The sequence below is a fragment of the Pagrus major genome, chromosome 2 (assembly GCF_040436345.1).
Source record: "Pagrus major chromosome 2, Pma_NU_1.0".
NCBI classification, from domain to species: Eukaryota; Metazoa; Chordata; class Actinopteri; order Spariformes; family Sparidae; genus Pagrus; species Pagrus major.
In genome coordinates, this window is record NC_133216.1 from 29,167,679 (window position 1) to 29,434,762 (window position 267,084).

Sequence of the window (267,084 nt, forward strand, 5' to 3'; positions counted from 1 at the left end):
CCACGTTAGCTCTCTCGTCAGCTACGGCTAACACTGATCTAAGGTTACCTATGTTAGTGGAGCATTGCTCCGTTATCGCTTGCTAAGGCTAGCTAGCTCACAGAAAAAATCCCTGCGGCGAACATGTCCCACTCCGAGCGAGCCCTCAAAGTGTGACTTACCGTCATATCGCTCTGCCTGCTCGGCGAGTTTTGCCTGATAAACTAAGTCCTCTCGCTCTCCCATTGTGTATCGAGATGCAGGTACAGTAGCGAACTATTCGAAGTGATATTTCTTCAGCGTAAGACACGGTGGTGTGTCAGGTCTATCGGCGGTTCCTAGAAATCAACGGGGTCGATGAGTGGTGTTCCGCCCCACCGGCAGCACTGTGCTTGGATGGAGTAAAGATGGCGACCAGTCTCATCCGCGTACTGCACATACGCACATGAATCACCAGCTCTGATACGTCCCCAGTCATTTATGTTCTCCTAAATGAGAACAGCGAGGATGATCTGTGTAAGCGCGTTTAGAGTAAATACCACTAAATCCACTTTTGACTTTGTGACAGTCGTTGTGTAAAAATAAAGTCGATTCTGATCCTGGTGTTTTTCAGAAATATCTTAGTTGTGTGTAAAAACACAATATAAATCTGTCACGTTTCCTTGTTCCCCACGCCCCAAAACTACAAGGCTATGCGATTGTTCGTCAACATCGATGTATTTTCTCCACGGTTTGCTACGGCAGAAATTAAATCCTGTTCACCTCCATTATTACATTATTACAGTGCCGGTTGATGTTTCAGGGATGGATACCTGAATTCCTGGCACATCTGCATGGCTTGTGGGGATTTGGGATTTGGGAGACTAGACTTTTTGCATAGGGTATCTTAACATTTCACTGGGAAATTATTATGCTAGAACAGCACATAGTGGGGACAATAAATCACAGCTCCACAAACAGTACATTCAGGAAAATACTAATCTGGACATCATTTGGAGCATTCCTACAATTACCTTCTCAATATATGTTATTAAATTACCCTTACAATGACTTTTTGAGTGCCCTTAAATTGAGATACAATTTCAATTTCAATTTCTCAACAAAAACATCTCTACTAGTCATAAGTAATACCAAGGAGGTCGACAAAAATAGATATGTTAAAACCAGCCTTCATTGCCAATTAATAGCCTAAAACCATTAAGTTAAAATTAAGAGTACACAAAAAGCCAAGTTATTTGCATAGTCAGGACCTGTGTCATTTTATAATCATTTTAATTCCTATACTAATGTATATTTACTGTATAATTAAGTCATGTTCGTGCTTCTCTATGTGTGAAATGATGCTGTTAGAAAAAATCTGAAATATCTTTTGATGGCCAGTGGCAATAGAGCAGGAAGAGCACTTGACCACTTGATGTTTCACGGCAGGTTTTTTTGCTAACTGCACTAAATGTGTTATGTATAAGGGGGTCCACATTAGCTTTTTTGGGCTGATGCACATACTGTTCTAACTTGTTTGGACACATGTCAATTGTACAGACACAAGTTACCCAATTTCAGTATTACTAACAATTCCTCATTGTAGTATGGATGTATATCATTTCTGTAGCTAGGCAACCTTGTGCAGCATGAATGAAAATGGGTTTTTATTCAAGAATTGTGCCGTTAAAGCAGCGAGCATTAAAATATTTGTCGGACTTCACAATACTTTTTTTCTGACAGAGCCGCACATAAGATGCTCATTGTTCTTAAAAAACAAGATAAAGAATAATTTTGTCATGAGTTTGAGTTTATTTGCTAGTATATTAACACATTACATGCTACAGAAAATAAAAAGATAATTCAATTGTCTTGAAAGAATATAGTGTTATAATAAAATGGCACATTTTGATATTAACACAATTTCCACTGGCATTTCGCCACCGCTTCCTTTTTATGAAAGGAATGAATGACTTCATGCAGGGCGACTAAAAAAATACTTCTTGGTGGTTTCATTGGCAACACAATTTATAAAATAATGATTTATGTAGCTAAGCACCTGTCATGCGCAGTGTGAATGACAAAGAAGCTTGATTTGATCATAAGTACACACATAAAAATGGACTGTCAAAAGCTGGCAGTTAACAAAAATGTCACTTTCCTTACTTTCCTAGACCAGGTTTTTCTCAGAAGTCAACCCAATATTTTTTAATAGTTATTATCTTATCTTGGGTTTGGAAAATGGCCAACTTGAAAATGATATATGAAAGCAGGGCAGAGCTTGACAGGCAAAGCTATTAAGTCATGGAAACTAATATCAAGGATAATTAAAAAACCTAAAAAGGAGCACATTTATCAATGCAGACTCAGTGTAAAAGCAGTAAGTGCATTCTGTGAAAAATCAAATTTCATCTCCTTTAAATTCACAAGCACTGGCAGAATGTGCTTTCCAGAAGGAGACCATCTCTCGGAATGCTGTTTTAGTGCCACCTAAAGGTGACATAGTGTGCTAGCCAGAAATATTGAACCAGGACATCTGAGAGGAAGAGACAGCGAGTTCTCACAGCTCAGGTTTACTCTGGTAAAGATCTAAACTACACACCAAGCCTGCTTCAATTCAAACCAGTTTGCATTATGATACACAATGGTGATGATTGTCAGGTGTCAACAATTAGATTGATTCAATCTCAACAGAAAACAACCTCTTGGGGGGAGGGCAATCAAGACTACAACATAATTTGCTGTTATTATTTCCTGATCTTTTGGCAGAAGGTAGAGAAAAAACAGTAACATAAAAAGTCCATGTTGGCTTGTGCATCATAAATGGTCAAGGCTTTAAATAAAAGAATGGCAGAGGATTAAGAGAGGAAGCACAAAGGAAAGGCAGGCTGATTAACCGGAGGATTAAAAGAACGAAAGGGTGCAAGGTGGCAATGAGATTATTAAAATGTTAAAAACAAAGGGCAGGTACCAATAATACCACTTTCTCTTTTCTTGGACACATTTGACGAGATGTAAACACAGAGCAGTCTGTTTTGCTAACGTATATTCAGTGAACTGAATGCAGAGCACTAACATGAGAAGACATTACTAACTAACATGGTGGACAGCCTACATTCACTCTGTTAAGCTTCATACATGTACATCAGACACAGAATGAGATGTGGCCTTGTGAGGGCTCGAGGCAAACAGATGTGGCCCTCTGGAGTCAGTTTATCTGTTTTGCACCAGTGACCCATCGCCTCCTCCCATGCAGCAGTAAAAAGTGTACATTGAAAATGTTTCCTCCCAGACAAAATTAGCTATGACGAAAACTACAGAGATAACAAAAAACAATATTTTAGCATGTAATGATAATCAATCACATAGTACATCATTTCATAACAATATGTTCTTTTGTTTCTTACAAAAGACTACTTGGTGGTACTTGGTCGTAGTAGATGGGTGGATGGGGCTGAGGTGAGGAGAGTTTGAATGTAGTGTTGCCTTTATCTCCCCCCTCAACATTAGTCTTGAAGTGTTTCAGATTCACTGTTGGGGCCCGCTCTACGGCTATAACTACATGAAGTCGCTCCTAGCTGCTGGTCTTGACTCAGTTTTGTTTTCTCCACTTGATATTTGGTATGGGGGTGGGTGCTAGACTGGTCTTTGGTCTGCTCCTTGAGGGGGAACAGTACACCTCCAGTTGACATGGTGCTTTCATTTAATTCAGTGATAAAATGCTGCAGCTGTATTTGTGCCTCGCTCCTCTCGCCTCTCAGTCTTGGGTGACCCTAAAATGATGCTGCATTCATGTCCAATAGGAACAATAGTAGATGCATACTTTTAGCCTTCAAAAGACAACCACTTCAGTAGGCAGTAAACACTGCTAGAGAATTTTGTTCAGTCAAGGTTTGGAGATGTAAATGTTAGGTGTAAACTCCTACAGTTCCCTTCAACAATATTTTAAAATCAAATATTAGTCATGACTTGTATGTCTTTAATTTCCTGAATGAAAACATAAACACCAAGAAGATACAAGTCTGGAAAAATGGGGGCAAATGCAGAAAAGAAATAATGCTGCCATGGCAGGTTTGAGAGAACAACTATCGTCTGTGAGGCTGATAATGCAACTTTGATTTCCAAACTCATTACTTTGCACACGCCTGCACTGGAAGTGTGAAACAAATAGATCAGACTACAAAGAATGGTTGGTAAATATGCTTATTTGGTTTCTTGCCGAGGTAATGACAAAATCCATACGATTCTCATGTTTGTTTGCCAAATATGAAGTTACTGCCAGCAGGTAATAGCTTAACTTTGCATAAAGCCTGGAAGTAGGGGGAAACAGGTAGCTTAGCCTTGTCCAAATGTAAATTTATCTGTCTACCAGCAGAGAGGTACAGCTAGCAGAGACATAACAATTCAACTATTTATGAGGGATTGTGTGCTGGACTAGTTCTTGGCAAGGATTTAACCAACAAGATATAATGTTTTAGTTAGTTCACTTTAAGATACTGGTAGATGGATTTTGTTACCTTAGCACAGAGCCAGGCTAACAGTTCCCCCCCTGCTTCCAGTCTTTATGCTACGCAGGGCTACAAAACGGCTGCTGGTGGTAGCTTCATATAGACATGAGAGGAGGCATCAATCTCATTTTACACTTGGAAAAAGATGAAGGCAAACTATTCCTTAGGGTGCTATATGTAAGAATTAACCCCCTGCTGAATGTATACCCCGAACCAATAGGGGGCAGCATACCAATAGAGTAATCCCTAACTGCTAATTTGCTGTTAGCTGGTCAGTTACCAGCTAGTGTTCTGTGCTGGGAGTTTGGGCGAGCCACTGGGGCGTGTTGGTGTTGTTTACACAGCTAGTACACAACATAACATAGAAGCTGTGTTTTCTTCACACCCTGTTGATAATTCTAGTTACATTTTTGATTGTTTTAACCTTAAATTCTTTTATTGCACCTTTAAACAAAGATCGTAAAAAATGGCACCTTAACAGCTTTAAAAAAGAGAAAACACATGAAAACTGTGTTGTTACTCCTCCTTGTTACTGTATTCCCATTGGACATGAATGCAGCATAAGGGATCCTACAGCACTGTAACCATGGTGACAGATGAGGGCGAGGATGAAAAATGACACAGCGCTGAGCAGTATCTACTGGCTCCAACACAGGAAGAGGAAGTGGTTGAACTCTGTGGCGAGGAGTCTCCTGAGGAGTGAGTGTTGATAACTTGCCCATGGCAGGGACGTGACAAGGGGAGGATCTGCAGGGTGTTGCCACTTCCGTGGAACAAGAGATTCAGTTTACAGCTCCACTGTATATGAGTATGTGACCCTTTTATGTCAGTCAGAGTGGAAGGTGGAATAGGGCGGGCATGATTATTCAGAGGTGTGGACACAGAGGGTGTGTGTCTTACAAGAGAGGTTCTCAGTGATTCTCTGAAACTGTACTTGGTGCAGGTAAAAGCTGGAGCAGACGTGAGGGAGGGGCAGCGGCTGACTGTTGAACAGGAAGAAAGGGAAGGGTCTAATACTAGTGTCCAGGTTGTGGGCCGGCTGTCCGCTCTCAGCTGAGTTCGTCCTCGGCGTTGTGCTGGTCCAGCAGTTTGACATGTGTGAAGGGAAAGTGACCACGCTTGCCTTTACATTCGCCCTCCCACTGGCCATTCACGTTTATTTTGGTCACCTTCACCATGTCGCCCACCTGGGGAAGGGAGGGGAGACAAAAGAGAATCATTATGTAACAGAAGAAATAACAAAATTTAATATTATCATCATTTCAAACAAAATTTTGTTTAAGGACTGTTCAGTGGAACAATCTGAAGATGGGACTTTGGGTTCTGGAAATAAGAACCAGGCAATTTTTAACTATTTTCTGACATCTTGTAGACTAAACGATTCATGGATTAATCAATTAAAGTCATTTGCCGTCCTACTTTTACAGTTGACCTGGCTAGGGAGAGGAGTGGCTGTTCCTGTCCCTGAACCTGAGCAAACACTGCTAACACTGACTAACAGACAGTTCCAAAGTTCAAGTTTACATGGGTAACAACTGAACAGTCAGGGGTTAAAGCTGTGTGGGCTGATAGTATCAGTCTGATAACCTGTTAGCAGTTACAACCATCCTCCTCACGTTAATGTGTACCCGGCAGCATTTGCATGATGACAGTTGTCTCAATCAAGTTTTATCCGTCCCTGATGCAAGACCTTTAATAATGAAGATTCTTTCTCCAACCTAATGCAGCTGCACACTTAAAAGAAATTGAGCAAAGCAATTCTGTATGTTCCACAGATTAATGGCTCTGCCTTTTCCTTTACAGGTTTCTATAGTATTTATTATAAGCTGAGTAACTAATAGTAGTTGTTTTGTATCATGTCTTTGGCTGCAACTAATATTGATTTTTATTGTCATTATCTGCAGTCTTTCCGATATAATCATTTCTTCTATAAAATGCAAAAGGTGACGTCTTAAATTTCCTTACATTAGATTACTCTCGTTATCAAAGAACACATTTTTTTTTTTTTTTTGAGAAAAATTGGTAATGTTCTTACAGGATGATCCTGTTTGGGTCAAAGGTATGAGTTTGGATATTTTATATTTTATATACTATGTTTATAAAAATAGTTTGATAAATGACATTGAAAGAGTAGAATTTGGTAGTTTGCATTGTGAAATTTTAAATCGAACCTTTTTAAGCCATTAAGGGGTTAAGATGAAAATTTGTATGTGCACGAGAATAATTGTAAAAGTTTGTTGCAATATTGTATGTTTTGCATGTACATTTCTCTGTACAAATATCTGCATCCACAAGGACTAATACGGTTTTCTAAAATGATGATAGTGGATTTGTATATTTATTATATTATTTATGGTGATCCATGAGCCACAGGGATGATCAATTGGCTGTGTTTAAGGAAACCAGAAGATGGCCTGAAACGTTTGGTGAGATGAATATGTGAAGCATTGTGTGAGGTTTTTTTGGGCAAAATTTGTATTACTCTTGATGTCCAGCCAAGTCCAAAAACCCATATATTTATTTAGTCTGCTATTGCATAACTAGGGCTGCAACTAACAATAATTTTCATTATCGATCATTTAGCCTAGTATAAAATGTTACAAAATTGTGAAAAATGCTCATCATAATTTCCCGAAGCCCAAAGTGATGTCCACAAATTGCTTCTTTTTTCCAACCAACAGTCCAATTATTTCATTTATATTTAATTATAAATTTCCATTAATCTTCTTTCAATCTACTAACCAATTAATTAACTAATCATTGCAGCTCTACACAAAAGACAATAAGCAACAAATCTTCACATTTAAGAAATCTGAAATCAGGGAATGTTTGGCATCTTTGCCTGAAAAATGACTTGGAAAAGTATCAACTCAAAGTGACTCTGCTTGCATGCCTTGCTGTGGCTTGTCTACATCATTACTTGGAACTGCTGGCAGCTATTTGTTTGTGTGTTTTGTAGCTCACAGTGTTTTAACAGAACAAAATGAGGTGTGATACACTGAGGGTATACCTAAACAATATATATACAATGATTAAAAAATAGTAATAGATAAGGCTTTACACTGCAGGTACCAATGCATTAAAAATAACAACAAAAAAGCATCGATTGGCAAGCGTCAGTCCTTATGATCGGCTCAAGACATTCAAAGGTAATGTTTAGGATTTTTTTTAAATAGAGGTGGTGAACTGTCTGAAAAGTGAAAAGCATGCACACTGTATCACTATGTAACCAGCCACAGCCACTTGACACACACTGGTCACAGTCGTTAATTGATGCAGTGGATTGCAAAAGACTATAAGGTGCTCTTTTTATGGCTCACAATATTCCAGTGTGGGGAGACAAAATACCACAAACACCAATATGAGGCAATATAATGCACCATTGTAAGCAATAGCCTAAAGGTCACCACACAGTTGAAGTACATTCTCTTTGACAATGTTTCTATTAAACTGAACAGTAGAAAACTCACTGAGGTGGTCTTAATGCTACAGCAGAAAGGATTAATCAATAACATCATTGATAATAGATTCATCTGCAAGTACTTTGTAATTAATATTTCAGCCATTATCAAGCAAATATACCAAACACAAACTCTTTCCAGCTTCTAAAATGTGACGATTTGCTGCTTTGTTCCTGGACTATATTGAAGTTGATTGATTATGGTAACACAGGTATTCATGTTAGTATGTCTAATGCTTTTGCCTTTACCAACTATATGCATGGACTCATATATTCACAATGTCTGAAATTAGAGTTTATGCCCAAGTTTAGAACTGCCCGTAACCACTGCCACAATTTTTTGGATGCTGAAATGGTTCTTCATCTAATAATTTAGAGAACAACTAACAGCAATAATACATATAAACACGTACAAACAGGGATCCAGTGTTATGGACCTGACAGTGTTAGTCAATTACTTAATTGGTGGAATTAGTGAAAATTAGTCTCTATCAACTACTTTGACAATCAATTAATCGTTTCAGACATTTGTCAAGAAAAATGTCAAACATTTGCTGGTTCCAGCTGCTTTAATGTGAGGATTTGCTGCTTTTCTTTGACATTTATGATAACGAATGAAGAGTCTTTGGGTTTTGGACTGTTGGTTGGACAAAAGCAGCCACATGAAGACTCCACTTTTGGCTTTGATGAGCAGTTCACACAATTGTTTTTTGTCATTATATAGACTAAACAATTAGCAGATTAATCAATAATGAAAGTAATTGTTAGTTGCAGCCTTACACGTGATTTTAAGTTTCATTTACTTAAGATAAAGAGTGATCTTCACAATCTGAGTTTTTTGAAGACAACTAGACGAGGAAATGTGAGCCAATTATTAACTTTGCAGTGCTGCCTTGCTGAGTCACTTCTAGCCAACTAGAGTGGAGAAACCATGTAGCCTTGCAGAGGTCAAAGCCAGAAAAAAAGTTTACAGCAGGTGGGAGTGGCAGAAACCAAGTCACACAAAGGATATACCTGTCATACGTAACTGAGCAAACCAAAGTGTTTCTAGCCAACCAGCAGCAGCAGAAAAAAAAGCAAATGAAGGGTACACATTTGAAGAATCAAGGGATGGCTCTGTATCAGTGTCCTTAGTGTTAGCATGGCAGGACAGACAAGAGAGTACTTCGTCTAGCCTGCCTCCACTCCTCACTCCTGGCTCAGCTTGACTCCTGACTTCACAGAGACCAGAGGAAATGGTCCTGTTCCCAAACACAAACTATTTCCTTCCCCCAACGACCTGCTCCGTGGGAGCCCCGCTCTTGCTTCCGGACAGTTTAACAGCCCAGCCACCATGAGCAGGGAGCAGAGCCTAATGGCAGTAGTCATACTGGGATACCCTGTTAGGTTAAAATCGAAATGCCCCTCACTCAAATGCAAGTTTAGCCCAGACAGATGAAGCCAGTGAGTTAATAAACTTTACAGTCAGACTTAATGTAGAGAAATGGGTAATGTCACTGCACTGATCTCTGCAGAAGAGATACAAAATGACTAGATTATCTGGAAATCTACACAGTGAACGGGCTGAGCACGTTCTGACTTTGATTCCTCTTCACCCTGCTAAACAAACATGGACGAATTGATTGTAAACACAGTGGGGAAGAAAGCAAAAGAGTGTGAGCTCAGTCCTGATAAGCTCAAAGGGCTGGTCCTACATCCTCCTTTCCTGTCTCCTCTCCCCCAGTGTATGTCAAGAAAAACTACTACACACATGTCCATATTTACCTCTAAGGCCAGGGCAGTCTTGTCGTAGGCATTGGGCACCCTCTTCTGTATGGCCCTGGCATAGACAGGTCCATTTTGGAGATTTGGAAGGGGGGTGGGTTGGGCGTACTGGCTAGGGTCTCCCAGCAGTGGAGTGCCAGACTGGGCTGCAGAGCTGTCAGAGTTCCCTAGCATCCCCACTCCTCCCAGTGGCCCCCCAGGCACTCCAGCCCCGGCCACCGAATTGGGAGATGCTGGTCGGTACTTCTCTACGTACGGCACAGGGATCATCCCTGCCCGGCCTTCAGAGTTCTGGGCATTCCACCACTGCTCCTCTGGTTTCTCTAGAACTCGGAGAATGTCGCCCTTCCTAAACGGGAGATCCTCCTCATCATTGCCGGGAAAGTCGAAAAGTGCTCGGACGTACTCGTCTTCGAGGCGCGGTGGTGGGCCTCCGCCTGGGCCAATGCTGATGAAGGACGTGTGTTTGGACTTGTTGATGGGTTCTATTAAGGTGGTGGTGTCCAAGTAGTGGATTTTGTAGAACTCTAGCAAAGCAGGGAGAGCATCGAACTCCTGGTCACCAATGCGGAACCTTGGATGGGCCAAACCTGGTGAAAATGAGGGAGGATGGAAGAGGAAGTCAGAAAACCTGCTCTGGCACTGTCAAATCTAAAGCCGGTCTATTTGTGTAAGCAAGCATGGCGGAGGTGATTTCCAGAATGAACAGGAAGGATTTTATTTCCTTATTTTACATTTGTTTACCCTTTTATACATGTTTTGTGTTTAATCTGTGAAGATCTGTGTAGTTTTGCAAAGGCATGAGGAAATACAACAAATATTCACCTGCAGTTCATACACAGGACAGACCCAGCAGAGGCATGGGGCAAGGTCTGATAAGTGTATACTGAAATCTGGTTATATGATGGACTTTTGATCATTTACAACTCTGCCAGGGTCAGCTGATACATTAGGCCGGCTTGAATGGAGCAGCTGGCCAGAACTTGCATTAATACAGTCTGCAATTTGGAAACTCACACCGCCCACCACGGTGTATTTTAGTGACAGAAACGTGCTTCATTCTCTATGATTTACTGAAACAATGTGTTGTCTCATAGCTAGTGAGCTGTCTGTCTGAGCTCTCGGTTAGGGTCTGCACCCACGGCCAGAGGTATGTTTGCTTTTTAACAAGTCAACATTCACCTGACACATGTTTTAATGTGTCTGGCCTGTCGTATTCACCATATTAGAGAGTGCTACAGGCACTATTGCGCATCTCCTTGGTGCAAGTCATGCAAGAATGGTCACATCAGCATCTCCATATGCCGAGCCCCCCCCCTCCCCAAACCCCTCTGTTATCTTACCTGGACCGGATTGTCGGTTGTTGCTGATGCTGTTAATTATGTAATGCGAGACTTTGGAGTTCTCTGATACCGAGAGCACGTAGTCGCCGGGGCTGGTGATGGAGTCCCGGACCAGAAACACGCCGTGCCTCTGCCCCTGCAACAGAGACACAGCCTCCTGCCTGCTCAACCGACCCCAGTACCAGCTGCCACGGTCCTCTGCGTCAAAATTTCCGGCCATGATAACCACTCCAAAGCCGAGGCTTCACCGGGCCTTCCCTTCTCTCCCTCCCGTTATCCACAAGAGAAGCCTTCAACTCATACAAAAACTTTAGCGCCTAGAGCACGTTTAGTAAACAGGCGACATCCGCAGCCGGCCGTTTGGACATCAATTCGCCGATATACAACCACAACTACGAATTAAAAAGGATTCTTGTTTGGTTTATGGCTGGAATTAAGCCTCAATTATCATATAGTGCGCTTTAGAGACAGAATTCCAGCTACAATCCAGCGACTGATGACAACTAACTTCAAAAACTGAAATGGCGGATACGGGAAAACAAAAAAAGACCCCACTCACCGGATGTGACGTAATAATTATGTGCACCAGACGCACCACTGTCAAGTTAGTCACAATCTAAAATAGTAACGTTAAACTTCCGGCAAATTTTGTACTGCTAACGATCTTAGCGCATTATTGTCCGAAAAACTAAGCCAAATATAGCGATGACATTTCGGAAGCCACCTATAAACTTGTCGTCGTTTACCATATAAAACTTGGTGTATATTTTCTTTTTCAAAAATGACAACGCGGTAAGCTTTTATTTTGGAGATTAATTGAGTACACTCCTCTTCCGGTTCAACTCTGTTTAACTTGACGGCCCCGTCCCTCATGTTGGTGGGTTGTTGTGAAACTCAGAGCTTGCCTAAGTATTATTCTGCAGTGCAATGCTGCAAGAACACTGTACAAACACTCACTTCATGTTTAGATCCCACAAGCATTTAGAAACTCTCATAAACATATTTAACACATTTAACCCTATATTATCCCGGTGTTGCAATTCGTAGCATTGGCCACTAGATGTCAGCCAAATACTAGTAAAAATCCTTAATTATTTCAATATTAATAGTCATAACTGTTGAGGTTTGATATCCACTATCAGAAAATGTGTCCAGATTAAATTAACCTTAGGACTTTTTAATGAAAATGTATTATCATAATTATAATTATTCTACATACAGACAGAAACCAAGGCATTATTTCACTGAACTAAAACCAACAGACAGTTCAAATATAGCTCATGCCACAATTAGCCTACATATGCCTCTCTCCTCTATCACTTTACAATAAGGCACCATTCATAAAAGATTTATAAATCGTGACTTATGGATTTTTAATGGTTCATCAATGATTTAATTTGATTTAAAGAGACATATCTTAATAAGAACAATCCTTGGGTTGCTATGTTGTGGCTGGTGTTTATCCTCCTCTGCATTCACACTTGCTTTGTCTGTTATGGTTTCTTTAATAATCATGAGCTCATCCAAAGGACTGTTTGATCTCTGATCTTCTAAAAAAAGAGAAATGTAATGACTTACTAACAACATGCAGCCTTGAATGATTGCAGATAACTTTTACTGATGACTCAACAAACAAAGCGTCTGTTCTTGGCATATTAGAAAGTGAGAAACTCTTATAGTTTATTACCATTTGTTTATGGTTTACCAACTAGACTGGATGTTTTATTTGATCAATTATTCAACAGCTAGTAAGATTTATCACTACCTTATTGCACCACAGATGTTTTCTTATCAATGGGTTGTAAAACCACTGATTAAACCATTAGTTATATATACATTATAACCCTCAATAATGGGTGCCTATGTAAACAGTGGTACCCCTCTTTTTCATATGTTGTAACACTCCTGCATGGTGGTTTTTGCCAGTCTCACACATTAGGTTGCTGAGAACCCCCTCAGTGCTATCTGAAAAAAAATGCATGGCAGTTTGGATAAGCATGCAGTATTCCTAAATATTGATCCTGGAAGTCTAGAATTGGCATACAAAATCCCCACAGCCATTCCCCTCAATGCGGGGAAAAGGAGCTAGCTTGCCCATCACGAGCATGTTGGCCAACTTGTAGGATGATTTATGCAGATTTTTGATTATGTTGTTGCCACTGGAAAAGTTTTGCTGATGTACCTTGATTGTAAAGCTATGCTGGGTTGTGCTTGTTTGTCTGTTTGATGCTCTTGCTGATTCTAATAAGCCAGTGTCGCTGGACAATTTTGTTGCTGTATTTTAATTTTGGAGTGTTATGCTGGTCATCAAGGGCTTCACTTTGTGCTCAAAAGTGGTGGGTACACAAGGGCTCATTTTTTAGAGTGATCTTCAACATTTGTGATTTAAAGCAATCTGATGGGGAGAATGAGGCCAGAATGGATAATTGTACCATTATATGTTTAGTAAAACTGCTCTTAGTTTTCGATGCGGCATACTTTAATGTTTAGTGTTATATTGTAGACTGTTGTAGTTTGATTATTGAAAGGACTTTCTATATTAAAAGGAGAATTTAAAATGGTAAAAGTAGCTCAGTGCAGCAATATAGAAAACTGAGGATGACATAGATGGAGATGCATCAAGAATCATGCATTTGAATGACTGACAAGTGAATCATGATCAAATTGTGAGGCCAGTGAAGATTCACTCCTCTATTGACAGGCATGTCCTTATATTAGAGTGTCACAATCGAGTGATGAAGACAACTAGGTGGCCATGATGATGGCTATTTGAAGATGATTAAATTGTCACATAAATGCAATAGGGTACCATTACTGGTACTTCAAATGGAGAAATTTGACAAAATGACCATAGGCTCTTATTTATTATATAATTATATTATATTATCATATTGTAGGCTAAAACGTGTCTTTATGGCAAAATGACCATAGGCTCTTATTTATTATATAATTATATTATATTATCATATTGTAGGCTAAAACGTGTCTTTATGGCAAAATCTGCAGTAAGAAATTGTGCTGCGGGGCCCAGAAATCAAACAGACAACCTCCCGACATACGGATAGTTGCTCTACTTGTTCTACACACACACTTTGGAAATGTGAAGCAATCTACTTATTCTACACCTGTGCACTTACTCTGCAAGTCCCGGTTCGGAGTAGTCAAAGCTGTACTTGCGGATGTGAAGTAAAATTAAACAGTATTTGCACTTGCGCTTTAAGGCATTAAGTGCAATGTCTTGTTTTACATTAAAGTGTAAACTGCTTCAATTATGATGTTGTGGAAGCTTCTTGTTGGCAAATTGAGTCTTGACTAGCAGGTGGCAACAGCCAAGCAACATATTGTATTATTATTATTATTGTTGTTGTTGTTGTTGTTGTTGTTGTCATTGTTGTTATTGTTATTATTGTGCCTGATACCCTTGAGATTGAGTTTGTTGGGATCCACAGATGAAGTTGTTCCTTGTGTGTTTCAAAATGGACTCTAAACTGAACTCAGTTCCCCAGAATTCTCCAGTCTTCACACAGGTGCAAAGACTGCCAGTTTTGAGCTTCTATTGGTCAGGGTGACAGACCCCCCACTGACTGGTAGTCAAAACTCTAGCTTCTTCCTCTTCTCCCGCCGGGTTGCCTGCCCTCTGAGCCCTCTTTTCCCACTGGGCGGCCTTGCCCTCAGCTCCCAGCTCTTCTCCTGGATCACCCTGGGATTAACAGCTGCTGCGATCTGCCAGCTGCAGGTCCATCAGACCTAACATTGGGATTACTCCTGCTTGGCTCATAAGCTAAGGAACCGCCAGCAACTTTTTCTACAAAGACTGGTCATGTTGAACTGGGCCTAGATAGCAGACAGCATGACATAGCATGGCTAAGCACAGGACTATTAAACATTGGTTGATGTAAGCACATGTGTTGGATGTATTTGATCCATCCACTGTTAATAGAGTGTTAATGTGATTTCTGTGTAGTCAGGTTATTGGTAGTTGGCTCCCCAAGCCAGTTAAGCTGTTAGTTAAGTAATGCTTCACACAAGCCTTTTTCACACAGAGACTCTGCAATATCGCCGCAAAGAAGGCTCTTTACGCCACCCTTGTTCGTTTACACTGAACCAAGCAGCAAGGCATAAAGCCACTGTGTCATTTCATACAGCTACAACCTACTGGCAAGACATGATTGGTGGGTTGAATTAATCAATGAAAAATTTGGTTGGTTTAACTGAAAGAGTAAGAGCTTGTGTCTGTACTTTGTAACTTCAGTGAGAGGGTAGGATCACAACGTTACATACATGTTTACTTCAAGATACAAGTTTTCAAGACAGCATTGTTATAATGTCATGAGTTTTGTTTGCAGTCAGCACCTACGTGACATCTGAAAAATTGTTACAGACCGGAGATCTGTAACTATGACAGCAGTGTTGCACTCAGAAATTGTGGGGGGCGCAAAATTGCATATAATTCCAATTCCTACCTAATGTTGCTTTAAACATGGTTTACTTAAAACGTGGTGGGAACAGACATGTCCACGGCCTCCCTGCTGGTCACATAATTACTGAGGGGTATGGCCCCTATATGGTAATAGTCATGAGCATATGTTATTTCTTTGTTTTTAATGTTGCACTTCATGCTGCTCAACCAAATCACCTTTGAGGCAAAAATATTTTTGAACTTGAACTTGAAATCAGATAAAAATCAAATAACACATTTTCCAAAAAGGATGCACACACAAGTCAATTTTAAATTACTTTCACTATCATGTCACTTTTCAAGTACGTTCAACTCGTCACAGCTACCACCTAGCTGAGCGGGTAAATACTGACGGGTGCACCTCCACAGCGAGCCCTATAGTCTCTGCTGCTCTCGGGCCCCCACACTGGATGTAGCTGACGCCTACAATCCAAACTTTAGCTGTGAAAACAGGCCCCACGCAGTCAATATATTCAAACACAAAGTAAGAAAAGCCAGGATTTGTGTTGTTATCATAGAATTTATTGGGATCCATGGTGTAACAGAAAATTATACATTTAACAAACATTATCTGTAAATGAATGCACAGAGCATTCTTTTCAATGGATCACCTCGATTAAGTGGCATAAAAAATAAAAGCTCCATGGTAGATTTGAGGAAAGGTGCAAGAAGAAGATATGGTATAGAGAGGTATATTGTAGATTGAGAAATACATACAGAAGAAAGACAGAAAAAGATCCAAGGCAACAAACACTCCTTTCTTCAGATTCACATTACCATGTTTCTTTTTACATTTGACAATACATCAGCAGAGTCCTTGAGCAAGACAAACACAGCATCTTCACATTGTCTGGTCAACTAAAGCATTCATAGCCCCTCCCGCTCTCTGAATCCTGGGTAAACACAACAATCATCTCATGTTGTACTCTGACATATGAAAGGATGAGTCATTGTGCCTGTAATGACAGGCAGAGACAGTCCTCAGTCATTGAGCCTCACCACTGTACAAAGAGCCAAAGGTGAAACAGACGCACAAAGACCTCAAATCACTAAACAATGGATATGTGGCTACAATAAGAATTATTAACTTATATTAATACTATTAACATGGATAAGTAGTGAATGAAGTAAGGCTGAGCCATATGGGAGTTTTTGATCAATATTTGCAGCTGATACCAATACAAAAACAGAGGGACTGAAGCTAATTTGCAAAATCTTAATGAATCTTTATATTAAAGGAGTAAAGAAGTTTCATATTTCCCAAAACATTTTTTGAGCTTCACAGCAAAACAGTACTGCAACATTCAAACAACTGAAGTAGATGGGGTATTTTTAAAACGTAAAAAAAAAGAAAAATCACAGAAAAAATAGAAATAAAATGGCTCCATACATCTCTAATATTTATATCATAGCGACAACAGTAAAGATTTTGTCTTAAAATAGGGTGTAAATAAATAATTCAGTGGGGGCGCTCCTGTGTGTTTGAGGCTTTTCTTGTCTTTTGTCGAATAGACACTACTCTTAATGTAGCTTTGCACACTGCTTTTAACTGTTGTGTGATTTAATGTGAGTCTCATGGGTGTGAATGTTTTTTAGTGTTGTTCAAGCCCTAAGTAAAGGTAATTTTCTGTCACTATGTGATAAACAATAAAGTTTCTTGAATCTTGAATCTTCTTTTTCAAATCAATTCAGGCTTTCTGAGTTTTTTTTGTAGTTTTTTTTAAACTTCAGGAGAACACTGTCTTGCTGTGAAGCTCCAGAAATGTTTTGTGGACTATGAGAGTAGATAGTGAGTATATAAATTTTATTTATTTTTAAATTTTTTTTAAAGCATTTTACGTGCAGTAAATTAAATACAAGTTATTCATTGTTGCAAACACTTTATTCTTCTTAAGGTAGACAATAGGGCTGAACAAGTAAACAAAATATAAGTAAAATCGCAATGCAGCAGAGTGCAAGTTCACAAGTTCAAGTTCACATTGCAGGAACTGCAATTTTTTGATATAAGGTAGAATGTGCCACAACACACCATCATAAATTAAGCATTGCGGTGCTACAGAGAAACCTCAGTCAACAAATCACATTCACCAGACTTAAGGGAACATGCTTGTTTGGTACAGAACCCAGCAAAAATCACATCATTATTTATACATTTCTTTTCCAGAGAAAATTAAATGCAAGAATTACCATTCCCACTAAAATCGGGACTCATATCGCAATTGCAGTATCTGTCAAAATAACTGCAATATGATTGTTTTTCATATCATTCAGTCCTAGTAGGCAACCTTTGAAACAATTTTAGAAATCATTTTCTTGCATTCTTGTGTGGAATCAGATGAAAAATGAGGTTAATGACCTCCAAAAGGCAATCAGTTTTAGATCAAACTGCACAGAATCTCTCCTATCAAAGGTGGCTGTTGATGGATCAAAGGTTTCAAATTAAAAGGCCACATCTACGTATGCTGGAGCATGCGTCTAATTCCAGTTGTGAACTCTGCTTTGATTCACAGTGACCTTAACATAAAAGCCGACAAGTGCACGGCTTCGGCATTTGACAAACATCTAACACATAACTCTGATCTCCACTGTCCGACTCTCTCCCTCTGAGTCCTTTTACAATAACAGAAATCCACAGAAAACCTGAGAATAGAGTATAAGCTTCCACACACATGCAGTGCGTCAGGTCCAGCCACTGACTGCATAAAGCCAGTGATCCACACTGGTAATGATTGATAGTATCCAAATATTCACGTGACAATTTGAACTCACTATATGACCATCAATCCTTCATCCACACAATGGCTTCAATAGCTGAAAACGACTGTGGCTTTCAAGGACAATCTTCCTCTGTCTCGTTTACTGTATATGTGACGATGCTGACAGTTATGATGCACTCAGCTGAGCTGCCCACTAACTGTTCAGCATCACAACCTCTCATGTCACCTCTCTGTCTGTCTTTCATTAAAGGGTTCATTTTACTGAGCTGTTTGTACAATTGATTTTGCAGGGACAATGGAGTAAGGCTGGATTCAGATCAAATCAGGCGGTGCGGCGAAAATGCAGGTTTTCCCATTCATTTTCATGAGGCTAGTCTGTTTTGGCTGTGCCGGTGCTGGCCGCAGGGGGGGCTGAAAAAAAAAACGAAGCTGGCTGCGGCGAAAAAGTTGAAACTGATTCAACTTTGGAGAAACGCAGCCCGACGTCATGTTGCGGTGGCCAATCACATAAGCTGGAGATCTGACTTGCAGCCTGAATGACTGAAACCACAGTGGATTGTAATGTAGTGTGGGCGTTTTGCCTCACCACCAATTTGAATGAACCCTGAATGTACCCTAATAGTTCATAGTAAAGGTAGCTTAAAGGGAGGTTTCTCTTTGTTAGTAGTTTCAAGTGTAATACCACTGAATGTCTGCAGGCTAGTTTGTATTAATGAAGTGAAAGGGAAGTGTTTGCTGTGTAGAGAGCTTTAAGGGAAGCATATATATGATCAACTCTGTCTTTTAGTGGACTTGCAGGGTTTTTCAGGGCAGCAAGGAAAATTATTTTCATTGTCATTACATGATTATGCAAAAACATATTACAAAACAGGGTACAATATATAAGAATAGGCTACCTGTCAAGTTCATACTCCAAACAAATAGGGGGAAGCTGCTGCTAACTGCTAACTGTAGCTGCCCTTAGCTAGTTACCTCAGTTAGCTGTGCAGGTAGCAGTTCAGATTGGAAGCTACCCCAGTTTGAGTGGCTTAGTGTCCCACCGATTGTGGGCCAGGGCTAGTTGGTTAGCATGCTAACCTCAGTAGATAGAGTGTCTATAAAAAGTATACAACCCCTTGGACGTTTTCCCCTTTGATTGCTTTTATGAATGGAATCATGGTCAATTTAATTTGGCTTTTTTGACAAGAATTAACAAAAAAAAACCCCTCTTTAATGTCAAAGTAAAAACATATTTCTTTAAAGTAATGTCAATTAATTAAAATATATAATGTAAAATAAGTGATTGCATAACTATTCACCCCTTTCAAGTCAGTTTTTAGTAGATGCACCTTTGGCTGCAATCACAGCACTGAGTCTGTGTGGTCTCAGTCAGGGTTGCACATCTGGACACTGCAATTTGCATGTGCCATATTCCTTCCATTTCTTAATGATGGATTTAACTGAACTCCGGGGGTGTTCAGTGACCTTTTCAATAACCTTTTCACAGTGTTGTTTGGAGTGTGCTTTTGTCTTCATGGTATATTTGTAGCCAGGAATACTGATTAACCAGTGACTGGACCTTCAGACACAGTCGTCTTTATACTACAATCACGTCAGACACATTCACTGCACTCAGGTGGTCTCCATTTCACTAATTGTGAGACTACTAGCACCAGTCTCTGCTGAATTAGGTCAGCCACTTTAAAGGGGGTGAATACTTATGCAATCACTTATTTTACATTATATATACAATAGACATTACTTTATTACATTACTGTAGAAATCTGTTTTCACTTTGACTTTAAAGAGGTTTTTTTTGTATAAATTCTTGTCAAAAAAGCCAAATTATATTGACCATGGTTCCATTTAAAAAAGCAGTAAAAGGGAAAAACATCCAAGCGGTTGAATACTTTTTATAGGCACTTGTATCTCTGCAACACAATACACAGACATCATAATGCACCACAACTGCTTATTATTCATATTCTGTTGATAATCTTACTTAGTTTTTGAAGGTTTTATAACTAAAATTCTTATATATCGCCCTTTTAATTTATGCAAAATTGCATATGCTATGGTTGCTTGCCTCTGGTTAAGTGGCTCAGCAGCTGAATGTAAATGGCATCCATTTATTTCAACAACAACAACATACCTTACCTGTGAATCAGAGAACCAAGGTATTTATGATGTTCAGATCTTTGTCTTAAAATTCTCCTTTTCAGGTATTTCATTTGATTTTCTATGGATTATTCATTGATTATCAGAAAGTGGCTTTATTAAGATCTTTGTCCTATGAGAGGAAATAGCCCAGCCCTGATACTTTGAGGAACTGGCTGTCATTCAGTACATTGCGTACCTCTGCCAATGCTATACAACTGTCAAGGTATTTAACTTCTACATGTTGGATTCTCACCACGTTCACTCACGGACCTTTCCACAAAGTCTCATGCAAATCCTTTAAGAGGGCTGTATTCTGCCAGCAGAAAGACATGAGTAAAATAAACCTTGGCTCCCACGCAAGGTCCATTGGTAAAATCAGGGTTTGAGTTATAATCTGAGCTTGGTGGGGTCTCTAAAAACACACTGACCAATGTTAGGGCGGAGAAAGATAAATAGGCTACATAAAAAAAAAAAAAAAATCATATAATAGCCTAACAGGTGCGTACTGACAGAGCGAGAGGTTGTTCACACTTGGTTTTACCATCTGTCCTGTGAGATCTAATTATAAGTGGACTGCTTCGAGCTCGTCAATTCACACCTGGCATTGAATGCGTCTCGACGTACGTCTTGTGATATCCGCTTTATATGCAAATAGACACCTACTGTACATCACTGAAACAAAGGGATATGTTTTTTTACACAAAGAAAGAAATATCTTCACATCTAACATTTGCCGAATGAACAAGTAAGTAAGTGTGTGGAAAGGAGAATTTTAAGAAAAGAGCTGATCAGTATTAATAACCTGGACCTGTCTTCATATAGACTAGTCTATATAAACTTTTCCCGATGAGGTGTTGCAGCTGTGAGCTTTAGCATCATTTTTGATGCCACACAAGTGAACCGCTCCAGAGGTGAATTTATTGGCGCCTTTGGCAGCTGTCAGGGGATAATAATAAATATATGCATTTATTAATTTTCACCTGCTTTAGTATGAGTCTTTTCTCTATACAAATTAATACTGGATAACAAAGTTCTCCTTTCTATATCAATTAAAGCTTTCATCTCTGAGCCTTTTACAATATATCACAAATTAAGATTCTGCTTCATCTTTTTATCGCCAGCCTTTAAGCACTATTCATGTACTATATTGCTTCAACTACCCAGACCACATAAATAACATACATGAATCCTTTAATTGAGTGGTTTTCCTCTTTAAATAGCTATTCTACAATCTTAACAATCGCCCCTGCACATTAACAATATATACTGTATATACTGTACATCCAAAAATACAGCTTGTGACTATGAGTGACATATGAATGGAAAGCACAGGCCGGGGTGAGAGCTACATACTGCATAAGGATATAATTTGTCGTAACCCGACGGATGTGAGTGTGATAACAGCTGCAGCCTATGTATAAATGTTGTTAGCTTGTGACGCACACTATAGTGTAAAGAACCGTGAAGTGGAACATGACCTGCATTAGGAGAAAACGGCTACTAAATATTTCAACTTGACACCACGAAATCTATCCACTTTACATGGACACCAAATGTCTCAAAACTGGACACTTTTGACTGTTTTCACTCCTCTGATCCACTGATTTCCTCGTGATCATCAGGCTTATCTTCATCAGTTGTTTATTTCTTTTGGTTTCAGCTGACTAATTTCATCTTCGGTGCACTAAAGCATGCTGCATCTGTTCATTTCGTAAGAGGCAACTGATTTCCACGAAGTAGGCTTGACTCCTGATTCCTGTCTATCTGCCAATCCATCTGGCTAACCACTGATGTACATGGGAGGGAAACATTTTATACATTTTCACTTCAAATTTTAGGCCAAAACTTTTTCACAAAGGTTTAAGAGCCCCGTCAAGTTTGTGTATCTCTTGTTTTCATGTTTCCTGGTCTCTTTTCATCTCTCGACGCACACTTCTAACCAGTAACTGGACATATCACAGGCACATGGAGGTATTAGCAGGGTTACCAGGAGGAAAGGACCTGAATAAAGATTAACATTCCTATACATAAAAGCCTCAGGTGACATAATTAATCAGTCTTTTCTACGCGCTAGCATCCTTAATCTATTCATACTTTAAACAACAGACAGTTATGATAACACACACACGTCCTGTTGGGGTGTTGTCTTCTCATGTTACAGTCATCAAGAGTCACCTGGGTTGAGCTGGGACTCTGAGCACTGTGGTGGTGGCTCACACATCAGATCAGTGGAGGGAGTATGGGATGGCATGTTCATATGGATTACATCCCTCCAACACTGCAGCCTGTCTGACCTTGAGCGCGCTCAGTCAGCTCTGCAGGACACAAAGTCTTCTCTCGCCTCCTTCTGCACAGGACTTGACACAGGAGGGGAAACATAAGCAGAGCAGGGAGCGGCATCAGGTCAAGTGATCTGATTGGTCAGTCACGTCGTCTAAGTCATCTTCCTCCGCTTTCATTGGCTCAACGGAGGAGTGTTGCGACTGGCTGGAGCAGGACAGGTGGGAGGAGTGGCTCTGTGTGTCGTCCTCGTCCTCCACCACCATTGCCCTCCTCCCCTGCTGCTGCTCTTTCCTATGCACCTCCTTGTCCCTCCCTTCCTCCCCCTTCCTCCCCCTCCTCCCCCCAGCCTTCCTCTGCTGCTCTAGTGTCCACATGCTCTCGTCCTCGTCCTCCATCCCTTGCACCTCCCGATCAAAGTCCAGCAGCTCCTCCATCATCTCCTCTATCTCTATCTCTCCGTCCAGCTCCTCCTCCACCTCTGACCGGAGCTCGCCCATGCTCTCAGTCCGGTTGGTGTCGTCTGTCTCCTCCTCTTCCCCAAGCATTCTCAGCCTCTCGGGGGGGTCGCTGGCCTGACTCTCTCCGAACTCCAGGATGGTGGGCAGGTTTCCCTGCTTGGGACAGCGCTTCCTCAGGCTGACCAGGAAGGGCTGCGGCAGGGAGAAGATGTCCACGTTGTTGCCCAGGTCAATCCATGTCACACTAGGGAAGCTGCCTGGATCCTAGGGTAAAAAATATCAACATACAGCTATTAAAACATTAATACTTAATAAGTTTAAGTAAATTACTGCAAACAAATGAGATCACTGTAAACTGTCCACATCTACCAGCCTTTACACACACTTGTAATGCCAAAGGAGGTTTTTCTCATTCCCAACAAATGGAGCTAAAGTCCTCTGGGCTTCTGCCTGCTAGTACCAAACACAGGTGAATGTTTCAGCCACTTGTTCTGATGGCTGCTAGATGCTGGTTTCAATACAGCTCAGACTGCAGTTAAATAACTAGAAAATACAAAACTCCTCCAAGCAAATTGAAAGTCACTGTGGTCTAGGGGTCTTTGCATTTCTCTCCCATCTCTCCATAGCTTTCCTCCTGCTTTCTCTCTACTGTCAAGTCTAAAATGAATAAAGGCAAAAAATACTTGACAAAGGGCAGGAAATCATGAGGAAATGATAGTCTCAGTAGTTTTATGTTATAATATGTAGATTTTTTAAATTTTATTTTGTTAAATTGTGGCTAGCATTGTTGTCTGCTACAGTGCCTTTCTTGGTAATAGCACCAGGTGGTGCCAAAGACAATGCTTTTTAATATCTTATATTTTTAGGGGTGTTTCCACTGGAGGAACTTTCCCAGGGAACCAAGAAAATTTTGTGAAACTCACAAAAGCACATTTAGTCCCACATGCCAAAAAAGCAGCCCATTGTCATCAGAAAAAATGACCATGACTGTGGAAGCAGTGGAGGTCAGGACCAGATGGTCAGGTCAAACAAGCACAGGACTTTCACCCAGGACACCGCTGTTTGTGTCTAGTGTGAGACCAGAAGTCAACAGTTAATTATTTTAACTTACTGACGCAGTTAAGTTATGTCATGTACAAAAAATAACTGCAGTTAGGTTCATAGGTACATTTGTAACTGAAGTTACATAAGTAATGTAGTTATTTAAAGCTAAATGATGATATTTTCCTAAACCTAACCAAGTAGTTATAATACCTAAACCTAACTAAGTAGTTATAACGCCTAAACCTAACCAAGTAGTTATAATACCTAAACCTAACCAAGTAGTTATAATACCTAAACCTAACCAAGAAGTTATAATACCTAAACCTAACCAAGTAGTTATAATACCTAAACCTAACCAAGTAGTTATAATGCCTAAACCTAACCAAGAAGTTATAATACCTAAACCTAACCAAGTAGTTATAATGCCTAAACCTAACCAAGTAGTTATAATACCTAAACCTAACCAAGTAGTCATAACGCCTAAACCTAACCAAGTAGTTATAATACCTAAACCTAACCAAGTAGTTATAATAACTAAACCTAACCAAGTAGTTATAATGCCTAAACCACAGCAAAACATCTTAACATTACCTCTGCCAACTTTTATGCTAATAAAGTGAATCAGAATCTGTGCCATTTAAAATTTCTCAGGTACCAAACTATATATTTCACTTATATGTTATATAGGTGACCATAGGTGCTCAAAAAATAGCGCAATTGGGCTCCATTTAGGCTCAACAGGTTAAGTGCCTAAACCTCACCAAGTAGCTTTAGTTCCTAAACCTAACAACATAGTTGTATTGCCTAAACCTAACCAAACAGCAAGTATACAACGAAGGTCTGGTATACCTGTCGCTGGTATGCTGCAAAGGTCATGTTGCTTTGGGAATGTGATATATGTGGTTTTGGGAGTGACTAGCAATTGACATATTCAGTTGTTTAGGTTTGAGGATGTGTTGCAAAATGTTTTTTGACAGAACTGGAACTACTGGGGTGAATCTTGCAATGCTGGATGTTTGCAATTGGTGAAACAAAGACTGTGCAGCAATCATCTGTGCTGTGTCGCAGACATCACTGAAATTTTTAATCCATAATCAGACTGATGAGCCATATTTCCATGGTTCCTCAGATGTGGTGCACAAAGAGTGATGTGTAGTTCCTATTTCAGTTCCTGAGTTTAGTTCCTGTTTGCCCTTTGTATCAGGAACCATTTAAACACCACCAACGTCAGCACCACCCTGGGGTCTTCTCTTTTTTTTTCTCTCTCTCTCTTCTCTTCCCTTTACATTATATGTTGATAAAAACTCTGTGGTTTATACCAAAGACAGGTGGTGGCAAGAGTCAAAGCCATAGTTGTCCTTCAGTAAGGACAAACATAGACAGATGACAACATTCTTTGCAACAGAAAGCAATTTACTCTTTGACAGGAATTATACTAACACTAAGACTATACTATATTGTAATTATACAAAAAAACAAACTTAAATAGATAGGTGACTTCCTTACTTTCAGGGCGTCAGTCAGTTCCTTCAGAATAGTTCTGGTCAGCCTGTTTCCATTTAGCGCCAGGGTCTCCAGGTGTGGCAGGCAGGCCAGTGTGGGCAGCAGCAGGAGAAACGCCTCGTCTGTCAGCTCAGTGAAGCCCAGCTCCAAGCTGACCACAATGGATGCATGACGCTGTAGGTGTGCACACAGGCGCTCCATGTCCCGAGCCGTCAGAGGGATACCGGACAGATCCAATGCCCCGCTGGACAGAGGGGCCGACAGCACCGCCTTTAAACTGGAGATGGACACATGAGCAAATATTAGAACCAATCAGATTTTTAGGGCCAGCAGCAAGACTGTTAGTTTGTAGCTAATATTTTGTGTATGTATTTATTCCTAATTATTTTTTCCAATGTTTGCATCATATGATGTACTGTTCATCTATTGATGTAAAATGCCAAGACCATACTGTCCTAATTTCTTTTTTTTCAGTTTTGCTTTATTGCTCTGGACTTGTTTAGTGGTTGCTTTCATTCCCTACCAGTAGATGCATGTAATAATAATTATATACAATAACATCACACATTTTGCAACATTAGCCACCTCCACTAATCACAGAAAACTTGCAACTTTACACTCTTCAAAGGCAACAAGACAACATGGTAATGTTTTCATTCCCGTGTTTGCGTTCTGTTGGTTGTAATTCATGCACTGCGAAGAAACCAGCATGCAGTGCATTAAACAATAGGTAGCTGACTGTAATATAATATAATATTCCCTCCACATAACGTTTGTGAAATCGGCTTCACACCCGACACAGCCAGACTTCAACACCAAACTCTGTTGGTCAACCAATCACAACAATGCCATTACCAGTGTGTGTTTGCATACTGGGTAAACTGAACACATAATCATCATCATCATGTCTCAAGTCAAGTCAAGTCATGAGTCTGAAACTTCCACGACCAAGTTGAGTATTTCATTTATTTTCTGTCATACAGGCCGGAAGTTATCAAAACAGTGACCTTAGGTCACATGTCTGGTAAACCCAGTTATAAATGAGTTCATGTAGAGAAGAGTCACAGCACATTATGGCCTGTGTTTGGAGCACTTTTATTACAGAGTAACATCTCAACTTGTATACACATTGTACCTGTTTGATTTAACTGACAGCTGATGCATATATATTTGTATTTATTACAGTGAACCCTACTGCTGCAATATGTTTTTTTTTTATTTTATTTATTTCTGGAATTTATTTGCTGAATATTTAATCAGTCCATTCTTGCTCTTAACAAAACAACCACAACTCCAGGACCACTTACTTACTACACTTTTTATGCTCTTATGCTTAACGTTAAACCAACATGAATAGGAAGTCATAAAAGTGCCATAGATGAACTTATAACAGCTACTGATGTCAACAGAACCATCTCCAGAATAGCTGAGCATCTGCTGATGAAGACAATGTGGTATGGTTGAAAGCTTCAGAAGGGACAAATCAGTGGATTTTTAGTTTTTATTAAATTCATAGGAACCTTTCCAGCCCTTCCAATTCATTATGACATGGTCCAATTTAATTTATATTTCTATCAAATATGAAGGCAGTAATTTTTGTGTATTTTTTTCATCTAACTCTCGGCAAGAAAGCAAACAAGCTCAAAATGTCAAACTATTTTTCTTCCATTTTAGGTGAAAACTTCAGGTATGTCAAGCCATTCAAGCCAAAATCCAAACGCAACGGCAGACACATCTGTGGTGAACTCTACTGTGGAGCTAGACAAAAAGTCCACCCTGCATGAGGTAATGTGCACGGAAAGCATTGTACCTTGGCAGCTAATGGAAACTACATAAACAGCACACTTGACTACAAAAACACTGCAGCTGAACACACACACACACACACACAGACACTGGAGGGATTTAGGGCTAAAGAAAACAAAGTTAAATGGGATGAAAAATGACTGTTGAGTAACGAAACACTTTAAGCTATACCCTCCAAGCACATGGTCCAAGCTAAAAATAAACCCAGTGGGGCGCCTGGATTTGGCAGAGAATTAAGTGAACCGACAAAAAGGGCTGACCGGGGTGCGGTCCACAAAGAAAGAAAAACTGAGATCAGATGTTCAATTCTTTGAACTTACAAATGAAAACATAGAAGTACACACTGGACATGAGGTCAAACGTCAATTATCACTCACAGATACCACACATGAGGATGAGGTTTGGAGAAGCACACAAAGGAGGATATTTCATTTAAGATTAACCAGCTGTTGGAGGTTCACTAGGAACAAGTGACAGTGGTATAGACTGTGGGATCAAACTATTGTCCTCAGTTAACAGCTGAATATATTTATCTATTCACATACCAGAGAGACTTCAGAGGAATCTAGGCCAGAGTAGCCAAAAGCAAATCAGTGAACGTGGGTCAAATTTAGCCTTCCAAAAATATTTTACTCACTCTCCCAACGGGTTACAAAGAGTGAGCTGTCACTGCAATACATTTTTAGTTTGATTTTTGGGGGCAAAACTGGCAACTGGCTGTCAATCTACCAACCTACCAACATCATTTGGGACTGGGAAACAGATATTAATTATGTTGATTTTAAGTCACGTAGTGGCCTTGGCCCACCACTTTGTTCCTGAAATATGTCAACAACGACTGGATGGACTGACATTACATTTTGTACAAAAACTGCAAAACTAAAGACATTCCCAGCAACCTCAGCTTTTCTGGTGCTAATTAACTAATGTTAGCACATTTACACTATAAACTACGATGGTCGGTGGTAAACATTATCCCTGCTAATTATCAACATAACTTGAACTAAGAGAAACAAATATTTTCTTCATTATTTATAATACTCATATTGCCATGGTCCTCCATGAAATGGAAAGATATCTGACAATCTGTTACTTCTAGTGTTACTTTTTGTTCTTTCTCTTTAACTAGCTTGTCACTTTTTTTTCCTACCAAGAGCGCAGCAATATAAAAAGTGGATGGACAGTAGCCTATTTTTCTACTTTGACAGACCACATACCTAATATCTGCCTCTGCCGTATGTAACCCATCTTCACTGACTGACTCCAGTGGCTATGCATGCATTTATGCGTGTGCTTTCCAGTGCATGCACGCACTGGTCAGTGCCCACACAGCTGTTGCAGGAGGAAACCAGGAAAGAGGGAAGGAGGGAGGAAGGGAAGAGCGCATCAGGAGCGCCAATCTCCTAACCTGATCTTGATTTAATCAACAATAAATATCTGTTCGACAGCGCACGCTTTATATTTATAAAAAAAACTACAAACAAACAAAAAAAACACCCCAGACACACACATTGCACACAAGCCCCTTTGAGGCCTTTTGCTAACATTAAACAACAGTTAGCATCAAACCACTTCCTAGCTAACATTACTGTTTGATAGTGCTTCACGATACAATTGGAAAGGTGTACATTAATTATAAAATATCAATGTGTATGCTTGTGTGTGTGTGTGTTAAAGTCTGTTGATAAAATTGAAGAAAGTTTGATAAAGTAGTGAATTTGACAGACTAGTATATCTGTGATCCTGTTAAGTGGATATTGTTAATTGTAAATATTAACCTGTAACTACAAGTAGGAGCAGTCAGCAGGAGTGAGAAGCTCTTTTTGTTTGCCTTGCTTATTTATTGGTTAGGAGATTAGGTTAGTTATTGGTCATTTATTTACAGTTTTGTTATTCTTCGCAAGGGAAGTTTATGGCTGCTTAGAACATGTTTGTTGTTTTGGGCACTGCTCACATCTGAAGTCAATAACAGCTACACTGAACCTTGATTCTAACTGTGCTGCTGGCCTCACTTGGGAGTGGGAAGAGTGGGGAGTCACAGCTTGCTCTGTCCTGGTTCCCCAGGACCAGAGATGTAACGATAAGCAGCATATTTGTACTTTTACGACAGATGTTTGTCATTTCCCTTTTTTATTTGTAGTTAATGTTCCAACAAGCGGTGACATTACAGACTTTTGGACCACCACACTGCCTCTAACTTCATACAAGACCTGCAACATCAAAACTAAAAAACTGTTTCATCCACAGGTTCATCCACGAAACACTGAGACACAGCTTGAGTTTACAAAGGGACATACTACTCCAAGTGACTGTGACACATGTGGCATGTCGGAATGGTTTTATTGAATCTGCCCACTTTGCAGCCACATCTGCTTCATTTAGACTCTACAATACAAAAGATGCTGGCAGTATTTTCTTCAACACTGTGCAGCTCCATTTTTCAGCCCACACATGACCGATGATATGTTAAATGTCTGGACAGCTGTCATCTGGTTTTTGTCCTTTTCACATCGCTTTCATGACCCTTGTTCTCTGACGGGCTTTAAAGAGGTCACTGATAAACAACAGTCTGATCTCAGGGGACATCAACATGCACTTTCTTTCCAAAACAAAATTGGTCCTACAGCACTTTATGATCAGGTCAGTAAACAAAGATCCATATTTATGGAAATTTAAGTGAAGTAAACACCTCAAATTATATATCTGAGGCTGCTGCAAAGCGTATTGTTTATGCTGCAGTGGTAAGCTTGCTCTGTGTACATTTCTATTTTTGTTGCATATTACATAAACAAAGCTGTAGCAAGGTTTCAGGTTGGCTTGCTCCACTGCAGTCCCTCCCCCCAGCATCACTGTCACCAACACTACCTTAAACACTTCACCTGTGGGAAATCTGGATATGTAAGCTGCTGCAACTGCTCTTGTTGATAACATCAGGATGTGCTGAACGTTGAAAATTAGCATTACATGGACCGAAACACACAGCAAATAACCACATACAATGTTAATCCTGCACTCAGCAGTCTTTTGACTACTTGAGAGAAACAGAACAAACTGAAAACACACCCTTGATGTATTGTCACCGTCATAAATTTGATATGGAGAATGTGGTTGAAATCAGTTGCTGGTGTGAACATCCATTAGACATGGTGCAACCTTAACATGCATTTAGAGTCATGCCTCAGTTTACCTAATTAGTGCAAGTCCAATGTTCACTCTTCTTTCAGCTCTGGTCTTTTTCTTAAAACTCTTTCTAGTCAGGTAGCATGCAGTGGCTTTATGAGGGCGTGTTTGATGAGAACGACTGAATGTTGCAGCTGCGGCTGTAAAACCAGATTAAATGCATTTAATGCAGATTAAAATGATATTTAGGGATGAGCCTGATGGTATTCTACATATTTCTTAATGTAATTAATATATATATATATATATATATATATATATGTATATATATATATATATATATATATATATATATATATATATATACATATATATATATATATATATATATATATATATATATACATACATACATATATATATGCGGAAAAACCTTTACTGTCATGTCAATTGTAAAAGCCTCTGTTATGTTACTGTACGAGAACAGCTATCTGTAATCCTATGGAAAGTCTAAGTGAAAGTCAGACATCTTATGTATATATATCTTTATATATGGGGCAAAGAAAATGCTATGTCGATTGTCGGTTTTGCTGTTTTTAATGAGATTTGTTAACAGTAAGAAAAATTTAGAACAAACTAACCAGTTCCACTTTAGCTAACATGTTAATATTGTACATAGTCCAGTACAAATACAATAAACAGATAGCTGTTCTCGTACAGTAACATAACAGAGGCTTTTACTTTTGACATGACAGTAAAGGTTTTGACACCTTCAGGCTAATGAGGCTCCCCGTCACTGTCTGGGTAAGTAGTCTAAAACCACTTCCCACAGAGGCCCTGGAGGTTTGTGCACCAACCCAGCTCAATGCAGCAGCCCATTTCCTCCTCACTGACTGTAAGCGTGCTAATTAGTTAACACAGCTGGCACAGCCATGCCCTCATCTCTCCATTACACATCGTTTGAGACCACTGATCTTATTGTTACAGCTCATATTCTCCACCCATGGTCCTATCCTCCACCTGCAGGCTGTCTTCAAACTTTGTGTTATGTGTTATACAGTATACGGGGAAATGTTTCTGGACCTCTTTCCCATGCTTCACCCCTTCCCCCTCTCTTTACTCAGACAATCTACCAGTTTTGTCCAACAACACTCTGTCCGCCTCAGTCTGAAGCATTAGACAAAAAAGGGAAGACTAGTAGTGTGCCAATGAAAAGCAGATGAGACCCTGAGAGAGCTCATGATGTATTTGGCTTCGGACCAGACTCCCACGCTACAGAGAGAGAAACACACCCCTGCTCCAAACTGAGGTCATCCATCCCCGTCTGGACGAGAACCAGCGGGATGATGGGGTGGAGGGCTGGTCGAGAGCTGTCATTGGAGTGATGACACTGATATAAACTGTGACTTTTTACACTCATATTTTTACTGCGCAAATAAAGTTCAACAGTTTGTTACTGTGGCTCTGCCTGTCACACTTTCCAATTTAGAGCAGCCCACTTGCAATTGAAAGTGACAACAGTAGCAGATTTAAGGGAGACATATTATGCTCGTTTTCAGGTTCATAATTATATTGTGGTTTACTACTACAATAGATTTACATGCTCTAATGCTAAAAAAACGTTTTCTCATACAGCAGCACTGTATTCCCCCTCTGTCTGAGATCCTCTGTTTTAGCTCCTGTCTCTTTAAGGCCCCCCTCCCAAATACCCCGTCTGCTCTGATTGGTCAGCTCACACACCTGAGTAAGCACCGCTCACCGTGTCTCCAGTCACCTCTGTCAAGTTTTCAGCTTCAATCAATCAATCAGTCAATCTTTATTAGTATAGCGCTAATTCACAACAAAAGTCATCTCATGACACTTTCTGAATTGAGCAGGTCTTGACCATACTCCTTGACTCATCTATTTACAGAGACCTAACATTTTCCCTTTAAGATATGCCGGTCCCTGGCCATTTAGGGCTTTGTATGTGAGGAGAAAGATTTTCAATACTATTCTGGATTTTACAGAAAGCCAGTGCCGAGAGACTAATGGGGGAAATATATTCTCTAAAATAGTTGTCAGAGCCAACCCTGACCAATTTGGTGCCCTACGCAAGATTTGAGCTAGTGCCCCTTGTATCTTACACATTTGCCACCACATACCTGTTTATACACTCTTATATACTCTTCTACCAAATAATTATATTAATTTGGTTGCAAGAAAGTGAAAACTAGTGGAGATATGAATTTTTGAAAATGATTGATTTGGCGTTCTGGTAAGAAATTACTTCCTGTTACTAATTTGATGACTGTAATCATTCAGCAACAACTATTTAAATGAATACATGTTGCCAAGTTTCCTCAGAGTCTCTTGGCTGTTAAGGATACATTTCAACCAAATCCAGTGAAAAATAAACGATTGCTGATGCTTAGAATACACATACACAGAGAATCACAAAAAAACTTTAAAAATTAACAACTAATAATAATTAAAACAAAACAACAACAAAACATCACATGACCTGGGAAAGTTCTGGATTTTGGGTGAGTTGGCATGGAATAATCCAATAATTACACAGCCGCCATTTTCCTTTAACATCACGCTCAGGGTGGGAAGCACAAATTTCATTCTGCTGTGTTGCAAGTCCTATAAATTATCATTTCATTCCAGATAATGGAAAGGGAAAATCTGTTGGGACATTGGGCAACATTTCAAGGTAGGAAAAAATATTTGATAACCTGTTAGCTTCCGTTAGACATCAGCTAACTTAGCATTCAAGCACTTCCTTGCTAACATTACTGTGTGATACAGAATACGACAGTAGAGGCGTAAATCAATTCTAAAATATCAACGTGCATCTTGGACACATTAAGTGAAGCCTGGAAGTGACATGCACTGGATGTAATCAAATGGTAATGTTAGTTAGGAAGTGACTGAATGCTAACGTTAGCTAATGGGTTATCAAATATGTTGGTTACTTAGAAATATGGCCCAATTTCACACAGCCTGCAGCTTTATTTAGCTCCGCCAAGGAGGTTATGTTTTCACCACTTGTTGGTTGGTTGGATGGTTTGACAACAGGATTACACAAAAACTACTGAACGGAATTCCACAAAATTTGGGAACGGATCTCTGCCCAGAATAGACCCAATTAACTTTTGATGTGGATCCAGCTAAAGAGATGGACCCAGGAATTTTTCTCTCACTTTCTTTAACATATTTAGACATTCTTGATGTGGCTGGTATCTATGAGTGAGTACAATTTGATGTGGATCCCAGATCTGGTGATCTTAAATTATGGTGAAGCAGTAATGGGTGATTTACCATTTTGAGTGATACAGGGCTACTGAGTTTGATATGGGATTGGGCTTGCGCCCCTCTGAATGCCATTCTAGTTGAACTTGTTGTCAGTTTTCTCCTTTCCTTTCTTGGGCATGAATAGATTATGACTTAACTGAATATGAAACTATTATAAATGAGATTGAATTTTCAGAAATCTATTACAAACCAAAAACAATCATTTGGGCCCAGTGTTCCCATGCTTGTAGTCTGCTGACCCACAAACCTCTAATTATCACATTGATGAAATAATATCGTATGAGTCATAAGCTACTCCTCCACTTACTGCTCTAAATGCAGTCTGTAGTAAGATATAGGGATTTCTTCAGAGCCTGGATTTCATATTACATCACTGAAAAAGCCACTTTTGTCACAGATCGTTTTCAGCACGTCACCATGAGGATTAACTGTATTTCACCTCCATCCCTGGATCATTCTCTCTGTATCTCTCAACATTATCCCTTCATATACAACCTCAAATCCACATCGTGCACACCCTCTCTCTCTGCCTGATCTCTTCCTGTGAAAGAACTGAAACCACCCACTCGTTTCCTGAAACAGACTCACGAGGTGAATCCAGGTGAAAGTGACTCTTATTATACAGGGCTTTTAAGATAACATCTCATCTAATTAAAGAATATGGTGTTATTACAGTGGGCATCCCATGTATGGCTTCAAATTCAGTCCTTATTTCTCCTCTACCTGCCAGTCTGTCTTTCTGTTTCCCCTAGAGATCATTTATCACCCAGTCAGCTGGTATGTGTGCACACTGAAGACAGCAGGTCTCCTTCTGCCTCCTCTCTCCTCTCCGGTTCTGAAGGTGAAGATGAGAAAACACTTCCTACAGCTCTCCTCCTGTGCAACAAGGTTTACAAAGGCAGCACAAGAACACTTAATGAGCTTTATGTCTGCCTGTTACTGTTAAACTACAATAGATATGCAGGAGGAACATCTTATGCAGGATTATCCTCTGTCTCTGTGACATATTTTGAAGAGACACCAAATTTTACAAATCATTTTAAACCACCACTGACTCTGCTGCAGTCATCTTGTTCAGTAGTTTTATCTAATCGTATGCCATCAAGAGATGTATTTATGCAAAGTCACATTCAAAGCAATCACTAGAACATCTGATTACACTGATTAGTCCAACTCCAACTAGATGAGGAGCTTGGGAAATCAGCTGCTCAAGTGTTAAGGTGGAAGAAAATCCAGACATCTTGTTTTCCATGACACTGCTTTGACAGCACTTGTCCTGCTGTTGCATCATCTCCTGATGAAACAGCATCATGTCTTATTGTCCCTCTCTACCAGGTGACCCACATGAGTATTTCTTGCTGGTGTACTTTTCCAAGGAGCTGAACCCCAAACCCGCAGAGATCCAGGTGACTCATTTAAAGCATTTATTGGTTGAGCTTCTTTGGATGACAAAAGACACTGGGAGCCAGTGTAAGATTTGTATATGTTTGTTTACTCATTCTTGTGAATTAGAATAAAAATGTTGATAATTAAAATCATGATACAAAATACATCAATCTTTTGTTTTAATTAGTTTGAGGGCTGATCTGCAAAATAATCAGCAGCTCTTCTGCTTCTGGTTTAGACTTTGTTCTCTTTATCATATGTTGATCCTGACATAATCCGTATTTTCAATACTAACTCTGACTCAAATGACGAATAAGAATCAGATGCTCATATTGCAACCTGCACTATTAGCTAACTTGACCCAGATGTAAAATCGTACCAGACAAATTCATCTCACATACTGTTGGAATGATGGCACTTAGCCATTGGCTCGAGGGCTTGGAGGTAGGGTTGGGCCAATGAATGATGCCATCGTCCATTGCCAATGGCTGACAGCCATGGACTTCTAATTCCTGACCATCGTAACATTGATTTAAAGGGCTCCCCACCAGAGAGCACAATTAAGAGGCGTGTCCCCTCAGAGTTGCCGTAGGGCAAGAGTTGTTGTTGTCTGTGATATGTGGGGAGAGGAAATGAAAAGAAGTATGTTGCTGCTCGGTGCACTAACATTACGTCTCCATGTCCCGTTTATTATTTTCTTATTAAACCAGCTCAGTTAGGCGAAACCCAAGACCGTCGGGGAACGTTTGCTGAGGGGGTCCAGGGAAAGTTCCCCTACCCTTCAGGCAACTTTAAAGGAACATTCCCCGAACGTTGAATTATTTGCTGGGTTACCATCTCTGGCTGTCACCTTCGGCTTGCACACTTCTTGCTGTGACTTGCTGGCTCCCCATTGCCATTTGGTCAGAACCCAAAATGCTGCCAAACTCGGCAGTCGCATTTTTGGGGGCATCAACTCACTTGTGTTCGCCATACGCAAGTGTCCTACGCCGTAGTGAGCATTTATAGGCTATATGTGCGCTGGTGTATCTGTGAGGTGAGTGGATTGCCAGCTGTACTTTCCCATGTAGAACACACCAACCTCCTTGGCTCACAGCTTTGTCACTGGGCTATGCAGAGTGCCTGCAGAGAGGGCTGCCTCTCCATACACACCGAGCTAGAAAGACACGGTTTTGGCATTTGCCACCGGGCTACTCGCGGAGGGGCAGCCTGCCCTTCAGACATTCAGCCTGTTCGCTCTCTCTAGTCAAGAGACACTGCAGTGAAAAACGGATCCAGAGGAGAAGTAACCTACAACCCCAGAGCAGCATCCAGTTGGTCAGCAGGGATCTGCGACAGCCAACGAGGGCGGTGTGTTCACTGTCCCCAGTATTGGCACCACCACTAAGCACTGGGGGACAAGCTGGAAAATTCTCCCTTCTGTGGAGAGGCTGTCACATAACATGCGTGCGTGTGAGGAGGCTTCTAAATGTTCTTTTTTGACAGGTTCCTTATTTGACAAATTACATTATTTACAAAATTGTCGGTTATTGTTACTGTCATCACTTTAAAAGCATCTTCAAACACACAAACAGTGGTGGTACTGCTGGACATACTCTCTGAAGGCAGTTACTAAAGCCTATACATGAGCACACTGCACAGCAGAATTTTTTCATGAAGGTAATTTAAGGGACACCGTTGCTATTTTTAAATGCCCTGATAATACCGCCCAACCCTAGCCTGTAGAGCCAGAATATTTTTACATTTTATATTGAACTTAGATTAATGTGTAGCCAGAAACACAACACCAAATGAACACTAAAGTTGTTCCACGTCGGGGTTTGCTAGGTGTGGCGCTGCTCTCTGCTAACGTGTTAACAAAAAGCTACTTTATTACATCTTAACTGTATGAGGGTCTATACTGGAAATATGACAAAAATACCTATCCTCTACTCGGCTCTTCATCTACAAAAAACACTAAGAACAATGAAGAGTTAGCCTGTACAAAGTGTCTTTATCTTATCGAGCAGCAGCAGAGCTCAGTGGGTAATACAATTATTCACACAGCTACAAGAGGTCACTGGTTCACTGGGAATAAACATGAGTCACATTGAGGTCAAAACAAATGATGCTGTTGTATTGTGGAGGAGGTTGGAGATGGAAATTCAGACCATCAGTCCATTTTGTATCTGTTCATGCCAATGCATTCAAAGCGGATGACCTGTGCAGCACCATGCCACGGCACAACAGTGAGCTTTACATTATAGACACACACTGCAAAAGGTCACATTTGAATTTCTTGACATTACAACAATACTTTCTATGACTGTGTGCTTCATAATGCCGGAAGAATTAACATCTATAAATGTTTTGTAGATGGACATTCCACAGCTTTCAGGTATCTTTTATCTTTTTGAGACGTGTTGAGAGAGAAAGAAATGGTGGGATTAAGACGTGTGCCTCACTGCACCACCGGACCTCACAAATTAAAAACATGATAATGTTTAATAATAACATGTGTTTTTTTCTCTCAGCCCCATCAGAGCAGATCGTTAATATGTATCATAAGCACAATCCACCTGAATCACCTTTTTAAATTCATCTTTCATTGTCTCCCATTCACACAGCATCGTCATAATCTCATACATTTTTAGAAATGGGTGTTTCATTGTTTCCCTGTTCTCCTCAGTGTGCTATGAGTTATTGTAAAACCAGCAACAGCCTCAGGGTAACGATGCTGTTCAGTGAGAGAAGACAGAAGCGTACAATTTGGGAGCTAGAATGACGGTCAGAGAGAATGATGCAGAGGGTGAGTCATGGAAAAGTGAGAAAAGATTTGGATTGAAATGAGAAAAAGGGAGAGGAAGAAAAGGAATCAAAGAGCTCAGATACGTTTTTGAAACTTCATTATCTTACTCATTGCATTATTTTCTGCATTAATATTTCAGGACTGACGTTAACGATCTAATTTTGACAAAACGAGCTTTGGGGCTACTCAAAGTCAAAACAGACGTCATATGTTTTTGCAGTGAATTCAAGTGAGGAGAAATAAGAGAAACTGAAAACATTGCAGAGACAAAAACTGTGAATGAATATTATTGATAAAATAAAAAGCTGTCTCTTTCATGCACAACAGGTCTACTTGCTCTGTGGATACCAAGTAAGAGAGATATACGGACTCACACTGAGCAGCATGTCAACACCACACGACACAGTCAACTGGGAAATTATAGACATAAGGAGGAGCTTACTCTGATAGCACTAGCAGAGGAAAAATGAAGGCGCGAGATGAAGATGAAAGGGACGATTGAGAAAATAAAAAGGAAACCAGAGCTGTGGTCCTGCCTGTTGTGCTGCACATATCAAACAGAAAAGTTGACATCTAGATATTTGCAATGCAACACTGGATAGTGACATTAGAAAATGTTGCAGTGGTCTAAACCTTACCAGGAAACAGAAATAGTAAGGGCTTTAAAAGAAGATGTGAATTAAATTAATTGAATTGAAACAAATGAAACAAAGATACAAAGGGAAATACAATTTACATTTATTGTATGTAATTTCTTAGAAAACAAATGTTAAAGGACAGTAATTAAGCTCTTTAAGTGATTGAATGATCCATGATGATACATCCATCCATCCATCCACATTAAAAAACAAAATTCTGTGTGTTTTATAATTTCTAATGCTGCATGGTTGGATGGTCCCTTGTCCCCAATCCTGTCTGTGAGATTCATGGACAGGATCTCAAGGTACAGCCGTTGCGAGGTGAATGTTGGCTCGGGAACCTCAGAATTTTGTCTCTGCTTTTTTGTGGATGAAGTGGTTCTGCTGGCTTCTTCAGTCTCTGACCTCCAGCAGGCACTGGAGGGTTTACAGCCGAGTGTGGAGCGGTTGGGATGAGGGTCAGCGCCTCAGCACAGATTGTATGAGCTAGTTGGCCGTCAGCTGAAGTCTTTGCAGTGTGTTCAAGTGCAGCTTTAACACCACGTGGGGCGATGAACATGTGGCTGTAGCAGGTTTAAGTGTGTTCTTTTATTGGAAGGGTTGGATAAGAGATTCTTTGTAAAGCTTCTACTGCCTCATCAACCAAAACTAAAGACACCAAACTTCCTCTACAGTCAGAGCTCTCTCCAGGAGCTGATTGATGTAAATAAATACTTGTGAAAGATTTGCAACAAAAGCAGCACTGATCGAGTGTGAAAGGGTACAAGATGGAAAATTGATGTCTTCCTAAAGGCAGGAGAATGATTAGAAACCAGCAGCTCTACATTTCCAATAATTGCCGAATATCAGAACAGTGGTCAATAGTTGTTCTGGCTGTTTAGTTCTTCATGTCCTTCCCTCCCACGTAGACACTAAAATTTAAATGTATATTAGGGCTGATATCCTCCCTGCCTTATGTGCCTGCTGGTGAGACGAAGAGAGAGGCACGGACATCTAGAGTCAACGCTCATCTTCTCTCTCTCTGCTGGCTGTCAGAGCACAGGCAGCCAATAAATCTGTCAGTGCAGCGGCCACAGACACCCAGTCAGCAGGTGGCACATGCACCGACAGGCTGGCATGTGCAGAGACAGAAAGCACAAAACACAGGTAGGTAGAGAATGATCATTTGTGCGTATGTGTGTGTGAGCAGGCAGTTTCCATGGCAAACAATGCCGTGGTCAAGCCAATCCTCAACGAGACCTCATTATTTCTCTTCCAACATCATAAAAATGGGGCCATTTGGTAAATACATGTGGGGGGTGGGGGGCATACACACACACACACACACACACACACACACACACACACACACACACACACACACACACACACACAGACAGTCAGACAGATTCACTACCTTCAGTAGTGGAGGGCAATTATTTCATATTGGGGTCAACATGTTGTGAAGCAGAATGGGATTGTACATGTCTTATCTGTGTTTCACTTCACTTTGCATAATTTAAAGAAAACATAGGGTGGCAAACTGTACCCAATACAGACTAATACAATGATTCTGACCTTTACCTTCTGCTCAAAAACACATCAGTTTTCTCATACTCTCCACTGTATTCCCCCTCTGTCTGAAACACTCTGTTTTAGCTCCTGTCTCTTTAAGGCCCCGCCCCTGAATACTCAGCCTGCTCTGATTGGTCAGCTCACAAACACACACCTGAGCCAGCACTGCTCACCTTATCTTCAGTCTGTTCTGTTGTGTTTTCAGCTTCCAGCTTAGCGTCTACCGTGAATATAGGCATAAATTATGCGAATGTGTGACATGGTGATGTAGTTGTCAAGAAGTTACGGAATCAAAGGTGGGACAGTTTTGGGCGGATCATAAATCAAATCAATCCGAGTGTCGTGTCCCATTCCCTTTAAGAGCCAGGTGCTCCAGGACCTGATAAATATTAAACAGTGGCACTCGTCTTTGCTGTGGGAAAGGGATGTGGCTGCTGGACCCTGTGCCCGGCCATTTCACAGCTTTTTGTTGGTCTATGGCGCTGTCGCTTCCTGCTGCATCAAGATAGCAATCCACCATCAGTGCGCCTGATCACACCTCACTTTAAGACCAACGCACACAGGTGGGCGCAAGTACTGGGCATGAAAATGACAACTGCGTCAGTCTGAAACTAGCAATGACACTTGCACTGCACTGCTTTGCACCGAGCAAAAGATAGAGCCCATAGAAACTTTCAGTGTAACGTATCTGTGGTTTTGCAGACATATACTTAGCTAACATTTATTCTGGTGACTGGGTTGGCAGAAACTACTAAGATCCAAGTTATACATATAACATATAACATGGTAAAGTATCTGGTTGTAACTTGGCCATGACTAACTTAGATGACTCTGATCATCTAATGGTGATATTTGAGGATAATTCTGGTTTTTCCTCAAGTCCTCTTGAGTGTTTCTTGTCTTCAGAGTTTTCTCTGCAGGGGGCCCACACTTAGGTTGTAAAGCAAAGAGGGCCCAGGTCTGCTGGCTGCTACACACATTCAGCTGTGCAGCTGCGTCATTTCTGACCACTCAGTGGACTTGTTGAGCACACTGAAAGGAGCTGTTGTTTAGCAGCAGAACAATGAACAGTAAGCCTTGTTAATCTTGCTTTGTTTCAATGATTCACCATCTCAATTGGTCTTCTTGAATAGACAATGACAAATTGCCTCCCAGTTGATTTACATTATTTAAATGCTGCTCTTCCCTTAACAGAAACAATTTTTCACTTTTAAAGTGTATTTTTTCTAATTTTGATCAGAGTGATCTCAGCTGTAAAGTCAGGTCCAGAGGCATAGCTGCCAGGCTCAGCTGGGTCTGATCAGCCCCCACGTCTCTGTCCAATACACTGTCAGTGATGTAAGGCCTGAATCTGGAAGTGTGAGAGCAAACAGAGGGCTTCTTTAATGCTTCCACCCCAAAATACTGTTTTCTTTTTATAGAAGACAGCACTTTGTCTTCTGGAAGATCACCAACTTGTTTGACTTCTGCTGCTTGAGCTCATATTTCACTGCTGATGAACAAATTGTAGGCCTAAGACAGGAAAATGAGTTGTTTTCATTATAGTAGGTAGGCAAAGTATTTAGTCATCTCTCCATTGCTGTTTGTCCATCTTAATCTTTATTTTTCGACAAACAGATATGAGTCCAATATCTGAGTCATGATGTTGGCAGCTCAGTAAAGCTGTGTTTAACATTTAGTGGAGATTAAGTCATTGTGGGAGAATATATTAAATACTGAATAATGTTACAATGTTGGCCTGATGAAGATACTGTCAAGCCAAAGAGGATGTCACGCATGGGAGATGATCCCAAACACACATGAAAGCAGGAACTGTGAGATGTACTGTCAGTTCTCATGGTGCACAATTGTAGGATTATTAACCACATGCACATTTGGATTGGACTGGTAAACCTCTCAGTCAGCCCGATGTCTTCAGGACAGCCCCCTGAGAGTCATAAAATGTCTCCAAACACACCAGGACATCATCTTGAGTACATCAAAGAATCAAAGACCAAATGACAAGACAGTTTATCGCAGGATGGAGCACCAACCTGTCTGATACTGATACTGAGCTGTCACCAATTTCACATGGTCAGACATGGCCCAGAGTTCACAAAGACATGTGAACTACTCGGACCTCCAGGGTGCCGTGGCCTGCGTAGATGTTAATCTACATGCCTGTCTGCTAACTCACACTACAGTCCTCCTCATCCAAGAGAGGAAGGAACAATCACTGGACAGTGTGTTGATTTGAATTCTGTTTCATTTCATTGTGCCCGTCAAATATCTCAGTGTATCAATACATGGATGTATGTAATGCTTATTAGTTGTCACTCATGACATTTTAAACCTGAATTAAAATGTTTATCACACATTTCTTAATATGTGATAACGTGTTTATTCAATCTCTGTGATACTTGGTATGCTGGTAACTCAAGCATGCTTGGAGAAAAGAACTTTCAGGCCAGAGGCCTGCTAGACCTTTGTGTCCTGACTCAACAAAGTCTGAACAAGACTGAGAAAGATATGCAGGACCCCACACTAACAAAGGCCGACTGGAAGATCGACGCAACACCTCCTCCCTCTTCATCATAATCAGACCCAACTTCTCCTCCTTCCCTGCAGCCTTCACTTCACCTTCTTCACTGGATATCACTCAAAATAAAAGACGCTCAATATAAAAGAGAAATTTCACACTTCAACCCACAAAGCAACATTACAAGACCAAACAACAGTAATGTGGTAGCATCTTTGGCAAATCAAATAAAAAATGCAGAATGTCGCTGTCACCCTGTCTGTCGACTGTTTGTCACACGTCCACCTGAAAAATAGTGTCTGTCCCCGGCACTAGCAGTGATTATGTCACTTGATTTTGAGCAACAAGCTTTTGTCTGTTTAAAGTGACTGACATTTAACCAGAGGTGTCAGAAGTACACATTCTTTACTCAAGTAGAAGTACATGTGTTTAAAAAAAAGCCTCTGGTAAAAGTAGAAGTACTGATTCAACTTCTTTAATCAAGTGAAAGTAGTTGAAGGTACAGATATTTGTGTGAAAATGTAGCTCGTAAAAGTCTTCTCAAGTACAGTGACAAAGTATTTGTACTTCACTACTGCCCACCTCTACATTCAAACTGGTCACCACATCCACCTAAACTGACACCAACATTAAAAGAGTACTTCAGTGATGTATCGCTGCAATCCTATGACAATGTTAGACTCAAGATGGACAGTTTTTGAAATCAGAGATCAGAAATATCTGGTTTTTAACTCTGGGTATTCCTCCTCCTTATCAAAACCTGACGCCTACATTACCCACGATATCGCTCACCCGCCAACAGCCGGCTGGAGAAATGACATCACTTGAAGCAATTTACCACATCACTCATTAAAATGATATCAAATCTCAAATTAGTTAAGATTTCAAGTCTTTGACACCAAAAATATTTGTTCTTACCCATCCATTTTACATGTCTGTTGAATACCATATGTTATATTCAGTTATGCTACTGTCCATGCATTTTTTTCTAAAATTTGCACCCCCTGTTGGCCATGCTTAAAGTGTTTTGTACATACTTGTTAAGAACATGTATATCATGGCAGATTTCAGTTTCAATTATTTCGGCAGCTCTCATGTTTCTGTGATGAGTAGAAATCAGACTACTTTGTCACAAAAAACATTCATGAAGTTTGGTTCAATAATTAATTTATTATAGGTCTTCTGAAAATGTGACAGAATCTGCTGGATCAAACATACATACAACAAATTGAATGACCAATTTTGGTAATTATAGAAAGCTGTGTCAATCAAATCCACTTTGTAGCATGACTCTTTTGGTCAATTTGCCAAAATACAAGGATGCTGCTTCATTGATGATTTAAAAAACAAAAACAGTTCACAAATATATTACGTTAGGTCATTATGGCTGTAATTATTACTTGGATGGGGGTGAAAAATTACCTACATATGCAATTAAAATCTCTGACCAGGGCAGGTAAGCCTGAAAAGAGCCCACCTCTCCTCAAGAACAGGGCTTTAGAAAAATCTGATTTAAAAGAATCCATCAGAAAATAATGTTGAGGTAATTCGTGTTCAGAAGTTATTGACCAAAACATAACCACACTTGGGACTGCAGGGGCCACAAGAACCCACAAAATTGTCAGTGAATGATGTCTTTAGAGTTTCTCAACAGTTTTTCAGCCATACAGAAACATTTTCATCCTTCTTGTTGTTTCCAATGGGACTGAAGTAATCAGCATGGAGATGACTGTTTGTGTTTGTGTGTGTGTGTTTGTGTGTGTGTGGAGGGCATTAATGGTGTTTGTTCCATGCAAAAAGATGATTCAATCTATTGTCTTGCCCTGATGTGGCCTGTCTCTACTCTGGCAAATCACTGGAGTTCACAGCAGTCTGAAGTACCGACTGCAGCGCAGCGTTGATTAAATCCAACCCAACAGTCCAGAATTACTTAAGATAATTACCAAACTTATTTTCACCCACAGCGATCATTTCATTTCAATATAGGTGACACACTGCTTTAACAGCAACTGTTTGAGCTCACTGTGTGATCAAACAAAAGCAGCCCATCATTTCTATTGACTGTGAAAGCACTGAAAAACGCCCAAACAGACTGCAGGGATCCAATCTTATTTTTCTCTCTCAACACTCACACAGACTGCCTCATGGAGGAGGTGACACCTGGAGTTCATGCTAACACCTGAGGAGGAGAGATTTTCATTTCCTACTGATTCTCCAAATGTATCCTGCTACAATTTCTTTTTCTACCATCTGCTCCCACCAGGATGCATTTTATAGCATGTCTGCACTTGACTTAGGTTCTGTAGCATCTAGGGCTGTACGATATATTGTTTCAGCATTGACATGGACATGTTGGTAAATGAACTCAAACACATTCTGCTAACGCCCGTCTCATTGTAGTCAGGTCATTGTAAAAAAAATAAAGCCTCATCTCCATGTCTGTGCCAGGAGGAGGAATGATGATAATAATAATCTGGTGTATGTGCAGTGCTTGAAGTGGAAAAACAAAATGCTGTTACTCCCTTTATTCACATCTTGGCTTGCGGGGCAGGGGGTTGCTCCGTTGGCACAAGACTGACCATGTCTGATGGCCAGTTCAACTGTGCTGGCGTGTGTGCGTTCTTTGGCACTATCTCTACCTTTAGTGTGTCACACAAACGAACCGACAGACAGACGGACAGACGGACGGACGGACGGACGGACGGATGGATGAACGGACAGACAGACAGACAGAGAAGAGCAGGCGGCTCAGAGACACACTCGCTGTGCAAGCCAAATGATTGCACAGACAATACATGTCATCATCACAAATACTTTCTTCACTTTCCCTCTGTGTGCAAATACATGTTAATAAACCAGACTAATGAAGCAAAAAACTTTATGAAAGTTAAATATTGGGACACCTATAAAGCCATAATGTGACAATGCCTCTTGTTAATGTCAAACAACCAATGCTGATGCAAGTGACATCACTTGAGGCAATTAGTCCACTGTCCACAGCTCCCTCTGGAGCCACAAAAGGCTCTATAACACTTTCTTCACCTGAAAACACACTTTGGAGTAAAATCAGTGTAGTTCCCCTTTTATTTCTCTAAACAAATAGATTCTCCAGTTCCACCTGTTCTGTGACATAATCACCATGCTAATGTTCCATGTGATAATACAGTACATATTAACTCAATTATACAATGCCATTAAATACCATGCACCATCAGAGCATAAAAATCAAATTCCACTGTTTTCCCACAGTGATTCCTGATTCCAGGAAATACAATACATTTCATTAAGTCTAGTGATTCTAGTCATTTGGTGGTGAGATTTCAGATTGCAAACAAGCAAACACCCCTCACCTCACCCTTCACTACTTCCAAAAACATGGATTACAAATACAGTCAGTGTTTGGTTTGTCCTTTCTGGGCTACTGCAGCAATATGGCAGTGCTGAATGGCAAACTCTGTCAAAGAGGACCTGTTCCCTCTGTAGATATAAAAGGTACATTCTAAGATAACAAAAATACTATCAATCTTTTCAGGTGATGATAGACTAATAAAAACATAAAAATAAATATTATATTACATTACATTCCCCTTAAATCCTACACACTGAACCTTTAAGCCGGGAGACACTTTCAAAACACTGTTTCATCTTGACTTCAAGTTGTATGCAGTGTTTTGTATATGTTAAATATTTAACTTGAGCTGGAGAAACACAGGGATTATTTAAGGTTTCTTTTCATGATTGATTTGCATATTGTAACACACTGCTGTATATTTATCAAATCCAATCTAAGTCTCCATTTACATTTGGCTGCAGGCCTTCAAATGAGGTTTCTACAATGTAGATGCAAAGAGGAAGAGTGGAGAGAAAGCTAACTACAGCAATGCAAAGTGAATAAAAATTAAACAACTGCGCACTCACAGACTCATCAAGCAACATTTATCTGTGCGACTGTTCTTGAAAGTCACACTGAAATCCCAAAATAATACAAATAAAAATGCAATTCAGGCAATAATGACACGCACACATATTTTGATAATCACGACTGAACAAAAAGGCAAAGGGAGACACAGAAGGTGGGACAGAAAAAACTGAGTCGGGAGTCGACTCCAACTGTGTCCGTGAGAGGGTGAGAAAATAAAGAGACAGAGACATCAGTGGATTTTTCCATGGCGTCCAAAGGAGCAGCAGATGATGACACACTGGTGACACACTGAGAGGCACATACTGTACCATAGTCAGACACACACACACACACACACACACACAAACACAAACACAAACACACACACACACACACACACACACACTCACCAGGCCTGAGGTTTCCTCTTGAGCAGGCCCTGTCTCCTCCACCGAGAGTGCGGGCTGAGATGGTAGGTCAGCTGACGACAAACCTTCTCCATCGCTCCGAGAGAGTCCCCCTCCTGTATGATGACAAGAGATAGAGACAGACAGACTATTAGCTCAGTTACAAAGAGAAACCATATGGTGGTTTTTCACTGGGGGGGATTCATGATTATGTAAAGTTAAGAAGTCATTTCTGCCTGTTTAAAAGTACATTCATTTACAAAAGCACAATATTTTCTCTCACTGTGGAGCCCCGCCTGATGTCCATCAACATTGAACAGATCAATAAATAGTTATGAAATAAGTAATCACGTGAATAAATTGTATAAAAAATATAAATGGAAAAATATTTGTAAAATAAATTCAGGAATTACAAAATCTTAACTCATTATGAAATAATAACCATTCTTATTTTCAGTCTCATAAGCAGTTTTATGGGACTTTATTTTTTATTCCATAACATTTTAATTTCAAAATATTTCTGTCACAGCCACTCTGCAGTTCACATTTGGTTTGACCATCCAACCACAAGTGAACAGCTTTAAGCCTTTCAATTCACACCTGACAATAAATGCGTCACAGCATGCCTCTTGAGTGACCTCTTGGTCATGATTGGAGCTCACTTCCCCGCTCTATCATATGTATATCTAAATCAGATGACTCACTTGTTGGTTTTACATTATCTCACACCATAACACCATTCCTTCATGCGCCGATACTACACCTCGCCGTCTGTGTGAAAGTTACAGATGCAGAGCGGGGGGACAGTTTTGCAGCAGCTCTGATGCTCGGATCAGGAGTGTGTCGACTGACGGTGTTCACAGTCTGATAACTAAACAGATCACTCATCAAATAAAAGAGAAATGTCCCACATTTCAACCCACAAAGCAACATTACAGGACCAAACAACAGTAAAGTGGTAACTGGTAGTGTCTTTGGCAACTTATATGAGGAAAGAAAGACCACATCCATACGTGGAAAAGTGTCTGTCATCCTGTCTGTCCTACCAACTCTTCGTCACATTTCTGACCATCTGTCGCTGGCAGCAGAGCCAGGTGGCTCCCACAGTTGAATGGTGGTGATTATGTGATAGGATTCAGAGCAAAAACACTTTAACACCATGGCTGTGTCTCCTTCAACTATTATATACTATTGTTGTCTCTGGCAACTTTTATTGAAAAAAATCACCGCGACAGTCAGCCCTCCTCACAGAGACTTCAGTGACCTTTCCCCCAGAAAACAGCACCCCTCCACGCGAGTGAGAGTCAGACAGAGTCCTCTCTTTACTGATGGCGATAATGTAATGATGTAATTTAGAGCAAAAAATGTAACTTTGTCACTTTCCACGATGCATGGTGGGTCAGGTTCTCAGTCACAACACATTATAACAGCATCCATATGATTATAAACAGTCGGCGGATACATGTTTAGATTAACAGGTGGACACCAGGGGAAACATGTTAAATAAAAACGCACGGCTCTCAACATCATGATGTGTACCGTCATGCCTCTTTTAGTTTCGCAATGCCTGCGCTGCTTGGTTCTGTGTGAACAAACAAAGAAAGCGTAAAGGCAAGCCTTCTTTGCGGAGATAATGCAGAATCTCTGTTTGAAAAGGGCTTTTGTGGCATGATTTTGACGCTGTCAGTCAAAGGCTTTACAGTCAACAGATACATAGAGGAGAGGAAAAAAGGAGAAATGTCATTTTGGACACAACATTATCTCAAAATGAGAGGGAGCAGTGAAGTGTTACAGCAGCAACAGACAGCAGAAAGACACAAGGATATAATTAATGTATTTGAGCACCACTGGAGCAAAGAACTGACAAACACACCTTCTGTCAACGTCAAGTTTCTGACAGGACAGAACACATACACACACATACATACATTGTAAGGATTGAGTATTGAAGCCTACATGGTGTATTGATTGGCTGTGTCCATAATTGCTCTCTATTTGCCGACCAGTGTGCTACATTACATTCACTTACACATTCATACACTGAAATGACAAATGTCAGGTTACAAAGCACGTATACAACTATCCCACAGTGACATTATTCACCTCGGCAACTCATTTAGAGGCAATTTAAGACAACAGCTAATGAGTTACTAATGCACCGCTCCATCTCTAGCCATCTGCCTCAAATTCAAGCAGAGTAACCACAGGGGGGCCCAGGTCCCACCCTCTGCAGGGGCCGTACAGCAGTAAACATCTTCCCTGCTCTCTTAGGGAAATAGACCTAAAGAGCTAGCTTTCAGGCATAGCTATAAAAAATGATGCTTAATTTCCAGTTTGGTTGGGTTAGGGTTAACAGTTCTCCTCAAGTAATGTAACAGCCACTGCACTCACTGAAGTGTAGCTGAGAATGTAGCTCTGCCCCTAGCTTCAATGTCACCGCAACCCTCCACTGTACCATAACTGTATTTGTGTGTGTGTGTGTGAGGCTTCCACCCATATTGAAATGTATTTATTCAGGTGGTGAGTCAGGTTTGCAGGTCCCCAGTATCCAGTCTAAAACAGATGGTGAGGGGAAGAAGTGATATCAACAGAGAGGTTCAGTGTTCCCTAAACTGTGAGATATCGCACTGCGTTGTTTTGGTCTCTCTTGGTAAAATACTGAAGGGCAGAAGTTGGAAAGTACAGCCGAATAACAATTTTCTAGAAGACAGCCATTGTGATAGTGAATGAAATGATGCCCAGGAGGTAGCAGACAAAGAGTTCTTCCACTTGATTGACTGCCAAATGAATTTCTAATTTTTCTAATTAAATTATGCAATAATGATTTCCATGGAGAAACTATGAGGATGTTCTTGTTCATGTATCTGTTAAATCTGTCAAATCTTGCACAAACACAGTTGAGGACATTTTGTATTTGTGTAAAATGACACTTCATAATTTTTCATACTTCGACTTTTCTTGTTTCAGTACTCTGCTGTGCTAATTGTAACTCTTTTGTTCCTTCTATATGTGTATACAGTACAGTCCAAAAGTCTAAGGCCACTAGTCAATACCATCTTAATATTTTTATCGAAAGGTTGAATCTTTGAAAAATGTTCATGAGTTTCAGAATATCTTAGTATTTGGTGTGCCCCCCTTTTGCTTTGATGGCAGTGTTGTGGTCATTTCTGGAAAACAGAGGACTGACCACAGGAGACAGTAGTACTTTTCTTTATTAAAACACTTGCAAGTGGATGCATCAACCAATCAATAAGAAATGTTCTGGCTGAAGGCATGAAACACCTGCTTGTGGTCTGTTTTTATAAATGAACACAACCTGAGACACCTGTAGTTCATACAAGACCACTCTTGACATGATTACCTTCTGTGGCTCCAACGGGGGTGTTAACATACAAAGAACTAAACAACCTGAAACAGCTTGTTCAAAGATAAGTCATTAAACCATGACCTAATAGGAAACTAGTGTGACTCAAATAGCATTCAGGACCCTGACAGGTGATGTGAAGAATGTCAGTCACTTGATTTGACAGTTTTCCACAAAGCTTCTTGTGATCTGTGTCACATACTGCCTGGCTTTCTCACTCTTCAAGTGTCCCCATAAATGTTCAATGGGGTTGAGGTCAGGTGACTGTGAAGGAAAGTCCATGACAGTAAGGACCCCTTGGTCTTCTTTGGTCTTCAAGTAGTTCTTGCAAAGCTTTGAGGTCTATTTGGGCTCATTATCCTGCTGCAGTATGAACCCTTCTCCACAAAGATACAAACCAGAGGATGTAGCATGTCTCTGAAGAATGGAGTGGTACCTCTCCTTCATCAGGGTGAAGTCAATTATGTGCAGGTGTCCAACTCCAGAGGAGGTTAAAATAGCCCACACTTGAATACTGCCCACCACCATTTTCACTGTGGGTTTGAAACACTGATATCATTCTCTCTCCTGTTCGTCTCCTTACACACAATCTTCTGTCACTGCCACACATTTCAAACTTGGATTCAAAGTAAACATGACTTTTTCCAGTTATCCACTGTGAAATTCTGGTATGTCTTAGCCCACCTCAAGTGTTTGGCCTTGTTTAACCTCCTGAGAAGCGGTGTAGAAACTTCTACACGTCCTCTGAGACCGCTACAATACAGCCTTATTTTGAAAGGTATTTTGCTGATTGGAGTCTTGCATTATTTATTTCTTCATTATTATAGGTATTTTTTAATTCTTTGTTTTTGATAAAGTTGCTTTTGATGTATTTATCTTCTGATGGTGTGGTGACTTTGGGTCCCAAAGAACCATGTTTTCCTAAACCTAACCAAGTAGTTTTAGACTGGATTGCACCAAGAAAGACTAAATCATGGTTCAAGTTAAACCCCTGTTTACACCTCAGTTTAGTTTTTACTCTAAACCTAGATTAAATTAAATTCTGCTGCACCAAAACTTTAAACTCCGGTTTAAACTGTGATCCAGTCTGGACTGATTGTCAAACAGAGCAGTGATAGAGATGCAGCTGGTTAACTAATAGGGCATTTCCACATGTGCTAGCTTTGCTTGACTCGGTTTGACTTGGCACATTGGCCCAGGAATTTTGCATTTGTATCTCCATTACAGCAGGGCTACCTGCTTCAAGGTGTGTCTGCAGAGCACGTGTCTTAGGGAGAAGACATTTAAAGCAGCGGGCTGATCCATGGCTGTGACTAGTAGTCAGAGAAATGGCTATAAACACTGTATTATTGAAGAATAGCTCATAACAAAGCTCCACTAGTTCGGTAAAATGCACATTTAATTTCCTATAAATTCTTCACAACAAAAGTTCTATGTAATTTTGATATTTAAAGCTTTTATTATTTGTATATGACCACCAGCAGTGACTTAACATGACTTGTAAAATAGCAGAAAACCAGATGTAACAAACATTTCATCATCCATTATCTGTGACCGCTTCTCCTTTACGGGGAAGTTGGAGTCGATCCCAGCTGACATTGGGCAAGTAGTAGGGATGCCAGTTCATCACAGGGGCTGACATATAGAGATATTCACATTTACACAACTTAGAGAGACAGATTAACCTTACTTTCATGTTTTGGACTGTGGGAGGAAGCTGGAGAACCAGTTTCCACAGGCTCAGGGGAGAACATACAAACTCTGCTCAGCAGGGTAACAAACCCTTCTCTACAGACCTGCCAGAATAATGGCAGGTCTCGAACCGTGGGCCTTTTTGCTGTGAGGCAACAGCTAACCACTGTGCCACCGTGCTGCCTAAAAGGTTTTTGTTTTTTATTTGCACTGACTGACTAATTCCTTGTATTTCATTTCTTATCCTAATGCAGTGTCTAGTGATCCCAAAATCTCTTCCTGTTGTTTCACAGGTCCAGTTTCTCTTTTAGGGTGGAGAAAGTCCTCTAACTCCTAAGAAGATATTGGATAAACTCAAATATGCATGGATGTCTAGCTAAAAATACAATGTCCTAGTTGCAGAAATATTGACATTTTAGAGATGCAAGGTTTTCAAGTTAATATTAGGATCAATCTCTAAGTGATATTTTAACAACATTTAAATTTTTAGACAATGTTTCAGACTTAAATTGCTATTTAAATTGTTTATCTGTTGTCTTGGTTGAGACATATTGATGTTGTGTTTTGTACCAACAGTCGAGACGTCTCATCATGTCAGTAAAGCTGCATGAATTGAATTGTGCTGAAGTGAAAGGGGGAGCTCAGGTCGATGAGAACAGCAGCTGGCTGGAGCCTTATGGCTTCACTGTAGCCTTTTTCTACATTTCACTGCATCCTGCTCTCACTCTCGCATCCCCTTCTTTTCATTTTGTCTCTCGTGACCACTCTCTCACCTTGCTTCTACTTTTTCATTTATTCCTCCTCTCCTCTCTCTCTCTCTCATTACATTATTGATACAGAACACATCTATGAATCTTTCCTGTCTCCATGGAACCGATGACCTTTCCTCTCTCTCCATCTCTCTCTCTTTTATTTATCTGTCTGCTTCATCTGTATTCCTTCCCCTCAGGCTAGCCTGCTGATAAAGTTAGTTTGCACAGAACAAATGGATCCATTACTTTAGTCCTATTTTTCACTGCATGCTCTGGTAAATTACTGCTAAATGGTTCCTCAATTCTGCAGCATAATTGTCTGGATAATTCAATCTTATATTGCTCGTTTCAGTAGTCAAGAGGTGCAAAGGAAGACCTGGCTGAACCATGTGCTCTAGGGAGGCAAAAGATATGATGGACACTGATGTCCGCTGTATTTTTGTGGGAATTCTAGGTCTAGCATCATATTCTACTATTAAAGATTAGACATGTTGGGATTTTTTATTTTAAGTTATTTCAGTGGAGTTTTCTTTTGTTTGCAAGCAATACCTTTAGACCAACCAAATTAAAGATGTAACAAGTGTCTAAAAATGATGAGACCTTTTATATATAAAGATGTTAGGTCAAGTTGTGTATGTACATTGTTCCAAATGTTCCAAACAATGTTCAAACCCAGAAAAAAAATTATTTAATTTTATTTAATGTGTACGTGTGTGTGTGTGCTTGATGTCTGTGTAGGTGTCTGTGTCTGGCACCAAAGCTGTAGTGATTTTTGAGTAAACAATAACTTTGCAGTATTCCTTATTACACTTACACACACACACACACACACACACACACACACCTTGCTTGTGGTTGAGGAGTGATTTGAGTCGCAGATGGGAAATTAATGGGGAAAATTTTACTTTTCTGAAGTTCATTTTTTAGCCAAATTGTTCTAATACCGATGTTACATGTGGCATACAAGAGACGGGATTGGAGATGTACAACAGGAGATTGTCAGCATAAAGCAAGACTTTATGATGTAGATGGCCATGTGTGCCCTGAAATCGCTGCTCAGTATGTAGAAAATAGTAACTTCTTCATAATTTACTACTGACAACTGTACCAACTACTACGTTAGGTATTAAATTCAGCTGTTGAACAGGGGAACATATTCATATTTCATATATTCATATTCATGTGACATAATGAGAAGTAAAAAAAAAAAAGATACTGTTACGTGAACAGCTTGGGATTCACTGTATGTTGTAGGTAGACATTTGGATGAGTGGGCAGATATTTGTTGGTGGCACCTGTTGCTGCACAGTGTTACACAGGAAATGGGTGTGATCTGAGAGAATCTCACTGTTGTCTGAAAACCAATGCAAATGACCGGTGTTGCCAGTTTTGGATTAGTGTGTTCAATAGATTCTACTGTCTATAGAAATTCTTGATAGTTAAAAAGCCCAAAATCCGTGCCAACAGGAGCCCCTCTCTCCCACAGAAAACACTGCTCCTGGAGTGCCTGAAACGCCTCATCAGTGGTCCCATCCTTAAAGGTGCATTATGTAAGAATGGGCCTCCTGTTAAATTTATAGGCTACTCAAAAGAAATAGGAGGCCGCATGTCACTAGGGTAACCATTAATTGCTGCTAACTGTATAGCTCCCCTTAGCTAGTTAACTCAGTCAGCCGTGCAGCTAGCAGTTGGGACTGACCCACAGATTCCACCGGATACGTTACGGCTGCGTTACGGCTGCGTTACAGCTCTGCCACGGCAGCGGAGCTGATCGGTTGCAATCTAGTCTATGTGTTAACTTCCACCAGGTCCGCTGCGCTGCGTGTCTGCTGCGTCCCAGCTCCGACAGTCCGCAGCCCTGCGGAGCAGATACACAGGACTTCTATTCTGGCGGATGCCGCAGCACAACGCAGCAATTCAGCCGAATTTAGCACAGAGCAGACAGGAAGTCAGACACGAAACAACAACACGACATTAATTAATTAATTAATTTTCAAAATAAAACACTTCCTGTTGATACAAGCACAAAAACCTCAAAAAAGAGACGAATACGAGCTCTTCTTCTAATCCTTCGGTCGGGAACACTTTGTGTTGTTGTGTTTATAACACATACGTATAACTGCGGTCATGCGTGATTATGTAATTATCGTGGGAATTCCTCAGTTTCGTAACTACAGCTGTTCGGCGGAGCTGCGCCGTGGCTGACTCAAAACGCAGCTGGTGGGGGTTGTTAGTGTTTACACCAATAGCAAAATAGCTTTGGACCTGGAAGGGGTTACCTGGTTAGCATGCTAACTTCTGTAGATATCTCTGCAACACAATACATAGCCATCATAATGTCAAAAATGCTATTTATTTACCTTCTGTTGATAATTTTTGAATGTTTTCAACTTAAATTCTTACATATTGCCCCTTTAGTTCCGTGACATCTCAACATCACATTACGTCACAATGTCAAAAATTTGCATAAGTCATGCCTATAGTAAGTACAAATGAAGCTAACTGGAAGCTGAAAACATGACAGAACCGGGATCAAACACACACACAGACACAAACAGTGTTTTGAGCCAAGTAAACTTGAGCTGTGAACTGTTGGATTCACACGGACAGACATGGAGAATAAGTGAGAGACAGAGATGACATCAGGCTGCAGATAGGAGACAGAGGAGGTGAGAAAAGGGAAGAATAAAGAGGCAACAGAAAGAAAGAAAAAGAGAACATAACAGAGAGGAGACAGAGAGAGAATCACTGCAGCTGCATTGACAAAGCAGCAACGCTTTCAGCTGCTGTTTCAAGTATGGATTCACAAACCACCCTGCATAGCTGGAGTCACACAGCAATGAATGGACCATCCACACTCCTGAGGGAGGCTGAGGAAACGTTTGAGTGTGAGAGAGAAAGTGACAAGCATGAGCACGTCTGTGTGTTTTTATGTAGAAGTGTTTTTTTATTCAAAAAGGAGTATGTGCATGAGCAACAGTGTGTGTGAGTGTGTGTCTGCCATGAGTGATCTTCCACAAAGGAAGATTAGTGGATTTTCCTGGATTTTCTTTTCCAAAGGCGTACCATGTTAGCTCTGAGGTGGCTTTTTACTTCTCCTGGGCCTGATACAGCATGTTTTACCTGAGTTTAATCATATGAATTTACACTTCAGCCTCTCATCAGTTGATGTCACTGACCCATGATGTCATGGATCATACCTGGATGGTCTCCACCCCCAACTGAGCAGTGTTGTTGGATTAAACTGATGGTTGTACATGTGTGGTCATGCAAGCAAGTGGACAGAGACAGTCAGTGTAAGGCTATTTGGCAGTGTAAGGCTATTCCTCCTATTGTGTCATTTTCCCTCCTGTTTTCTTCCAGCCCATCACCCCCTTCCCTGTTTCTAGTGTTTCTAGTGCACCTCATCCCCTCGTTAGTGCTGTGTGTATACAGTCTTTGTGCTCCCTCTTCATTCATCCTGTGTAGCCACCCTGTGTTCTCCTTGTGTAATCCTCCTGTGTGGTTCCTTGTGCGTTTCACCTGAGCCTGTTCACTCCAGTACCTTCAAGTGTTCTCCAGCATCTCTCCGTCTGACCCCGTGGTATGTTTCTGTTTTTTATGTTCCTCTTGTTTTTACTTTGTTCTTCTTAATTGGTACTTTGTCTTAGCTTTTGTTCGCTACTTTGTATTTTTTGTATTACATGGTTTTTGGATTTTTGGCTTTTCATTGAAAGCTTATTTTCAGTTCTTAATCCTGCCTGCCTCCCATGTATTTCTGCGTTTGGGTCCACACCTTTTAATGAAGTGTAACAGAACGAACTGACCACTAATAGACCTGGCAGACGAATTACTCGTGTTGATTCAGCATTTGACAGGTTTCAGGACATGTGGGTGAGTCCCACTTAAGTGGGTCTTAAAGTGTCTGCTAGCCACCCGTCTACTAGCCTCTCGCCAGCTCCAGTGTCAGCTAGTCCCCAGCCTAAGACTGACACCTTAGACAAGCCCCAAGTGTCTCCTTTTCTGGGGAACCCACCTCGCCTACAAGGTGCCTCCCCCAAGAAAGTGAGGTCCCCGACCACATCCTGACTCCCTGTCTGCTCTTCCTCACCACTGCTCAGGTGTTCGTATTTGCGGTTGCCCAGCGCCCAAGAGTCAAGTGTGCCAAGTGCCCAGTGCCACAGCTCCTCGACACCTGCCAGTGGTTCTCCGTTGGTTTGGTGTAAAATTGGTAGTAGTATCTTGTAATTTTGACTCCCATGACTATATTTAGATTTTCCAACCTATCAATCTTTTTTGTTTCAATTCCTGTCAAAAATGTATTTTCATTGCTATTGACTGCTAATGTTAACGTCAAAAATACCTCTGCTCAACCAGATATGGACAGTTTTGCTTTCTTCTCTGCTCTCGGTGGATCAGTTTTAACTGGCCTGTCACAGGGAGGAACGGTAAAAGAAGTGGCAAGACCTGCAGGCGAGAGGTGCTTTTTACACTTTAAGCAAATCAACAAGCCTAAAAACACATCGGGGTAAACAACACCTTTTCCAACACTGTCCTGTTGTACAGAAAGGCACTAATGACATGTCTACATCATGACCTCTGATCCCAGCTCTTCACAGCATGCCTCAGTTCAAGTATCTAGCTGTTTATATTGTTGACTAATTTTTCACATAGGTCCAGCTTCTTTGATTGATATCATGTTAACTGGAGAATTGATCAAGACCACCCCGGCTGGGCAGAACGTATACTTGATTGACACACCAGTGTGTATGAGTGTTTTTATCATTGATGGTAGCAGCATTGCAGGGCTTCACTGGAGTATGTTTTATGTATGTGCAAAAAGAATCACTGCATACTTTGGATAAAACAACTTCAACCCAAAGATATGTATTTATCTTTCTCTTTCTACCTCCCTGAATGATCCATACATTTAGAACAGAGATGATTAACACTGATGTAATAAATTATATTTCTATTTATGCAAAACCACAACTACCTCAATATGCTGATCCTGTCTTTTAACTAAACTAAGTTTTCACTTCCTTTCTTTACTAGTGGTTTGGTGTTGTCAATTCTGCAGTTTTATTATTATCAGATTCATGAGACTGTGGTGGGTAAAGTTAATTTAATCATTTTTCTGCTCTATGGAGTTTTGACTGAAACATAAGAGTGCAAGAGAATGTACATATGAAGTCACAGTATGCATTCTGTCAGTATAGTAGCACCTTTCATGTTTTCTGATGTCTTAACGTTGCACAGACTGTAACAGCATGACTGACAACTTGAACACACTATATGTAATTTCTGCTGCTACGGGACTCTGCCAAGTGCTCTCTGGGTATGGTTGGGTGGAGTGGGGGGGGCGCAGCTGCTGCTCAGCTGCTCAGAATAAGTCACCTCTGAAGAAGAGATTCAGGTGCAGAGCCAGTCCTTCTGGAGGAGAAAGCACCCAGAGTCACATCTAATTCTGCTCTGATCCAGACTAGAATTAGATGTGACTAACAGGAGGAGAAGTTTTACTTTTTAACTTTTAGGATTAAAAAGTGGAATCTTTTCACTGCACGGAGGTGACATCCATTGTCGAGGTTTATGTACTGCAGTGTTGTCTGCTGACTGGAGCTGGAGGGGAGATGTACTTTATATCATGGACGTGACTTAACAGAGAGAGGGGAAAAGAAAAGAAAAGAAGGAATCAGAGTCTTTGGTGAGTGATGAGTTCAGTGATTGAACACATACAGTAGATACTGTCTACTATCCCTGGATGAAAATAACTGTCATTCAGCCTTCATTCAAATTCATCAACATATAGGTCTAAAAACATTCAATGACAGTTTCCACAGCAAGTCTACCATTCTTTTGTCCATATTCAGTTGGCTTGTTGGGATTAATGAAATGTATTTTTACGTTTACTGAAAATTAATATTGAAATGAATACTAATTTAAAATGTAGCCTCAGTTGCATAAACATAGGTCCACTGAAACATTTCAATGCATTGCAATAAATATAATCTGTGAAATATATATTTCATATATGATCATTTGCTTGCTTGCTGAGATGGTTTAAATATTTTTTTTTCATTGAGCAAAAAAATATACTCAAACGTATAATATCTTAAAATGTAACCTATATTATTACTTTTTTAAATTTCTACACAGATATAGCCAGTCTAACTTCAGTTCATAATAATGAATGAATAATTAAACAGCCATTACTTGCCTGCTTGGTGGACCTTAGATATAGGGGGAATCATTTTGACAATGAAATGAGACAAAATAGGCACTGACTGAAAAGATTTTTGAAATGAAAGGCGGAGAGAGCAGTGCCTCTGCTGTTGTGGAGAAACAGTCCTTGGCAAAGCGGCAGTGCCACCAGCAGCAAAAAAGAAAACTCTTGGAGACCTGCAGAAGTCACGGAAAACCACCTCTGCAACCATACCCAAGCAAGCTCGAGTTGATCAGAGAAAGCATCAGAGGGAACATTGTCACCCCTCTTTGATCCTCTCTGAAACAACATAAGGTCATCATGTTCGTTTTCCTAGCGTGCAACAAGGACAGAACAACCCAGGTATTAATCTTATAGATGTTATGCTTTAGGCTAAAGCAAAATAATATCTTGTTTTAATGTTTTATCATATGTGCCTTGCATTTCATTAGTTTTGCAGTTTCTTTAAAAAAAGAAACTATTGAGTTTGAGCCACCCTGAATCACCACAAGGGGAATTCCTCGGAGAAGGCCTATGACCACGTCCTCCAGGGGGTACTGCTGGAGTGTGGGGTACCGGCCCTGTTGCTATGGGCTATACAGTCCCTATATAACCGAAGTGAGAGCTGTGTTCATATACTCGGCACTAAGTCAAGCACATTTCAGGTGGGTGTTGTACTCCGCCAAGGTTGTCCCTTGTCCCTAGTCCTGTTTGTGATATTCTTCGACAGGTTCTTAGATTCTCAAATCGCAGCTGTGGTGAGGAGTGTCCGGTTCGGGAACCTCCAATTTGTGTGAATCTTCGCAGATTACGTGACCTCCAGTAGGCACTGGGCGGTTTGCAGCTGAGTGTGAATCTCTAAGTCTGAGGCCATGGTTCTCTGCCAAAAAGTGGTGGATTGCCAACTCCGGTTGGTGGGTGAGCTCCTCCCCCGAACAAAGGAGTATCTCGGTCTTGTCTTGTTCACAAGTGATGGGAAAATGGAGCGGGACAGGCGGTTTGGTGCGGCATCAGCAGTGCTGCAAGCGCTGCGCCGGACTGTTGTGGTAAAAAGGGAGCTGAGCCGGGAGATGAAGCCCTTGATAAACCAGTTCATCTACGTTTCAACCCTCACCTATGGTCATGAGCTGTGGGTAGTGACTGAAAGAACGAGATTGCAGATACAAGTTGCCAAAATGAGTTTCCTCCGTAGGGTTGCTGGGCTCAGACTTAAGGATGGGGTGAAGAGCTAAGAAATCTGCGGAGAGCTTGGAGTAGAACTGCTGCTTCTTCACATCGAAAGAAGCCAGCTGAGGTGGTTGAGGCATCTGATCAGGCATCCCTTTGGAGCTTTTTTCAGTTATGACCAACTGGAAGGAGACCCAGGGCACACTGGAGGGATTATATATATAATCTGGCCTGGGAACAGCTCCGGATTCCCCAGCAGGAGCTGGAAAGTGTTGCTGGGGAGAAGGACATCTGGAAAACCCTACTAAGCCTGCTGCTACCGCAACCCGACCCCGGGTAAGTGAAAGGCAATAGATGGATGGATGAACAGTCTTTTGAAAAAATGTATATCAGTTAGCTTTAGTCAAGTTTTAGTAGTTACAGTTGTGGCAACTGAATAGACAGCATTTTTCTGTTGCATGTGTTTTTGGGGTTTGCATGTTTTTGACCTTGCTTCGTTTCTGTTTTTGTATGTTTTTCTAATGTGTTTTGGGCTGTTGCCATGCATTCTTGTATTTAGTTGTGTAGTGTAAATTTGCAGTGCATTTCTGCTGTGCATGTCTTAAAATTGATGAAGATCTTTCCCTTTTTTCGCTTGTGTTCTGTCTATTTGCATGTGTTTTCTTAAGTCGCAGTGTGTTTGCCTTTGTCGGCCAACATAGATAACATTACTGGATGCAGAATGGTGCTTGGAAGTGCAACAAGTGAAGCAGCTAAATCAGTTTCTGAAGAAGAAATGATTTTTGGAGGTAAGATACTTGAAGAGTTTTGCATCAAAAGACTAATTGCGGTTTCGATGTTTTACAAAATGACAATAAAGAAGAATTGTTTTATTTGTCCATTTGTCGTATTTCACTTTTGATTCTGTTTTAATTCACTGACAAATAAAAAATACATATTGTGAGTTATTGTTTTCCAAAGTTACAAGGCACAATGTTTTTGTCGTTTTTATCAGCAAATTGACTCGTAAATATATCATCTCATTCTTCATATGGGTGTTGAGTTTGTGCAGATGCAAAACGCACTACACACTCAGGGGAACGTGTAAAGGACACACATCAATTGCACATAGATTAAAACAGTTTTATAATCTCAGAAATGCTTTTGCATCATTGAAGACAGGAGGAAAGAAGAAACAAGCCTAGAAACAATATGATATGATCTGTTTCTCAGATCGAGAAGATTTCTTCCAGTAAATAGATTAAAATGGGCTCAGCACTGGTTGAAAATACAGTAGGCCCTTTAACTCAGCCAGTATTAGGGCAACAGTGTTTCACTATGCACCATGCTGCATTTATACAACAGGCCTTTTAATTCCTATCTTCTCCTCTATCACTCCTACTTCCTCCCTCTATTATTCATCCAGCATGGCTGCTGTCACCCTTTCTTCCCCCCTCTCTCCCTCAATGACAAACTGGACTACATGAATGAACAAACACAAGGAGCTGTGCTTCCCTCAAGGACACACACAGCCACACAACCACTTGGAGCACTTCTGTAACCTAATAGTGTCAGACAAAATGAATCAGGGCATCATCTGATAGCAGCAACGAAATGAATCACATTGGCATGTGTGTGTATGGGGGCATGCACGAGCATGTTTACTGTAATCGTCAATATTTAAGATTAGGATTTTTGTGTGTGTGTGTGTGTGTATGTGTGCGTGTGTGTGTGTGTGTGTGTGTGTGTGTGTGTGTGTGTGTGTGTGTGTGTGTGTGTGCGTGTGTGTGTGTGTGTCCTACCGTCTTGGGGCAGTGGACGTATCGTGCTAGGCTGATAATCAGGTCGTGCGTGATGGGGTCGACCAGGTTTCTGAAGCTGGCATAACGGTACAACACATCATCCAGAGATGTTGACTCCATGCCCAGGTCCTACACACACACACACACAAACACACATTAAATAAAACCATGATAGCCTCACTTACGCAATTGTACATACAGTACTTAAATAGGAAACAGTCATAGAAGCAAGGCATCTATTTATATACCACATTTCATACACATGGGGAAACTCAATGGGCTTTTCATTAGGACATAAAAAAGAACAAAAACACAGGAAAGCACACACACTATTCAGTGGATAACATACAGTACACTAGGCTTATATACATTTGACATTGTAAGCAAACATAAAAAGGTTAATTCATGCACATACTGTATGAAACACACAACACATAAATCTCTTGTCTGTAAGTGCAAGCCAATACTTAAAAGGCTTTTAAATTTTCCATGCTTCTTTGTAAAACTCGCCGACCGGCTAAAGCATTAAATTAAAGCCTGTTGCATTGCTTCCCGCTGTCTGCTGCCCGCTGATGAGGGAAAATCAAAATTTGTCACATCTCAAGCTCCATCAGAGCCGACGGCAAATAAATCTGTTGGCAGAGCGTTACTTCAGCTTGAAAGCCTGAAATCAGCTGCTCTTACTGTATCATAGGCATGCAGTATTTGATGTGTATGACAGAGTGTGATTCCCACACAGAGCATATTTAATGATTATTAGGCTACCATATCATGAGGTCATCAATATTATACTTCAGCTTTTTGTTTTTCAACAGTACTGCATGAAAGTGAAAGCAATATGGCCGGGGAATTAATGATTTAACAGGAAGAAAAAACTGTGTGAGCAGCACGAGTTTCTTCTTGTTTGTTATTGTAGTTATATAAATGTAATTTCTCATGCTGTTGGATTACTGCTAGACCAATGTGGAAGGCACATTAGAGCAATTTTTGGTGAAGATGATATCTAGCTCCTGCTGAGTCCACCTTGAATGGAGATCATGGGATTTCCCTAACTGAATAAATACTGCACATATAACCACAGAAATGCTTAGCTAGCTCGAAGGGTGTTATTACTAACATACCTACTAAAGAAAAATATTTTCAATGGACAGATTTAGTTAGGCTACTACATATAGTACATGTAGTAACTTCAGAGCGTTGAAAAGGCCAAAAATTGAAGTGTATGGAAGAAAGATTGATGTAATAATTTCCAAAATCCACAACATGTTTTTACCTAACAAAATATTCTGCTTCAATCCATATTTGTTGGCGTTTAGCCTTTCAAAAACAAAATTTTCACTGTGGCAAAGAAAAGTTTGCGCTCGGATTTGCACACGCACCTGATGGCGTGGTCTAACAGAAATTATAATAATAAAGTAATTATATCTGTCCCGCACAGACACAAAGAGCACAGACAGATCTCAAGAGGGAGAGCTAAAATGTCAAACATTTGCTGCTTTCAGCTTCTTGAAGGTGCTATTTGTACGACAAGTTGATTTTTGAGTCTCACTCCCAACCCGTCAAATAATGAAGCTTTGAGATTGTAGGATGGGTCGGCCGCCATCCCAAAGCGTCAGTATTTGACAGGTGAGGAGTGAGACTCAAAAATACATTTTTCTTACAAAGAGCACCTTTAAATGTTGGGATTTGCTGTTTTTGTTCATCATTTATGATGATGACATCACTTTGGGTGATGAGCATTTTGCACATTTTTTTCACATTTTGTAGACTAAACGATTCATCGGGAAATCAACAGGTGGATTAATGGATAATGACATCGTTAATTGCAGCTTTAATGACAGCTATATCTTCCCCTTAGTGAAAAGAACAAGGAAGTTTCCACAAACCTATAGCACTATAACTCATTTTCACATATTTAATAAGCTATATTCTGACTCATGCTTTTCTGATATACATATTTGGTAAAACAAAATGATGGCACACTTTTGTTTCAGTACTGTTAGTTGTACTAATTTAAATAGTCAACTTTATAGCGCAGTGTTTGTCCATACCCTTTATTTGTCTCATTCACCATCATGAGGACAACGGCCATTGATTTTCTGACATGCTCTTGGGTTAATGGCCAAGCATACATACAAACACACCCACAAACACACACACACACACAGTCACAGCCAGGCGTATACATTCAGACGATACGTACTGGCACAACACTAAGTATACACATCAGTAATGGGTCTGCTTTTCTATAAACACCACTGCTTTTTCTGCCAATTCCAGTGGGCTTGAAACACTTTCTGGCAGAATGCATTTTAGTCTGAAGGTACAGGCTCATACTGTCTATATATATTTGTGTTTGGGTTTGTTTGTGCAGACAGTTCCGAGCCATTTAAGTGGCAACAGGGCCGACTATGTTTGGAGAGGGAGAGAGAGAAAGAGAGAGGGCAAGAGAGATGCTCAGTCTCCTACAGAAAGGTATGACTCACCCAGGTTTCCATGCTGCCTATTGTTTTGCGTAGGAGGGGCAGTGAATTATGACAGGCGCTTTGACTGGCTGACACACACACATGAATCAGCTGCTGTGTTTTCAGATGAGGGTGACATTAATAGCGACATAGCAGATGAGAGAAACCTATGATTAGTGCATCAACAGGTGTATGTTGTGATATGTGCCGTTGGCGACCAGGATATACACACTCACACACAGTTTCCAGTTGAGATCACACATGGTGCATCACATCTGAAATTATTTCTGTTTGTATGTGTGTGTGCGAGAGAGCGAGAGAGAGAGAGAGAGAGAGAGAGAGAGAGAGAGAGAGACAGAGAGAGAGAGAACTCAGTGGAATTATACAACGCTTTCTAGAGGCCATTTGGCCAATCAGACGTGCTGAAAGTAGCATGGAAATAATTGGCTAGTTTGTTTTTTGGTCTTTCCATGAGGCTTGGATCATGGATTATGAACAAAGACTATTGAATCATTATTTCAGTATGTTTAAATGCAGTCAGTCGATCAATGTCACAAGAGTTCTTTCAGGTTATCTGGTTGTGACACTGAATAGTCAAATTAATTCAAATTTTAGAAACCTGACATTGGCAATTGTGCATTGAAACTGTTGAAACTAGGTGATGGATTAAAATTATTGTGATCAGAAAGGAACACATCTCATATCTTGGGTGAACATCACACCGTATTACCCTATATCTCATCTCAATGAGTTGTGGAATGTGCATCTACTTAAAGGTCATATTTTCATGTAGACAATTTTTTTCATTTTTTTAAATAATACACCTTCAGGGGGTGGGGACTTCCAGTTCCAGGTCACCACAGTGGGAGCATAAGGAAAGACCTCTGGACGAAGGCAAATTAAAAGTGCCCCAAAAGAAAAAAAGAAAAAAAATATTGGCTAACGTTTAGTTCACCTACAAAGGGGGCGAGGATGCTTCTAAAACTTAATGACACCAAGGATTGTAGAGAATGGGGAGGCTGCAATTAATGGAAAAGGGCGTTAGCAGGGATGCTAACAATACAAGAGCAGCAACAGTGGAAACAAACAGACCAAGAAGGGCGCTCGCGGAGAGAAATCAGAAGGATTTACGGACTACCAGAGGGAGCTGAAGGTGGTCTGAGCATGGTAATCACACGGCCGAAACAACTGACGGAGAGGATTCAGGAGTTGTCATGGCAACTAGATATGGCAAAAGGTTAACCACCTTTTGCCATATCTTAGTTGTGTGGAATCCATAAAATGCTAAAACTCTTCAGATGAGGACAGAGGAGGTTAAAGATTTGAATCCTGGATAGAGAAAGGACTTATCTTATCTTTCATTTACACACAAAAATATATTACAAAGTTTTCAATCCTTGAAAGATAAGCACGACTTAGAGCACAGTGATTTTTTCAGGTACCTCCAAGTACGATGTTTACTTCTATGAGAAGTGTAGACAAACCGCAGAACCTGACTTTTATAATATCCTGAATCTGGCAACTAATTCAACACCAACTAAATCAATCTCCTTACTGTGTAATGCTCTGATGAATGCTAGAAACACTTGGTATATCAAAGAAAAGTGGGGAAAAGAGGCAGGATTACAACTCTTAGGGAGGCTTGGGGAGCAACAACTAACTCTTTAGATTGGAGAGAACCCAGTTGGAAGAATATTATGAGACTCCACACCCAGAAAAATTCGAGAACACAAACACAAAGTGTTGGAGAAAGTGTGACTCAAAGAAAGCAAATCACTTTCATATATTCTGGGACCGTCCCAAACTGAGCCCATTCTGGAATGACATCCACAAAGCACGAAGTGCAGTTTTCAGGATCCAAGTAGCTCAGAATTTTGAGACCCTTTATCTGGGCCATGTTTTGTTTTTGGAGCAATCTGCTGCAGATTCTTCTAGCGGCAAGTAAAACATCAATCACTAGAAAGTGGTTAAACCAATCATCACTAACACTTGACGATTGGTATGGAATCATTTTAGAAATATTTAAAATGGAAAAATTGACGTACTGTTTAAGGATCCAAAAAGACAAATTCTACAGAATCTGGAATAAATGGATCAAATGTATTACCCCACAGGAACAGACTTTGTACTCCTCTGGTAGGAAAAATAGAAGTATGAGATCCCTTAGTTCAAAGGTTAGTGGTAGCTTAGTTATTTTCTGTTTCCTTTCAATGTTGGACATAAGCTTGTTCTTAAATAACTTGGGTTAAAGAGTTAAATAATGATTTAATAATGTTAAATCATTTGACATGTTGGGAAATATGCCTATTGGCTGTCTCATCGAAAGTGAGATGAGAAGACTGACACCACTCTGAGACGTGTTAGTCTCTCTTCATCTCTGTCTTTTCCCCAAATGTCAAACTGTTCCCTTAAGTGACCAATAAAAATAAACCACATCCATCACATTTCCTGGCAATACATCCAGTATAAAAGAAAACACAGAGTCCTCCAGAAAGAAACATGCATTATTAACAGTGACCCCTCATGAAATAAGCATGACGAGGACAAAATAAAAGAAAGCATAGTCTACTTCCTTGCACTCTCTCTACTCTATACACACATAAACCCTTTATGCTACAAGAAAAAAAAGTGTGGGCTTTTCTTTCATTAGAGAGCACCACCCATACTAATTAATGCCGATCAACCTCAAAGCAGCGGTCTGAATCCAGCTGAATAGGAACAAAGATGGAGCTGGAGACAGACAGGGCAAACACAATGGCTCAAGTGCAGTTGGGCAAATAATGGCAAGGACCCATATATGGAGCTGATATCGACCTTATCAAAGACCACACACACAAAAAAAGAAAAAAGCATGGCCTAATGATAGGTGAGGTCAGGCTTTCAGTCAGTATACAATTTACTTTGTTTGTTGTCTGGCATTTTAGGATCACTTATGCTGTGGAAACTTGAGCCACTTTAGTATTTTCACATTATCATAGTTACCTCGATTAGACTCTTTTAGTCACACCTGATAAAAAGCTAAAACAAGTTTTTAGAAATGAGTGCTACTTTCTACCAGTTAGCTAACGTTGCACACACAAAGAAACAGCTCACTTTTCTCTGCTCATGTGAGTTGGATTATTTTGGTGACTTCGCCCATCAGTCCACAGTTGCTATATTTATCTAGGACTGCTATTTCGGCTGTTCATGAATCACAGACTTCCCCTAGGTGCTCTACTGCTTCGTTGTAAAAAAATGTTTTTGCATGTAAATTCCTATGAAACCACAAATTGTCCTTACATTTTTGGTTTCTGTACTAATTAAACAAAGTAAGATTGTGCTAGTGTGAGCTTTATAGGTGCTTTTGGGCAGATTCTATTTAACTTAAGTCAGGGTTAAGGTAGCTGTTTCCCCTGGCTTCCATTCTTAATGCTAAGCTAAGCTAGTCGCCTCCCAGCTCTAGCTTCATAGTGTACAGACACTGGAGCAGTATCAGTCTTCTCAATATCAGCAAGAAAGCAAAAATGTGTATTTAAAGGAACTTGGGGCAGGATTTGTGAAAAAATAAACATGCATTTTAAGTTTTTTAATGCTAATGGGTGATGAAGCGTTCAAAACCAAAAAGAATGAGCCCACCCACGTATCTCTCCATTGCCTTGAACAGGCTGTGTGCTGCATAATGTACTGCAATTCGGTGTCCGAATTTCCCGCACAGTCCTGCGGACGTGACGTCCGATGACACTGAATGTGCGTCCTTGGATACGGGAAGAAGACAAGCGCGGTGGACCCAAGCTAATGTTTGGGTAGTAATGGATTCTGCTACGGCCAGCAAACGACCCACCACCACACAAAGTCCACTAAAAAGTCATACTAAGAAGAAGACAAAGGTTTTATCAGCGGCATGTTGTGAGTCGAAACGAAATTACAACCAAAGCCGGGCTGACACCCGAATACACATCAGATACGCGTTCGGCTCATGGAGGCAGCTTCAACTTGTATTGGGACAGAAAACAGATGCTGACATGGCTCATTTCCTAGTAACCAGGTAAGAAAACATTACAGGTCATGTTTAGAGCTTGATTTGAAAATCATATGAGATCACCGAGGACTCGGAGTGACCTAACGTGCAAAGTAGCGTTAGCTGCAAACATGTAACTTAGTCCACCGCTGTGTAACACTGAGTAGTTACAGACTGCACATTTTCCACGGTCCTTTAGTCTGAAACCGAAGAGTTAGAAAAATGTCCCTTTATATATGGGACCTAAAGCCCAACCTGTTATCCGGGAGGTGACGTTAGCAGCTGGATGTAGCCACAGGCTAACGGTTTGTTTGTGTCTGTGTAGCAACATTAGCTGCTTACACACAGCAATCCCGTATCAGAGACGATATTTCTGTCCCCCAATATGCCGTCTTTGCCTGTGCCTTCCAGACTGTAACGGTAAATCGCCGCGCTTGTGTGTCGCTACACACAGCGAGCCGGCTTCCCGGCTGCTTCATGTGTGTAGGGGATAAGGCATCAGCTGCACTGCTGTGAAGAGTTCATGCGCGCTCCCACACCGGCTTGTCTGATGGCTGCAGTTACCCTAACGGCCGCAACGGCCGTCATATCACTACTGAGTCTTATTTCTTGATCCTGCCCCAAGTCCCTTTAAGAAAATGTCAGACTATTCTTTTCATTAGCTAAACCAACTGTAGAAATGTTAATATGGGATTTTATGTATCTGTTACGGCTAACGATTGTGCCATTCAGTCACTTCTCCACAGATTTATTGGTACTTATGTTGTTCTTCACGCCAAGCGGGGAATATCATAGCTGTGTGAAATTTTTTTTTTAACTTATTTTGGGTTACTATTAATCTGTTTACTTGCCTTAATGCTCAAAAAACAGTTTTCTCAAACTGTCCAGTATTCCCTCTCTGTCTGAGACGCTTTCTTTTAGCTCCTGTCTCTTTAAGGCCCTCCCTCCTGAATACCCAGTCTGTTCTGACTGGTCAGCTCACACATGCCTGAGCCAGCACTGCTCACATGTCTCTGGTTGGCTTCTGCTTTTTAACTTTCAAGACCTTTTACATATATGCACAATAACCTATGTAACACACTAACGGGGAACAGTGAAAACAAACGATAGAAAGCATAATATTCTCCTTTAAGACTAGAATATTTTTCAAACCTGATGGCTGCAAATCTATTTTCACATGGAAAAAGAGGTTGTGCCAGCCATGTGACTCAATAAAATGGCTCCGACATTTTTGCTGTAGTTTGAACATCATGTCAATGTCTCACCATTGTAGTAGATGACAGCATACAAAAGCTGGAGCAAAGTTTTATGTACCTCTGTCTGAAAGTTGCACTTGAATGACCTTTAATTAAGTGGTGATGAAACAGACTGTACAGTCTGCAGGCAGCACACACACCACTGGGATTCAAAGTGCAGCCAAAACACAGCTGAACCAATCAATCGATCAATCAAACAGCACGTCAGCATGTTGAGACGCTGCCCTTCAAGTGCTGATAAGACCAAAGAAAAGAAAGAAAAAGGAGGACGTTCAAATAACAGTACAGTGTATGATAAAGGTTGTAGTCATATTTCCAACAAAATATATTTCATGAACTCAGCGTGGAGGGAACACCTACAGTACTGTGTTTGTGACAGTGTGCAGGGAACACCTACAGTACTGTGTTTGTGACAGTGTGCAGGGAACACCTACAGTACTTTGTTTGAGACAGTGCGGAGGGAACCACTCATCCGACAGGTTCTTTGTTCTTAGGTCTCAAGTTCAAGTAAATTAAGAGAATTTGTGGCATCCAAACTTGATGTTTTTTTCAGTTTTATAATTTTACTGGCAAAGAAAGGTCTACATTTCAGATGGAAAATTGATGCAGGTCACTGTCATTAGACAAGTTTGTTGAGTTAAGAGACTTTGGTGAATCCAACTTGGAACACTCATACAAGCTAACTGCCAAGAAAGGTAGGAGAGGGTGAAGGTGCAATTTGTAAGATATGGATAGAATTTTATTTGAAACATTCAAAAAATGAAACATTATCAACTGCATGTGAAGAAATAACAGTGTTGACGTTATGGCGTAACACCCACTAACATCTGGCTTTTGTCTTCAATGTGAATGTGTATAATCAGCATTTAGTCTTGTTCCAATTGACTCTACAGTAGTCAGGGTGCTTATCGGCTCTTGCTAACGGCTATGATGAAAATACAACACCCAGGTGAACATGCTGATTTTCACCCCTCTGCAGGCACGATGCTATGAAGAGGGTTGAAGTCAAGGACACTGGCTTGCTAATCTGTCCTGTCTCATTATACCACTTTGTACCTCAAGAGCCTTCGTAGTTTCATCTGAAAAATGTAAAAGCGGCTACTTAGTGTAAAACAAAATAAACCCACAAAAAGTCAAGAAAGCAGATATTTTTCTCCTGATTTCGTTACTAAACAGAGAAATACACTCATACACCATCCAGCTATCGTCAAATCCTGGTCATTTCTTACAAATTACAGTTCAAGGTTAAGAATATAAAAATGTTCTTGCATGAGCTTCAATGCATTGAAAAGGTAAACTGATGGCGACTACATCATAACAGCCTCTCATTATCTGTCACAACACTGGTCACACAACATAAGGAAAGTTAAAAATCCCAGCTGAGGGAACCACTGAGGGTAAATTTAGAGGTTTCCACAGAGGCCGCTGGTTTTAGCTTAGCGATGAGCTTTTTGGCAGCCCAGCAGGAAGTGGTGAAGGGAAGCTAGCTTTGGTTTCAAGTTAACTGAACGGTGGTGATTAAGAAGATGACCTCCCCATTAGCTCTTAACAGAGCTCCTGCTTGATTAATCAATGTCTGTTTAGTCCGAGCCCTGCGGCCGTCGCCATGGTTTTCCGAGCAATATGGAGAAGAACCTGGTGACCAGCGAGTAGTGACTTTGTGTCTTTCACAAACAAGCTGTCTTTCATTTCTGGTCTTTTTTCCTTTTCTGCCATTACCTCTATTTTCCTTTTATCGTTTTGACATCGAATGTCTCTGTCATCCCTCACCACCTCTTCCTCTCTCTTTCTTCATGTTGCAGTTTCACACTCGTGTTTTTCTTCCTCTCTGCTCTCTTTATCCTCAGTAATTGTCTTAATCCAATTCATCGCGCGATCTGTTCGTCATGTTCTGTTCTGCCAGAGCACAAACAATATGAAATGTGACCGATGGTTATTAAACTGGAGCCCTTCCAATTTAGTTTTCATGACCCAATAAGAAAACCTTTTCTTCTTCTCCTCAGGTCATCCTCCTTTGCCCTCTAACCCCCTGCTGATACAAAACAAATAACACACATTCATCCTTCAATCTGAAACATCACAGTGTCTCTCTATATCGTTAACTTCAGTCCAGTTGGAGTGCATCATGCTTGTGGACGTTTCTTTTCCCCTAATCCCCACCTCCACCACCAGCAGCCAGAAAAAAATCCTGCAGGGATCAGAAGGTCAGAAGAGCTTGACTTAACCCATCACCCACTGGATCAAAGCTAAGCCATGTGGATGGACTGCTGTTCACACTGTATCTTCTCTTTTCTATTGATACTGCTTGGTGTTTCAATAACACTGAAGTTTTATTATATGAACAATGAGCTAAGGAAACATCTTAAGTTTGTAAACCATATCAAATAACTTATTGGCAGGAGAAGTAGTTCACTCAGTGCTGATAAAAGGCTTTTTAGTTGACCACAAATCTCTGAGCAGCGGTTTCTGATGCCACAATGGAGGTCCAATGGAGAATGTCTGCTTGGAAATAAGGCCCAAATGCGTATGTTACGATGAGGCTGGATAAAGAGAGATACTTGAAACGCTCAGTGGTCTGACAATTTAAGCTGTTCTCTTCAGATGAGCTTCCAGTAGAATAAAAGTGCTTTTAAGTGCAGTAGTTTATTCTGTCACGTAGGAATATCTATCAAAATTGCATATTTCATGAACTTAAAAACAATGTAGCTCTTTCAGTCAAGTGGAAAACACAAAAATTAGAAATGATATTTTTTTAACCACATGTATACTATGCTATCTGTATCGATTCTAGATGAATAACACATATCTGTAGCATTGAGCTGCCATCAAAGCTCACCTCCCCTACAGTAGGGATTAAAACATTAAGGCTGGGCTCACACTTTTACAGACACACAGTTTTAAAATCCTAATCGACTGTAAAATCAGCTTTCATCACAGACATAAGGAAAATCTTCTTCCCTCTAATCGCAAACCTGCACACAACCCAGTTGCCAGAATAAATGCTGGAAATGTACGCTTTAATTTAAACTTTACATTGCTTTACGTTCATTATTCTATCTTATGTTATGTCTTTTTAAATATGATTGTCTCCTGCCTGTAGTTCAATCATGCTGCTGTTTTTTGCACGTACCCTCCACCTCCCCATCACCGCCCAGTCTTCGCATATTCACCAGCTTCATCCGCTTCATCAATTCATCAACCTATCTCTCTCAGAAGAGCCCTCAACCACCACCACCACCAGCGTCTGGACTCCATGGGGGGGATTCTTCTTGCTGCTGCTCAGGGCAGACGCCCTTTCATCACGAAATCTCTCTGTATAGTCTAAGAGTGAAAGACACTCTGACTAAACTCATTATCAATATCATCTGCTGTAACACATCACATATCATCTGCTGTAACACATCACATATCATCTGCTGTAACACATCACATATCATCTGCTGTAACACATCACATATCATCTGCTGTAACACATCACATATCATCTGCTGTAACACATCACATGTCATCTGCTGTAACACATCACATATCATCTGCTGTAATCAAATGTTTCTTTACTTCATCCATTAGTCTCTCCTGATTGAAAGGAGATTCTGCCAATTTCCAGTAAGGTCAAGTTGGTGTTTGCTTGTGCTTAGACAGCATTTAATGGGATTTTTTTATTTGTATCAGAAACATGTGTATTACTCTAAACTACAGTATCTAAAAATGTAGGATTTGTTATTAGTGCCAGAACTCATGTAGAGTATCAGTCACAGTTTTGGGAAATGTCACATGATACCCAGCCACAGTGCCATAGGCATGTCTGTTCCTTTAGGGTTAAACTTAAATAAATGCAATAAAAATAAATAAAGAATTCTGAATTATTTCCAAGAGGGAGATTATAACATTGGTACCACTCTTATATCTGTGTATCACGTAGGAAGCTGGAGCCAAGAGGCAATTGGCATAGCTTTGCATAAAGACTAAACAGCTAGCTATTCAAAAATATACCAACCAGCACTTCTGTGCAGCCTCATTGGCTTTAGTGAAGGTTGGCAGTGGATTGGTTAGTGCAGATTTTGATATACAGCTGGTCTCTGCACAGGCACAGTCGTACCAAAGCTGTCAACCTCCCTGTGAGGACTCTCCAGGAAGCTGCAAACATGCCCTGCACTCGTTACTGTTTGCTAGAAAGAGCACTTAACTTCTACTGAAATATATGTTTGTATGGATCATGCAAACAAGATACAATGTGCTTTTAGGGTTGGGGACCGAGCTCGGTACTTTTAAGGTTGCAAATTGAATCTTTATGTCATGAATTAGCTAGTTGTCTTGGTTGACGTTACCTTAGCATTCTTACTAGAATTAGCCAAAACTCAACCACTGGCTGTGTCCTAAATGCCTTACCAACATGCTGTTAAGCATGCTAAAGCAGTATCTGAGAGGTTTTAATATGTGGTTTGAAACCAATAGTATGTGAATTCCTAATATTAACAGGGACATTTTACATTTTGAAGCACTGCTGTAAAGACAACAACATAACAGAAACGCCTGCGTGTCTTCTTCGGATTAGGCTGACTTGAAGCTGCAGTGGCATATCGCTGCCCTCTGATGCTTGATTTTATTGTTGCCTTTGACAGTTATTTATATTTGTATATGCAGTCAAATACTGTGCTGATTATCCATCAGTTTATACATTTTAGTGCACAGAGTAAAATCTGTTTCTTCAGCTGCCTCCATGTCTTTGAACAGCTTCCTCCATTAGGCTATGCTGGTTGCATTTAATGACTTATTTTTACAACTGAAATGAAATTTTTGTTATTTCAGTGAGAGTAAAGTCCCGATAAAAAAGGTTTACTTGGGTACCAGCACCAAATTCCAGGCACCAGTATTGGTATGGGTTCAAATATGAACGGTACCCAGCCCTGTGTGATTGTGTATTTTTGAACTTTAGAGAGAGTCAGGCTAGCTGAGGTCCAGCTTTGACTGAACACACAGACACAAGAGTGGTATTGATTTTCTTAACTCACTCTGGGACAGGAAGAGACCCAAAATGTTATGAATGTGATGAACTATTCTGGGGAATAGTGTAGTTGATATTTTACACAGGGATGGAATAAACATATTCACCTAACTGAAACCAGTTTGGCTTTTTCCACCTAGAGACTGCAGTTTTAAAATCATTGTCATTTTCCACTGACTGACTAAGTGACTAGTTGGCTGTTTTTTTTCAACACTATAAAAAAACTTTGTACAAACCCAGATGTATTTTGCCCTGGAAATAACCAAACCAGTTCTTACTGGGAAGGACTCCAGCTACTCTGCTGTTTTGCTGTGTCTTCACTTTCAGACTGAGAGCAGTGACTCTGCTCCTCCGGGGCATCACAGCTCAATCAAGCAGTGACAGAGATTCTTAACGATGATAGATGAAGAGGTGTCCTTCATCTTTAAGCCTGTTTGCTTTGCTCCATTGTTTGCCATTGATGCAAGGATTAACAATCTAAATGGGTTTGATCAGAAAACTGTAAATAGAAACAGAGAGGAGCTGATGGAAATCTCCAAAGATTTAACAATAAAGTGTGTGTGTGTGTGTGTGTGTGTGTGTGTGTGTGTGTGTGTGTGTGTGTGTGTGTGTGTGTGTACAAGCTGGAAGCTTTGTTCCCTGAGGTTGAGTCATCGGGGATAAACAGCGAACACTGTCAGCATATGGATTCTGTTCAGTGGTGTCTATAGGGATAAGATCTTATAAATCTGTTTTCTCCCTTCAATATCTTCTCTCCGTTTCCTTCTCACCCGGCTGACAAACACCTATTCAGATCGACTTTTCATAATTTCACTCCTGTTATGCTCTGATCCCCCCTTTCTTTACAAATCCTCCAGTTCAACTGGTGGTATTTTCACTTTCCTGCTTCCCCTTTGTTTCTCACTACACCAGATACTTTCAGTCTGCAGCTGGGATTTTCCTGCTCCCTGTAGCAACAGCGGCAACAGCCAGCCAAGCGCTGCAAATGTCTTGAAAGGGGGAGAGAGGCTATAAATCGCAGCAGCCGCAACACTGTACCAGTGCAGCAGAGGAAGGCTGAGCCCAACAGGTCCAGCCAGCCAGGGGGGCTCCTGGTCAGTCATACAGACAACTCATCAGTGACGTAGGCCGTCAATCACTGAATCAGAGTCTAAGTTCTGATGTTTCAGCATCAGTGCCGTCATGTGTACAGACAGAGATGAAATCAGGAGGGAAGAAGAAAAGAGAGCAAACCAATCAGGCATCGTACTGGAGCTGTGACCCCGTTACCCCCTGAGAGCTTCACTCACTCTTTAACACTCACACAAACACACACACACACACACACACACACACACACACACACACACACACACACACACAGAGCAGCTACCTGTCGGAGTGTCCTTAGCATCTCCGTGGCCTCGTCCTGCTTGCCCTGTTTGGCCATCAGCATCATCTCTTGGATCATGCCAATGCGGCGCTGGTAGGGCGGCGGTGTCCCCCCACGGCTCAGCCGGTCCCCTGACTTCAGCATGAGGGAGGCAAAGATGTCGCCCCGCTCCTTAGTGGGCGTCCGCCTCCAGCTGTGCTGAGGACTGGCTCCTCCAGGCTCCTGGCCTTTGGTCTGCTTGGCACCCATGGTGCTGCGTTAAAGTGAACTGTGATAATAACAAGACTGGTCCCACCGAGAAGTCATGCAGAGGCAGGTTTGATTAATGTCTCAACAAAATGCAGATGATCACATCTTTCTAAAAACCTGTAGTTAGAGGCTGAAATGTGAAGTAAACAATTCCAAACTGTTGTAGCCTCCTGCTCCTGAAAATGTTCATTATCACTCAGCTACACACAGGAGTGGATGTTTCAACGGTCCAAAATAAAAACCCCAAAAGAAGAAATTGAACCACTAGGTTTCTGCTCCTGGGAACTTGTTTATCCCAGTGAGTGTAGCTCAAGTGGGGAAGAGGTCTGAGGATGCTGCTTGCAGCATGGCCGCAAAACACCGACACAGCAAAGTCAGGATGCAGGATGCAGGATGCAGGATGCCTACAGCGCAGATCGTGGCTCGCCGCAGCTTCCTATCCCGAACACAACTTCACCACCGACCCAAAATATTTACCTGCGACAACAGCGCCGTCTTCTTATCCTGCGACCCTCCAAAACAGAGCCCTCCGTCCCGGCCCGGGGAGGGAAGCGGGTCGCAGGAGGTTATGGATGAAGCAGGGCATGGCAATGTTTACGTCTCCTGAAGATCACCACTGTCTGTCTGTTCCTGGCCCTGTCCTTCCTCAGCCGCTGGAAGTCAAACACAACCTGCAAGAAACAACAGCGTCCGTCCTTCTCCAAGGTTGATCCTGCAGCGGCTCCGGAGCAGGAAACAGCCTCACTGGCGTTTCGATCCACGGGATATGTCTCAGCTGCAGCGCGGCTTGACAGGATGGGCGAGACTGGGGTGTTCCCGTGCTGGGACTGAATTATGTATTGCACCCTCTGTTCAACTACATGGGGGCGCGCGGCGCGTGCACGCGACGAGAGAGGGAGGGCTGGAGGAGCACGAGCACCACGCAGCGCTAAGTTTGCAGTGTTGTTGCCGTCACGCACGAGGCTCCATCCTCCCTGCACCAGGGTCCGTGATATTAACGAGTCTGTCCACGCTCATGTATAACTGGTGGAGATGACTCATACCTTCTGAAGTCGTGCATGGTCTGCTGGTAAAATCGGTGTATTGCTAATTGTCAAATTATCAATATAAAAGACACCTCCGATTTAAACTACGTTTGGTTGATGAAGGCAACTTCACTAGTATCCTACAATTCGACCTTAGAGGTTCGTATTTTTAAAAAATACTTGCAGTATTGTGAAAGTGATTCTTCCATAGAAACAATATATATATACACCGATCAGGCATAACATTATGACCACCTGCCTAATGTTGTGAAGGTTCCCCTTGTGCAGCCAAAACAGTTCTGACCTGTCAAGACATGGACTTCAGACCTCTGAGGGCATCCTGTGGTGTCTGGCACCAGGGCGTTTTATAGTGGATCCTCTGGGTCCTGTATGTTGGGGGGTGGGGCCTCCATGGATCAGACCTGCCCCAGCATGTCTTACAGATGCTCGATCAGATTGGGATCTGGGGAATTTGGAGGCCCGGTCAACACCTTGGGCCCTTTATTGTGTTCCTCGAGCTGCTCCTGAGCAGTGTTTGCGGTGTGTCAGGTCACTTTGTCCTGCTGGGGGGCCACTACCATCGGGTAGTGTTGTTGTGATGAGGGGGTGTACTTAGTCCACAACAGTGTTTGGATGGGTCTCATTCTGTCTTCACCAATAGGCAAAAAGTTGATTTTAAAATGGCAATTTTTGTATTTTTATTTTTTAAGTTTGGTCTGATGCGTACAATTTTATCCATTTCTGCCAAAGGCTAATTTAAAATCGGGTGAAGTATGGATATATTTAAACAGTGTAATGCAGTTCACCCCCAACACCCCGGTAGGGCAGGGTACTTGGTCAGCAATGGTGTTTGAGTGGGTGGTGCATGTCAAGTGGCATCCACATGAATGTCAAGACCCAAGAACACCTGATTGTAACAAGAAGAGTACTGAACTTCACTTCAGTAGCTTTAATGTTACGGCTGACTGGTGCACACTACTGATGTACATGTAGCCAAAGTGACCATGTAGATGACTGCACTGACCTCTGGTGGCGGCTGCTTGGAGCTCATAATCCAATAATTATAGAGGTTTAACACACTGGATCCTGTTAAAGTCAAAATACAGTAGGGTCAAAAATGTATATTTTGCATTTATTTTGACTGTAATACATCTGTATTACAGATGATAACATCAGTGTTACAGTTTTAGTGAAAAATTGAATATTTGAAAAATGTCCATGAATGTCAGAACATATTAGTATTTGGTATGTTGACCTTTTGCTTAATGACACTGGAGCTGGCATGGACTCTTAAAGTTTGTGTAAAACCTGATGACTTGTTTTATCCCAGCACGATTTCACAGACAAAACCTCTTGTGATGTCCCAGAATGCTCGGCTTCTCAGCCTTCAAGGGTCCCCATATATGTTCAATCGGATTGAGTTCAGGTGACTGTGGAGGAAACTCCATGACAGTCAGGACTCCTCGGTCTTCTTTGCTCTTCAAGTAGTTGTTGCAAAGCTTTGAGGTGTGTTGGGGTCAACTTGTGGAGTCCATGCCAGAGATGTTTACTTTGCAGGGGCATGTCTAAAACCGACAGCTACATGTACATGTAGAAAATAGAAACTTGCACAAGAAATGTCACATTGTACTTTTCAAAAGGTAGATTTATTTGTTTAGCCTTTAATTACATCTCTATTTACAGTGTAGCATTTCAACCATCATAGTTGCTTCAAAGGAAGATGTTAGTTTCTCATTTCCTTACTTTACTGAATAAATTTTAGGCTCATAACTTTTCTTGTCACAGAGCTTTCAAACAGTCAGCCTAAATGAAACACATCCAGCACGTGTGTGTAGGATGAAGACTCCGTTCTTGTTTTTACACAGAGCAGACTACATTTCACAGGCACGCACGCACACACACGCGCACACACACCCCCCTACACTGGCTGCCGACAGCTTGGTTTAATTACTTAATGGTGTGCCGCTTTTCTTATTCAAAGACAAGTAAGACCCGACCCTCACCTCCTCTCCAGCAAAGGAGTTCTTTTTGGGCAGTCAAGTCACAGTTCACTGCTTTTTAAAAATATTCATTCCCCCTGACTTATTTAGTTTGATCTTTTACAACATTAAATCACAGTGGATGAAGTTACAAGTTTTTCACACAGAGAGGAACAAGATCTCATCAAAACTTTTATTAAGTATACATTTTATAAATTATACAAAAAAATCTTGTAAGTGTTCACTCCCTTCAAAATGTCACACCTAAAATAATTGAGGGAGTTTTAACTGTTTTTTTAAGCAGCATTATCATTTGAATAGAGATCGGTATGTAGTCAAGGAGTAACAAGTTTTTTAAGGGTTGAATACATCTGTAACTAGAGGGTTCGACAGCTGCTTTCCGTCTTTCCTGGTGTTGATGGCATCATGAAGACAAAACAAACACCCACCATACATCCCTACATCAACATCCCATATTATGTGAACTTGGCATGAAGCCTGGTGGTGGCAGCATCATGCTATGGGGACACCTGTCTGCAGCAGGAAGTGGATAGGTTTGATCCTAAAGGGTAGCAGGAAAAATGCAACCTGACAGACAGCGGTTTTACACTAAAATGTGGAAGAATTGCAGGGTCCAGATGTACAAAGCTGGTGGAGACTTCTTCAGATAGACTGTAGAAGGTTATAATTGCTGCCGAGGTGCATCTAATAAATAATGACATGAAGGAGCTGAATATAAAAATCTTTGTTATATTTCCTCATTTTTAGGGATTTTGTTTAATTCTGACACTAAAGAGTCTTTTTTTTCAGTTAGGTTTCAAAAGACCCCAATGCCATCCACTGTTCTTCAATGTTGTAAAACAGTAAAACATAAATACTGCACTGTTACTGCACTTCAACCTGCCTAGAAGTCAATCTGATTTCCTTCTCCCCCACAGGTGTGACATAGGTAGCATTAGAATAAAAAAAAAAACATGACAGTAAAATAAGTTCCAGGATAAAAGTCATGTGTCATGTTTTCATAAATTCAAACAAGACTATCATTAAGGAAGGATGAGTTTGTAACATGTAGTAGAAGTGATGGCTTACTAGTGATTGGAAGTCTTCAACTGAGGCCCCAGTATGAAGTTCTGCAGGAAACTCTCACACTATAAAAACAACTTAAACAATATTTCAGCTTACTGGATGCACAAGTCCAGCTCAGCTAGGCAACATTAACTCGCCTCCCTATTTCCTTCCAGTGCTCTTCCACTAGAAGGTGCATGTCTCTTTAAGCACACCATGGAGTGAAGATGCACAGGACAGCCGATCAGTTTCTACCCAAATGATTTAATCAGTGACATGTTGGTGTTGAGTGCACTCTGGCAGGAAAAGGGCAAAGTGGGCCTGTATTGGATGATCTTGACAATGTTATATTTTCCCTTTGCATAACCTCATAAATCTTATGCTGAAGGCTAAGTCAATGTTACAGGGGGAGGACAATTCTAGACACCCAGACGGAACCAGGACTGACGGTGTGTTCGGGACAGCACAGGTGGAAAGTGACTACTCGCAGTTAGAATGTGTAGCCAGCGGGGGGTGCCTTGTCGTCTTTGTTGCTCTCCAGGGAGAAAGGAGGAATGCGGACATCGAAGTGGGAGCCGTCAGTCCTTTCAATACGGAAAGTCCCCCTGAGCACAAATAATAGAACAAGTTCATTATTGCAAGCCGTGAATATTGTACACAAGTCCAATCCTTTAGATGTACTATATTGTAGAATATGTAGCAGAGATGGCATGTGACTGATGAAAGACTGAGCAAACTCACCACATATGACCACTGGGGGCTTGTAGAGACACATGGCTGCTGTACTGAAAGGCTGGCTGTTCTTTGGACAACACTGGCTCCTGTGACAGAGTACCATGTGACAAGGTTACACAATATCAAAGTGCAAGGCATTAATTGGTCAGAGTTTGCTTTACTAATTATTGATATGATCTTTGTATTCTTATCACATCTGTGCTGAAACACATCATCTGTATAGCTACATCAGTTGTGTTTACAACACAGCTGCTCTGGGACCACATGAAAACGACCATTGTGTCCCAAGTCTAGACTACATACTGATCTTAACCAGGTTTTGAGTAAGTGGCGTGTTCACACTTGAAAAGTGACTAAAAGCATACGTTAACACTTCTGAGGGTGATGTTGATGCAGACTATTCTCTCAGAATGCAATGGACAAAGGAAATTGTCTAGTAGCTCACAGAAAGAAATACAGTATCTTACTACCATAATTGGAGTGCAGTTTGTGTGTCTCTCTGTTCATGTTTGTGTGTTCAGCTATTCCTGAAAGCCACATTCATCCACTCCCCTCTAAACTTGCCCCAAAAAGGTTCAGGCTTCAGGCTGTATATGCTGTTTGTTATTTGTGTTTTTAGGTTTTTATCATTTCATATTTAATTTCACTTTTAACATTACATTATTCTCAACAGGTACACTTTCCAATTCATTATTTTGAAATGTGGAACTACTGTCACCCGGAAGTTCTCCCACCTTACCACACAAAGCGATACTGTCTACTGGAAATATAACTGGAGAAGGACAAGACGGAGGAAAACAACAATTAAGAACGAAGTGCCGATCACAGTCATCATGTCGTGATGCTGCCAAACGCACAAGAATTGGGCACCTTGGCAAATCTCCACAAAATTAGGGTTAAAACATTTGCAGTAACCTTATGGACCGAATCACTGTGAAGTCAATTATCAACAACAGTTACTTCCGTGTAGAAAACTGGCCGATGATTTGCATTGTGTTTTTTTGTGCTGGCATTTTCAGCCATAACTGTAACATTTAAAGATACATAGTAAAACACAGTGGTCCAACCTTCCTGACATTGCTACTGTACTTATTTTATGTACTGTGTTGCTTTGCCAGCATCTTTGGTATCTACACAACAGTGCATCTCGGACTTACTGCTACTTTGGGTTAACCTAAGCTATCATTTTCTGTAGTCTGTGGCCCACAGTTAAATTAGGTCTGCATTTCAGATATTCTGACACCACGATTTGCATTTTTACTGCAAATGTACATCAGTTCCAAATATCGGTTACAAAAAAAAAAAAAAAAAAAAAACCTAGTATAAGTATACGTATTCAATCTGAAGAAAAAAACATTTGGGTGTCTCTTTATGATGTTTGGAGTGACATCTGACAACGCATGCATTCTATTGTTTCCTGTTGATATAAAACAGAGTATATTGAAATTTTTGTATACTAACTGCTACGACTGTATACTATATTTAGTATGACGCATAGATTTGGGACCCATTAACAACTTTTCAACTGTATTTTTGTGTTTTCTGTTAAGTTTGGGATATTTAAAGATGTTAAAAATGTAAAAAGAATTCATCTTACACTGGGGAAAAAGGGGAAGTGTCACTGTCTCCAAAAGGTTGCGGTCTTGGATACAGAATTTGTGTGTGCTTGTTGTACTAACCCTGCCTACGACTCCTCGTCCTCGGACTGTCTCAAGGGTTCCTGACAGGCTGAAGATCCTCCAGTGCCTCTCTCTCAGTTGAACCACCTCGTTGCCCATGTTCTCCAGGCGGATACAGTACCGCCACTGCAGGAAAACAACACACACTGAGTTTGCAGCCACAGGCAAGCTTAATACTCAGCATGAAATATACCAGCACCTGACTTATAGCTGGTGGACTATTCCACATGATGTACCCCACAGAAAACAAGAGAATATGCTACTCACCCAGTAAACATGGGAGTTCTGGGCCTCCTGAGAACAAGAACAATTCCCATTAGTATTTCAAAAGTCTACAGAGAAAACTGAAAAAGGCTCCAAGAAGCTTACATGCCTCGTTTTTGACTGGCAGGCCCAAAATAACGGAAATGACATGTAGTCAACCTTCTCACTGGTATTACAACAGGCTGCGCAGGTTTCAGAGGCATCATGTTGATTCATGCTGGTCACTTACCCTCATGCCCATGTAGAACGGGATGACGGTGACTCGGATGTTCTCGGTGGTCTCTCTGTGGACGTCTGACAGCTCCAGCCAGGGGTGGTTCTTCTCCTGCCACGCCTTCAGAGTATCTCTGGCTGTGAATGGAGGAGCTACAGGCGAGGACAAAACACAAATATTTACTGAAACAAATTCTTCTGTTACTTCTACAGTGTCACTGGTTAATGTCAATGTCTATATGAGGGAAATACATGATGATACTATAAATCACTATGAAGATGAAAAAAAATTAATAACACCTAAACTTGCATTAACTGCATGCAAGAACTAGGTGATGTCATCTTTACAGAGACGCATTATTTATGTTATGACCACTTGATATAATGTTAGTACTGGAAAAGGTCTGTGTTAAGAACAATGATGAAAGTTGAACTTGGGACAGTAGAAGTGTGTTTACATTTGGCAGGGTTGTACATGAGGAAGCGCTCAAACAGCTCGTGCTGGATGGGTGCCTGCTCTGTCGAATTATAGGGCAGGATGTCTTCATGGCTCACATAATCCAGACCTGAAGGGAAGAAACAGACAAGCTGTCACATGTGGATGAGACAGAGATCCCTAAAATCGGAAGTTGTATGTTGTATGGCAGTGGTTCTGAAAGTTCTTTATGTAAAGGACACCTAAACTGACAAAATTAGACCATGATCCCCATTTTATTATAATTTGTCCCAAGGTCCCCCATCTGAAAATTTTTGCTTTTAGGAGGTATCATTTCAGAAAGTGTATGAAACACGTGACCAAAATAGTCGTAAATATAGTCACTGTGTTACCTGTGGATTGAATTATAGTAAAGTAATGTTGGGGATCCCGTTGGAACCACCTCAGGGGCCCCTGGGCGTCTCCAGAACCCACGTTGGGAGCCACTGTTCTATGGAAGCTTAACTACTGCTGACAACGATCAAACTCAGCTAAGATGTACTGGGATCAGAGTCAAATGTAATATTCACACTTGACCTTTTTAAGAAATCAGAATCAGAGTGCTTTGTCTGAAAGGAAAGCCCCATTAAAAACCATGAGAAATGAAATATATAGGTCCCATCAATGATATCATGTGATCAGTATGTCAGTGACCAATCTAAAGCCAGTGTATCCTGACCAGTCTGCATATGGATACCTGGGATGGCATACAGCGCTCTGCTGTCATCATGGTTGGCCAGAAACGTCACTGCCTCCGTTTGGGACCTCTGAGACTGTGAAACACAATACAAACCATCACACATCTGGTGACTCACACACTAATGAAATACCACAGCCAGATTCTACCACAGTGGTGCTTTTGTCACCCTATAGTATTTCCCAAAAACAACAAACACCCAACAACATCTGGCTTTTGTCTTCAACGGGAAAGGGTGCAATCGACATCCATTCCCGTGTCAAATGACTCTGCAGTAGTCACAGGTATGTATTGGCTTCAGCTCTGATAACCAGTAATGGAAACGCACATTTTTGGCCCTTTAATGGAGTGATGCATTGCTGGGTGTAGAAGTTAAGGATGTTTACACGTAAACACTTTTCGATCCATCTACGTTCAAGCAATGCTCAACACTCAAACATTGTTCACTCACATTGAGTTTGAAAGAGAGACTGAAGTAAAACATGCAAAAATGTACCCACTGTAACATTGGCACTGGCCTCCATGTCACTGATTGGTACTGCATGAACACCACTCGACAGAAATAAGAAGGATGTTTCACTCCTCAGCAACTTCCATCATCAGCTCTAGAAAATACTGGGTCTCATTCATGAAACGTTAGTAAATTTGTGCGTAGATTTGCACATAAAAGCCTACGCTACTAAAAACCTACTCCGGATTCATGAACACCGCGGGAAACTCAGATCTGATCGTAAACACGTGTGTATGATCGTGAATGCCAATCCATCGTAAAGTGACAGCGCGCTCCCGGTAATCAGCTATTAGCATAAATCCCCGCCCATGAATTGCCAATGACCACCATATAAGGAGGTGTAGATGCATCCAGTCGACCTGTCAGTCATGGCGCAAACGAAGAAAGGGAGAGAAAGAAAAAAGAACTTTGCGGAAGCGGAGATAGAAATACTTTTGGGTGAAGTGGAATTAAGAAAAAAAATGTATTTTCATCTGTTAGCAGTGGTGTGACAGGGACAGGCAAAGCGAAGGCCTGGAGGGAGGTGACAGATGCCGTCAATATTGTCTCTGTAGTCCAAAGAACCATGTCCGAGGTGAAGCGTAAATGGTTTGACATGAAACTGGAGGCAAAGAAACGCATAACCTCACACAAAAGAAATATATCAGCCACAGGAGGAGGAGGCTCACAGTCGCAGCTATCACCTGCAGACGAGCGCATCGCGGGGATAATTGGGGAGACCTCTCTGTCAGGAATTATACCTGGCGGAGACAGCGACATGCCTCCACTGGAGCCTATATGTTTATTATCATCATTCAACATGTAGAAAGAACGTGTAATCTATTGAATCGATTTACATAGATCATTCACAATCATGAACCTAATCTGGATCTTAAACCTGCCAATTGCCAACTACTTTAACTAAATGTTTTATATTTTTATCATATGTTTAGGCTATATCACGTGTTTCAAAGGCATCTGCGTATTGTGTACATAACAGAGCGCAATATGAATTTAAATTGTAATTTCCAATAGTGACAAGCATTATTTATGTGCATTCTTAAATTTACACAAGCACTACGCGTGGTCAGCAGCATGTGTAGATTTTGTTAGTAGCTACGAAAAGATCGGAGCTACTAAAATATTGATGAATGCGAGATGCACGTAAATTTCCGTCTGCGAACAGTTTACACACAAATTCGTTCTGCTCACGTTTCATGAATGAGACCCACTGTGTGTTGTTAATACTAAATTTGGCATCACCTGGATGTAGTCTGATGAGGTATATGATCTGACGCTTTCTACTCTTCTCTGCTTTTCCATCATGTTTCGTGAGTTTGAACGTGACACACCAGGAAAAATTAGAAAAGCAAACTCAATCGCCTATTTTTAGCAGGTTTACCTGCATTTAAAATTAATGCATATTCATACTACAACTACAAAACAATTGTTTGGCGTTGGATTGTTTTGGTGGTCCTAAAGGCAAAAAACATATAATGACTTACTATGTGAGGGCAGTCCCTGGTGTCAATCAGGACTTGGTAGTAGGTGTGGGTCTTCCCCTTCACCTCCTTGGAACCGTGGCCTCCTGGGGGCTCAGGTTTGCTGAAAGAAAGAAAAGGATCTCAGTTATATAAATCTCACCCACAAACCATGCCAATGAGAGCCTGTTTGGTGCAGTCTGCAGCTAGAGATGGAGGTTTACCTGTCAGACATGGGAGGGGTGATATCTCTGTCATACAGTCGAGCGTGCCAGGGAAACAAGACGATGCCTCTGTAGCCAAATACACTGTGGAGAAACAGCTGAGGAGAGCAACAACAGCGAGAAATGGGATGAGATGCTGTGAGATTATTTCTGGAGGATGTTTAATAAGGCAAATATTAGATGGGATTACAGTTACTTGACAGTATAAAGCTAATGTGCTGTCATAACAATAGAAGCAACTGATTTAACAACGCTTAAAAACAAACCAGATAGTCAAACACAGAACAGTAGGTAAATATTCAAAAATAACATCAAAAATGGACTTGAATTACTTTTTTGAAGTGTGTGTGTGTGTGTGTGTGTGTGTGTGTGTGTGTGTGTGTGTGTGTGTGTGTGTGTGTGTGTGTGTGTGTGTGTGTGTCTTACCTGTCCTGTTTCATATTTGCCATGCTGCTTCACAGCCTCAAACACTCCAACTGTCTCCAAAATCTTCCCCTCAGGCCTGTTCCTGCCAAAAACAGGCAACACCATTACACACTAGATCCTCCTGTGTGTGTGTGTGTGTGTGTGTGTGATTATAAGAAAACATATCATACACTAACATACAGGTTTTTATTCAAAACATGGGGATACAGATGAAAACAACATCATTAATGGACAAACACAAACAGCCCATAAATCTCTGAGGAGCCTCAACAGGAAATCTCACAGCTGTGAAGAGAAGACGCAGGATGTTTCCTCCTACAGAGATGATTTACAGTCATCCACACAGGAGGGAAAATCCTGCTGCCTCTCTTCAGCCTCTCTCCTTCCCTTAAGTCGTAATCTCAATGACATATTTGCCAAAATTGAATAAAACACCTCCACTTGTCAGATGTCAACAAACAGTAATATTATTTGACCTAATTTCCATGTCCTTGCAATAACACACACACACACACACACACACACACACACACAGACTTACAGTACATATTACCACTGACAACAACAGCTGGTCACTTCAAATAAAGAGCACGCATACTTGGTGCTCCCTGCAAAGCTAATCTTCACAACAGAGATGAAGAGTGGGGATTAATGAGGTGGATATATGCACAGAGGGATTTAATATTACACAGGAGGTTGGTTTCAGGTTACTTTCTGATCATGTGTGTATTGCACAAGAATAATCTTAAGGTAACCTGTTTTCACAACGAGAATTATGGTGAAAGTCCAGCTGATGTCAAACTGTATTTTTGGTCTGCTACAGCTGCTCTGTGAATCACTTGTCCTCACTTTGGGGGATAAAAAAAAAAAAAAAACAGACACCAAAATATATTTCTCCCTTTTGGCTTCATATTTCTTTTGTTTCATAATGGTGCTCCCTAGTTTTGCATCACAACACAAGAGCCATAGACTCTGAACATCAAGGACATTAGCTTTTCTGCTAATATCTCCTTATTTAACTTACAATCATGAACACACATCTTGTCCTAAACCTTAACCTTTTGAACAAGCAGACAAACAGACAAACACAGCGAAAAGTTGACACATTTTGTTAAGCAAAGCAAATATTTTCAAAGGTGCATTCTTTACATCCAAATTTGCTTGCTAGCAGTCTTCTTCTTTTACTGCCATTCATTTTAATGAGGGTAGTCCATTTTGGCTGCGGCAGTGAATGACCACAGACTGTTCAGAAAAAAAATTCAGCCAACTGCAGTGAAAAAGTTGAAGCAGACTAAATTTTTGGAGAAACACAACCTGACATCACGTTGCAGTGGCCAATCACATAAATTGGACTAGCAGCTTGAAAGACTGAAACCACAGTGGAGTGTAATATAATGTGTCATGTGTATTCACTCAGTTTGGCATTGTGCACCATAAACACATACAACACAAACACAACCTACTGAGGGAGAGGCATGACCCAGAGATCAGAGGCAGAGTACAACAGGTACACAGATACTACAGAGGGTACACAATGGACATTTCTCTGTGTAGTGCTATGATTCACTTGTGATCACTCGGGTTGGTCTTGCACCCCAGTTTAAAAAAAACACACCTTAAAGATATGCCATCCTGGTTGTTGACCATCATTTGTAATCCGTCAATGTGGACAAACGATCACAACTAGAACCAGCATGCTAGTAGCATGACAACAAAGCAGCTTTGACTTTCAGCAAAGAAAAATATCCCAGTGCTCAAAAGTACAATGTAGATCTCGGTAAATTATGCAAAAATCTTAGGAATCTGATGATGTTTTCACTGCACTGTACATACCATAGATTGCCTTCACAGTGCCTCAACACATTTTTAACATGAGCTCTTCTGTTCCTTTTCTATCACTGCAACAACCTGAGGAAAGTCAATACGCTGTGTGGTCAGCTAAATATAGCCAACCAAGTGTAAACTCTGATACTCCGCCAATAGCTAGCCCTGGTCAACAACTTGCCCTGCCAATGAGCGCAGGAACTATCCAACTATCCATGTTTTCCACCTGTGCTGGAGGAGTGAAGGCCGGTCATCATGCCACTGAGCTGGCATCATGGCAGGTAAAAGGTTGGCAATGACACTAATAAAACAGGAGATATGACAAAGAGAATTCATCAGAATGTGTCGGCGTGGTATGTGCACATCTTAACTGTCACCTTTTAACCGTTAAGTCTTCCGTTTCAACATTCGTGCTGTTTAGAAGTTACACGGGACTGGAAAGAAGCTATTATGGCATTGTGTGTGTACTGCAATCTTGCCTACTCATGGTAACAATATAATATTCAACGCTTGAAGGCAGAGCTCCGGAGGAGAGATGAGCTGATCGTGGGGGTACCACCTATACGACCGGAGGGGCGACCCGAGGTCGCTGGGGAAGCAAGAGCCACTACTACTACATTGGACCTGGCCGCCACAACCCCACCCAAGGTCACCGTAATGCCTCTACCTGGTCCACATTGGTTACCAGTGACAGTTACACTGGTACCAAACCCAAGGGCCCAGTCGCAGCTCCACTCCATACTGGGCCAACCCTCTGACCCAGCCGCCCTGATCGGAGGTGGTACACAGTGGCCCCAAACAGACGATCGGCTGAGTCAGTGGATCTGGTGCTCTAAAGAAAGTAAATGGAATAATGAAGAAGGAGGATTATCTCCAAAATTCTTCAGGAAAACCTAAAATCATCAGCCAGAAGATTGGGTCTTGGGCAGAGTTGGATGTTCCAACAGGACAATGATCCCCGACACACATCAAAAATGTTAAAAGGAATGGCTAGATCAGGCTAGAATTGAGGTTTTGGAATAGCCTTCCCTACGTCCTGACTGGAACCCCATCGTGGACTTCGCTGAAGAAACAAGTCTGTGCCAGGAAGCTAATAAATTTAGTTGAACTTCACCGATTCAGCCAGATGACTACCAGAAGCTTGTGGGTGGCCATCAGAAGTGCCCAACTGAGGTGAAAATGCCCAAGAGACATTTAACCAAATAATACAATTACTGTATGTATATTCTTGACCCAGCAGATTTGGTCATATTTTCAGAAGACCTATAATAAATTCATTATTGAACCAAACTTCAGTGTTTTTTGTGAGACAGTAGTATTACATCACAGAAAAATGAGAGTTGTAGAAATCAATGACCAGGACTGTACCTGTGCATAAGTACACACCCGCGCCACCTCCCCCTTCCTCTACTGTGCAACCCTAGCACACAGTTTCCTGTGAGAGCTCCCCCTACAGCCCACTCCCCTCAGTCTCCAACCACTCGCCTTGTCCCCCAGTAACCACCCACCTAATGAGCTCCCCTTACTGTCATGAAGCTCCTCAGCTGTTATCACCTTAATCTTGTTTGATTGACTGTGCGACAAAAACAAATTTTAATAACATGTTGCTGAGTGCATTTCCGCTCCCAGTCAGTCAACATTTTCAAACTGCACATCATTCATTTCACATTGCTGTCTGCTTGAGTTATTGGCCAACTAATTATTTTAATTTTCACACTGTAGGGGTAAACCAGCCCCAAGGACAAGCTCCAGGCTTTGAAGCTAGTTTTCCTAGTGGCCAAACCATGTACTTACATCATCATGTGACGCACTGGGGCCCAAAAAATACTTTTTCCCATAAGTTAACATTGTGAATGAAGCGTCTGTAAAACGGTTGATACATTATTTGTAGCTTCACAATCCCCATGAAATGACTCGTTTGACCGTCATAATTTGAGCCATCAGGTCCAATAAAATTTGGAAAGTCTAGAAGAGCTGTACGATTAAATTATTTGATCCCCATTCAAGTTAGCTAGGTGCTAAACCGAGAGTTAGCTGGCTCGGTCAGCGGAAGGCTCTAGTGCACACGCTCCACAATGCGGAAGATCAGGGTGTTTATATCGAGCCATTTTGGCTTCATGCGCAACTGAGCAGCTTTCATTGGAATGAATGGGGCTCCGTGTCCATGGCTGCGTCCAGATATAATTAAACATCCTTGGGGTAAACCCACAAAATGTAATTACTGTCAACTGTAATACACCTAAGCCAGCTAATTACAGTGATACAGTTGATATGAGATTTTCTCTGCAAAATATGAGATCAGTAAATAACAAATCATCTTTTATTTTAATTATGTAATTTCTGAGCACAATACTGGCTTCTTATGTCTAACTGAAACTTGGCAGCTACCAAATGCCAAATGACTATTTATCTTTGAAGCATTATTATCCATGTGGATTCTGAACATTCATCATTTGCTGTCAAGTCCATAAACCTACTCCATTCATTACATTTTGTCAGCATGTTAATTTCCCCACTCACACTAAAGGTCATATACCGGACCTTGTCTGCTCCACTTGCATTTCTCCCTCCAATCCGCATGGCATCGATTTAGCAATCACTGATCATAAGGCCATCTTTTTCAATCCCACAATCCCTGCCGCCTCATGTCAACTCTGTGTCTCTCGGACTATCACGTGCAGGAACCTCAAAACTCTGGACTACACTAATGCATCAACAGACAACCTGGTCTCTATGTACAATGTCCTCCTCTCAGACACACTTAACTATTTTGCCTCAATCAAAGCACGCAGCGATGAACTTCACCCACTCTGCCCCGTGGTTCACACCAGAGCTCTGAAAAATGAAGGCTGCTTGAAACTTGAACGTCTCAGCAGGAAAACTGGCTTAACTGTCCATGCTTTAGCCTATAAAGATCATCTTAAAATGTATAAGGAAGCCTGGGGACTGGGAGCTCTCAGTGACCACAGCCGACAAAGTGATGAGAAGGCTGGCCAAACACGGCCCAAGCGGGCCCTAATGCAGCATGCAAGACAAATGGCTGCCAATAGAGTATGCACACTCGAGACTTCCGCAGACCGAGCTGGCTTACTTCCAGTTAAATGTCAAGCTAACTTGAACGGGGATAAAATAATTTAATTGTGCAGCTCTTCTAGACTTTCCAAATTTTATTGGACAGAATGGCTAAAATTCTGACAGTAAAATGAGTCATTTCGTGGGGGTTGTGAGGCGTCTTTCACAATGTCAGCTTATGGGAAAAAGTCTTTTTGGGCCCCAGTTCATCATGTGACGATGTAATAACGACAAAAAACTGGTTTCAAGGCCTGGCACTCTTCCTGGGGCTTGATCTTGACGATGAGGCAAACCGTCTTCTTTGCAGAGGAAGTTCCTGTCAAGCCAAAAGCGTTAAATACTCCTCCTCCTCTTCTTCATTGGTTTTACCGGTGGACTAAAAAACCACACTGCCATCCACTGTATCGGAGTATATAAAATCATGCTATTCACTGACAGGTGTGCTGTCTTGAGTGAGTGAGAACGGGATGCGCATATACTGGTGCAACATTACATCTTCTTTAGAGCAATTGTCTTGGTTAAATTATTAAATTATCATCGGTAGTGCAAGTCAATATGATTGTTACCATATTACTAATGATAACACTAAAACTGTAAGCTCTGATGACATATCCAGGCAGAGTGAAGCAAAAACACCCTGCCTGGTCATGGTGGTCTTCGTTTATACAGGAAAATACATGGGTAAACATGAGTTGTGCTAATTGTACACAATAACCTGACACAACAGGTTAAGCAGTGTTTCCCACAGGTTTTTGTGAGACTTTGGGGGGTGGACCTCGGCCCCTCTAGCAAGCTCCCGGGGCATTTCCAAGGAAAAAGTTAAAGGCAATCTGGTGCACTTTGAGAGAAAATTTAGGAGGCTCTCATAAATAACATGACCATGACTGAGAAATTAAGGAAAATATAAAATGTAGAAAATAATCAAATATAACACTAAGCTTTGGCTCTGCTAGCTGGTGATTAGTCCAGTCCTCACAATTTACTCTACTACACAGTTCTGGCTATACAATGTTAACACAAGCCTATGAGCTATAGTCAATAGTCAATATCAACCTATTGCTTTTAATTTTGTAGCCTATTAGTCCTGACTTGTAACTGAACGTTGACTGAGAGACCAGATAATCATTGTCTTGTTTTAAAATTATTATCACCCAGTCCCATCTTAACTATATACTGTCTGGTCTGTGTGGTTGAGTCTATATATTGTGTGGTCTGCGTGGTTGAGTCCCATCTTAACTATATATTGTGTGGTCTGTGTGGTTGAGGCCCATCTTAACTATATACTGTCTGGTCTGTGTGGTTGAGTCTATATATTGTGTGGTCTGTGTGGTTGAGTCCCATCTTAACTATATACTGTCTGGTCTGTGTGGTTGAGGCCCATCTTAACTATATATTGTGTGGTTGAGGCTGCTGCTGGAAAACATGGCAGTCATTTTGTGTGTGCGCATGTGAACACATGTACACGCACAACAGGGTTATCTCAGACTTTTGCAATCCTAAGCAGCACCATAGACAGAAAGTCTATTGCACTTTTAGTGACACAGGATATTACTAGAGCCCCTTTTACACATGTACTGTAACTCTGGATTTATCCAGAGTTTACCTGGAGGAGCTGTATGTGTGAACACAAATGTCCACATTATTTGCCTCAGACTAAACCCTGCCAGCTCCATAGTCCTAAATCTGGGTGACCTTGCAGAAAGATATCACATGTGGAAGAAACCTTGGCCTACAACAGTACAGACAAAAAGCTGATGTAAAAAGCCTTAACTATTACCTCAGTTGGACCATTTACCTTGGTTTTTGTCCTGTTCATCAACACATTATAAACCATTTTCAAATTGCTTTTGCGAATAAGAACTTCATTTTGAAATGCACTGATCTGAATATGCAGAGGAAGTGTCTCTGTTGACAGAAGAGCCAATACTTTCAACTGAATGATGCATTAAGCAGACATCACTGAGAGATGTAGGCTTTGCTGAATTTGATGCCAATTATTGACAGATTTAGTAATAATTGATTTAATTGAATTAATTTAAGAGTAAGCAGAGTTACTAAATTGTTACTAAGCTTTTATCAAGGACCAAAAGTGTAATAGGTGCTAGGTAAACAATAAGTGATCCAGCATTAAATCTTCGATCCTACAACATAAACTTCTTATCAAAAAGTACATCTGATCAACCAACAACGGATTCATTTAGAACATATCAGATCAGATGCAGATTTACAGCACACAAGTATGTCAGCTAAGATACAGATTGTTGCATCACTTTTTATAATCATGCTGCTAATGTTAATCTTTCTTTAACACGCCAAACCATTTAATGAGGAGTCTTCCACGGTGGTTATTAACTTTTATTTAACTGTGTGATTCAACGTGTATTGACTCAGCTGGTTACAGGCAGTCAAATCAGACTGAATCAGGTGTTGCTCAACCCATGCTGGCTAGTTACCTAGCTAGCTGATAATCAGCAGAGGGCAACTGTACTTTTTTCACTTTCTGCTGCTAAGTGTTGACTAAAGTTGATGACACACATTATGCCCATAACGCAGGCACCGTCTCGAGTTATCTGTCCACTCAACAATAACGGGGCCAGTGGCTTTACGGTGCCATCTTGAGGAGCTCGTACTTAAGTTAGCTAAAGTCTTTAGCATTTTAGCATTGATAGGGGAGGACACTGGCTGGGTCTCTTACCGTGACGACATGAACCTCCGCTGCTGAACACCGCCGGCTAGTCCACAAGCTCGGCATTGTAACCGTGGTCTGTTCACCTCGAACACGCTGCTGCTGTCAACGACACTCAGTATTCTCTGTGTGTGTTTCTTGTTGTATTTACTGACAGTGCTCAATAGACCTCGGCGTAATGCGCACGCCGCCATCTTTCCAGGCCTGGTAGGCTTAACACACACGCATTTACAACGGGCTGCAGATGCTGCGTTCAGGGAACGACTGGAGAGTCGTACATACGAGAACTAAATGTCAATAAAACAACAAAGCAATTTGTTTGCTGTCATTATTGTTATTATTATCTTGTAGTGCCATTTTTTTAATCGCACCAACCTTAATGGTGTGGAAAAGTCAGATGTAATTAGTTATAATTAAGAAAGTAGGATAACATCTTGAACCTAATAGTTAAAATTCTTCTATTGTATAGAAGAAAATTAAATACTGGTGCGACACGCGGAGTTGTTAGAATACCAGACTCGGTTTAAAGCACTTATGAGGAGCCATTGAAGGCACCAAAGCAGCTCACGTGTACTGCAGCAAGCAACATTTGATTTGAATAATAAATAAATAAATAAATAAATAAATAACAAATATTCTCCACTTATCATTAACATTAATAATTTATCAAATAATTCACGAGTTTGAACCTTTGTCAAAAATGCGCTGTTTTAAACTAAATTTTCACAGAGTTGGTCATGTATAGAGAACCATGACTTCAGTCCAACCGTTCAGTTGAACCGTACCTGTCATACCACCTTGGATACATCCGGACGCCACAGTGGACTCAACGTTACTGGAAAAGAAGAATTTATAGAATAATTTTTTTAGAAGAGTTAATTCTCAGTTCACAGACTGTACAGTCCTATATTGCCAATAGTCATAGTTATGTCCAGATCTACACCGATGCATCAAAGAGTTTAGACAATAAAATAGGAGTTGCTATTTTTGTACTAGAATTTCATTTAAATTAGGGAAAATAGGGAGAATTGCTCGCTATATTACTGGCAGCACAGTGGATAGAGGACACAATACTGTTAAGAACCATAATTTGCTCAGACTCAAGCTCATCACTGACCAGTTTGGAATACAGTCATTCAGATAGCAGACTGGACATTTTAATAGAGATACAGCAAACAATATACAAAATTCAAATGATTCGCCTGATATTTCTATTGAGACCATCTCACATTAATGTCTTAATTAATGGAAATGAGATAGCAGATAAGATTGCAAAGAATGGAAAGGAAAGGTGGAAAAACTAGTGGGAAGAACAGAGAAAAGGGTGCTGGTTTAACAGAGTGCAAAAGAAAGTAGCAGAAATGGGGTGTGCAGGAAGGAACAGGAAGGATGACACGGTCATACCAAGACTAAGATTTGGGCACACTGGACTGAGCAATTCTCTAAAAAGTAGGTAAACATGGCACAGGCAGATGTGATTACTGTGGCCAAGAAGAAACAATAGAGCATGTGGTGACACTGTCAGAGATATGAGGAAGAGAGAGAGGGCAAATGACTCAAAATCTCAGGGAAATAAAGGTACACTTTAACCTAACAGACATTTTACAACAGAAGTTAAGAAATTAGTGTTATCAGATCCTATTTCAGTACCTCAGAGCAACCAACATAATTGAGAGAATATAGTTTTTTGTTGTTGTACATTCCATACCAGTTGGTGGCGGTAATGCACCAATTCGTTGTGTGCCAACTGATGAAAATAAGAAATAAAGAAGAAGAAGAAGAAGAAGAAGAAGAAGAAGAAGAAGAAGTCGGTCATGTGAGCGAATACGTCATCGTGTCACAAGGCAAACAACATGGCTGCCTACTTGGTTTTGTGTTTACCCGTAGCTGTTGTCAGCCGTCAGACGCGGAACCTCAATGTATTTTACTAACTAAATCATAGTTTGGGCTCTTTTACTTGATAGTACATGTGCACTGGCACCTCTTGCTTCGCTTAGAGCCAGCTTGACAAAAGGTATATTTATCTACATAGCTGCATCTCCTGAGCTCAGACCTTCAGTCACAGTCAGTTAGATAAAATAATGGCCACGGCATTTGTCATCGGGGAGAAATTCAGAAACAATGCGTCGAAATTATTAGAAAAGACTGACTCATCTCTGCCCCAACAATTGAGAGAAGAATTGGAGGAGACTCTCGAAAAAACGGGGCCAACAACCCTGTCCTTCAGTACGGCAAGAAAACTCCAGAAATACCTTCAGAGCAACGGTAAAGTCTTGTATACTGCATATGTAATGTGTGTACTTGATACTGTTTTCTAAATGAGTCAGATGGAGTGAGTCCCTCTGAGGGACAGCTTAGTTTTACCATCAGTTTAAGGCTGACATTACAGTACATTCATTTTTTGACTTAATAACTCCAATGTATTTCCTTATATATATTTTAATGTAATTGGTTGTATGTATTATGTTTCTGTTTTTAAAAAAATGATAGAACAGCTTTGCTAATGTAGATAGGAAGCATTAAGAGGCATTTGTAGTGCATTTTATTCAGTAAGAACAGTTGAGTAACACAGATGTGCCTCTTAAGAGTTTTTTTTTTGTCCTAAAAGGGTAACTCCACCAATTGTACACATTAAAGAGTTTTATAGGTCTTGGAGGGTACTAATGCATGTGGGCAAACCTTTTGAGGCTCCAGAGGAAGCTGCATGTAATCTGATAAAGTGTTTCCAATGATGTCACTCAGAGGCTAAGTTGCACTATGGGTAATGTAGTTAATACGTAGGTTTTGCTATATCAATTTCTCTCTTCACATTTCTTCTCAAACTGTCTATAATAAGTCCTGGCACCTGCATTACCCACAATGCAACTTAGCAGCTCAGTCACATCACTGAGGCAATTTATCACATTACAAGCAGCTTCCTCTGGAGCCACAAAAAGCTTTATTCTACTTTATTCCACATATGTAGTAGTACTCCCCAAGGTCTGTATACGGTTTAATGTGTACAATTGTTGGAATTACTCTTTAAGGACAAAAAACATATAATAGATATATCTGTGTTACTCAACTTTTCTTGCTGAACATTTAATCCACGATGTTTCGTATTGTTTCATTAATCAACATCCCATGATATAGTCTAGTGTAATGATACTCATATTAAAGATGGCTTCACTGATGGCCACTAGCTTCAGCAAAGCCAAGGTGAATGGTGGCCCCAAAAGAGTTGTTCTTCAATTAAATAATTCTTACTAGGAGCCATGCCAGTATAAGTATGTAATGTTTATATAATAATAATAATGTTTTTTCTCCAGGGCAACCTTTCTATCTGCATGAGTTATTGGAGGACAGCTCACTGAACCTGCCTGAGGTTGTGAAACCTCCCAGAGTAGGTGAAACTATGGACATGCCATAGTTTGTTGTATTATATTTTTCTGACAAGAGACAAGCTGCTGACCTTCTTCAAATAGAATTTGATAACGTAGCCCATTTCCTGCAACTTATCCCTGTGTCCCTCTATAATTTGAGCGCAGTATTATCCTCCCTTAAGAAGGAACAAAGAGCTTGATATAAAACTAATATAAAGAAACCTCTGCTGCAAACAACTGAAATTATACTTTGAACTTTGTCTCATACTTTAGAACCCCGAGCTAGTGGCACGTCTTGAGAAGATCAAAGCAAAACTAGCCAATGAGGAATACAACAGAATCACACGTAATGTGAACGCTCAGGTAAATGTTTATATACAATATGTTTCATAATTTAGTATTAAAGATATATCTATCTTATCTTTGGTGCATTAAGGTCAGAATGTGATTTCATGCTGAGATTGTATTATAGATATCAATTATTTCAATGTAGAGATCTTATCATGCACTAAAGAGTACTGCTACAGCTAACATTCTCACATTTTTAACCATGGTGTGACTTACTTATGGGATATTTTTAACTACCAGGCACATTAAGATTTACACATATTTTACCATGTGATAAATATCTATTTTTGTCTTCAGGAAATCAACCGCAATGGAACATTAGCAGATTTTGGGAAACAAGGTTGGTCACATGTACTGTTTAATATCTTATCTCAATTTAAGTGCTTTTTGTATCATGACAAATTCCAGTAAACAGAGGCTACATTTTTGTGTATATATTACATGAATATGAACTTCCTCTGAACTTGTTTTCCTCTCACTTAATTTCTTCAGTGCGATCAGTCAAAGCCGTGGTGGTGACCGTATTCAACTTCCTGGTCACAGTGGTTGCTGCTTTTGCCTGTTCGTATATGGGAAGTCAGTACCTGTTCACTGACACTGCAGCGGTAGGAAAACATTTGATTTTACATGTTTGCTATACACCTAGCTGGCACTTAGGTATACCTAGCTACGTGCAGTTCAGTTCAACAACCCTTAACCTAACTCCTGCTGTTATAGAACATACTATACTCAGTTCTGGTGGACTGTGTGTCAGAGAGGTGTTCATATCTGCTGCATGTTTTTGACGTTTTTTTGTATTGGATGTCATTACACTAAAATATGTCTCTGATGTTCTTCTTTAAGTTGTGTTTTGGCCTCCCGAAAGGTAACTTGTTTTTGTTTCTGACACTTGTTTTCCAGCGAGTAATATCAGCTGTGATCGCTGCATCTGTAGTTGGGCTTGCTGAGCTGTATGTGCTGGTCCGGACCATGGAGGGAGAACTAGGGGAACCATAGACGCAAAATCTGTAAACTGGAGCAGCCCTCAAAGCAGAGCCCCACCAAGCCTTCGAATTTAGAACAGACATTTTTTGTTTTTGCCAGGAAACTTTGTGAGCTTTTTGCTTTTTATTTGACAGGAAAATGTATGTAATTTTTGAGGAAGGTTTAGATTCATAAAAATGTACAAATCAGTCATAGTAGTCAACTGGTTCAAAATGAAATCTGTTCTTTGACTAATATTACTGCTTTATCAAACATTCCACCTACCCAGGAATAAGAAACAACATTTCATTAGCTAACTTTACCATAATCAGATGTTAGTTGGACTACATTTACCTTAAATAATTGCAGTTATTGGCGTTAAAGAGGCCCCAGATCTCCTTTTCATTCTACTGTTGTGATGCAAGTATGCAATGGCCATTTTCAATCCTTGAATGCGTTTCTTGGCCTGCTTTCAGAAATATGTCTCACTGTGGGATGTTGAAGGAGTTTCTTCAAAGACTTCCATTCATGGAAATGATATGATGATATATCATAAAATGTTTATTTTTTTAATGCAGTTGCTATGCTTGTTTATTTTCCATTATTGACCAAACTTCTCCCTTGGTTTAGATGGAGCAGTGGTGGAACAGGTACTCAGATCTTTTCATAAAGCAAAAGTAACAATAACACAATGTAGAAATGCTGTTTTGAGTAGAAGTCGAAGTAGAAGTGGAAGCATTAGCATCAAAATATACTTGCAATGCAAAAAGTAAAAATGCCATGGCTCATTTCAGAATAATGTATGTTTTTGACTTGTAAATATTGATGTATTAGTATGTACATTAATGTTGCAGCTGGTAAAGGTAAAGCTATTTACTTTATACTGATGGATATCGTGTGAATCATCTATCAATCGTGATCATCATGGCCATAATATTAAACATATTAAATTATTTATTTGGTTAAATTGTGTATAATTAAATTGAATATTCAAAGTAAGTCAACAAAAAACTTGTGGTAAAAAGTACAGTTTGTGCCTCTGAAGTGTTGGTGAGTGGCAGTAGATGGGAGCAGAAAATGGAAATGCGCAAGTTAACTGCAAGTATGTCAAAAGTATGCAATTACAGTACACTGCTGTACTGTATTCTACATTATGGGAACACTCCAGGCCTGACGCCAGATGTAAAGTCTCTTGTTGACAACAAGTAAAATGTAGAAAATGACTCTTTAGGCTATGTTATGTTTTGCATCAACACTCTCTCCATCAGTGACTTGACAAAAAGTAGTTTCTTCTGTCATTCTCACCTGAGCAAATACATAAGATTGAACCCCTGGAAAAAGTCAATAAGTGGAGCTTGAGTTTTCTTGTCCATTTGTTTTATTTTGCTCGCCAGTTGCCGTTTTGTATGCGGGGTGGAAGTGAAAAAATTAAATGATAAAAATGAGTGTGAGTTGAAAAATAGAGGGGTAAAAATGCTTGTCACATGAAGAATTAACTGATAAATTGTCAAGTGATTTGATTAATTTCAAGCTGATTTGATGTTTAATCATTTATCCCATGTTACATTCATCATTCACAACACAAAAAATGTCATTTTTCATTTTAGGAAGGTGTCCTCAAGGGTGAAAGTAACTAAATATATTTGATAACAATGTATGCGAATTGAAAAGTACTGACTGGTAAACTCTAAATTGATTTGAGAACCTGATTAACATTTTATTTTAAACAGTATTTCTCTGATAATCAGCTGGGCTACCAATAATCATTCACAACACCCAACTGACATTTATCGTTTAACCGGACCATTATTATGGATCCAACTGCTTTTCTGGCAAGACCTGTATCTTTAAATAGCCTACATCCAGCACATACATTTGTATGGATTATTATTATTAAATCTATGATCCAGCATAGCATGCCATTGTGTAGACAAATAGCACTACAGCCCCGCTCCAAACAGGCTACTTCTACCCTTGAGGATACCTTCCTCAAATGATAAATTACATTTTTGTGTTGTGAATGATGCATGTAAGACTGGATAAATGATAAAACATGACTCGTCATATCGCAGCTTTTTTAATCAAATCAGCTTGAAATTAATCAAATCCTTTGACTTAATTAATCAGTCCATTTTTTTCCCTTGCATTTTATCACCACCATTTTTATCATTTATGTTTTGTTACCTCTGCCCCTCACAGTTTTGCCTCTTCTAAATAACCCAACAGCTGTGGCATCAGTTACTAACACTGTTTACCAGTCTGATTTGATATCCTTCTCCACCTGACAGATGTGCTAATAATTGTCTGTCCTCTGATCTGTGCTTACTGTATCTGGTTAGAAGTGACTTATAGAGTCAACCAACACAAAAAAACAACAAGTGATTATTGTTCCCCATGGTACAGTAGCTGTGATAGAAGACTTATCATCCAGAGGACAATAACACCATGTATCCTATTTCAAAACATTTCAATATGACACGGAAGATCTGTTTTCTCTGATCCCTTCTCTGAGATATGAATTTATATTTTTGTAAACCATCCCCTCCACTTCTTATTCAGTCCTGTCATATCAGTGGAAAGATTAAAAGATGTAACTACATCTGGAATACAAAAAACAGTATCTTCCTAAGATCTGAGATTTGACACCCGGATTAAAGGTTTATTGAAAGATTATTCGGTATTAAAGATGATTGTGATATGCAGAGATCTCTGTCCAGTGCTCATATTTGCCTGTGTATTATACCTCTCATGTAATATTTCAAAACTTAAATCCAGGCAGAATTACAGAGCCTGTAAGCTGATAGACCCTGAGCTCTGGCTTTAATTTAGTTCTTATTTTTTTTCCTTCCCTCTGTCCATCTAACCCTCCTGATACTTAAAGTACAGGGAGATATGAAAAAATATATTTTGACTTGGAAAATAATTATTTCTGTCATGGTATCTTACCACAAGGAATCATTTTAATCAGGATGTTTTGAAAGATAATACTTGGGGGGTCACAGCATTAAACATGGCACAGTTCAGCTTAGAGTAGGAAAACAGGCATCTGTTAGAGGAGAACATGTCAAGTACGTCAGTGTTTATGAGCTGCTCTATGGAGCCTTCCATTAGTCCTTTATTTGTGCAGAAAACATCAAAATAAGACTAAACATGAATCTTGACCCTTCCACATTACATACAGTAGCTTACAGTTGCTTCCTGCTCAGTTTTCAATTCGCTAAACATTTATCGTGGCATTTACAACACTGAACACAGGTTTATTACTGAGTCTGAATCAATGTAGCATTTGAAAGTAAAAGAATGATAGATGAGTAAAAGGCAATTTTTATACACCGCTTGCTTTGTCTCTTTTGAGGAGCAGACAGTCGAATCCCTCAAAGATCCAATTCCAAAGAAAAGTAAATTACACACACACTTATCTCAAGACCATGTGTTGAGGAAGTTCCTTGTGACCAAAACCTTAAACTTTTTTAATAAATCAATGCAGAGGTGGTGAGTGTATACACACTGAAATTCCCTTTTCTTTTTCTTTCTTTTAAGTAAGTAAAATAATGCTGTGAATCAGTAGCCAATTCTCATCCAAACACCACCCGCAGAGGTTGTTTCCTCAAGATTGTATGAGGAAAAAATATGTATCAATGTAATTTTATCAGAAGTTTGAAAAAATATAGAGTGAGAAATAAGCTTTCATTTCATTTATTGGATGTGTTTTATTGCTGTAAATATACAGTAGATAAAGAAGTCTAAAGTGTCATATTAAACTCCAGTAAATGTGACATTCATACAAGACAAAATGATGATTTTACTTCACAGCATCACTTTCTGTTCTGTATCGACCAAAAAGTTTGTTTTGATTCCAGACACCAGTCCTTGGATATTTACATCACTCATGTCTCATCATCTGAAACACAGCTGGAAATCATTAAACCACCATTTACACTACCAACAGACAACAACATTTGACAGTAATCAAATTGCATTTAATGGTCATTTGCCCCAATGCCTTTGAGTCAAAGGGAAGCTAGCAATGCAGCTGGCGCTCCTTAGCGGGCACAGTGGCCGAGTGTTCGTGAGCATTGTTACAGCACTACTTTTGTTGTCCCACTCAGGAATTGCTCTCGAGAAAACTTCATGAATTGTTCCCTCCAAATTTGATATCAGATTTTTGCCCCTGCTGCCATGCATATGACATGAGATCTAGGTGCTCAGTTGTAACCTGTGCTAAGATGAGATGTTTGTATTCTGAGGGCTGAGTATGTCATTTAGTGTTGACTGAGCCAAAGCAAATGTAAAATATTGTAAATTGAAATGGAATGAAATGGATGAAATGAATCCCTAATGTTTTACACATGACTGGAACATACTGAACAAAACAAGACAGAGGGCAAATGTACAACCACTTGAAGCCAACTCAACTCTATGTAGACAAATACGAGAGGAACAACTCTGGTGTCACAGGACACCTTAAAGGGAAATACTGACAGAAGAAGAAGCCCCGATGTTAATATTTCCCACCTCTCAGGCTCCACATCTAGACCGATCAGAATTCTAGAAAGTTGGTGACAATAGCAGCATTGTAGATCAGGTCTGAGATATAGCCCATAGAGGTCTGTGGTCCCATTTGAGGGTGGTGATGGTGGTGGTGTGGGAGGTGGTGTCCTTGGCCCTGAGTTACCTCCCAGTACACCGGCTGAGGGTGAGAAGGGACTACCTGGTCTACAGAGGTGTGGCTCCCACCTGCAATGCCACCCCCGTACACAGCCTGATGAGCCCCAGATGAAGCAATCGTCTGGGGTTTGAAGTTCCTGAAGGATTGGTAGGAGCGGGTGGAGGCCGAGTGGTGAGGCTGCCTAGTGATGGGCTGAGGGAAAGAACCCGGAAGGAAACCAGGGAGTGCTGGTCCCAGGTGCTGCCGCTGGTGCTGCTGCTCCTCCTCCCAGAGATGAGACTCTGAAGGTTTGGAGGAGCCCAGTGTGGGCTGCTGGTGGAGAGATGAGGAAGATGGAGGCGATGACACAGTGTTGCTGTAGATCTGGATCCAGTCGGAATACATCTGTGGGACATCCTCACAGGAGTGGTTCTGCTCCGGCCTGAAGATGTCTGCCAAGGTGGTTGAGGTGAGGAAAGCAGAGGTCACAGGACCAGTGGAGGGATCAACGACCCCTCGACCTCCCAGGACAGGCTTGTTGGACTTGGGGAGTCTCCCAGTCTTGATACTCCTGGCTCTTCTGTTTTGGAACCACACCTGTGGAAAATGGCAAGACTTGAAATGTCTCTGCAATTTTCATTACACTTTTGCTGGAAAAAATATTGTCATGCAAATTCGCAGTTATACAACAGCATAAAGGTGCTGAAAAGTAATCTGTCCCCGTTGGCGAGTACATGAGTCTATGCACTGATCTGAAACAACATAATGTATTTATAAGATTTATCCCAGCAGCGTCCAGCACAGCCCTCATCTGTATGCAACCAACAGATTTTTTACTGCACGTAGCCTATATCCAGTGAAACTATGTAACTTCAAGGACAAACATCACATATCATCCATACAGGGTTAAAAGTCTACAACTGTTAAAAATCACAATAACATTTTTTTTTTTTTCTTAACGCTCTGTTATCGGGCCGGTACTTGGGATCAGCCAATACACAAAGTCCAGGTATCAGAATGGTAATATATCAGTAGGCCTACATCTCTACCTGCCTCCTCTGTGCAGGACCAACCCTGTCCTGTTGCAGTGTTATTTCAGGTCATTCTTTCTGAAGCAAAGTGATATGTTGTTGTGTTCCTCACCAAAATAGCTAGAAATATATTTTCAAACAGGCAATAATTCTATTTGCAGGAAGTGAATGCAAAAAAACAAAACAAAACGGGAAACAACAATGGGAGCAGTAATGATTCTTCCAAGTTTGGTGACCTACAGTTCATCTAATGAATTACTACACTGACCTGTAAAAGGCAGCTGAACTGTCATTAGACATTTTCTACATGTAATTTTTATGGGGTATTTGAGCTGTAAGCAGAACCCAGAGCAGCAGACTCACCTGTATCTTGCTCTCGGGCAGGTGTGTGTGCGCTGCCAGCCTCTCCCTCAGGGTGATGTCCGGGTAGGGAGTCACAGCAAAGGCCTGCTCCAGCTCAGACAGCTGGGCTCGGCTGAAGATGGTCCTCTTCCGTTTCCTCTGACCCTCCATCAGGCCGGCGGCTCTGCCCGGCTCCGGGGAGGACGCTGCGCTCTCAGCTCGGACATCCTCTAATGACAGAAAGTGAAACGCTCAACGTAAAATAAAACAGTTATAAAAAACAGAAGTAAGGGGAAAAAAAGAAGCACTAACATTTAGATTTTAGATGATTATTTAAAGCAGACACGCACTGAACTGTGCGCATGTTTCTGTCGGCTAGTCTGTTAAAATAAAAGCCAGGTTTGTTACTACAAAACTACAGGCCTACTCTGAAATTATTTCATCGTTTTAATATTTTTTAAATATATTTTAAATGTAATGCAGTTTGCTTACTGTAGCCTAATATATATATATATATATATATATATATATATATATATATATATATATATATATATATATATATATATATATATATATATATATATACGATATATATATACGATATTTTGTTCGATGTTTATTTTGGCTTATTTGACAATTTTAGCTTTTTTTAATTTAGACAACAATTCTGTACATTTCTGCTGTGATTCTGTAAATATCCTCTTTTTAATAATTTTTTGAACAAATAAGTGATGTAATTTACCATCGAATTATAATCATGCAAAAAAGTTTCATGGAAGTTGGCTCGCTTAAAAATCCAATGAATAATTTACATGTGCGTTTTTTTTTGTTTTTTGTTTTTTTTACACCATTACATTTTTTAAAGACATAATAAGATAGAAGAAGATACAATATAATAATCGATACTGAACTCACCTTTACAGTGATCCTGTTCTCCAAATAACGCCTTAAAATCCATCGCATCCCTCTGCTGGTTCTGCTTGAGTAAAGAGAAGTCTGAGTCCATGAACAGAGCCATAGCTACACACTCACACACACACACTGCTCGGCCTCTGAGGAGGAGTGAGCGCTTCTTATATCACATGGGACACCCCGCACCCACCATCCACCATCCACCATCCACCACCCACCATCCACCCAGCAAAGCCAGGTGTTATTCACCTCTGCCTCTAATCCTCAAACTTGTTTTCATGCTGCAATACATTATGTGATTATCAACTGCTTCTCAACTGCTCTGCCTGTGTTCGATATATATATATATATATATATATATATATATATGTATATATATATATATCGAACACACATTATCGAAATTACATTTTGCATGTAAACATAAAAAATATAATTCAGATACATATATTTATCCATATAAAAAATAAAATAAATTAAAGTAAAAAATACTTTAAAAAAGAAGAAATGTAACACTTGGTGGGGGTTGGAAAAAAAAGAAGTGTACACTTGTTTTTATCCTATTTGCATTTATGTATATGATATTTACCCAGTGAGAAAATTAAGTTGACCATGTTTGACACCTTTTCTTGGAAGATCATCCATATAAGTCAAAATCTGAAAAAGCTTAAAGGACGGGTTATCAGTTCCAATGTTTAACCGGCTATAAAGATCCTACCAAAACTGGAATGTAACTGAGCAAGAAAAGAATAGGTGATCAATGGACACATGGATCTACTTCAAAATCAAACCTTTTATGCAAAATTACAGCAGCTGGGTGAACAATGTTTTACTTGCTTTTACACTGCAGTTCTTTTATTTCAGGAGCTACTGGCCATTTGAGACACTTACAGTATTAAATTAAATTAATTAATTAAAATTAATTATCATTGTTTCACTGTCAATTCTTAACTTAGCAGGTGAGTTAAAATCAGAAAACAGTTTGCATTTCAAAGCCTTTCCACTAACCTTATTGTTACATTTTCTTTCACCAGCTTTCAGCTCTGGAAGTTTAATTTAAATATTTGAATATATTTTGTATCGTGTGTTTTAAAGGAGGTGGAATAGCTTCACAAATGCGACAGAGTTCTCTGTACAAGCAATTAACATGAAACCTTTCAATAAATGAATTGAACTGTATGAATTGGCCATGTTCATCCATCAAATCAGCAACATATAAAATCTTTCTTTCGTCCAATTCTTGTTTGAACAGTCTTCCTATTGATTGCAATGGTCCTATTATTCCACAAGGTGGCGCTATGTGGTGTGAAGGTTTGGGTAAATATCATTTTCCAGGTCACAGCTCATCAAAAATTCCAACCCTCCAATTTTCTGGAATAAGCACCTTGTTATATGGAGCCATATAGAGCCAGGTTGTGCCAAATAGATTTTTATCCAGTTCAGTCTGAATACTCCTTTCAGACCACCATGATCATAGTCTTTAATAATGTGAGATTTTTTTTAGATAGTGGGATTTGTTTTTCCATATGAAGTTAAAGATAACTGAGTTCACTTTTTATATCAATTTGTTTATATCTTTAGATATCGTTATACCTAGGTATTCGATTTCAGTTTTTACATTGATGGTTTCAGTATCAGCTCCAGTGAACGAATAGTTGTAAATATAGAGTTGTAAATATAAATTCATGTGGTATCAAACACTTTGAAAAAGTCTACAAACAAAATGAGACTGTCTGATTCAATGAGTGATTCACAGTCAATCATGTCTATAATAAGTCTTATATGATTGTTAATATATCTTGCCTTTATAAAGGCTGGTTGATATTCCTCTATAAGTTTCCCAAGGACATGTTTAAGACGATTAGCATAGGGTGAATAGTTTATAGTCATTACAAAGCAGTTATTTGTCTCCATGTGTGGAGCAACAACAGGTCTTTTTTGGGTTTAGGTAGCAAGGTTATTAAACCTGTCTTCATGGTTGGGGATAAATACCCTTTTTGAATAAATTTCAAAAAGGCTCGGTATAGTAACTCCCTAATATCATCCCAAAAATGTTTTAGGAATTCAGAAGTAAGCCCATCAATTCCTGGCGATTTACCATTTTTCATTTATTTCAATGCCATATCAATTTCTGTTGTAGTTAACTCCTCATCCAGCAGGGTTTTATCTTCCTCATTCTTCCTATTCTGATTTCTCATATTTTGATTAATAAAGGTTGTAGTAAAAAAGCCATATTTCATCCTGAATCAACTTTTGATCTTTTATTATGTTTTCCTTCACCATAAGCTTATTTATTTTTTCCTTAGTTTGTCTTTGTTTTTCTCCTTGTTCGATCCACTTAGCTCTTGATCTTACATAAGCTCCATTTGCTTTCACGTGGTACATCTCATCCAATTTTGACTGTAAGAATTGTAATCTTGTGTTGTTTTCTATCGACAATTGTGTGTTATTTACCAATGAATTAATTTCATCAGTCAATTCCTTTTGTTTTTGCTTCCTTTGTAATGAAATGGCTTTACTTGTGTCAACACTATCTGCTTCACCTTAAAGTGTTAGATATATCTAGAATTTTGACCTCAATGATGAGAGCTTTGACCTGTTTATCAAAACCAGCATCAGTCATTATTAAACTTCCAAATGTAAGCAGAGGTCTGAGGTTTCTTATACATTAATAAGAACAGTCTAATCATACAGTGATCTGTGAGCAGAGGAGCTGAGATTTCACAGGCTGAAATATTATTGCATAGTCCATAGGAGATAAACCAATAGTCCAGTCTTGAACATTGTCCATTTCCTGAAGCATGTATCCATGTATGTTCAATACAATTTGGGTTAGATATTCTCCAATAGTCAATCAGATTTGTAGTTGTGCACAGTACATTAAGTACAATGTCATCTTTTGCAGGTTGTGGGCCCCTATGAGGTAGTCTGTCTAACCATGGATTAGGGTCTATATTAAAGTCTCCTCTGATGATCACTCTGTCTGAGGTATAGGTTATTTTTACAGAATGAGTCTCTTGTAAAAAAGAAAAATACTATTTGTTTTTTATTCCTTACAAAACAGAGATATAGCTTTATACTATTTTCCAACCCCCTAATGTTCAAAGATAGATAAGAAATAGACATAGGTTACTTAGAAAACAATTGCTTCAATATGCACTTAACCTCATTCTAATGTGCAGGATTGAACATGTTGTCCTTAATAACAAAGCCACACCTTTATCTGAACTTAGTTTCTAGCCTATTTCCCTGGAAGAGTTAAACAGATTTAACATCCCAAACAGGCTCCTGTGCCATACCTGTGACTGGCCAGAAATAACCATTAAGGCTAGATTTTACTACCATCAATGAGCATAGCCTTCTTTGAGAAAGGCCTTTTTTCCATTTCTTCGGGCCACTTGTACAAGGGGCCAAAGTTTGGTTCGGGCTTTGTGATCCTCCTTTGAAAGGTTTTCTCCAGAGACGCCTGGACAACTCTACATGCGACAGACTTTCAACAGTCATAGCTAAATGGGTGGTTACAGCTTGCAGGCCGATTAACATTGTTTATTTAACCTTCACAAGTGCAAAGTTGGACACTACATTGTGTTAGTATTAATAAGGAATGTTACATTCAGGTCAGTGTGTCCATCTGTTGTTGCTTGTTGGACTTGAGTTTGCCATGTTATGCTTTCAGCATATTTTTTGAGCATGCAGTACCTTTGAGGTTATTCAGGAGAATATTCTGGACAGTATTTGTCATTGTTTTGGATTGTTGCAATAATAATTAACACACATTTGCATAATGCAAGTATATTTGTTCTCTCCCATGTTGATAAGAATATAAAACAATTGAAAAATATCCCTGTTCATTTAGAACAGATAAAAAATGTGTGATTAATTTGCAATTAATTGCGAGTAAATTTTTGAATCAATTGACCCCATGATATATATATATATATATTGTTACATTTTTATCATCTTTCCTTTTTCATCACAATACAGAAATGAGTCTCTTTGATACCCAGTAAAGCAGTACAGACACAATATCCATATTTAGGTGTCAAACAATACAATTTATTTTTCCGTATCTCAACATCATCTCAATAACACAGTATCACAGCATATGTGGAGGTACATATCAGTCAGCATTCAGCTGCATTTAACAAACACATCTTGTATTTTCCATAATATCTAGTCAGATATTCTGCCCCACAGTGTGCTCTGTTTCATCACAAACTAAATGACTTATTCAGTGACATTTGTGAAACATACATCCTCACATCCTCCATTGTTGCAAGATTACAGGTTAATTGGGACACACACAAGATTTATACAACAAAGCAATAGTTGCGCTCTTTGTTCAAAATATCTCAACTACACATACACACACACACACACACACACACACACACACACACACACACACACACACACACACACACACACACACAGACATAAAAAACTACCAAAACCAACCCTGACATTTGTGTGTAAATTCATCTTCTTCATTACAGTTAACATGACACACTGTTCTCCCAACGAGTCACTGTCCACCACTAGGGAGCAGTGTAGTCTTTTCAAAGTGCTCCCATGCCAGCTCTGGATTTCAATCAGCTCATGTTGGGTGCAAAGAATGAAGAAGAGGATGAGTCTAGAGGGAGAACCATGCAACAGAAGAGATCCTCTGCTTTTGAGCTTCACTCAAACTTGCGCAGGTGGTTGTAGAGGGACTGGACGTAGGTGAAGACACACATAGGGTCTGGTTTACGACCCATGATCATCATGTCGTCCACCTCAATGAGTCGGTCGCAGCCTGCCTTCAGTCTGGAGACACAGACAGAGAAATACAAGTCAGAGCGGAAGAAGCATCTGCTGCCATAACACCAGACTACAGAGCTGTGAGGCTCCTGAACTCATCCTCAACAAAAGTTTTTCCTCTGTAGCATAAAGGGAACTTGCATCACGCTGTACAACCCTGTGTTGTAAAATGAAAATTATATGAACCTTGAACCTTAAACATTGCAAGATATTTTCAACTACAGTGATCGAATGTAACTAAGTACATTTACTCAAGTACTACAATTGAGCTACTCGTACTTTAATTGAGTATTTCCATGTTCTGCTATTTTATACTTCTACTCCACTACAGTTTGAATATTGACCTTTTTACTCCACGATATTAATCTGATAACTTTAGTTACTTTGCAGACTGCATGCTGCATCCAAGCCAAAATAATGCAATTCTCAACTGCTCGGCCGATAATCTGTTGATCCATAGAATACATTATGATACGTGTAAATATATGTATGATTTACTTTTAAGAAAATTACTTTTGATACTTTAGTACATTTAATATCAGATTTTTATTAAAGACTTTCATGTTTACCAAAGTGATATTTGAACATGATGTCTTTACTTTTACTTACAATTACAACACTATTACCACTGCTACTATAACCAAACCAAATAATGTAATCCCATTTCCTCAGAATTGCTTGGTTTTCTCACACCAGCTGTCCAAAATGCACAAATATTCAGTTTACAATGATACAGAAAGGACAAAAATGGCAAACCATCACATTAGAGAAGCTGGAACCAGAGATTGTTTCATCATTTTTGATTATCAAAACAATTCATTTTCTGTTGATTCTTGTTGACTAACCATTTCATCTCAATGTGATATGGGAGGTAAACACAATGGCAGAAATGTATTAAGAAAACAATGACAAACAGCTAATACCAGCCTGGTGTATCAATCTAACCTTTCTAAAGCCATAATCTGCATCTCATATAGTGCAAGGATAGTTCTGATGAAAACACTGACTTTACATTCCAATAAACATGCTTTGAAGGGCTAAAGAACAACACCCCGCATGTAATAATTCATATACATTGATGTGTGACCTCTTTAAGAGGTCAAGTCTAAAGCTGACACTATATATGAAGGATTGATTCTGTGACCAAGTGAAGATTGTTTTTCATTCAAACCAGCTTAATTCTGCAGCAGCGTTATCAGTCAAAGAAAAACACATTCTTAAATCAAGTGCTAGTCTTTAAGCCCTGATAAAGAGTATGTTCAGAGCCATGCTGTGGGCCTGTATCAGTATGCTCTATTGTGTGCAGCCTGTATGGACACTATCAGTCTGTGGAAACAATAAGCCATGCTCTGTAAAGCCATGGGCCTATTTAAACGATCTATGGTGCATAGTCTAAAGCACATGGTGCAAATGTATTTAAGGTGTGTTCAAGTCAATTTAGCTAGTTAAATGGCAGGTCATCTGGCTGCAAAGTAAGGTACTCAGCACAAATGGGTTGTATTTAGACTCTTAATTAGTCATGGGTGTGTTTTGGGCGTACCATAAATTAAACCAATCAGAGCATTATCTCCCATTTCCTTTAAGAGCCGGGTGCACCAGGAACTGGCTCATTGCTATTAAGCAGTGACACTTGATGGTCCTGGTCCTCGGCTGCTAGACCCTCTGCCCCCGCCGTTTCACAATCATCTGTACCATCAGATAATGACTGCATATGAGAAAATACAGTGATATTAACTGAGGAGGAAGAGGTACCCTGCTGCGCGTCCCTCTGTGTGTAATAGTGATGCGTAGATCAGGCAGGACGGGTCATAAAAATGATCATTAGCACGAGCAACACAGGATACACTTAATTGATTTTTCAATCACCGGTCTCACCAATAGGATCTGTTAGTATTTCATGTTAAAAAATATTCTGTGTTTTTCTACACATAAAAAAATATCGCACACAGTCCAAATTCATACAGTAAAATAGTTTGACATGAAGCAGCCATCCTCCTGATAAATCCTGAGATTCTGTCCAAAATATTTATTACAGAAGCTACAAGTTTTCTCCGGAGAGTTTCCTCTTCAGCTTTTAGTTTTGCCGATTAAATGCGGCATGATATTTGTTACAGTGACATTACTGCACGCATGGAAATGTTTAAAATAACAGAAAACGTCCTCTTCAATCATAAAATCCAAGTGCCTGACCACACCTCACTTTAAGATCAAAGGAGCACAGGTGGGCGCAAGTGCATTTGCTATTTACACAGTGTGGGTGCTGGGCATGAAAATGACAACTGTGTCGGTCTGAAACTAACAGTAACACTTGCACTGTGCTGTGTGCCGCTTTGCACCGAGCATAAGATAGAGCCCATGGAGTCAGTCTTTCACCAGACATAGAGGAAAAGAGTCTGGTGAAACAGACATGATAGGCAGGAATATCATCAGAGGGCTAAACAACAAAAGCAACAATAAAAAACAAATTAAGAGACATTCAGCCACATTAAAGTCAATAATTGCATTGTTGAATCCACTAAGGCCATTAAATACTTTCAGGCCAATTCAGCAAAACTCAGAAACCACGACTGACTCTGTGCTAAGTCTTTCTGCTGTTGCATGATGGGAGCAATGGCTTAAATCAGCGCTGAGCAATTCCTGTTGTGGCTTTAAAAGAATAGTTCAACTTTTAGGGAAATATGCTTATTGGCTTTCTTTCCAAGAGTAAGTTGAGTAGATTAATCCGATTGTCCGTGCATTAAGTTTTGAGCTGGAGACTGGATGTGACTAGCTTAGCTTAGCTTAAAGAATGGATGCAGGGGGACACAGCTGCTTTGTCCAAAATTAAAAAAATTGCCTGTCAGTGTAAACCATCTGTCTAATCCATACACAAACAGATATGTTTAAATACAATGTTTGGTTTTGTTTCGTTTTACTTGGCATAAGTATTTCTTAGAAAACAACAGTTTATTCATCTGTTTGGAACTTCTGTACTAGATCTCTGGCTACGATGTGGGTGGCCAGAGAGGTTTCACTGTAGGATTCTGTACAGACATCAATAGTACCAAACTGTGCAGCCTCACTGTGACAACAAGACTGTGGGAGTACATTTCTACCTACAGAACTATAAACTGTTATTTTTCCATCCCTCAGTATGTTATTAAACAAACAATTTACTATGTGTCAATTTCTGAACATGGGAGATGTTGGTGCAAGTATATTTTTACTTTGGGAAAAGTGAAACACAGGTTTATCATTACGCTTATGAGTGTAGCATGGGATCATGGGAGTTGTTGTCCTAATTGTTAAACAACCACCTTAGTTTATTTCACATCATGTTTAGTCATGTTTGCTGACTTCCTTCCTCATTGTCTGACTCTCTCCTATGAGTTGAAAAGACAGGCAACGAAATGAAACACACCATTACCTTGATCAAAATTAAGGATTTCTCGGCGTTTGAACATTGTTGGAAACATTTAAGATAAGTGCACAACTCAATAACATATATAAAAAAGGACTAGGAAAGACTAGTTGTTTATAGACATTTTTATGCAGAACTTTTATGCAGAACATATTGTTACTTTAGCTCTTTGTTGCTTTTTTCAGTCTTTGTGCTAAAGTCTGCTCTGAACACAATCTCAATCTCCTTCTCTTGCTTGACCACTCACACACTGTGCACTGCCCTGTTACTCAAAGGAGCCACGCTGCTTTTATAACCCCTATTGGAGGATAAAGACTATAGTCATACATCATTATTCCAATGACGTTTGAATATATGTTTAAAAGTAGTGACTTTGAGCACAAAATTAAGTTATTTCTTAGAAAACATTTGGCTCATCTACTTTGTCAGGAAAGGACTATTTCTGGAGACTTTGAAAGTCACATTGATATTATGTCATATTGACATTTTTATGTAGACAAATCATTTTAAAAAAATAAGACATATACAGAGCTTGTAGAAATGTGCAGAATAAAAGTATCACTTTTCCTTAAAAACATTATTATGATTGCAAATCAATAATTTTAAAATGTTTGTCAGGTCCAAATTGATGATGTGTAAAATTTCTGACGGTTGGTTGCAGCTTCTGTCAGCCAATAGTATAACGCCATTGGTATCGCGTGGTATTTGTGTTTTGTCAGTGTCGTCAGTCTTGGTAGTTGCCAGTTTGTGGAAGCGTAAAAATGACTGAGTTCTACAGTGTGCAGCCAGCATGTTCTGCCCTAACATAAGCTAGCCAGTGTTAGCTTGTGAGCATTATTGATGTTAATGTCAACTAGCATTAACAACATTATCGTTAGCCAGCTAGCATTGGCAACATTCGATGCCGGAACCACTCGAGGGGGCAGATGATTCGAACAACAGTGCTGTTGTGGCGTAAATGCAATGTTAGGGGGAGATGGAAAGCCACATCTAGTGCTGGAATGTTAATAATATGATAATGTTAATCTTTAACGCACAAACATGAGATTGGTATCAGTCTTCTCATATCAGTCACAGAAAGAAAGACAAAATAAGTGTTTTTCCAATAAATCTAAAATCAATAAATTGTAACTGTGAGCAGCAGGTAGATGTAGACTGAATTCATCTGTTTTACTACATCAGTATGAACCCAAAACAAGCCATTTTGCTGTTATCTGACAATGAAATGGATCAAACCACCTTAATAAGCATGATCAATTCTCCAGCGAATATGAATTATATTCATCACATCGGGGACACGGAGACACAAGAATTCCAAAAAGCTGCCTTGTCTTTGTATTCTGGTATCACTCACTCTGCAGTCCTAAAGGCCAGCTCAAAGTTGTGTTTGCGATTTGCGGGCAACAGAGAGTTGTAGTCGAACTCGGTGGGGAAGAAGGAGTGCACCAGAGCACAGAAAGCCATTCCATCACTCCAGGTGGATGAGAAGTTCTGGATGTCAATGTTCTATAGAGAAACAGAGAAGAAGAACATTTGGTGATGATGTGGCAAATGTGTATGTGTGTATTAGTGAGGAGTTCCTGTGTCACTCCAGTCCCTGTTGTTTGCATGGAAGACAGCAGTAAAAGCTGAAAGATTGAAGGAGGTAAAAGAATATGACTTGTAAAACTGACTGGCAGTTTGTTGTAGCTTCATAAAGCCATCCCCTCATTCACTGTGTAGCTCATAATGATGATGGATAAAACAGATCCTCCTGCTTTTGGTCTGTTACATGCTTTTGAACTCATGTCACTTCAAGGCTGTCCTTTATTAGTCTGGAGTTTGCGCTGAATGAAATGCAACATGTCAAGTCATAGGATGAAAATCTGTCTTGTGTGTGTGTGTGTGTGTGTGTGAATGTTTGCCCCCTTTTAATAAGAGTCTTGGCTTTGCCTGGCTTGACTATAACCAAAGCCACATGGAGCAGCTGGCACAGGCTGTTGCGAAGAAAAGGTTACCAGTGTGCAGCAATGTTCTCAACCATGACTCAATTTAACTTGATCCTGCACCCTCAACAAATCACATATACATTTTCATTCGCACTCACCTCTATATGCCTATATGGCTGAGAGGTGGATATTAAACACATTACCGCTGCACTGTGTGCTGACAGGTTAAAGCTATATGAAAGATAGACAGGGGTTGGGCTCATTGAAAACTTATTTGTATCACTCACATCAATACTATGTGCTGGAGATTTATTGAGCACATTTCTAATCGGCACTAATCGGTTACCTAAACTTTAAGCATGTGTTAAGGACATAAAAACCTGGATGACCTGCAATTTTCTGCTTCTCATCTCAGACAAAACAGAAGTTATTGTGCTGGGCCCTAAACATCTCAGAGACATATGATCTAATGATATAGCTACTCTGGATGACATTACTCTGGCCTCCAGCACCACAGTAAGGAAAGGAAGGAAGGTAAGGAATCTGGGAGTTATCTCAATTTCAAGGACTGCCTTCTTCCACCTACGGAACATTGCAATCAGTCTCAAGAAGATGCAGAGAAATTAGTCCACACTTTTGTTACCTCAAGGCTGGATTATTGTAATTCACTTTTATCAGGCTACCCCAAAAATTCTCTAAAGACTCTCCAGCTGATCCAGAATGCTGCTGCATGTGTACTGACAAGAACTCATATTAGAGAACATATTTCTTCCATATTAGCGTCTCTGCACTGGCTTCCTGCAAAATCCAGAATTTGATTTAAAATCCTGCAATAGACAACTTTTCCGCATTAACCTATCACTCTGAATTAAATACTGATTGCAATGGCTGTAGAAAAATGACACAATCCAGTTATAGATTGGTTTCTTACAAACCTCACTTTCATGATATTATTTGGCTGGATTTTACCAGGATAAATAAAGGTTGAAATACGGCACAAACAAAGCACGTCTGCCATGTGCAACCAAAACAGGACGAGGCATTGTTTTTCCTGGTTTCCCCAGGTAACAGTGGAACTGTGGAAAAACTGTGGAAACTCTCACTGCAAAAGAAAAAGAACCCTGCAGATGGAGGAGGCAAAGAAGGAGGAGAGGGGGAGTGATAGCAATCGAGGTAAAACAAGAGTGAACGGACGGACATTCACTCGATGTAGAGCGCTGGTGTTGTGTCAAAGTCTGCTCCCCATCTGATAGGTATTTGCGCTTACCACGCGAACTAGAGACAGCTCAAGACCTGAATTCTTTCTACTCGATCACAAGTAACAAAACCTTCCTACTTAATAATACAACTGGGTGTTTTACTCTGCCTTTTGTTAACACTGAGGTTGGGATTTCTAGGTGAAATTGGGATTGGTACGGCTGATTTTTGCTTGGGACAGTAGCCAAGCTGTAAGAGGTGGCTATGTGGCTGTCTTTGCAACAGCAGCACCAACAGTAGTACCACAGGGAAACACTGGGAGGGGGGAAAGTTGAAAAGTTGTCTTCCTCCACTTTAAATAAATTCATCAATTCATACAAAAGACAAAAGTTATATTATTTTGGCATGATACTGCCGTTGTAAGACTGGAAGTCAGCTGATGTGGTGTGTTCATGTGCTGGTAGAATGTCCGGTTATCTAAGACTTGAGCTTTAGGAACAACAATACATTCCCAGGCAGTCAACCCCAACAGACTACCAGCTGGAAAACATCATGAAAAGGATAACATGAATTTATGAGCTTCTTGCATCAACTTTGCTGCTGCTGATCTGCTGCCAACTTTAAAGCTCAGATGTTAAAGCTCTCCCAAGAGAACATGAACACAGCACCAGCTTCCATTACATTTTGCGCAATAATTAAATAATTTTGACAAGAACATACCCAGATACACAGGGTTACCTATCTTAAGGAAGTATTTGCCAATTGATTGTCATGCTGTAATCAATTAATTGTCATTGACTGTCATGATGGAAGAAAATATCTTCAAAAATGTAATCAACTGTGATCTGCTTTGGAAAATATGCTGAATATAAATGGGAATTCGTATGGGATGCAATAAATGAGAAGGTTGTGTCTGCACATTTATAATTGGTGTTTTACCTGGTAGCCTATGGTCTTAGAGCGGCACCACTCAAGCAGGATCTGTTTGATGCTGCTGGCACTGGACACCCCAAAACTCTGAGACCGTTTCAGTTTGGGTTTAGAGTCCACTGGTTTGGGGCGGCTGTACATGAGCAGGGCAAGGACACACAAAAGTGTTTCAATGTTTTGGAAACAACTTTAATTTTCATGTCACCCAAATGCAACGGTAAACAGCATTTACCTGTTAGCAGTTTCTGAGTCCAGTTTTTCAAAGATAGATCGACGAGCCTGAGCACCAATGTTACGTGGCAGAGTCTGTGACCTCACTAGCTCTCGCCTCCTCTCTCCAACGTGCCCGAAGGATCTGTCACCATCTCTGCAGGATGTGAGCACAGAAGAGCATAGAATGGTGACAATGCAAAACATCTTTTACCTATCCTAAAAGATGCCACCTTTCACTCACCCGTCATGCTGCAGCAACCCTGAGTAGGTCACTGACTTAGCGGGAGCTGAATTTGCTTTCTCTGCAAAAGACAGTCATTGTAAATCATATCCGTAATGTGCAGTGTCTTAACAGGATAGCATGTGTGTCTGAAAGCATGGCTCACCTTGAAGGTGGGGAGATCCCAGAGCTCTGATAGGTGTAGGAGTCCATGTAGAAGATACTATAAGCAACAAGAACAAGGAAATTGAATGTTGTAAATAAATTATTCTACATTCATGTCATGAAAATAACGATGAATGCATCATTACAACAACAACAGCAACAGAGACGTCTATTGAGATATAGCTGAGACCATCAGTCACCTGGTTGAGCTTGAGGCTCCTCAAATGGTTGTGTCTGTTTGGTGCTCGCAGCTGATTGGCCAGTAGGTGAGGCACCAGAGATTGGAGAGGAGCAAGAACCAACAGGGCTGCTGGGAGAGTCGGGGCCCTCTGCCATCTTGGTTGTCGCAGTGATGGGGAGGTGAGGCATTCGCATGGCAACAGGGGCTGTGTGCTCGTGTGGGAAGTCATTGAGCGGAGAGATCTTTCCGTGTAGCAATGCTGAATGTTCTGGTTGGATGAAAAGATATGATCATGTTGATGAGAATCCTTATAGGAGATATAAAACGCTCATTTTTAGGTTCACAATTTTATTTTGGGTTACTACTCGAATAGGTTTACATGCTTTAATGATCCAAAAACACATTAGTTTTCTCATACTTTTCCCTCTCTGTCTGAAACGCTCAGGTTTTAGCTCCTGTCTCTTTAGGGCCCTCTTCCCGAATACCCAGTCAGCTCTAATTGGTCAGCTCACACGCGCCCGAGCCAACACTGCTTCATTTACTGCAACATCAGAGCAGCTATGCTTAATAAATTCTTATTCGCCGAACTAGCTGCTCTGCTTAAATTATGCAAATGTGTGACATTGTGACAAAGTGTGATGTCACAAAGCCACGGAATTGGACGTGGTTACCACATCGTGCAGGATTATCTCAAATTTAAAAACAATCATGAAGGGTGCCCGTTAGCTCAGTTGGTAGAGCGGGTGTCCTATGTACAGAGGCCCTGTCCTCGCTGCAGCGGCCCGGGGTTTGAGTCCGACCTGTGGCCCTTTGCTGCATGTCTTCTCTCATGGGATGTATTTATAACTAAATAAGGGGGGTGTAAGGCAACTTCATTAGTTAGTTAGGATATAACACTGTTTTTTATTTTTCTTATAGGCAAGGCAAGGCAAGGCAAGTTTATTTGTATAGCACAATTCAGACACAAGGCAACTCAAAGTGCTTTACAGGTGCATACAGTTACAGTAAAAGCATTTAAAAAACATTAAAACAAAACATTAAAACAAGTTAAGAAATAGGAAAATAGGCTAAAATAAAATAAAAGTTACAATGCAGTTCAAAACCTAAAAAGCAATTAAAAAACATTAAAACAAAACATTAAAACAAGTTAAGAAATAGGAAAGTATGCTAAAATAGAATAGGTTTCCTACGCCAGCTTCCTGGTTTTATAAAGAACATAGTTCTAGGTGTTGCCTAATTGAATACAAATTATGGATTTGTATGTGTTATTAGTGTACTAGCTTATAACTGTCTTGTTTACTATCTAATAAAGACCATAGTATTTCTAGTTTTTGCATAATTTCATACAAATTATGGCTTATTACGTCTTTATTAGGTTACTTAGCGTATAACGGTGTATGTTTACCGTTATTTACTGTATGTCTTTGGTGTGTTTAAAAGAGACACTACACTACAAGTCAGTATAATAACACAGTGAAACCTCTTGCTGATCAGGCAAGAGTTAGTCTATTAACACACATATAATTCAGGGGAAATAATTAATTGTAATTTAAGTAAAGCTTTAGCAAAATCGGAATACATTCAGCGACCAAACTGTAAAATGTACAGAAACCAAAAACAATGACTTTGTAGTCAAACATTTATTTGCTTATCTAAAGACAAAGACATGACAACAACAAAACCCAAACTAGATTATGGTGACAAGACATTACACAAAGACAAAGAGGTTCGTGGGTTGGACCAGGTGTAAATGGAGCCGTGTTCAGCCACACAATAGAACTACATTATTAAATCTGGAAACCATCAACCTTAATCAACCCTTGGAAAGTTTGTTAAACCTGACGAGGCTGCAGGGAAAGGAGGAGATGTTACGTCTGATGAGGATGAAGAGAGAGGAGGCGTCGGGCGACCCTTCAGTCGGCCTTTGTCGGTGGGGTCCTGCATCTCTCTCTCTCTTTCCGTTTCACGCACTCATTGTTTCTTAGAGCGAATGGTACAACGTACGATTCACTCATCTATTTTATCAACTTAATTGAGCGCATACTACTACTACTATTACTAACACTATTATTAAACTTTCCTGGGGAGGTCAGTGGGGGAGGGATTTAGGAAAGTCCATTCCTTAAGTTTGTAACACAGGCTCTCTATCAAAGACTTGTAGTCTTTGCCTAACCATTATCTGATTGCATCATCTGGGTTATTTTTCCAAACTTTGTAAAACTCCTCCAGAGTTATGTAAGACATTATTCAACTATTTTCATAGCAGTACTCCCCATGACTTGTAAACTGATCTCCATGTGTAAAAACAGTGGAGTCAACCTTAAAAACCCTATTTTTCAGGGCTACTATGACTGCAAACAACCTTGAAGCAGGTTGTAGAACAGTGGTGGCGTAGTTACCTGTGGGAGCAGCGTGTCCATTCTCCTGGCCAGCATGTGTTGGGGCGGGGTCCACCTCTATTGGCTCCTCTCTCTCAATACTCTGAAACACATTGAACCATATAGTTACCAACAACACACTAGCACCCTTCATTGCTTTTAAAGGAGCATGAGGTCATATTTGACCTTCACTGGCGACCAGCAGGAGGGCTGTTGGTGGAGTATTTGTACTTTCAAGACAGAGTTCAAGCTGGAAAATTAGTTAATAACAGAAATATAAGCACCTGGTGAATTAATCATTCTGGTTTTGATGAGTTGTATTGATTGACTGACCGCAGTATTTGTTGTACTTGTTGCCCATGTGAACTTGTGCAAGTTCTGTTTGGAGTCATTCATAAACCAACATGTGTTTGGATGGCAGGAAGTCAGGGCATCATGTTCTCCTTGTTCTAACAGGAAAAGAAATCCAGATGTCCAAAGCTCATTGAGTCATTGTTGGACCATTTTAAGTTTTGGACTTTCCTCCAACATATGGGCTTTTTTGACACGACTTCAGACAAAACAAAACAAATCGGCAAAGCATGACACGACTCGACACACTTCAAAGTTGGCCGGTGTGTGTGGATAAATGAGCTGATTGATGTAGCCGTCAGAGGCACCGGGGTGTTCTGTTCTGTGTGTCTGCCTTCTCTCCTGTGATAAGACTCGAGTGGTCTTTGTTTTAGATCAGGCACTACTGTCCCTGACACACTCAGTGATGGGAGGGCTGCCCAGATCAGGCAGAGTGACTCCTAAAATGATTGAGATCAAGTTTTAATGTCAAACATCTTGAGTATCTTTAGGTCATATTTCAAAGGCAATGTGGCTGTGTATTTTTTCTGTCACTGTGATCAGTGCAGACAACTCTCCGAACACAATCAGCCACATGGAAACAGCTAGTCACCCTCCTGAGCAGACACTTCTATCTCAAGCTCTTACCCGTGTGGTGCTGCTGACCCACATAGGTTGTGGGTCAAGCTGTCACTTTCCATGTGGCCCTGTCAAACAGATTTGGCACAGAGCAACACGAGTCCGGTCAATAGTGATAGCTGATAGCTGTGCACGTTTTTCAAGGTCAGTATCAAACCACATGTCTCAGTGTATCTGTGTTGGTCTGACAGACCCTGAAACAGGCTTTGAGGAGACGTAACCTACCCTCAGGCCGTCATTTCGGAGATCCTCAGCTCTTTGGCAACAAATAACTTGAACAGCTGGTTGTGTTTAACACTTGGCTCTCACACAGGAACGAAATAGACAAGGCTGATTTCTGCGCTCTGTTTGACCGAGAACCTTATTTCACCACTGACGCATCTGATGCATCAATTCCTTGTTTAGATAACGTCACCATGTTTGGAAGCAGAACCGCAACATCTGGTCAGCTTGTCTCTGCTGTCAGAAACCAGTAAATGAATGGACAGAGACGGGACCACATGGACAAACAAATGGTACCAATCACATTCATTTGCAATCACTTGAAAGTGAGCACATTTAGTTCCTAAACCTTTTAACACTGTTGATTCTGAGGGAAATATCTGTCTCTTTTGCTGCTAAATGCTCAAGACCAGGTGATCACTAACTGCAGACTGCAGACTGGTGCTGTGGTAGCATACAGTGGGTTTATCAGAGCTTATTCCCTGACTGAACCAAGACAGTGACGTCTTGCAGCTTGTGTGTTACAGGCACCATCTGTGGTGTTTAGATGGTGATGCGATGAAAGACTACACTCAGACAGAGGGGAAAAGATCAACATCTTCAAACATTAACTATTTATTTTCAATGTACTGCATTTATTAAACATACACAACATAAACTACACTTTTCCCTTATTCCCTCCCAACCTGGAAGGGAATAAATAATTTTCTTGTGGAGAAAATATGATCTTGTATGAAAGGTGAGGAAGGCACAGAGGGGAGCGTTTGCATATTGCATGATGGGAAATGAGGCAGAAGCCATCCGTGGTAGTGAGGTAGAAACAGCTGGCTATCCAGCAGGAGGTGGGAGAAATGCAGAATGTCTGGCTTTGGGAAGGGGGCTTTGCAGGCTTAATTGCTCAGATCATCAGACGTCCACAGCGGGTCAGAGGGGGAAACCAGCTGCTGAGGTTCCTATAAACTCTCTGGTATCTTGACGTCTGTTTTGCTGGCAGAACACACTGGTACTTACACCTAACATGGCACAGTACTGATGCATACACACATGCATACACAAACACTTTGGCACTAGAACTTCACGAGTATGCACACACAAACATCAACTGATATCTGATAGACTTACTCTGAACATGAGGTGCTGATTTGTTGAGGATCATCAGCTTTTTATTTTAAATATAGATGTCAGTAAGACGATGTCGCCAATCGTTCAGAAACAACCCTGACTTGAAATATGTTTCACTCTGCTTTAAAGGTGCAATGTATGTCCAAATGTAAGATTTTTTGTTAACTCAATTTATCAATAGAATGTAAAGAAATACCTTTTTTATGTTATGTCTATGTATTGTATTATTCTCAGTATGAATTAGACAGGTGGCTTATTTTACGTACTGCATCTTTAAAGCTATGTTGAGCTTTAGTAGAACCATGAGCTGCTTCCTGGTCTAAACCAAAGTTCAAATATTGCATTTTCATCCCTGCTTTATCATTGTAACCTCTTTCTTGCGGCTTGTTTATGTGCTAAACGTGTGATAAAAAAACAAAACAACTTCATTCACCTCTTTTTCTTACTCAATGAACACAGGACCATTTGAAATCTTTGGTGTTATAGGCAGGATGCTATCGAGTACAATGTTCTGCTAGAGGTCAATATTGCTGCCAGCAGCTGCTCCAAAGCAAATATTTATACATTGAGGAGGTGTGGATATATAAGTCTGCAACAGCAATGAAACCTTTTGTATATACACAGCTGCTCCAAAGGGACTCAGTGTCTATAGTAACTGCTATCTGCCTCAGTTTTGGGAAACATTAATATCTTTATGTGTGTTGTGCACTCTCACACAAGTGGAAAATCTTCTTTATGTTGACAATGGCAATGAGGTCTGACAGAGGTTTGAGTTAATTTTACCAAGATAAAAACTTATTAAGAGGTTATTACAAAAAACTAATTTATATATTTCCGAGAGATTTTCTCGGATCTCTTAAGCTGAAATTTTAGTGTGCTAACAATGAAAACAATGAGGCCCAGGAATAGTAATGCCAGTTGGTCAGTACCCCACTTTGGTCCAGAGTGAGATATCTTGACAAATATTGGATGGATGACAGTGACGTTTAATTCAGACAATCATGTTCCCCACAAAATAGTCTCTTCTTGCGAGGCAGCTGGTTTAGCGCGATCACATGTTCATGCCAGGTCTCGAGCTATGCGCAGTTACAGACATTGTTTCGATAACGATTCTAACGATATATGTATGTGATCGTTCTGTGTTACTGACCATTTGGCACATCAGGATACTTCTCCCCACCATCTGGCCAAAATTTTAATTTAAAAACTAATGTCATTCCTGCTAGCTTCTGCTGGACGTCATGATTAGTGCTAATTAGCAAATGTTACCTTGCTAACACACTAGATTTAGACAGTGCATTGCTTGTTAAATGTTAGAATATTATCATTGTCTTATCATGGCTGTAGATTTTACCTTGTGAGCTTAACTGTCAATAAAATTTGAGCTAAATAGGCTACCTTAAGAATGTGATCAGTAGTATTTTTGTCCCATGACAGTCCCAAAACTACTCCAGTGCCAAGAGTCAAAGTGTTGATGAATCCCTGTATCCTTGGAAATTAGCAATCAAATTTAAAGATCATCACCTCAGCCTATCAGCTGGTGGCAGCTTCTCAAACCCATATCAGTCAGTACGAGTCATGTTTCTCTTTAATGGCAGACACGTGTGTGTTAGAGTGTTTGCTGCCTAATGATAAGGCTAAAATTAGCATCATGTCAAGATGACACTAAAATAGACTATGCTGAGCTGTGTATGGATCCCTTGATAGACACACAGGAGGTGTATTTACATTTCTCTTCATCCTCATTTGTCCCTGACTTCCATAAAGTAAATCAGACAAAGTTGAAGCTTAAAGGGGATTGACCAGTTGTTTAGTCTGGGCTGCTGTTAGCAGCTGTCATTCTCTTTTAGCTCTACATGGAAGAGGAAAAACTAGGTAGATGCACCATCTCTGTCATAACAGTCTCATAATGGAGTGACAGAAGTGTAAGGAGACAAAAGCTCCCTTTTCTTTCTTCAGGGAACAAATCCCTTACTCCCTGACAGTGTGTCACTGCATCATGAGCGGTGTTGGGTAACGTTACTTAAAAAGTAACTCATTACGTTACAAGATTACTGCTGTTAAAAAGTAACTTGTTACATTACTGCATTTCTTGCTGAAAAAAGTAACGCGTACTTTAGAGTTACCAGAAATTACAGTAAAACCCCTTAGCGACTTGTTGCACATACAGTATTGTCCAGACAGCGTGTAGACAACTGTACATGAACTGTGAACTGTGAACTGGGCAGAGGCATACAGTATTAGGCACAGCTGTTTCAATGAAAACAATACAACAGGGGCTCTCATAGGGCTCTCTGACATGCACTTAGCCTCCAGGCACAACTTGCATTTCAACGTGATGTTGTTTTTGTCCTTTCTGCCCAAAACTGAAAAACTTACTTAATAACGTTTCATTTGAATCACAGAACTAATGCGTTATGTTACTCATTACAACAAAAAAGTAATCCAATCACTCTAACAGATTACTTACTTAACAAGTTAACTCCCAACACTGATCATGAGTGGGGAACTATAAAATGTGGGATGAAATGAGCGAAACAGAGCAGAAAATGTGGAAAAGCCCTCGGTGTGCTTGAGCGCAGAGACAGACGAGGAGGAGGAAAGATAAAGATGAAGAGGAAGGAAAAGAAGGAGTTTCACAGCACTAAGTTGATGCCATCTTTACTCGCAGGCTCAGCTTAATTGCACACACAAAACTCAAAAGGACCACTGACTTGAAATACCATTCAGCAACAGAAAAAGATAAATCAAAACATGTCGTAAACAGCTTTTAAGTAACGGGTAGACTGGAGCTACAAGCGATGGCAGAACCTCTGCATCACAACTCATTGTAATTTACAGAAATGCTGCCATTTGGTGTTGTTGATGTGCTAGTGTCGTTTTGTTATAGAGTTAGCTTCAAGCTAACAGTGGAACACACCAAATGAAGAGCTTTACAATTAATCTAAAAAAAAAAGTTGTCCTGGTAATTACAACAACTTATTAATGTTCCTCTTCCAATGTTAACTCAGTGGAAGTTTGGACTTCTAATGCTAACAAAATGTACACCAGAACATTTGCAAATACAATATTGGCTGTTACTATTGAACAAGGGGAAAACCTGGGAAACCTGTCTGTTTAATCAGGAGGAGGTGTGAGGGTGCTGGGTGAGCACCATGTCCTGTGTTTAGTCAGAAGACATTGTTTAGCTGTCAGAGGCATCTCCATCACTGACACTTTAATAAAGACTTTGTAGGGGTGGGGGTGAGGTGGGGGTGGGACATATTTGATGAGGGTACACTGTAGTCTGCTGGGAAACATACAGTGATGGCAGAAAGAATCAGTGCTGTGTTGGCTCTGTGCTTCAACATTGCATTTGATGTCTTTTTATACACAGATATCTGATTGAGGTGACAGAAAATAGGTAAACTGGACGAGTTAAAAGACTTGTTTCACATTTTGGGATTTTCACTTTCTGACCCATCTCACCCATTCACACACACATTTATACACTGATGGCGGAGGCTGCCATGCAAGGTGCCAACTGCTCTTTAGGAGCAATTTGGGGTTCAGTATCCTGTGCAAGGACACTTCGACATGCAGCTAGGGGGAGCCGGGATTCGAACCAGCGCCCTTCCGATTACTAGACGACCTGCTCTACCTCCTGATATGAATCAATATGAATCTGAAAATCCAGAAAAGTGGACCTGTTCATTGGTGGTTTTTTTTGAGCTTCACGGGGCCTTTAGATGGTCGAGGAATGGAACATTTGATATGATAGAGGCAGGCTGGTAGCCTTCCAGTGAGTGCCAGTGTGTGTCTGTGTGTGTTTCACACAAGGACACACTTACCAGTATGCTTACAGCAAAGACTATGGTGACTGGACAGGTTTATGCTACTATACTCATTATGAATTACTACACAGCATATAACATATGAAGCCAGTAGCATGCTCTGTCTTACACAGCTGTGTTACTGTGAAGATATCAGAGTTTTTCCTCAGCTATCAGAGGAAACAGTTAGTGACAGAGGACTCCTGCTCTGTAATTTCCTCCCAGGAGTCTATAGAGGAATCCTCTCAGAGGAAGAGACGAATTCAAACCACCTGTTCTGCAAATACATCCACGCAGCCTGCAATTTCTCTGCTAGAAAAATCGCAGGGAACACCACATTAGGTAAAGAGTGGAAAATATGACAAGCCTTTGAACTAAGAGGATAAAACCTATTTGCAGGTGAGCCACTGTACAAGTTTTTTTTCATAAACACAGCACCACTGAATGCAAGTTACAGTCTTGGCTGGTGGCATGACATGATTTGACATATGCTTCTCTGCAAACTGCATCTTATGCTTTTGTGGTCTTTTGAGGTCTGTAACAATCTCTTGCTATAATAATAAAAAGGCATTCCACTCTCTGTTCATGGTGAGAGATACCGACCAGTTCAATGGATAGTGATGTCAGCTTGTCATTCCTTTTTTCTTTTTTTTTTTTGCTTAAAGCAACAATACCTACTGAATATTTTCATCCCTTTAGATTTTCTGTTTTGGGCAATCAACATATGAAATCCTAATGTTGTGTTTGGGGTCCTAAATACATAAAGGCTATCTTTAACAGCTAAAAAACACACGTATCACTGGTTTATCACTTTAATATCTAAAGGTGCAATATGTAAGGAATTGACCACCTGTCAAATACATACTCAAAACAATCAGGGGGCAGCATATCACCAGGGTAACTGCTAACTGCTGCTAACTGGAGCTGCCATTAGCTAGTTAGCTCAGTTAGCCATTCATCTAGTGGGAGCTGGGGAGCACCAGGGGAGTGTTGGTGTTTACACTGCTAGCACAGAAGCTTTGGACTGGGACAGGACAGGGCTAACTGGTTGCCATGGTTAACAATACATAGACATCATAACCTAAAACATGTTATTTCTTCACAGTCTGTTGATAATTGTTAAATATGATTTTGTACTGATGATATAAATAGATTCAGCAGGACTCCAGGACTCAGTCATAGTTTAATTTTTTAAACCCTTGTTTAAAAAATGACTATTACAAAAAAGGCAAATGCTGCATCTGAGCACATATAATATATAAGACCAGCTCACAGTGAAAGATTTGTAAACATCATGGTGGAAGACCAGTATCTCCCCCAGGCCAAGTATCTATGAGAAAAAGGTCCTTTGTCTTTTGGGAAAAGATTGTTATTCACTCCCTCCTCTGTAACATCCAGTTCCAACATATGACTACAATAGAGAGTTGTCTTCCCTGTCCACCTCCCTTCCTGTTCTCCTCTCCTCCTCTGTCAGTGAGGTAGAGGAGGGTAGGATGAGGCGGGGGAGTCTGATATGCTGACCTCAGCTTTACCTTCACTCCCATTTCTAGTGGGAGTTTGCCTTTACTGGACAGGTGGTGTGAGTGTATGAGTATGTGTGTGTTTTTGTTTGTGTGTGCTCCAGTAGTAGCTGTTATGTGTTAGTTCACCACTTCGGTCCAGAGTAAAATATCTCAGCATTTATCAGATGGACTGCCATAGAACTTTGTACATTCATGATCCCCATATGATGTCTCATTTATAGTGAAATGTCTCAACAACTATTCAATGGATTGACATGAAATTTGCTCCAGACATTTATATATCACTAAAGATTCATTTTGAAATTCCCCTAATTTTTCATATAGTGCCCGATATCTGCAGAACTAAGAACTGCTGTGGGATGCTTCTCGGCAGCAGGCCCTGGAAGGCTTGTAAAAGTAGAGGGTGAAATGAAGCAGCCAAAGGTGCATCTACTAAACACTGACTTGAAGGGAGTGAATAATTATGGAATCACTTATTTTACATTACATATTTTTAATTCACTGACTTAACTTCGTTTGTCTTCACATCTTCACTGAACCTTTCCACATATCATGTTGTAGTGTTGAACTAGCCAACTGTGTTTTATCTAAACATTGACCATTTGCTGCGCCTTGTTATTTGGCATTTTTACTGTTACTGTATCTGCTGCAGTGACCCCATTTCCCTGCAGGGCTCCTAATAGTTTCATCTTGTTGTGAAAACAAATACGCTCTCTATGCAATAGGCTGCCTTGTCCCCCTCCAACACTCCACTATCTGACTTCTGCAGATTTTATATTTTGAATTTCATCCTCCTAGTGTTGACAGACAGATTGATTAAGTCTGGGTCATGTTCCTACTTCGTCTGAGCCCACAGGAGCAGTTATATGTGGGTCGCCCTCCTGTGGTCCTGAGACTTCATGTCTGATAAAACCTTAAAACTCTGCTCTCTCACCAATGCCCCACACCTCTCAAACTAATTGTCCTTAAAGTGCCTTCTGGGCATTCCTCCAGGACGCTGCATCTGAGTGCAACTAAATGAAATTGTGAAGTATTCCCACAGTGGATGGAGCTGACATAGCCGAAGGGGCAACATTGAAATCTACTTCTGATATTGAGTTCCAGTAAGGCTTGCTGGTTCCAGAGGGCAACGAGGGTGAGCTGTCCCACCAGCCAGTCAGTTATTAACCTGTTTCCAAAGAGATGATGACGGGAACACGGCCTATTGTCTGGAAGTCATTAAGAGAGCCAGGGGTAGCCAGGGGTAGCCAGGGAGTGGCCGCATACCTCTGTTAAACCCCCAGCATGTGTACGCACACACACACACACTCTCTCTTCAGCTGTGCCCTGTTTCTTTCTTCTGTATCAGTCTAAATCTATTTTAACTTCTTACTAAAAGCATGTCTTTATCAGAGTAAATATTGCCAAACCAACATTTAAAATGGCCTTGATAAGTAGTTTGCATTGCCAAAACACTCACGCAAAATAACAACAGAGAGACGGACAGACCAACAACAGTGTAGAGATGATTTCGTAATGACATTTAGTGAAATGAAAGCTCTATCTATGGCAGGTTAACACATTTAAGTCCAATGTCTACATTTTTTGTAGACATTGCATAAGCTTGTGAGATTGTGTGTTGAAAAGTCTGTTTTCTGTCTCCCTCATGGCTGTATTAATAGCCACAAATGGGGGATTGGTGCCAGGAATCCAGCCTTAAAATGCTGCCGAGCTCAGAGGGGGAGATTGGGGGAAGGGTGAGAGAATGAGTAAGGGGCCACAGAGGCAGGGGGGAGTACACTGACTGATGGGTAGATGGATGGATGGGTGCTACTAGAATGTTTGGACACACAGTGATCAGAAGTTGTATCAGAGACAGTCCAAGCTGGCACAGTGTGGGGAGTCTCTTCAGTCAGCGTGTTAATGTCTTAGTCACTGAGATAAACACAACAGTAAGCTCTCTACCCTGTGGTGTCACCCTCCATTCAGCTGAGCTCACACACAGAATCAACACTCTCATATATTAATTTGTCTGTAAAGTTGATGTGATCTGCTGGATCTAGACATACACATAACACACACGTGCGCACGCCTTTTTTTCCTTAATTTTTTCTTCATCTTTACAAACGAAAGGTGAAAGGAGACATACTATGCTCATTTTCAGGATCATAATTTTATTTTAGGTTATTACTAGAATAGGTTTACTCAAAAAACACAACACATTTTTCTCAGGTCTCAGTTTTCTCAAGGCGGGACTACTGACGAGGCGTTCAGGCACTTCAGGAGTGTTTTCTGTGGGAGAAAGGTGCTACCGTTGGCATGGACTTTGGGCTTTTTGACTCCTTTAAGACCTTTTACTTGCACAAGAACCTACAGTATATAACTTACTGAAAGAAAGGAATAAAACAGAAAAACATAATAAGTCTCCTTTTAAAATTAAGCAATGAAACAAAGGAAAATCACGTTAATGTATCTGGAATCAGTATGAAGCAGCTGAATTATCTCTTTCATTCACTGAATGATGAAAACAAGCTGTAATAAAGCATTAAAACATCAAAAGCCTTTTCATTATGTGCTATATGTTTTGCACTATATGTTTTTACTTAGGTAAGTAAGTTGGTTAACCTTTGCCTAATACAAGCAAAGCGTCTAATTGCCAGACATTGGAAGAGTACCTGTGGATTAATGAGCTTTCTTCTTGCATAGCGACTGAAAGGCTCACATACACAGTCAAACAACAAAGTCATATCTTTCATAAGATATGGGATTAATTTCTTACATTCTTGGAATCAAGACCAGTTAACCTAACTGCTTAAATCTGACATTTACCAATTCAGACTGTACTCCTTTGCGTATGTGTTTTTGTTTTTTGTTTTTTTTTTGTTTTACCCCTCAATGGATAGGCATGTATATGTGCATTAATACATGTGGGTACAGGTGTATATGAGTGATTTATTTTCATTATTATTAGTAGTATTTTGTAATCTTTCATTATCGTTTTTGATCTGCACTGATGGCACGGAGTTCATGGGTGGGCAGGTGGGAGGGAGGGAAGTTGTTTCGAGGGAGACTTGAACGATGCAGCCTCGCCATTTTGAAAAAGTGATGTACAATGTTAAAAATCAATAAAGATATGTTATACAAAAAAAAAATATCAGCGTTTGAATGTGGTGTGTGAATGGTGAATGCGACAAGTGCTTTGAGCTGTCAGTAGACTGTAAAGGTCCATTCCCATTGACAAAAACTAAGCAAAGACAGGAAAAAAGTGTATTTAATGAAAAAAGTACCAACTCAGGAGAGTTATGGCATGATTGCTGAAAACTTGTGCTATCAACATATACAGTATTTCTAGATTTCTTAATACTGCCATTTTTTTCTTTTTAAAACTATTTAAAACGGTTTTATCCAAATTCTCAAAAATCAGTCACTGACAGCAAATACATTTAGCTTACAACACCATGATATAATACATTAAAAAAGTTGAGAAAATCTGTTTTATTTCTACTTAGACAGGAGAAAAGCAGATAGATCAAAACAACACCAGGTAGCTGCTGTACCACACTAAACAATACAGGAAAATTACCACAGCCAAACTGTCTGTGTGTGTGTGTCCACATGTACAGAACAAGTGTCTGTGTATGCATACACTTCTGCAACCACACAACTGCCAATCACTTTTCCCATAAATAATGCTAAAGGAAAGTCTGTGCATTTAAACGTGTGCACCAGCAGTCAGTAATCACAGTGTGATTCACTTTGTACTGGGATCACTACATTTTAGTACAATCTCTCCACCAGCCTATTCTCAGACTGTGACTAAACTAAAACACTGCAGAGGTCTGCTGCTCGTAAGGGAGAATGTGCAGATAAGAAATGTTAGTGGGAGATGGAGCTAATGGGTGCACAAGGAGGAATGGAGGAGGGGTGCAACCTGATGAGATCTGTACCAACTCACACGCACATATCACCATTCACATCACTTGCTGGTCCCTCTGAAGGATCAGACCATCAAATAGCTGCCTAAATGTTTCATACTTTGAAAATGAGACAAGGGTGGAGACAATGGGTAGCTTGTGTCTTGCAGCAGTGGTGTTGTGAGTACAGATGTTTCTCAAAATTAAGATAACATCCTGTTGGTTCCTGCAAAGATTTATTGATCCGATTCAGCCAAATCTTCTGCTCAGTTTGTATTACACTGTTGACAGCTGGAAAACCTCACACTGAAAACTTCATGTGACATCTATACAGCCTGTCCTTTAAGCCACACATGAAACACATGGCGGACTGCCCCAAATTCAACTTTTCAATCTCAAGAAATCACCTTTTACACAGCATGTGATGCAAGTGCTGTACTGAGCCATAAATCAAGTGCACCCAGTGTCTGTGCAACAGTAGATAACCCTCTAACCTGACTGCTAATGAACACCCATCCCCAACACACAGCGCTGGAGGAATGTAGTGTGTCTAATGCTCTGCAGTACTGGAGTCTGGAGGGGTACAGGTGTGGTTTGGGAAGAAAGAAACTACAGACAGAAAGGACATGGTAAAGGTGAAGAAATATTACCGTAATGTGCATTTAGGATAAATTAAAATGTGTTGTTTTATGTTAATATGAATGATTTCTAATATTTGGTAGTATTTAGTGTCCTGTGATTCCCTGTCTAAAATCTTCCACGGACAAAAGAATAACTTAAAGGGCTCCAGCAATTTAGTATTACATTTGTCTCTTGTGAGATTAAGGGACTCACAAGAGACAGACTTTAAAAAGTATGGTAAAAATCGAAGCAGCAGAGACCCAGATACTGTATCATTACGCAGATATCATGGGGCTTTTCCATACACATGTGCTGGCTTAATTCAACTTGGTTTGACTAGTGTCGTAAGCTCAGTGTGGCAGGGATTTGCATTTCCATCACAACAGGCCTACCTGCTTGAAGTCTAGGTGCCTTGCTATTTGGGTAATAAACATGTTTCATTTCCTATAATTTTTTCACAATAAAAGTCCCCAGTTAAATTGTTATATAAAAGCTTTTATTATGAAGCTGCAAAACCAGGAAATGCTGGGTTTACACCAGCAGTAACTAATCTCAAGTCCTGACACAGCTGAAAGAGAACCCAGTGAAACAGAAAAATACAGCAGATGTACAAACAGGGACGCAAAACAGAAACTGAATGCCAAACCACAGAGATTTAGTTAGAAACTACAAAATAACTGGGAGCTGAACAAACAATGACTTCCTGCTGAGACATCTCACAACACACGCGTGTTTGAGCGGGAACGGGTTGCTCGTCTTGGGTTGGCCGCGAGATGTCACAGCAGCCTGCTCAGAGGCAGGGCGGGCGCACTTTGGCCCTAATCTGGAGAGGTCCATCACAGGTGAGGCTCAGCTCTACTCAGTGTGCAGTGTGGTAAAGCTAGTAATGGAAACGCAAATAGTAATGGCACGGTTTGACTCAGTGCGGCCAGATGTGCCAATTGAAAAGCCCCACTAGTCACTGGTATGGGTCAAACTTCAGATACACTCAATTCTACTTTTCCCATCATGCAACTCTGACGCATCTTTTATTAGAGCTTCCCAAACAAGTAACTGTCTACATCTTTGAGACTGCACACCTTAGTTGTCATGCAGGCTCTCTGTCTCTGTAATTTGTACTCTCCCCGTCCTCGATGAAAAAACCCCGATGACATCACTATGACATCATCAGGGCTATTTTGGCAGACTTGACAAAGCTCCTCCAGCCTTTAACCACAGAATTGCTCCAGTCTGCCCCTCCATATACAGGACAACCACCTGTTATCTAACCAAAGTGCCATACATAAAGGAACAGTTCACCCAAAAACAACAAACAAAAATAATGTCTTTACAAATCAGTTTGGGATCTGTGACTTGGATTATGCCATTTAATGTTTTTCTTCGGTTGTATTTTTTCATTTTAGAAACAGCATAGTGCTGCATAGATGATCTCTGAATTGTCATTTTTAAATTGACATGATAAGCCATCTCCTTCACAACGGAGCAAATTCTATCCACTGAAAAAGACAGTGAGGGACAGTGGTTGAAAATCATGGAAAATCTAGTAAATGCACCTCGAGTTACGATTATCTTTTTTTTGTCAAACCATTCCAAAGCCAAGAAGGAATTTTCAAGCTCAGTGGCAAATAGCAATAACAGTCTGATGAGGTGAGATCAGGGTGCAGGTGAGAGATGGAGAAGAGAAGAGGAATGAGTGAAAGTCAGAGAGAAGGAACGGCTGATTCTGTAATCTTTCCACACTCAATGTATTCCCAATGAAGCAAAAGAACCCGCGCAATGGCCCATTAAGACGGCTGCTTTGGCACTGTAATTGGCAACAGCAGTGTTGTCTGCTGATATGTGTGTCTATCTGTGTGTGTATCTGTGTGCGTGCGTGCGTGCGTGCGTGCGTGCGTGCGTGCGTGTGTGTGTGTGTAGGGGAGTGAAGGGGAGAAAACAGAGGAGGAGGAGGTGACATTATTGAGGAGGCTCAGGTCTTTGTTCTAATCCTAATCTTGACTAACTCCTGTTGCCAAGAACCATCAGAGGATAGAAAAGAGCCACACAGCTGCCTCTATACAAACTTCCAGATGGAAATGCACTCACACCAACACACACACAGCTTGGTCTCTGATCAAGTATTTGTATGCAAATTCCTATGTACTGAATCAGTAAAGTAGAATAGAGGTGGCAAATTCTGACAAAACTTCTCACATATTGGAAACATTACCCTTCATTTTGACAATGTTTTGTCATTAAAAGCAGAATGAAAGAAACATACCTGGAGTATACAGTAAACTTGTATTTATATTTCAATTCAGCTGATGAAAGAGCACCACATCTTTCATTTGAAGAGAAAAGAACAGTGAAAGAAGACACAAACTGATCAGAAAAAAAGAAAGTATTCATAATTTATACGTGTGTGCTGCAGGTGTGTTTTTAATATGAACAAGATCATGCTGACGTGCTGCAGGTGTCTTTTGCAGATCTGTGTGTGTGTGTGGACGTGCAGGTGTGTGTGTCGTGGAGTGACTGCTTGCCAGGTCACGGTGAAGGTGCACAACAACAGCTGGAGAGCAGGCTGGAAGACAAGACACGCATATACACATCTCTCTGGCACAGTCTGCTTTCAGCTGGGATACAAGGCACTAAGAATGCCCTCAGCGCATTGATGTGTGCGTGTGTCTGTGTGTGTCTGTGACTCGTGCTGTATCATGTCAATCAGGCCTGTTTGAACAGCCAGCTGAACTTAACGTACTGTATCTTCCTATCCTGACAGACAGGTGAGGGTGTGGCAGGAGCAAGAGCAAGCTGCAATTATGATTCAAACAGCAGTGTGTCAGGATCTGACTACGTGGATGAAAAAATGGCATGGCGTCGATTACCAAGACGTGAGAAGAGGAGCAGCATAAACACAGTGAACCTTTGTGCATGGATAGAGTACATTAGTATTTTCTGTATGTTTGATGTGAGCTGTGTGCAGGGGATCTCCCATGGCAGAAACACAGAAACAAAGGTGCCCTTGTGTTGTTTCACTGTGACCACATGATTTCACAGAAGATAACATTCTTCCACAAAATAGTTTGGTAACTACAGATACAGGAGGAACAGCAATTTGCATAATTTGTGCATGTGCGCGCAGGTGCCATATCTGTATCTGCATTTCAGTGTGTGCACATACTTTGCATGAAGTTTGATATTGAGCTAGATGCTGGTATGTAAGACTGAAAACCTGAACCAAACACTTGACAAGCAAACACTCAAGGCACCGGACAAAAAGCCTTCAAGTTACAACCACTGTAACATCACTCAGAGGTTATAACATTCTAACCTTTTTTGTGTGTCTTGCTGATGTTTGTTTAGTGTACAAAGTTGTCAATGGTCTGGCCCCTCCCCCATTAAAAGAGTTCGTGATATTACACTCAGATAATGGGAGGACAATTAGGACGACCAATAGAAGTGACTGTGCAATACAGTGTAGATCTTCTGAGTTTGAGAAATCAGCCCTCTCTGTTAGTGCGACCAATTTTTGGAACTCAGTACCAAGTTACATCAGAGAATGCTGCAGAATGGCTGATTTTAAATTTAAGATGAAATCATGGCTAAAATCAACTCAATCATGTTCTCATCACACATAAATGCAAACACTTAATCCCATGAATTCTGTTTTTTATTGCTGCCATGTTTTAATGTTTTGAAATCCTGTTGTTGTTGTTGTTGTTGAGGTGCTGATGTTTTTGTACAGTGATTATATGTTGTCCTGTAACTGTTCTTATACTGTAATATTTTATTTTCTCAACAGGGACGTTTTCTCTTGCCCAGGGACTGCAGATGTAAATCAGCTTTTAGCTAACTCTGGTACAGCTACGAGGCTGTGCACTGTCTCTGTAAAATAAACAAATAAAATACATAAGGAGCTGATGTTGTCAGTAGTAACCTGTATCACTTTGGAAAATCAATTCCAAAACTGTGTCATATCATTGCCATTTCAACCTCCTGCCTGTTGCGCTCCATTATATGCACACTCAGTGTGCATAAAGGATGTGTGCGGGGATAGCAGTATGTGTAGGTGAAATGTATCCCAGCTTTGTGTCAGCTGTGGCTTTACAGGCAAGACAAAATAGTGAGCCTCACTGAGGACCACCACTGCTCCAAATAAAAAAGAGAGTCTCAGTACTGGCCTCATAAATGTCATACTTTCCAGAGCAGGACAGAGCGCCCTGGAAGTGATTAACATCCTCTGTGCACCTCCTCCTGCCATTCACCTCACCCACTGTGGTAACGTTAAAAAGTACAGTTTGACATCTGATCTCAGTCACTCCGCCCCACTATCACATGTTCCTGCAATATGTAACTTAAGGAGTCAATGTCCACAAGGTGTTATATCCAAAGTGTCTCCCAATGAAGCTCGTGTATTTTTACTTTTGTGCAAATAGTGAAACATATCCCAGCCAATGGAAGCATGGATTGTGTTGCAAGAATGCTCTAAGAAATTTCTGGGGGAAAAAAATGCTAAAAGACCTTGCAATTAATAAAGAGATTGGTTGGATTTGCCTTCATTCTTGCCATTGCTCTGAAAAAACCCCCCATAAATCTCTGACCCGGAGAAGGCCAGGCAAAATACATACTCATCATCTATTGGCAAAGTGATGCAGCAACCACAGGATGGACAGAAGCCAGGAGATTTCTGTTTTTGGTTTCATCAGTGTCATAGTTTGAGTTGTCCTTGTTTCCTGTTTTATTTTGAAGTTCTGCCCTCATGTGCCATGTTGTGCTTTTCATTTCCTCCCTTTGTGTGATTTCCCACCCTATTTCTGTGTTCACCTGTGTCCTATTAGTTCTGTTCCACTGTTCCCATGCCTTGGTGTCCCTTCTCCCATGGTTTGGTTCTGGCTTTTATTCCTCGTGTTGTTCCTGCTTTGTACTTTGCCTTTTGATTTGTACTTTGCTTTTCTTGGTTTGAAGTTTGTTTAGCTTTTGTGTTCTGGCTTTGTATTTTTGTATTTTGCATTTTTTCAGATCTTGGTTTACAGCTTTTGTTATTAAAAGCTTGCTTTTTGTTCTTTACCCTGCGTGCCTCCTGAGTGTCTTGCGATTGGGTCCTCACCATTTTGCTACACTTAACACAGAGGCAAGAAGAGGCCGAGGAGGAAACAAATTCAACTATGCAACAATCCGGGATCAAACAGGAATAATTACTGTGAGGGACTCCGAGATGAATTAAGCCAACTCTGGAGGACACACTTCCATGTGCAGCATCCCAAGGAGACACTAAAAATATACAACTGATAATAACTCAGAAAACACTGAGCACTAAAACACTGACACCTGGTCACCATCAATGAAGTGATTAACTATGATGTAAATGAGACACAGACACAAGACACCACAAAACCAGTTTTGATACACTGAGAAAACAGGCTTGATTTTGGCTTGACTCATCAGTTCTAAATGTATTCAGTGGAGTTTAGAGTTTCACAAGACCAGTGGTTGGACGTCTCTTTTTCAAAACCATGTAATCATTCAGGTGAAGTGAAAACATAAAATTACCCAAAACTGGACCGAGGAGGTCTGTACAGGACAAAGGGATAATTACTCATCTACATTTCACAGTGCTGATTTGACATATTTGACTCAGGTCTGAAAACCACATTAACCGCAGCTCCCAGGAGCCTGCTCAACTCATGTTACTTTATTTCATAAGTCCTTAAGCATCGCGGTTGAGGACTATTGTGCAATGGCAGTGACACAGCCAGTGCGTCATATGCATGGTGTAGGAAGCACTCAAAATGTGGGTAGGACAATTTTATCAGAAGCTTAGTTGTTCTTCCGTAGAATTTTTGTGTATTTGTATAAAGTGCATTTGTCATATCATGTATTCTGGTACATTATAACACGTGGTTTGATACTTTATCAGGCTAGAGTAGCATGAGAAAGATTATCGGTAGACCTACTTTACAGATCCCTAACCCAGATCACATATTTGAATATATCAAAAAGGTAAAAGATTGATTCAATAACTAATTTAAATTAGCTTAAATAGCTTCTTAAATAAAAATGGTAGTGAGTTGAACTACAAGGCACTAACACAAAAGCTTTTCCCAATTGAAATGTCCACATAATGAAGTTATAATTGCAATAAATCAACCTAAATAATGCAATAATACTTTATTTTAAAATTAAATACATTTCAATAATGAGTTATTGTTTTAGATTAAAAGTTACATTACATCTAATTTCCATGCATTGAAATTTTATACTGTTTTATTGCTTACACCGATGTATAATGTCTGCCTCTTTACCACAGCAGCACTTTCCTCATCTAGATACATATACAATGCAGTTACTGAACTGTTCTCCTACTGCAAATTAAACTTGCATCCATGTTATAAAGTTTAGTATCTGGCAGTGGAGTGTGAAGTGGTGGGTCAGTAAAAATATGTCAAGAGCTGTGTGCAACAAACTACCAATTGTCTTAGATGACCTTCCTTCAGACTTTAGATCTAGCCAGTTATCGACATTTAAATCAGTGATTTCCAACCAGGGGGTACTTGTGTTTATGAGGGTACTATATGTGAAAAGGTTAGCTAAATGTTATGGATGAATAGTTGAAATAGATAGCTGAAGGTAAACAGCTTAAACAGTCAGCTAAAAGTAGGGTCTCAATGATTGAAATAGTACGAAATAGAGTGCTGCAGAGATGACGTATTTTTGTAGGCTAACAAAATGAAGCTAAGTTAGCATCGCCCTGGCTCCCTTGACAAAAAGACTTTGGAATTTTGAGTTTGATTTTGGATTATCACAGAAAATAAGCTTTGTGGCAAAGATAATCTTCACAGATGATTTTTAAGGAACAGAAGTAAAAAGCTAACATAAGGCTATAAGCGAACTCCGTTGCAGTCGCATGACTTCAGTGTCACCACCATATATATGTATATATTATATACATCTACCATAGTGCATACTAAAAATTGATCAATTTACAAGTTGGAAAGTAAGTCCACTAAAGTCCACCCGTAAAGACATACTTGTGAGTAGAGTGAGTGAGTGAGTTATCGCGTTAACTTAGAATAAGTCTCCATTTTCGGCATAATGATGTTAAACGTCCCTGATAACCTCTGTAGTCTCATTTAACCTCTTTTTGAGACATATAAATGATTAAAATGTGGGGTATTTACTAAGGGTAAGTGCTCTGACTGATCGGGCACCGATCCTTTATGGCCAATATACACTGTAAAATGTTTGATCATTGACCTCTATAAGGCCCGATTAGAAGAGCCAAGCAGAAAAACACACAAGACAGTTTCTCTATGCACTGCTATAATGCCACAGCCATACACATGCTGGACTCTGCAGCCCACTGGCTGCTAATAGCTAACTTGTTCTACTCCTGCCGATATCAATACAGACTTTCAGTGCCCTCTTGGTTTAACCAGCGCAACAAACACTGCCCGGCCAAAAAACACCCCACACTAATATTTCGTTTGATAGCCTTAATTTTTGAATACAGCACATATTCGCTGTGGCATCATTTTGATAAGCTTATGCAATGTCCCAACATTTATTTCCGTCCAGAGTTACATTGATTTTTGCCAAGATCTTGTATTGATGATGAGAGAGCATGGCCGCTGCATAAAGTCTTCACCAGCACATCCCAAAGATGAGGTTAAGGTTAAGGTTATGGGGTTAAGGTCTGGACTCTGTGGTGGCCAATCCATGTGTGAAAATGATGTCTCATGCTCCCTGAACCACTCTTTCACAGTTTGAGCATGATGAATCGTGGCATTGTCATCTTGGAATATGCCCGTGCCATCAGGAAAGAAAAATCCACTGATGGAAAAACCTGGTCATTCAGTATATTCAGGTAGTCAGCTGACCTCATTTTTGGGCACACAACATTACTGAACCTAGACCTGACCAACTGAATCAACCCCAGATCATAACACTGCCCCCACAGGCTTGTACCATAGGCACTAGGCATGATGGGTGCATCACTTCATCCGCCTCTCTTCTCACCCTGATGGGCCCATCACTCTGGAACAGGGTAAATCTGGACTCATCAGACCACATGGCCTCTTTCCATTGCCCCAGGGTCCAATCTTTATGCTCCCTAGCAAATTGAAACCTTTTTGTGTGATTAGCCTCACTGATAAGTGGTTTTCTTAAGGCTAAACCGCTGTTTAGTCCCAATCCCTTGAGTTCTCTTTGCATTGTGTGTGTGTGTGTGGAAATGACTTACTTTCACTATTAAACATAGTTGTGAGTTCTACTGTTGATTTTTTACTCTTTCATTTAACCAAATGTTTAAGTGATCTCCAATCACGATCATTCTAGATTTATTTCCGACTACATTTCTTCCTTGGGGATGATGGTTCACCACTATCCTAACAGGGTTTAATAATGCTTTGGACAGTTCTTAACCCAATTTTAGTAGTTTCAGGAACCTCCTTAGTTGTTTTCTTTGCTTGATGCAGGCCAATAATTAGTAACATCTTTTCCATGACCACAGGAAATATCTTCTGACATGGTTGTTTAAGAAATGAGAAGCTACTCACTGCATCAGTTCAGGTTAAATAACAAAACTCTTCACAAGTTCTCCTTTTAAATGTTGTTCAATTGCTAATACAGTGCTGCCACTTTAGCTCACAAAGTCATGCTATTGTGTATTATCGATGCTTATAAGACATTATTATTAGGGCTGTCAATCGATTAAAATATTTAGTCGATGATTGTCCATAGTTAAAACGCGATTAAGCGCAAATTAGTCGCACATTTTTTATCTGTTCTAAATGAACCTTAAAGGGATATTTTTCAAGTTTTTAATACTCTTATTAACATGGGAGTGAACAAATATACTTGCTTTATGCAAATATATGAATATTATTATTGCAACAATCCAACACGATGACAAAGACTGTCCAGAATATTCTCCTGAATAACCTCAAAGGTACTGCATGCTCAAAAAATATGCTGAAAGAATAACATGGCAAACTCAAGTCCAACAAGCAACAACAGATGGACACACTGACCTGAATGGAGTTTCTTATTAATAGTAACACAAAGTAGTGTCCAACTTTATACTTTGTAAAAGTTAACTGAACAATGTTAATAGGCCTGCAAGCTGTAGCCACCCATTTAGCTATCGCTGTTGAAAATTTGCCTGCTGTTTGCAGCGTGGTCTGCCTTTGGCGAGGGGGGAGGAGGGCTCTCTGCATCAGCTGTGTGCTTGGCCAGCAAGTGGTATTTGAGACTGGACGTACTCCAGTGGTAACTCAGTTCACATCGACAGTAAATGTAAATAACTTTGTTCTTGTGGAGAGAACCATCTGGCAGGGCTGTGAAGCTGAACTTGACATTAAAAAGGCCCTTTTCTTTATCCATTTCTGCTCAAGGAGGTTTGTCTCTGCTTGTCATCCACAAAGTTACTGCTGCATCGCTCCCTGATTTCCCAAACTACGGGGTGGGCCGAGGGTCATAACGTGCGTGCATTAACCGTGTGTCAAAAAAATTAACGGCGCTAAGAGGAATTTGCATTCATGCGTTATTATCAAGTTAACTTTGACAGCCCTTATCATTATATTTCAAAAACTAATCATTTATAATCTATAATGATATGTTAGATCAATTCTGTCTCTGTCTTTAGTTATAGTAGATATAATGTGCTGTGTAACCCAGGACTCAGATTCTTCTTCAAACACTGTTGCCACTTTGGCATGGAGGTATGAAGCATTATGGCTGCTAAACTTATGATATATTATGTCCACCACTTATAATACTTTATAAACCTTAGTATATGTTGCCATGCCTGATTACAAACATTTAGTTTTATTGAGCCTTTTAAATGCATTATAATTTCCTATGAAAGTGCTTATAATACATTATAGACATGACCTTCATAGAAAAGACTTTTCATCATTCAGTATTCATTCAGTACTCACATTTGTCTTGCTGGACACAGCAAATGTGGCTCGGCTGGAGAAGCGGGCGGTGGAGGGGCTGCTGCCTGACACTGGGCCAGTCATCATGGAGGAAACTCTGGCACCCACAGGTGGACTGCTGGAAGTGGGGGAGGATGAGAAGGGGGCAGGTGGGGACGCAGGACTGGACTGACTGCTGTAGGTCTGAGCCTGGCTCCCCAGGCTGCAGGACTGGATATGGAGGTGAGCCTGGCTCTGAGTGTTAGCCTGAGCCTGAGCCTGAGCCTGACCCTTTCCGTAGACCACCTCTTTAATCTCCTGATGGTTCTTCTGAATGTCACTGAGGTGATTCTTGTGATTCTGACTGTGATTGTGGCTGTAGTTGAGCAAGGTGCTCCTGTCACACGTCATCCCACTCAGGAGCTCTACCTGTCGGGTGAGAACCTCCAGCTGACTCTTGAGCTGTCGGTTCTCCTGCTGGAGCTGAGCCACAGCTCGTCCAAGAGGCCCACTCAGGTTAGCTGTCTCCTCCAGACGTCTTTCCATGCCCAGCTTAAAAGTGCTGACATCCATGTGGATCTCCCTAATGGCATCCCTGAGAGTCTTCTCATAACGGGCTAGAGCTGCACACACTGTCTCCCCTTCTGGAGAGGGAGACCGGGGGTGACACAAGTCTCCCATCTCAGCCAAGGTAGGGGCTTCCATCGTGGAAAACAGTTGTGAAATCAGTTGAGTCTGAGATCGAGATCCTCTGGCCGCTGGAGAATAGCTTAAGTCAGAGTGCTGAGGGTTGGGCTGGACGGGGGGCTGATGGACAAGGGTTAGGAGGTGAAAGTTTGTGGAGAAGGCAAAGGTCTGGTCTGTTTTATCCCCACTCTTTCAGATTCTTCCTGGGACGTCCTGGGTTGCTTCTCCTTCAATAAGCTCTGCTTTTCAGGTACTTCTTCAGGTACTAATTTCTTTTGTCTGAAAGGGGAAGGGACACGAGTTGACCTTTAGCTTGTGATACTGTGCTTAGCTGGGAAAGAATGTGACATCCTGTGCAAACATACAGCTACATTTCAAATTATTCAAGAAACTGTGAAATTAAGGCTTGTACTAAATAATTCAGAATCGGCCAAAAAGAATCCAAAACATGACAAACTTGATCCAAACAACTGCTCTGACTGACTTTCCTGCATTGAACTGAACACAAGATTCTGTTTTAAAGGAGTCAGAATGACAGGCAGAAAGCTCAAATGTCTCTGGGCCAGCTAGGTTTCATAACAGTCATAAAACACAGCAATGAGGTCATCTTCACTCACAGCTACAACAAACCTACCTCAGCTCGGCTCTCTGGTGCAGCTCAGTAGAGTTTCCTCAGCGCTCAACAGCTTGTGAGTGTGTCCGTGCAAGTGTGTGCGCTCTGCCGGCTCTCTGGTTTGTTTAAACTCTCAGGTTGATCACTCCTCTCTTTAAGCCTGGAGGAGGAGGGAGGAGAGAGGGAGGGATAAAGGAGGAGGTTGGTGGTGGTGGTGGTGGTGGAGGGAAGAAACAACATGAAAAGAGTAGTAAATGTGAGGGGGGGAGGGAGGCGGGCCCGTTTGCTTTTATATGCTTGCACTGTGCAAACTGTCGGAAGGAGGACTCCTCTCTCTTAGTTTTTACTCCTCCTCTCCTTTTTGTAATGACTTTCCCTGCTCAGTGCTACATTTAGCTTTTTCTCTCTCATCTGTTCTTTTCACTTTTTTAATTGAAAGAATTACACAGCTAGTCACAGAGAGGCTTATTTGCAGTGTTGCATGACTTGTGTGTGTGAGTTTATCATCCCGGCATAACATGGAGGAAAGCACAAGTAATCACTGATAGACATTATTCTTTTTGTCTAATGAAGTAAGTATTGATGGCAACTGTGTCAACAATGGCAGTTATTTCTATCATAAATGAAGCATCAGTACTGTTGCCACGGATACCTCGTAAAACATCTTGTGTCTGTAAATTTGACTGTGTCACTTGGAAATCTTCTATGATATGGTCAGTGATGCACTGTTACCAAGTACATATACCCAAGTACTTTACCTTAAGTACAATTTTGAGGTAATTGTACTTGAGTATTTCCATTTTCTGCTACTTTATACTTCCACTTCAGTACATTTATTTGATAACACGTCACTTTGCATCAGTATAGCTAATCTTAACTTCTCTTATGGGCAATTAGATAAAACAAAAACAAAAAAACCCACTGATTCCGATAATCACAAAAATGCTGAATATTGGATCTGATGATCGGCCAAGTCAATAATTTATTAACCCATAAATATACAATATATATTTACAAGTATAATTTACATTTAACTGTACTTTTGATGAAGTACATTTAATATCAGAAACTTTAAGAACAAAAAATCAAGTATGACATCTGAGATTCATTTATTAATTGTATTTTAATTTTTGACAACAGACCATGTACAATTTCATCTTAACCAAAGTTAAATGTTGTCCCTGGAGGTCACAATCTAAAACACACTATGATGTCTCATTTTAAGGTCCATAATTTTATTTTGAGTTCCTCATACTGTCCAGTGCAGCAGCATTGTATTCCCCCTCTGTCTGAAACGCTCTGTCTTAGCTCTTGTCTCTTTAACGGCCCCCTTTCCAAATACCCAGTCTGCTCTGATTGGTCTCACATTGGCTCACACAGGCCTGAGCCAGCATTGCTCACCGTGTCTCCTGTCTTCTCTGTTGTGTTTTCAACTACCAGATAGTTTCACTTCTACTGTGAATATACAAGAGTTTGTACATGCACACGATACAAAATAACACGCTGAAGGAACTGAAAAAAACTTTTTTTACCTTAAAAAAGGTAAAATCTGATTTCGTTTGCAGTGATAGATATAATTAAGGTCTCAATTTCTACTTCAGCTTTATTTGCATGGTCAGTCCCAATACACACTTACACTTATATTCCCCCGATCTCTGTCTCTATCTTTAATTCTCTCTCCCTATACAGTATGATTATCTTTCCATCCCCTTGTTCTAATGGTATTTTGTCAAGATAAGAATGTAACAGGTATAGAGGGGAAAGCTGACAATCTGCATTTTATACACAGTGATACAGTGTTGAAAACAACATAGGTTATATCTTTATTTGATACTACTTATTATACATGTATAGCACAAATATATCACCCATTTAGGCCGGTTTATCTTCCACTAGATGTACTCTTTACATGTTTCTGTTATTTTCTATTCTGTTGTAGTTGAGTGTATCATGACCCAACCAGACAGACAGACAGACGGACAACTTGGCTGCTGAGGACCACTACCCTCCCCCTTGTAACTGGACCCCAACAGAGCAAACATTTAACTCCAGATAGCAATTGTGTGTATGACTTCGACATTCCACCCTCCTGCTTACTGTCAACTGTGTGTGCGTGCGTGCGTGTGTGTGTGTGTGTCTGTGAGTTTGTGTGTATGTGTGTGTGTGTGTGTGGAGGATTGTGTGAGAGTCAGAGGTGCCACAGGGAGTGTTGGGAGATGAGGAGGGGGTTTGGTGAGGTGATTTACTGGAAGATTGTCTCACCGTCTCTCTTGCCGTCTCTTACGCATACTTACTCCCTTAGGGTTGTTAGGAGTCTGCTGGGGGCAGTACAAGACACAGACTACAACAAACCACCGCAGAGGGCAGAGGTTATGGGTGTCAGCTTTATTGGTCATCTGAGATTTATCTTGGTTTATGTCCACATTACTTCTAATAAATCAGTGAATAAATATTTTCCTCTATTGACACTGTTTTCCATTCCTGAAAGATGAGCTTTAATGTCCCCATGAACACAAAATCGCTGTTAAGTGGTTTTTGTTCATATCTCACCTATACACCAGTATCAGGCCAACAGTGGCAAAAAAGCTTTTTTAAGGACTACTTTTGCATTAACTCACTATATGTTTTTCGTTCCCTTGCAATCATTTTTGCGTTACCCCACAGTACTTCTGAGTTTCCTCGCAACAGTTTTTTCCTTCTGTTCTTTCCGAGCCATGTTATCATCGATCAAACACATCGACCTCAGTCTTCTTCGGTCTCGCTGCTCCGGTCGGGTTCACTGATAGGTAGAGCTGACAGGCCGGCTGTCTGCTGTCGCCGGGCGAGATGAGATGAGATGTTGACAAGCTAAAAAATAGATCTTCAATAAAAAAAAGCTAAGTCAAAATGTATGTTATGTTTTCGTTGACAAGATGAGATGGAACTAAAATGTCAGTGGTGGAAAAAAATATTAGATCTATGAACCTGCTTTATATTCAGCAAGGAAAATATAATGCAGGTTAAAGTAAAACTTCTGGTCTGACAAGTAAGATTCTTTATCACATATTTTTCTGTCATTCAAGTGAAACATATGTTGCCTTTTAAGGCCTGTTCTTCCATGTGTCTAAGCCTAATTGAAAAGTTTAAAGAGAGAAACCATTTTGACTAAAAGTTGAGTAAAATGTAATGACTTAACTTTTCTAAACTAAAACCGGACTAAAACATTTTGAGTTGCCTAAAACAATGAAACTGCCAAAATGAACACTGCTCATAATGACAAACACCCAACTCTGCAGTTCGCCTCAGCTCTAGAAAGCATTTCTTCCCTGTTTTACAGCTTGTTGCTTTGATTTTTACACCCCATGTTGAGGCTGTATGGGTTTACTCTCACTGCTCTCATGAGTCCTGTTTATAGCAGGCAGCTGTTTTCACTAGAAAACCTGCACCATAGGACAGACAGACAAAGCTAGCATCACTAACTACAAAACACAGGGCAGCAATGAGCGGGTAAAAAGCCAGATATTTTGTCTCAGGAGTTGATTTAGACCAGTGGTTCTCAAGCTATTTGGGGCCAGCAACCCCCTCTTCATTATGCAGGTGCCTTACCTTCTTTTGTCTTCACCGAATGTTGATGATTAATCTGTTTTGTAATAATAATTTTGTAAATAATTATTATCATGTTATCCATTTTTTTTATCATTTATTTATTTATTTATATTCTTATTATGTGGTTACTATTCTGTGTCATATCATTAGAAAGCATTAAATGCACTGAATGCAAACTAATAATAATAATAATAATAATAATAATAATCTAGCTTTCTTTTTAATTGATTTTCCTCATTGTCATGACAACTGTAGCCTCAAAAATATGCATTGTCGAGATGTACTGATTATTTCCCCCTTACTTTTTCATTTTCATTTAAACTTAGCTGTTCCTCATTTTGAGTTTCACTCAATTTATTTGTTTTGATTTAAGTTGATTTATGACCTGATTATTTCTAGTTGTGTAGTAAAATAATTTATCTTTTTTAATTAACTTTTTATATTTTATTTGTTTTAATTTTAGTTTTCTATTTGAACTTTGAATTTTAATAATGGCCTAAAATATCTTCCATACAGAGGATGCTCAGAAACTAGGACAGTAAATTTCTTAACAACCATTTCTGACTGAATCTTATCTGGCTTATTCTATTCATCTTTGCTGTGAAAGTAAATAAGCTGGTTTCCTCATTTTCCCAAAGGCACCCTGAAAAGCCTTGTGGGTCCCTGGACCCCACTTTGAGGACCACTGCTTTCCAGTAACAATGAGTCAGCAGGTAATGTAGTACGACCCCTTATGAATCAGAATGGTGATCTCTCTCTCTGTCTCCCATATCCTGGTTGAGTTTTTCATTGTTTTGATAATGACTGAATATGTTTTTCCTTCCGTGAAGCTGGTTCCCTTACTGCAGAGCTGAGCTTGTAAACGTCCTGCGTTATTGAGGAGAAGAGGTCAAAAACGATTTTCTTCGCATCTGGTCTTCAGCCAGTTAATGTATTTGTTCATACTGCAGAGACATTTGCAGACATACTTCTTCCTCTGTGCAGGGTGTCTGCCTCAACTGATTAAGTGTGGATTAGGTCATGTAGCAGGCTGGTAGACATTTGGGGCTTGTGATATATAGCACACTTATGGATAAAATATATCACTGTTGTCGAGGGCAAAACTTCTGCAAAAAATAAAAAAGTAAGATGTTAAGAAAGCCATTGCTATTTCATCACTTTTGTTTCTACAGAAGCAGACTGAGCAGAAAATATCAGTTATTTAAATCGCCCAAAAACCAGCTTGGAAATGTGACCACACCAGGACAATCGATATTTTGTCCCACCACTAATTCCATGCCACAACAAGTACTAAACATGGTTGTGGCCCAAGTACATCCCCTCATGGCAGTGGCCCCACCAGTAGTGGCACCTTGCCACACCACAAAAACCAATCTGAGGAACACAACAAAAAGCCCAAGGCCGGACCGGACCTCCAAATTCCCCAAATCCCAATCTGATCGACCATCTTGACGTGCTAGAACAAGTCGGATCCAAATCCAAATTATGTTTTGAGATAGCAGTACTACAGAAGGGTGACACATTTAGGGAAAACAGAAAGTTTCATGTTTCCAAATGTGTCATTTGTCTGTAAGTAGACTTGGCATCTTAAATAACCTGACTGAGCTTATTAAACAATCACTCAACCAGCCCAGCTAGCTGTTAGTGACTGAGGGGATAGATTGACTGTCACAGCGGAACAGTTCTCGTAACATTGGAGTGTTGCGCAGAGAGGCCAGCCTGTGATTGTAACTAACTTTGACACAGTGCTGTGGAGAGAGTAACTATGAGTTACTATGGTAACAGCACGAGAAGACACACTCCGTTGAAGTCAGTGAAGTCTGTTCAGTTTGTCACTTGTTGAATGATGGTCTCTTTGTCCCAAACAGATTTTCTGTCTTGCTGACTCTAGCTCGGAGCTCAATCCGTGTTTCAGTCCATTCTCCTTCAACTCATTCGTGCCACTGGGAAATCTCTCAATGCTGATGTGTGAATCCTGTGACTTTATCATCATCATTGGTTCTTTGTTTTCTTGTTTTGTGGCAGATTGGACAGCATTGGTCCAGGGCAGTGACGCTAATATCATCATTGTTGTGTGAAAAAAGTTTGTGGCTGATTGGCCCTGCAACATGCTCCTAATTACAATTGACAGTTCGCACACATTGTTAGCTGTAAATGTGAGTGAAATGGTCGCACTATCAAGCCCTGAACTGCTGCTGTTTGCCATCCTTGGCTGTATCAAGCTACCATTTGCTAATCAGCTCATGGCTCAGTTAGCTGTGGAGCCAACGGCCCTGTCAGTGCTCGATCCCTGGTCGGGGTCACACATGTAGTACATGAATGCAGGCAAATGAAAATCATATTCGCCTGCTGGCGGTGAATGTGGGCAGTCCAGGATGTGAGGCACACGGAATTCAGTTTGCTGGTTTGTAGTCCGTTTAAACCAAAACCTAGATGCAGATTTGCTTCCAGACAGGTTGCAAATGTTTTTGTTTTTTTCCCTTTGCCCACATAGAATGGAAGTACGACCACAGTCTCATTTAAAGAAAGTTACCTCAGATACACCTGTTCAAAATGAATTGCGACATGTATGACTTATGACATAGAATGGTACCACCCCAACAAAATCTTTCAAATTAAGGTCACAAAATGTTTTTTAGTCATTGTAAATGTAATAGCAGTAATGCAGAGGTATTTTGGAATTGCTTGAGAACAAAATTAAGAAATATACGATTCAAAAGGTTAAAATATAGAATTTAATTAAATGTATTTCAGACATCTCATTAAAGATGTCAAGAGATGACCCCCTACAATTACGTAGATAAACTTAAACAGGAGTAAGGTTTTATAAAGAGAACCTAAGGTGCATCCAGATTAGAACAGGGTGAGAAAAATAGCAAGTATCATATTTTACTTTTGATTTCTCTGAACAAAATTGGAAAAAGTTTGTCTCACAGAATGTCAAGAATGACAGTTTTTCGAGGTTTAATCTAATAATTAGACTACTAAATATTATGACCTACATTGTGCTAATAATTATGGAATAGTAAAGGTTTGGCTTTATTTACAAATTCATTGGCTGTCCATATTGCTGCTGTTTAACGCCTACCACCTGATATCCAATTCAGCACTGGCCTGTTTCTGACTGTTGTTGAAAATGTGATTCAGTGAACCAAACCTGAAAGAACAAAGATCTAATCAGTCCAAACACAGATCTGTGATTGTATAACTGCCTTCAGGTGCACTAAGTGTTGCACAATAAGTCCAAACAAGGAGACTAACCCTGGTTCAATGGAAGACACATTCTGATGCAATGAAGGTTCTCACACTGTTACAGAAAAACATGTTGATTGCATAATACAGTATATAAAATGTCAACATGTTAAGACAGAAAAAAATCAATGCACCTGTTTGAATTCACAGGAAAATGTGATTACTGACTATACACTACTCAGAATTAGTAGAGGATATTGTTTTATGGGTACATTTATGCATGTTTATGGAAATTAAATAAAAGTCAAACGAAATGTGGACAAAAGGTATTCACAAAACATAAAAATCAAAATTCAGTTATGTCATAGAATTATACAATCAAGCGAAACATGAAAATATCCCAATATCCCTAACTAATTTTGAGTAGTGTAACTACATTTATGATTCAACATTCATCACAAACTAGCCTCTGACACGGTTATTTTAAAAATCCCACAATTACTCTTATGCCAGCACTAGTGTTATGGATATGTGTGTTATGTGTTATGTTATGTTTATAGGCTGTCATTGAACTGACTTACAACAGGCTGTTTCAGGTGTCATTTTATGTTTTACAATTTATATCCTGTCAGGAAGCATGGAAATGCCAGATGTAAATCTTATTCAAATGAGTTTCATAGAGAGAGAGGAAACATTATTCTCTGACACAGCAACACTCTCTCCTTCTGTCAGCAGAGGTATGTCAACACATTTTTTAGCATCAGTTTACAGCTGAAAAGAGAATTCAGTGTTGTATTTAGGTGAATAATGTTTGATAGATGGTCATTAGGGAATAAGCTGTTTATAATTAAGATGTTAATTTTAGGTATGGTATATGAATATAGTGACACTGTAAAGATGCCAAACTCAACCACAGTCTGCCTTGTTACATCATCATCCACATCACCCTATACAGTATGTCTCAAAGGGGGCACACACACACACAAACAGCAAAGCAAAGTTAGAGAAAGTGTTCAGCTGAAAAATGTGGAAATATCAAATTCAACTCATACAGATATTCAGGTGTCTGATGACTAATCAAACATGAATCAATAGTTGATATGGTGATATGTCCTGAGTGTTTCCTAGTTTTCAAGGCTCATTACAGTGAAGTGATGTCATTTTCTGAAACAGTCCGTTCTACTTGTTCTGATTTTCGTCTTTACCCTCTTAATCATTATATCCACTTTACTGATGAAGTGCTTTTGATAAGCTTTAATAATATCAAGATTCATGTATTGTCTCGTGATAATAATAATATTTTAAGGCCATATCCTCCAGCCCTTAAACGATTATTTACTTGGATTAAAATGTTTTTTCTCCCAAACAAATTCCAGTTTTTGCTTTAATTAGAGCCAAAGTAAGTCCTGAAAACATCCTCAGAAATTATGACCCTGTAAGATTAAATGTTAGTGAATAATCTGATCTATAAATGATAATCACATCATTTATTATGTGGCAGCTTCCACTCAGTAAAATCACAACTCTACACATCTTTAAAGCAACACACAGTTTAAAGTCATTCTGAGGCTAACAGATGAGAAATGATTGTTGGGTGTTTTGGGGGGCTGACCTGTTCTCCAGCAGGATCTCTGTGATCAGGTTCTTCAGACTGGGGTGGAAAGATTCCGGGAAGAGATTGAGGATCTGCTCTGGAGAGCTGAGGTTGTAGAAGAGGACGTGATGAGACAGAATGTGTAGAGACTGAACCAGCAGATTTCATCTGTTTAGTGTGCAGTCAAACATGTGCACCTGTGATTACATTTAAATAACATATGTGTAGTGCTGAAGCCGGTCATCAGCTTGTGTTAGTGGACCCCATTTCTAAGCTAACGTTAGCCACTGAGACGAGGCACTCGAGAACGTGCGTGAAGTCACGTCCTTTGGACTGATGCGGAAAATCCAACCCGGGTCCTTCACAGAGAAATCCACAGTCCAGCAGCTTTAAACAGCTTCGACAAATCACCCTCAGGCTTGTACACGTTACAATCTGCTCGCATATGATTAATAAAAAAGTGATTAATACATGTAAACACAGAGCACCTTTAAATCAGAGCTGTGTCCATGGAAGGACATGAATTTAATCTCCTGCACATCATCACCAGTACTCTGTGTCATTTGTTTCTATAGCGTATTGATGCCAAATAGGGAAATGTATGTGTCACAGCAGCAGGACAGCACAAAGAAATATGCTCATCAATAGAAAACATAAAAACTCAACCGACCTGAAATACATCAACATAGTTTGAAATAAAATACAAGAAAAAAAATCTATATAGTCTGATAAGATATATACCGATAAATCTAAGGGTGGACAATTCTTACGTACTGTACCTTTAAGTAAATGGATATTGTTCTCAGAGAGCCTTCAGTTACTTTGAACTAACCTGATGTATTGTTACTGACAGTGTTGAGATGAGACTGATGTCTTGCAGCATATTGTTGCATATTCTTATGCTTCACAAGATTTGGATGTGAAGATCAATACTTTCATGTCTTTACTGTTAATATGAAGCTGGGAGCACATTTTGTTACTGCTGGACGGATCCTGACCAGCTGTAACCCTGTGTTTCTAGTCTTTGCACTCAGCTAAGCTAAACTAAGCTAAGCTAAAATTGGCGGCTCCAGATAATAAATGTTGAACTATTCCATTAAAGAAATACTCAGTTTCCCTCGTGGCTAGGTCAGAGTTAGAGGATGATCTGTTTCCACATGCATGTTTTCTAACTCCAGCTCACTGAGTTTCAAATATCTTCTCTGCTTTCACTGATGTTCAACAACTTTATCAGTTGCCTCAATACAGGTAGTTCATCTTCCTTCCGTTCACACTGACTGAGACAAAGAACGGATGAGAACATTAATGATGACAAAGAGCATAAAGGAATGGTTTTAGGAGGCAACTGAGTGACAAAGAAAGAGAAGTGGAATGGATTTCTGTTTTTAAAAAACACAAAGAACTAAATTTACTCTTTTCATTGTTTGCAGGTCGTCCCAAGGCCGTAACCATGGAGGGGGGGGGACCAAGTCTTAGCTTTCCTTGTTTCATCGTATGGAATGTCACAGATTAGGGATTAATAAAGTACAACTATAACGTAATCATACTCAAGAGGTTTCGATCCATAGAAAGGTCTGTGCGCTTTATTGCCATTTTGTTTTACACTCATGACTCATACTAGCTGCTTGCCGCTCAATCAAAATCAAAAGACCCCCCACTTCCTCCCAGACACCAGCCCAAAAGCCCAACTCCAGCGGATGTTAGATGTTGTACCTGCAAGTAAACTTGGACGGGCAGTAGAGGCATTTGCTCGTACGCATGTGAGCTTGTTTATTTACTTATGGAAAAAAGTTTGTGTTATTACCTCATTAATATTGGAAATATTAAAATTCTGAGTTTGAATTTCTTCTCTAAAGCTACATAATGCCACTTTAATGCAAAAAAGTTACATTATGTTGTTTTAAAACATAAAAAACAAACAAACCATAAAATAGCTCCACACAGCTCATCTGGCATAATATAAAAGATGTTATCTTTAAAATGATGTGCGGTCAAACTCGTGTATGCTAATACTTTTAGCTTAGCAGCTACAGTAAAGATTTCAGCTTGTCGACCCTCCAGTCCAACTCCTTCAGCTGCGGGAGTGAGACTACGCACACACACACACACACATTATCCTCATATCACCAAAATCCATCTAATTTACATACACACAGACAAACTCGCTCACTCTCTCTGACTGCTGGTTACAGACTGTAAACATTAACAAGAGGGCTCTGAGTTCGTCCACAGTGAACAGTTTACGTCACCAACACTTTAAACAGAAGACAAATATGTCCATGCTCCCCCAAACTCCCATAAACACATGCATGCACACTTACAAATGCAAACATTGCCTGGAGGAAGCAGAGCTGTATGGGAGCAAACTGATCTCTGTCTAAACTTTTAAATGACTCAGGATACAAGTGGGTTAGCTTTAAACAACCACCACTGATAATAATGAGCACATTAGAGAAGTTTCATTCTTAGGTATGGTGTGTTCATTTAGTTGATCAGACCCACTCCAGTGTCATGGTGCTCAGGGCCTATAGTGAACTTGACCATGGTTTATACATGAGGTGTAACGATACGCGTACATGTCCAAACATGCAGTCATACAAAGAATACATCTGACTGTGGTAAGAACGTATGTCAACGAGCAAAAGTATAACCGTTCTGATCTACACTACACAATCTAGTGGCATTGCTGCACCTAAAAGCTGTTTTTTCAACCGCACTTAAACAACAAAAGCAGAAGAAGAAGACACAATAAAACAAGATGAAGAAAAAAGACACCGTCTCTGACTTTACTCTATGGCAAGTGCAAATGAGACAGTGGAGCTAGAGGACCCGCTGGCTTATTTCAAACCAGCTGTGTGGGAAAGTGTTTCAAGCGTTCAGTATGTGAGTGGAAACACGCTGAACATGCTAATGTGTATCAGATGTGTCAATCACCAGAGCAATGCAAAAAACCCAGCAAAAGAAATACAAACACACAGGAGTCCAACAATGTAGTTCAACACTATTTTCTGAGAGAAAAACTGAAAAATTTGCATTTACATCAACTTTACGTTTGTTTTTAGTCAGCCCTGCTGTTTCAGGTGTCATATTATATTTTTAAATTTATATCCTGTCAGGAAGCATGGAAATGCCAGATGTAAATCTTATTCAAATGAGTTTCATAGAGAGAGAGGAAGTATTATTCTCTGACACAGCAACACTCTCTCCTTCTGTCAGCAGAGGTATGTCAACACATTTTTTAGCATCAGTTTAAAGTTAAAGGAGAATTCAGTGTTGTATTTAGGTGAATAATGTTTGATAGATGGTCATTAGGGAATAAACTGGCAAAGGCGTAGAGCTTAATATATTATTGTTTACTGTGGCTTTGTAATACAGTAAGCGACCTCTTTTTAATCTATAACTATTTATTTGATCACTTTTATTTTTATTGCTTTTAAAGGAGACCTATTATTCTTTTTATTTTTTGTGTGTTAGGTTCTAGGTCCGCGACACAAGGAGCTCCTCTCTCCCACAGAAAACACTGCTCCTGAGTGCCTGAAATGCCTTTTCAGTGGTCCCACACAATTCTGTGACTGCGTGACATCACACTACATCACCATGTCACACATTTTCACAATTTCTGCCTATATTCACGGTAGAAGTGAAGCTAACTGGAAGCTGAAAGCAGGACAGAGCTGACCAGAGACACCGTGAGTGGTACTGGCTCTGGCGTGTTTGAGCTGACCAATCAGAGCAGATTGGGTATTCGGGAGGGGCATCCTTAAAGAGACAGGAGCTAAAACAGAGCATCTCAGACAGGGGGAATACAGCACTGCTTCACAAGACAGTATTAGAAATGCCTTTGAGCATTAAAGTTTGTAGCCTAGTCCTATTCTAGTAGTAACCCAAAATGAAATAATGAACCTGACAATGAGCATAATAAAGGCTCCTTTAAACGCAGTTTCTATTTATTTGCTATTTATTCATTTTTTTATTTCTTCTTTTTAATTATTTTATTGTCTTCTAAATGAATGTTGTATTTCTAATGCCCCCGTCAAGCTGCACAAAGTGGATGAGCCTAACAGGAAGTCAGACAGTCGAAAGGCATCATGCATCCAGTCAATTTTCAATATAAAAACACTCTGTGCAGACTTGGGATTTACAGCACAAAAAAAGTCAGAAATATTAACAGTGAAAACACTTAAAACAGACATATAACAAAACAATTTAAGTACGTAGCCTACTCAACCAGAGTCGAAGCACAAATATCAAGGAAATATGACAAAATAAGCACAATCTGAGCAACTCAAAAATATCAGGCAGGCATGATGCTCCACTTCTGAAACACTTCCAGTGGGATATGAAGACGTGTGGAGGATGGAATAACAGCGTTGCACATGCCAGGTAACAGAGTCGTGCTCAGTGGAATCAAGGGGTCAATTGAAAATAAATAAAAAGAAACCTAGCCTTATGGATTTGGGATTTTTTGTTACTTTTTTCCAGTTGTATCAAACTCGCACTGAGCTGTGACTTCTGTGTGCTGTTACACCCCTATATACATGTCATGTTTTTCTTGTGCGTGGTGTTACCATGGTTATCGTATATTCTTAGTATTCACTGAATGGAATTTTTATGTGGACCCCAGGAAGATTACCTGCAGTGGCACAGAAGCTAAAGTAGATCTTAATAAACAAACATGATGTGACAGTTTGTAGGTGGTTGTAAGTTGGACCTAAACGCGGACACCAACAGGTTTAAGGAAAATTATTTAAATAGCTCTAGTTGTGGCAGAGGAAGTAGGCTCACACTGGTGGCTCAGCAGGTGTAGTTGTTGGTGCTCACGATGACGTCGACTGAGGATGAGGTGGAGGCGCTGGTGAGTTGCACAATCACTGCAGTAGTCAAAGAGAACAAAATTAGTCTCGCAGGTACACAAAAATACACGAAAGCCAAAGGTCACAAAGTACCGTTGCCATATACCACATGGACAAGTGGAAACAATCTAGCAGCGCGTGGAGAGTCATTTGATCCATTGTTACAGCAGGCTAATATAAAAACATTGATTAGTGCAGCCTCAAGCCGAAAAAAAAGGCGTAATTTTATGTTATTTTATGTTTATGTGGATCTGAATACTCTCTTATTGACAACCTTACATAAGGTAGGTATTCATGGTTAGCAAGCACTGTATGACAGCTATCCAAGACTTCTCTTACAGTCACTCACTCATGGATGCAAATTTAGTGGCTACAGAGCTTCAGTTCAGTCTTTGTGAAATATGACTTAGCAGGATGTGTGGCCAACCACTAAGCTAAAAACAGCCATGAGGGGATTTTTTGGAGATGGTTTATTTAGCAGTATTGCCAAGATACATGTATGAGTTGCCAGTTTTACATCCAATGGCAAACAACCTTCAAGTTGGAGATATTATATGTAACATTTCTGCATTAAAATGTCTAAAAATGACTAAACCTTGGTTATTTATTTTGTTGAGTTGTGTCCCAAATGTTTCCAACAATGTCCAAACCCAGAGAAATGCATAATTTTACTCAAGGTAACGGTGCATTTCATTTGGTCACCTATCGCTATAACTTTCAGGAGAGAGTCAAATAGTGAGGAAGGTAGTCAGCCAACTTCACTAACTTAACATTAATAATAGATGACCAACTCAAGTCAGATAGATTTTCATCTGCAAATTGCAGTGGCAGAAGTTACGTACTGTGCATTCAACACAGACAAACTTTAGGCACGTCTTGATGATTATCTGGTTGGAGGAGTCATCTAATGTTCATCGACATCTAACAATGACTGAGCATGACAAGCATGCAGTGTTCACCCCAAAAATGATAATTCAGTCATTATCTACTCACCACTATGCCAATGGAAAGTTGGGTGAAGTTTTGTAGTCAAAAAAATAAAATAAAATTATGGAGCTTTGCAGCAAAACAGCTTTTTCTAAACAACTGAAGTAGTTCAGGATTTGTTTTACAACTCCAAAAAAACCAACCGAAAATAAGTAAATGAATGACTCCATGCATAATCCATTGTCCAGAAGACCCATGATCCCAAATTTTACACCCTTTTTTAAGCTGAAATCTTCACTGTAGCTGCTAAGCTATAAGCATTAGTGTGCACCCCACCTGAAGTGAGCGTACAAGCTCAACCATGCATCAGGGGTGTAAATAATATCTAAGCTATAAGCTTAAGATAATAACGATGCAGTCATTACTCATGCTATCACTGGTTGAAACAGTTTCACCAACAGCATTTCATACAGAGTAATGTATTATGCGTATCAAAAATGTTTTTGTTTTTGTTTTTTTAATAGTTCCACATGGAAATTCACTTTCATTTTCTTAATGACAGTTAGATGACAGCATCAATACACTTGTGGTGCTGACTCTAGGCAAGAAACTGAATAACCGCATTTCACAAAATGTCAGAATAATTCTTCAATTAAAAAAAGAACTGCTAGTTATAAAACAAAGCAGCACACACACACACACACACACACACCATGTTTTATATGCATTTCGTAACAGCAGTATTTGTGAGTATTTGCACTTTATAAAACCTCTTCAAGGAATACAGCCAGGTCATTTCTCTTTATATCAGTCTTTAATTCACACTCTGTAAATTCTGAACAATTTGGTTTCCCAGTCTGCTGACACATAGCTCTGTTCCTGTCGGTCCATGTGTTAACAGACATCTCATTTCACCCCAGAACAGGCCTACAAACATTATCTTCTCATACTTGACTCGCCTCGACCCAGCAATCACATCAGAGTTTCCATGGGAACCCGTCATGCCTGAACAGAGCCATGGGGATGGCAGCCAAGTCATGATGTCATTGACACTTCAAAGCACAACTTTAATTACCTGCATATGGAGCTGAGAAGGAGAGAGTAACAGAGAGAAAAAAGCATTGTTTGAGTACAATTCGTACAAATGTGCTATTAATGGGTCATGTTTATGCTGAATCTTGTTAAGCTCCACAAGTGTTATGGCAAACAACGTCAGTGCTAGTGAGGCCAACCAGACAATGAAGAAAATAGTATTGATTTACGAACCCTTTATGCAGGGACAATAACAAGGCTGAATAAAATGATATTGTAAAAGGACACTGCCATGAAAGTGCTCAATTGACCATTCATTTAACTGCACTCCCAAAAAGCAATTGTCTAATCGTACCTCATTAATCAGAATTTCTCTACATTCCAAAAAGTGTGTGCATGGGATTATGGTGAGAGTGATTCTCTTTCAGTATCTTAAGAATTTAGAGAGTGTGTTTTACTGAAATCACACACTGAAAATTACTGTGGCAATTTTAACACAATTTGGATCAATCTTGGTACCCAGTACTGGGTCTGTACAGTACTGGGTAAACTTTACTTTTTACCAATCGTACTTTTGGGTTATACAGCTAAACCAAATTACTTCTGCCCAGTTACAATGTCATATTTTTATTTCTGTTGGGCTATTTGTCTAACCAAAAGCCATTGCTTTTACCTGTTGTAATATTACTTTTAATGTTTATTGGTTGATGAATCAAACCAGGAGTAATTATGTAACCGATTGTTGGATGACCCATATTAGTAAATAGTTATTTTGTCCCAGTAACAACATCATTTTCATATTCCTGTTTCTTTCTATCAAAACGGCGGTTATTTGTACCCAGTATTTTTCATCTTTCTATGGGGTCATCAAAGTTTTATCTTAAAATTGCCACAGTGGTAGTTGCATGTATAGGTGTGCACTATATGTATATGGCATTCAAAACTGTAAATGACCCAACAAGTGGGCATTCATAAGGATTTTAAAAGCTTGACTTGATTGTAACAGTTTCAAATACTAGGAGATTTTGAGAGAATATAGAAGGCAATAGAATTTTAACAGAAGAAGTCAGCACTCAAATTTAGGTTCAGACTCAGAGCAATTCTTATGTGGTGGACCGAACACAAGAATATATGAAGAAACTAAATTCTTTCATAAACAATTTGATGGTAGCGTTTGAGTGCACAGAAACATGCATCCCTCTGACCTTGGGAAGGAAGGATGTCATGTAAGACAAGGAACAGACCTGAGAAGACATGCCTTGTTCCACAACCACAGACATTGCATCCTCATCCTTATGTCCTAAACCTATCAAGATTCATAAATATACTGCATTCCTCACTAAGTTTGTTTCTCTCTTTCTTCTCCTTCTATTCGCCCTAAGTGATTGAAATGGTCAAAATGTTCTACTTAAATGTGTAAACATATATATCTTGTATTTCAGAACACCCAAGGATCCTCTTTCTTCCAAAACACGACTCTTGGCTTTTTCTCGTCACTCCTTTTGGGCTCTCCATGATGAAGCCCCCCTACTTGGCTTTGCCTCCAACAGGCATTATGGGTGGCTTTTCTTTTTCATCTTTTACTGAGAGCTAAACAAAGTTCCAGAATGAACTCCAGAGTTTTGTAAACCTCTTTTTTTTATGTAGTTTTTGACTCTTGAAGACTGTTTTGCTCCATGCATCCCAACTCTGCAGCCTGTCACTGAACGCAACAAGACCAGAGGACACATGCTGCGTGTCCCCATGTGGCCTCAGAAGGGCCTTGACTGAGCCTGGACTCATTGGCAAGAAGATGTGAGAGCAGCTGCTTCACCTAACCAACTGAACAGCCGTCATCACTTTCATCCATCACCACAGAAAAGTAGGAAATAACTGTATTGAGATGTAATGATCAACGCTACCACTAGTTGGCACCAGTTGCTTACTCAAGTGTATGTAACTAGGAAGTGAAGTTGCAAGTAAACTTCGATGTTGAACTACACGGTGTGAGTACGTCTCGTCAATACATGGTACCAGGAGAAATATCTCAACTAGAAAATGAACTTTATACGTCAACCAGAGGAGTTGAAGTTGACAGGAAACGTCAACGAAAACTGGAAAGTATTCAAACAGAGTTTTGAACTATATGTGCTTGCCATCGGACTGGAAGGCGACGACCAGCGGAAGATAGCACTGTTGCTAACAGTAGCAGGCCGCAGCGCACTGGACGTGTACAACACGTTTGTCTTCACAGACGACCAAAAAGATAAGTTCGATGTGGTCATGGCAAAGTTCGAGGAGTACTGCACGCCGAGAAAGAATGAGACATATGAGAGATATGTTTTCAGAAACCGTGTTCAGAAAGAGTCCGAGCCGATAGAAAAGTATGTCACAGACCTACGGCTGAAAAGTCAGTCATGCAACTTCGGCACGTTATGTGATTCACTGATACGTGACCAGATAGTTATCGGTGTACTGGACAATAAAGTGAGAATGCACTTATTGAAAGAGACTGATCTCACGCTTGAAAAAGCTATTAAAATATGCCAAGCTTCAGATAGCGCAAAGGCTCAGATAAAGACATTCAGCAACGAGGGTGAAGCTGCGGAAGTGGACGCGGTCCAGCGCGGGAGACCGAGGACGTCGGCAAGGAAAAGAGAGCCGAGGCAACAGCCGCAGCAGGAGAGGGGAAACTGCGAGAGGTGCGGGCTGAGACACGCGCCGAAACAGTGCCCAGCGTTCGGGAAGGACTGCAGGAAATGCGGTGGAAGAAATCACTTCGCCAAATGCTGTTTCACCAAGAAGAAAGTGCAGCTCGTGGAAAAGCAGAGCGACACCGAGGACGACAAGGAGATGCCGTTCTTTGTGGGTGCAATAGAGGAGGCACCGACGGCTTCAAAGGATGAGTGGATAGCTCACCTGGATGTGAATGGCACCGACATCCCACTGAAACTGGACACGGGGGCGCAGGTGAACATACTGCCAATAACAGACTATAAAAGACTGAAAAACAAGCCCAAGGTGAGAGACAAAAAGATAAATCTAAGGACATATGATGACACTCCTATACCCACTAAAGGGGTGTGTAGAGTTAGTCTGACTAGAAATGATCAGAAAGTGAATGCTCTATTTGTGCTTGTTGAGGGGAATAGACAAGCTATTCTAGGTTTAAAAACCTGTGAGCAGCTAGGGCTAATAAAGAGAATAAATGTCATTGATGCTGACAAAATGACAGAAAACAAACAAACTAAGAAAACAGTGACTACTGCAACAAGAGCCACACATGCTGACTGGGTGAAAGAATACGCAGATGTGTTTAAAGGTATAGGATGTCTGCCAGGCAAACACAAAATCAGGTTGAAAGATAATGCAGAACCAGTCATACACCCAGCACGAAAAGTGCCTGTCGCACTTAAGAAGAGACTCAGGGAAAAGCTAGACTCTTTGATAACTGAAGGGGTCATCAGGAAAATTGAAGAGCCCACCGAATGGGTTAACTCCCTAGTCATTGTTGAGAAACCTAATGGAGATCTGAGATTGTGCATAGATCCCAAAGATTTAAATAAGGCAATCCAGCGTGAACACTACAGGCTTCCAACTAAATCAGACATAACTAGTGCAATGAGTGGAGCATGCTACTTCTCTAAACTAGACGCTTCATCGGGGTTTTACCAGATTGTGCTTGATGAGGAAAGTTCTAGGTTGTGCACATTTAACACTCCCTTTGGTCGACATTGCTTCTTGAGACTTCCATTTGGAATAAGCTCCGCCCCTGAGGTATTTCATAGGACAGTACAGCAGCTCTTTGATGGAATAGAAGGGGTGGGTGTTTTTATTGATGATGTCGTAGTCTGGGGCAAAACAAAAGAGGAGCATGATGCAAGGCTGCGCATAGTTCTCACTAAGGCGCAAAAGTCAGGACTAAAACTAAACAAAAGCAAATGCCAATTCGGGGTTAAAGAAATAACCTACCTGGGAGAGAAACTTTCAGAGGCAGGGGTCCAACCGGATCCAGAGAAGGTCAGGGCGATTGCGGAAATGCCTGTACCACAGGACAAAAATGACCTACAGAGAGCTTTAGGCTTAGTAAACTACTTGGGAAAATTTGTCCCGAACCTTTCAGCTAACACTAAAGCACTAAGAAGCTTGCTAGAGAATAAAACAATGTGGCAGTGGATGCCAGAGCATGCAAAAGAATGGGAGTGGCTAAAGAATAGTCTGATCAGAGAGCCCGTCTTAACATTCTATGATCAGGACAAACCGTTAAAGGTGTCAACTGATGCATCCAAAGCCGGCCTAGGAGCTGTGCTTCTTCAAAAGCATGACACAGAATGGTATCCTGTCGCGTACGCATCTCGCACTATGACCAGTGCAGAAAGAAATTACGCACAAATTGAGAAAGAGACATTAGGGGCTGTTTATGGCTGTGAAAAGTTTCATGAATATGTTTATGGAAGAACAGTAACACTGGAAACTGACCATAAGCCGCTAATAGCAATCTCACAGAAGCCACTGGGTGATGCACCACCACGCATTCAACGCCTAATGCTAAGACTTCAGAAATATGACGTGGACTTTGAGTTTAAGCCAGGAAAACACCTAGTGGTGGCAGATACGTTGAGCAGGGCCAGCCTGCAGGATTTAAGGAGCACAACTGAAGAAATCGTGCAAATCCACATAGACTGTGTCAGAGCACACATGCCAGTGTCAGACTTAAAATGGTCAGAGATAGCCAAACAAACACAAAAGGATGAAACATTGAAACAAGTCATGGAACAGATAAACCTACCAGGCCAGGTTAAACTGTCTAAGCCATACCAACACTTTAAAGGAGAACTGTCAGTGTTGGATGGTGTTCTTCTAAAAGGCACCAGGATTGTTATTCCTAACTCATTAAGACAGCAAATGGTCAGATTAGTGCACGAAGGACATCTAGGAATAGAAAAATGCAAGAGACGTGCACGAGAAGTATTGTACTGGCCGTACATGAACAGAGATATTGAGACCTACATCCAGCGCTGTGACACTTGCCAGCGCCACAGATATCAGCAGGCCAAGGAACCGATGAGGCCACATGACAAGCCAAGGGAACCGTGGAGAAAGGTTGGGATGGATCTTTTTCATCTTAAAGGCAAGGACTACCTGTTAGTCATAGATTATCATTCAAACTACCCAGAATTCACGTGTTTGAGTGATACGACTGCTGAGAGAGTTGTGACGCACACAAAAGCGATCTTCGCACGACATGGGATCCCTGTGACTGTGATAAGTGACAATGGACCACAATTCTCGAGCCAATGTTTTAAAAACTTTGCAGAAAAGTACGGTTTTGAACATGTGACTTCGAGTCCTCACTACCCGCAATCCAATGGATTAGCGGAGAAGGGAGTACAAATAGTGAAACGTATTCTGAAAAAAGCTGCAGAAAATGCAGAGGATCCATACCTTGCTATCCTGAACTACAGAGCATCACCACTGGAGAATGGACTTTCGCCAGCAGAAATGCTCATGAGTAGAAAGCTCAGGACCAGGCTTCCAGCAGCCACATACAGGAAGGAAAAGTATGTGACAACACGTCCAAACATGAGACAGATAGGACTGTACGACAGAGCAACCAAGGCTCTGGGCCCACTCTCACAGGAGGACATTGTGAGGGTGAGATGTGATGGACAGTGGGGACCACTAGCTAAGGTGGTCAAGGAGACAACACCTAGATCATATGAAGTCATCACGGAGTATGGGACACCACTGAGGCGGAACAGAAGGCATCTGCTCAAAGTGCCTCAGAAAGAACTCATGGACAATGACACAAATGACATGCCAGTCATCTCAGACCAATCCTGTTCTGAGACAGACAAAGACACACCAACTGATGTCACACAGGATCAAAGACCAAAGAGACTGATTGTGAAACCAAAGAGACTGATTGAAGAGATATATAAAAAAAAAAAAAAAAAAAAATAAAAAAAATGAAAATGATGTGAGCAAAAGAAAATACACATGTTAAGTGTTAAGTTCTGAACAGTTAAAGTGTCAAAGAGGAAACTGTTAATATAAAGTGGTAAATGATAGTAAAATGTGAATTTGAATTTAAAGGAATTTATTTCAAAATATTTCAGTTAAGATGTGAAAGCACGTTAACAAGAATTGATGCATACTGAAAAAATGATTTAAGTTTAAGTGGTACAAGAATACTTTACTTGAAAAAAAGGGAGATGTATTGAGATGTAATGATCAACGCTACCACTAGTTGGCACCAGTTGCTTACTCAAGTGTATGTAACTAGGAAGTGAAGTTGCAAGTAAACTTCGATGTTGAACTACACGGTGTGAGTACGTCTCGTCAATACAATAACCATCTTCATTCACTCTGTCTGAGAGTTGATGCAGAGCTATTTTTTGAATGATTTGATCATTCTGTCATCCACAAGAGTTTAATAACTACATTTACAATTCATTCATGACCTGCCATTCATTTACTTCAGTTGTTTATATGTACATATGTATATATGTCTAGTGGTCCTCAGTCATCATCCATGCCCCTAAGTAGTTCAATAAATATCTTGAATTAAAGCCGGAGTTTGTAGAATATGTGAAAAACGCATGAGACTGGGATGGAAACAACTGCGCTCCACCCTCCCCTCCCTGTTTCGACTCCGTAGCTCCACACCGTTATTGTGGACGCGCGCGACTGCAGCGCTTGGAATATTCACGTCGGAACTTTTCTGTCATACACTTGCCATGGCCGAATTACAGGTAAGAAAGTACTTTACCTTTCTCTCGTGAACAAATTGAACGTATGAACAAACAAACATTACTTCTGCATTGTTTAGAAGAGCGATAGAGACCGACAACAATTATTTCTTGCTAACGTCTCAGCATGACATAGCCTACATGTCTGGCACTAATAAAGCCACGATATTTGTCATACTGACGTGATACTTATACAGCATAATCTAATGACAACAGCAACACTTATATATCATTGGAAAGAGGTGTGAATGCTAAGAATAATAAAACAACGTATAGCGCTAAAGTTAACAATTGCACGGACTATCGGAGACAGCCACTTTATTTAGACACTTCTTTCTTTTCACTGTAACCTGAAAATAAATAATAACTGTCACATCCATATTTACACGGCACACGTCCTCTGTATGTCGTGTATATATAATGCTACTGACAATACATTTGACGTTGACTTTGGCTCTGACTTGCTTGTAGCTGTCGTGAGCCTTTGGCTACGGTTAGCATAAAGCTAATCAACTCACAACATTACTTGTCAATTGTGACCACAAACCACCTGTTTTATTAGATTCACGGTCATTTCAACTACACAGCCAATTACTACCACACATTTAGATTATTAGCTACGTAAAACTTACATTGGAGGCTCACCTGTCCAGGAGAAGAACAGCAAGCTCAGTGTGCAGCTTCAGCCCGATGCTATCGCTAAGCTCTCTCCACCTCGGATATGCTTGTCCAATGTTTACATACGATTTATTCCGTCTATTGTCACTCTCCCTTTTAGACTCTCGTTTCTCTACATCGGTCTTCCTTTTTTTTGGCTTGCTTAGCCGTGTACACTTTTGTTGGTAATGCCGGGATAGCGGCTTTTCCTGCCGGGACGTCTGCCATTGCACCGTCACAGAACATGACCAACCAATAGGAACGCCCAAAACAGCTTGCTCTGTAAAATGAACTGTGATTGGCTGAACACTGCCGTCACGGCACTGATTTTTTAAAGCCTGAATACAGAGCCAAGAGGAGACACAGAAGTCCAGTGTTCTGTCATAACACTATGAATTACAATATAATGAAAGGTTATTATTGATTTTTGACCAAATGACGCCAGAAATAACTTACACACTCCAGCTTTAAAACTGAGGCAATCAGGGTTAAAAATATTTGATAAATACCTTAAAAGAACCCAAAAGCCCTGCCCTCATCACTATGACTACTGAGGGGAGCACTACATTAGCTATCTGACTTTGCTAGCATTAATGCTAATCTAGAAGCATTTTAGCCTATTGTTAGACACTAGCTGTGTCCAAATTCAGGGGCTGCATCCTTCGAAGGACCCGGCCTTTGCGGCCTCCGAAGGAGAGTCCATGTAGAAAAAACACGCTAACGGCGCATGTCCGCAAAACTGACGCTAGCGATTACGCTACTTCATGCTAATGATACAAACAGCATGTCATATGAAAGCTGGGATGCTACAGATTCCAACGGTATAAGTCTCATCACTCTACGCCCCAAACTCACAAACAGCAGCCGAAGAAGAGCAACAATAAACATCACATTATACAGACATAATCATGAATTATGTCTTACATTTGCTGTTTTGTGATTATAAATTGTGTTCAAGTGCATTACACCGCCTCCACCGGCTAATCCAATGTGTCTGTGTCACTTTGTAATGATTCCTGACAGTTCAGGAAAGGTTTTGGTTCCAGAAGGACAGGTATAGTGTGGAGTAGGTGGGACCCTTGTCTTCGCGCACAGTGTATTTGCCTCCTTGTGGTTGGCGGATAGTTTTTGTTGTCATGGATTTGGGGACTGCACCTCGATTCTATTGGCTCTGACGGTTTGATAGAGGTGTCAATCATCCAAATTGACCAATGGATTCCCAAAATGTCGCTAAGTCTAACCTGTCGTGAGTGATTGACAGCTCCGCCGGTATTACTCACCAAAACACAGAGCGCACAGCGGAAAACTTTCTACATCGGGTTTTGACTATTTAGATATAGTTTTTTTCTGTTTTCTTGCCATTTTCTTACACACCGCCACAAGGAATAATGGCAGACAGGAATCGCAAGAGTTACAAGAGTTTTGTAGCGTGTTTTTCTAAAAAGTGATTCTTGTTTTTATTTGTGTTTTTACAGTTGGGTTTCACTGTTACTGTTATAACAATTGTATTGTTCTTTATTGTTCTATTATATATATATAAAGATAGATATATATTTATTTTTATTATTACTATTATTGTTATATATGTATATAAATATATATATATATATATATATATATATATATATATATATATATATATATATATATATATATGTTTATATAGGTTCTTTCCGTGTGGGAGATGCTCTCCAAGAAGACAACAGCCTGAGTTTCATCAAAGGATTTTTATATACAGGACACATAGGAGAGTCAATCATTACACCAATCACAAAGAAAAAAAGAAAAAGAAAAAATAATGATGCTACAATAAGCGTTATCTTTGGTACACTTTCTTTTGCCACTGCTTGAAAATCATCTTGGGTTATAAACATTCAATCACACAAAACCTTCAGTAGCCCATCCAGTCAGGGAGCTGTAGGGGGAAACATTTGCCTCCTTCCCAGTTTCAAGAAATAGTTGGACATTTGGAGAAATAAACTAAACTCAGTTTCTTGCAGAGAGTTGGATGAGAATATACCACTTTAAAGTCTGTACAATAAATTTGAAGCTATGGCCCAGGAAAGCATAGCTTTTCACAGCATAAAGACTGGAAGCAGCTAGGCTGTTCAAATGTAAAAACAACTCACCTCCATCTACACACTATACAGTATATTTTTTTTAGAATGGGAACCAAAGTGTCAAAGTGTCTCCTGATACTTTCGTGACTCTTTTATTAAGCTGTGATGTTACAGCCTGTTAATATGAATTAAGGTTGGCAGTAGTTCATGAACAAGCCAAGCTTCTCTCTATCTTGTATTAAATGGCAAACTTTAACAAACATTCAGGCTTTTTTTTCTTTTTCTTTTTTTTTAATAAAATTTGTCACACTGTCAAACTTCAAGCCAAGTAAGCATCCCACACCTCAGCAGCTGAAAAACAGAAAGGGGCATGTCACCTGGGAATTTGATGCTTTCTCATGAAAATACTGTGGCACGTCCTTTGTCTACTGCTCACTTGTTGCAAGATCCACATCTTCTTTTTTCTTCCAGAAGTTATCCAGAGAAAAGTAATAAAACAGTGGATCCAGACAGCAGTTCATGGTAGCAAGACATACTAAAGGTCTGATTTGAGTTGTCTTAATTGTAAGTAACCCAACAGACAAAGGAAAGAAACATATGACAAACATAACCAAGTTCATGACAAAAATCAGCATAACATTCACCTTGTTGCTGACCCTTGCAGAGTCCTTGAGATGGCTGTGTAGAGTCCAAGACACCAGAGTGGTGCACACAACATTGACTGTCAGCATGATGAACACCAACACAAGCTGAAAATAAATCGCTGCTGAGTTATAAGGAGTCGAACAGTGATGATAATCAAAACAGACAGGTACGCTGCAGTTTTTCAAAACTCTTGACATGGTTATGCTCCGTTGAATGTTCATCACCACCACAAACAGCCAAACGAGCGCAACAGCTTTCCAGGCGTTGGAAGGAGTTCGAAGATGCTGTGACCTCAGAGGATACACCACAGCCAGCAGGCGGTCCACGCAGATGAAGGTGATCAAGATGGCACTGCAGCTGATGTTTTTGCGAAAGATCACTGTGGTCACAATGCACGCCGCTGAGCTCAGTGGCCAGGTGCCTGTGGCGTAAAAGTAGACCCTCGTGGGCAAGGAGGTGACGAGCAGCAGGTCTGAGATCGCCAGGTTGACCATGAAGACAACATTTGGGGATTTGAGGCTGTGGCGGCGTAACAATATCCACAGTGATACAGCATTGAGAGGAAGCCCAAGTGCCATAATACAGCCAAAGACCGCAGCATAAACTGGCTCTGGCTTTGGCTTCCATCCATCTTCCACGGTGTTGTTCATGTCTACCTGATGAGAGAAGCAATGTCTCGGTGTGCTTTAATATTGTAGTCGAGCACACGACGCAGTAGTTCCTCAGTCTTCTCTTTATCAGTACAAAGTGAGGTTTGATGTTGGCCGTGCCACTGGGTTAAAAATGTAACAGGAAACGTGTCAACTCAGGAACTTTGGTCACTGTGACGTTTGTGAAACTAACCAGCTTACTTTAAGTTTTGTGCAATTCTAAAATGTATTATCTTGTTGCAACCTTAATAAACATATATATATATATATATATATATATATATTTTTTTTTAGGTTGCAGAATGACAAAGGTAGTTCTCTCTTTTATGCATATTTACATACAGCCATTTGTAAGAGAATTTGTGGTGATTTGTTAAATTTGCACAATTTATGTCAGAGGAGGAGTTTTAATCATATTTGTATTGTTTGAGTGCAAATTATTAGTAAAACAATAGTTGATTTTAATCAATGAATCTCTTAACCTTAATATTTATAGTGTTTGTCGAACCGACAATAGCTGCAAGCTGTGGGTGGGTCTGTCCCTCCTCTCCTCGCTTTTCACTCAGGCTCCTCTCTGCTGGACCATCGACCGCCCGGGAACCATTCTCTCCAGGCTGTGAGTGCCTCATATATGCTGGATCAACAACGTCATACCCATAGGCCCTCTGCTTTACAATCTTCTTATATCAGTACTTTTTTAACACAACCTGTATACATATTTAATTATGCAAATTATCTTGTTTATTTATCCTGTCCTCTTCAAGGTCACCATGGTGGAGAGAAGGTCGTGTGGCTCGGGCACCACCTGGCGACACCTTGGCCTGCTCAGTCGTCCTCCTAGATCCACAGTCTTCACATGTATTTCACAAAATACTATTCAGATATTTTGTTGGTGTAATCTGTATACACTGTGATTTTGTTGGTCTGTCTTTTCTGGGAGAATGATCCTTCCTCTGTGGCTCTTCCTGAGGTTTCTTCCAAACCAAGGGTGTTTGGTGAGTTTTATCCTTTCTTGAATTGAGGGTCTAAGGATAGTTGGTGTTGTTAACGGTATAGATTATAAAGCCTGCTGAGGCAATATTTTAGGAAATTGACTTTCCTCTAAATGGGATCCTATTCCATGCAAGTGTTCTGAGTACTTTTTCAATCATTTCTAACAATTGTCATGAGCAACTAAAATCTGCCACAATACAAGTAACAGGATGCTGACTGAATGTTACTTATACCATTTACACAGTGTATTTAATTTCAATTGAGGCTGCAAATTAGCTTGAAGTTGCATTAATAATGGATCACATGCATAAAATACTAATGCTGCTCAATGTCTGCTGGATGTGTGAACAGGCAACTGTTTGCTCGCACATTCACCACAACAACTTTATTAGGTGTGGTTTTACCACTTTATCTGCTGCAAAGTGACAACCACGAGAGCATCAGAAACAAGCTGTTTACACAGTGCTGAGATATTATCACTAAAAGTGGAACTTGTTGGCAAATAGTTGCCTTACATCAGAAGCCAACAATATTAGCTTTCAGTTGTGTATGTGTAGACCTGATGAATATAAGACGTATCCATCCTACTTTGATCTCTCCTTTGTTTTCCATCAAATTCTGACAAAAACATCCGGTTATTTAGCAGAAAAAACGTATATACATACACTTGCCATGGCCGAATTACAGGTAAGAAAGTACTTTACCTTTCTCTCGTGAACAAATTGAATGTATGAACAACCAAACATTACTTTTGCATTGTTTAGAAGAGCGATAGAGACCGACAACAATTATTTCTTGCTAACGTCTCAGCATTACATAGCCTACATGTCTGGCACTAATAACGCTACGATATTTGTCATACTGACGTGATACTTATACAGCATAACCTAATGACAACAGCAACACTTATATATCATTGGAAAGAGGTGTGAATGCTAAGAATAATAAAACAACGTATAACGCTAAAGTTAACAATTGCACGGACTATCGGAGACAGCCACTTTATTCAGACACTTCTTTCTTTTCACTGTAACCTGAAAATAAATAATAACTGTCACATCCATATTTACACGGCACACGTCCTCTGTATGTCGTGTATATATAATGCTACTGACAATACATTTGACGTTGACTTTGGCTCTGACTTGCTTGTAGCTGTCGTGAGCCTTTGGCTACGGTTAGCATAAAGCTAATCAACTCACAACATTACTCGTCAATTGTGACCACAAACCGCCTGCTTTATTAGATTCACGGTCATTTCAACTACACAGCCAATTACTACCACACATTTAGATTATCAGCTACGTAAAACTTACATTGGAGGCTCACCTGTCCAGGAGAAGAACAGCAAGCTCAGAATCCAACTTCAGCCCAATGCTATCGCTAAGCTCTCTCCACCTCGGATATGCTTGTCCAATGTTTACACACGATTTATTCTGTCTATTGTCACTCTCCCTTTTAGACTCTCGTTTCTCTACATCGGTCTTCCTTTTTTTTGGCTTGCTTAGCCGTGTACACTTTTGTTGGTAATGCCGGGATAGCGGCTTTTCCTGCCGGGACGTCTGCCATTGCACCTTCACAGAACATGAATGCGCATTGACTTTGGTCGAGCAACCAATAGGAACGCCCAAAACAGCTTGCTCTGTAAAATGAACTGTGATTGGCTGAACACTGCCGTCACGGTACTGATATTTTAAAGCCTGAATACAGAGCCAAGAGGAGACACAGAAGTCCAGTGTTCTGTCATAACACTATGAATTACAATATAATGAAAGGTTATTATTGATTTTTGACCAAATGACGCCAGAAATAACTTACACACTCCAGCTTTAAGTCATTGTACTCTTGTTTTTCTTCAGGAAAGAGATTGAGGTCAATGTAGTCAGAATTTGAGATGTGATTCCTTTTCCTCCTAATTAATTAATCAATCAATCCATTGATTAGTTGATGGAGGTGGTGCCCCTTTTAATGGGTGCTTAATGATATTTTATATATGTGGTGAGAATGCTACATTTATTAAACACCATAGGGAAATTCATTTTGTCCAGTGCTCCAGACATGAAAAAAATGCATAAAATCCTCAGTAAAAACAATAGACAACACAGTATACCACAACATACTCATAATAACACACATTTGATCACACTGAGAAGGAATTTTTCTGAGTTTTTGGAGGTTGAGTTGATGTATATGCTGGTGGCTGTTTCTTGGTCAATCCCAAATATTATTCACTCTGTCCTGAGTTGTTGTGCCAACCTGCCTTGGTCCTATTTGCACATGTTACTTAGCACACAGATAGACCAAAAGACAGAACAAACTGATTTGTAAAATCAATTGCAAGTTGCCATTGTCATCCACGTACCTGTAAAATGTGTGCAATGGGTTCAGTGCTTTCAGGCATTGGTATACAATGAGTAAAGGATTGCTAAAATTACACAGCTTTGTGGAGCGCTTGTGCTCATCGTTTTGTGCGTTGATATAGCAGAAATGAACCTCACTTGTGTGCACCTCACAACAAGACTTAATCCACTTGATTGGAGAGATCTTGTAATTGGATCTATGTCCCATGACGTGACCAGCGCAGCTTGTGTTGACCTTGTCAAATGCTTCTTTTATTTGTTGGCTATGACAGTGGTTTTTCACACACTCAAGTGCACTTAACATGCCTCCAACTATTTTACCTCTCCCCTGCAGTGGAGTGCTCAGGCCCTCTGACTCCTTCACAACCCCTTCTGCCAGAAGCAGGCCAAGTACAATATGGCTCCTTTGGTACAGCGTATGAATACATTAGATGTAAAAGCTGTGTCCGATGTGCTGGACAAAACCATCTCTTCCAATGCAGCCAAGACTTCCTCATAATGACTGAGGATGGAGTAAATGGCTTGGGTGCACACTGCCCATCATGATGAAGGTTAAAGTGTGCTGGAGGAACACCATGTGGACTAAATAAATTTGCTTGACTTCCAAAAGAAGCACCCTAAGTCCATTGCCATGCATCACTCAGAATTGTGGTTGGGGAAGCTGAGTGCATGACCAGGATGACACAGTGAGGCCCACAGTGAACATAAAGTAAGTGGCTGTTCTTTTTTTGATCTGAGCCTGTGACCCAGAAAAATGTTATGATATATTGGCAGCTCCATCAGTCCTGAAAGAGGTAGGTTCAGCAGACCTATGGTGGGGGGAGCTTTGTAGAGGCCAATGAATTCCTCTCGTGGTTCCAAGTTGGAATCAACATAGCGGAGACAGATGGACTCCTGTTCTTTGCCACATACGTCTTGTGTTCCATCAATTATTAATATTGGACCACAGAGAAAGCCATGATTTCACTGCAATGTTGACAAAATGATCATATTGCTCATTAAACTTAGAATGTCATTTTGAAAGACAGGGCTGGTGTAGCTTCTGTTGTGACCAGTGCAGGATTGTCCTCTGCATTGAGAAAGTAAAGGAAGTAGTTCCTTTCTTCATTTCCTAACACTGAAAAAGTGCTAAATATTGTGCATTTGATGTTGTGTTATGTATGCTGAGTACTTTCGTATTGTTGACTTTGTAGAGGCCTAGGCTACCATGCCCTTTTAACACACTGCTATGCCATTTTTCCCACTAAGATTATCTACTGTAACTACCACAGTGTTGCCCTTTGACTTTACTTGGACAGACCACCAAGGTATATTAACTACCATATTTGCCAAGTATATTTATAGTATATTTGCCGACCCATCTTAGTATTTTACACTTCAACTTTTGTTAAACTGTCCAAGAGAACAATGCCATCCATGATTGATTAACTATGTGACAATCAGCCCTTGCTGTTCCTCTCCCATCTGCTGTCAGTTACACATGCTTCCCAAGGAGTTTTTTCTTATTGGATTGCAAAAACAATAACAATAACTATGAATAGATTGTTTTAAAAATCTTTCTAACTGAAGTGGATTTTGGGACTAAATTGTTGGGATCGCTTTCAAAGTGATTCGATGGACGATAGAAACACAGCCAGCCATTCAAAATCCATCTGGGCCATCAATTAGCTTGATTTCAGGGAACATTTTCCTACAAAATAATGTTGCAGGAGTGATTATAATGTTGGTTTCTAACTGTAGCCAACCTCTTTTATCCAAGCTAATTGATTGCATTTAATAGGCACATTTTAAATGGTCTACTCCAGTAACTCAGTCTTGGATATTTACACAACTTAAAGGCTTATATAACATATATTGGGCTCTGAATTAAACAATAAAAAACATTTTACCGGAGACATACTGCCAAACGGTCTTTGCACCGACACACGCAAGTTTGTTTTGTTGTCCTATCAAACAATCAGCAGGATACATTATATAATGAGGTGCTGATCACTGACAGCAGTGAAAAAAGTATCGCACAATCTGGCTCCATATGCAGTTTTCTTTAATTAGAAAACGTTTCAACGCTCAGGCCTTCTTCAAGGTCAAGACACACTGAAATACAGGCACTCATGTTATATAGGCCGCGCCCTAGTAACATAACGCAGCTCATAAGGAACATAAGGAAAAATGTATTGCGAGGGAATGTAAAATAAATTGCAAGTGAACACAAAAGTAGTGCTTATCCTAATTATCGCCATAACCCATGGGGGCTTGGTACCATTGTATCGTGCTGGATTCTCTTAACTCCTGTCATCTTTGAAGAATTTCATAAAAACCATATCCTTCTGTGGGTTCTCTCTTGGTTTCTCTGTACTTCTCTGTATTTTTCTCAGATGCCGACACAGCTGGAGTGCACATTGCATGCTCGGCGCTGCTGTTTACAGAACCTTGTCGTTCATCAGTGTGGACACTCACATTGTTATCATTATGGTTACAGTTATAGTTCTTGGGGTGGACGGCCCTATAGGGTAGGGATACTTTTGATAAGTGTTGCTCGACAGAAATGGGATGAACATTTTCATTCTATGCATTAGTAAAAGATTCAGTCGTCTCCATGGTAACCACACACTATCCTCCAGCCACTAAAGCGACTACCCAATCACAATGTACAACAAAATATGGCAATATGTCTATGACATAACGAAATTTCCAGGTGCACAACATCAAAGAAAAGTAAATGGACTGTATAAATGTTTGTTGTTCTGGTCTTAACAGCTACTCAAAGCACTTTACAACACAAGTCAGAATTCACCCATTCGCACACGCATTCATAACCTGGTGGCGCCACCTGCTCATCAGGAGCAATAACCATTCATATGCGCTCACACATGGATGCAAGAGCCACCAAGAGCAATTTTGTGTTCAATGTCTTGGCCAAAGACACATGGACATTTAGACTGCAGGGGTGTGAAATCGAACCACTGTCCACACATGACATCTCGACCTCATGAGAACCACTTGAACACTTTTTTTCTAGGAGAGAGTTCGAGAGTGAGGAACGAATTCAATGAACAAGACTAAGCGTAATATGAGTAAAACTTTAAAACATCACCTCATCTTTGAACATTTCTGCCGGAGTCATCAGCAACGGTGGTTGTTCAACAATGAAGACAACAACTCCCATGATCCCACAAGACTTACATCTTTTGTTTTGATTCAGAGAATCTTAGTGGCAGAAATTCCATACTGTGCATTAAATATTTGTCAGTGAGTATTGGCAGTGCTGGTAGGTGGACTTTGTAAGCTTTCGACAGACAACAAATACCAATCACCTACATTGTATGGAGGAATTTTCCATCATTCTATACAGCAGAATTTCAATGAAAACTGCGGTTTTCCACTGGCTGGCTGATGCAGGGAGATCTCCGGAGAGGAGAGTGACATCGGAGGGAGACGCACAGCGAATTAGTCTGGACTGTGTCCTCTGTGGGACAGTGCCAGGATCAGATAGGTGTGGAAGTGGACAGGCCCCTAATGTCAACAGTACAGAGGATACTGGGGACGCTGTGAGGATGTGAGCTCAAGAACTGGATGGACTTTGGGAAGTAAACTGCATGATGGATAAACAAATCTACAAACTCACACACACACATGCATACTAAGGTTCAATTTTACTTTTTGTGATCGTCACTGCCAACATTTTTGCTAATAAGTGACTTCCAGCATTGGACCATTCCTGACAACAAATCACATAACTACTACCATTTGGTTAATGACTTAAGTAAGAATAAACACAGACACACACACACACACACACATATGAGAGTCATATATTTTCTCCCAGGAGGCAGTGAACTTACACAACAATAAATGATGACTGATTCTTAGACCTAAGAGTGTGTATGTACGTGTAAGAGCAAGATGATGTCATTTACCGACACTGAGCCAAAAAATACATCTCAGTCATATCCTTCAATTGTTCTTTCTCTGCAATCTGCCTACAGCACATACACACACGCTGCTATACCGTATCAAAACCTCACAGCATTCGGCTAGCAGTGAAGCCCTGATTCAGCATTACATCACTCTTTCCTCATCCAAACCCTGGAGCGAACACACACAATCGACCACTCATGCACATGAACAGAGCCTCTTACCAGTGTTATTAGAGAACATCCATCATGTGGAGCCATTTTACTCAGATAGCATCTCTAGCAGCTGAGCAACATGTTATCTGTGAGCACTTCTGAAAACACAGGGTTAGGGTTTGGGTGATTTCAAACAGATGTCAAACACTACAGCACAACTGATGCTGCAGTGAGAACGACAGCAAACATTTTGTATTTAAGTCAAAGTCAAGGAATATTATTTATGACACCTGTTAGTTGTCAAATGTAGAGAAAATGTATTTTGTGTATTGTACGTCATGAAAACAGGTGAAACAAAAAGAAAAGTGATGTAAGAGTGCAGTACGGATACATGTACCCTTACATCGGATTATTATTATGGATGCATAATACTTTTAATATGCTGACTATATCTTACTTACACTTGGTCTCTTCCTGCTTCAATCTCAATCATATGATTGAGAGCATTTCTCCTATGGTATACACAACAACAAATTCAACATTGACTTCTGTTAACCAATCTGCACTGATATCAACTGTCATTTCTGTGCTTGATTGTCCTTGACCTCTCCACTTTCCATTTTTCATCAGTCACCCCAAGTGTCCAGGTTTAGGTCAATGAGCTCCTTGCCATTAATGGTGCTATATAAAAGAAATTAAGTCCATTAATAACTCTGGGACCCCAGAACTTCAGGGGTCCCAGAAGACCCAGAAGAGTCATTTTCAATAAAATCCCTAATTTTGTGCAGGCAAATAACATCCTCAATAGCTTTCAATCAGGTTTCCACCCTCACCATAGGACGGAAACTGCTAATGTTCGTCTGATTAATGATTCAGTAACAGTACTGGTATTATTGGATCTTGCTGCAACATTTGACACGGTGAATAATAAAATACTTTTAGAAAGACAGCGGTCCTCAGGAGGTTCAGATCAAAATTAGAAAGCAGTATCGATCATAATAAATCTGAAAGAAGCCCCATGATGTACGGAGTCCCACAAGGATCACTTCTAGGGCCCCTCCCTTTCAACCTTTACTTTCTTCCTCTTGGTAAAATTCTAAAAGACTACATGGTTGTTTATCATACCTATGCAGATGATGCCCAGATCTATCTTGAGAAGGCTAACAACGGAATGCAACAGAATTTCCTTCAATTCAACAAAGATAAGATTGAATAAATCCAGTGACTCATGGTTGGAATCTGTAATCCATCCATAATATTGGCGGAGTTACGCAGGCTATGGGAAGAGCACACAGAAGGTATTAATAACAACCTCTAAGACTCTTTCATTCAAGACTCTCATTCCCACGCAGAAGTAGAGGCAGTAGATCCATGCATCACTATTAGACACTGAGAGAAGCACAGAAGTGTTTCTCCTCAGATAAATATCAGTGTATGTTCTCATATGCAGTCAAACAGAGTTGATGTGACAGATGATTTGGAGACGGCGAAGGCAAAGGGTCCGACAGCCCAGAACCACATACCTGTCCATCAGTAAAGACAAGTGCCACTGTTTGATAGCAATGCACCAGGTCCTGGCGCAAGGGAATGGGAGATGCTGCTCTGATTAGTTGAATTTATATCACACCCATGCCTAACTCTTAAGAGTCTAAATACAACCTCTTTGTGCTGTGCACCTTACTTTGCACCTAAATTATCCACTGCTTAACTAGCGAACTAAACGCACTTGCACCATACGCTTTAGACCAATCATCATAGATCATTTGAATAGAGCCCAAGGTCTTTAATTTCAAATTTATTAGAATGTAGATTTATTTCTCATTCCCAACTCGTCAAATACTGATCTTTTGGACTTATAGATTGGGTCAGCCACCATTCCAATACATCCAGATTTGAGGAATAGAGAATGAGACTCATTAATCAACTATTTTACAAAAAGGACCTTGAAATAATCACTTGGTTTGGCAGCAACCTGTGTGAAACTGCCGTCACAGACCTGACCAAGCAGGGATTTACCCAGGACCAGTGGTCCAAATGTCAAACACAGGTTGAACAATTTCAGCCAACTCAGGTATAACAGTCTGAGACTGAGAATATTTTCAAAAAAGTTCATCATTCATTCCAATCAATAAATGAATAAATTACGAGAGGAGAAACTACAGTAACCAGAGAAGAGTGTGAAGACATAGAATAAGATAAAAATAAAAAGTAGAGGCGACAAACACGTCAATGGTCTGTGTGAAGACGATGAGTTACACACACACTCACTCACACACACACACACACACACACACACACACACACACACACACACACACACACACACACACACACACACAGTGTCAGTGTCTGACTGTTCCATCTGCCAGCAGTACAAATGAGGTCATACAGGATGAGTTTTATCTGTTTATCTGGGCCCTGGAGAGCCAATAAATCAGGAGTGTGTTGTCTTAACACCATGCATGTGCACCTGTGTGAGAGAGTGTCTGTGAGTGTGATGCAATGACACACACATGCAGGGAGAGAATATTATGGTTGTATTTCCTTGAACATCTCTTCTTGCTGTTTAACAGTCTGGGAATCTGTCCTGCTGACCTTTCCCATGTTACACTGTTGGGGCACTGCACGCACACACACACACACACACACACACACACACACACACACACACACACACTCACACACACACACACACACACACACACACTTATTAGAAATTACACTGTCAGCAGGGCTTACAGTGTGGTTGCTACATGTTGTATTACCACAAAGTAGTTTTCTGCTCTGAACCTCGTACCCTTCAGTTATTTTAATCATATCTCAGTATGGATCCATCCTGAATACCACCTACTCTATAAAATCAGTGATGGATTCCGCTTAGGTAGTACTTTGACGTCTGCTTTTAAATTATAGTGTACAACATGCAGAAAGATCTATGCTGTTTGGAAAAGAGAACACCATCTTTCAACCTCGTCTTTTTTTTTTTCCAGAAATCAGTCTTCCTGCTGACAAAGCCTCTGTGATCATTTAATCTGAGAAATGTTGGATTAGGCAGGTTGGAGTTAGGGAGGTTTCCTTACAAATCTTGGCAGATATAGTATATTTATTTCAGTGTTAATCCATTTACATACAGATAGAGGGCGTACCCTCAGATAAGTCATGAAGAGGTAGAATAATGTCTTTTTGTCCATAATTAGGCCTGAGGTATAGCTGATGTTTTTCAGCTGAACAGAAGACAGACCTGATTTGGAATGAACAAGCTGAAAGATATTGGAGTTATTGAAACTGTAACTCGGAGTACCGTCACAAACTAGTGAGTAAAAATGCAAAAAAATGCAAAACTTGACACAGATCTAAAAGACCCATACTGCATACAAAAATCAACTATGTTACAAACTGCACCTACACCTACACAACAAAAAACAGTAAAAGTATTTTTGGTGCCCCAACCCAATTTAACCTGATGCCACGGATGGTTTGTGACAAAGAACCATTTGGAAAGGCATTGCTTGAAATGGTTCTGGAAAGGGCAGGCACTTTCAAAAAATACTAAACATATATTTGTCAATCACCATTTATCACAGACTAACTTCAACCGATCAGATCCACAGTTGGGAGCCATTTAGTAAATCAAACTCTTACCAAAGCCAGTCAGGCAGAAGAGTGAAAACATATTTTCCATTGAGAAAATCCTCAGTTCCATTCGTTGTTCCTCTTCAAATTAAACATTATTTCCAGTTGTGGTATAACAGATGCCATAGCAGCTATGCTAACCTCTTGATTGTCACAGTGAAGCAGAGTAGGTGGACCCAAATGCATGAGATGGCAGGCAGAAGTTTTAATCTCAATGACGGCAATATAAGAAACCGGGAAACACAAAGATTAATCAGGGAACTTTTCACACCCCAGCGAGGCAAACTGTGACCATACATGCTTTGGCCCAATACCAGGTTGTCTGGCCAACTGGTAAGTCAAATATTCTTTTTTGGCTCTGTTTTGGTCTCCAAAACTATCTGGCAAGGCATGCAAATGTTATTTATTTCCACTTGACTTCACAGAGATCTCATGTCCCCTCAGAGTGTTACACCTTGATTCCACTGTCTTTGTTACCTGGAGTGTGTGTGTCATTGTTTTGTTCCGTCCTCCACATGTCTTCATATCCCACTGGCAGCATTTCAGATACGGAGCGTCATGCTTGCCTGATGTTGTTGACTTGCTGTTTATTTCACAATTTCTTCTTGATTTTTGTACTTCTACTGTGGTTGGGTAGGCTACGTAGTTAAATCGTTTAGTTATTTGTCTTTTTTAGGTGTGTTCATTGTTATTTTTCAGACTTTTCTGTGCTGAAGAGCCCGAGTGGGCACCAGATGTTTGATTTCTAAAATTGACCAGATGCGCTATGTTGTTCCACTGTCTGATTTCCTGTCTGGCTTGATCTGCTCTGTGCAGATTGACACGACTGTGGTCTGCTTCTGGAGCTGAGCGGAGAGCCGCTTCTGGGACGCTGGTGGAAACATGAGCATAGTCTAGAACAACTGTGATCAGCTCCAGCAACCATATTGTGGCCGTAACGGGCCCGGTGGAAAATGGGGGTAAGAACTAGATTGACAGCCAGCTGGCATAACAGGCAGCTCAGAGTTCAGTTTTCAAATTTTGATAAACCACATGAGGACCAACCTGTGACTGTGTTGACATCAACAAACACAACACTTTTACAAAGGAGCACACGGTAGCCATGGATCCTCATCGTCATCTGACCTTTTGCTTTTCCCTCACTGGCCGCCAGCTTCTTCGAATTATAAGCAAAACTTTGATATGCAGTCCTACCCTAAGAGTGTTTACCCTATGCGCCGTGTGTTTGTGTGTGTGTGAGTGTGTGTGTGTGTGTGTGTATGATCATGTGGTTAACACCCTCTCAAACTTGGAGATGGAAGCAACCATTTTGAAAGGTATGGCACACAATGAAGACATTTAAAACTCCACTGAGAAGTGTACACAAGGTCAGACACTGTAAACAGGCACACACGCACACACACACACACACACGCACACGGTCTCTGAGGTCCACTATCAGTTACAGTTACTCCCCTTCAGTTTCCATGTAAACACAAACAGAGGGAGAAATAAAAGTTAAAAATACTCATAGTGTCATCAATCTCAACATGAAGCAAAACATCCTTCTCCATCATATCTCTACTGCTGCCCAGTAAGTCGCCCAGGCTTATCCTTATAATATCACCAAATAAATGACTGTGTTCTTGTGTTACTGCTACACAAAACCATGCATTCTTTTTTGGAATCAGTTCCTGAAAACACCTATAAGAAATTCCCCTGTGAACTGATCCAGCTATTTCCTTCGAAACATTGTCATGATGCTCACTGCATAGCTATGCAATGACACATCCTGGTTTTACAATCTGACTTAAATGTTGGTTTGTGGCGTTCCACATAAATCATATTTCTCTCTCTCTCTCTCTCTCTCTCTCTCTCTCTCTTATGCAACTATGTTGTTTCAACATGAAAACCCAGAGCATCCATAGCTGCTGGCTGATTGCAGCACACCGTCAGCCAGACCAGAAACTGCACGCATTAGGTCATCGCCTCCAAGCTGCTGCATGTTTTTTTTCTTTTTTTCTTCATTACTCGGTGAGACTTCAAGTAACCTGACCTCACAAGAGAAACTGGCAGGGCAGAGAGTTGAGTTTGAACATAAACTGAATGAGTCAAGGTCTGTCAGCGAGAACAGTGACGGCAGTTAGCTGCATTACTTTTTTTTTTAACACCATTTGTGTTGGAAGTCAGTCTGGTGTTATTCTAGATCTGTCACAACAGGTCAGGAGAGGAGAGCCAGACGGTCAGACCATCATTAGAGCTGTTTATTATTCAAAGATCAGAGGAGCGCTGTGAACTGAAGTCAAGAGACAGAAACAGAAGAATGAACAGAGGAAGAAGTAAAACTGGGGCATTTGTGGTGAGGAGGAGGAAAAAGGAGATAAGAGAGAAAAGAGGAGGCTTGAAGCCACAGACAGATGAAACCTCGAAGACTTTCACACACACACTCTCAAAACACACTCAGACAGTGAATTTTCCACTAGCTCTACTTGGATCTTCATTATGCGTGCAGTAGTTAAGTGTGTGGCCAGCGGTTTGGTCACAGGGTCTTGTGAGCCACAAAAACACACATACACACAGATGCTCTTGGCGTGAAATTTCCACTCAGTTTGAGTTACCAGTTTGTTGCAATGACACAGCAGGATCAGAAGGTCACAGCCGCCATCAATAAAATTAGCCAGTACCTTCCATATTTACTGTCTAACAAACTGACACGTAGGAATAAACATGTGGTCAACAATGGTACATGGAAAGACGAAGACCCTGAAATTATTTTGCTTTCAGGCATATTTTTAAATTTATCATTTATCATCAGATAAAGACCAAAGATGAATACAATTCTTCACAAATACAGGGTTCACTGGCGTCAAATGGGGGGGGGGGGGGGGGGGGGGGGGTTAGGATGACTGTTAGGGCCCATGACTGACAGGGGCCCCCAAAATTAGGTTAAAACATTTTTAATTCTTTTTCTTTACTTGATTTTGGCAAAAAGTAAACATGAAATGGGACGGTCCTGCTTGAGCACAACTGTGCTTGTCAGAGCGGTGCTTGCTAGGAGTTGTGCAGTCATGCAAAAAAAGGAAAGACGGGAGAGAGAAAAGAAAGGGTGACAGTACGCGACCTCGTTTTTCTCAGAGAAAAGTGGGTGTACAGATGTTTCTCCTTTCATATGACCTGTTTGCTGCTGTATTACCGTAGTGACGCCTTGGTGGTGGTAAAAGGGGGGCTGCACTTGATAACTGTAGATGCTAGGAGGCAGCAGAGTGCTTGAATCCTGATGATGACACTAAAATCCTGATGACAGGGTTTTACTTTATACCCTGTTCAACCACAATGGCAGAGTGGTGCTGTCCATATTTCAGCTGTAGTCTTATGCTGTTAATATAACTGCTTCAGCTGATATTTAACTTTAACAGCTCTTCAGTGAACTAAGTTATACAAACTAAAGATGTGTAACGTTAAGTTACTTTTGTACTCACATAAGCTTATGTGAAACATACAGTCTGAGGCAGGGGTAGCCAACATGGTTCCCGCGAGCTATCCCGCTTTGAGCATATGAGTCGCCTGCAGGGCACATTAAACCTAGACTGTCTCCTAAAACATGTAGCCTATTAAAGACATAATATTCATGATTTAACGGTAAACTGAGCAAACATGTAGCCCTCCATATTATTCCATTTCACTGAGGTAGCTCAGTCTCCTATGGGTTGGTGACCCCTGGTCTGAGGTATATGTTTACGCCCAGCTGGAAGGCAGTGTGGAGATCGCTACAGCCAGATTAACTTGTGATGACTTTAACCAGTGGTGCAGCTGCTTCCGGCTCTCGACCTCTAGTGTTCACTTTTCATTTTACAAGTCGGATGATAGATAGTTGACAATCTGGTGCACTTTGTACTTTTGTGTAACTCCCATTGTACGCCTTTGTTTAATGCGACGATGACAAATGCAAAGTGTTTAGACAACATCAGCTATTGAAGAGCGAGCTCACATGTGTCAAAATACAATTGAATCAGCACAAGTAGGACAATGAAATTAGGAAATAACTCCAGAAGCATTTTTCATTATACAACTTGAACATGTGCAAATGAATGATACTTCATGTACAGACCCTATATGCAGACTGTGCACATTTATCTTTAAAAAAGAGCCTGAGTCAGAGCGGTGTCAATAAGTTAACACAAAGTTTTATTCGGTATTGTCCATTGATTCATTATTCACCAGACTTAACCTACATTTCCTTAACACTATGACCACCAGCATTCTAGCACCCGCCAGAGCATGTCATTTTATTGCTTGTGTTAATAAGCACATACTGTAAAAAATGCATTTGTTTGATGCAGTTACAAGAAATTATGGAAAATAAACTAAATATATCACATAGAGCAGGATCAGTAGTTTTTTCATGTCCTGTGCCAATTTGAGTTGCACACTGATTTTGAGCCTTGTTTATGATCTGTTGCTGTTTGATGAATCACTGTACCTTTAACCTGTGATTGCTGCAATTTCACCTATTTAGAAATGTATTGATTGCTGTCTGCTGATAAGAGCCATCATTTACTTTCTTCATTTACTTTTAGCACGAGCAAAATCAAGAAAAATCAGTGCAACATGAAAAACACATTCAGTTTCACAGAAACCCAAATTCATCTTAACAAGCCAAATTCAAATGTCTGAGACGTTCAAAAATAAAAATAAATGATGGCGAAGGATTGAGGAGGACAGTCTGTCATCACTGGTGTTTCCAGTTGGTTTAGCTCAGAATTCCAAGGCTGTTCAGTATGGTTTCTTCTGCTCAGAACACACACACACACACACACACACACACACACACATTTATATAGAGAGACACAGACAGATTAAAACATGATGGTTTGATGGTGATGGTTACTTCAAAAGATGAAGGGGTCATTACATGCCAACTCACCCAAAATCCAGAACTTTTCCCAGTTCATGTCATGGATTTTCTCGAAAAAAAAAAAAATCATTTAAATAGTTGTTGCTAAATGATTACAGTCATCAAAGTAATAACAGGAAGTCTTTTTTTTTTTTTTACCAGAACGGAGAGTCTGTCATTTTCAAAAATTCATATCTCCACTCCAAATTTTGGTTCTGCATAGTAATAATGTAGTTCAGTCACATCTACAAATTATTTGGTCCTGCATAAAAAATGAGTGCCACAGATCTTGTTAAATATAGCTTCGGAGCTGAGAAACACACTTTTAGGGTTATTCTGACTGTAGATTTTCCCAAGAAGGATTATTTTAATTTCCTTGAAACTTTAGTATGTGAAAGTTTTGATACTCATTGCATTTAAATAAAAAAATTCAAAGATGTAATATAATTCCTTCATCGTTCATGATTTTTTAAATGAGCTTATTTTTCATTTGTTTCCCTGGCTGTAATGTTACATTCAATGGTGTGATGGTTTTCTGCCTGTCTGATACCTACCGAGCTTGTTTTTCATTGGGATCTGAAAATTTGCATGTTACAGCTTGTAATGGCTTAGTTTGTTGCATATAGGTGATGTCATCCTGTTCTGTGTGTCTGGCAAAATATTAATCCTAGTTCTTTAGCTCAATACTCATATATTTCGCAATGGGTTTCAGACAGATAGGAAACCTTAGAGTCAACACAGTACAAATATTTACCAATGAAACAAAACCATTGAATGTAACATTACAGCCAGTGAAAAGTGTGAAGAAATTATCTAATTTAAAAGAAATCATAAACGATGAAGGAGTAATGTAACATCTTTGGATTTTTAATATATATGCAATGACTATCAACACTTTCACACACTAAAGTTTCAAGGAAATGAAAATAATCCTTCTTGGAAAAATCTACAATTAAAATAATCCAAAAAGTAGCTTTCTCGGCTCTGAAGCTACATTTAACTAAATCTGTGGCACTCACATTTTTTATTCATGACCAAATAACTTCTCGATGTAATAGAACTACATTAATACTACGCAGACCCTAAATCTGGTTGCAAGAAAGTGAAAACTATTGGAGATATGAATTTGAAAATTAAGTTTCAACATGATTTTTCTCAAGAAAGTCCACGACATGAACTGAGAGGCCCTAAGTGTGTTGGCATGGAATGACCCAAAGGCCACAATTTTCACATCATCTTACCTGCGCTGATCGTTTTCCTGTGGAGAAAATAAATGATTGATGAATGATATCACTCTTTCAGACATCAACACTTCATATTTCAAATTAATATGAACATTGACAAATTGCATTGTCTGTAAACTGCCTGCACTATACATGACATAATTGTAGGGATGAGAATGATAATTCTAATCATCCCTTTTGAATCTTGTGTGTTTGATCAAATTAAATTAAATCAAACTATTTGTCATTATGACTGAAGCTTGGACTCATTTGATAGACTCCTTACAATCGACAATCATCATCTCCACTCACCTGAGAGGAGGCGGGGCAGCATCATGTACAGGACGACCAGCAGAATGATCAGGATGAAGACAACAGTGAGGGTAAACATCCAGCTGCTTGGCTCTGAACAGTGAAAAAAGTCATCAAGCATGACGTTACAGTAGATGTCAGATATGTCCCTCTGCTGCCACTGTGTGGTAGCTTGCCATACTACAGTGTAATAAGTGTGAGTTGGTTTGTCTTCTCACCTTCAACAGTCAGAATGAAGCTCTTTCTGATGGGCACTCTCAGGGACTTATGTGAGACGCTGCATGTATACTGTCTCCCTGAGTCACTGAGCGAAGGCTGGAGGTAGAAGAAAGCCGACAGAGAGTAGGTCTTCTCCTGGCTGTGTCTGTGACTGGACAGCAGAATGTTCTGGAGCACCTTGGGGAGCGGAGCGCCCACGCTCTGGCCTGACACTGCCGGGCCCTGGTACCAAATTATCTCCACATCCAGAGGATAGTAATTCTCTGCCTCACAAATAACCTTCTGGTCCTGGCCCTCCTGCAGCAAGAGAGTGGGTCCAACATTGAGGGAGACAACAGGAGCCTCTGAGGAGACAAGAGAATAACATAAAAAAAATTTTCAAGGCAATTTCAGCAAGAGGTTGCTGTTATGAAATTTACTCCAGCTGCCAATACTCATCTGGTGACTGTCTTTGACTCCTCCTTACTTTCGATATGCAGACTTATATCCAGACTGGCAAACAGTGGCATCACTGACACAGAACAAATGTACATCCCTTCACTGCTAATCTTGGCGAAGGGAAGTTTATAGGTGGCGTCTCCGCCTGCGAGGGTCTTCAGCCCAACACCTGTTCCATGGATCTGCCCTGTGCGGCTGTTGTGGCTGAAGAGTTTGACTCTCTCTCCACGATGTTGAAAGGTCCACTCCACAGTGATGTTTGGTGTTTTGTGGTCAACTGCAAACCGGCAGTGGAGCTTTTGTTCGGTACCAAGGCTCGCTTTCACTGATGGAGACTGTGTTTGAATGACCATGACAACTATGGAAAGAGAGATTAAACTGAGACATAGGACTGATATTAATCTTTAGAGCACAACATTTACACAGGCTGTGTGAGAGTTACCTGATGTGGTGAATATCTCTCTGTCTGCGATAGCAGGCCAGCTGCGAAAGTCCTGCTGTCCTGAGGGGGGTTGGTCAGTTGGGTATCTGAGGAAGCCGGTGACTATGCCCTCGGTGTGTTTGAGGGTGCAGCTGAACCAGCGGTTGTACTCCTCGGCCCCCTTGACTGGCCAGCGAACATGGATGCCTTGTGTGCTGTACCTACGCAGCTCACACTCCAACTGGTCTGCTTCCACTCCCTCTATGTACCGCCGCAGGTCCAACTTAGATCCTAGAACAGAACAGAACAGAATACAATAGTATACAATAATTTTCAGTCTGTCTGTATTTTAGGCTAAAACTCTTACCAGTGACAAGGAAAGTGATGGCATTTGGGTTAACAGGAGTGTCTCCTTTTTGACCAAACTGCAGCATAGCCTCTCTGTGGATGAGCTCAGTCTCGGTGTGACCCTCATTATTCAGGAACACATGTTCATCAATGAACTGACAAGGCAGCCATGACATCTGAGGGACACACTGCACAGCTGAGAGACACACAGGTTAGTTTAGTAAGCTAACATATAGAATAATGTACTGTAGTATAGTACAGTGCAGTATATTACAGCAAGGTGTAGTGTGGTTTAATACAGTACAGTATAGTTTATTACAGTATGGTGGTCATTTCATTCATGTCTTGTTAATACAATTGTCGACCTAACACATAGAAGCTTTAAACACGGCACAACCTGTAACACAGCTGAAGGTGATAACTTACCTGCACATAGGCACGAGTACATAAGTATCTTTAATATCAGAGCCATGCTTATTAGTTGGTAGGAGTCTCTCCTTGTTGCTCGAGCACCGAACCGACTTGTTCAGTTGAAGGGACACTTTCACTTTCACTTCAGAGGAAAAAAAACTTGCTCTACCAGCCTCTCGTCTGACTTTATACGGTCTATGCTCTTGCATCACGTGGTGAGACTAAATATAAAAGATAAAATGTATAAAATTACTAAATGTTTTAAAATCTACACAATAGCTGATATGTTACTAAATTGTAATGATACAAAGATCGCCTATCTCCTACATATTTTTAATTAGTCACTCCTAGGCTGTAACTTCGGTGTTAACTAGATGCCATGTTACACAAAATAATGAAAGCACAGACACATATCTCCTTATTGCAGCTCTATAAACACTTAGCAACAACATTATTTACGGACGGCTATGTTTTTACAGAGGCAACCCTGCAGTACTGACTCCGTCCATCGACGGCGCTGTGACGACACCCGAACACCTGAGAGTAGCGGGTCCCGCTTGTGTTTTTGTAATATAACCAGGGACGTTACATTAAAACCTGGACACAGCCACGGAGACTGAGCCCCGTTCATTCCTATGAAAGCTGCTCAGTGGAGCATGAAGCCAAAATGGCTGGACTTCCCGGCGCTAAAAAATACCCGGTGCCCATGGAGCGCGCGCTAGAGCCTTCCGCCGACCGAGCCAGCTAACTTCCGGTTTAGCGCCTGGCTAACTTGTATGGGGATAACATATTTTAATCGTGCAGCTCTTCTAAACTTTCCAAATGTTATTGGACCGAATGGCTCAAATTGTGACAGTGAAACGAGTCATTTCGTGGGGGTTGTGACGCTCAAAAAAAATTATCCACCGTTTTACAGACGCTTCTTTCACAGCGTTAGCTTATGGGAATAGTCTTTTTGGGCCGCAGTGCATCACGTGACGATGTAATTACACATTTGGCCACTATGACAGCTAACCTTCAGGCCTGGCGCTCTTGGAGTATAACGTCCCTGGTTTTGACATGCTGATGCAGAACCGGAAGCGATCTATACGAACTTGTAAACATGCTGCTGAAAACCTTGTGAACGCCGTGAAAAGCCTAACATGTTGACGACCCTACCTGTTTGTTAAACTACGTGTAGTGCTCGGGATTTAGTGGACTAGATAGATGCTTTGAACGACCGTCTGAGGACCAGCTCGTGAATGGGACCTAAAAACTGGACTGAAATTTGCTAAATTAAGCGGCTCACGTGCATTTAGCAGATATGACGTTGGTAATGAACAAAGGTATCGTTAAGTTTTTGTATAACCTAAATACTTAATTTTCAAGCTGTCTGGTTATTGAATTGAAACGGTCTTTAGTTCGGCATTATTCGCGAAATATTAAATAAATGCAGAAAGTACCAGCCTCAACAAGTACTTTATACTGTTGGTTTATTTGTGGTGAAAAATGTGCTACAATTATAAGAAAACCAAAATCAAACATTGATATTATATGGAACCAGACTGTATTTTGTTAATAAGTCAGAAATATGCCTACTAACAATTATTATAATATCCTAAAATATAGTAAGTTACATATTCTGGTACACATTTTCAATAGAAAACAACATCAAACCAGATTTTTGACAGTAGTTATGGTGATCTTTTAAGCAGTGATAAGTGATTGATAGATGGGGCTGTTGGAGCTGAAACTTAAAGCTGCTGTAAGTGTTATATTTGTATTGAAATGAGAGATAAATAGCTCTATAGTCCAACAGTAATCACTGTTACAGAGTGTTTGGTCATTAACCCATGTCTCTCCTCCCCATGAACACGCAGAGAGCAGGATCCTCCTGTTTGCTGCTGTGTCTGGTGATTATTGCTCTGTTTTCACGTGGTGAGAGAGAGAGGAGGGGATTACTAACTGCAAAACAGGCAGGAAGTTAGCTAAAACGACGACAACGCTTATAGCAGCTTTAAGTTAATCCACTGACAGAAAGTTAATGGGCTATTATTTTAATAATCAATTAGTCTTAATAATTCTACAAGCAACAAATACTCCAGTTTCAGCTTCTTATATCTGAAGCTTTGCTGCTTTCATTCCGGTTCTTAGTTAAGGAATCGACTATACTACTTTTTTCATACATAATAGTAAATTAAATATCTTTTTTGAAGACACCACTTTGGCCCTGGGAAATTATCATGGGAATTATCATCCTTTTATTTTATAGATGAAACCATTATACAACAATTGGCAAATTAACTGATTGTGACAATAGTTGTTATTTACAGTCCCAATTGGGTCATGTCCTCCCATATGATATTTCTTTGTGTGAATGAAACATTATTCCTTTACTTAGTTTTGACATTGCCTCTATTTTCTTTTCAGATTTGGCCATTCTACAGGGTGCGTTCGTCCTAGCTGATAAGCTATGTCTCCCCTCTTCACTGTCCTCCCTTCAGAAAGCAGACTGGAGCAGGGTGGGACATCCAGTCCTGGAGGCACTCAAAGAAATCTGTAGACAAGATGAACTTAGTGCACATCTTACCACAGCCTCTGTCAGCTGGATAAAGAAAGTAGTTTGTGTTGTGTGGCTGAAGCTGTTGTCCAGGGAGACTGGAGAGGACGTTGAGACATCCTGGAGGGAGAACCCTTTCTTTGCCCTCCAGAATGGTCTCCCTGTGGTCAACCATGTTGTCCTGCTGGAACTGTTGAAGTCGATGGCAGCTGCTCCGACATTTGCCAACTTCCTCTTGTATCTTCCTCAAGCTCAGATCTGTGCCGAGCTTGCAAAGCTAGTGCAACACATGAAGAGCAGCCCTATTAGAGAGGATGATGTCCGACTTTTTATGGAGGTGTGGTGGGAACTGTGGAAAGGGAGAGATGAGGAGATGATGGGAGGAGAGGATAGAATAGAGACAATGTTTGCAAGACAATTTGCACATCTCTCCTCTAAGTCCTCCAGTGTGTCCCCTCAGGCTGCCAAGAGGTTAAAGCTAGACCCATCAGATCTACCAGCATCCTCTCCACCCACTGATGTCCTGTACATTCTCCTTCATGCACTTAAAGACATAAAGGATCACTTATCTTCAACAGACCTTTGCCTCCAGGCTCTCTCCATCTGTCTTGATGCTTTTTACACCAACTTCCTGATAAGTGAGGCAGTCATACTTCCACCCAAAGAGAAACTGCACATCCTGTCTAAAGTCATCAGCATCAGAGAAAGGAATGATGAGAAACTGAGTCCTGAACTTCTCCGGGAGACTCTCAGAGACCTGCATGCTTCTCATGCACCATCTCAGTTTCAGTCCAGCAGGATGAAGCTTGGTGAAGCCTTGAAGATTATAACAGAGCTTGCTCAGTTGTGGCAAAGCAAGGGGCTCCTGACAGCATGTGACGAGACTAATCCGAGCTTTCCAGCTTTCAAATTAGTACAAAGTGTCCAGAGAGTCCTGACAGCTCTACAGAAAGTAGAAGTGCCTGAAGTTATGACTGAAACTGAAGATTGTGAGACAGAGAAAAGTGTACTGAGAGATCTGCTGGAATCGTTAGCTTTCCCTGCTATAGAGAGCACCTCCGAGGTTAACGCCAGGGTCACCGCGATCATCATCAGTCACCGTCTGGACGACTATCAGAACTTGGCACTGTTATTTGCCAGTGAGGAGACTTTAGCCGTCTGTGATGAGCAGTGGATGGAGTGCCTGGAAAAGAACCAAGCAGCCTTCCAGCAGTGCGACACACTGATCAAACTGACCTCCGCCCTCATGAGTAAACTACACAGCAAGAGCACAAATGAGAGCCAGTGCAGGAAGCTGATGAAGGTCGTTGCAGACATTTTCACTGCACTTTCTTTAAAAGACAAGAACAAAGCGTTGACAGCCATGATGAGACTGTCCAGCAGGGGGTTCTTTGGGTGCTCCGTCCCCTCTGCTGTGACTGACAGGTTTGAGCAGGAGCTCAACATGGCCTTCAACTGTATCGTTCAAGGAGGTGGTGGAGTGTCGCAGAGCAATCTGAACACAGCAGTGTCTTTAGTAGCGAGAGTCGCATTTCAGAACCCAGAGGCCACCTTGAGGGCTTGTTGTCATTCAGCTATTTTCAATAAACATGGTTTCGCTCTCATAGCTAAGATCCTGCAGCAGCTGCCTGGTCTCAGAGGACAGAGGGAAAGAAAAGATGAAGCTCAAAGTGATGAAGAAGACAGAAAAGAGGCAGAGGAAAGTGTAGATGAAGGAAAGGATGCTGTGAGTGGTGGTAGTCTACTGTGCAGGTGTCTACAGGAAATGATCAAGACCAAACCATTGTCAGCCAATGAAAAAGAGCAATACCTCAAGTATCTGGGTCTGCTCATGATGCCTGTCATGACAGTTGAGGGAGAAGAAAGGAAGCAAAGCTTTCTGCCACCTCAGGAGGTCGTGAACATGTTCGTCCTGCCTAACTTCTCCTCTATTGGTAAGTGTAATGTGATGTCCACACTTGAACGAGGATATGGTTAAATTTTGTTTTTTACGTTTACAGATAACATCTTACAGTGGTTTGAACCAGCTCTGTTTGCTGAAGATGCCTGTAAAATATGCTTTAAAAACCATGAAAAGTCAGTCAGGTGCCCCTTGAGTTAAAAGAAAAAAAGGCAGAATTGAGGAATGTCATCCATTCTGTATACATTATAGTACAGTACATAAGGCAATTAAATTGTATTTCTCCTGGTCCTTAGTGCAAACAAACAAAGAATGAATGATACAACATTCGGTGAGAGTGAAGCAAACATTCAGACAAGATTCGAACAAGGTACAAACATGTGTTTGCAGGACAACTTCTGTTGAGAGTATAAAAATAGAAAATAGAAATATAAGTGAGTGTAAAAAGTGTAAAATCAAGTAGTGTAGTTGAAGCAGTAAAAGCAGTTTGTGGGCAGTAGGGCTTTAAGCAGTCTGACATACTGAGAGAAGTTGTTGCCGAGTCTGGAGGATTTAGCTCGGATGCTTCAGTGTCCTTTTCCAGACAGCAACAGTGTGAAGAGTCTGTGGGAGGGGTATTTAATGATCCTGATGGCATCTTTCACAGATATAAATCACAAAATGCTTTACAATAATGAAAACCACTATTAAAAGCAATATATGGAAGTAAAAATAACAATGACAAACGGCACAGGGCTGACAGGTTAAAATAGCAATAGAACAGATTAGGGCAGAGGCACGAAAACCAACAAGGCCGTAAAACCAGATAAAATGTATTAAAGAAAAAAGAGCAGGTATTCTAACTAATACCAGTCTAAATAAAACCCGTCTCCAGCTGCTTCATTAAACTGTTACAGGACTCTAGATCCAGAGTTTGTAGCAATAAGGGGAGAGCATTACATAAGTGCCAAAGCTTTATAAGCCAGGTCACCACAAGTTTTATAGCGTGTTCGAGGGACAGCCAGCAGTTTTTGCTCAGATTAGAGCTGAGCATTTTGGACAGATTGAAGACGATTTAAGGATTTAAACAGGTGAAAAGAATATTACACAATAATCTAATTGACAAGTGATAAAAGCATGAATAATCATCTCTATCTCAAGCTTGGTAACCACAGATCTTAGTTTAGTCAGGAGTAAAATTTAACAAACAGTTGCATATTTACACTGAGTGACAAAAGTATTTGGAGTCAGATTTTGTGAGAGTTCACTTTGGTCCGTGTGATTAAAAAAAAATGTATTTGATTTTTGTGAACTCTACAGTTACAAAAAATAATCCCTTGTTCCACAAGGGTTGTTGGTGGCATATTCACATCTAGCTAGCTTGTTAAGGAGAAGATAACGGATGGATGCTTGTTTTGAGGAGGTTGTGAGAAGAGATGCTTCGTTACCCACATTTATACAAAAAGTCTTTAAAAGAATACAAATACAGCCAAATTGTGTTGAAAAAATGCCTCAAAAATGGACCAGCAGCTAGGTGCTCCACATTGTTCAGCAGCCAGCCACCGTCTTGTCTGTCTGCTGCCTTTGTGAAGGACAGGTACTATGCAGTGGTTATCAGAGAGTTTTTGCTGAAATCAGTTGCATGCTGCTGGAAACGACAACAAAGTCAAGTGCAACAACATCGTTGCAAGTATACAAGAGTGAAGCTGATCAACGTAAATAACAAAATAATAACCTGAAAGACACTGAAACGCTCCGTAGATCTGCTACTGTCGATTAATGCCGCTTTCAGGATTCCTTGTGAAAAATGTTTACATAATGTGTCAATGTAAGGAAAATAATGTTGACCCCTCTGATCCAAACCACTTTCTTTATTCCCTCCAGGACAAAGCTGCTCTGATATAGAACTGAATCTGCAGCTTCTCCACACTGCTTTGTCTGTAGACATCCAGGAAGCAGACGCATCCTCTCACTGGGTGTTGCACTGCTCTCCCTTCCCTCTTCTCTATGTCCTGGCCCAGCTGGACAGCCAGACTCTCAGGTTTGTAATGTGAATGTTTTGAAAGTCCCGTACCTTCTTATGTTTAATTGTTTTATACCTGAACTTTTCACCTCTTTAGGTGATAGATGTAACCCACTCCCATTTCAACTCAAATCCATCAAAATCTCTGTTAGGTGTTGGGAGAAGCCGCCAGAGGGCACTGTCCACCATTGGTCCATGGAAACCAAGGAGCTGCTGGCATTGGTGCTGACCACACTAGGGAAAGTGGTGGGGGCAGAGGTGGCAGCAGCTCCCAGCAGCTGGTCCAGAGCTCTTTTCTGGCTCTACAACAAGATGGAGGGACTGGACTGGACAGTTCGTTTCCATCTGAAGCCCATTTGGGGGGAACACTTTAAAAACGAGGTTCCCTCATCTCTGCTGACTGTGTGTGATCTACCTGAGCAGGTAAGAACTTGTCTGGATTTCACTTAATCTGGAGTTTCTTTCAAAGACAATAAAATGTACATTATGTGTTAAACCCCTGATCTGTGCAGGTCAGGGTCTACCCTACCTCTGAATTGGCTCCAGCCCACCCAAACCCACAATGTGGTTGAGATGTGTTCTTTCTTGGTTTTTACCTCCGGCAACGACAAGTAACTCAATATTAAGGCTACTAGGACTCTCAAAGAGGTATGGGTGACCATTTATGGATCAGTCCATGTTAACTAACCCAGAATTCAGGACTTTTCTCAGTTCGTGTCATAGTCATCTTCTCGGAAAAAGATACACATGGACAAAGAGTCGCAGAATATTACATTTAGCTTCGAGGGTCAGAAATTCATGACTAAAGAGAAACATTAACAAAGTTCACATCAATGGATTTTAGCACCAATCTTGCAGTCACAGCAGATTTTGGAGTTTGAAGACACAAAGCGCCAGTTCAGAGGCAGATCTGTGTGCGCTCCCTTTAGTGATGGTCGATATGTGTGAACTGTTCAAAAACACGATCCAGGAGCTTGGGGTTTGCATACCGGCGCGCTGCCGATGGCTTTAGGATATCTAGCAGGCTAAATATCTAGTTGAGATGCAGACGAGTCAGGCAGCCTTCATGTGGGTTGCTGAGGCTAGGTGAGCCCAGGTGTGTGTGAATGGTTGTTAAGCTGTCTGGGGAGAGAACTCAGTACAGCGTTGTCGGTGGGTGATAAGTAATGTCGTAGGTCACCTCCTCTGTTCAAAGATGGTCGTTCCAGTTTGACATAGATGGATTCTTTCACTCTTCTTTCAAACCATCTGTCTTCTCTGGCCAAGATGTTTACATTGTTGTCCTCAAAGGAATGATGTTTCTCCTTCAGATGTAAGTGGACAGCAGAGTCTTGACTTGAGGAGTTGGTCCTCCTGTGTTGTGCCATTAGTTTATGGAGAAGTTGTTTTGTCTCCCCAATGTACAAATCTGTGCAGTCCTGGCTGCACTGAACAGCATAAACTGCATTACTCTGTTTATGTCTGGGTGTTTTGTCCTTAGGATGGACAAGTTTCTGCCTCAGTGTGTTGCAAGGTTTGTATGTCTGTGACTCAGTTCAACATACATGACCCTGTGCTTATGAGTCCAGCCAAGGTTTTCTTTTCCATATGTGCTGCAGAATAGCAATAAAATGATCTTCAGATAGTTCATGATTAACTGTGTGAACTATGTCAGAGCAGCTGACAGCAGGATTAATAACAGTAACTAAATCACCCAAAAGGAGGACTGCATCATTTGTGCTGGTTTGATTTTGCTTATTTTTCATTCTGTATCAAACTATCCCTACTAATATGTTTGTTCATATCTTCTTTGGTCCTGTCTCCCCTTCCTCTACAGGAGTGGTCAGGGTTAGACCTGCCTCAGTATGGCCCAGGTACAGGTCTTTTGGCCTGGATGGAATGCTGCTGTATATCAGACTCTCTGCAGTCCACCATGTTGTCCCATCTTTCTCTGGACCAGCACCGGCACGACCACGTCCGCATGTTCAGCAAAGGCCTGCTGGTGGCTCTGACCCAGACCCTGCCCTGGTGTTCTGTCTCCCAGTGGAGCAGACTGTTGAGAGTCCTGAGGGAGCTGATCACCTCAGGCCGCCTCCACGTCCCCTTCTCACTTGAGTATGTGGACTATCTGCCCCTCCTGGACCTGAGGAGGTTTTCGTTTGAGCTCCGCCTGTCTGTCCTCCTGCTTCGAGTCCTTCAGCTGCTGTGCGGGTCCAGCTGCTCCCACTGGCTGTCAGTGGATGGCTGGGCCCACGTTGGCAGGTTACATGCCCATGCTGTAAGGGAGATGATCAACACAATAAGAGCCAAGCTACCTCTGCCTTCATCTGGTGCTTTGACTGTCCCAGTTTCAGCTGCTCCTAAAACACCAGCGTCTGGAGACTCAAATCCTTCATGTACTTCAATCAAATCTCCTAAAATCTCCAGGGACTCTGAGAAAGACCTGAAACAAGAGGAAGGCTCTCCTCTGAAATCCAAAGAGTCACAAATGGAGAAGGAGGAGCCCGTTCCCAGCCAGGAAGTCCTGTTTGTACTCAGCCAGCTCTTCTGCCATGTTCAGCACATCCAGGTTTGAACTATTAACATTACTATTATGGCCACTAAGAATCTAGCTTTAATCTTAAATTGTTTGTCTCCTGTAATGTATTGGTTTTCCTAAATCTGGATTAAGGTCTCCATGGTAAATTTCCTTCCCTCAGGTGATGATGCCAGGAGGCCAGAGTGAGCCATTGTTCCTGTCCAGTCTGGAGATCCTGAGTCACTATGAGGCCATCATGGCCACTTTCCCAGACAGCAGCAGCGCACTTGAGAGTGACAACACCCGACACTTCTTCTCCACCATCACAGACAACCTGGAGAACCAGGAGATGAAGGCTGTACTGCAGCAGAAGATAGCTCAGCTTGTGTCATCTGCAGTTTAAGACACACTGACTCACACATTCTCCACTAGAGAATTAGCCTTCTTAAATGCTTTATGTGCTCTGTATATTCTAAGCTTGTTTCCTGATAAAATGAGGACATAATTTCAGTTGTCAGTGTCATACACTGTACTTGGCTAATTAAGATATTTTTGTTGGCTCTGAGTGAATTAAAGCCAGTATTTCACAGCAAACGTCTTTATGTGCTGTTTCAGTAATATTCTTTTTTTACTTTGAGTTGAACTGTGACGTCCTTGAGCAGACTGAGAAAGTACCCTTATTTGAACTAGTGGATACATTTACAATTCACTTACAACCTTGTGCTTTTTGGACATACAGAGCACTGTGTATCCCCCGGCTATCATCATCAAACCCTTCAGGAGCACACAATTGCAATCAGTATGTGATTTAATACATTTATTAATTTAAAAAGTCATTGTTTTAATCATACAAAAATTTCCCTGCAAATAGTAAAGCTTGAACAATGTACCTGACTAACTGTAACACAACAATTAAGGCAGTGATGCACAGCAACAATGACCTGTTTTTTCTCAACATGAGTGAGGTGATACATGGTTAAAAAAAGGCTAAAGCAATGTAGAATAAAACAGAACCTGTTCAGCATGCATTTAGTAAAATGCATGCATAGTAAAAAAGAATCATAAAGACCAAAAAGAAAGATAATAATGCATATGAGGGTTTAATTCTGGGAAATAGTGGGCTACTCCTGGAAATACCCATTAGAGTGATTTCCCATTTCCTGAGAAATAAAATCACCAAAAAAGGGGGGAAAAACTCATTTGAAATGTATGTAGAAAACATGTAGACGTACAGTTTACCATCTCAAAACATATGCAATAGATGTTTGTGCTTTTGCATTGAAACACAGTAAAGCTTTTTGTAATTAATAAACACAAAGCCCTTAAATTCAAAGCACATTCTAAAGACCATGAAAGGACTTGTTGCAGGTCTGTTCCCCTGCCATTAGGATGAGGAGGCCAGAGCTGAACAAGAGAGTCTGTCTTCAGCAGGTGGAGAGGGCACGGCACAATTCAATTTAGTGACTTTGAAAACGCTAAATGACTTGCTTTAACACATTTCATTAGTTTATACAATGGATTACTTTTAAAAATGAGACTCTTCTTCTCAGCAGACAGATCACAGGCAATAAACTCGCAGCTAAAGTGACATTCGAGCTGAATGTTCATTAAGTGCCACACGCTGGGGAATTTTATCTTAATTAACTACATTTACCATCAACACCGATTGGGATAGCTTAATAAAACATGGCGAATTTCTCCTTTAAGTTTAGGAGAACATATTAAATATTTAAAATTAGAATAAACTAATTATTATCAAGAATTTACCAGTAAAAAAATAACAACTCAAAGGCTTCATCAAATATAATACATTTGTGAAAAAAAGTAATTTAATCAGAATAAAGTGAAAAATTTAAGAGAAAAGTTGTATTTCAAGAAAAAAATTTAAATTTATAACAACAAAATCTATATCAGATTTCAAGAAGGCAGCCCTCTGATGTATCTCGAGTCTCAGTGTCAACCACTTTATTTTATTACTTCAGTCTGTGCTCGGCTTGTCTTTGCTCCTGTTTTCCTTCCCTCTCTTCTGGCGCTGGTACAACCTTTTAGCTTTCCTCAGCAGCAGGATAAACCAGTAGACCTGTGGAGCCAGTATCACTGCATTACCCACATTGCACTGCAGGGGCAGATGGAAGGCCACTTCATGCGGGGGAATTCCAAACTGCCGGCCGTACATCCAGTACATGAAGGGGAAGATGGCGATCCGACATGTAAAGAAACTGAGGAGGACAATGATGCCATTGAGTCTGTGCAGCCTGGTGTCGTCGAGGCCCAGCTGGGTATCAGGGACAAGAAAAGGAAGGAATGTGAACAGGAATAATACAACAACTTATTTTAAGTATGAAAACTGTGAAACCTTAAATCTTTGTTACAGACACAGGTGGGGGTCAGAGAAAAAAAAAGATGGTTCAGTGATGGGCAAGAGGTCTCACTAAATGGATTAATGAGTATGAAAATGATGTGAATCAGATGCTATGACCTTCACAATCACCTGATTGCAACCACTGTGGAAGATTCTGATGTAATTCATTAGACTGTGAACTCCAAGACAGTATCTTTAAGAAGACTGGTATTCTTCCCATTTCAATCTTTCAACTGTCAAATCAACAACTTTGTGCTTTAACTTGTCATTCTGAGGCAGCATGGTGTAAAGGCATTATTTTCCCCAGGCAGTGGTGGAACAACCAGAACAACTGGAAACTTCACATTACAAAACAAAAGAGCCCTGCTGATGGTGGAGGCAAAGAAGGTGAAGAGGGAGAGTGATACAACCCGAGGTAAAACAAGAGTGAATGGACGGTATTCACTTGATGGAGAGCAGCTCTGGTGTTGTATCTATGTCTGTTCCCCCATTGCTGCACTGCAGGTGATCAGTCTGAATTGCATTTATATAGCACTTTTATCCAAAGCACTTTACAATTTGCCTCTAATTTACGAACTGATGGCAGTGAGCTACCATGTAAGGTGCTGATGTGACCATTAGGAGCAATTAGGCCCAAGGACACTGCAGCATGAGGATAGGAGATCAGGTGATTGAATCTTCAACCCTGTTTTGAAACCCCTGCTCACATCGAAGCCTCAGTGTGAAACACTGTCAAAGGTAGGGCAGGAATATACGAGGTATTTTCTATAGACCTTCAAATATTCAAACATACACATGCAACCAAAGTGTGGAAACAGTGGTGAGCTCTTTGTAGGGAAATTGGGATGGAGCAACACTTATAATTATAATAACAATAATATTAATAATAATAATAATGATGATGTCCGTATGGTTTACTTGGATCAGAATCTTTCCTATAGAGACGAAGGGAGTGCTGAACTCTGTGATGAACAGGCAGCCAATGAAGAAATCCCCCAGTCCTCTTCGGAAAAACTGCAAATCAGACACATTGCACAGTCATCAGTCTCTCAGACAGCCTTTCTAGACAGACCAATCACATCTACAAACACACTGCAAGCACGATAGTGACTCCTCCGCATACTTACCAGAGTGATGGGCAAGAAAACGAGAAGCAGGACCAGGTGATGAAGGATCAGCATCCAGTCCTTCATGAGGAAAGCCTTCACTGTCTGAAGAGAGTGGCTGTTGTATGTCCTGGACTGACCTCTGACCCTCTGAATATGGTAGTGGCTCAGATACATGGCGTAGATGTCGTGGACCATGTAGGGAGCTCCGAACACAACAAACCCATTGACCAGCCAGTGACTGATCCAATCAACATTGTTTATACGCAAACAAAGGACAATAGGTCAGGAAAGGTTAATATTCAGATAAATAGGACATGAGAGACAGTGAACTTACTTTATGTATTATGTTTTGCCACAAAGGGGTTTGAGGCTGATTCACAGATTGTAAGTGTTAATGTTTTTCATGGTGATTACAAACTCGAAACTTAAATGTGAATCTTGTACCTGTCCTTCATGGTGTCCCTGCAGGAGGTCACTACAATGACTCCAGCTGCAGTAGCCAGAGAGGCGTGGATGGCGGAGACCAGCCTGAACACACAGAATCAGCAAACACGACCAAATATGTGTTATGTTGCTTATCGGCACCCATACATACATCATTTAACACTACATCCACCCGGAGGTCCAAATCGGTGTCTTCGGCAGACATAATATACAAATGTGAAGGAGTAACTGAGTACATTTTAAACTTTTCAGACGGCTCTTAACACTTCCAGCAATGTGTGTAACGTTAGGGGAAGACTTAACCTAAGTCCAGCCTCTGGTTCATTATAAGAATGCCGAACTTAGCAGCTCTTAATCTGAACCGACATAAAGTAGAAAGTTCATCTCCATAAGTGTGTGAACCGATAGACAAGCAAGACGACGTTAAAACCGCCGCATGTCGAAAGGAGTTCGGTCCAGTGACCGGCTCGTGTCGGTGCTGCTGACCTCTCACTGACAGAAACCACGTCGGCATCACTCCACTGTGTGAACGACTGTTTCAGGATTTTCCTGAAACCGTAGAAAAGTCCTGGAAACACCACGGCTCCACAAACTAAGGCACGAAACATGATCTGAGCCGACGTCCTCGTGTCGTCGCTACACAGCCTCAACGGTCAAGTCCTGAGCTGACCAGGTCACACTGCTTACATAATCGATATCACAGACACAACCGTCTGTCATATCTGTTTATAGACCTGTAGCACAGAAGCTAACACTGCTAACAGCAGCCACTTCCTCACTGAGCTTTCATACTGACATACTTGGGTTTTTTTTCATACGGAGGGCTGTCATTGGTTGGAGGAGACGTCGTTTGAACCAATGGCTGACCTTAAATGACAGACTCACCTGAAATAACCTTTAAATATGTTCGTGTTAGAGTAGAGTCGACTGTCAGAGCAGAGAGCGGCTCCGCTTCACCACAGACATGTGATGAGCTCACAGTAAAGTCACACTGGGCACATTATAACACAGGGACATACACAGTGTTAGTGACAGAGGGGATGAGCGGGACATTTGATAAGGTAGTTGTGTGTCAGGTTCGTTCACTGAAAGGACTCAGCTTTCACCCAGAAGGGGGCGGGGGCGTGAGGCAAGGGCAAAGTACCCGGATGAGTTGATCTGACCTATGGTATTGTTTATCAGCTTGCACCATCTATCAGTGGGAATATGAGATGTATTTACTTTATTCAGTCTGAATAACCGCAGGAGGTATATTCAGAGTGGAGAGGTCTCTCCCAGCAATTCACACCCAAATCTGTCCTGACAAAACAATCCCACCTGGGCTCTTCACAAGGACACCATTATATGAGGTTAGAGTTTTGTTGTCAACAAAAACTTGTTTGTAGTTTCAGTAGCGCTCCCAAAAAATGGCATGAAAATAAATTAACTGCTTGAATAATAATATAGTTGAACTAGTTTAATTACAAACCTCATACAACCTGCTTCAGCAGTAGAATGACAGTGAAGGCAGAGTTTCAAGAATAGACCAACAGATGATATCAGTTGTATAAGTTTTGTGTCCACATGTTGATGTGTAGCTGTGATCTTCCATTCACTGTACTGACTGACTGAAGTTAGTCTCCTGCAGCACCTCATGCATACTGACTCACTGTAGACCATTTGGAGCCAGAGAAGTTTGGTGCACACAAACTTATTGTGTCTCACAAGCATCATCTCCACTGTAATAGGATGAGCTCAGTTGATCCTGATTATCTCATAAACCATCAACATAATGCTTTAAAAAGGTTGTTGTTGTTTTTTGCAAAACTCAACTCAAAGCTGCATAACCTGCAGTGTCTGACTGTGAGTCTCTGACTTGCCACTAACTCCTCAGCTAGTTTAAGTGTTAAAAATGTTGTCATGTCTTGTTACACAGTAACTGTAGGGTTCTTAATATTCTTACATTTAAAACCAGTCCCCATTTACTTCAGTTTTTTAGGAGAATGCTACAACTGTTTTGCTGTGAAGCTCCAGAAATGTGTTGTGGACTACGAAACTTCACTTGACTGGCCCTCTGGATGTCAACTGAATTTTCAGTTTTGTATGAACTTATCCTTTAAAATTGTGAAAAAATTACATTTCTTGACATTTTTGTCAATTTCTCAGGGAATGATGCATGGATCTTGATGGAAAAAAATCAGGTCTATTTAGGTGACTGGGATCTATAAGTGAGTGAGAAAGGGGACTTTTGGCCCCCCAAAGAAGTAGAACTCCTGTTAATCATCTCTTGACCGCTCAGATTTAGCTTGTGACACCGTGCCGGTTTCTTGACGTCTTTATTATATTCCATTAGCAACATTTTTTTTGCATTTGTTACATTCACAATGTCTGAGCGAAACTCAATCAGTGCCAACTTTCCACCATAAAAAGCTAAAATAAGACAGACTCAAAGTAAAACCATTGTTTTGTTAACTTTATTTCATATATTTGTGTGTGTGTGTGTATATATATATATATATATATATAGATATATATATACACATATATAAATATATCTATTTATATTTATACATATATACACCCACACACACATATCACACACACATATATGTATATATATATATATACATATATATATATATACACACATATATATATATACCGTATACTAATGTGTTTGACTGCCACTGTTAAAAGGTGTGACTCATCACATTTTCACTTGTAAGCATAAATAATAACTTTTTTTTCTCTCTTGAAACTTGGGAAATAAACCAACTGACAACAGTTATGGGTCATTTTCAGCACCATTGAATAGTACATTCTCTATATTGCATCAGGATATAAAAATATACAGATATAGTGAGTTTTTTCTTTAAAACATTCTTTCCGTGTTGTTCAATGGCATGAAACAAGAGAGGAAGAAAAGACCTCATGCTGACAATGAGGATTGTTACCATTATTATCGTCTATATTATTAATCCTTAGTAGATCTGTACTGGACTGTCCATTCATCCCTTCACAGCACTTTGAAAACATCAGTAGCAGCCACACGTGGGAGAAACAAATGAAATAAAACACATTAGAGGGTCGCCCTCTGAAACATGTCACGTTCACAGTGCCATCGGCCTCCCAACCACTTTTAGAACAAAGAAAGAGAGTGAAGAAGATGCCAACAGAGACACGGGAGTGTTGGAGTGCAGTGGAGGGGAAAGCCATGAAAACCAAGCTGGCCGTGGGCTCTAAGCTCTGTGTAACCATTAGCAGTCTGTTACAGTCATACACTAAGAACATTTTATCCACAGTCCAAAGTGATGGTGGTAATGAAGATGCTCATGGTGCTAGGGTAGTAATCCCCCCACCCCACCCCCCAAAAAAAGCATAAAAACAACATGAATTCAAAGCAGGAAAAAGTCAAAAATCGCAACAAGTCAGTTTTAATACTTTGAGGCTTACGAGAAGAAAAAGAAGCGAGGCGCGGCGAGGGTGAGAGTTCGGTTTGCAGTGCATAGAGAGGGACTTCTGAGATGGAGACGGATTCACCTGCAGGTCAGTCAGATGGGATTATTGCCCTGTGTCAGCCTTGCACACGCACACACACTCACTCACACACACACACACACACACAAACACACAAACACACAATAAACACACACCTCCGGCCAGAGTGAGCAAGACACAAGGGTAAAAACAGAGAGGGAAAGACAGCAGGGCTGGTTGATCAGGTTCCTGTGGTTTCCAGAGTATTCCCCTCTTCAGCTCTCTCTGTGGAGAGAAGCAGCCTCCAGCCGAGTGGAATTGTCTGCCAGAATGTGTGTGTGTGTGTGTGTGTGTGAGTGTGTGTGTGTTTGTGTGTGAGAGAGAGAGACATATATATATGTCCAAGTACAAGTCCAAAATACGCCTGGCTCCACCAACACTCTTGTTTTCCATCCTTCAGTCAGAGTGGTCCTGCAGCTCGTTGTCCTCCAGGAGGCTTCACATCCGTGAGGAGGAAGCCAGCTCGTAGAACAATACGTAAGCGTCGCTGCTGCGCACTTGGCTGGAGGACATTGGCGTTACTCTGGAAAGAAAGTGAGGGGATTTGGGAAGCAAACGTGAGAAGCAAAAAATATATGAGGAAGTATGTGAAGACAAAGAAAGTCATTATCTAACAACCGATTGATTAATTGTGAAGATGTGAAAATAATAAAAAATAACCCGTAAGTAGCTGACCTAACCTGCACCATCTAATTACATACACCAACTACTACTGACTTCTTTTGTGAGTTTAAAAGGTTTTCAGCGTATAAAGCATACATGGTGTAATACTTGTTCAGCTATTAATAAAGAAAACAGCTGGAGCAGCACACACACAGAACCACACATGATGCATGTATTCATTTGAAGAGAGAAACACTCTGTATGGTGATGTACTGAAGCGAGCAGATACAACAGTAGCAGAGATTGGTGGAATACATGAATATACATGGTTCAGTTAGAAAGAGAGAGGTAGAGGCAGTAGAGTGGTGTGTTCTGAATGAGTGCAGTGTAGCAGGAAGGAGCCCAGAAAGAGTGACTGGATACTCAGGAGGAAACAGAGGAGATAAAGGAGGTGAGGAGGATTATCTGCACCTTCACTCACTGGAGTTTGACTTATCTGTTGTTGGTCATGGTAACTGCTAATGAGGTCAGGTTTATAACAGACTGTATTAAGATGTGGTAAAATATTCATTATAAATGATTTAGCTCTTGCATTTGTGAAATCAAGTGAGATTGCACAATTATCATTATGAAAGCCCAGTACAAGTAAATTTTTTCACACAGCTCCGATAATCCTATTAATTAGTGTCACGGTGCTACTGTGGCAGTCAGGTTGTTTTTCTGTTGTTCTGTGTTTTTTCCCCTATCTGCCTTTTCCCCATCCCTTCTATAGTGATATTTGGTTATATATAGTAGCTTCATTTTTAAAGGGGCAATATGAAAGAATTTTAGATAAAAACTTAAACAACAAACAGTTATTACATTATGATGTCTATGTATTGTGTTGCAGTGATATCTCCCAAGATGAGCATGCATTTTTGTGTGGTATTTGTGCCAGAAGAAGAAGGAATAGTTATATTAAATCTCAGTTTTTAATGGTTATTCCTGCACTTACATGTGTCCTTTTCCATGCTGCAAACTACACTTCTAATATCATATGTCTTGATTGGCGATGATGGTGACACCTACCTGGAGTCATTAAAGGTGTACCATTCTCCCGAGTTGGGATTGCGACAGTAGGCTGTGTAATGACCGCCCATAGTGGTGCCTGAGTGGTTGGACACTGCATACAGGTTGTACACTGCATTTACTACAACAGGACAGAAACAAAAAACAACAAATCAACTCAAAAATCTGAAACCGATTTTTTGCACTCTTGTACAACATATTTGATTTACAATTTGATATTTATTGTACTAAAATGAAAATCTGTTATTTTTTCCAGAACTGTATTATTGTCAAAGTGGAGAAAGACTGGAACAGCAAAAAACAGTATGCAAGGAGTGCTGGTCGGGTGGGGGTCTGAGGCTATCAAGTATGGAGGACTGCAATAACAAATTCAGAAATAAATAAATAAATATAGAAATGATTCAATAAATACATTACTATGCAATTGAATGCACCCAAAACTGAAAATAATGTTCATTCATTTATAAAATGTGACACTGGCATTGATATTTCTGCTTTAATCTCTGAATTTATTTACCTTTGTATTAATTCAACTTTTTATTTACATCCCTTTCAATTTTCAATTTAAATTTTAAATGTATATACTTATTTACATTTATTATTTATTTCTGTATTATTTTCATGATTATTCACATTTTCCCACTATTGATTTCCACAATCTTACTTATTCCTGTATTTCTTTTTACTTTTGTGTATGCATATCTGCTCCATTATGCAAAAGGGGCTGTCATTCAAAGCCAATCACAGCACAGTAGGGCGGGAAAATGAATATCTTATTGATAAATACAATTGGAAATTAAAAGAGAAATTAAATACATTTATTTTCAGTTTTATTTTTGGTGCCTTTAATGGCATATTCATTTATTTATTGAGCCATTTATTTATCAATTTCTGATTTGGGCAGTTTCAGTTTCAGACTTAAAAGCCTTTGATATCTCATTCCTATTGAATCATAACAGCAGTATAAATATGCCTTCGCATGTCAGCCATTCAGGTCTTAATCAGGGCATTTCTAAATGGTTGCCTTTCGGCTATTTCATATATAGGTTAGCAAATAGTCACATGATCAGTATGGGCAGGTAAGTAGTCACATAATTAATCTTGACAAAACATGCAATGTTTTAACTGCTGTTATGATTCAATAGCCATGAGATATTAAAGGCTTTTTTATCTCATCACCCTCTTGAGTGCCTCAGACTTCGACAATTCTCTACTTAAAATGATGTGACACTATGTCTATATATATTAAATATATTATAACCATGTTTGATACAAACAGGCCCGGGCCTTAGAATCAGTACTTACTGCTGTTTTCGGAGGCAAACTCCCGCAGGTCAAGATCTTTCATAGGGAAGTTAACAAAGGTGGACAGTTTGCTGGTTCGTCGTGCCTCAGAGAAGCGTTTCAGATCTGGAGAGTCAAGGACCAACTCCTCTGTGTGAACACATGGAATACATTTGGCCAACATTTTGTACGACTCTGTAAAAATTTGGTGGAATATTTTCAAATCTTCACTCTCTTCACTGTATGCCATAAACACAGAAACATCTGGGCATTGGTGGATGTGAGTGAAAACTACAGCCAATTATACTGTTCACTACACTGTGCTTCAAACACATGTCAGAGTCAGGATATCAGAGCAGTCATTCACAGAGAAGCAGCTCAAAGCAGCCACCACACTGAACTATTCTACATGGATGTGTGTTTAAATGGACATTTTCACAAATTATTTGCAGATGCTCAAGTTGCAGTTTCTCTGACAAATCTAATGGGGATTACAAATATATGCAAATTCATGCAAAATAGTACTGACTGACTTGTTTCAAGGCGTGGGTGCATCTCGTAGTAATGTTTGAATTGCACTCGACTACTGTGTGATACAGTGTTGCCATTATACATCCCACTAACACCGACATACTCTCACAGCCATTCACTACTTTTACAGTGACATGTATCCATTTTAGGAGCTGCACATCTGTTTACTTCCTATGTCAACTCTACAGTAACGTTACCAAAGCCCCAAACCTTAGTGATAACATGTCACAGTTAACAATATGTATCGACATGAGGGAACCAGAAGTCTAAAAATGCTAACTTATTTCTGGGTTTTAGGACTCATCCCTGTGGCACCCTATAGGATCACTGCAGATATCTAATATAACACATCAGTATCAGACCCTGTTGTCCAGAGAAAGGATACGCAGCACTAAGATCTTGGGGAACTTCTGTATTGTGAACTTCTTTGTGCATCTCCTCCTGGCTTTACACCTGTAGCACGTCTGTGAAGAACAAACACAGAGTTAGTTCAGGCACTGTTTACAAGCTGCCAGTACAATATGAAGCACACAGACTGACATCTAGTGAAATTACTACTACAATGATATGGTTTCTAGTTTTAGATTGGCAGTGTCTTAAGTGTTTGACCATAAAGAAAGAATGCTTGGTAAAGCAGTGAACCACTGATTAAATATAATTGTGGGTAATGAAAAGCAGAAAATGAAACATAAGCCGCGTTTCAACTACCAGAAATTCCCCCACGGACTAGGATCTTTTGGATGAACTCTGTGTGTTTCTAGCACTGATGGTCAAGTTCTCCCAGCACTGAATATTAAGCCACTATTTTTTAAAATGTGTTGCCTCAAAACAGGTTGTTTTTTGTTCATTTAAGGCACCAACATTACAAAAGAAAGCACAAGAAAGATGGACAAACAACGACGACCAGGCCTTACTGTTGTTGTCTAGTTGTGCAAAAAAATGACGTGTCAAATCAGATGTTGCCTTTTCATACATCAGAGGACTAATTCGCCTAATCTTTGCGGGTCTGTAAATGGTGGTGGAAACGCAGGGCTGAAGTGGAATGTTTCCTGAGACTAAAATCTATGGGTACCTTGTGTGGAAAATAAATGTGGCTACAGAAATTGTCCAATGAAATGAAACATGTAGTGATGTAGTAATGTATAGTAATGATACTGTAGTTCTACGAAAGTGGCTTTAGAAAGTGTTCCGTCGGTTCTCACCGGCTTCTCGTCTCCGTCGAGGACGTCTTCTTTGGTGAAAAGCCGCACGCAGTCGATCAGACTCACCTCACCATAGCCCTTCTGAGCACAAACATGGATGCATTCACATTAGCATGCACACAAAGCATGCAACAGACATACACAAGCACACAAAGCAAAGCACAAAGAGGGACAGGTAGAAACCAAAAAGCTCATGTTAAGAGCTGTGCAGCTCATTAATGCTCCAAACGTTTTCAAATCGTCAAAAGAGAAATTAAAAATAAAAAAACACAGAGAACGTCACCTCTGCACCGCATGACATCTGCAACCTGTTATATGAGTATCACCTGTGTGTGTGTGTGTGTGTGTGTTTCCTAACCTTGGCGATAGGTAGAGAAAGATCCCAAAAGGGGTCGAAGACAGTGGAGCAGAAACCGCAGTGGCTGCAAGTCAGAGAGCTCTTCAGCTGCCCGACAAACAGATCTGCAAGAGCAGGAAAGATTACATGAAAAAAACATGTCACTGATGACTGCAGATGATAATTGTACTTTTCTTTATGCTGATCATATGAATGTCATCTTAGTTTTCGGTGGGACGGTTAAGCCTGCCCTGCCTCTACCATGCCATATCCAGACTAGACAAGTTTGATGTGTAAAACAAATGTCACCTATACAAGTCGAGAGTTGCAACAATTAATCGATTAATCAATTATTTGATGGCCAGCTATTTTGATAATTGTTTTTCAGTTTGAGTATTTTTTTTCTCTGATTTCACCTTGTTAAATGTGAATATTTTCTGCTTTCTTTACTCGTCTTATGACAGTTAACTGAATATCTTTAGGTAACATTTTACAGACCAAAAAACTAAATGATCAATCAGGAAAATAATCAATAAATTATTCTACAATGAAAAATTCATTAGTTGCATCCCTAAAGAAGTCAAGTCTAATTTCATCGCAAAATTCAATGTATTCCTGTCTATAAAACTGATTAAAAGTGATCATGATGCATTTCGACTTACCGACTATTTTACTGTCTTCTCTCTCCAGATATTTACTCCACATCTTCTTCCCTTTCTCTTCATCCCTGAACACAGAGAAGAGAGAGACTGTTAGAATATTACATACAACATGGACAAGACACTGATGATGACACTCGGCTGTCCTGATTCAGTAAAAAGGTTAATAATATAACAGAGGGATCATTTTTGATTACTGAGGGAGCTGACCTACTTTATCATAGGTGGCAGAATCTGAGAAAAAGGGATTAAAAAGACACTTTCTACCCTGACACACATTTTCAAGCTGGAAAATAGTATTTACCTGCATTGTTTTTCATATTTAGGCAGAAGGGACTCATTTCGAGGGTAATACTGAAAGTTGCAGAGATTAACTCTGACCCTTAAACAAGCCACAGTTAGATAACTGATAATTATATCCAAGGAGAATTGGAGCATTAAGCTGATCTGGGCCCCAGAGAGGCAACCACTCGACACAGGAGCTCAAACTGTTGCACGCAACCTAAAATGATGAAGCCTTAATGATTCATGTTGCCTTGGTCACATACTGTATACCAAACAGAACATATAGCAGGCCTCTAAAATCGCCTTATTTTTCCATCTGTCAGTTGAGGTGTGTCTAATTCTGCTCTTTCACCAGTCGGACAGGTTGCTCATGGGTAAAAAGTCAATACAATACATGCTTGAACATTTCATTTGGTCAAGTTCCCTAATATCACCCAAACAAATTCCTCAATTTAGGATACACTTTCCAAAATGGTAATTTAGACATTTCATTTAGTTTCTATATGTCTCTGTCTGTTTAGAGCTACACCAGGTCTGCTGTCCCGTGCAGAAAGGTTACTTACGGCAGGTGGTCAAAGTCCTCCACAGTGCCTCTTGGTCTGACAGTGACCCTGTTGACCTCGTTGTGCAGCCCGTCCAGGAGGAAACGCAGGAACTCCTGAGCATCCTGTTGGCTGCAAGACACAGAAACAATCAGTCAGAACCACAAATATCAGCTGATGTCACTGTTTTCAGATGTAGATACATAACTTCACTAATGCAGTCATATTATTATCAGAAAAAGATGTACAGCAGCTTACTTGTATCCCACAAATCTGGGAGCATATCTCTGGATCTGAGTTTTGAACTCAGACGGGCTGACCGCCTCACTGCTGGACAACGTCCACATGGTCTGTATCAGCTTGGCAAATTCTACCAGAACACAAACACTCAAGTTACTCACATGCTGGGACATAAAATAACACATGTATTCAGGTTGATGGTCTACTGAAGCTACAACTCATTTTCTTATCCTGTGCCAGATTCTGTACATCCCAAACATGTCAAAGACAAGGAATCATTGTGTCTCTTTTCCTCACGTGTTCTGAAAGATGCACTTCTAATCCAGAAGTAAACGGGTAATGAGTTTGTTAGTTGTGTGCAGCTATGAGTGTTTGTTTTGGACTCTAGGGGGCCTGTGTGACACATCTCTCACCTTCCATGAGGGCTGTGTTGGTGCGGCTGTTGTTGTTAAGGTCTCTGCGGTGCGAGTTGTGCAGGCAGTAGTCTCGCAGGCTGTGTGTGTTGCTGAGACACTGCAGGATACTGTTCATGAAACACTGCAAGGAAAAACAGCACGAAAAGTTTGATTCCCTGACAGATGAAGTGACACAAAGCTCCTGCCTTCCTGTTCATTGATGACAGACTACATGTTTGTTTAGTTGTATTGTAAATTGTGATTTTTAACATCCAATATCTAGGCCAGGCAATATATATGGTATATATTGTCAACGTGATATGAGACTAAATACTGAAATTTTATATATCATTATATCATATAGTGTAAGTGTCGTCTTTGCCTGGTTTTAAAGGCTGCATTCAGTCATGTGTGACGTCATTTACTTCACTTATCAGACCGTTCTACTTGTTTTAAAACTTGCTCTACTTGCCAAAATATTGTGATGTTTGATTTTGTCGGCCATTCCTAACATTTATAAAGGGCTTGTGAGAAGATGTCATAATATCGAGGTATATATCATGTATCGAAATATGGCCTAAAAATATTGAGATATAATTTTACAGCCATACCGCCCAGCCCTACCAATATCTTTACAATTTAGTTGAAAATATACTTGTCACTATTTTCTGGTTGTACTGAATTGTATGTCCAACAAAGTAAAGGAACAGTTTGACATTTTGGGAGATACACTTTATGACTTTTTTGCCAAGTTGAACAGGAAGATTGATACCACTCTCATGTGTATAAGCTAAATATGAAGCCACAGCCAACAGCTGGTTAGCTTAGCTTAGCATAGAGACTGGAAACAGAAGGAAACAGCTAGCTTGGCTCTGCCTGAAGATATCAAAATATGCCTATAGTGAAAAATAGAAGTGTAAAAAGAAGTTGAGGTCTGAGCCAGCACCTGGTTAGCTTAGCTTAGCATAGCATAAAGACTGGAAACAGAGGGAGACTGCAAGCCTGGTTCTGTGCAATGGTGACAAAATCCACCTACCAGCACCTCTAAAGCCCATTAATCAATTACACCATTATATCAGTTTGTTCAATCCATACAAACATGGAAGTGTAAAAGCAAAAAGTTGAGGCTGAGGCCAGCAGCTGGCTAGCTTAACTTATTTGTTTATCCTGTACAATACCCAGTGTTAAGCATAAAAACCACACATTACAGTTATGTGCAGAACTTTCTGAAGTCTCCAGTGGTTGCCTGGCAGCGGCACTGTGAAAACAACACTACAAGAAATAGTCCTGCGCATAACCTAAATAAAATAAACCACAATGTGATGTATTCAAAATCAGGTCCTCGTATGGATAAAAAAAGGTGTTTCCCATAACAGTCCTTATGCTAAGCTAACTGTCTGCTGGCTCCAACCTCATATTACCTTATAGATCTCCTCATCTAACTTTCAGCAAAGGGTGAATAACCCCGTCTGAGCAAAAATGTGTTGTTAATGTGATGATCAATGCCTCTGAGGCTGATATTTAGATGGATAGGTGGACAGTATGTAATTAAAATATTTAAGATGATGCAATGAAAAAGATTTGGTGATCTGGAAATGTACTACATTGTAAAACCTTACAAGACAAATTGAAAGAACCCTTACTGAGTATAATGCAATCCTCCATGCAATGTAATGAATATACACGAGGGCATGTTGTCAAAGATAGCACTGTGTATACACTGCTGCTCCCATCACGTGAGACATGAGCAATTTGGTAGGATCAAACCAGTCAGAGAAGGAGAGAACGAGTTCTCCCTGGTCCATAGTTCAGAGCTCTCTGATTAGGTTACTCTACACAAACAAACACACACACGCACGCACGCACGCACGCACGCACGCACGCACGCACGCACACACACACACACACACACACACACAGCAGCAGCACACATCGTTTATTTTAGGAGTCGTCCATCTGCCTGTTGCCTGGTAGACGGATACGCTGCTGGACCACCAACAAACTGCTATCAGTGTTACACAAACTGCATTATGGGAATTCAGATCGAGCTTCTTCCTCCACTGTGAAGAATAATATCCTATTGCCGGACTCTTGGAACTAGACAGATGTAATTACACACACAGTATGTGGCTGCTGACTTACAGTGTTTCCCAGGTTTTTTAGTCCCACAAGGCCTTGGGCACTCTTTGAATTCTGAAAGACAAAAGACATAATATTTCGATGTTATTCACAAGACAAATCAACCTTATAATCAACTGCATTTATGTACTTTAATTCACCCAAGCATGAAACATTTTTCCAACCATATTTAACAGTGGAAACATCTGAATGTACAGAGCCTGTTTTTGTATTACAGGAGACATGTGAACAGTAAAATCAAATGTGTGTGATCATTTTTAACTTTCATCTCCATTTGTCTTATTCCTATGTTTATGTATATGACTAATATTAAAACTTTTAGGGCGCTATTTAGACAGTCTATAGTGCATGGTCTAAAGCACAAGGCGCTAGTGTAGGCTTTACCAAGTCCATTTTGCTACTTTAACAGTGGATAATCTGGGCGCAAAGTGAGGTGCACAGCACAAAGGGGCGGTATTTAGATTCTGAATTAGTCATGGGTGTGTTTTGGGCGGAACATACATGAAAGCAATCTGAGTGTCAGCTCCCAGCTGCGCAGGGACCTGACACATATTTAAAATTTAACACTATTTAGATGGTCTATAGCGCATGAGTGCAAAGTGCAAAGCGTAAGTGCGTTTAGGGCGTGTCCAAATACATTTTGCTTTGCGCCAGGACCTGCACATATTAAACAGTAGCACTTGTCTTTGCTGATGGAATGGGATGTGATCTTCGGCTGCTGGACTCTCTGTCCCGCAGTTTCACAATCATCTGTCCCATCAACAACTCTGTTTGACTGCATACGAAAAAAAAAACTGATATTTAACTGAGGAGGAGGAGGAGGAGCGCTGCTGCGCATCCCTCTGTGTGTGTGCGATTCTCAGTCCGTGGATCAGGCGGATAGGTCATAAAAAGTATCATCCTGATCAATAATAGTGGGATGAGAGGGTGAAATAATAGGGTCCTTAATGAGGAAAATATTAATGACATTACCTGCATCGATCCTCCAGCAGCAGAAACAGTATGTGTATCTCTACATTAACACACGCATTTGCGCACAAGGAACAGCTGATAAACTTCACTGGCTATTTAAAACTCCTGACTCGTTTCCTCTGGAGAGTTTATAACTACAGCTTTCAGTTTTGCTGATTAAATGTGCCATGATATTTGTTACAGTGACATGACTGTGTTCATGGAAATGTTTAAAATAACTGAAGCAGAGTGTATGAACGGTGTGAATCCGCCTGTGTAGGTGCATCTAATGCGTCCTTTAAATAGCAGGAAACAGACTGTGCCTTTGACTTTAGACCAGCTTTTTGTTGCTCTATGGCGCCGTTGCTTTCTGCTGCATCAAGATAGCAATCCACCATCAGTGCGCCTGACCACACCTCGCTTTAAGACCAACACACCCAGGGGTGCACAGCTGGGTGCAGGTACATTTGCTTTTTACACAAAGTGGGAGCTGGGCGTGAAAATGACAACTGCGTCAGTCTGAAACTAGCAATGACACTTGCACTGCGACACATTGCGCCAAGCATAAGAAAGAGCCCTAAGCCTTAGTTTGCAGTGCTTTACCATGTGTTGATCAGTAATAGATGAACTGAGTATGTTTGAACTGATCTGAAGTTCAAATAGAACCTCTGATGAATACTTCCAGACATTCTTTCTCTTGTTTACATTAACTACTTCTGCTTTCGCGAGATGCATTTTCCCCTCAAAAACAGTCTGTATCACATAAATAACTGTGTTTATAATTGCTGGAAGAGGGAAAATGAATTAAAACCACATTCAAACACTTACAAGAACACAGATGTTATCTTATATACTGAAACCACTGGTTGTTCTATCACCAGATAGATATTCACTGTGTTTTTCCTTCAGGCTGGATTTGTACTTTAATTAGATCCCAGGAAAGCAGGACAAACAATAAAACCCGGACATGTGATGAAGATGTGATCTATCTACATTTTGCAGTTGAATGTGTGTGTTGTGTACGTCTAGGAATGAGGCAGGAGGATTTTCTTTGTCAGAGGAACTTGTTTTTGTTATCTCGCAGTCAGTTCCTCTCCTGGTAATCACTCCCAGATGGCAAAGTTCTGATCAACAACAGTAGATAACACACCTACACCTTGAGGAGTTTCTACACTGTGGTGTTCACTGTCGCCGTTTCTCAGGGCAACAAACCATGAAATACATGCATTTAATCCCTGTGAAACACAACAGATGGCTAAGCATATTATCATGATATCAAAATCTTTAAATGGTACAAAATGCTTTGCAGAACTTATGTCATCGCTTGCTGCTTTTAAATTTCATTACATAAGTCAAGCGGTTATATAATTGAGTAGCTAGAGGAAGAACTAACAAAGAACACGGGGGTGGCTAAGGAATGCACTTGTGCCCTCCACTAAGGAGCACACAATTACACTTCATAAAGCATGAGCCATGCCAAATTTAATTAATTTTCCACATTGTAAGTCAGTAAGTACAATTACAGTAGGTCTGAAAACACATCAGTAAGCCTGAAAACACAACAGCAAGACAGACAACACAACAGCAAGACAGACAACACAACAGCAAGAGAGAAAACACAACAGCAAGACAGACAACACAACAGCAAGAGAGAAAACACAACAGCAAGACAGACAACACAACAGCAAGAGAGAAAACACAATAGCAAGATGGAAACCACCACCAAATTTTGTCAACCGGAAAGGGTGGGACTTTTACTTTTTGAATCTGATTGGGAAGATCAGTGTCAATAACAGTGGGAAATGTGCGGAAGTCCACGCTGACCAGAAATGATACAGAATTGTTGAATGTTTTTGGAATTTGCGATCCTGGTTTCCAACTTGCTGTTGTGTTTTCTCTTTTGCTGTTTTGTTTTCTGAATTGCTGTTGTGGTTTGCACCCATCGGCCACCATACTATTTCACGACTGCACTACTCTTCTACCAATCCTTTCTGCATAGAAAACAATATCTGTAACACAATACTGTATGTGTAAAGCAACAAAAATGATGGTTCGACCAGCTTCAGTATTATGTATAAAAACAAGCTGACTAGCAGTCCAGCAGAGAAACTAACAGCGTGGTAACTTGAGTTTGTATTTTCTAGGCAGAGAGCAACTCTGCAGGACCAGCAGCTTAACACCAGTCACCTGATCTCTCTGGTGACTGAAATCTATCTTACCACATGGCCCCTGTTACCCTCACCTGTGGTGAAGCTAAGGCACATTCACGGAAGAGCACTGTGGATTAGGACCACCATGAAAACGGTCCAAATCCAAACTTGAGACCACATGAAAACTAGAGTCATTTAAATGTTCAAGACTAAACCAAACAGAGCACTGGAAGATGAAGGGGACATGGCTGTTATAGGATGAATGTTCAAGACCTAATTAGGGGAAAGGGACCATATATAAAAAGTGGTGGTGATGCAGTGTTTCCTCTGTAATTGTTTTGTTGCAGTGTGGGTACTTGGTAATTTTTGACATTTGTTCCACATTTATCCCTGGTCTTAGTTTAGTTCTGGTGCAATGAGTGGTTTGTGGTACTAATATTTTATTATTATAATTATTATAATGTTCAATTTCCTATTGTATCTAGCTGTGGTGTCATTAACCCAAAGCAATGGTATGTATTTGTTTTGGGAATGAGACTTGTGATGAACTGTCTACCTGTCCATGGTGTACCCTGCCCCTCACCCAACATAAGCTAGGAACAATACAAGTGTATTCACAGATAATGGATGGATGAATGGACGGAGGGATGGGTGGACGGTCGGACAGATGAATGGATGGAATGAGACTCAACAATCAACTGTCTTTCTCCAGACAGTTACATAGTGAAAATTTTGACCTTTTTTCCCCAATCGATTATCAAAATAATTGCAGATTTATGTAAAAGTTGACAACTAATTGATTAATTCATTAATTCTTGCAGCTCTACAAATAAAGGCTGGACACAGCTCATACACACTGAGTTGTGCGGTAAGCCTGTTTTGATTCATTTACTAGCCAGTGTGGCAGAAAGCCTTGAAAGATTTACTCACTAAACGTAAAATCTACCTGCCTTTTGCGCCTGTCAGGTGCTAATTCCAGACCCTTTAAAAAGCATCTACAGGAAAAGCCATAGCCTATATTAAAATATTGATCTCAAGAATTGCAACAGCTGCCTGTTGCTGCTAGTAACAAGGTTGATGGAAGTCCTGAGACTGAACCGAATAAGCTGAAAGACACTAACAAGCTTTCTAGACCTGAGTGGGAGTGCAGAGTAAAGAGATGATTCTATGTAGGTCACTATGAGCAAATGACATATTCTTAATGTAAGGACATTCATAGTGCAGCTTTAAGGTTTAGCGAAGGAACACTGAATGTCAAACTGAGCAGTCCTGTCCCGAGCTCTGCTGTTAGCCTCCTGGAAGTATACATATTGGGAGCATGTTCATTTGTTTATCAGTCGCGTCAGCCTGCAGCTTATCTAGTTATGAGTACTGATAAGGGAAGGGCTTTTTGCTATTTTATAAACAACCTCTGCCATCTGTCTCTGCATCAGCAGAGAGAGAGTCAGTGCAGCATGCAGGGAGGGGGGAAATCTACAGTTTAATTAACCATGGCTTATCTAAATCCTCCTTTCTGTAAATTCCACTGTAGTGAATGGAACACTTTATTGGCCACGGTCATATAACATAAGTACACAAACACACACACGCACTTGTGTGTCCAGCTTTGCGAACTCACTGATGACTGAGAATGACAGGATGCAGGACAAATCCTCTGTGGTCACCTCAAATTATATTTCATAACACACACACACATCCATACACACACACACACACACACACACACACACACACACACACACACACACACACACACACACACACACACACACACACACACACACACACCTCTTTGCCCCACTGTTGGAATGTGTGTGTCTGACTTGGCGCTCTGCTGACTAATGCCTCGGCCAGTCCCAAAAATAGCAGCTTTGCTTATAATAACGCCTGCTTGTACACTTGCAATTGGCTGATCCTTCGGCCGGCGTGGCAGACGTCACGACAATGAAACATCTTGGCTCTGTCTCCGTAGCAACGCTATTCTTATTTTTTGCGGGATGGAAAGCTAGAGGACATGGTGACATCACAGTGACAAGGCCAAGTGTGGAGGGAGCGTGTGTGACTCAATGTGTGAGGGAGTTTGAAATGTGAGGAGTCGAGAGTGAATGACTTGGAGCAGATGTGACTTTCAAACGAGGACCATCATCCCACGTTCACATGAAGGTTGATTCAGTTTTTAGATCAAGATTTGACTCTCATTTAAAGGCAGCATTTGTAGCATTAATGGATGCTAACACCAAAAGCCACACTGATTACAATATTTTTGGTGAGTTAGCAGCTCCTTGGGGCAGGGTCAAGCAGCTTTTATTGCAGCTTTGACCAACTTTTGAGGAAAATCTCCGACACCACACTGGAGGGATTTGATCATGTGGATATGTTCAGGGATGAGCATCGTTTAAACTGGAAGTAAATGAAACCAAGAAGTGACATTCAAATAGCAATATATTGAGTATAAATGAAGTGATTTTTTTCTTTTGTAATCCTACTACTTCTAGTCCTTTGACAGACACAATGATGCAGTTATTATCCAAGTCATTAAGTGCTCATTTTCAAAGCGGTGTGTCAAACAGGAATCTTTAATACATGTGTGCAATGATCCAAGAAGTATTGGTTGAAGCTCTGATCCCAACCTGTGGCATGACTGCAATGACAGCTAATTCCGTTATGCAAATTCTGCTGTGTTTCTTCTATGGAGGCAGTTTAAAGCAGCTTCTAACACTGAAGCAGAACAGGACACACTAAGTGACTGAGGAATACAGTACTAACCGCTGTAGACAGTGTACACAGGTGCATCATTCCAAAAACTGGGTTACACAATGGTAGGTTTATAGTTAATTAAACTGTAGTTAGTTATTTCACTGTTAACAAACAATGAAATGCTTTATAAACAATTTACAAATGAAGACCTATTATTATTTGTTCCCGTTCCTTCAGTGTGTGTATAGGTTATTATGCATGTAAATGGTCTTGAAAGTTAAAAGGCCCAAAGTCCTTGTCAAAGAGAGCTCCTCTCTCCCACAGAAAACACTGCTCCTGAAGTACCTGAAACACCTCAACAGTAGCCCGCCTTTAAATCTGTGACTTCTTGACATCACTACGTCACCATGTCACACATTTGCATAGTCTATTCCTGTATTCACTGTAGAAGTGAACCTAACTGGAAGTTGAAAACATGACAGAGTAGGGCTGCATGATATGGTCAGAAAGTGATATTGCGATTATTTTGACAGATACCGCGACTGTGATATAATTCATGATTATTATGGATGATTACATTTTACATTTCAATTTCCATTGTCTATACTAATAAAATCATGATGATGTGGCTTTTCTCCCAGTCTCTGCCAAACAAACATGTTTTATTACATCTAGGGAACAAGCCTGTAGGCTAGAGCATCTCTGCAGCACTACAAAATTTCATTAAAACACTGTTTATGACACATTTTACCTTTAAAATAATTGCAGTTCTTGCAATTTGGATATTGCAATTAGTCATGTTGCGATTTCGATTATTTTGCAATTAATTGTGCAGCCCTATGAGAGAGCCTACCAGACACACAGTGCTTGCTTAGCGTGTGTGAGCTGACTTATCAGAGCAGACTGCTTATTTGCTGCAGACTGCTTACCATTTCAGACAGAGGGGGAATACAGGGCTGCTTCACTGGACAGAATAATAAAAATGATGTGTTTTTTGAACATTAGAGCATGTAAACCTATTTTCGTAAAAACCCAAAATAAAATTATAAATCTGAAAATGAGCATAATATGTCTCCTTTAAGCAAATGTAAAGGTTTGTATACACCAATTGCAACTTGACAATAAACAATTGATAAATGGTTGATGTAGTTATTCACTGCTTTTTAAAAGTGAAATAACTCTCGACCAAAGTTTAATAAACTATAACCCGACTATAACTATGAACCAACCGGGCTAGGCAGATGGCTGCCCACCATTGAGTCGGGTTCTGCTCATGGTTTCTGCCTGTTAAAAGGCAGTTTTTTCTCACCACTGTTGCCACGTGCTTGCTCATGGGGTAAATGTTGGGTCTCTGTTAATAAAACAATTAAAGACCGGGTGTACACCTGCTCAAATTGGAAAGTGTCATGAGATAGCTTTTGTTGTGAAGTGGCCCTACACAAATCAAGACTGAGTGATTGATTGACTGATTGATATAACTTAACCATTTATTAATGATGGTTATTGTGAAGTGTTACAGGTAAGAGATCATTTGCAATCCTGTAATGATTTCAAGACCCCCGAAAGTCTGTTCTCAGTTTCCTACTATTAGCGAGGGGGTTATACGTTTTCTGCCAAAGTTAATAAATCTTAATGAATCATATCCAAAGTTGCGTTTTCTTTATCTTAACTTTGGAGGAACCCTTGGAGGAGGGGGGAGAAGCGGTGGGAGAGACGGGAGGAGGGGGGATACAGCAGTCACAGCAGTAACAACAGCTTTAGCTAACTGAGATATGAATATTAATAACACTAAAAGTATAATAATAATTATTATTATTAACACACCACCAACACTAGTCCTCACAGTTACTGCTAAGATTCCGCTGCAGTATCTCATGTTCCTGAGATACATTCCCTCCACTTTTCAACCCTTTCTACAGCTGACTACTTCCTGACTATCTAAAGTTACAAATAAAATCCTAAAATCTCTATTTAAAGTCATATATATCTTAAATATCTCAATATCAAATGAAACTGGTAAATAATCTTACAAACAACAATTATAAATCATAACATTTTTAAGATTCTTTTGACTGTTACAAAACAATGTGCACTTTAGGGCTGCACAATACGGTAAAAAAACAAAACAGTGTGATTATTCTGATGATTCATTGTGAATAGTAATTTTTTCACCACAATTTTTTTTTTCATTGAAAAAAAAAAATTAAATCAAGATGATGTGACATTTGTTGGGGTCTGTACCATATTTTCTTACATTTGGAGAAGAAGATCTATAGGCCAGGGCATCTCTGCAACACTACAGTACTTACTTATAGTGTACGTATAATGTTCAGTCTAATTATTATTTTTGCAGTTGCCAATTTATTTATAAAGCAGGAAGAAGAGCGATTATGTACTCAAAAAAGATTTTTGTTTCTTGTAGAAGATAAAGTGAAAGGATGGGAGAAATAAAGAGTGGGAGGAGTACCTGAGCGGATACATTATACCAACAGTCACAAGAGGGAACATACATCCACTGTTCATATTGCCACTCGTTCCATGTGAGCAGACTGATATGTACTGTACACAAAAGAGGCAGCCTAGTGGGATAACTTTGCAAAAATGCTCTATTCATAAATATCAGAAGCAGCTCAGGCAACTAGCAAGCTGCTTTTGAAACCCTACTCCTCTGAGGCTAAAAAGCATGGTGAACAGAGAGGCTTTCCACGGGCCAGGTTGAACTGCTAGGAATAAGAGACAGCGGAAATGTCCCTTTGGCGTGTGCCCAACTTGGTGGAAGTAAAATCTCTCTATCCACTGTGCTCAATTAAGTCAAAGATGTGGGCCTGCTGGCCTGAGGGATGGAGGCTGGTGTCAGAGCAGAGGAAATGGGTCAAAGCAAGGTGAGGAGGCTGGACGAAATGGATAATCCCTCATTATGGCTTTCCTTTCTAGGGTGACTTAATAGGAAAAAGAGGAGGACAACAACAAACTAGATTAAGAGAGAAAGATTCTGCATTTGTGCCTGTTAGACAAACATGATACTGCTCAATGAACTTTGGCCTCCAGGCGGTAGATTAAACTGTGCAGCATGCATTCTTTGTTAACATCAAGCTTAGTCTAAGGAATGTTAACACATGCCTGACATGCATTCCTTTAGCTTCGGACATCAGCTGATATTGATGAGAAGATCAGGACAAGAAGGATTTCAGGTTCAACTGACTGACGGTTTTAAGGCTACATTCTTGTCATAAGGACATGACTGTGGGAATACATTTACATGTTTGTTGAAGCCATTATAACGCCTATTAAAGCTATTTTTCACTTAGAAGCCATGCACTTGATAATAGAGTTCATGAGAACCATTTGCTCTTGACTGTTTTATTTGAAATAAGAACAATATTTCTACATCTCTTAATGTTGAAAACATTTAACAGATAAAGTCAACTGTTATCTGTGCCCTCTCTTGGGTGAGGGTAGGCCTTGGCGATATGGCAAAAAAGTCTACCACGATAGTGAAGTTTCATATCTGCTGATATCGATAATTATTGATCATGTTTAATGACCTGTCCCTTTTGTTATCATTTTTAGACCAGGTGAAAAAAGGTCAAATTTAACCTCTTTATTTTGAATTTAACCACTTTATCAAGTCACACAGGTTATGTTAACGAATGAAAAACACAGAAAAAATAAAAATACTGTCATACCGGTGAGCTGACCTGCTCTTTTTCATTCACTTTCCACTCTGTCAGCACTAATTTTCTTACTCTGGTGTTAATGGGTTGTGCTTTTTCTCACAGTTGGTTTGAAAAACACTTGGCGGCGCATTGTGAGAATTAGTTGCTCAGGTGGTCGCGCCGACCACTTTCGCTGTCACAGCTGCAGTGGGTCTAGCCTGTTTGCTCTGCTGAATGAGCCCGGCCACACTCGAGGTGGTAGCGAGGAGCGGCTCCAGTGAATGAGTAACACTGAGAGGAGCAGCACAAGACTGGGACAGAAGCTGAAGGGGCCGGTGTGTTTGCCGGCAAGGCTGCGGCCTGTAAGCTGCTGTATCAGACCACAAGAAAAGCACAAATGACTACTGTTTGAGTTAATAGTTTAACAGGCGGAGGATGGCTGGTATAGTGAGAAACAACCTGATGCCACAGCTCCTCAGTAATCAAAACCTTGTGGAGATGTGTGAAAATAACAAGCTCAGAGCACAAATGATGAAGCCTAATGAATACCCACAGGGGAGCTTATTCCAAATGATAAATGAGTGCACAGGAGCATTCTGATGATCTCTGTACCATTTGCTATTAAGTTTAACAAGACATGTAGGTTAGGTCAATTGGTGATCCTAAATTGGCTGTAGTTCTTAATGTCTTTTAATGTGTACCAACCTCTTGCCCAATGTCAACTGGGATGGGCTCCAACCCCAGCAACCCTCAAAATGATAAGCATTACGCTATATATACAAATGACGTTAAAGAATGGATGTCTTCATAGTGTATATGAACAAAGAAAATGCTAAATTTGGTGAATAAAATTCACAGTACTTTCATATCAATGTACTGGGTGCTTACGTTACTCCCTTATAGCAGAGTCGGCCCAAAAAATCCAGTATTGATCGGCCCTGGTCCGATGTTAAAACTCCTCTGAGGCAGCTTTCGACCACCATTAGACACTAAAACTCTCCAATGAAACAGCCCTGTTCTAGTCCTGGGAACTCACAGAGCTGATTCAAAATCAATGTGGATGATTCATATCTAATTGCAGTATTGGCAATGCTCGAATAATATGCCTCCAACACCAAAGCAATAACACGTGCCACTTTCTCCCCCTCCCTGCTCTGCTTGTGTCTCCTGGGCTGTGAACTAAACTTTACACTACCAGCAGCAGGATGCCTGGGTCCACCTGGCACTGCAGAACGCCAACCGCTGATTGGCTGGCTGCTGAGAAAGAACAGGAGAACAGTCTGTTCTGACCTGTCCCTCTACTTGGCAGACCATCATAAACAATCTCTCTCTCACTCTCTATAAGTTACCTCTTTGGCTGCTGTTAAGTTCCTCCCATGTGAGCAAAGGTGACACTTTTGCTCACATACCAGCTTATGTATGCAGACACACACTCAGTGTTGCCGCTTAATCGGGAAAGAGAGACAATCTATGTATTTCTCCCTTATAAAAAGCACACAAAGGGATGAAATCAGACATCAGAGCTTGTGGAGTCAATGTTGGGTGACGTGTCTCACACACTTACATGCAAACAAGTAAACAGTGAGATCCTCTTACTGAGAAGAATGGCTGTCTTTCTGAGAAATACAAATACATATAGCCTATGATCCTATGAACAGGGCCAATTAGTTGCAATTCACTAGATTGAAGGCTGTGAGAGGACATTCTCCACACACCAGGGGTATCACACTAGCATCCAGCATTGTATAGATAACAGTTTGAGAACATGTGACCATAAAGCAATGCACTGGCTGGTTTCTTACATAACAGCTCTGTTCATCTTCACACATCTCCACTGTTGTGCATTTCTCCAACAGGCAAAAAAAATCCCCCTCAGTGGTAAAATCCTTAACCACTAGCTAACAGGCTATTATACTAAAGCCTGGACTTCACATTACGACACCCTTCACTAGAAAATCACATCATTGGTCTGACAAGTACATGGAAAATGACCAAATACTTACAGTATGTGTAACAAATCACCTCAGTATTGGATACAGTATAAATACTACACAACTCGCATAGAAAAAGGGAAAAAAAGTTACTCCCACTGAAGTCAATGCAGGGCGGTATTCTCAGGCTATATCTGGTAGTATTTTTCTTTGGTATAAAGGAAATTTAAAAATGTATAATCTTCTGTGAACACATATTTAAATCCACTAGATCCAGATTTTTATAAGAATTTGCATCAAATTGTACTCACTCATAGATATAGCATCTTAACACGCCTGATTTTTTCCAAGTCCATGCCTTATTCCCTTCGAAATAAACAAAAAAGCCACAAAATCTCTCACAGTGTTAAAGAACGTGAGAAAAAAAAATCATGGATCTGTCCCTTTATCTGTATCCATACCAAATATTAATGGGGTTTATTCTGGGCCGAGACCCATCCTCCATCTTTCCAGTTTTGTGGAAATCCGTTCTGTAGTTTTAGTGTCATCCTGTAGACGGACCAACCAACCAACCAACCAACCAACCAACCGACCAACCAACCACCTTTTGATATATGATTATTATTGGATTGGATGATTACAATTGTTTGCAATTGATTTTCTGTAAATCATCTAATTGATTCATCATTCTAGCATTAGCTTTAAAACTACTGAGCAAGATTAGAAAGTTGCAGCAGAAAGCAACCTTTGACCTTCCAGCTGTCAGTGCTGGTGTGCTGCGAACATGCTGTGCAGAAACACGCACAAGATCACAGATAACTACACACACTCCCACTTGCACACACATTTCCCTCGCGCACAAATTCATGTATGCACTTACTAAGAGAAAGACAGAGTACCTTATGGTGGTTTGTAGAGGGGGAGGAGTAGAGGACAGATGATGACCAAGAGCAGAAGGAGAAGGACAGGACAGGAGGAGCAGGTGGACGATAACAACAAGGCAGAAAGCATGCCAAGCAGCCAGGCCTGGCCTGTACTAAAGTGTATTCTACTGTGATGTCTCATTACATAACAGAAGCTGGCACACGGCAGCTCCACTCCACACTGTAGCTTGGGAACATACACACATACAAACACATAAACCCACACACACACACACACACACACACAGAGAGAGAGAGAGACTTGCAGCAGGAAGACTCCAGTGACAAACTAAGCGGTTCCTCTTCATCTTTTCATATTAGGACAAATTCAGCTGACAAGTAGGCTTTCAAATTTCAGTGTACCCCACAATGCACGCGCAACTTTAACTTCCATTTCTGTACGCAAGGAATGGACAGCAAAAAAAGCTTTAATGGTGCAATATGTAATAATTTGCTTCCTCTTGAATTCATACTCCAAACAAATTGGGGGCATCATATCACCAGAGTAACTGCTAATCTTAACTTCAGTAGATATCTCTTTAAAACAATCAAGTGACATTACAATTCTTATTTCTTCAGATTCAGATTATTTCTTTGACAATTTTAGGTACTTTCTGAAATGATAAATAAAGTAACTAAAATTCTTACATATTGCACCTTTAAGGCAAAGACAACATACAAGGTCTCTTGTTGTCAATAGGGCCATGCTAACCATTGGACCCATTGCCAACCTCATCATTATTATGACAATATACTGGTTTGCTGAAATGACTTTTCTTAGACACTAGCAAACCATTATTAACGTTCCTGATTTTGTTTATGTAGTTAAAATGTTTGAGACTATGTTTGACTTTTAATTATTAAAATCATTCCAGTGTGGAAAGACTTTTTCAGAGGAAAAATTATTTTAAAGTCTTTTCCACCATGATAACTAAACTCATCAAAATAATTACATACATTTACCCTGAGGAGATGTTTTGTCTCCACACTGAACTGGCTTAAACACAATGATTTTCTGTACATTATGTACTCAGACCTACATTTATGTGTATAATATATGTGGCTGCGTGTCCATATGGAAACGGCCAGAGGCAACATTCATATCCAAGATATTCTAGGGCATAAAAAGCCCTGTCAGAATGGGTCAGTCCTTTATTTATTTCCATCAGAGACCTACAATGGAATACATAAGAGCAGTATAGTAGGAGCAACTGTAGTCTATGAGGGGGATTAAATGGTGGTTATATAACCAGTGACCTGCCAGTGCAGGCCTACTGATCCTGACACAGCAGAGTACAGCGGCTTAAAAGAGCGGCTTACCTCTGCAAATGACTCACTTCAACGTTTAACTGATCATCTTTGACAAGATACATAACGCTGTCAGTGAAATAACCATCTGTGTCCTCTTTATAGTGACATACATCCTCGTTTCTGCCTGCAAGGAACCATAACTCTCTTACTACATCTGTGAACACTGGTTCCAATTCCTGCTCACATTCACAGATATTAACCTGGTTGAGCATGAAAATATCACCCGTCCAATTGTATAAAGTAGTGAGCTTTAATAAATTCAGCATCATTTGACACGTAAGGGAGCACTTTAATATACCTTTTATTTTTACTGTACGTTTACACTGCTTGTTACCACCCACCGAGTATCAGTGACAGGAGACAGTGGACCACACGAGCACCACATCTCAATAAGCTACTGAATAACTGCTGTTTGCTGTTATACATGGTTCTTTTCGTTGTTACTACCAGACAATTCACAAATCATCTTAACTACGGCCTTGTGAGTTTTACAGCTTTGCCAATAGGAAAGTAATAATACGATAAAAAAAAATTGCCAGATTTTTCAATGGAGTTTGGTGTGCCGTCCTCTTTGAGGCAGAGATAACGGACCGCAGCGGGCACCATCTCTTACCTTGGCTTGGTTTATAAGAAGCCCCACGAAAGTTGACACCAGCACCGAGCCGGACATGCTGCCTTTTCTCCGCATCTCTTGCTTCAGAAACGGGAAAGCGGCCGCCGGCGGCTCCTCGGATACGGTCACCGTGTAGGACTGTCGCATGCTCGGCATGCCGGCGGAGGAACGAAGCCAAGGACTGGTGCGAGTTATTCAGACGAGAGCGAGTGTTTTCTGAGCGCTCCTGCTCCGCTCGACGAGCCGCTTTCTGTTGCGGGAATTAGACGTTTTCCTCCGTTTTCTGATAGCCCCCCTGCCTGTTGTCATTCATTCATTCATATAACGGCACCAGCCTCACAAATCACGCCGGAACAGAGGACCTGTGGCGTTCCCCTTAAATCACTCTACTTACCCCTATTGGGAGCGATAAAGCGCCAGTAACACCGATAAAGACTAACTAATTACGAATGAGCCGCTGGCTGCTGTGACAATATACTCAGCTGTGTGCAAAACGCGTGCCTTGTCACTAGAGTAGGTCCGTAAAAGATAATAAATACATATTGTGCTCCCTCTTCGTTGTACAGGACTGGAGGTCTGTCTCCTCTAGCTCGGGTAAAAGTCGGCCTACAACAAACGTCAGCGACCGCCTCCAACCGTGCTGCCTACGTCACAGTCCATCCTTCTCCACGCTGCTGTGTCAAAGCTGAAGGACCAAGGAGACTACTCGTCTCCACAATGCTCAGGGTAAACCCTCCATGGTTTATATGCCACCGTGCATTCTGCCAAATACATTGTAACAGCATGACGACAGCTACACGAAAGGCACACCGCTGTACGAATCTGACAATAGGGATGGAGGCTACTTTTACTACAGTCTGACTCACTGGGTCTAAAATTAGATTGTGCAGTCCTAAAATTGGTCTTTAATGAGCTTCCGGTGATTCACCAGCAACACAATAGGCGTTGAGTAGTAATGAGTCTCACTTTTTCACAATAAGAGGATGAAGACAAATGACTGCTGCAATTCTAGATTTCACCAGGATTACCCAAGTATAGGCTGTTTGTCGACCCAAGTGCTGTTACACTTGTCAAAGGATAAAATCAACAATAATGATCCTCCACCGAGTTTCTGGGAAAACATCATAGGGTTCATAACTAGCTGCCTATGAATAATTCATAGTTAGTTACAGTTTACAAACAGATACCTTAAAGATGCATTAAGTGATTTTTTTAACCACAGCAGAAACAATACAAAACAGCAGAAACAATACAAAACAGGCATATAATCACCTGTGCTAGTTTAATATGGCGAAGTTGTTAGTACACAGTGTCTTATTAATGCAACCAGCAGTCATGGACCTTGTGCAGCCACCAAAAGGTATTTTAAACCAAGGCATGATATTTTCATAACTTTAACTAAGTTAGCTAACTAAGTTAATTAACTAACCTAAACAGATACACATTAAGTTCTGACACAAAGAAATGAAAAGTTTCAACATATTCATGGTTTGCAAAAATGTACATTGCCAACATTTATTCTTGCGACAGGGTGGGTCAAAGACAATGATGAGAGCGGTGAGCCTGAACTAAAATATTAAAGTTGCAGGCAGGAAAACCAGAAAAATGAGCCGAAATGCTTTGAAAAGCTGGTGGGAAACTTGTGTAATAATTGTGTATAATTGTTTTCCATTTGACCCACTGAATATTAATGGAGCAGCTTTTAGGCTGAGTATTTATATATTCTTCAATGGTTAGCTCAAATGAGTTATAAAGAACATGGAGAAATGATAGAGTAACAGCTGAAGAGACCTGGAATAATGTTGCCATTAGAGAAAACTATCATCAACATCAACAAATACATCGTGTTGATTGCTAGAGCACCTGCAAGCAAATCTGGAATACAGACAGGTTTTGCATCACTGTATCACATGTACACATGATCAGGTGATACACCAAAGTGTGACTGAATCTGACTGAGGCAGAAGCATTTGTCACTGAGGAAATTTAAGGTGTAGCATGTCATTGCACTGCCGGTGGTTACACAAGGCTGTTGACTTTAAGCACCTGATAACAATATTGAATACTGATACACAAGATCTCTGACTGGGAGTTTAAGCCATTTTTTAAGTGGTAGTAGTTTCCGAACTGTTGCAGCTAATAAGTAAGAAAGACTGTGTGTGCTGTGTCTCACCTCTGACTTACAGGCGGTATAGTTCAGGGTCAACAAAATACAATCCTTATCATTATTATCAAATGAAATTCATTATCTATAACTACTTATACATTAGAGGGTCAAAGAGGCCTGGAGCAGATCCCAGCCTACACTGGGTGAGAAGCAGGGTACACCCTGGACAGGTCACAAGTTCTCACCAAAATACCAAACTGGCAAAAAGAAGAAACAGTGTGCCAGTCTTGCTATGTGCTTATAATGTCATGAAAGTCAATGCAACATGCACTTCTGTACTTGTCCTCAGAGAAAGGGTTGAAACAGATGGTGGGTTTACAGTGTTGGTGATTTTAGCTGAACGGATGTATAGAGGGACAGAAGTGCGACGTGTCCCCAGCAGCAATCTCATGACCCAGGCTCAAGCCTGTGTACACAACAAATAACCAAGGAGCACATTCCATCACCAGGCTAAACATGTGTGTGTGTGTTTGTATGTCTGAATGTCTAAATCCCTGAGATGGAAAACTACAACGTAAGAGATGGGGGCAAAGAGTCAATGTTTGTTTGATGATATCTAATTATATCCAATGCAAAGAGCTAAGCAGTCTGGTATAAAATGGGACTAAAGTAGTCTGAGCAGTTATCTAGGAGAAGTCAGAGTACAATTGTCTAGGGATAGCTGTTCTATTCCCTCAGCTAAATTAGGCACATGAGACTGACAATCAAGTGTTCGAATTTAACCTAGGTGCAACAGATTACTTTAGAGGGCAATTAAAACAATTAATTGTTGTTAATGGCAGATCTGGGCCTTTATTATACATTCCTACAAGGTGGATAGTGTTCTTTAACTTGCTTGATACTTAATGCTGACGCCACCTCATGCCTGGTGGGTTAGCACATGCGGGAGAGTTTCAAGACAGAATGAATGAATGAATGAATGAATGTCACTGTTACAGAACAGAATGAAGTCTTCTGTACACTGTACAACTGGATATCAGATAAAGTCAGAAGTCTGCTACAAAATTATTAAGCTAGCAAGATGAACAAGCTATTATTGCATCTAAATGACTTTTTTTGTCGATTAAACCAGGTGCTGATTGGCTCATTAATAGGACGTGTGCATCTATTGAGACAGCTGATATATATATAACATCCTGAGGATGTCTCAGTCATACTGAATTTAAAAAAAGAAGTGTATGTGTGTCCTCATATCTTCAGATTTAGTCAGTTATGACTCATTCAACTGTCCTAAACCCGCTGGGGAGGCTCGTTTGAATTTTGTCAAACCACTATTTCCAATGTCAAGAATGAAAGCAAATTAGTTGTTTCAGTATATGTCAATTTACTGGTCCAGCAAGGCAGCCCTACTTAAATGCTCGTATTATTTTCATTAGGGCTAGCACTAAAGAAAACTAAATCCAGGTTTCACCTGTAGTAATGCAACCATTGTAGCAGACAGTGGTAGTGAGGGGAAAGCTGACTCACTAGTGACCCGAAGTGGATGAGATGAGAGTCCTAAGCTGATGGCTGGACTCAGTGTACACAAGTGGTTGGATATTTCTGCATATTTGAGAGAAACTCATGATTCAGCTACTGTATCAGAGACATTCCTTCAGGTGGTTGAGGCGCTCTACCAAGCACAAATGACCACACAGTGAATGCTGTATTCCTAACTAGCACAGATGTGTTTAGGGACCTACAGAAGAAGTGCAGGATGTCAAAAAGGACATCTTGCTGGCTGCACACCCTGCTGCCACTATGACCCTGACCTTGAAAAACAATTAGAAAATGGATGGATGGATGTTATTGACTTCAAAGCACTATTGCTCTATTTGTAAAATATAACAGTGCAATACTAATCTCTATAAACAGTTATCTGTATATTATGAATGCAGAATCTGTCTGCAAGATTTTGGAGAAATTCTTAGCCAAATATCCATTATTCTTTATCCAGATATATGTTTGATTTAAGGACAAGATCCAAATATTGATGCTGGTGCATCCATTGAATGGGTACAAAATTCTATTGACAACAGCATTACTGTAATGTTAAAATAGCTGTCCTGACAGACATTACACACACTGACCCACAAACCCCATCAAGCAGCCCCCTAATCAAATTATGGTCTAGCCCATAATTGCCAAAGAACAAGGCAAATCTCTGAATCGTACCAGACTGTGTTTTGTTTTTTTTATCAAACCATAAGCTGTCTGACCAAGGAGGTGAACTGAGAGTTGGGCAGTCTAAAAATATTGTTGACTCAACAGAAAGTCTAGACACAAAGCCTGAGCAGAAAAACCTGGAGCAAAATCAAGACAGCTTTAACTCAGGCCTTACTGTGGCTGTTTGTAGGAGCCAAAGAGCAAAAGTGTGAGTGAAAGGTTGTCAGTCTTTGCACAGAGTTGGCTCTAAATTCAAGGTGAGGCAACAATGCCCCTTGTCTCGTCACACACAAGTCACACATATTTCCCAAAAACTAAACAGGTTTGGACAGTAATAAACAAGTCTGGACTAAGCTTGATGCCATTGATCAACCCAACAGTTTTGTCAGATTAGCTTAATTGTTGCCTGTCATACTGTACATCTTTGAACAACTATGGCAAAGTTTGTGTAATAGTTGTACTCCTCTCTTTCAAATACATCTGACTTATCTAAACGTCTGTTTACAACCTGTTTCATCATACCTGAATTACCTGCAAGAATTGCAGAGATCTCAGAATTGCTATTTGTAGCAATTCTGAGATCTCTGCAATTCTTTTGCCGAGTACAGTGTAATCACAACTGATTCAAACAATGGCCTGAGCCAAACAAACAAACAAACAAACAAACAAGTTGTAATCAACTGTAGTTTTCTTCTAAGCTTGGTTGGTAAAGTAAAGCTGTAAATCTTATGCTTAGTTAACCCATAGAAATACTAACATCATATGTTCTTTTCTCGTACATGTGATCTGATTTGAACATCATGCAGGAGAAATTGAGAAAACAGGTATGATAGTTATGGTAAACAGCTTGACTTACTCATGAACATGGCACAAGATGAACACGACCATGTGGCACCAGCAGCTGTTATTTTTGTGTTGTAAGTTTACACTGGGTTTACTTTGTTTTGCCAATGCTATTTAAAGACAGCCTTCAACAGTGGCATAAGTGAAAAACACAAGATACCCTATACACCATCCTATGTAGGAGACACTGGTGACATCTTAAAATTACTATCAGAAATGAAAATACCCAAGGGTTCATTTTTGGTAACTATAAAGTCTGAACACCTGACCACCTGAAGGTGGTCTTGAGGCCATGCAATACTTTTTACAACTGCAAAGAGAGGAATTACTAGTTGAATTCTTAATGATTCTAGCTGAACTTACATTGAGCTCCAATTATTTCATGTTTGACAAGAATTACTATCGACAGACTCATGAGACGAGCAGGGGATCTCCCTTTGCTCCCAATTACGCTAATTTATTTATGGGTCTGTGGAAAAAAAGGTACATATTCTGGGGGGGACTGGATACCTCCATGTTTTGAAAGGATACTGACAGAAATGTAATCTTACAATGTAAATGTTAGCCAACATTCCCTATGGGCAGTTTGTAAGGCTAAAATGTATTTGTAACAAAGACAGCGATTTTGACATCAAAGCAAGAGAAATTAAGGCAAGGGTTGTATAAAGAAGTTACAAAGACCATGTTATAGATACAGCCAACAATAAGTCTAACTCCCTAAATAGAGAACAGTTATTTTGCTCATCTCATAGAGCTAAACACAACAGAGTTACTTTTGTGTCTGAATACAGTACTATTTCTGGGAAGGGTGAAGAATATTATCAAAAAACATTGGAGTGTACTAAAATGTGACCCCTCATTACATTACGGCATAACCTTAGCCTTCATGCCAAGGTTTTGTCATAAAAGGGGTAATAACATAAGGGAGTCAATTGTGACATCTATGTATAGAGTACTTAAGGAGATAACTAACTATCTAAAGAGGTCTACAGATGTACACATTGCTCTAATACTTAATGATACCAAATAGTTTTGCCACCCTCATACAGGTAAAAAATATAAGATTAAAGAGTTTATTAACTGTATGTTTACACATGTCATCTATATGCCGAAGTATCCATGCAGCTTTAGTACGTAAGCCAAACAAAATGTAATCTGAAGTTGAAAATGGCTGAACATAAAGCAGGCATAACAAAATGAGAACATGGATTACGCTATTGCGAGGCACTCCAAGGACAGAAAACATGGTTCTGCTGCTTCCCTTAAATTAATAGGGATTGGTTCACCCCTAACCCTACATAACAACAACATAAATCAGTTATTGAAAGGGAAGCAAATTGGATATATACTCATACTCTTTGGAGCCACATGGGCTAAATGTAGCTTGTAGTGTGTCTGTAGTGTGTATGTCTAACCTACAATGTCTCTGTGTGCCTACAGGTGACATATGTTGGTAAAGTTGAGCCACTAAACCCTTCCTGACACAACCCCTTGCCTTCCCATCCCTTCTTAATTGGCATATTTATGGTCTCCTTATTTTTTTATATGTGTATCATGAATTTTGTATAGTAAATATGTTTTTTCTACCTTTTTATGAATTAGATTGTACTTTATTATGGGGGTATTTTTGTACTATGTACCCTGATAATTTTGATATTTGCTTGGCATTGTATAAATTCTGACTTTTGTAATGTAGGGAAATCTCCTCCCCCCTCCTATATATCTATTTGTTTTACCAGTTTGATATGCATTTTATGAGGATATTTATGTAGTTTGTACTGTAATATATTTAAAATATCCTTTGAAACCGTATACATTCTATATCTAGTCTGCTAAAGTACTGTGACTGAAGCAGCCTCATTTTGTATTCTGATGTAAATATTTTTTGAATCTCAATTTTGAATCTCATTAAAAAAAATATTTATCATAAGAGCTATTCATGAAAATGCACTTTCATGTAAAGATTTACCAAAACATGCTCTCCTTCACTCTTCCTCCTTTCTACCATCCATCCTAACCCTCCCCCACTCTCCACACTCTCCTCCACTCATGTAAGTGAGTGGATGTATAGTATCGGGATTAATCCTGAGGGGAATTGGGTCAGTTGTGCTGCATAGAGGAAGCTCAGGTCATTAATACTGAGCTCAGAGACAAGGCTAGTGGTCTGAAGACCAAGCTCATCATAACCTGGTAGCTCTTTCTGAGGGGTTTATGCTAGCTAATTGCTGGGTTAGAAAAGGTAGTATCTATGCTAAAACCTCATGTGTGACGTGACCATGGAACTACTTACATAGTATATTAGAATATTGACCTATTGTTTGTATATGATGGGTTTCTTATTAGGTTAATAAAAAATAAGACAATTTGTTAGTGTTGTTTTACTGAAAAGCTTCAACAGTCTACCAAGGAACATGTTAAAGGGATGTAAGCGAGTGTAACATGTCTGGAATATTACTGTTAACCAGAACAAGATTTGATTTGAGCAGTAGTGACCCCACTTGGTAAAAAACAGTACTATCAGAAGACACAAAGCATTGTGGGGCTTCACCATGTGTATGAAACTTAAGTGTGTCTCTGTGGTGATGACTGCAGCTCTGACTCAGCCTTACTCAGCTCCTGCATATTGATCCCTCTGGAGCAGCACATCCTCTGTAAAAGCAGCAAGCTTCAAGCCAGCATGTGTGAGAACAGAGGACATTCTCTTACCATGGAGTCCCTGATGGGGGAGTCGGACAGGCCGTTACTGCTTGGCTCCCATGTTGAAGAGCTGAGCGCTCTGCTGCTGCTGCTGCTGCTGCTGCTGCTGATGCTGAAGGCCTCCTGGGTGGAGCTCCGCAACAGGCCTGAGTAGCCTGAACGGGAGCTAGTGCTGTATGAGTTGGCTCCATCACTGGTTCGACTGCGGTAGCTCCGCAGGACACTGGTGGAGGAGGAGGGAGTGGAGGAAGAGGACGAGGTGTCGTTGAGGCCCAGAGAGGCCAGGTCCCTGCTCAAGTCACTCTGGGATACAGATTTCCGTCGGTTCAGCGAGATGCTAGAGGCCACCGGTGAAGAGGAGAGGTAGCTGGACTGGGTTGAGGACGAAGAGTAGGAGCTGTAGCCAGTGTAGGCCGATCCCCCACTCAGCCCTGACCTTCCATAGCTCTTGACAGGGGTTCTGCTGAGGCTCTCACTCCGGCGGCTGCTGCTGCTGCTCCCGAGGATGTCTGTGCGCGGGATGGTTCGACCCCGGTCACAGTCGGGGTCTGATGAGGTGCTGTAGTTGCGGCTGCGGGCTGCAGAGCTGCTCAGATAGCTGGTGGAGGAGTAACCTGAGGAAGAGGTTGTGGGGGACCTGTAGGTGGACAACCTGTCCCGCTCGGTGAAGGAGCTAAGGCCCGGGGTCAGTGAGGAGCTGTAGGAGCTGTAGTGGCTGGTGTAGGAGGGGCCAGCGTAGCGCTTGGCGGTGGAGGAGACGCGGGACATGCTGCTGCTGCTGGTTTCTCAGCCACAGGGACGGTGAGTCTCTGGAAGACTGCATCGACTGCAGCCACAGCAAAGAGACAAGAGTATTAGTTCATCAGCAACAATCAAATCAATACTTTCACTTAATGTAGGCAGCAGTTAGGACATCAGTTATCTTTGCTTCACTAAGCATTCATTTGCTTTTAAAGACAAAGTGGTTCAAGAATGTGTATAACACATGCCACTGACTATAAAACAAAAGTTTTATAGTCAGTGGCATAATATTAAAAAAAAGAAAACTCGAAAGTGATACATGCCAGGCTTACTGTGTAACACACTACCAAACTCTGACCCACACCGATACTCATTGTACTGTTATTTTGTGTTCTCCCTCTCCCTTTCATGCAGCCATGAGCTTCCATTCAGTGCACTACATTATCTATGTTAGTAAACATCACTTCTCCTTTAAATGTGAACAAAGTTGATGTTATTTCTGTGCTGTGCATAATGCAACGGTAGGTGCAATTTGATCTGAAATGTCTTCACTGCATTAGCCTGCAAAGTTAATGGAACTTTTACTAACTTTCCACATTCACTGCTCTCTATGACTTTGATCGTTCAAACGTCTTTAAAACTCCAGGGACCCAGATTTTAATGCAGAAAAAATTGTGTTTGTTGATACAAATAATGTTGCTCCCAGCCCGTGACCACAGATGGTGCTGGCCCCAACACAAAAACATTTTGTCCCATCTAGTAAAAGTGCTCCAGTGTAAAAGTTGTAATAAAATAATGTGTTTTTATTATCCTGAGGCAAAAAATTAATGATGAGATCATCCCAGGTTATACCAATGATGTGATTTACATCGTGGAATGCAGTTTTGAAAATGTTTAACTACCAAAACATAATCAATGCAAGAGTGGAATCAGGTGCAATGGAAGGATGTCAGTTCATCTGTGGCATGACACTTTTCTACAACCTAGACACCTTATGAAGGACTTCTTTAACTTATTTCACTTAACAGAGGTTTGTTCCTTAACTTTTTACTCTTCACATTTGTGTTTGTATTTGGATGTTTCTTACACTTCTTTGCAGGGATGTAATGATACCAAAAGCTCAAAGTATGATATCATCACGATATATAGTCCATGATAGGATATTTATCATGATATTAAAAAAGAAAAGAAAAAGATGTCCTGAATAATGTCCTTTAATAATAAATGTGATGTGTACAGCATTTATTTGTTTACAATTTGTGTTTACTTTTTACTTGACATACTTAATGCATATATAAAAAGTAGCCATGAAGTGTTTTTGACAATGAATGATTTGACTGTGTACAATAACTAAACAAAACAGCAGCCAGTAGCCAATAGCAATCCCTCCCTCCCCCCTCTGGTTGTGCAGTGGGACTACCAGGGCACCTAGGGGAGTGTGATACGTGAGGATAGCTGATAACACGCACTCAGCTGCGGGTCCCAAAAATGTTCCTCCCTCTTGTTGTCCAGCGGACTACCAGAGCCACGGAAATATCTGTCAGTGTAACTGACACGTTTTTATTTTTAGACATTACCGGAGCTTGTGTAAACAGTTTAAGTGAGGCATAGTTAACGCAACCAACAAAGCCAACCAATCCGAGGAGGAGTAGGGCGGGTCTTATGAGACCCAGTCTATCTTCTTGAGCTGTATGATTGCTCTCTCTGCTGTTCAAACAGAGAAATACAGTGACAAGGGCAGATAATAGAATGCTTTCATACTTTTTTCCCTTGTTAGATCCATGAGCTGCACGAACAAAATAGCCACATGATAGGTTGGTAGATATCGTCACAGTCCCACGACAGTATCGCAGCATTTTTTATGGCGACATCGTGAAATTCGGTATATCGTTACATACTTTCCTTGTTATGTCTCTGGGTGAAATGCAATGTTTTTAAGTTGAATATACATTTGTGACTATGTTTTTCATACAATGCTATGTGTGTGTATGTACCCTATCACCTCACATATTCTGATAGTTGATTGCTATTTCAACCCCTTGTAGCATTCTCCTAAACAACTGAAGTAGCAGGGGACTTGTTTGAAAACATAAAAACAGTAACAACAAAAATTATTTGAAAAAGCCTCATTTATACCCTTTCTAAAGCAAAAAAACTTCACTATAGCTGTGAAGCTTAAGGTGTCTGAAGTAGGTGCACAAGCTCTGCTGAGTTTTAAAAATAGGGACTAAATATTGTCTTTCCATGAGCATGAGGGTGATTAGGTAGGGACTTCATTTTAATATTTTGGTAAGCTTATCCTTTAATCATATGTCAAGTTCTATGCTGCACGTCTATAGGCTTTTTTTGTGCAGTTTGTTACCCAGACCTGAGGTCTCCAAGCATCGCAGAGAGACACCTACAACATGGATACTATACCATGAGCTGACATCGTACAAGTCTGAGGAGCGTGATATACAATCCAGCAGAGACAGTTCTGGAGTGGCACAGTTAGCACTAGCTAGCATGCCTGCTGATACACTATTGAAGCATGACCTAATGCTCAAGGAAGGCACATCATCTTGTACTGGGCTTTAAAACCCACTCACTGAGAAAACCGACTGAAAAATAGAAATATGGAAAATAATCTCTCCAAACTATTTTGACATCTCAAATTGCTAATCCTCTCTCTTGCAGGCCTCCAGCCCACCCCTCCTCCATCCCTCGGTATAGTGTGAGTGTCCAACAGCTATTATGGGATAGTCCAGTTGGGTGTTGGAGGTAAAGCCAGGCAGGCAGCACAGTGTGTCCCTGTGGCGGCCGAGGCAGAGAGAGGCTCTTGTTCACATGCACAGCAGCATCTGAATAAATAAAAGTATCTGGTGTTGCTCATCCGTGTTGAGTTTAGTGAGAGAGGCTCCTATTTCTTTAATCTGTCTCTCTTTCTCTTACTGCTCCCTATCCTTTCTTACCCTCTCTCTTCCTCATCGGCACCCTGCCTTCTCTTCAAGTGCACCTACTTCTCCTCAGTGTAATTTCCCCTCCCTCTGGCTCTCTATCGCTTTCTCCCTCTGCCTCTCTCTCTCTGACCACAGGTCTATCAATAATTCAGCTTATGGATCTGGAGTAGGCAGACAAGCAGCGTGCTGGAGACAGGCCAACACACACTGTTGGCCAAAATACAGAGGCAGGCAGGCGGCCGTGGTCAGTCAGTTGAGTACTGCTAAGCCAGCCAGGATAACAGCACCAAGAAGCTGGCCTCACTTAAAGTCAGCCAGCTAAAGGCAGGCTCGGTCGATGTATGAGGTTTGTTTCTATAATTCGGCAGTGGTGGGTGTGAGAGGGTTTTTTAGGTTTTGGCACTGTTAGGCACATGGCAACAGTAAAACATGAACACTGTTTCTGACATCACCCATAGTTTTCTAACAGGAGTATGTGGATTTAATCTTCACCACCACTGTTGAGGAGCCAGACATTTACCAAGTTTGGGTAATACGGCAAGCAGCTGAACTGAAGTGGGATAAACAACTAGTGTGACAGCTTATGTGACCTGTCATACAAGACAAAATAGCCCTAAACATACTTCTCTAAAGGTGATCTGTACATGAATGAACAAATCTTTAACATCCTGAACCATAAATCAGAAGCTTTCTGTATTGTATCTCCCCTAACTGGTGAATGAAAGTACAGATAGTCAACTAGGAGCTCAGCTGTGATAAACAGCATATTACTAACAGTATGGTTACAAACTTACTAAAATAGTACAGAATATACAGAAACAACCCTGATGCAGTAGCTCTGTAGCAGATAGAATGGTTGCTAATATATTTCCCCTTGTAACAATGCAAGTAAAGGCCTTCTTTTTACTGAACTGAACTCATTTAAAAACCAAAATTGCAGTGGTGAAACATCACAATGACCAGTGATGGTCATGTCGTGTTAAAGGAGACCTAATATGCTTTCATTGTCTTTCCCTTCCTTAGTGTGTTATGTAAGTTCATGAGCATGTAAAAGGTCTTGAAAGTTAAAAAGCCCAAAGTCCAGTCAATGGAAGCTCCTCTCTCCTACAGAAAACACTGCTCCTATTAGTAACCCAAAATGAAATTATGAACCTGAAAATGAGCATAACATGTCTTCTTTAAAAGCCTTGAGTTCTATGAGTAATGTGACTGTGAGTAATGTGGTTCAACACACAAAAAACATTTTCTTCCAGCATTAAAACAGTTGTAATTATCTTATATGACAGAAGGCGGGAGCTGGAAAAAGGCGATGTCACATATGCATAGCACCAAAAAGGATTTAGCAATATTTCAATTGAAATCAGATGACTGCAGGGTGTATATTTTGCAAATTTAAGTAAAATCTGATCCTGATGAGCAGATTGGCTTACTTATTGGCTATTTAAGGGTAACTACACCCTCAAAATCTGCCAAAACCATGGAAGTAGAGAGCAATTTCAGGGCCGATACAGATTATTTGAAATCAAGGAGACTGATAACCAATATTTACAGATATACATTTGCTGTAAAAATGAAAATCTTAGTGTCAAAATATAGAATAACCAATGATGGAATATAACTAACTACAGTTTCCTCAAGTGCTGTACTTAAGTACAATTTTCACTGTAGTATTTCCCAATTCTGCTTCTTTAAACTTCCACTCAACTACATTTATTTGAAAACTTTAGTAACTAGTTACTTAGCAGATATAGATTATTCACTGTTCACTGGCTAATACATGTGATGTGTAACCAGTCAGATAGTGTTGTGGGAGGGACACTCAGTGAGACCACCAAACGATGACCACAGAAAGAGGGAGGATACTACATCAGAGCCAAAGTGAATTTTCAAATTAATTAATTTTATCTGCAATCAGACACAAAAACCAGATTAGCGATAATCTGAAATATGCTGAATACCTGCCTTGATAATAGACGAGGCCAATAATCGGTCCATCCCTAAATGTAAGTATTAAGGGTAACTGGATACTACATTCAAAGCTGGTTCCCTGCATTAATTTGAAAGTTGGTCACTGAGCACAAATGAAAGAAAAAAGTCTTAGTCATGCCTGCTTCTGTCTCTGGGTTTGTTCTGTATTATAAAAAAGTGCATTTATGTATTTGAATTGGCTCATAATTAGACTGCTCTGCCTCAATCCAAAATCCCTATGCAAATTAATTTATATCAGTGTACATGCTCTGGTAATTTGACCCGGTTATTTGCTGCCTGAACGCAAAGAGAACACTAGCCAAGCAGTATTTCCAAAGTTTGAACCCGACTTTGATTAAGGCAGAACTTATTCATCACTGCATATTCCACTGATTTACATGACTGCAGTCGGTAAGACCATTATATCCTTATGTAAACACAGGGATAACAAAATGTGAGTGAAAATACAATAAGGATCCTGGATGATCCGCAGCACCATGACTTGTGTGTTCTTTGACAAAACTGTCAGTGAGACCCACTGAAGTGTGGGTTCTGTGATATTTTGGAGCTATACAGCCCTCAAACAAGGGTAGCCTGCTGCTTTGAACCCATGACTGCACCATGTTGGCTAAACAAAGCATCTTGGTTAAACCTTATCCCTAGTGCCTCATGCATGCACCTCTCTGTATTCCCACAGTTGTGTCACAGTCAAAGACCAAGAGCAGCTGAGTGAAACAAGCTCAGGCTAGCCTGCTGGGCAAGCTGCTAAGAGTGAAGTCCAAGCAGCAAGTCACATCGTGGGAGTAACACCACACAGCATGGACACACAGGATTGATAAGATGATAGCAAACTATGGATATCACTCCTGAGAGGAGATGTCTCCAGGGAAACAACACACACACAGAAACGAGCATGCGCCACAAACACATTCACAAGCGTACTCTGGCTGCTCTGCATTTTCGGCCTCCCCTGAGGTTGTGCTAAACAGTAGTTACCATAGCTACCGTGGTAACAAGCTGCTTTTGTTTGCTTGCTACCAACGCATAAAGGACTTAAAAGTAGCAGCAGGGCATACTCCATAGATAATCTACACACTATATTTCAGAGCCACAGATGAGTGGCTGCACTTAATGCTCAATATTCCTTTCTTTCCTTCAAAATACATCAAGGAAATTAAAAGCTCTGCCTCTGTGCTGCTGGAAAATAGAAAGATAGAATTAAATATTTGAGGTCAGAGGAAATACAGGGTAAAAGCATGAAAGAATGTTAAAATACAACATTCTGCTACTATGAATGAGCTGGTTGGTCTGCCAAGCTGATGCTAAATCTGTATTATGTGTTGGGCACACTTTTAGGGGCAGGTTTGGTTATAAGCAATTAATAATTACTTATAGTAATTATTAAAAAGTTTGATAAAAATTACTAATATCAAGAATCAGGGACCAATAACTAATAAACACTAACTAACTAACAATTGGGAAAACAGTCTCAAAAAGTGGAGTTCACTTTAAAATGTACATATTTATGAAATTTAACATTAAAAGGAAAAGTGAAAGAAATGAATGTGAACACTGACTGTCACAACCAGCTGTTGACACAATACACAAGCACAAATAATCACAGAAAACTTCTCTGTACAATATAATATGTGTGTGGGTGTGTGCGTGTGTGTGTGTGTGTGATTGCAGTTAGTAATCCTCCCCCTCCAGTGGTGTAGGTGATCTAGTTCTCGACCGCAACCGTGAGACTTGAACTAAACAATGGCCGAACCATAGATTTATTTAATAACTAGATACCAAATGCAAAGATGGCGCCCATTTAAACATATGAGAATTGCTCGCTGAGCGCACATGCCAAAAAGTTTTCTGGCTTTTGCGTTTACTTCCGGGTCATACGGCCCATGAATATGCGCAGTAAAGTTTCCTGCGAGTTCCCACTTGGCCCATAGACTTTTTTAAGGTGAGCCCAGTTGTGAACGGTTGTCAAGCTGTCTGGGGAGGGAACTAAGTACTGCATTGTCTGAAGGGTGATAGGTAGTGTCACCCACTTACATCCGAAGGAGAAAAATCATTTAGTCATTTTAGTCTTTACCCGACATCACATAAACTAACGGCTAGTAGGCCCAGCAGCAGGCCCAGCAGCAGGCCCAATCATCTCCCTCCATAGCCGTAGATTTTTTAAGCTTCTTGTTCACAAACTCCAATGCCTGGTCCAGGTCTTCAAACCTGTGGGACTGGTCGCTCTGCATGGTGATGTGTAGCGTAGCCAGGTACTGACATTAGCATGCAGACAGAGCTCCCTCTTTACCTTGATGAAGGCCGCCCTCCGCTTAGCCACAGTCAGGGTTAAGTCATAGAATGTCATATCTGACTTGAAATTGTGTCACCTGGACAATAATTAGACATGGTGTGGACCACATCGATGAGGGAACAAAAACAGTGGGCAGAAAAGTTACTGTCTGCAATCACTGCTTTACTCGTGTTGCCTACACCTGTGGAAACACACAAACATGAGCATGCATCTGCGCTGCCGCCACCCAGCAATATCGCTGTGTGGAAGCAGTACTGCCGAGCAGGCAACACCATCAGTGAAACGACAGTCTCTCTCTCATGCCTTCAAACAAACCTATCTTACCAGCTCAGATAAACACAAATAATCACCAGTGCAGTGGGGACATTCATTGCTAAAGAGCTCCTTTTGGTGGTGAGATGTGGGTTTTCGTCAACTAAGGAAAACAATTACATCAACAATCACCTTACATTGTGCCCTCTTATACTTTTTCAGCAGTTATTCCCAATCTCTATGAGAAGACACACAAAGATGAATTTGCTAAAACACAGAGTCTTACCGTGGACAGTTGATAAGAATTTTTCTTTTCATTATACCAGCAGTCAAGGCCAAGAGGCACTTTTGGCACTTTTCACATTTGAAAGTGTTTATATTATTGATTTGACATTATACAATACACCAAGAATGTAAAACGCTTGTTGTTGTTGCTAATAAGCTAAAATAAGAGAGAATTTTGGATAGAATATTGTAGCTTTTTTTTCTCCTCACAAAAAATGTGTACTGAACTGAATTAAAACTGTGATCTAAAATACCGAGGTACGTATCGAACTGTGGGCAAACCCTATGTGGCTTAATCTGTGCTGACACAGCAGCAAAGCTAAAACTTCCACGATGTGGAGAAGCTCAAATCAGCTTGTGATGAGCACAAAGGCAAACAGCAATCACAATGTTTTACAGTGTAAGACAACAGCAAATCTGTCCAAAAAACGCACGAATGCAGCTTAAAAGCATACAATACACGCTATCAATAACCAATACCTGCCCAGACACTGATTGCACTGATTGAGATTAGCGTGTGTCCATCTGCCTCGTTAATCCAGCTCATTCCTCAGCTTGGATGAATGGCATTGGCGTAACAGCCTATTAGCGGGCTGATGTTGGCTGTTCTTGCCATTGTGGCGGAAGAAACAACGAAGTTGACATGGGCAAGGAAAGCAGGGCTTGACGGCGGCCTGTTTCTTTCTGAGGGAAGTCTTTACTTCTGCAGGGATGAGTGGCTGGAGTGCACATCATCTCCTCTGGATCTGGAATGTGCTTAGCAAACATGAAGCAGTCTGTTGCTGGTCCAGCAGGTTGAAGACTATGGCCTAGGTGAAGGTAAAATCCAAATGTTTAGGTGCTCCCTAGCAACTGCTGCACATCAGATAGCTGGTGCGTCCAGCAGCACATTACATGGGACTGTGGTGCACAGTGGTACTTAACTCTCCTGATATCATGGCTGTTCCGCTGGAATGACAGGTGCGCTTTCAGCCAGTGGGAGAGGGAAGTTTTGAATCTGGAGAAATGTAACAACCAGGTGTGACTTATTGGACCACTGGTGTTTGCGCACATTTCCATTGTTGGCAAGCTTTACTAGTGCGTGGAGGTTGGATGTTGGCTTTTGGTTTTACGTGCAAGCCTCTCTAGAGTTTAGATCATGTGGTGATGTCCCAACATAAGAGATCAGTCAACAGGCCACATTAGCACAGTGGAAGAGAAGATTTTGGCAGCTGACTGCTGACAACACTAAGGTCAGGAGCTCAAGGGATGAGGTTTCACTCACTGAGCAGATTTCAGGAAACCTTTTGGTTACACCAACAATTCAAGCTGGTGGAACACAGTCAATCACCAGCAGTACCAAAGCTTACTGATGAGCCACTGATGATGTCACTTTCTTTTGATTTCAAAGATGCACTTGAACCAATCAAAATGTTTTTTTACAATAACTTCCCGGTAGAAAACCCCTGCATCACGCACTAGCCTACAAAGAATTTATTTGTTTTTTTCATCAATTTGATTCAAAGTGTATACATTTCCTTTAAAATGCATTTTTGATGCTTTCATATCTCATTAATAACAACACTTTCACTAACGTTAGGTTGGAGACCTGATTTATCTGTTGGGGAGAAGTTACATTTACAGCAGACGCTTTTGTCCAAAGCGACTTACAGTAAGTACATTTGTCACAAGAAAGAAACCACAACATATCACCATCGATAAAGAATGAAAAAATAGAAACAATTTTCAAGCCCTCATCTGAGCATAGTAGCTGCTATTTATCAAGGATACCTTAAGTACATAAGTGCTATGATTAAAGTGCTAAAGGTAAGAACATACAAGTGCATATATTTTTTTCTTTTTTTGTTTTAACTGGTTTGAAGAAACAGCAGTCTGTTTTTATTCATAGTCGAGAGGTGAGCGACATAGCTGTGAAAGCTAGCTACCTTATTGCTAACGAAATAGCATCAGCTTCAAAGCCCTATTCAGATAGCGAGTTTGTGAAGAAATGCGTGATGCAGGCAGCAGAAATTGTGTGTTCCGAGAAGTGGCAGGCTTTTGCCAACATCAGACTGACATGAAACACTGTGGCAGAAAAGTTAAGTAATTTGTTGCATTTTTGGTTGCAATTGATGAGAGCTCTCTCGTCAGAGTGCTGGACTGGGTCAGTGTGGACTGGGCTCGTCCTGTCAGCCTGACGACAGATGGCAAACCATCTACTTGGTTACTTGGTTAGTGTCACGGTGTTGCAGTGTCAGCCTTGTTTGTGTTTGATTTTGTTTCCTTTTTGTTTCCCCTCTACTTTTCCCTCAACTGCTCCTTCCCAGTGTGTGTGCTTGTGGGCGTGGTTTGCTGCTGCACCACCTGAGTTTCATCATACTCATCAACAGCCACTACATAACCCTGGTCTCCACTCCACTATGGTGCCAGATTGTTCCATCTCTACCGGTGACTCTCCGGCACTCTTTCCTTGTGACTTATCTCGTGTTTTTTTTTTATCTCTCTTGTTTTTGATCTCCAGTGTGCTTTATCGATGTCTTTGTTTGACGCTGTTTGTGTTTGCCTCATGTGCAGATTTCTCCGGTGTCTCTCTGCTCAGCGATCAGCTGAATTGTCCTCTCCAGCTCACCTGTGCTGCCTGCTACATCCCTGTAACCCAGTGAGACCACTCAGTAGACTACTACCAGTGTGTCTCAGCTCGGCAGCCGCATGGATCAGGTGGCCACACAACTATCCTCCGTATCCCCTAGTCCCAGCTCTTCACCACCTGCCTAATCGTTGGTTCCCGCTCCAGTGGCTTTCCACAGTCTCCATTGTTAACCATTATCCCCATCCCTGCCAGGTACTCAGGAGAGTTAGGTAAATGTGGACAATTTATTCACCAATGCCTACTATTTTTTGATCAACAGCCTAACACCTATGTCTCTGATAAAGATAAAATTGCTTTTGTTATGATAGCTAAGCGACTTGGTGGGATGATATGTCACTGCAGGGGGTGTTCATTCAGGGGTTAACTGATAGCATTAAGATGAGCTAGCTGCTAGGGATGAGACAACTTCTCTAGAGAGTCTCATTGCGTTAGCCGTCCGCCTCAACAACAGATTGCGTGAGAGACGTATGGAGAAGGCTAGTAAAGGAGCCACCCCATATTTTTCACTCTAGCCCAAAAATCCTCCTCACACTCCACCTTTTGATTCTCCTACCAGAGCGCCATCTCTCCCCTCTCCTGAGGAACCCATGCAGTTGGGCCATATAAGATTAACTCCCTTGGAAAGACAAAGAAGATTTCGATTTCTACTGTGGCGAGTCTGGTAACGTTGAGGAGCCAGACCACTAGCTGACCGTCTCCCTCTATGAGGATTCAACTGCAGAGCTCCCTCTTGTGGCCACAACACTCATTACCCCTGCAAGTTCTCATTGACTCTGGTGCTGACGACAACTTCATCGACTCTGACATTCCCACTGAGACTCTCTCCTCTTCCAGTGACGTTTTTGCCCTTGACGGAAAACTCCTTGCACTGTTCCCCTCACACTTCTCGGGCTCTATCTTATGCTTGGTTGCAAATTGGCGCACAGCGCAGGCCAAGTGTCATTGCTAGTTTCAGACCAACGCAGTAGTCATGCCCACGTTGTGTAAATTGCAAATTTACTTGTGCCCATTGGTGCACCCCTGGGTGTGTTGGTCTTAAAGTAAGGTGTGGTCAGGCGCACTGATGGCGGATTGATATCATGAGGCAGCAGAAAGTGACAGCGCCATAGACCAACAAAAAGCTGGTCTGAAGTCAAAAGAGATGTCTGTTTCCTGCTATTTAAAGGACGCATTATTCAGACAGTAAGATGCGCCTACACACACACGCATACACTCTGATTTTATGATATGAGAGGCTGCTTGCAGTTATTTTAAACATGTCACTGTAATAACATTTAATCAAGAAAACTAAAAGCTGTAGTTATAAACTTTCCAAAGGAAACAGAATTAAACTTTTAGCTTCTGAAATACATATGTTTCAACGGGATCCCAGGAATTATCAGGACAGTTGCTTTACGCCAAACTATTTTACTGCATGAATGAAAGAACACAGAACATTAACATGAAATATTATTCGATCCTGTCGGCCGGTCAGTACTTTAAACAAGGAAGTTTATCAGCTGTTCTATGTGCGCAAATGTGCATGCTAGAGATCCTTTTATTGTTTCTGCTGCTGGAGGATCACTGCAGGTAATGTCATTAATATTCTCCCCTCTCATCCCACCGTTATTGATCAGGATGATACTTTTTATGACTCCCACCTGTCCCACCTGATCCACAGCCTCATACATTTTTACTCTATGGACAGATCTAACAGCCTATCACTTGGCAAAAATAAACGCGACCACAGCCAGGGATCGGGCCGGCTAACTTCCAGTTTAGCGCCCAGCTAACTTGAATGGTAATAAAATAATTTTATCGGGCGGCTCTTCTAGACGTTCCAAATTTTATTGGACCGAATGGCTCAAAGTCTGACAGTATAATGAGTCATTTTGCGGGGGTTGTGAGGCACAAAAACAATTATGCGGTCTGAAAGTGCAGCCTCCGTTACTGCAGGAACGTAGTATTGACTTCTTTGCAGAGAAAGTTCCGGTCAAGACAGCGTTAAATGCTTCTCCTCTTCTTCATTGGTTTTACTGGGTTTTATCGAGATAGTTTTGTTCTTAAAGGTAATAACGTCAGGAATCAACATGGGGGCAATTAGGAGATCTCTGAGCTGTGCTGGGTTTGGCCTGGTCTTACAGGCAGCTATAAATACCCTGAAATGTGAGCAGATAAGAGACTGCTGATGTCTGTGAGGGCCACACTGACGCCTCTGCCCTCCCTATCTGCCCGTCACACCAAGTTGCCAGGCTGTTTTGTATTAAAACTAGGCTTGACTACATGGTCCTTCTGACATGCCATAGTTGGACCTTCTCCAACCTTCCCTAGCTACTGGTAAGACGCCATTCAAAACCCTCAAAAAGACTCTTCTTTTTATGTTTCAACTGAATTTTCTGCTACAAGAATAAATTCAGATTCAATACAATACACAATTCCCTTAAGAACTACCCTCGATACCATTGTTCACTACACATCCAAGTTTTTACAGTATTAAAACCTGGAGAGGAGCAGCCAGTTAGCATTTATCATTACCACCATGTTGACAACTCACAGGAGAGGCCATAAGAGCAGTAGAAACCTCAGAGAGGACTGAGTCTAGGCTACAGTGATTGATGTTCTAGCCTCTGCTGCTGACTGGCATAATTCTTTATTCATTGTCACCTAATCATTTGGTAAATTAGATACTGTGATTATTTGAAACACCTATCAATCTCTGCCATTCCACTGAGAGACGCATTAGATACACAGAGGTGGCTTAAAGCGACTAGAGGTTAAAGCACTAATTGAAAATGATGGAACAATTTCACTTTTCAACACACATGCTTCCTACCTATACACAAAGACTCAACCACCAGCAGCACTATAGCTCACGTGGGGATCGTTTCTGTCAGACCAAACAAAGACGTAAGCATAGCTAAGACATAACAATTTCCATGTACTCCTTTATACGTACTTGAATAACTTTTTGGGGTATATTGTACTTTTTGGAGTAGTTTTAATGCAGCATGCTTTAGCTCTTACTTAAGTAGGTTTTTTGAGAAAAATCGGGACTTTTACTCCGTTACATTTGTGCTGGCACTACTAATGGCGCTACTTTTATTTGTTATTTTATGCATTCATGCACATTCTGTTAAGAAGCAGGTGGTTAGCTGGTCCCAGGTCTGCTGGTGCTCTGTTATTGATCCTACCACAGCCACAGCTCCACATGTCTCTGTCCAAAGCAGCACTAGTATGGCTTTCAAATCGTGCTGACCGCCAATATTTCTGGATGAATTAACAGCGCATAGTGTTGTATGACATTAATAGAGCATGTGAGAACCCATCGCTGACAGAGAGCTGTATGTGTGTTTTTTGTGGTAATAAGTTTGATAATATATACACACAGTATAACATGCTTCAAAACTACTGCTACTGTTCCTGCTTTCTGCCCTAATGTAAATATTCAAGCAAACAGTGTTAGAGCACCGGGTGCCATGCATTTAACTAGTCATGCTTATTGGTGTAACCTGATGAAAAGAGACAGAAAAGTAGTGACCAAATTATGCAAACGAATGTAGACATGACTGATTTAACCACAGGTGGTCTTCTTCAGGTCTAAGTAAAGAAGTGAACACACCTATATTTAATATACAGTGATGAAACATCGCAGGCACAGCATTATCTCCCAATTAACCTAAATAGCCCCCCTCCAGTGTATTTTTATGGTATTTAATATTTTTCTGAGTTCTTTCCTGGCAATGTTGATGAGCCACACTGTATGCCATTATTTTTTTTGAGAAATAACTTAATTTTGTGCTCAAAGTTTAAAAAAAAATTAATCATTTTTATTTGGTTTTAAAATGGAAAAATGAAGTATGACTATGGTGGAATCCTGGAGTCCTACGCCATCCTCCAAGCTTGGCTTATAAGAGGGGCATGGCTCCTTTAAGAAACAGGGCAGTGTTTAGTGTGTGAGTGGTTGAGCAAGAGAAGGAGAGATAGCTCAGATGGTTGCTGTCAGAGCAGACCAGTGTTAGTGACTGTAGCAGAGGCAAAGTTTAGCAGAGAAGTTAAATTATAGTTACAGTTTGACCATGAATAAACTCTGCAGCTTGTCAATACCCAAGAAGTACTTCTGTCCGAGTGTCAGCTAGCACTATCCCTGCTTATATTCAGGCTATTGCTTTTCCATGCTAATGCTAGTGATGTTGATCTTGCTAGAATTCTATTTGCGATGGTAATGGGTTACGTGTGGCTATGAACCACACCCCCATTCTCTGTTTGAGAGAGAACGTCGACTTTAACAGGAAGAAAAACTGACTGGAGGTGGGCTTTGATCTTAGGCACTGGTAAGCCCTGTGAAGAGGAGGAGGGAAGCATTGTTTTCCGATATGACGTTAGAGGTTAACATTAGCATATTGTGATTCAGAAAACTTTACTGTGCATTAGATGTGACAAAAGCATTTTGTTTTCACATGCAGGAAGGCCAGAGGCTATCATAATACAGACGGAAAAGTCTTTGTGGGAGCTGATCAACTGCACACTAAATGTTGCTAGTGACTGCTGTGCTTCAAGCATCCTACGCCTTGTAAACTTGTTGTTACCTGTGTTGTCAACCCTCTGCTAATGTAGCATTAAGTAAGCTACCTAGCTCATGTCTACCAAACCCATGTTCAGCATTTTTTTCTCTGAAAATGAAATGAAAAAAAAAAATGAAAAAAAATTGGTTATTTTAGCATTCGATTGGATTATTCAATTATAAACTGATATCAGCTGATATCTCAGCCTGGCCTGGGTCTAGCCCTACCCAATACTGTTCTGCACAGTTATTGTAACGTTTTGTCTTTGCCTGCCTCAGAAAATCATGTCAACTCCAGCTGGTCCTGAACTCTGCAGTGAGACTTTTAACAAAAACTAACCATAGATCACTCATTACACTAGTTGTAGCTTTTCTCCACTGGCTCACTTTTAGGATTAACTTTAAAATGTGACTTCTGACACAACATGGTCCATATGTAAAAGGAAGGAGGAGCTCCAGATGATCAGAGCAGGGACTTCTGGCTGTCCCAGGGTCAAGGCTGAAAACTAAAGGTGATTGTGCTCTTGCTGTTGTTCCTTCTCAAATCTCAACCAGCCTCCAATAGACTCAGAGAAGTCAAATCAGGGCACATCTTCAAAAACCTCCTCAAAACCTATTTGTTTTCTCCGGCTTTCTCTTGATTATATTTTTTTAAGTATACTAGATAAACTGGTCTCCATTGAAAATCTGAATATGTAACCATCTTTGCTTTATACAGTATTACAAATGCATTGCATGGCAGTTTTGTAATGCAGTGTATATGTGCTGATAATGTGTGTGTTGAATGTTGTTTTCATACTATTTTTTATGGTATTAGCATCATCAAAACCTCTCAACAGTGTACGCTGCAATCAAAATACCCTATTAGTGTCACAGCCTGTAGGTCTACATGGCAGTCCTGCTGTAAACTGAGAAGGAACTGACGTGCAGCATCACCTTTCCAGTTTAGTCATTACTGTGAGTCATTGCTAAGCTGATAAAACAACACATAACTTAACTGTGAAACTTTTTCTGATTCTCTTTCACAAAGGGACGAGTCAACTCTGCCATAATACGTCAGAACCATGCAATCAGTGACGTCAAACCGGAATGCGATATGAACTCCATGTACTTGAGGATACTTAAGACTTCACACTGTCAACTGGGTCAGCGTCTGTGTGTGTGTGCGTGTGTGTTTGTTTGTGTGTGTGTGTGTGTGTGTGTGTGAAGTAGTTAGCTGCCTACCTGCTGTATTTGCAGCGGTGTGTGTCAGTCGCCACAGACTGTGATGGCTCTGGGGCAGCTCATTCTACTGTTGCTACCCCACAGTGTACACACACACACAGGCTCTGTGACACTAATCACTCCTGTGGAAACACACAGACATGTCACATGACATATAACATTCAATACAAAGGACAAAACAGTCAAACAGCAACATTAAAAACTTTCCTGTTGACTGGGATTTTCATTAAGGTAAGTGTAATCTGAAACAGGCGAATACATACAGTATCACCAGATTACATGCTGTCAAACACTACTATCGAGCGATCTGAGTGGGACAGAGGCTGGAGAAGAAGAAATATATCGCCTGTAGGCCTACAAATTGACAAACATAGCAGATTACATCAACACCTTGATCTGTTTTGGCCTGTCTCTCCCAGCAAACTGTTTGGCTTTACAGCTAACACACTCGGCATGAACTGAGGCCACCAGGCAACACATTCTCTGGATCTCATGTCCAACCATTAAAGACTGGTGATGCTTCCTTCAGCTTATATTGTCAATTCCAGAAAAGTTGCTCAATTATAATGCTAGGCATTCACCTGACAAACAGGTACCTAAAAGAAGAAAAAGGGAGGAAGAGTGGCGTTAAGTTGGTTCGTAAGAGGCTCACCCTTGTTGTTCTGAGCGGCCAGGCGAATAGACAGAAAGCAATGAGGTGCTACTTGGGAGGCTGTGGCCCCAGAGTGTGAGAGGATAGCATGAGCACAGTGATCCAGAATGCCACAGATCAAGTTACAGGGCCGGTAAATATAGCAGATGCCTATGACCTCTGCAGGTCGCTCAACCCTAAGCGGCGTTCCAATTTACTCTTAAAGGACTAGCATTTAGGCTTTATATAAGTCAAGCTGGGTGAGCATCAAGTCCACCACACTCCTTCAGTTGGCAGATTGGCTACTTTCACAGAAATTAAAATCTGAAGTGAGAGTGGCAAGCTTCACTGGATCATGATTCATCCACAGCTCCTCCAGTGATAGTGCCACTGCATAGGAAATGGCATAGATATGGTGTACACCCCAGACTGCCCTACTAAGTGATTTGTCGGCTGTCAGTTACTCTGACATTTCACATATTAAAGTGAAATCCGTCATCAATTTTGATGCTAATGATGCTAATTGTATTTCAGCTTTTTATGACATGGGCCGGTCCGTGCATTAAGTATCATTCATTTGCAAATGTTCAAGTTGTATAATGACAAATGCTTCTTAAGGAGTTATTTCCTAATTTCATTGTCCTACATGCGCTAATTCAATTGTATTTTGACGCATGTGAGCTCGCTCTTCAATAGCTGATGTTGTCAAAACGTGATTAACACACATTAAACAAAGGGGTACAATGTGATTCAGTGCACCAGATTGTCAACTTATCCTATCATCCGACTTGTAAAATGAAAAGTGAACACAAGAGGTCAACAGCCTGAACCAGAGACACTTCGCCTTCAAAGTCTGTGTTTTTGAAGTGTGCTGCAGCGGTAATCTAAGATAAAAACATGAACAAATCACCAAAATAACGAGAATAGTTCACCACTGTTAAACAGTGATATATCATTCATTAGATAATTACGCCACAAAGCTATCAGATATTTTAAAAAATGTTTATCCATTCTCTCTAAAATAAACTAAATTTTGAGTTTATTTATTATCTGTCTTTACAAGGCTAAATAAATAAATAAACATCTTTTTGATGGATTATCCACTGGTATGTGCAATAAAACGAAACAAAAACAATGGTAAGTATAGAGCAGGGTAGCATAGTACTACCGAACATAAAACCAAACCATGAGAAAACCACGTCACAACAAAATGAAAGCTTTGCCAAATATAGTCACAGTATCACATACTGCGCAGTGTTACAGTGGGCATGGATTTCAATAACATGAGTTACTAGGCCTCTTGTGTGAGTACATGCATTTATTTATAAACACTGAGGTCACAGAGCCAGCAGATCTAATTTTGCTCTCATAGTTATTTTAATGTGTGCAGTGTATTTGTGAAGCCTATACTGGATCAATTAAAGGTCATTTATCAAGGAAGCAGTAATAATGTGTATTGGTACTAACAAGATGATAAACGAGACTGAAATAAAGTTTCATCCTCTGAAGTGGTTGAATACCTTAAGAAGTTATGTACAGATAATGTAAATCCATCGTGCTGTGGGATTAAGCCAAATTTGAAATAGCCAAATGTATTTTTTGCTCTAACAATAGCACAAACATGCGAGTTGCTAGATGGTAGATGTGATTGGCTGGGCCGAAAGCCATGTTAACCATAATGCCAATGTCCAGCAGGAACATTTTTATTAAAATTTTTTACAGCAAGTAAAAACAGTTATTTCATATGTAATTATAACTGTTAACCTTAAAAACCCTGATTAGCCTGATTAAGAGAGAGAATAAATAAACTTTTTCACATCAGATAGCTTAGTGGCATAATTATTTAATGAAGGAAATATCACTGTTTGATGGGTATAGACTACATACACTGTCTTGGCTATCTATTATTAAATTTAGGTTAGATTAACCACTTTTACTTTGAACGCAACCTGTCTTCGTTTCCGCTCTCGACTTTGTGTGTTCAATTTCGTAGAAGCTTATGGAGGACCACAACTGTCCCGGAAATAGTAATAAAGCATTTAATTAATTGTACAATAAAAACAGGAATTAAGAAATTAGTTTACAATTTAATTTATTAATCCATTAATACATAGACTAAATTACAAAGTAATTCATTATTTGATATTTTGATGGGCAATAAAAAAGAGGAATTATAAATAGAATTTATAAATGAAATATTCATAAATAGTTCAAATTAAAAGGATTTACAAACACAACATAAAACAGTCAATAAGTACATAATTTAAAAAAAACATTAATAAATTCACAAATAAATAATGGAATTTATAAATCTATTTGAAAGTGCAGTTTAAAAAGACAAATAAATAGCTTGATTCACAAATTGATTTAAGAATACAGATTTTAATCAGGCATTTAAAGGGCGATTTCCTTTTCTATCCGCATTTACCCACTGCTATTCCTTTTCCTGTTAGCTATTCGATTAGCCATTTAGCCTTTCCGTGACACCTTTGACCTTGAGCTGGTAAAACAATGCAAATTAGCCATGGGATGTAACAAGCTTTCTGATTGGTTGGAGAGCTGCACCCACCTCATACCCCATCTTTTCTCGTGTCAAGAAGACCCTTTTGAATGTGCTGGCGCCAGGGCAGTGTTTCCCACACAATTTATTTATTTTTTAATGAGGAAGAGGAGGAGGAGGAGGAGCTTCCTCTGAAAAGAAGACGGTGGGCCTCATCATTGATATCAAGACCCAAGGAAGAGTGCCAGGCTTGGAAGCCAGTTTTCATAGTGGCCAAACTGTGTAATTACAATGTCACATGTTGAAGTCATGAAGTCTAGAAGAGCTGCACGATTAAATGATTTAATCCCCATTCAAGTTAGCCCGGCACTAAACCGGAAGTTAGCCGGCTCGGTCGGCGGAAGTCTCTAGTGGCTTGCTTCAAATGCGCAAGTCCTCCTCTACTCTACCAACTTCTCTTTCCCACATCCAGGCATGTCATATGTCTGCAGATGACATGCCAGGTGATTATAACCAATCAGACAGCTTGTTACATCCCATCGCTAATTTACATTGTTTTACCTCGTTTTACTATTTATTCTATTCTATTTATAACTCCTCTTCATATTGTCTTTTTGTTAATAGATTAATACATTAATTTGTAAACGAATTTATGAATACCTGGTTTTTTTGTGCAATTAGTTAAATGCTTTATTATAATTTCCGTGACACTTGGGGTCCTCCATACCAGTCGGATAATGGGACAAGTTGACATTCTGGTCCATTGAAACGAATGGCGTTTAATTGTTAAATAAGGCAAAGCGCTAGTCGCATTTCGACAACGTGAGCTCACATGCGTCAAATTAAAGTTGTAATTTCTAAAGCAGGACAATGAAATCAGGAAATAACTCCAAAACTGGTATTTTTCACTATACAACTTAAACAACTGCAAATGACATGTACTTCATGCACTCCATTATTCTGGCCACATGTGTATATTGCCTAATCAGTACTAGTGCATGAAATATACATTACCAGTAAATTATCAAATATAATCTTGTAGTACCTAGCATGTGTGCAAGACAATGGAAAAAGACAGACGTAGTAGCCTACTGTGGTGGACTGGTCTCTGTGAGGGGTATAGCACTGGCACAGAAGCCATAGTTGATGCACTGCAGTGCGGCCGTCAGTACACGATTCTAAATACACTGATGCGGCGCGAGTATCGCTGTGGTCGAAAGGTTCGACATTGCAGTAGCTTGTGTGGATAACGTTGTTCCACACAGGGTTAGATAACCACTCAGACCCCCGGAGCGTGGCTCGGTAATGGACGCGGGGCAGCTTTGACAGAGTGCTGTCCGGAAAGGGGGCGGAGAGGAGGCTGAAACAGCGAGCACTTACCATCCCCAAGTCCTTTGGACCGGGAGACAGAGACGTGCCGAGTTAATACAACGCGTGCTAATGATTATTTTGTCAATGTAACCTGGATAGACGTCACGCATTGGTTAGTTCCCTGGCTAACTAGTTAGCTAACTCAGCACTCAGTGTCGGTGTAGCCAGGACAGCAGCGCTGGTACGCCAGTGTGTGCGATATGAGTCAGTTGTGCCACTGCTCATAGGCAAACATGTACATATGTCACGGTAACAACAACACTAGGACCATTACATTCAGGAACCGAATCCTCTCCTAGGGCACGGCTTTTTTCAAATAGAGCAAGCAAGACTTGATTCGACAAAAGCTCAACTTTTAGTTATTTCATCTTTTATTTTTCGCCCAGAAGACCCCGTAGGCCAGTTTATGTGTCTGTCTAAAGACATGACATTACACAGAAATTAGGAGCTGCAATACCGATTATTTTAGTTATTCATTATGACTTCTAAAATGTTTTCAATGGTGGTTGGTGAGAAATGCATGCATTCCCGACTAGCAGGGCAACGTAACATTGCCAGAGTTCGACAGGAGTTTATCTTGTGCCTCTGTGGATGGGACAGAGCAGTAACCTACCAGGTTATGGTGGTGTACGGTAGCTAGTTAATTGCAGTCACTCACCTCACAGTTGGAGATCATCCCGATCCAAACGGGCAGTGAAACGCCCCCCAAAAAGTAACTTTCTGGCTGATTTGTGCTGCTGTTTACACCATGCCGTGAGTTGCTTTGGAGGATGAGCGATAATGTTGCACAGAGGACTACACCGCCACGGGCTTTAATCAAGACTACGCTGGTATTCAGCCATATCTTCTATCCCTTTGCAGTTGGAGAGTTCGGCAACCAAGTAACGGTCCCTTTCGCTTTAACGGTGACGTCAGTCCGGTAACAGAGCGGGTTTGTGATTGGTTCATACCTCTCTGTGCGCGTCACCCGAACCGCCTCCTACACCGTCGCCATGGAGACGAACGTAAACATCAGAGACTTCTTTCATTGAAAAAATGCGACGTTCGCGTATATGGGAAAGATGGCCACTTGTATTCATTCACTCGAGCTCTGTGGTTTTAGGTCTAAGTACCGCCAGAAATACTATTCAGCTGTTCAGTAAGCTTTCCAGTGGTAAATAATGCTTACTCCACCCAGTTAGTGCACGTTTTTTTTAATCCAAAACCATTTGAATTTAACAATGACCTGAGAAGAATTCAGATACTTTGTGCAGTAGTTTTTAACTGTAAGCTTTGTTCGGACTGTGAATGCAACTGTCACCACATAATGTGATATTGATATCTGCTGTGTAAAAATACAAAGACATTGTGAGTTCTCTCTGTTTTGTGATTTTGTTTTTTTAGTTTTTAGTTTTTTTTTTGCTAGCAAAGTATTGCTGTATTCTTTTTAGTAGTAATGGGAACATAATATATGGATTTAACTAGCCCTAAGTAAACAAATAAGAATACATTATGAATATGAAATAAGTGCCTCCTAGCACATACAGTAGATAACTTTTGATTATTTGTTACCATCTTGAATGGATAACAAATGGACACCTTGGGCACAGGCTCAGCTGGGCCCCAGGTGTCAGGGTGCCCCTGGGCCAGAGCATCTGTTCGAACTGAAGTTAACACAAAGGGACACAAAACTACCACAAAGAGACAGAAAAAGACTAAGGAGGCACAAAACTATCACAAGGACAGTGAAAATGACCATAAAACAACAACAAAGACACACAAAACAACTACAGAGACACTGTGACTCTTTCAATCTGGTTGTGGTCTTGTGGGAGGGTTGGGGGGCTTTACGTGTCTGTGCCCAGGGGCGTGTTGTGTCATAATCTGTCCAGGTCAATGGTTACCATCAGAGTGCACTTATATTTGTTACATACACTATTCTGCTGCTATAATCTGTTACAAAAACATATTCTTAGAAGACATTAATAGAGGCTCAAATTTCTGTGATGTCCTGACTGTCCAATAATTCAAGAACAATGAAAAAATGCTTTTAAATAAATTAAGTATTTTATATTATTTTGTGATATTAACTTCTTTCTATAAGATTATATGCATTGATGTTACTGTGTTCAACTAACAGAAAAGATGACATTGTGAACAGTTTTTACTGTTAAACTAACAGAAAAAAAATTCTAATCATGAACTCTAGTATTGTAGGATAATAATTATTTCTTTCTGTACTAGTATTGAAGGAGATCTCTCAATAGATCATGTCTAAGATTGTTTATTTGTTGCAGCACTCAAGTAGTCCCTTATGCTGGAGAGTGCAAGCATCGTCATCAAAGAGAGTGAGTCATAAAATCATACTGCATTATAACCCTCTCTACCATGGAATACATCTGGACCCATGAAGCTGTTGCTGTGAATGAAACAAAGTGTGACACACTGAGGAGGGAGATTGCCATTTATTACCATTCAGTGATGCATCTTCTCTACTTATACTAATACATGAGAGATGACTCAATCTGTTCCATTTAATACTTCATATAGGTGCCAAATAAAAATGATTATGTTTTCATTTGCCAAAGATTACGAACAGTCCCGTGTTATATATAGATGGGTGAGGTGATCAGCTTAAATACTGGTGCATAAATCTAAGCGGGGATGAAATCTGCACATTTAGTCCAACCAAAATCTATAACACCGTAATCAAAGAGAAATAGAGTCTTCGAGAGTAGTAAGTGTGTATTTAGTTTCACAGGGTTCCATTCAAACAGTATGTGCTGTACTGAAGCTGCCAGATGTGTTATGTGTTGAGTATTTAACTAAGCAAAGGTAATATCGAGCTTTTCAATGTATGAATTATCTCCATTTGAGCAGGCAAGCTCTAATCTAACAAAGAAGTGGTTCATCTTTTGAAAGCAGATCTGAAATCAGTTTATCACATATCTATGCAGTATTTCAACTCAAGTTTGGCTTCTCATTTGCTTCTTACAGTAAGATCTGACTGCACTGGTTTCCAGGAGTAGAGCAGGAATTAAAGCATAAGTTCACTCAAAAATGAAAGTTTCGTGATTCCTCTCTCCCATGCTGATGGAAAGTAAAGTGAAAGTGAAGTTCTGTAGACCACAAAACATTTCTGGAGCTTCACAGCAAAACAGCACAGCAGCATTCTACTATACAACCGAAGTAGCTGGGGACTTGAATGTGAAAAAAAAAAACAACAGAAGAAAAAAAGAAAATTAAAATGGCACAGATCCCAAATTGAATTGGAAATATTTACACAATGTTGATGAACGGTGAAGGTCGTGCACCCACTTCAAACGGGGTGTGCACCAACACTTTTAGCTTAGCAGCTATAGTGCAGATTTTGAATTTATGAGAATAGCTGTGGAGCTCCAGAAATGTTTGTGGACTATGAAACTTCCCCTGACTTTCCATTGGCATGGGGGTAAGTAGACAATGACAAAATTTTTGTTTTTTGATACCTTATCCTTTAATGGGTTATACTTGTTTAAATTTAAAGGAAAATTCCACCCTTAGTTATTCTTCAGTAGGTGCTTTAGCTACTTAAATTAATACATTTCCATGTGATTTGAGTTGAAGGCTGTGTCAAATCAAGTCCCTAGTCAAGTTAACTGCATTATCTGGTACTTGTAAAGAGAAAAGACACTGTGTACGTACCTTTTTAATATCATTGGCCAATATCTAACGTGTTTTAAAAAATATGACAATGAGTTGATATTCAGTGAAATAAATTTAATCAAAGAAAACAAAATTATAACTTTAAAAAGGCCAAATTATTCCTTAATTTCTTCTCAATCAAAATATCACTAGATATCACTTTTAAACAGTGAAATACTGTCAGCCAAAAAAAACAAAAAACAAACTAATCTGAACACAGACAAGTCATTTTAGTCATCATGTCTCCTGTCAAGTCTAGTCATGAGTCTTTAACTTCCAATTCAAGTCTCAAGTCATTTGTTTCAGTCCACATGTCTGAGTGGTTATAGTGAATTCTGACCTATCGAGACTACTGCTGGTAGAATTATTATGTCTGCCTCTATGATGGATGTGTCTCTAGAAGGCCTCACACAGGCCAAAAACTCGAGGTATGCTGTTGATGGTCCAGTTGGTAAGAGTACAATAACTCAGAATTTGCAGCACAAAACAGATTGTTACATAAAACCCACACAATGCATTGCTACAAGGTGTTAAAGGGTGTTAGGGTGAAACTTTCCTTTAAAGGGTCACAAGGATCTCTCATTCACCTTGTCATATCACGCAACATATAAAGTGTTTATGCTGTTTGGTTTTGCCTGAGTTTCTTCTCACTCATTTGAATGGGCAGGTCTCAGTGATGTCACAAAATATACCAATCAGAAATTAAATCAAAATGTGATGACATTTGGGGTTATTTATTTATTTTGCAAGGCCGCTGCCAATCACATTTAATCAAACCACACCCACACACTCTTGATGGAGCAGATAAGTGAGTTTTTGTTAAACTCTTAATAGATAATAACTGTTTTTTACCTAACTCTTATTGTTGCTATATTAGTTCTGAATCTTTAATGTTACAGAGAAATACTTCAAAAATCAAGTTTTCAGGGCCTCTAAGGTCTGTAAATTACCTCAGCCAATATTTTCGGCTTGTAGGTGGTTGGACAGTAAGCAACAGACACAATAAATAGCATTATAACAAATAAAAAATAAAAAAATAAAACAAAATCTGGAAAAATTCAACAAGTAAACAATACATTTAGATCAAGACTTTAAATATTTTTCTTGGGCCGAATGAACAACAAACTTCTATCAAGATCTAAGCAGGCATGATGACTTCCCTCGCAAACACATAAATCCCTACAAACAATGACATACTGCATGTTCTCACTTCAAACACATCTCACACTGATTAGTACAGACACTGTAACTCAATACTGAAGTTGGTGCCAGCACTGCACTGCCGCCTCTCCCTGTGCTGGCTTCAATGGCTGTGGTTCATGCTATGCAAACATTTAATCAGCATTACTGTGATAACATGGGACAACAGGTTCCTGCATTGTAACTTGTTTCATCTAACCTGCTATATGTCAGTGCTACGCCTTCATACTGACTCTTTAGTCTATAACATCACACCTTCTAGTATTCAAGTATTGCAGTTGTGTTATAGAATAAAACTGGTAAATTATAATAGTAAGGAATGAAATATTGTTGCATTTATATACTTTAGATATTGACACTTTTGGAGTGAAAGAAAACTGTTAAAAAGAGGCCATACATAGCACGCTGAGCTGAGTTTTCTATCAACAGTTGATGAACTGAGAGTACAGCCCAAACATATTTCTTTCCAAACAGCCACAACATGTGAATATTTAATCTTGTGGCTTGACGAATCAGCGGTGTCCATAGCTATAACACTGCGCACTGTCAGGAATCCCCTGCTCTGCTAAGTTGCTTGCTATAGGAAAAATCGATAGCACCACACATCAAACATCAATGCTCCTCTGATACATGGTGGAGGCTGTATAATAAAATCAATACATACTGTAAATATTCCACATTATAGTAATAATAATACCCTAACGAGCTATCTTTGGTGGAAGTACTTCTGGGCATGGATAGAGTGAAATGCAGAATGCGGCATAAAGGAATATTTAACTGAACAATGGGCAGTTTAAAGGTACATACACATGCACTAAACTGAGCAAAATTGTTAATTATTTTCTTTAAAAACTAAATAAAGTGCAAAGACGTACGTCCATTGATAAAGTATTTAAAGGTCCATAAAACAAGATCGTGTACAATGACATAAAAAATATGCAATGATATAACTTTCATGAGTAAAAAATGGAGCATTGAAATAACAGAATGCGTGAACACACAAAAATATAAATTAATTTAAATAAAATTATTAAATTAATATTGACAAGCTCTCAACCTTATCTTGCTCCCTTGCAGGTGCCTAAATTGATTAAAATGATCTGGATTAGCAGGTAGTATAGCTAAAGGAATGATGGCTGGATGAATAGAATCAAATTTGTACTTTCATGATGATTTAAATAGTTACGTTGTGCCATCATACTGCTCCTGTGCAGAATATGCATGGGGAGGAGATTGTATACAATGACCCCACCATGTGTGTGTGTGTGTCACTTTTTTCCTCACAAAAAAAAAAACCAAACTGATCTGGTGAGGTTACTGTAGTGGCAGACATTTTTCTTTATGACTCTGTAAAGCCAGTAGGGGGCAGCACATTACATGACACTACAGCTGCTTTGTAGTATGTGAGTGTATACATGTTTGCAGTAGGTGTCTTGCCATCCATCCATCCATCCTCTCCAGCTTATTCTGAGCCACCTTCCCAACAACATTTTCCTGCTTCTTCTAGGGGATCTCAAGGTGTTCCCAAGCCAGATGAGACACATTATCTCTCCAGCATGTTCTGGATCAACCCCGGGGTCTCCTGTGCCCGAAAAACCATTAAAGGAAGTCCAGGAGGATCCTGATCAGATGCCCGAACCGCCTTGACTGGCTCCTGTTCGGTGCACCAACCTGCCTGTTGAACTCCAATGTATCCTCACTAGAGAAAAAGAATTCCTCCACTTGGGGCAGAAACTCACTCTTAACCCGAGGAGAGCAATCAAAATATTTTTTGGCCGGGAACTGTGACTTCAGACTTGGAGGTGCTGACTGTCATCCCTACTGCTTCACATAGGACTGCAAACAACTTTGGTGCATGTTAAAGTTCTGAGTGTGATGAAACTAATAGAACCACATTATCTGCAAAAAGCAGAGGAGCAATTCTGAGGTCCCCATACAAGACACCCCGGCTGCACCTTGAGATCCTATCAACAAACATAATCAACCTCAATGACAACCTTGATGAAGCCTAATAATCACTGGATGGCTGGTAGCAACAGCTCCAGTGCCCCATAAGACTGGATGCTGAACACTGTAGAAAGCCTTCTTGTAGTCCACAAAATAGTCAAAGGATAAAAGAAAAGAACCTTAAATATATATATCATTGTATTCCTAAAGCCATTTTGTCATAAAGTGGTGAAATTTTCCTTTTTGTTTAACCCGTTTTCCCTTAACTGTCTTGGTCCATTTCTACTTTATCTAAAGTCCCCCACCAGTCAAAAAATATGTGTGGCTTATTGTTATTTCACTTGAATAGTCAGACTTCACTGTACAGAGTTTGACACAACAAAACTGTTTCCATATTCATCTGCTGATAGAGGCAAGTTTCTCTGAAGTCACCTTAAATTAGGAATGCACAATATTGGGTTTTTGCCTTTTATCTGATATACCAATATTTTCCAACTCGTTTTGACCAATCACCAATGGCAATAACAATATATAAACTTTTCCACCTTACTGCCGAGTACATTAAGTCTCTCCTATAGTGAAATTATTAAACAGATGAGCCACAACATCAATTCCTCCTACTCAATACTGTGAAAATAAGAAGAAAAAAGAAGAGAAAAAAAGTTGAACATGCGTTTGGCTGAATGGCTCGGCAGCACCCCCTACAAATGTTGCCTTTGCTATACATTTCACCTACATGAATGCAATTTGGTAGGCACATGCAACATCCCAAGACTTTAAAGTAAGTCTCCTGGGGACATTACCTAAACCCAACAGGTAATCAGCTCTTTTGTTTTGTTTATTTTGAAATTTGGCTGTTTATAGGACTC

The 267,084-nt window shown here is 40.4% G+C and overlaps 12 protein-coding genes across 14 annotated transcripts in view; 2 read left to right on the forward strand and 10 right to left on the reverse strand.

Annotated features, from left to right (window-relative positions):
* Nucleotides 1-402, reverse strand: part of ywhae1 (tyrosine 3-monooxygenase/tryptophan 5-monooxygenase activation protein, epsilon polypeptide 1) — a 13,974-nt gene extending 13,572 nt beyond the window's left edge. Inside the window, exon 1 of the mRNA XM_073492286.1 lies at nt 162-402. Within this exon, the coding sequence (XP_073348387.1) occupies nt 162-225 (64 nt within the window). The 5' untranslated portion in view covers nt 226-402. The remainder of the gene's footprint in view (nt 1-161) is intronic.
* A 1,345-nt stretch (nt 403-1,747) lies between these two features.
* On the reverse strand, nt 1,748-11,553 carry crk (v-crk avian sarcoma virus CT10 oncogene homolog). Its single transcript, XM_073492274.1, has 3 exons — nt 11,034-11,553; nt 9,691-10,280; nt 1,748-5,653 (listed from the first exon to the last, which is right to left on the reverse strand). Exons 1-3 carry the CDS (start codon nt 11,251-11,253, stop codon nt 5,516-5,518), a joined length of 948 nt encoding a protein of 315 aa, XP_073348375.1. The 5' UTR covers nt 11,254-11,553; the 3' UTR covers nt 1,748-5,515.
* Nucleotides 11,554-22,624: 11,071 nt separating this feature from the next.
* Nucleotides 22,625-76,335, reverse strand: lrrc75a (leucine rich repeat containing 75A). Its single transcript, XM_073492213.1, has 5 exons — nt 76,087-76,335; nt 61,992-62,120; nt 47,058-47,170; nt 25,640-25,913; nt 22,625-23,353 (listed from the first exon to the last, which is right to left on the reverse strand). The coding sequence occupies exons 1-5, from the start codon at nt 76,333-76,335 to the stop codon at nt 22,748-22,750; spliced, it is 1,371 nt and encodes a 456-aa protein (XP_073348314.1). The 3' UTR covers nt 22,625-22,747.
* Nucleotides 76,336-78,984: 2,649 nt separating this feature from the next.
* Nucleotides 78,985-94,899, reverse strand: poldip2 (polymerase (DNA-directed), delta interacting protein 2). 2 transcript variants are annotated; one of them, XM_073483111.1, is made up of 11 exons: nt 94,680-94,899; nt 87,089-87,164; nt 86,663-86,760; nt 86,463-86,562; nt 84,468-84,543; nt 83,754-83,861; nt 83,312-83,448; nt 83,086-83,112; nt 82,819-82,944; nt 81,146-81,225; nt 78,985-81,009 (listed from the first exon to the last, which is right to left on the reverse strand). In XM_073483111.1, exons 1-11 carry the CDS (start codon nt 94,862-94,864, stop codon nt 80,895-80,897), a joined length of 1,128 nt encoding a protein of 375 aa, XP_073339212.1. In that variant the 5' UTR covers nt 94,865-94,899; the 3' UTR covers nt 78,985-80,894. The 2 variants fall into 2 exon arrangements, with proteins under 2 accessions (XP_073339212.1, XP_073339206.1); XM_073483105.1 differs by having other exon boundaries at nt 87,089-87,170.
* Nucleotides 94,900-96,484: 1,585 nt separating this feature from the next.
* Nucleotides 96,485-100,310, forward strand: vma12 (vacuolar ATPase assembly factor VMA12). The gene is made up of 6 exons (XM_073484876.1): nt 96,485-96,935; nt 97,979-98,052; nt 98,306-98,395; nt 98,678-98,720; nt 98,873-98,985; nt 99,281-100,310. Exons 1-6 carry the CDS (start codon nt 96,752-96,754, stop codon nt 99,374-99,376), a joined length of 600 nt encoding a protein of 199 aa, XP_073340977.1. The 5' UTR covers nt 96,485-96,751; the 3' UTR covers nt 99,377-100,310.
* A 3,573-nt stretch (nt 100,311-103,883) lies between these two features.
* sebox (SEBOX homeobox) lies at nt 103,884-106,385 on the reverse strand. The gene is made up of 3 exons (XM_073481409.1): nt 106,283-106,385; nt 105,386-105,570; nt 103,884-104,588 (listed from the first exon to the last, which is right to left on the reverse strand). The coding sequence occupies exons 1-3, from the start codon at nt 106,383-106,385 to the stop codon at nt 103,884-103,886; spliced, it is 993 nt and encodes a 330-aa protein (XP_073337510.1).
* A 4,359-nt stretch (nt 106,386-110,744) lies between these two features.
* smtnl (smoothelin, like) lies at nt 110,745-144,454 on the reverse strand. Its single transcript, XM_073492331.1, has 9 exons — nt 143,771-144,454; nt 121,713-121,794; nt 119,333-119,581; nt 119,134-119,190; nt 118,989-119,049; nt 118,767-118,901; nt 118,544-118,667; nt 115,834-115,985; nt 110,745-111,085 (listed from the first exon to the last, which is right to left on the reverse strand). Exons 1-9 carry the CDS (start codon nt 144,452-144,454, stop codon nt 110,959-110,961), a joined length of 1,671 nt encoding a protein of 556 aa, XP_073348432.1. The 3' UTR covers nt 110,745-110,958.
* A 25,545-nt stretch (nt 144,455-169,999) lies between these two features.
* Nucleotides 170,000-171,323, reverse strand: LOC141020354 (lysophosphatidic acid receptor 6-like). The gene is made up of 3 exons (XM_073495406.1): nt 171,314-171,323; nt 170,117-170,929; nt 170,000-170,031 (listed from the first exon to the last, which is right to left on the reverse strand). The coding sequence occupies exons 1-3, from the start codon at nt 171,321-171,323 to the stop codon at nt 170,000-170,002; spliced, it is 855 nt and encodes a 284-aa protein (XP_073351507.1).
* A 14,851-nt stretch (nt 171,324-186,174) lies between these two features.
* Nucleotides 186,175-190,418, reverse strand: dhrs13b.2 (dehydrogenase/reductase (SDR family) member 13b.2). The gene is made up of 8 exons (XM_073462459.1): nt 190,292-190,418; nt 189,885-190,061; nt 189,539-189,808; nt 189,125-189,454; nt 188,658-189,002; nt 188,440-188,532; nt 188,146-188,162; nt 186,175-186,798 (listed from the first exon to the last, which is right to left on the reverse strand). The coding sequence occupies exons 1-8, from the start codon at nt 190,335-190,337 to the stop codon at nt 186,784-186,786; spliced, it is 1,293 nt and encodes a 430-aa protein (XP_073318560.1). The 5' UTR covers nt 190,338-190,418; the 3' UTR covers nt 186,175-186,783.
* Nucleotides 190,419-191,286: 868 nt separating this feature from the next.
* Nucleotides 191,287-199,808, forward strand: gemin4 (gem (nuclear organelle) associated protein 4). The gene is made up of 6 exons (XM_073492649.1): nt 191,287-191,601; nt 192,686-194,749; nt 196,579-196,735; nt 196,870-197,140; nt 198,534-199,265; nt 199,396-199,808. The coding sequence occupies exons 1-6, from the start codon at nt 191,580-191,582 to the stop codon at nt 199,615-199,617; spliced, it is 3,468 nt and encodes a 1,155-aa protein (XP_073348750.1). The 5' UTR covers nt 191,287-191,579; the 3' UTR covers nt 199,618-199,808.
* Nucleotides 199,809-200,016: 208 nt separating this feature from the next.
* LOC141015998 (TLC domain-containing protein 3A-like) lies at nt 200,017-203,909 on the reverse strand. Its single transcript, XM_073490233.1, has 5 exons — nt 203,616-203,909; nt 203,130-203,213; nt 202,704-202,923; nt 202,495-202,590; nt 200,017-201,489 (listed from the first exon to the last, which is right to left on the reverse strand). The coding sequence occupies exons 1-5, from the start codon at nt 203,735-203,737 to the stop codon at nt 201,193-201,195; spliced, it is 819 nt and encodes a 272-aa protein (XP_073346334.1). The 5' UTR covers nt 203,738-203,909; the 3' UTR covers nt 200,017-201,192.
* Nucleotides 203,910-205,566: 1,657 nt separating this feature from the next.
* On the reverse strand, nt 205,567-230,744 carry usp2a (ubiquitin specific peptidase 2a). Of its 2 annotated transcripts, none has more exons than XM_073485254.1 (12): nt 230,163-230,744; nt 215,934-215,984; nt 213,810-213,933; nt 213,415-213,526; nt 213,178-213,288; nt 212,333-212,397; nt 211,692-211,795; nt 211,334-211,411; nt 210,517-210,595; nt 209,622-209,726; nt 208,317-208,437; nt 205,567-207,168 (listed from the first exon to the last, which is right to left on the reverse strand). In XM_073485254.1, the coding sequence occupies exons 1-12, from the start codon at nt 230,316-230,318 to the stop codon at nt 207,084-207,086; spliced, it is 1,191 nt and encodes a 396-aa protein (XP_073341355.1). In that variant the 5' UTR covers nt 230,319-230,744; the 3' UTR covers nt 205,567-207,083. The 2 variants fall into 2 exon arrangements, with proteins under 2 accessions (XP_073341355.1, XP_073341347.1); XM_073485246.1 differs by having other exon boundaries at nt 206,986-207,168; nt 211,334-211,414; nt 230,163-230,416.
* Between the last annotated feature and the right edge of the window lie 36,340 nt (nt 230,745-267,084).

Excerpts from the sequence above, each read along its gene's own strand:
- crk (XM_073492274.1), bottom strand. The coding sequence starts at position 11,253 with ATGGCCGGAAATTTTGACGCAGAGGACCGTGGCAGCTGGTACTGGGGT. Across the intron at positions 10,281-11,033 it reads CAACCGACAATCCGGTCCAG|GTTTGGCCCATCCAAGGTTC; the intron begins GTAAGATAACAG and ends CATTTTCACCAG. Across the intron at positions 5,654-9,690 it reads AGACTGCCCTGGCCTTAGAG|GTGGGCGACATGGTGAAGGT; the intron begins GTAAATATGGAC and ends TCCCTTCCCCAG.
- lrrc75a (XM_073492213.1), bottom strand. The coding sequence starts at position 76,335 with ATGGGTGCCAAGCAGACCAAAGGCCAGGAGCCTGGAGGAGCCAGTCCT. Across the intron at positions 62,121-76,086 it reads TGCTAAGGACACTCCGACAG|GACCTGGGCATGGAGTCAAC; the intron begins GTAGCTGCTCTG and ends GTGTGTGTGTAG. Across the intron at positions 23,354-25,639 it reads AACTGACTGACGCCCTGAAA|GATCCAGGCAGCTTCCCTAG; the intron begins GTAAGGAAGTCA and ends TTTTTACCCTAG.
- poldip2 (XM_073483105.1), bottom strand. The coding sequence starts at position 94,864 with ATGGCGGCGTGCGCATTACGCCGAGGTCTATTGAGCACTGTCAGTAAA. Across the intron at positions 87,171-94,679 it reads CGGAGGTTCATGTCGTCACG|GAACAGGCCTGAGGGGAAGA; the intron begins GTAAGAGACCCA and ends TGTTTTTGGCAG. Across the intron at positions 83,862-84,467 it reads AGCGCTGTATGCCATCCCAG|GTCTGGATTATGTGAGCCAT; the intron begins GTATCCATATGC and ends TCTTCCCTTCAG.
- vma12 (XM_073484876.1), top strand. The coding sequence starts at position 96,752 with ATGGCCACGGCATTTGTCATCGGGGAGAAATTCAGAAACAATGCGTCG. Across the intron at positions 98,053-98,305 it reads AGGTTGTGAAACCTCCCAGA|AACCCCGAGCTAGTGGCACG; the intron begins GTAGGTGAAACT and ends CTCATACTTTAG. Across the intron at positions 98,721-98,872 it reads AGCAGATTTTGGGAAACAAG|TGCGATCAGTCAAAGCCGTG; the intron begins GTTGGTCACATG and ends TAATTTCTTCAG.
- sebox (XM_073481409.1), bottom strand. The coding sequence starts at position 106,385 with ATGGCTCTGTTCATGGACTCAGACTTCTCTTTACTCAAGCAGAACCAG. Across the intron at positions 105,571-106,282 it reads AGAACAGGATCACTGTAAAG|CGTCCTCCCCGGAGCCGGGC; the intron begins GTGAGTTCAGTA and ends CTGAGAGCGCAG. Across the intron at positions 104,589-105,385 it reads TGCCCGAGAGCAAGATACAG|GTGTGGTTCCAAAACAGAAG; the intron begins GTGAGTCTGCTG and ends CATTTTCCACAG.
- smtnl (XM_073492331.1), bottom strand. The coding sequence starts at position 144,454 with ATGGAAGCCCCTACCTTGGCTGAGATGGGAGACTTGTGTCACCCCCGG. Across the intron at positions 119,050-119,133 it reads GGGATCTCCCCACCTTCAAG|AGAAAGCAAATTCAGCTCCC; the intron begins GTGAGCCATGCT and ends TGTCTTTTGCAG. Across the intron at positions 118,668-118,766 it reads GACTCAGAAACTGCTAACAG|CCGCCCCAAACCAGTGGACT; the intron begins GTAAATGCTGTT and ends GCTCATGTACAG.
- LOC141020354 (XM_073495406.1), bottom strand. Across the intron at positions 170,032-170,116 it reads AGATGTGGATCTTGCAACAA|CTGCTGAGGTGTGGGATGCT; the intron begins GTGAGCAGTAGA and ends TCTGTTTTTCAG.
- dhrs13b.2 (XM_073462459.1), bottom strand. The coding sequence starts at position 190,337 with ATGGCTCTGATATTAAAGATACTTATGTACTCGTGCCTATGTGCAG. Across the intron at positions 189,003-189,124 it reads TATAAGTCTGCATATCGAAA|AGGCTCCTGTTGTCTCCCTC; the intron begins GTAAGGAGGAGT and ends TTGTCTCCTCAG. Across the intron at positions 188,533-188,657 it reads CTTCATTCTGACTGTTGAAG|AGCCAAGCAGCTGGATGTTT; the intron begins GTGAGAAGACAA and ends TTCACTGTTCAG.
- gemin4 (XM_073492649.1), top strand. The coding sequence starts at position 191,580 with ATGACGTTGGTAATGAACAAAG. Across the intron at positions 191,602-192,685 it reads GACGTTGGTAATGAACAAAG|ATTTGGCCATTCTACAGGGT; the intron begins GTATCGTTAAGT and ends TTTTCTTTTCAG. Across the intron at positions 199,266-199,395 it reads GCCATGTTCAGCACATCCAG|GTGATGATGCCAGGAGGCCA; the intron begins GTTTGAACTATT and ends TCCTTCCCTCAG.
- LOC141015998 (XM_073490233.1), bottom strand. The coding sequence starts at position 203,737 with ATGTTTCGTGCCTTAGTTTGTGGAGCCGTGGTGTTTCCAGGACTTTTC. Across the intron at positions 203,214-203,615 it reads GTGGTTTCTGTCAGTGAGAG|GCTGGTCTCCGCCATCCACG; the intron begins GTCAGCAGCACC and ends CTGTGTGTTCAG. Across the intron at positions 202,591-202,703 it reads TTTTCTTGCCCATCACTCTG|TTTTTCCGAAGAGGACTGGG; the intron begins GTAAGTATGCGG and ends TCTGATTTGCAG.
- usp2a (XM_073485246.1), bottom strand. The coding sequence starts at position 230,318 with ATGCCGAGCATGCGACAGTCCTACACGGTGACCGTATCCGAGGAGCCG. Across the intron at positions 213,289-213,414 it reads CCCAGATTTGTGGGATACAA|CCAACAGGATGCTCAGGAGT; the intron begins GTAAGCTGCTGT and ends TGTGTCTTGCAG. Across the intron at positions 211,796-212,332 it reads AGAAGACAGTAAAATAGTCG|ATCTGTTTGTCGGGCAGCTG; the intron begins GTAAGTCGAAAT and ends CTGCTCTTGCAG.